Here is a 277,144-nt window from a genome sequence, read left to right as displayed (position 1 = left end):
AACCATCATGGCCTACACGTTCTTTACAGATGCACCCGTTACAAACCCGAAAAAGCTTCAAACTTGTTCAATATGTATGTAAACATTTCACTGATGCATTGATGCTGGGTTTTGCTACTTGTTTATGACGTTCCTTGACTAACTTCACAAGAATCATTTGATTAAAGTACAAATAAACCGCAGTTCTACCAGAATCTTCCGGGCCCCTCTCCTCCTCCTCATCTGCAGACTCCTGTGGGTTCTGGGAGAGAAGAGATCAAGGATTTTTATTTGATCTGTTTTCTGAAGCCAACAATTAACCTTCCACTTTGCTGATCAGTTCCAGCCTCCTACTGATTAGCAAACTTTTAAGTTTACAGGTATAATTACGATGCAAGTTTCTGCTAAGTTTGGAATCACAGAGAGAAAATACCCGCATCATTTACCTCCTTGTAAGCAGCGATTTCTGTCTCATAATCCCTGTTGTACTTGCGGATCTTCTGACGAAGGGTACTGAGGGCTTTTGCGTTGTTCTTGTTCATCTTCTTTTTGCCCTCTTTGTCTTCCCATAGCTGGAAAGATCGCAAACATAAGAAGTCAGTCAGCACCGTTCTAAACAAATTCCTATTATCTAGCAGCAGACACATTTTAGGTTGACTTCCTGACCTGGTTCAAATAGTCCTCCAGGTCAGCTAAGAGACGGATGTAGAATGGAGGAACACCCTCTTTATCCACAATGTTCTTGCTTTTGAGGAAGGCTCGACATAACTGCTCAAACTCCTCCAGACATTTGGCCATGTCACGGATCTTCATGGCATTCCGGATGGTCTTGATGAGGTTGGTCAACTCCTCAAACCTAAAAACGGGAAGAAATAAAAATTGGTTAAGTGTTAAGAATGTTGCTAGAAAGGTAACAACCAAGTTGAGATTCGACCACCAGCCTCACTGACCTTTTGTCTTTGGCGCTGCGCACCACTCTCTTGGTGTCCTCCTCATCGTCACTGAGCAGGAGTGACCTATGGAAACGATACTGATGTGAGTTATAACGCCAAACAATACCAGTTCAGTCAGGATGATGGAATTTAACATAAATCACACTGACTGTTTGAAAGTTGTCCCGGGTGCTTTAGGGGTGATCTCATCGGCGGATGAGGACTCCTCTGACTCACTGTCAGACCCGGTGGCGAAAAAACGAGACATTGCCTAAGAGAGCTGTCAAACTGGACAGAGAAATGATGAGCATGAGAGAAAGTCAAATCAACATAACACAGGCCCTCTTAACACTTGGCATTAATGTGTTTACTGTGACTGGATTGCAATCAGATAGTACTGGAGGTGCATGCGGTGTTATGCTGTGTTTTTTATTTTCGCTGTGCTCAGGGCCACCCCTGTCCATGGGGAAATGGATGGAGGAACACAGTTAAGAGTGTTGGGAGAGGACCATCATTGGGACCTTCAAGGATAATGACTCCTTCCACCACCTTGTTGATAAGTTACTCCACCTTAAGTAGTTTCCACCATACTGATGATGTATTTGAGCCCACAGAATTGTTGAATGTGGATAGACGATGCATTTACCTTTATGATTTTGTTCAATATAGTGACCTACAGTATACCAGTGAATACAGTTTACCTCCAAAGGGGTTTTAGCAGATCTGATCAGATCACAATCGTCCCCAATGCATGTACAGTGCATCTACACCTGTACTTCCACGTGATCAAACGTTATCCTACAGTTATCTTACATCCAGGTGTAAATGGAGTGCATAACAGCAGCGACAGTCTCACGAGGGTATAGCTAAAAGTTAAGTGTTACTTTATAACAGCCCATAAATTGACATAGCAAGTATACCTTAGCAGAGTTTATGTTTTGACGGGCAAGCTAGTCGTTTACTAGGCTAAACAAATGTGGCTATACTGCTTCAATGCTTCGGCCACAAAAATACACAGGTTGTTGCTTCACAATGCGTTGGTAGGGAGGAATAAAGATCCCTAAAGGTGGACCAGCTGTTTAACTTCACGCACAAACGCCTGAACGTGATGCTCTTCGACGTCCTTTATCGCCGGTGCAACGGAGCTTTGACAGACGCAGTCATTTAAACGCCCGACACGAAAACTATTACAGGTTGCTTGAAGTACGCTTTTTCAAAGTTAATATAATTTAACACATGCCGTGCCCACTTAGAAAACTAGCCAACACGGTATTAACAAATGTAATAATGTAACTTGCGAGGCACAAGCGAACTAGCGTGGTGCAGATGCTAAGCTACCGCTAGCATCAAGAGGGAGCAACAGACCTCCCAGTCACAGATTAACACAAAATAATCGAACACGTTTGTGTCAATTGTGCAAAAAACCTCACCTAAGTCCTTGTGGAAATGATTCTTGGCGCTGACTTTCTTCTTTGAATCGTTTTAAAATCCAGTTTTGCTGTACGAAGGCCTCAGATAAAGGCGTGTAGCAGGCTTGCCGGGCACTTGCGTCAGGAAAGGAAGTACTTCTCGGGTCAACAGAAGAGCTGCGTACGTTATACTGCCCCCCCAGCGGCTACAAATATAAAGGTAAATCTTTATCTGTTGGAGGGCGACGTTACAGTTTATATTACACCGATAAAAGAAACTCAAATACTAGAGACACTCACTGGCAGCATATTTTATTTAAAATACGATTATTAGATACATGGTTATTCTTACGGAATATCATCCAGCTCCAAGTAAAGTCACTGTAAGTTTACGTATAAATATTTAATATTTTTCTGACAAGGTAGATCTGCGTCATTGACAGATACTTCCACAGCAGCAGCCCTTTCATTACAAGCGCAATCAATAACACTATAAGGTCCTGGAAAACCTCCTCATCAAGGATAACAGTATTAAAAATTCAAGTTAAATGTGTTAAAACGAGTTCTGCAGAGTTTCTGGTGTAACGTTTCTTTGTTAATAGGTCCCCCATCTTCTAAAGTCTGTTAATCAGACGATTGTTTTTCTGGTTATTCCCCCCCCCCCCCCTCCCTCCCTCCCTATGTGGCACCATAAAGCAGAGTTGCAGGTTGAGATAACCTGTTGGTCAAAAACTTCCAGCACACAAAAAGGTCACTTTAATGCAGCTGCTGTCATTAGAAATCAAAAGTGTACTTTGTTAGTTTTAATTATGCGTTCTAAATTCATTAGGGTTAATATTTATTATTTAATTCAGTGTCATTTTATTGACAATAGACAGCTTAATAGTCGTGTGTGTCCGTCCTTGTAATTAAAGTTCTTCGTCTTGCTTGTACTTTAGCAGCTCTGGAACGACAAAAGAAAACGTGCATTAATCACGTGACTACATATCGTAATATTTGACAAAATGAACATTATGGACTTGACAGAAGGACAACACCAGATCAAGAAATACTCAGAATAAAAGGAGGTAATATTACACCAAATCCTGATCTGATAGTGAACAGCACCAACCTCTATCTGCTCCCATTAATACTCATTACGGTAACTATTTTATGAGTAGCACACACTATGGAAAGTAACTGGGGATTTTGAAATTCACTGATAATTCATGCAAAAATATTACAGCACACTTCCAAATAACCTGTACTTTAGTAATCAAGACAAAAGCACAAGTTGTACCGTCTTTCAGTCTTTGTATTTCTTCGGACTGCATTTTAAGTTTGTCTTTGAGCTCGGCACAGTCGGTGCAACCTGGAAACAAGAAAGAAAATCAACTGTCTGAGAAAATAAAAAGAAAGAGGGAGTCTTGATTTCCCAAACCTGCTAACATGTTATTGAGCAGAACAGCTGAGCAATGTCACAGTGTGGGTGTCAGCTGATTCACTGAAGTGTGTTGTATTCTGGTGAGATACCACGTTTTCCAAATTGGTTGTAATTAAAATCCATAAGGTAAAAGAATAACAAGAAGTCCTACCTTGTTTCAGTCTCAGTATTTCTTCGGATTGCATTTTGAGTTGATCCTCACGCATGACGCAGTTGCTGCAACCTGCAATACAATGGTTTCACGCTGAGGGCGAATAACTCAAAAACTGTATATTTTAACTGTACGTCCAACTGGACTCAATCAGGATATCGGCAATAATATGTTTAGAATAATGCATCAGCCAACGCTGCAGCCATGTTGGAGCTGGCCACAGAATTTCTGAAAAGGCCCCTTTGTGTCTTGTTTATATCAAAAGAACTCTGGTAAACAAAACCCCTGTGGCTTAACTGAAGAGTTGGTGCTGTTTGGTTATGATTTGGTATTTGTGTGAAGGGAATCGGTCACAAAAACAGTGACAGGAGGGAAGCTCTAGTTTGTCTTTGGATCAAGGACTATCATGAGTATTGTTGGACAATTAATTTCATTATTAATTACCACAAACATTTCCAACCTACCACTGGCTTTGGCCTGCACAGCTCTCTGACTAGTTCCTGGTAGTTTTAGGCTCTTTCTGCTGGCAGCATTGCAGCCCGTCGAGGTCTCAGCAGTGCTGGTTAGAACCGCAGCATCTGAAAGCGAGACATGTGACATCCTTTGCTCTGAAGATGTAAATGTTTCACAGACGCACTGAGAGCTAGAAATCTAAAAATCCTACACACTAAAACATAATTTGTCATCCAAACAAGATATAATCTCAACCCACCACCTCTCTGGGTTTTAGCTCTCTGGGAGGATGCAGGCCGGCGCGGGTTTGATGCATCACAGGTTGATGTTGAAGCTTCAGCGCGACACAATGAAAAGGGAGCGTCTGAAAAGAAGACATTAAGATCAACCTCAAAATGTTCTTTTAATCCCCGTATTTCAGGTGTCGTCACTCTGTAAATGTCAGAAATCCAAAGTGCAATAAAAAAAAAAAAACAACAACAACCCAGAAACAAAACCTTTGTACGTATTTACCCGTCTTCTTCTTCTTGGCCACTGGCAAAGATTCCCCTCTGGCTAATGGGTGCTTCTTTTTCTGTGAATTCTTCCCCGCAATGTTGGAAGCTGTTGCACACAGAAGGAAAAGCAGCTGTAATGAATAAGTGTGTTTGTGTAGATGGCGACGCATCCCCGAGCATCATCTCGGCTAAGATCGTTGTGTAAAAGGGTTACACACGCACAGCACGACCTGATTTGAACTCCATACCGTCAGATTTGTTTAGACATGTCTTTGATCTTTAAAAGTTAAGGACAGAATTCAGGTTACGAACAAACTGGGGATGTGTGTGTACCTGTAGAGCCACAGAGTTTGTTGGTACTGGAGGAAGCTGCTGCATTGGTTCTCGCCGATGGCGGCCTGAGACCTGGTGCGGCTCTCTGGATACCTGATGGTATGCTGCTCACCTGGGGTCTCTGCAGTCCAGATTTGGGCTGCTTTAATCCTAATGGAGGCACAGGAAGAAAACCGTCCTCATACATCCCAGAAAGATTACACGCAGTAATGCTTAACGTATATTTATAACTGAAGAAAAAAAAATTATATAGACACACACATATATATAGCTTACCTGTTGTTGTAGCACGCAAGTTGTAGTGGTTGGTTATTCCTGTGATCTAAAAAGAAAATACAGAGGACGCTGTAAATTGACATTCAGTGCAGGGTTCATGTCACGCTATCATTGCTCGAGCCTACCTCCTGTGTTGCAGCAAGAGTTGAGGCTTCGGCTTGAGGTCTTCGTCTCATCATGGGCAGACCTGAGGTCAGTGGCTCACCCCGTCCAGCAAGTGCGGGGGCCGCCTTGTATTTTAACAGGTGTGAACCAGCTTTAGCAGGCGGCAAAAGGGATTTAGTCACATGTTGTGTCAAGAATGTCTTTCGCCCACTGACGATGTTTGATGGAGCGTCTGATGACACCTGCCCCACCGGCTTGCTGAGGTCATCCCCGTACAGTCTTTTCTGTGCCATCTGAATTTTGACTTCATCCCGTTCAGCGGTGAAGTTGAAGATCTTACAGTTAGTCATCGGTGTTGAGGTAACTAAAGCATCTGCCTTCAAATCTAAAGTGTCATCTAAATTGAAAGTGTTGGCATCATCGTTTTGCTTCTCCATGTCAATGATTTGATGACCCGAAGCGTCAGAGAGAGCGTTGGTCACTGGTTGCGAACGCTCCACAGTCTCACATTTACCAGACCCAGAGGGTAAATCTGCAGCAGGATTAGCTTCAAATGTACCCTGAAGAGGGTCAGCCATCTTGGAATTAGTGTCTACACCAGCCGCTGTCCTATTATGACTTGACAGTTCAGGAGATGAGACTTTAGAATTGTGCTGTTTAGGAGTAGTAGTTGCATTGCAGACCTTGGATGAGGAGTCCCTCAGGAGACTGCTTTCTGACATGGTTATCGTGCTATTTGGTTTAGAAGGAGGGGGTTTACCGTCAGAGGTGTTGCTCTGGGGACAAACAGCTGACACACCCGTGTTATCTAAAGCATCGCCACCGGATTTGCGAAGAGAGTTCCGATCAAAAGTGGCGTTTTTCACGTCACACAAACCACTCGCTTCCATAGTTGGGGGAGTCTGATTTATAACAGCCGTGTTCTTCTCACAGACCGCAGGAGTCAAATCTGTGGGTTGCGTCTGCGTTTTGACATTTGAAGGAGGAAAATCTAACGTTCTATTCTGAGATTTGGTTTTGAAATCACTAGAATCATCAAGCTGGCAGGACTGGAGAGACACACTTGTGTTTTGTACCGGCTGTGTCGCCTTGATTTCATGGCTGGTTTGAAGCTTTTCAACGTTGCCCTCTGCATTATTAGAGCTGTCCGTTGGTTCAGTCTGAAGCTCAGGGGTGAGGCGATTTGGATTTCTGTTAAAGTGCACGTCAGAGCTCTGTACTTTTGACAAAGAGCACTGGGCAGACGTGTCACAAGAGGAGTTAATATCATGGGTGACATTATTAGGGTGTGTGCCAAGTGGGCCTTCGATGGATGTTTGACTGTTTGCCATGTTTTGTCCACTGGGATCCAACGAGGGCCGACTGCTTTCAAAATCCTGAGTTACTTCCAAACAATCTTTCGTTCTGCTCATCCCAGCACACTTCAGGTCCGACTGTTCGTTAAACGAGGATACGGTGTTGGTGACGTTGCCAGTGAGTGTACTTTCCTCAGTTGAAATCTGAATCACGTCCTGTCCACTCTTTTCTCTCATGATTTCTCTACTGCACTCAGAAGATGGCTTGGTATCTTTCAAATTACCCACTGCTGAAACATTCTGCGTGACATCTAAGGAGGACGTGTTACCTCCTGGTGAAATTGTCATGTTTCTCTCAACCTTTGGGGTGAAATTAGATCTCATTTTAGAGTTCAAATTCACATTCGCAACCTGCTTTGGCGTATTGACCAAGATCCTTGAAGAAACAGGTGTCGAAGGCAGGCTGTCGGAAAGAGCCGATTCATTTCTAGTCCGCTGCATTGTGGAATCCCACGTGATATCGAGAAGGGTAATCTCTGGAAAGAATTCAGCATCCAGCCACTGCACTGGAGCATCCGGTGCCCCTGAGCGGCCACTGCAATAACCTGATTTGGTACGTTGGCTGGAATCTCCGGTCAATTTCTGGCAGTCCGCTGTGGTGTTGTCAACAGGAAAAACAGGTACAGTCTGATGAGGTTTGCATTCATGTTTGACAGGTTCCACAGCTGGGCGTTCTGATGGTGGCTTGTTTTTCAGACTATCCACTGCTGAAATATTCGGAGTGACCTCCAAGGTAGACATTCCCTCAGCTTGCGAACTTATCTCCTTCTTTGGCGTTAAGGTAGAACTCATCTTAGTGTTCAGATTCACATCAACGACCCGCTTTGGCGTCCTGACGGACGCTCTTGCAGATACAGGAGTGGTTCGTAGGCTGTCAGAAAGAGCCGATTCATTTCTAGTCACCTCCATCGAGGAATCGCATGTGATATCGACGAGAGTAATCTCTGGGAAGAATTCGTCATCCATCCAGTGAACAGGACGTTTGTTTCCATTTTTGGCAGGTTCTCCAGACATCAGCGACCTTGATTTGACTCCGCTGCTCGCTGGAGTTGCAAACGTGCACATGTCAGGGAAAGGCTTGCTTTCTCCACCCTCCTGTGGAGAGCAATGTGCTTCCACTTCTCCAACTAGAATCCTGGGCTTAGCAGTCCTAGCAGTGACGCCTGGTGGAATATTTTCTCGGCATTCATCAGCCTCCTGATCTTCCTGAACAAATGTATTAACTGTTGCATTGTAGGCCATTCTGATGAGGTCTGATGCCTCTACACTAAATAAATAGGGGTGGCTTGATAAAGAGGTTTCTGACTTCTCACTGCCTGCAGCCTGTGGGTGAAATGATTCATAATTAATGCAAACAATTGTTTTACACAAGTAAATGTAAACGTGTATAAAAATCATTACCATCTCTGGTAAACTAACGAATGTTGTTGTTAAAAGAAAAAATAATTCAAAGTGCAACTTTATAGCAGCTGAATTAAGTATTTAATTAGGTTTGTCACTTATAGCTTACAGCACTACACATTTTCAAATCATGTTCAGAGAATTAAACACCAGCGACGGTGTAAATGAGACCCATGATAAGCTGTTAAAGGATAAAGTAAAGGAAAAACTAGCCAAGCATATTGCTGTCATTACTGTATAACCGCTCGCTTATGCGAGGAGATAGCAACAATAATTTGTACTTACCCGTGTCAACAGTCGTTGCCAGGTCCAGTTTTGAGTCGGTGAGATTTGTTATTTAGTCCCTTTCCCGGCGTAACACAGTTAGCTTGAATACCCATCCGTTAATGTAAAATGAGCCCCAAAAACAACATCAAATACCTCCATGAAATCACCACCAGCACAGACTTGGTTTGAATGTCGTCTCTACGCTCGTTCATTGGCCCGAACATTCTAACCAATCACAGCTCAAGATTTCTTCTTCGTGGGTAGCAAAGAAAATGATGCCCCAATGCTGCCATCTACTGCCGGCTGCAATTTAATCAGGCTACTTAAAGCAACTCCCAACACTGTAGTTTTTATTTTTCTTCAGTGTAACAACCCTGACTTTTGCTTCCTCTTAGCTTTAAGGACTTCCTCATGGACCCACCAGTATCTTTACAACGCAGCTCTTAGATCCTCCTATGTCATAGACCTCCTTTCCAGGAATCAGAGCAAAAAATTTCCTGAAATGTTTACAAATAACTCTCTCTGACATGAATGCCAGCATAAGATGCTGATATACCGCAGATACCTAAAAATGCTAAATAAGATTCTCAAAGACAGCTTTTATGTGGTGAGCAAAGCATTACAATTTTGACTTGGTCATTTTGTGAGCACTTTAGAAACGCCACACTTTTGAAAATTGAACTGGGTATGGTTTCACTGTGTGACAAAAAATAAATAAAGAGTGAATGGTCCATCCACAGGGAAGGGGTCTCTCATTAACTGGGTAGGAAAATTCTCAGGGTTAATTTGCCAGACAGGCAGTGTGACATCATTTCCTCTGAACACCTATGGGAGACGATGGAATGACAAAGAGACAGACTGCCGTTTCTCTCACCATCATCAAAATGCCAAATTAAGAACTTATTTTTAAAGGAACGCTCTCGGGTTCCCTTGTCCTAAGTGGCAGGCCGCAAAATGATTCCCAGAAATCGGACAAAAAAAGATTTTAAAAAAATGTTAAAAACCTAAACTGGCACAATAACTGCTATAAAAGTATCAGATGAATTTTAATCATTATAAACCTGTGGAAATGATCATTTTCATGTTAATAACTAATCCCCGTCATCCTAGTAATGTTAGATTAACTACATTTTTCTTCAGTGTTACAGGTATGAGAGACATTTGTGCAGCCCAAACGTGTGTTAATTGTTTCTACTTTCTTTAAAAGACAAAAAGGATTTTATTCTTCTACCTACTGTTTTCTGATTGAGGATGTGATGATTGGGCCGTTCCACCAATGCGTTTCAGTTCAAGTTTATTACAAAGTTAAACACCACACTTAATTAATGCATTAATTTTGATATATACACCCTAAAGGCGTGCGCGATAAATTCAGAATCCCGCACACTTTACAATTTGTCCCCTTATTCGTTTACAGTTTTCTTCAGTTTGCTCTTGAGCTCTGACATGAGGGGATTTCCAAATCTGTGGATGGAAAAAAAAAAAAAGGTTCAGACATAAGATTTTGTGCTAAATTGAATAATGTCGATAATGTGCTGGGTTTTTTTTACCCCGCATGTTTTGGTGGGGTCCACTTAGGTTTTTGTGGCGTGTCCTCATGTTTGGGAATGTCAGCCCTCTCTTCTGGTTTTGCCTCAGGTTCCTGTTGAAATATAACATTTAAAAAAAAGCAAATAATGCGACAACAAAATTTTAAAAAAGTGTGACATTTAAAAACTAAGATCTACCTGGGATGATGTTTCAAGGTTATCTTCAACCATCACCCCCTTCTGCGTCTTTCTTAAAACTGGAATACCGGGGCTGAGTCCTTGAGGAACAAAAATAAGCTCCATTATAATCAGACAGGACAGTAAATGTCTGGCATGGAGACCTATAAACAGCCAATAAAAGAAAAACTTTGCCTTGAAGATGAAAATATTGCAACGGTAAATTAGGGTTTTGTGATTTAAAAAGTTCAAGCTTAAGCTAAAGTTATAATTATAAGATACACATCAGTTAATACCTCAGTGGGACAATGGGAAGTGAAATTCTATCTCATGATTTTAAGCTTTCACCTCATAATTCTGACTTTTCATGTCATATTTACGTCTTTAGCTCATAATTTTGGGTGCTTATCTCATTATTATGTCTTCAAACCACAACATTTAAAGACGACCTCATAATTTTGGCTTTTTATCCCATACTTAGGACCTAAAACAGGAATATTTTTTTATAATCAAAGCTTCATTTTTGATGTTATTTTCTAATTGTACTGGGTGAAATGGTCTTCTGTAGTTTTAAAGAGACCCACCAGGCAGTTTTATTCCAATGCCCAAGCCTACCAAGGGCACCCCTGCAGGGACTTTGCCAGCCAGATGTGTAGAGGCTATGGGATCCACCGAGGGCTTATGCAGAAGGGAGCGGGGGTCCTTTGGCGGTCTCACGTGAGGGTTTTTCACAGCGATTCTTGATTTTTGAGCAGAAAAGTCCAGCGCAAAGCCATTTACCTGCGACGCCAAAAAAGTAACATTAAAAACACCATCTGTGTAGGTTGTGAATCCTGCCTGAATCAACAGATATATGAGGATTGAGAAGTTCTACCTCGGGCTGATGGTCAGGCTTGATGGGTGGCTGCTCCGCCTCCTCAGCTTTGATTGGATCGGGTGATATTTCGATATTTTCTGACCATCCAATGTGCAGTTTGTCTAAAGAGCCCCTTCTCTCTGAGTCAAAACAAGCTTCCCCTTGCAAAGCAGCATCGGTAGACACGATTCCCTCTGCTAACCAAGCTTCCCATAGTTTAGAATCAGTCTTTTCGATCTCAGACACATTTATTTCCAGAAGCTTCTCTTCAGTTTTCTCAACATCAAAAAGCGTTTCGGTCGAACACTTCACACCATCTGTACATTTTGCGTCACCACAAGGTTGATGCATATTTAACACAGATATATCTGTGAAGAATCTTGATTCCTCTACATTGACCGCCACTTCCTGTTGTGTATCTGACTGAATTTCATCTCTTTCCTCATTTGGCAGAACTATTTCAGTGTCCCTATGTTGTTTAAACTCAAGTTCTTCTCTTTGTTTCATGCAGTGCATCTCGTCTGACGATGCGGCCCGTATCCACAAGTCAAGGATATCTTCGGCGATCACATCTCCACTTCCTGTTTCTTCAGGTTCATCTGGCGGATGCGTTGACTCATCAGCTGTGCCGGCATCTTCTAACATTTCGTTGCTTGTCTGCCATGTTTTGTCCGATAGATGGACTAGTGTCTCCGGCAGGTTCACCTGTGGCTTTGTGGTGATACGTAACTCTGAGTCTGCAAACATGTCGTGTTCATTTTTTGTCATGAATGTGTCTGCCTTGACCTCCACTATCCCTGAAGCTTCGCTCTCATTTTTGTTCCGTCCTTCATCTTCTGCAGCTTCCTCCTGGAGCCAATCTCCCATTTCTTCCATTTCTATTCCAGCATCTTGCAATTCTTCTGTACATTCCATTAATTTAGCCTCGACTGGCTCTTTCAAGAATTCTGATTCAGTAATGTCCTCGAGCAGGCTCGAGGCACCACTGCTGTTTTGTTCCAAGTTCATGGCGTTTACCATTTCATCACAAGAACTCATCTCGGTCATCTTACGTGCTTCTGTGTCAAGGAAAGTGTCAGCGGCGAGTCCAGCCACATCCTTCGCAGCTTCTTCTCCCACAGCTTCTTTGGAATCAAACAGCTCCTCACTACTATCTTGTAGGTCTTTGTCCTGTGCGTCACATTCCTCATCTGAGATCTCCGTCTTCATTGAGCTCACTAATAGTCCAGCCTCTTGCACAATTCCGGATTCTTGAATTCCTTGTTCAACAAGTGGCTCCTCCGATGGCAGTTCAGCACCAGGGATGCTCGGTTTTCCACCTTCTGTGAACAAGTTACTTTCATCTGGAAGCCTCCAGCTGTGTTCCTCTTCCATGTGCTCGATGGCCACCAAACACTCAGCTCCACCGCCCCCGTTCTGAGAGCGCTCCAGCTCTTTGTTTGCCACCTCTCCTGGTAACTGGGTGGTCTGGATTTCCTTGGAATCAACTACTTCCAGGAACCATTGTGCTGTATTTTCATTTGGCCCTGGCTCATTGTTGTATTCAGGAACTGCCCCTCGGGTTTCTCCGCATGTTGGAGTATTTAGCTGCTGTGACACAACAACATGACCTTCACATGTACTAAGTGGACTATTTTTAAGTCTTCCACTTACTTCCTGTCCAGTCTCGTCCTCGGGTTTTACTGTTTCCGCAGTGGTCGAACATGATTTTTCCATTAAACTTTCATGGTTGTCCTCTAGGCCCAAGAGCTCCTCCTCTTCTGCGTTCTCTCCTTCCACTGTTAACTCTGTCATCACATCCGATTTCTCACTGATGGCAGCGCCGCGGCTTCCAAGATCATCCTTCTTTCTTGGTTTTGTTTGCACTTTAGCCTCATTAGCCACGTCTTCAGGAGTCTCATCTGTCATCACAACGATCTGGGCAAAGTCTTCACAGCATGATTCTTCTAGAAGGTTTTCCACGTTGTCTTTCCGCTCCTGACTATCAGCCGTTGGCTGGATGCTTGCAGCCTCCGCCAACTCACCGGCACTTTCTTCCTTAATGCCAGCACCACACACTTCCTCCTCCTCCTCCTCCTCCTCCTCCTCCTCTTCCTCCAGACACTTATCGATTGCACTTCCTGTGCAGATATCAGAGATCATTTTTCCAGGTCCAGTGTCATTTTGACCATCTTCTGACTGGATATCAGTTTTACTGTAATCCAGGATTGACTCAGCATGCAACGCCGCGTCGTCTCTGTTGAGTTCTTCTGTGGTTGAATGGTTGTCTTCATTTTCAGGGGCCGGTTGTAACACAATGCCACAGTTTTCCTTTTCTTCTTGTGTCATTGCTTTATCGGCCTTCTTCCTCTGCACCCTCGATTCTTCTTCGCTCAACTCACCCCCCTCGTCCTGACTCAAAGCTGCGATTGACCTCACCTCGGGTTCTTCTCTCTCTGAGCTGCAAGCGGAGGATGAATATTTGTCACACTCAGCATTGTGCTGCTCTTCAGTGTCTTCTTCCTGTTCCTGGATGTTTGTTGTAGATTCATCCAAATCACCTGGTGTCTTTGCCTCATGTGGCTTTTTTATGAGTGCCTCCGTATCTTCACCCATTGCATCATCTTTGGGGTTTAGCAACTCAGTGTTTGCATGGATTTCAGACTCATCTTTATAGTTTTCTTCTGGTTCATCTTCTGTTCTTGCATCTCTCGCAACGAGCAAGCGCGCATCTGCGCTTCCTGGTCGAGAAAACTGCTCCTCTCCACCATCACCCTCATCTTCCTCAAGTGCTTTGCATTCGCTACTTCTTCTCGGTCCGGTTTCCTGCAGTTCTCTTTCTTCATCAGGACATGAGGCAACTTCTGCTGCGCTAAGTTCCCAGGCGACAACACACTGAGAGGAGCAACACTGAGAATCCGTCACAAGAGGCGGTTTCTCATCAGTTCTCCCTCTGCCAGAGATCTCCTCTTCCTGACCGCAGTTGGCAGACTGAGCGTCAGCTGCAGATTCCTGGAGGGAGTTTGGGTCATCGTTGGTGACGTTAGCGGGCTCTGACCTGAGGAATCTGCTAACAGCTTCACTTAAGTAGTACTGTGAAAGACAGAGACAAAAGTCAACTTATTCATGTAACTGGAGAACAAACGAATTCTTTTACGTTTGTCCTATTCATGCTTTTGCAGAAACGAAGACTTATATAGCCAAAAGCATACGGATTTCTACTTTTATTTAGCCAAATGTTGCATTGGCAGTAATTCATTGTACAAGTAACTTTGACCCCCACCTGTTCATGAATGGTTGTGGAATAGTTAAACCCAAACAAATGTATAAAATTCAGAAAAGACAAGGACAACTCAGAATTCAAATGTTGCTAAACCATTTAACATCACATACAGACGCAAAACCTCGATTTGGGCCTGAAAATTAGTTATTTTCCACCAGTCTTTAAATAGAATTCTAACTTAGTTTGGCATAAGTGATTCTGCAAATTTTGGTCAACATTAACAGTGGAATTGTGTGTGTGTGTGTGTGCGCGCGCGCCATGGCGTTTCGTCAATATTTCACATATTTAAGTTGAACCGCTGGATTTAACACAACCACTGGACATGACATCATTGAATATATTGGTTCGTAGCGAGGCTCACCCAAATATTCCAGAAAGTCCTCTCCACCCTGGAAATGGAGCTGACCGGATCCATGTCTTCAAACTTCCTCCTCTCACATCATCTGACTCTTTTCTTCTGGATGTAACAAGTCAGACCGACTCTGATGCATCAGTCCAACTCGGCAGCGAATGGTTCCAGATTAATTTGGCTGAGCTGACAGTCGAGGTTAAGTTCCTCTCACTGACATGTCCGGTGTGTCATGATGAGGAAGAGCCTGATTAACACAGCTGTGTCGCCTCTGCATCAGCGCCGCACCGCCTTTCCGGCTGCGTGCAGCTTCTGGTAACTTAAAACCCGGTCGAGCCACTGGTCTCTGAGTTTACTAAAGTTGTCTTGTCACTTGCAACAGTCGTGCCGGAAAAGCACCGTGAGCCCCCATCAGCGAGGCTGCACTGTACCTGGCCCAGCTTCCCCGTACACAACGTCTATAAATTAAATAAATTAAATCAGATTAACGTGACACGTTCCATAAAACCAATACTGAAGGAATCCTCCTCATATGGAGTCCCTGAATTGAATGAGCTGTACTTGAGTCAAGATTTAAGTACTCCTTGTCTATCATCACTCCAAGTGAAGTAATTTAAGTCAATTTTTTTTGCAGAGTTAAAGTATTGTATTTTTTTCCCCCAAAGATTTGGAAAATAATTCCCTAGTACCTTTTCTAAAAGCAAAAATGTACTTTGAATGCTTAAGTATTTTTTCTTTTAATTTGTGTTAAAGTATGAACGTAAAATGAAAATGTGGGAGTTCAGCATTTGGTAAAATAGGATGAAACATGAGTACATAGTTTCTTAAATTGAAACAATTCAGTTCAAAAGCCCCAATTAGTCGGTCTGAACAAAAGAACATGGACACTGCGGCCTCGTTGACTAGTTTCAGTAGTTTCTGGTCTGGCCATCAGTGAGCTGTCATTAGAAACGCGCATTCTTGGATTGATGATAAAACTCAAACAGATGACCTTTGTCTTGTCTTATCTCACAAGCAGCGAGAGAGCCGCTTCACACCAGCGGCTAACACATTCACAAGAGGAAATGTACAAATGCGAGAGAAGAGAATTGTCACACTGCCCTCACGCCTGCAATAAAAACGAACTCATGCTCCTGTGGATTAAACTCGACAAAGGAACAGTTTTTCCATGTCTAAAGATCAGTTGTTGAGAATTTATCTCGTGCTAAAGACGGTTTGAAATGGTCACCATCGCACAGCCATGACAGTCACCCTGCTCTGTGGCTGAGGAAGTTTATAAAACCAAACCACCGCATCCTGTCACATCCTCCGTCTGACTCGGAGGAGTACCATGCCTGTGGTCCACGTAAAAAAAAAATCAAAACCCACAAAAAACAGAAGTGTATTCTGAAAGGAGAAGTTGTTCTCGATGCATCGCTGGACCATCAACACTTCTCTAAGTGATTCATTTCCAGTTTTCGACGGAACAAAACAGAAACATAACCATTCACCATAAAATGAATTGAAATTTTATTCTTTTGAAACGCCGTTGAAAAACAATATCCCTCCCCCCGTCATAGGATTTTTAAAATATATTTGTACAAAAATATGAACATTTGTAAAAAAAAAAAACAACAACAAAAAAAAAGAAAAAACAAAAATCAAGATGTGTGAAGAAAAAGAAAGAGATAAACATGTAATAATAAATAAAGAAGAAAAAAAAAGCACAACCACGCTTGATCACATAAAAAGAGCCTGATGGACTAAAAGCACTGCCACTATTTCAACATGTAGAGATACGAAAGCGTATTTTAGAGATGTGGAACAAGGCAGCTCGCGCAGAATTTTCATGTAGAAGATGATGTCATTTCCTCATTGGGCTCTAAAAAAAGAGACACAAAGGGAGTTTTTTTTTTAGCTCAAACCTGAATGGGGCTTTTCATAATGTGGGCGGTGCGTCACTCTTTTTTATTCGATGCTAAACAGTACTGAAGTGCATCGTCTCACCTGTCCATAGACGGTAAACAGGAAGCTTCAGAGCAGGGTGTGTGATCTCCACACACACTCTCAAATGCGCCCTCTCGTTTTCTCTTGGACCCCTCCGCAGGTCGACTCCGTTGATATGCAGGGCGCCCGAGTCTTCCTGTCGCTCTTCGTCGCTTTCCTCCTCCAGCTCCGACTTGGTTTCCTCCTCCACGTTGTTGTTGTTATTCTCCCCATCCACCTTTTCGTCGATGTACGCTATTCCCTCAGTGTGAGGGTCTGTGACAGCAGCTTTGGTTCCTGTAGCAACATGGAGAAAAGGATACAAACAAAAAGATCAAATAGATAAAAACAAAGATAAAACAGAAAAATAAAGCTTCTGGTGTTGCAAATGAAGACAAATCACAAGTACTTATCAAATGTCCGTTCCTCTGTTTGTCCAGTGGCTTGTCTGTCCGACTCAGTGGTCTGATGGACCTCTCCAGAGCACACACACTCTTCAGCTCCCTCTGCCCGTCATCTCCTATCTCCTCCGTCTCATTGGACACTAGCGGTGAGAGGGCGGTCCCACCTGCTGTCCAGAGTACTTTGACCTTCGGGTGACCCCCTTTAAACAGGAGAGAGAACACACCGACCCCCTCACTGCTCCAGCACACTGAGATGGAGGAAGGGATGGAGGGAGCAACTGTGCAGGGGGGAGACAAAGTGTTATTTTGATAAGAAGTATCTATGATTTTATCAATAAAAACACGTTTTCCCACCGATGTCAGCATTCCTCCAGTGTCTCTCAATAGGTTCCTGTAGGGAACAGTGTTCCACTCGACAAACGAGCCCCCCTCCTCTCTCCCTTCTCTCCTGGGTCCTTTTCAATGTGGCTGTGGTCCGGTAAAGTCTAGGATGAGTCTCTATGGGGCCCCACATCTCTCCTCCTTCAATCACCTCCTCCTCCCGGTCATCTTGCTCTCCATCTCTCAGCTTTAGCCAGGTGACAGATATGTTGGGAGGGTAGAAATCTGTGATTTCACATCCCAGAGTCAAGACCTGGTCCATGGACGAAGTGCTGCCGACAATCTCGGACACACACGGTCTCTTGATGAAACCTGTTAGGATGTGAGGCGGAGGATCAGTCTTTCATTTCTCCAGCCAGCTGCGATGCTCATTTTGTACTTTTTTCTTACCTCTAGTCTCACGGGTGACCGGCTGCTTGAGAGCGATGTGATGGACACTGACCCACACTTTAGTGCCGCCCTGTTCCAGCTCATTTCGCGGTAGTTTACACTGGCTGTAGGCCGAAAAGAATCCCTCTGAATTTGGTCGAGGGGAGGACGAGGCCTGGGAGGCTACGGGGCTCAGCTCACCTCCCTGGCAGAACCAACGGAAGGTGATGACGTCTGGGTGAAAATGGGACGCCCGTACTGTCAGGCTGATTATGTCTGGAAAACAGGAACGCAGCAGGGATGTTCAGCCAACATGTCCCAAATCATTCACACTCACTTTTTTGTTGAGTTACCTGAGTCATTCGCCGTCTCTGCCAGCTGAATTTCCGATACTTCTGGTGCAGCTGAGAGAGAAACCACAACACATCTGTCACAGCACTTGTGAAAAAACAAAACCAATTTGAATCAAAAATAAGTTGAGAAAAAAAACTTCTCTTACATAGAACTGTAAACTTCTCCGACACTCTTTCCATCACAATCTTGTCCTTGCCCATGTATGACACCTGACACTTAAACACTGCCCCCTTGTGGCGTGAAATCTGGGGGATGAAGGTGAGTGAGGAGATCAGCTGCTGAATACCACTCCCAGATGACAGCAGCGGGCCCTGAGAGTGCAGCTTGTAGTAACCCATCTCGCCTCTGGATGCCAGGAGAGGACCTTTTTCTGACACTGGGGATGTGAGAGTTAAACCGTAGGGCAAATGGATGGTGGTTAGGGGGTTGTAAAGGCAGTTAAAGTTAGCTTTGGAGGTGTCTACATTGGGGAAATGTTAGAGGAATTAAAGTGTATAAGACAAAAAACACAGTTCATTTTAGGATTAGTTGACACATTTCATGCGTTCTTCATGAATTTTTAATAACATATGTATTTCTTTTTAAAAACAAGAGATACTTATGGAGAGAAAAGTAGTCCAGCATAGATACAGATGCGTATTAGTCGATCCTCAAATGATCTACAAATGGAAACATCTTAATTTTTTTTCAACTTCGGCATCATACATTTAATCCTATTTGTTCCACAAACACATATTTGTAACATTCTTTTGTTTTTGTCTGCGGACGATCTGTTAGGCACAGATCAACTTCCATTTCACTTTTGAGAGTCTTCTCACGTCACCTGGGAGATCCGCAAGGACGTGCTGCATTCAAGAGCTGACGGAGGATAGGGACGTTTGCTTTTTCTATGAATTCTTGGGTAATTTCAATTGGGGAAAGATTTTTTTTTTGAACAGATGTAATAGCTCATCCCATGTGAGTAAATGAGCTGTTATAACAGTTATAAGACACATATTTTAGTTAATGCTGGATGACATTATCGTCATGTAGTTGGATGTAATTTTAACATGAGCTTAACTGCTGCAAACAGTTGGCTGCCAAAATCTATCGTCATTTCATCTGAATAAATAAAAATGTCAGCTAAAACAACCGAACGTTAACGCTAGTTCCCAAGCATCCACTCAGTGTTCCGGTTTTCCAGGAGTATTTAAATGCAGCAAGTATTTGTACATCGGTCTGGTGCCAAAAGAATGTCAAAACCCCTCGCAAAAATGCAACCAGGTCTGTGCTTAGCAGACGATCTTCTAATCCCTCATCATTAGAATGTCCACATTCCTACACACGCCAGGGGCGGATCCAGAGTTTTTTCAGGGGGGTGGGGTGGGCGCAGGGGGTTACAACACTTACTTGCCAATGGGAATGGGGTGGCCCATGGGGTGGCCAATAATATTACAGGGGGGGGGCGGGTGCCACCCTGTGTCACCCCTTACCCACCGCCACTGACGCGCGCCATATCGGCCCCATAGTCTCACAATGCAGAGCGTCAAAAAGCTTCAAAGTGGACTTGTTAGTGGCTAAAAGGTTGGTATTCATAGTGAAGCAGCACCGTCATAAACTTCGCAAGTCTTTTTTAATTTCACCATCAAATATATAGAATTGTATTTTTTTTCCCATTCATATTCACACTTGATAACCGCTCACTTGGCACCTCAGTGGTCGTCATGTGGGAGCGCTACTTCCTCAGTTTCTACGGCCAAGTTCAGGCCGTTCACTTAAGCTTTGGGCCACCACTGTGGCACGCATCTAAGATGGTCATGGTTCTATTTTCTCTCTATATTCCCAGTGAGTCCATATCCAAACCCAAAACAACAATATTCCACCAAAAATATTCCACATAAAACTTGAGGATTTTCATCAAACTTATTGTGATGTTGCTCGTTAGGTAACTGCATGATTTTGCAACTGCGTTGTCTGAGATTTTGAACGTTTCTAGCGACTAACTGATCAGGGGGGATTTTAAGGGTTAAAGATTTAAAGGCTAAAATACATATTCAGCCCGTGATTATCGTGTTTTGAACATTATTGGAATTCCTACCTGTGAGAGAGGTGTCGGCGATAGGGGTGTCATTCAGGAACCACGCTGTCTGGACTCGGTCCACCCTCCTGCCTTCAATGCTCACTGACACTCTGCCCTTTTGACCAACAACTACGCGTGGGGGGAGAATGATCCCTGACACATTCAGAGATTTCTGTTTCTCTGAATTATGGGAGAAAGAACAGAGCTCAATCAAACGACAGTGTTCATGAGAGAAATCTGATACGGGAACCATTGTGAAAGAGTTACAGGACTGGATGTTTACATAGTTCTGAGATGTGCCCTGATTCACACTTGTTGTGTCACAAAGGGACTCCAAAGTTCACACCACCCTTGTTCGTTCAGACACAGACTGGATCAGTAACATTCATTTTATGTGATAACAAGTAGTGGAATGCCTCACGGCTGATTCACCGTTCAGCAGGTCCTGGCCCGCCTAAAGTTAGGCCAGCTGATAGCTCCAGTGACTCCGCGAAGAAGTAGTCGGGTTGCTACGAGGATTGTCGAGCGTGTGGGTGAAAAAAGAAGAAAAGTGAGGGAAGATGCGTGGACGTGGAGAGTACGCGTGAGTTCGGCTGTTAAAGCAGCCTGTGGAGGAGCAGTCCTGCCACACTGGTTATTCTGCGCCTGCCACCTCCAAACAAAGCGATACTCAGTGTCTGCGTGTTTGTGATCATCTGTTCAGGATCACTGAGACAGAAAACAGAGGCATTGGTGCCGCACCAAAGTTTCACTTTTGTTTAAAAACCATTTCTTCTAAAGTTAAAAAAAAAAGGAACTGCAGTAGCTCTGTTATTTGCTTCTTGTAATTACTAGATACTTTTATGAAAAAAGCCCTCAAGTTAAATACAATTCAGATAAGGCCAAATACACCGTTAGGGCCTTAATTTACGTGACACGTTACGTTCATAACTCACCATCCCTTCTCCTCCAAGAAAAGCCAAAGCAGAGCAGGAAGACGAGCACCAGAGAAATACACATGAGAGCCACGGAAGCTTTGGCTGATTTCGTTAACACTGGAGATTCATCTAGGAAAGAACGGAGAGAGAACATGTGAATCCATTTGTAAGGCTACAAAGGCAGCCACAGGTTACCAACCACTCTTCTAAAAGTAAACAACTATCAATAAAGATAATCCAGATCTCCTCAAAAATATGGTTAAGGGTCAAACTGCTCATCTCAGACAGGTTTGATTTTTTGAAAAATGTTACAAAACATCACTTGTTCAAAAACATACCTTGAGGGTCTAGTTTTTCAAGGTATTCTGAGCCGTGAGCAGGTGACACCACCCCAGGTTGGTTTACTGCACACTCCACTTGCCCACCTCGCCCTCTCTGCTCGGGGCTTAAACTATAATACCGCCTGGTTCTGTAGGTTCCATCTGGGTTCCGTTCGGTGGCGGGGGGTTCAGGGAGGACTGTGCCATTTTGTAGCCAGGACACAGACACCTCCTCGGGGTAGAAACTGTCCACATCACAGTAAAGAGTGAGGGGATTATTGCTGGAGGGTGAGGGTATGACCGAGAGTCGAATAGAGGGGGGATCTGAGGAGAGACAGAGGAAAGTAGCATTATAAAACCAATCAGATTAAAAAGGATTATTTGAGGCGTCCAACGCAGTAAAAGAAACTGCAAAGGATCACTGTGGCTGGGCCTTTCTGTGTTACAACACTGTCATATATTAATGTCAAAACATCCAGCAGGACCGGAAGCTACGCCCCAGCTCTTGCCAGAAAAAACACAAACGCCTAAAGGAAAGTGGCCTGCGATGCACAAATTCTTGTGGTTTAGAGAAGGTTGTAAATCCCCCGCTGTTTCCACTGGAGCCATTACGACCATATCAAAGACATCTCTGATATCATTGAACAGTGACCATGTTCACTTTGCTACTGCCCTGAAAAATTTATTTTCACGTCATTTACTTTTGCTCTCTATGTTTGTTCCTTGCTCTGCGAACAAGTTCTTGCCAACTCTGATGTTTAAATTTTTAATCTTGCCCTGACGTTTGATTATCCGCTCCCTCCAAAAGAGAAATAATTGAACAACGTACTTAATAGTAAGTTATATGCAAATTCACAGTAGGACACATGCGTCATCATGTTGGAAGACTGTTTGTGTGTCACTCACAGGTGATATTAAGTTGAAAATCCAGTACGTGAGAAGTGCTGTTGTGAAACACTTTACAGCCAAATGTTGCATTCTGGTCTCCACGGGAAGGGTAGAAAGTGAGGTTACCCACAGCCCGGTAGAAGCCATCTTGAGTCTGTTCACCATCAAGTTGGTAGGGAGGATGAATCTCTTGCCCATCTCTAGTCCAGGAGAAGAAAACAGGAGGAGGGTAGAAGCCGTCTGCATGACATTTAAGCTGGCTCTCTGTCTCTAACACCACCCACTGCTGAGGGACTGACAGAGTTGGGGAAGCTTAAGAGAGAGAGGGGGGGGGGGGGGGGGGTGACAAGAAAGCCAGAGTTGAGCTTTGTGCTTGTGTTTAGGGTTCAGTTGCCGACTTCAACTCCCAACTGAACAAACCCACTTACCTACAACTCGAAACGTAACAGCGCTGGAATGCAGCATTGTGGCGTTGTAGCTGACTGTGCATTCATACTCTCCCTGCAGGCTGAGGCTGGCTCTCAGGACGATCAGTGAAAAGTCTCCATTGAGGAAATCACTGGTGTTCCAGCTGAAACCTTCTTTTATTTTAATTTCTGCTTTTACGAATGAGGCGACGTCAGAGCCGTTCATCGTCCAAGAGACTCTGAAGAGAGCTTCGTCTATTTCTTCAGGGGGAGAGAACGTGGCAGCGCAGGGGAGGGATGCATTTGTGTTTGGTCTGGCCTGGATTTCACTTGGAGACGCTGTACACACAGAGAGACCAAACAGAGCCTTTACTTACAATTCATGCTGCAGAACAAGAGTCTGTTGAAGTTTTGGAGTGAAATCTGCCTTTAATGTTTGCGCGATGATCTGTATGAGGTCTTTCAGCAGTTTTCAAAGACAGGCGAAGATATCATCAGCAATAAATATCATATCTGTTCAATTTGAGCATCCAACAGGAAGTTCGTCAGCGCGCTTTTTTAGTGACGTGTTCTAAGCAAAATAGCACATCACAAACTTTTCCACTTTTTATTTGTCACTGACGTAACTTACTTGTTTCGTGAGATCACAACATCTCAACTTCACACAAGAGGTATAAGTTGTGCATTTATATCTGAAACTACCATAGTTTGGACCACTTGGAGTCTTTTGAGGAGATGCAGGTGTTGTTTAGTTGTAAAGGCTGAGACGTTCATTAGCTGAGTGGTTAGCAAAGAATAAATGATGCTATAGCATCTGCTGTATTAAATCTGTGCACCGACTAAGAAAAAGTGTATTGATGGAACTCTTTCTCGATGTTAAAAGTGTTTCCACCCGTCTATCAATTGGCTTTGTCGACGTGAGCAGTTGAAATTAGCCTCTTAATGCGGGCATCTGCATAAACGCACTGTTAAATTTGTAGCCTCAGGGCTCGCTGTTAGCACAAGTGACGCGTTCTCACTTTAAAATCTCATTTTTTTCCACCTATTAAGTCAGTCTATTAACTACCATCAGAACAAAACACTAAATAAACATGCTTCAATACAACGGCAGTAATCAAACATATGTATCAGGTTGGGCAAATAATCTTTATCTGAAGAGCCTCATGTCATGAACCTGAATAAACAGAGATAAATAAATGTGAGTCAGGGGTTTGAGTTTCGTGATCTTTCTTCCATTTCACATTCTTTCTTTTCATCCCTAATCATGAATCAATAATCTGAGCGCACCGCCTTGAATCAGAGTAAATATGGAGCCTTTCAGTCAGCGCTGGCTACAATCAGCTTAATGAGTAACTGGAACAATAAATACTTGTCGGCAGGTAAAGAGCCGAGCAATGGAAAACTTTGAAGTGTTTAAGTTACAGCTCTAGTTGAGAATGATTAGTTTTTCGATCATTGCAGGGTGATAGGACAGAGACACATGACGAATGGTGGAGGGTATGTGTCTCTCTTTTGTAATTTTTTATTTTTTTTTATTTTCATATATACAGATTTAAAGTAAAAGCAGATACTGATCCACAGAGGAAGGGCCACTGACCCACTGCCGTCTAGACTGGGCATGGCGTAGAGTTGGCTCAGTTTTAAAAGGTAAAAATTACATACATAGATTTAATGACTGCTGATTGCTTACATAAAGAAGTCAATTACAATGACTCACTTTAGTATACACAGAAAAGTCAGGCCAAAGATTTTACTGCACTTCAATTGCGTCAGCTATTTGTTGTTGTGCTTGAGCATTATTTTGCACTGTCATGTTACAGATGTTGACGCAGTACTTTTTCTAGTGTTCGATGACTGGAATGAGGATGTGATAAGACGATAGTTAACAATTCAAGGAATTTTATTACAATGATGAAAAAAAAAACTTTAAATCATAAGCATTAAGCAGAAATGACAGCAATATTGCTCACATTAACTGGAGGTCAAGTTGTATTCTGTGCACCGTTACTATAATGTATATCCCGTGCTGCTCTCCAGCCCTGATATACACCTATATTGTGAATTAACACAAAGGTCAGGTGCACTGTTGGTGATGTCAGAATGTGACCATCAGCTCTTTCTGCATTTGACGCCAACATAGTCACTACAACATGACACAAATTCCCGAAGGCAATATCGTAAAAAAGCTGAAACGTGTGCGATGAAGTGAGAAAACAGCGATTTAGCTTGTGAGTGTAGTGACACAATACTCACCATGCTTTATGAGAGCCAGGAGGACGACATGGACAAGGACTTTACACTGCATGGCCAGGCTTGTCTTGACACCAGGTTCTTATCATCAGTCCCCTTTGCTGTCTTATATAGAGCTAGGAGGTGACAGTGGGCGGGTTTGTCCTGCCAGATGGGAAATAAAATATATTGTCCGAGGCCTCACAGGAATGAAAGGAGGCCCTTGATATGTGTACGTCCTCGTAAATAAGAGAGCCCCGGAGGACTGATAGAGCGAGAGAGGAGAAGCAGGGAAAAGGAGGGAGATGTTCAGAAACCGGTCACTTAAAATTCAGATGGGCCTGCCGCCAAGTTTTTGGGGCTACTTTACATTGGTGCAGTGTTGTCATGAACAAACGGCAAGGGTGATCCCACTGAGCTTATGTGGGCAAACACTCAGGCGAGACTGCAACTCTTTTATATGTGGGGAAAAGTTAGTCTTCCGTTGCATTTAGGAAAGAGAGAGAGGTTGTTTTACCTGCTCGATCCCTTCAGCCTGCTACGACCCATCCCTTTTGTTCTATGTAGCCAGGACAATGATGTTTGAAATAAAAGCTGTTCCTCCCTTTGAATGTTCATTAACTCCATTATCTCCTTAAAATGTTTGACTTTGCACCAATTAGTCATAACATATCAGTTCGAGAACTTGGGTTAAGTTCCTGTTTGGTGTTCACACATGGTATCCGTGTAAATAGCAGCCATCAATCAGAGATGTTGGCATTGGGTCTGAAAGCATTTCTTTTACTTGTTCCCTTTCTTGTTTTGCTTTGCTTTTGATCAGAAACCAAACTAGAACCTTAAAGTAGTTGAAGTAATAAAAATAAGTTCGACAATGGGAACTTTGCCCTCGTGCATGTTTTCACGTTCTGAAGTTGCTTTCATGATTCGCTACAAAAGGTGAATGACTGCATCTCATAAGAGCCTTGGGACTGCCTACCGAGCTGCGTGGCTGGGCTGGGCTGACACCCTCAGTCATAATACACTGCGTATATTTTTTTTGTCTTGACATCATCTGTTCACAAATGCTGCAGGATTTTGCGACTGCTTGCAGAAACACACCGAGGTGTTATTTTAAGATGTCTTAGTCATAGACATGTCACTTCCACTCCTGGCCCTTCATTGTGTAAATGCCTGCCATTTGCAAATTTATGATTCACTTCAGATTAACCGGGCGGACTCGCTGGGAGAGTCATTTGGGAGGAGCATAAACAGTTCAGGTTCCTGTTGTCCATTTTTCTACATTGTATAAGCTTTAACATTTAACAACCCTTCAAAATTACTTTCATGATTATTATTAATTTGTGATTATTTAACTCTGTTTCATGCAATTTAAGTGAAAAACTCAGGATAGATTTGAACTATTTTTAAAAATAGAAAACACCTGGAGCACATACCTCCACCAAGGACAACTGTTTCAGCCTATGAATGATTGGATTCTTTATGAAGAAACAGACTGATGTGTGCACTGTGGTACAAAATATCACTTCCTATGTCCACTAAGTTGGGCCAGAGAATGCATGCTTACTTTATATTGTGTTGCTAGGAACAACCCAATGTAATTTTGATGCAAATCCAATGATGTTGCTTACATCAGGATTATTTCCTGTAACGAGCAGGGGATGCTATGACTTTGACTTAAACCATTACAGAGTCCAGGACTGAAGAAAGAGCCGGCTGAGGAGAAACCGTCCGGTTTCTGTAGCTTGAAGCTAATGGTACGAGGTGCAACCGGCTGACACACAATAGCATGCAACAAGAGGAGTTGTAGTTATTTTGTTTTCCTGGCTGAAATGAAACAATTACTGAGCCTACAGCAGGAATTTTCTGGGCATTAGCTTCAAGCTAAATACATACAACTGTCTTTTTCTGCATTCTGGAGTCACAAGGGAGTGATACAGCTGTACAATTAACATCCTTATGAGTTGTAGCCACCTGACACACAGACAGAAAAAGTGACAAAGAGAGAGACAGCTCCCATGAAAAACATTGCAAACATAGCAGAGGTACAAGAAAAACAACATGCCTCTGCTGTGCCCTTTTAGGTTACATGCGTTTAACTGCAGTCAGTTTGTGATTGCATTGTGCGGCAGAATTTTTCTGTCAAGGTTAATTCCAACACCTTCTCTGTTTTATGTGGGAGTGAGTAGATGTTACAGTCTGCTGTCTTTCCAGAATGGCATCAAAGCTCAGGCACTGGTCTCAGTGCGGGACTATTCAGGATTAAAGTCTTGAGTAATTATTCATATGCTGTGTATTATGTGTTTCACATCTTGTTTTCCATTTGAATGAAATGAAGCAATGCTATTTAGATTTTAAGAAAATGAAATAATCAGACAAACAGGAAATTTTCAGGTGAACGCCTCTAAATGATTCAAATACATGACCCCAATAGAGCTCTTTTACATAACCTCAGAGTACACCAAAAATATGAAAACTGTCTGTCCTGAGTCATTTATTATTCATCTGACAGGTAGAAATTTGGAAAAACTATACAATTCCCTGGGAGGCACGGTGTTGCAGTGCACTGTTGCCTCACGGTTAGAAGGTTCAGGGCTCCAGCACGGGGTCCTTCTGTGTGGAGTCTCCATGTTCTCCCTGTTCCTGCGTGGGTTCTCTCTGGTACTCCGGCTTCCTCCCACAGTCCAAAGACATCAAGAGAGGACGAGGCTGATTGATGCTCTAAATTGGCTGTAGGCGTGGCTGGATTTTCAACTTAATATCATCTGTGTGTGACAGACAGAACAATGCATTTCAACACACAGTCTTACCACATGATAAGGTCACACAGGTCCGACTGTGAATTTGCATTTGCAAGTAACTGTCACGTTCTGTTATTTCTTTCTTGGACAAAGTCAGAGCGCATTAACAAACATCAGTGCAAGATACAGAACTTAAATGTTAGAGCTGGCAAGAAAAAAACATAGAGCAGAAATAAATAACAAGAATATAAATATAAACTATATGTGCAGAAGAGCATCTTACACACACACACACACACACACACACACACACACACACACACGGTGCTATTAATAATTGCTTTCTAACCAATTACTGTGTTAGTATTGGCCCAAAAGTCAAAGGTGAGATTGACTGTTTCACACAATGGATGAACACAGCAGAGAGAGAAAGGGTAGTGGGAGGGAGAAGTGGGAGTTTAGGACAAAGATAAGTAGTTTGCCATTTGCAAAAGGCTGATAATGACTGTTTATGTATCCTTGCTGCAGTCCTCCATTTTGAGGGAGACAAGAAATAATTTTCATTTTGTGTGTGTACTTGTTTTATTTGTACGTAGAGTTTCACAGATGAGATCATTGTCAGAGCACATGTGAAAACTGTAAATAATCCAGGCCTTTTAATTTTCTTTTGGACTTGTAGGGAAGTCCATCCAATCTCTGGGGCAGAAGTTGCAGTGGTAGTGAAACAACTCTGTGGTGGCAGAGCTCTGGGGGTCGGTGAGATCTGCCCTGGTGTATCAAGGCTCTGGATGTTGTAGGGCTGTCTTGTTTGACACGTCTCTGCAACATTGCATGGACATCGGGGGCTGTGCCTTTGGAGTGACAGGGGTGGTGGTCCCCATCTTCAAGAAAGGGGACCAGAGGGTGTGTACCAACTAGAATCACACTCAGGGGATCACACTCCTCAGTCTACACCAGGGTACTGGAGAGGAGGGTCAAGGTGATAGTTGAACCTCAAATCAAAGAGGAGCAATGTGGTTTTCATCCCAGCTGTGGAACCGTGGATCAGCTCCTCACCCTCACTAGGGTGCTGGAAGGGGCATGGGAGTTTGCCCACCAGTCCACATGGGCTGTGTTGATTTGGAGAAGGGTTATGACCGTGTTCCCTGGAGCACCCTGTGGGGTTACTCCAGGAGTATGGGGTTGATGGCCCCTTACATGGGCCATTCAGTCTCTCTACCGGAGGAGTGAGAGTCTGGTTTGCGTTGCCGGCAGTTAGTTGGACTTGGTCCCAGTGAGGGTTGGACTCCGCCAAGGCTGCCCTTTGTCACCAGTTCTGTTCATAACTTTTATGGACAGAATTTATCGGCGCAGCCAGGTGACGGAGGGGGTAGAGTTTGGTGGTGGAAGGATGTCGTCTCTGCTTTTTATGGATGATGTGGTCCTCTTAGCTCCATCAAGCTATGACCAGCTCCAGCTCCCGTTGGGACAGTTCGCAGCTGAATGTGAAGCAGCATGGATGAGGCCATGGTCCTCAATTGGAAAAGGGTGGTCTTCCCACTCTGGGTTGGAGGGGAGGTCCTGCCTCAGGTGGAGGAGTTTGAGTATCTCGGGATCTTGTTCACGAGTGAGGGTAGAATGGAGCGGGAGATTGACAGGCAGATTGGGGTGGAGTCCGCAGTGATGTGGGTGCAAAACTGGTCCATTGTGGTAAAGAGGGAGCTTAGCCAAAAGGCGAAGCTCTCGATTTACCAATCAGTCTACATTCCAACCCTCACCTATGGTCATGAGCTTTGGGTAATGACAGAAAGAACAAGATCACGAATACAAGCGGCAGAAATGAGTTTCCTCTGCAGCATGGTTGGGCTGTCCCTTAGAGATAGGGGGAGAAGTTCAGTAATTCGGGAGGGACTCAGAGTAGAGCTGCTGCGCCTCCGTGTCGAGAGGAGTCAAGTGGTTCGCGCGTCTGGTGAGGATGCCTCCTGGACACCTCCCTCGGGAGGTCTTCCAGGTATGTCTGACAAGGAGGAGGCCTCAGGGCTAACCAAGGACACACTGGAGGGATCTCGGCTGGCCTGGGAACGCCTTGGGATTCCCCCAGAAGAGATGGTGGGGACAGTCTGGGCTTCCTTGCTGAGGCTGCTCCATGACCTGGACCAGGATAAGTGGAGGACGATGACAATGATCCTTGACAGTGACATCACCCTAATGAAGCTGAGCAGCTTTGTCACTTTCACTGACTACATCAGTCCCATCTGTCTGCATGATGCGATAAAAAAATTGCACTAGCAGCATTATATGGATCAAATTATGTTTGATTAATTCCATATATCCATCCATCCATTGTCTTCCGTTTATTCCTGTGAAGGGTCGGGGGGGGGGGCCTGGAGCCTATCCCAGCGACTACAGGAGAGGCGGGGAACACCCTGGACAGGTCGCCAGTCCATTGCAGGGCCAACACATAGAGACAGACAACCATTCACACTCACATTCATACCTACAGTCAGTTTAAAGCATCCAATTCGCCTAGTCCCCAATTGCATGTCTTTGGACCGTGGGAAGAAGCCACACAGGCACGGGGAGAACATACAAACTCTACACAAAAAGATCCAGTGCGCGAGCCGGGACTTGAACCCAGAACCTTCTTGCTGTGAGGCGACAGTGCTGACCACTGCAACACTGTGCCACCGATGTTTGATTAACTGACCAACAAATTATTTAATTGAATCATTGGCAATCAAATTAATTATGAAGTGAAAGGAAGTACACTGATTAAGGAAACATGTCAACTATTTGAAACTGAATCTTATTTGCCATCCTCCCAAGCTTACCACAATAGTGGTAGACTATGTGGTAGACCTGTATACGAACACTAAAAGTGTTAGCATACAGGCCAGTAGAGGCTGCAGCGAATCACAATTTCTTTTAATCGTGAATTCAAAGCATCTGTGTTTATAATTTATACAAATCATTTTTCACTGTAACCTTTAAAGCAGCAACATGTTTATACTGTTTTAATTAAACAGGAGAAAATAACGTTTGGCTTGTACTCTGTCTCCAGCTAGCACCACTGAATCAAGTGATAGCACATCCTACCCAACCAGGAGTCTGCGCTGAGCCATAAAGGCTGTGATTGGGCCTCTTGGGTCTACACCATTGTACCTATCCTGCAGTGTTAAACCATCAAAGACTGTACAACTGTTCTAATATATCTGTGATTCAGCGAAGTCTGTTTTTATGAACTCTTGTTCTGATTCATCAAACTGGGATTTGTAGTGCAACTCTAAATTTTACCTTCAACTCCAGTCCATACTAATGCCATGTAAACTCCCAGCCCTTGGTGACACATGTCAAATGTCAAGAACGTTGAAGATATCTGCAAACCCTGAAGCAGTGCATCTCCACCCATAAACATCTGCCACTGACTGGACACAGTTGACCTGGTAAATAAAATGGCAAACACATACATGACTTACTCCTTATTATGTCGCCAGTGGTTGGAACACAGAGATAAGAGTATCTAATGTCTGATAACATTCAAAACTGAGTGCGAAACCAAAGTCTCAGCCATATCAAGTATAAAAATTCCTTAAAAGTATGTGGAGTGTCGGCATACTCATCCTCCATTGGAATGTTCTGTAGCACTGTGCAAGAAGTCACCACACTCCTCAAAGCGTGTGTCTGCAGGCCTCTTAGGGCACCTGTCCTCTGGTGGAATTAGATAAAGTGATAGTCTCCACTGTCCATTGTTCCATAACAAACTAACAGCTCAGTAAAATATGTTTTTTTTCCACTTGGATGGAGAGGGAACGAACCAGATATAAAGTATACAACTTCTCTTCCTCTGACTTACAAGGAGGAGGGCAACAAGCGGACAGACACTACTGGTAAAGACGGCTGCATGACGGACACTTTGATCAAACTGGCTAAAGGTTTTTATGTGTTGCCTTGTGCAGAGCATCACATTTCCTTATTGGTGTTCCCTCCAGGTCACAAGAGTTGGTTTGATAGACTTGCAGCAAGCATGCGTTATGTTGCTCAGTAGAGTGGGAGCCTGTTAATTCTTAATAACAGTGTTTAGTAGCTGAAAAAAACAACAAGAATCAAAAGAAAAGCTAATTTGAAGCTAATTAGTAATTGTAGGCAGCATAGAAACAATATAATAAATAGAGTTACTGGCCCTCTTACTCAGGATAATGGCCGCTCTGTCTCCCTGTGCTCATGAAGCAGAAACACAGTCGTTTCTTTGACTATGATTTCATGAATAACTGTCTCTGAGAGCGCAGAGGGACAGTTTTTTGGTACATTTGCTCATTGCTTCTCCCCTTAACCCAGTATTTAGACTGTTTTCACCTGGAGAAGTGTGAACTATTTTGCTTTTCATTGTTTTTTTCTGCATGCTCATAAAATGGTACAAATTGTCTCCTGATTACTGAGTTTGCCTAGAGTTTCTCTACCGTTGCCTGACCCCTGAGATACCTGTGTATCGACCTTGGATCGATTAAAAGGCTTTTGATACTGCACCTCCCCATGTGTGCTCTGCATTCTTGTGTCCATCTGTTCTGTGTTCATGACACAAACTTCTCTAAAATGTAATAATAGATGCTCTGTGGAAGAGAGAGTGTACACAACCTGTCACTCAAGTCCCCCTGATGCGGGTGAGCCAGTTCCAAAGAGATGCAAAGTTACATGCTTTTTTTTTGTGATTATCAGCTCCACCCTATCACACTGAATTTATAGATAAGAAGTGTATGGATACAAAGTGAGCAGCAGAGTCAAAGAGACTTGAGACACTTGCTGGACATCATGGCACAGTGGAGCCCACTGATCCTCTTGACCTGTGCATTCCTCATCAGACAAGGTGAGCTCTTATGTTCTATTGTATACCAACAAATTAGCACTGTAATAAATACTCTTTTCCTCTTTTACTTATCACTGTTAACAGAGCTGTTATTTAAGCTCATGATGAAGAGATTAACAATGTCCGATGCTTTTGCATTTAACAGAGAATATGAGAAACAGTTCCATATCTCCTGTAAATATACGCTTCGTACAACAGGGTAAATTCAGGGCTTTCACCCTGTTCTATGCGATAATTGGCGAATTTACAAAAAAGAGATCCAGCCGGACCTGCTCAGTCTGTATAACAGAGACAAATAATAAACATTAAATACATTTACTGAAAAAAATTCAACACCCCGAGTTTTTTTTTTTTTTCAGAAATAGTGAAAATTAATTACATTTTTCCGGAGGACTTCCTCTGAATTCATAGGAAAACTTAGTATATCATTTAAGGTTGATATTAATATATGTTCTATAATGCATTCCAATGCATTTCATTTCTTAATCTTTATTTGATATACCATTTTGTGTCCTTAAAAACATGCCAACAATGTTTTAAAGTTATATGTAGACCAAAGTCTACATCATGTTATTGATGCTGTTCATTGGTTAGCAGGAGGAAGAGCTGCTTGGTAATTAAAACCCATCTGGCACATTTCACCTGATCTGAGTGTCACATGAGCCAAAAGGGGAAATTTAAAAAGGTGAAAATTGCTTCTTTTTAAAGCGTTGGTTGCCTACTTTTAATTCATTCTTCATGAGCTCCCTCATAGAATTACAAAAATAATCACAAAAGCTCATAAAACACAAGAGCTTTCAAGAGCTTTATGCAAACACCTAATCATTGAGGATGGGAATCTGTCCAAAGACAAAACCGGTTTCTTTGCACAGTGACACAATCAACTATTTTCAGAGTTGGTTAGATTAAAGTGAAAGAGTCCCAGCAGGCATTTGAGCCGAATTTCAAGAAATTCCCTCAAGGTGGTCCTGAGATATCAAGTGCCAGAAAATGTGGGTCGTACACTACCTGAAAACATAATGCCTCTTCTCTTGCATGGAGACATGACGAGTCAGTACTTGGAGACCATTCAAAATTTGAATAGTCTCCAAGTAGCTTTTGGGCTGTCTGCCTGATTGCTTTTGGCTTGCAAAAACAAAATCAGTTCAACCCATCCTCCTAAACGTGATCTCACAGGAACACTTGACAAATTTTGCCCAAAATGTCCGCACTGTTATGACTACGGTCATTTTTTTTAATGTACTCCATCTGCTGTGTGTGAGTGCCCTGTGTTGTTTCCTGTTTCAATCCAATATGCAAGTAGTTGTGTGTCAGAGGCAGGAAATCATTGGTGGGTTTGTTTCACGCCCTGGCCTGTGATAGGCTGCAGTCTGAAACCACCTGTTGGAGAAAGAGCCAAGATGGTGGACAGGTGGTGGCAGTGGACAATCCTCAGAATTGTAGTGGATTCAACTGAAGCGAAGGATGATTTGATTTGAGAAAAGTTCAACCTCTCACTATAAAATATACTGTACAGAGATGTGTACACTCAGAATATAAGATTAAGCACATTTTTTTGATAAAATACCAGCCCCAGACATGTCAAACTTGCCGAATGCACAAAATATACCAAATAATGAACAGAACATTAAAAAGTATTGGACAGTGCCATTTCCGATCAATACACTTGAAATTGAAATTGTGAGTTGGATCAGATGGCAGGGGAAGATGCTGCGCAGACCTGGCAGGCCCAAACGAGTAGTGAGGGTTTGTTGGGAACGCCTGGCAGAAGAACCAGTCAGAACGATCTTTAACTCCCACCTCCGGCAGAGCTTTGATCACATCACAGGGGTAGTGGGGGACATTGAGTCCGAATGGGCCATGTTCCGCTCTGCCATTGTTGAGGCGGCTGCTGTGAGCTGTGGCCGCAAGGCTGCTGGGGCCGGCCGCGGGGGTAATCCTCGAACCCGCTGGTGGACACCAGAGGTGAGGGGAGCCGTCAGGCTGAAGAAGGAGGCTTACAGGGCATGGCTGGCCTGTGGGTCTCCAGAGACAGCTGACCGGTACCGGCAGGCCAAACGGTGTGCAGCTGTGGTGGTCGCCAAAGCAAAAACTCAGGCGTGGGAAGAGTTCGGTGAGGCCATGGAGAACGACTATCGGTCGGCTCCAAAAAGGTTCTGGCAAACCGTCCGTCGCCTCAGGGGGGGAAGGTGGCAACTTGCCCACACTGTTTACAGTGGGGGTGGGAGGCTGCTGACGTCAACTGGGGAGATAATTGGGCGGTGGAAGGAATACTTTGAGGAACTCCTCAATCCCACCAGCACGTACTCCGTGGAGGAGACAGAGTCTGGGGAGTGCTTGGGGGGGGGTCGTCCAATCTCCGGGGCAGAAGTCGCCGAGGCAATTAAACAACTCCGCGGTGGCAGAGCCCCGGGGGTGGATGAGATCCGCCCTGGGTATCTCAAGGCTCTGGATGTAGTGGGGCTGTCTTGGCTGACACGTCTCTGCAACATTGCGTGGACATCGGGGGAAGTGCCTTTGGAGTGGCAGACCGGGGTGGTGGTCCCCGTCTTTAAGAAAGGGGACCAGAGGGTGTGTTCCAACTATCGGGGGATCACACTTCTCAGCCTCCCTGGAAAGGTCTACGCCAGGGTACTGGAGAGGAGGGTCAGGACGATAGTCGAACCTCAGATTGAGGAGGAGCAGTGTGGTTTTCGTCCTGGCCGTGTAACCATGGATCAGCTCTTCACCCTCGCTAGGGTGCTGGAGGGGGCATGGGAGTTTGCCCAACCAGTCCACATGTGCTTTGTGGACTTGGAGAAGGCTTACGACCGTGTTCCCAGGAGCATACTGTGGGGGGTACTCCGGGAGTACGGGGTGGATGGCCCTTTACAAAGGGCCATTCGGTCATTCTACCGGAGGGGTGAGAGTCTGGTCCGTGTGGCCGGTAGTAAGTCGGACTTGTTCCCAGTGAGGGTTGGACTCCGCCAAGGCTGCCCTTTGTCAACGGTTCTGTTCATAACTTTTATGGACAGAATTTCTAGGCGCAGCCGGGTGGTGGAGGGGGTTGAGTTTGGTGGCGGGAGGATGTCGTCTTTGCTGTTTGCGGATGACGTAGTCCTCTTAGCGCCATCGGGCCACGACCTCCAGCTCTTGCTGGGACAGTTTGCAGCCGAATGTGAAGCGGCTGGGATGAGAATCAGCACCTCCAAGTCTGAGGCCATGGTCCTCAGCCGGAAAAGGGTGGTTTGTTAGTCAATCTACGTTCCAATCCTCACCTATGGTCATGAGCTTTGGGTAATGACCGAAAGAACAAGATCACGAATACAAGCGGCCGAAATGAGTTTCCTCCGCAGGGTGGCTGGGCTCTCCCTAAGAGATAGGGTGAGAAGCTCAGTCATTCGGGAGGGACTCAGAGTAGAACCGCTGCTCCTCCATGTCGAGAGGAGCCAGTTGAGGTGGTTCGGGCATCTGGTGAGGATGCCTCCTGGGCGCCTCCCTCTGGAGGTTTTCTAGGCATGTCCAACTGGGAGGAGGCCTCGAGGCCGACCCAGGACACGGTGGAGGGATTATATCTCTCGGCTGGCCTGGGAACGCCTCGGGATCCTCCCAGAAGAGCTGGTTGAAGTGGCTGGGGAGAGGGCAGTCTGGGCTTCCTTGCTGAGACTGCTGCCCCCGCGACCCGGACCCACCGGATGAAGCGGAGGACGACGAAGACGAAGACGAAGACACTTGAAATTCTGACATCTTTTTTGATAAATATCACATCACACTCCCACACACACACTTGAAAGAAATGCCAGTCACATTCTCATCCCTCTTTTTTCATCTCTTTCTCACAGGCTCTGAAGCTCAGGGTAAGTGCAGTTATCTTACATTTCCTTGTATACATGTAAATCTTTGGAATCAGGTGATGCCTTGTATCGAAACTATTATAGTCTCATGTATAAATCAGGACAACAGTCTTTCCTGACTCATGTAAGTGTGCTCTCAGAATGTGGAAAGGCACCTCTGTCCCCAAGGATCCTTGGAGGAGACCCTTCTGGTCCTGGGTGGTGGCCCTGGCAAGTCAGCATGCACTTCCTAAATTATGGTCACATCTGTGGAGGGACCCTCATCAGTCACCAATGGGTACTCACTGCAGCACACTGCATCATCACGTAAGATAAAGTCACGCTCACTCACCACAAACCCTGCATCTTTCTTAACCTTTCTTCTTTGCTTGTGTAAGTTCCAGCGCGTACACCTTTCTTGCTTTCATCAGAAGCCTTCATTCGAAGCAATTAAGGACTAATTGACCACAAACTTCTTGCTCCTAAACACAAATATAAAATCAGAGTCCTTGCCTTACACTCAGACTGAGTTAAATTTTGCTTCACTTACATTCTTCAATCTGACCACTGCAAACATTTTCTGAGATGGATGTCGCTGAGGAGGGAGTCCTCATTTGGTAACCACACACAGCAGTGATGTCACTGTCAAGTCAGCTACTTTGAACTGAGTGTAAAGAAAGTGAGATAATGACAATGTAAACAGTCAATGACCTTTATCCTGCAGTTAGGGCTTCACATCTCACGTTCAACCACTACATGCATTTGAGGCAGCAGTGACCCTTCACATGATTCACCCAGGTAAAGCTATTCTCAGCCACATTCAGGTCCTGTCAACTGCCCACTTGCATGTGAGTGGCAAAGCCCAGCTTGCAGGTTGAGTCACTGACATTCCAGCTGAGGTCAACAGCCACAAATGTGCTGCCATGATTAACAGCCCCAAATGAGCAAACAATCTTAAATGGTTGAACATGAGATGTACCATAATTGGCTTGGTAGTTGGCCTCAAATAGAACAAACTGTAACTGTAAGATGGATGCCATAATAATTATTGTGACAATGATGGAGAAATCCCAAAATTAGGCAAGGTAAGATGGATGAGTCAACAAAATATTGGGCTCACTTTTGTGATTTTCACATTTCCAAATGCTACTCAGGACAAACTGTGAAAAACCATGGCAAGAGAATCTTTCCTTTATCTTGTTAGAGAATTTCACACTTGTTAAATCACATTTGTAGAAACGTCCTACAATTTTAATACATTATCCTACAACACAATCTCAAAAATAAAAGCAGCAAAACAGCGCAGCAAGCAAAACACAATTTTTAACTGCAGAGGTCATTTTTTTCCATGACAGAACATAAAATTAAGAACCTGACATGGAAATCAAACGGGAAGTAACTTGTTTTCCTTTTTTGCACCCACCCAGTCAAGCTGCCACACCTCTGCATTTTGTTCATGCAGTTGTTTGATTTCTGGCTACAGTTTTAAACAGATGAGCCCTAGATTCAGAAGATAAGCGAAATCAGTTGAAAAAATGAAAATAATCCCAAACTTTTCTTCTTTGCAATACATGAGACATGACTGCCTGATCGATGTCCATCCATCTATCAATCCATTTCTTTACCTCTTATCCTGTTAAGGGGCATGGGGGGACTGGAGCCTATCTCAGCTGCCTGCGAGAGGCGGGGTTCACCCTGGAAAGGTCGCCAGTCCATCACAGGGCCAACACAAAAAGACAGCCATTCCCACTCACAGCCACGCCGACGGCCAATTTAGAGTATTCAGTTAGCATCTTTGGACTGTGGGAGGAAGCCGGCGTACCTGGAGAGAACCCATGCTGGCTCAGGGAGAAAATGCAAATATCACACAGAAAGACCCCGTGCTGGAGCCGGGGCTCAAACCTGGAACCTTCCTGCTGTGAGGCGACAGTGCTAACCACTGCACCAATGTGCAGCCCCTGATCAATGTCTTTTCTTTATTTTATTCAGAGTCTCTCCGGATTCCTTCCTGCTTTACTTCGGTAAGGTTAATCAAACGGGCACTAGTCCCTATGAGGTCAACAGAACTGTGTCCCAGATCATTGTCCATCCTGACTACAATGACATAACCCTTGTCAACGACATCGCCCTGATGGAGCTGAGCAGCCCTGTCAGTTTCACTGACTACATCAGTCCCATCTGCCTGGCAGATAACTCCAGCCATGTCCATACCTCCACCCTCTGCTGGTCCACTGGCTGGGGTGTAACTGGAGTATTTGGTGAGTATCCTCTCCACAGCAAACATTTCTGTCTTTCTCACATTTACCTGTATGTTCAGGGAGAAAGTTGACAACATTGGAAGGAGCTCATCTGTTCATACATTAAAGAATAATGAGTCAGTTCATCTCAGTTTTTGGCATGCTTGCATGGTTTTACCAACAAAGGAGTTATTAAAGGTCATTTTTTGCCACAGGGCCTTGGTACCTACTTAAAGAATTTCTTTTTTGTCCTCATCCATCCATCGTCATCTTCCGCTTATTCCTACATATTAAGGGTCGCGGGGGGGCTGGAGCCTATCCCAGCGTCAACGGGCGAGAGGCGGGGTACACCCTGGACAGGTCACCAGTCCATCGCAGGGCCAACATAGAGAGACTAACAACCATTCACACTCACATTCATACCTATGGTCAATTTGGAGTATTCAGTCAGCCTAGTCCCCAATTGCATGTTTTTGGACTGTGGGAGGAAGCCGGAGTACCCGGAGAGAAGCCACGCAGACACGGGGAGAACATGCAAACTCCACACAGAAAGATCCCGTGCCCGAGCCGGGACTCGAATCTGGAACCTTCTTGCTGTGAGGCCACAGTGCTAACGACTGCACTACCGTGCAGCCCCTTTTTGTCCTCATATTTCTGCAAAAAGTTTATTGTCATCCAGTTTTTCATTACAACAATGCACTAAATGAGGTTGTTGGGCTGACACAATCGGCAGTTCCAATGATGTATAACTGGGTGTCATCAGCATATGAAAGATATGAAATATAATACAGGGGAATTGTGAACCAGGGAGCTTGTACAGATTGAAAATCAGAAGATCAAGGATTGACCCTTGTGGGACACCATACCAAATGATGACATTGTCTGATTCATGGCTGTAAACTGAGACAGAGACAGATCTACCATCTAGATACACGGCATTCAACACTGGAACGGGTCAAGATCATTGCTTTTTTATGTGTTTCCACTTTTCTCCATGGATGGTGAGGCATGTCACTTTTGTGAGGGCTGCCTTGAAGAGATATCCATTAACAAAGATTTTAACTGATCATTAAAAGAGGTCATGATTTATCCTGATGCATCTGTCAGAATCATGCGATTTTCTGCAGCCTGTCATGGCCTGAAATGGGTGACTGCAAGTGACAAAGATCAGGATTAAACACCAGAAGTTTCATTTTCTAAAATGAAAAATAAAATAAAAACAAACTATTTAAAATCAGTTGTATGAAGGAAAATATTTATAAGGTACATTTTGTAAACAAACCTTTAACTTGTATGTTGAAAGGAATTTCATTCTTTCTGCCACAGAGCCTGGGTCAGAAACACTGCAGGAGGTTGAGATCCCTGTGATTGGTAACCAGCAGTGCAGTTGCAGCTACAGCCCGAACATAAACATTACTGACAGCATGATCTGTGCTGGGAGGGAGAGCCAAGGAGTCTGCTGGGTAAAATAATTAGCAATTAACAGAACTATTGTATTTTCTAGTTTTGATGAAACCAAAGAAAAAAATACTCCTATCTAGTTTTCATACTTTACATCCTCACGTATCGATGGAACATCACAAAAGCAAAACCGACATATTTTACAATAAATGTTGTTGTCATTGTGAATGTACAGCACCTTTTGCCACCCTGTTCTTACTGAGTGCATACCAACAGTATAAATCAGCGATTGTTGCTCCATGTGTCCTTCATAGGGGGACTCTGGGGGACCTTTGCAATGCCAGCAAGGCTCAACATGGATCCAGATGGGCGTTACCAGTTTTGGACTCCCTTGTGCCCTGCCTGATTTCCCAGGTGTATATTCTCGGGTGTCAAGTTTCCAGGATTGGATCACAAATCAAGTGTCAGCAGGGAATGTTTCATTTTCGACCTACACCTCCAGTGGCACTGACCAAGATGATAGCTTTGCATGTCTATCAGACATTACAGGCAAGTTTTCACTTCTGCTTATCTTGCTGACTTTGTTCCTTACCTCTTTTTTAAAATAACATTCTGAGTTTTACTAAATGGGTTCAAATTTTCAATCCATCCATCAATTTTCTACTGCTTATCTGCAGTAGCCACTGTACTCAAAGCCACACCTCCAGTCAATTTAGTATATAAATCATTTTGTTTTTTATATAGTGTTTATGTAAATGAACCTATATTTAAAAAAAAAAAAATATATATATATATATATATATATATATATATATATATATATATATATATGGGCTGCACGGTGCATCACAGATGCATCTCTGGAACTGCCGATTGTGTCAGCCCAACAACCTCATTTAGTGCATTGTTGTAATGAAAAACTGGATGACAATAAACTTTTTGCAGAAATATGAGGACAAAAAGGGGCTGCACGGTAGTGCAGTGGTTAGCACTGTGGCCTCACAGCAAGAAGGTTCCGGGTTCGAGTCCCGGCTCGGGCACGGGATCTTTCTGTGTGGAGTTTGCATGTTCTCCCTGTTCCTGCGTGGGTTCTCTCCGGGTACTCCGGCTTCCTCCCACAGTCCAAAGACATGCAATTTGGGGGCAAGGCTAATTGGATACTCTAAATTGACCGTAGGTATGAATGTGAGAGTGAATGGTTGTTCGTCTCTCTATGTTGGCCCTGCGATGGACTGGCGACCTGTCCAGGGTGGACCCCGCTTCTCGCCCGTTGACGCTGGGATTGGCTCCAGCCCCCCCGCGACCCTTAATGTGTAGGAATAAGCGGAAGATGACAATGGATGGATGGATATATATGTGTGTGTGTGTGTATGTTTATACTTATGAATATGCATGAAATTTTTTGTATAAATCTCACACACACTTGCAAGTCATGCGAGTCACATTCTCATCCCTCTTTTTTCATCTCTTCCTCACAGGCTTGGACTCTAGGGGTAAGTGCAGTTCTCTTCCATTTCCTTGTGTATACATGTAAATCTTTGGAATCAGGTGATGCCTTGTTTCTAAGCTGTTATAGTCTCATGTATAAATCAGATCTACAATCTTTCCTGACTCATGTAAGTGTGCTCTCAGAATGTGGAAAGGCACCTCTGTCCCCAAGGATTGTTGGAGGAGACCCTTCTGGTCCTGGGTGGTGGCCCTGGCAAGTCAGCATTCACTTCCAATATTTTGGTCACATCTGTGGAGGGACCCTCATCAGTCACCAATGGGTACTCACCGCAGCACACTGCATCATCACGTAAGATAAAGTCACGCTCACCCACCACAAACCGCACAACCTTCACGTTTGTCCTCATTCATCTCTTTTTATGTCCATTCAGCTGTCTTGCTTACATCTGAAGCCTCCAAAGGTTCAAAGCACTTACACTCTAAAAGGTAGTACAGGTTAAAAATAAAAGTTCAACACAGTGCAAGTTATAGATTTAACATTGACCCTCAAAATTGGTCACCGTTGATGTGACTGATGTGATGAAACCAAGAGAAGCAATTTCTGAATTCCAAGGTTCATTAAGATTCACCCATCAACTGTCAGATGCTGAGCCTGAATGATGAATCACTTGTATACTTCAATTTTTGTGGTCCCGTTTACGTTGTGCTGTGATGAGCTTCTCTTATTTTTTGTGTAGTTTTGAACAGTTGAGACCTCGTCTCAGAAGACCTATGAAAACAGTTGGAAGTACTTTGTAAATGACACAGATATTTCCGGTTCTTTTTGGAAGATTCTCGGTTTTTAATCTGTGTTCACTGTCTGAACAAGGCTTTTTGTCTTTCTTTTGTTCAGAGACTCTCCTTTGTCTTACCTGCTTTATTTTGGAAAGGTGAACCAGACAGGCCCTAATCCTCACCAGGTTTCAAGACTTGCATCCCAGATCATTGTCCATCCTGACTACAATGACACAACCCTTACCAACGACATCGCCTTGATTAGGCTGAGCAGACCTGTTAATTTCACTGACTACATCAGTCCCATCTGCCTGGCAGATAACTCCAGCCATGTCAATAATGCTACCCTCTGCTGGTCCACTGGCTGGGGCCTAACTGGGGCAAATGGTGAGTATCCTCTCTAGGGCAAGAATTCCGGTCAGTGAACTCTCTGGTTTCTTCTGAGTTGTTCGTTTTTTTTTAACTGCTAAAGTATTGAACCCCTGTTCCTGTTATCAGTTTTGTGATGGAATGATATTCATTCGGTCAATATTGTAAACAAGTGTTGAACATTGGTTTTGAGACTAATTTCATTCTCCCGAATGAAGATTCACCATCAGACACACTGCTGGAGGTTGAGATCCCTGTGATTGGTAATCAACAGTGCAGCTGCAGCTACAGGCAAATCACAAACATTACTGACAGCATGATCTGTGCTGGGAGGGAGAGCCACGGAGTCTGCATGGTAAAAAAAACAACTTTATTTTCATGTTTGAATTCACAGGACTGATTCTATTGTTGCCCTGCCTTGATGAAACAGAAAAAAACCCAACTGTAATAATTAAAAAAAACCAACTCAATTCTACTCTCAGGGGGACTCTGGGGGACCTTTGCAATGCCAGCAAGGCACAACATGGATCCAGATGGGCATTACCAGTTTTGGAATCCCTTGTGCCTTGGCTGAGTACCCAGCTGTATATTCCCGGGTGTCAAGTTACGAGGATTGGATCAAAAAAGAAGTGACAGCGGCAAATGTTTCATTTTTGACCTACACCTCCAGTGGCACTGACCAAGACAACAGTTTTGTTTGTCGTAGCGACATGGAGTCTACAATAGCACCCACAACCTCTATCGCACCACCCACAACCTCGGCTGCATCACCCATTGCAGGGAATCTTTCGTTTCTTGTGATCTTGCTGACTTTGTTCTTTAGCTCTGTAACACACTTTTAAAGTAACAGCATGATGAAGCGTCTCTAACCGGAGAAATTTTCTGCTATAAATACCCCAGCAGTTAAGTGGCAAACCAATGTAATAAAGTACAAATATATTTTGCCAGTCATTGTTTCTTGCTATATTGTGTCAAATATGAGGAGGGGCATCACATGAAGGAAAGAGATGTGGAGGCAAACATGTTTGAAAGTTCAATGATTCATGTAGACAAGTGTATTAACTGACCAATTAAAAGATTTCATGTGATATTGTTTGGAATAATGATGTTATTTCCCATTTATTACACAAAGTGAACATTTTATATCATCAACTGAATATTTGGAAATATTGAAGAACAGGACATTTATAACATAAAAGGTTCATAATAATATTAATGTATGATTTTAACCTGAAAAGATCTAAAAGCACAAAGGTGACAACTTCATGAATGGAAAGAAATTGTCCATCGCATCAGGATGCTGCCTCAATGTGTCTGTCAGAGTAACTTTGACCTTTTTCCACTGAAGTCTTTTCAGTTCATCCTTGTGTCCAGGTTGACAAACCTCCTGACCTGGGACTGAGCCACCTTCCCAGGTCAGAATGCGTTATCAATGACCTGAGATGTTCATGATTTCAAAATGCGAGTCTTGGCTCTGTGTATTATGGGCCATGTCACAGTATGTAAACACATACACGTGGAATGAAAGAGGATGTGGACGTTACTTGAGGAAAACAGTTTTTTCTTCCATCTATCCATCCATTCATCCATCCATTCATCCATTGTCTTCCACTTATTCCTACATTGAGGGTCGCGGGGGGGCTGGAGCCTATCCCAGTGTCAATGGGCGAGACGCGAGGTTCACCCTGGACACGTTGACAGTCCATCACAGGGCCAACATACAAAGACAAACAACCATTCACACTCACATTCATACCTACAGTCAATTTAGAGTATCAATCAGCCAAGTCTCCAATTGCATGTCTTTGGATTCTGGGAGGAAGCTGGAGTACCAGAGAGAACCCACACAGGCACAGGGAGAACAAGCAGACTCCACAAAGAGAGATCCCGTGCCCGAGCCGGAACTCGAACCCTGAACCGTCTTGCTGTGAGGCGACAGTGCTAACCACTGCGACATGGTGCAGCCCCAGTTTTTTCTGTTTTTTTTGGTCAAGGCTGGTCAAAGATACGTTGAAAGGAATGGCGCGTATTGTTATGTTCGACATGATTATCGACAGACAACCATTCACAATCTCATTTAACCTATGGTCAATTTAGAGCATCCAATTTGCCTAGTCCCCACTTGCATGTCTTTGGACTGTGGGGGTCTGGGAACTACTGGCTGTTAAAGTGCCATTGGAAGTGTGGAGACATTGGCTTGTGGGGGCGGCCCAACCGTTCCTTGTATTGATGGACCATAAGAACTTGGAATACATAAAAGAAGTCAAATGCTTGAACGCACGCCAAGCCAGGTGGCCCATGTTCTTTTCAAGGTTCAAATTCCCTCTGTCCTACTGCCCAGGTAGCAAGAACACTAAACCTTACATTCTGTCACGTATTCATGCCCCAGACACAGATAGCCTACCGCTAAACCCGCTCCCATCCTCCCAGAAAACTGTGTCTTGGGAGGATTCACCTGGAGCATTGAGTCTAAGGTTAAAAGGGCCAATGAGTCCTCCTTGGTACCCCCTGGGGGTCCTCCAAACAGACTGTTTGTTTCACTTCCCCTCTGGGGGGAGGTTTTCATTGGGCTCATGACATCAAAGTTCCTTTTCACCCGGGCATGTGCCAAACCCCTTTTCAAAGTGTTTGGGCAGTTTCAGCGGCTGGAAGCCCTTCAAGATGTTGCCTCCTATGTCTCCTCCTGTTCAGTTTACTCCCAACAGAAGGCCTCCAATGCCCTACGAGCCGGCCTGCAACCACGACCTGTGCCCCAGCGCCCCTGTTCAGAGATCTCAGTGGACTTTGTGAGTTCCGAAGGCAGCACCACCATCCTGACCATGGTTGACAGGTTCTCTAAAATGATTAAATTCATCACCTAAATTGCCATCGGCCTGACAGACTGCAGAACCTTTGATGATTCACATATTTAGAACCTTTGACTTCCCAGAGACACTGTTTGGGGGGGGGGGGGGGGGCGCAGTTTGTGGCACAATTCTTGGAGGCCTACTGTCAACTGGTGGGGGCCCAGATGAGCCTGTTTCAGGATATCATCCCCAGACCAAAGGCCAGACCAAGCTTGCTAACTGCATCACAGCATACAACCCCTCCGTTTGATCGTTTCTTGTCTCCTGATTACCTGAGTTTGCCTAGAGTTTCTCTACCGTTGCCTGACCTCTGAGATACCTGTGTATCGACCTTGGATCGATTAAAAGGCTTTTGATACTGCACCTCCCCATGTGTGCTCTGCATTCTTGTGTCCGTCTGTTCTGTGTTCATGACACAAACTTCTCTTAACCAAATAATAGATTCTCTGTGGAAGAGAGAGTGTACACAACCTGTCACTCAAGTCCCCCTGAGGTTGTTGAGCCAGTGACAGAGTTGAGAAGTTACATGCCTTCTCGTAATTATCAGCTCCACCCTATCACACTGAACTTATATATAAGAAATGTATAGATACAAAGTGAGCAGCAGAGTCACAGAGACTTGAGACACTTGCTGGACATCATGGCACAGTGGAGCCCATTGATCCTCTTGACCTGTGCATTCCTCATCAGACAAGGTGAGCTCTTATGTTCTATTGTATACCAACAAATTAGCACTGTCATAAATACTCTCTTTTACTCTTTACTTTTATTTTACTTATTTACTTATTTAACTTTTATTTTTTTAACTTTTATTTTACTTTCATCGTTAACAGAGCAGCAATTCAAGCTCTAAACAATGTCTGATGCTTTTGCATTTCACAGAGAATATGAGAAACAGTTCAATATCTCCTGTAAATATACGCTTCGTACAACAGGGTAAATTCAGTTTTTTTTTTAACAATTTAAAGTCTTTTTTGTTGTTGTTGTTGTACAACTTTTAACTTAAATCCGTCCATCAATATCACCACTCTTGTATATATCTCAGAAATAAGCTGATTTATTCAGGTATCACCCTGTTCTATGTGATTATTGGCTAATTTACAACACAGCGATCCATCCAGACCTGCTCAGTCTTTATAACTGAGACAAATAATAAACATTAAATACATTTACTGGACAAATTTCAACACCCTGATTTTTTTTGTTTTTGTTTTTAGTAATGATGGAAATGGAAAAGGTTTTATTCATTTTTGATGAGGTCCCTCATAGTATTAGAAAAATAATGAATAAACTCATAAAATACAAGGGCTTTCAAAAGTAATTTAGGTCACAGTACAACTGTGTTATGCAAACACCTAATCTTTGAGGATGGGAAGCTGTCCAAAGACAAAACCGGTTTCTTTGCACAGTGACACAATCAACTATTTTCAGGGTTGGTCAGATTAAAGTGAGAAAAAACATTCAAAAACATTTTGAAAAACAAGGATGACCTGTATGATCAGTTTGGATGTGAACATTTGCGTCACTTTTACAGTGCATAGAGAACAAGTATTAATGGTTCATGTCATTATTGGGCTTCCTGGGAATTCAATAGACTACATGAATAGTAATTTTACGCCAGTCACAGATTGATGAACTACAGAGGTAATGCCTTTAGGGAATTTCTTAAAATAATGTCAAAATATTCGCTTGGATATAATCAGGGCTTGCATTTTGGGATTAAAGTTCAAAATTATGTTTAAAATTTGCCTGATTCTGCAGCTCCTCTTTCTGTCACAGAATTGTAGTGTGACAACAGTTGGCAGGTGGACCAAGCAGGCAGACACAGGTTAGCTCGAAAACAAAATTTATTGACAAGGAGGAGGAGGTCCAGGATGAGGCACAGGGAGGATTGAGGTCAGGGAGGGAGAGGGTCCTTATGGCTGCTGACTGGCACGGCCCGGGATTTGAGGAAGGCAGGAGAGCAGAGTGGAGACGTGACACAGGAAACACAGGTGAACCAAAAACTCGAGGAAGCAAGCGGTCAAGGGGCCTGACGCAGTTACCACATGGTAGAATGTAAAGATCTGGCGATGAGTGGATGGAGAAACGGAGCATTTAAGCAGGAGAGTGATGTGCAGATGAGTCTGAGGTGTGCCTGCCAGCGGCATCCAGCATAGGGACCCGCCCCTGTGGAGGAAGGAGGGAACACACACAAGGAGGGGAGGAGACACTCGGAGGAGACCAGGCTGGGTGGAACATGTAGTAGATTCAGCTGATGCCAAGGATGATTTGATGTGAGAAATGTTCAACCTTTCACTTTAAAATATACTGCACAGAGATCTGTAAACTCAGAATGCAGAATTAAGTACTTTCTCTTCTTTCTTATTTTTTTCTCATAAAATACCAGCCCAAGACATATAAAACTTGCCTAATGCAAGAAATAAACCAAATAATGAACAGAACATTAAAAAGTATTGGACAGTGCCATTTTCTATCAATACACTTGAAATTCTGATATCATTTTTAAAAATATCACATCATACTCCCACACACACACTTGCAAGTCATGCCAGTCACATTCTCATCTCTTTTTTTCATCTCTTTCTCACAGGCTCTGAAGCTCAGGGTAAGTGCAGTTACCTTACATTTCCTTGTGTGTCCATGTAAATCTTTGGAATCAGGTGACGCCTTGTGTCTAAACTGTTATAGTCTCATGTATAAATCAGGACAACAATCTGTCCTGACTCATGTAAGTGTGCTCTCAGAATGTGGAAAGGCACCTCTGTCCCCAAGGATCCTTGGAGGAGACCCTTCTGGTCCTGGGTGGTGGCCCTGGCAAGTCAGCATGCACTACCTAAATTATGGTCACATCTGTGGAGGGACCCTCATCAGTAATCAATGGGTACTCACCGCAGCACAATGCATCATCTCGTAAGATAAAATCATACTCACCACAAACCCTAAATAATGACAATGTAAACAGTCAATGACCTTTATCCTGCAGTTAGGGCTTCACATCTCACGTTCAACCACTACATTCATTTGAGGCAGCAGTGACCCTTCACATGATTCACCCAGGTAAAGCTATTCTCTGCCACATTCAGGTCCTGTCAACTTGCATGTGAGTGGCAAAGCCCAGCTTGCAGGTTGAGTCACTGACATTCCAGCTGTTGTCAGCGCTGCCATGATTAACAGCCCCAAATGAGCAAACAATCTTAAATGGTTGAACATGAGATGTACCATAATTGGCTTGGTAGTTGGCCTCAAATAGAACAAACTGTAACTGTAAGATGGATGCCATAATAATTATTGTGACAATGATGGAGAAATCCCAAAATTAGGGAAGGTAAGATGGATGAATCAACAAAACATTGGGCTTACTTTTGTGATTTTCACATTTCCAAATGCTACTCAGGACAAACTGTGAAAAACCATGGCAAGAGAATCTTTCCTTTATCTTGTTAGAGAATTTCACACTTGTTAAATCACATTTGTAGAAACGTCCTACAATTTTAATACATTATCCTACAACACAATCTCAAAAATAAAAGCAGCAAAACAGCACAGCAAGCAAAACACAATTTTTAACTTCAACGGTCATTTTTTCCGTGACAGTACATAGAACTCATAACCTCAGATATGGAAATCAAACAGGAAATAACTTTTCCTTTTTTGCACCCACCCAGTCAAGCTGCCACATCTCTGCATTTTGTTCGTGCAGTTGTTTGATTTATGGCTACAGTTTTAAACAGATGAGCCCTAGATTCAGAAGGTAAGCGAAATCAGTTGAAAAAAGGAAAATAATCCCAAACTTTTCTTATCTGACCTACGGTAATACATGAGACATTAATCTGCATTCACTGCCTGATCAATGTCCATCCATCTATCAATCCATTTCTATACCTCTTATCCTGTTAAGGGTCATGGGGGGACTGGAGCCTATCCCAGCTGCCTGCGGGAGGCGGGGTTCACCCTGGACAGGTTGCCAGTCCATTGTAGGGCCAACACAAAAAGACAGCCATTCCCACTCACAGCCACACCTATGGCCAATTTAGAGTATTCAATTAGCATCTTTGGACTGTGGGAGGAAGCCGGCGTACCCGGAGAGAACCCATGCTGGCTCAGGGAGAACATGCAAACATCACACAGAAAGACCCGTGCTGGAGCCGGGGCTCAAACCTGGAACCTTCCTGCTGTGAGGCCACAGTGCTAACCACTGCACCAATGTGCAGCCCCTGATCAATGTCTTTTATTTATTTTATTCAGAGTCTCTCCTGATTCCTTCCTGCTTTACTTCGGTAAGGTTAATCAAACGGGCCCTAATCCCTATGAGGTCAACAGAACTGTGTCCCAGATCATTGTCCATCCTGACTTCAATGGCATAACCTTTGTCAACGACATCGCCCTGATGGAGCTGAGCAGCCCTGTCAGCTTCACTGACTACATCAGTCCCATCTGCCTGGCGGATAACTCCAGCCATGTCCATAACTCCACCCTCTGCTGGTCCACTGGCTGGGGTGCAACTGGAGTATTTAGTGAGTATCCTCTCCACAGCAAACATTTCTGTCTTTCTCACATTTACCTGCATGTTCAGGGAGAAAGTTAAAAACATTGGAAGGAGCTCATCTGTTCATACATTTAAGAATAATGAGTCAGTTCATCTCAGTTTTTGGCATGCTTGCATGGTTTTACCAACAAAGGAGTTATTAAAGGTCATTTTTTGCCACAGGGCCTTGGTACCTACTAAAAGAATCTCTGTTTTGTCCTCATATTTTTGCAAAAAAATTATTGTCATCCAGTTTTTCATATCAACAATACACTAAAAGAGGTTTTTGGGCTGAGACAATCAGCAGTTGCAGAGATGTATAACTGGGTGTCATCAGCATATGAAAGATATGAAATGTTATACAAGGGAATTGTGAACCAGGGAGCTTATACAGATTGAAAATCAGAAGATCAAAGATTGACCCTTGTGGGACACCATACCAAATAGTGACATTTTCTAATTCATGGCTTCATTATTTACTGACTTTATAAGGTTTTTACTGGAGGAATGATGATTCTTTTATTTTTCATTTAAGAAAATGAAACTTCTGGTGTTTAATTCTGACTGTTGTCACTTGCAGTCACCCATTTCAGGCCATGACAGGCTGCAGTAAATCACATGATTCTGACAGATGCATCAGGATAAATCATGACCTCTTTTAATGATCAGTTAAAATCTTTGTTAATGGATATCTCTACAAGGCAGCCCTCGCAAAAATGATATGCCTCACCATCCATGGAGAAAAGAGTCTTGACTCTTTGTGTGATCAACTGTATGAAGGATGATATTCATAAGGTAAATTTTTTAAACAAACCTTTAACTTGTATGTTAAAAGGAATTTCATTCTTTCTGCCACAGAGCCTGGGTCAGAAACACTGCAGGAGGTTGAGATCCCTGTGATTGGTAACCAGCAGTGCAGTTGCAGCTACAGCCCAAACATAAACATTACTGACAGCATGATCTGTGCTGGGAGGGAGAGCCAAGGAGTCTGCTGGGTAAAATAATTAGCAATTAACAGAACTATTGTATTTTCTAGTTTTGATGAAACCAAAGAAAAAAATACTCCTATCTAGTTTTCATACTTTACATCCTCACGTATCCATGAAGCATCACAAAAGCAAAACCGACATATTTTAGGATAAATGTTGTTGTCATTGTGAATGCACAGCACCTTTTGCCACCCTGTTCTTACTGAGTGCATACCAACAGTATAAATCAGCGATTGTTGCTCCATGTGTCCTTCATAGGGGGACTCTGGGGGACCTTTGCAATGCCAGCAAGGCTCAACATGGATCCAGATGGGCATTAATAGTTTTGGACTCCCTTGTGCCCTGCCTGATTTCCCAGGTGTATATTCTCGGGTGTCAAGTTTCCAGGATTGGATCACAAATCAAGTGTCAGCAAGGAATGTTTCATTTTCGACCTACACCTCCAGTGGCACTGACCAAGACGACAGTTTTGCATGTCTATCAGACATTACAGGCAAGTTTTCACTTCTGCTTATCTTGCTGAATTTGTTCCTTTCCTCTTTTTTAAAATAACATTCTGAGTTTTATGAAATGGGCTCAAAATTTCTCCCCGCGCATTTGTGGGTTCTCTCCGGGCACTCCGGTTTCCTCCCACAGTTGGGGACTAGGCTAATTGGGCACTCTAAAATGACCATAGGTATGAATGTGAGTGTGAATGGTTGTTTGTCTTTGTATGTTGGCCCTGAGATGGACTGGCGACCTGTTCAGGGTGAACCCCGCCTCTCGCCTGCAGACGCTGGGATAGGCTCCAGCCCCCCCACAACCCTTAATAGAAAGGAATAAGCAGAAGACAATGAGTGAGTGAGTGAGATATATATATATATATATATATATATATATATATATATATATATATATATATATATATATATAGCCCTATATGTATATATTTGTGTGTGTATATATGTATATACACACAAATATATACATATGTATATACACATATGTATATTATATTATAATATTTGTATAAATCTCACACACACTTGCAAGTCATGCCAGTCACATTCTCGTCCCTCTTTTTTCATCTCTTCCTCACAGGCTTGGACTCTAGGGGTAAGTGCAGTTCTCTTCCATTTCCTTGTGTATACATGTAAATCTTTGGAATCAGGTGATGCCTTGTTTCTAAACTGTTATAGTCTCATGTATAAGTCAGGACAACAGTCTTTCCTGACTCATGTAAGTGTGCTCTCAGAATGTGGAAAGACACCTCTGTCCCCAAGGATTGTTGGAGGAGACCCTTCTGGTCCTGGGTGGTGGCCCTGGCAAGTCAGCATTCACTTCCTATATTTTGGTCACAACTGTGGAGGGACCCTCATCAGTCACCAATGGGTACTCACCGCAGCACACTGCATCATCACGTAAGATAAAGTCACGCTCACTCACCACAAACCGCACAACCTTCACGTTTGTCCTCATTCATCTCTTTTTATGTCCATTCAGCTGTCTTGCAAACATCAGAAGCCTCCAAAGGTTCAAATGCAGTGATTTTTTGTGTAGTTTTGAACAGTTGAGACCTTGTTTCAGAAGACCTATGAAAACAGTTGGAAGCACTTTGTAAATGACACAGATATTTCCGGTTCTTTTTGGACCCACATGGAAGGTTCTAGGTTTTTAATCTGTGTTCACTGTCTGAACAAGGCTTTTTGTCTTTCTTTTGTTCAGAGACTCTCCTTTGAACTACCTGCTTTACTTTGGAAAGGTGAACCAGACAGGCCCTAATCCTCACCAGGTTTCAAGACTTGCGTCCCAGATCATTGTCCATCCTGACTACAATGACACAACCCTTACCAACGACATCGCCTTGATTAGGCTGAGCAGACCTGTTAATTTCACTGACTACATCAGTCCCATCTGCCTGGCAGATAACTCCAGCCATGTCAATAATGCCACCCTCTGCTGGTCCACTGGCTGGGGCCGAACTGGGGCAAATGGTGAGTATCTACTTCACACCTCCATTTCACAGCATGAAGGTTCCGGGTTCGAACCCCGGTTTGAGCAAGAAGTCTTTCTGTGTGGAGTCTCCATGTTCTCCCCGTTCCTGTGTGGGTTCTCTCTGGTACTCCAGCTTCCTCCCACAGTCCAAAGACATCAAGAGGGGACGAGGCTGATTGATACTCTAAATTGACTGGACGTGTGGCTGTGAGTGTGAATGGTTGTCTGTCTAAGTGTGTTGGCCTTATGTTGGACTGGTGACCTGTCCAGGGTGAACCCTGCCTCTTGCCTGACCCTTCACAGGATAAGCGGTAGAAAATGGATGGATGGATATATGGATGGATGGATGGATGGATGGATGGATGGATATTTCTTCTCATTTTAAAAAATCCACATGATCTACATTAATGAAGAATTAATTCTTTGTGATTACAACTTTCCCACAAAATCAGCCCCCTCATAAATGCCTTCAAATTCATGCAGAAAAAAACAACATTTTGAAAAAAAATAATCTTGTCTGTTCCTGTTATCATTTTTGTGATGGAATGATGTTCATGAGGTCAATATTGTTAACAAGTGTTGAACATTGGTTTTGAGACTAATTTCATTCTCTCGAATGAAGATTCACCATCAGACACACTGCTGGAGGTTGAGATCCCTGTGATTGGTAATCAACAGTGCAGCTGCAGCTACAGGCAAATCACAAACATTACTGACAGCATGATCTGTGCTGGGAGGGAGAGCCACGGAGTCTGCATGGTAAAAAAAAACAACTTTATTTTCATATTTGAATTCACAGGACTGATTCTATTGTTGCCCTGCCTTGATGAAACAGAAAAAAACCCAACTGTAATAATTAAAAAAAACCCTCAATTCTGCTCTCAGGGGGACTCTGGGGGACCTTTGCAATGCCAGCAAGGCACAACATGGATCCAGATGGGCGTTACCAGTTTTGGACTCCCTTGTGCCTTGGCTGAGTACCCAGCTGTATATTCCCAGGTGTCAAGTTACGAGGATTGGATCAAAAAAGAAGTGACAGCGGCAAATGTTTCATTTTTGACCTACACCTCCAGTGGCACTGACCAAGACAACAGTTTTGTTTGTCGTAGCGACATGGAGTCTACAATAGCACCCACAACCTCTATCGCACCACCCACAACCTCGGCTGCATCACCCATTGCAGCCGATCTTTCGTTTCTTGTGATCTTGCTGACTTTGTTCTTTAGCTCTGTAACACACTTTTAAAGTAACAGCATGATGAAGCGTCTCTAACCAGAGAAATTTTTTGCTATAAATACCCCAGCAGTTAAGTGGCAAACCAATGTAATAAAGTACAAATATATTTTGCCAGTCATTGTTTCTTGCTATATTGTGTCAAATATGAGGAGGGGCATCACATGAAGGAAAGAGATGTGGAGGCAAACATGTTTGAAAGTTCAATGATTCATGTAGACAAGTGTATTAACTGACCAATTAAAAGATTTCATGTGATATTGTTTGGAATAATGATGTTATTTCCCATTTATTACACAAAGTGAACATTTTATATCATCAACTGAATATTTGGAAATTTTGAAGAACAGGACATTTATAACATAAAAGGTTCATAATAATATTAATGCATGATTTTTATCCTGAAAAGATCTAAAAGCACAAAGGTCACAACTTCATGAATATAAAGAAATTGTCCGTCGCATCAGGTCATTGCATCAGTCTTTTCAGTTCATCCTTGTGTCCAAGTTGAAATTTGTAGATGACACTTGTATTTCGACTGGCTGGCTAACCTTATTTCGTAATGAATATCCGATCAATGATCTGAGATGTTCATGATTTCAAATTGTGAGTCTTGGCTCTGTGTATTATGGGCCATGTCACAGTATGTAAACACATACACTTGGAATGAAAGAGGATGAGGAAGTTCCTTGAGGAAAACAGTTTTTCTTTTTTTTCTTCTTTTTTTCTAATTCAGCCATAGCTAAGCAACTTTTTTTTTGGCCAAGGCCGGTCAAAGATAAGTTGACAGGAATGGGACGTGTTGTTAAGTTGGACATGATTATAGACAGACAACCATTCATACTCACAGTTCTACCTATGGTCAATTTAGAGTATCCAAATAGCCTAGTCCCCACTTGCATGTCTTTGGACTGTGGGAGGATTATTCTGTGGGGGTCTGGGACCTACTGGCTGTTAAAGTGCCATTGGAAGTGTGGAGACATTGGCTTGTGGGGGCGGCCCAACCGTTCCTTGTCTTGATGGACCATAAGAACTTGGAATACATAAAAGAAGTCAAATGCTTGAACGCACGCCAAGCCAGGTGGCCCATGTTCTTTTCAAGGTTCAAATTCCCTCTGTCCTACTGCCCAGGTAGCAAGAACACTAAACCTTACATTCTGTCACGTATTCATGCCCCAGACACAGATAGCCTACCGCTAAACCCGCTCCCATCCTCCCAGAAAACTGTGTCTTGGGAGGATTCACCTGGAGCATTGAGTCTAAGGTTAAAAGGGCCAATGAGTCCTCCTTGGTACCCCCTGGGGGTCCTCCTAACAGACTGTTTGTTTCACTTCCCCTCTGGGGGGAGGTTTTCATTGGGCTCATGACATCAAAGTTCCTTTTCACCCAGGCATGTGCCAAACCCCTTTTCAAAGTGTTTGGGCAGTTTCAGCAGCTGGAAGCCCTTCAAGATGTTGCCTCCTATGTCTCCTCCTGTTCAGTTTACTCCCAACAGAAGGCCTCCAATGCCCTACGAGCCGGCCTGCAACCACGACCTGTGCCCCAGCGCCCCTGTTCAGAGATCTCAGTGGACTTTGTGAGTTCCGAAGGCAGCACCACCATCCTGAACATGGTTGACAGGTTCTTGGAGGCCTTCTGTCAACTGGTGGGGGCCCAGATGAGCCTGTTTCAGGATATCATCCCCAGACCAAAGGCCAGACCAAGCTTGCTAACTGCATCACAGCATACAACCCCTCCGTTCGATCGTTTCTTGTCTCCTGATTACCTGAGTTTGCCTAGAGTTTCTCTACCGTTGCCTGACCTCTGAGATACCTGTGTATCGACCTTGGATCGATTAAAAGGCTTTTGATACTGCACCTCCCCATGTGTGCTCTGCATTCTTGTATCCGTCTGTTCTGTGTTCATGACACAAACTTCTCTTAACCAAATAATAGATTCTCTGTGGAAGAGAGAGTGTACACACCCTGTCACTCAAGTCCCCTGACGTTGTTGAGCAAGTGACAAAGAGTTGAGAAGTTACATGCCTTCTCGTAATTATCAGATCCACCCTATCACACTGAACTTATATATAAGAAGTTTATGGATATAATTTGAGCAGCAGAGTCACAGAGACTTGAGACACTTGCTGGACATCATGGCACAGTGGAGCCCATTGATCCTCTTGACCTGTGCATTCCTCATCAGACAAGGTGAGCTCTTATGTTCTATTGTATACCAACAAATTAGCACTGTCATAAATACTCTCTTTTACGCTTTTACTTTTAAACTTATTTTACTTTAATTTTTTTTAACTTTTATTTCATTTTCATTGTTAACAGAGGTGCTATTCAAGCTCTTAACAATGTCTGATGCTTTTGCATTTAACAGAGAATATGAGAAACAGTTCAATATCTTACGCTTCGTACAACAGGGTAAATTCAGGGCTTTTTTAACAATTTAAAGTCTTTTTTGTTGTTGTTGTTGTACAACTTTTAACTTAAATCCGTCCATCAATATCACCACTCTTGTATATATCTCAGAAATAAGCTGATTTATTCAGGTATCACCCTGTTCTATGTGATTATTGGCTAATTTACAACACAGCGATCCAGCCAGACCTGCTCAGTCTTTATAACTTAGACAAATAATAAACATTAAATACATTTACTGGACAAATTTCAACACCCTGATTTTTTTTGTTTTTGTTTTTAGTAATGATGGAAATGGAAAAGGTTTTATTAATTCTTCATTAGCTTCCTCATAGAATTAGAAAAATAATGAATAAACTCATTACTTTCAAAAGTAATTTAGGTCACAGGACAACTGTGTTATGTAAACACCTCATCATAAACACCTCATCATTGAGGATGGGAAGCTGTCCAAAGACAAAACCAGTTTCTTTGCACAGTGACACAATCAACTATTTTCAGGGTTGGTCAGATTAAAGTGAGAAAAAACATTTTGAAAAACAAGAACGACCTGTATGATCATTTTGGATGTGAACATTTGCGTCAGAACAAAACCTCCCCCCCAGGAAACAGCCACAAGGAAGGTTCATGTCATTATTGGGCTTCCTCACAGTTCAATAGACTACATGAATCGTAATTTTATGCCAGTCACAGATTGATTAAATTCAGAGTTTCTCATGCTTTGAGGGAATTTCTTAAAATAATGTCAAAATATTCGCTTGGATATAATCAGGGCTTGCATTTTGGGATTAAAGTTCAAAATTATGTTTAAAATTTGCCTGATTCTGCAGCTCCTCTTTCCGTCACAGAATTTAAGTAGATTCAGCTGATGCCAAGGATGATTTGATGTGAGAAATTTTCAACCTTTCCCTATAAAATATACTGCACAGAGATGTGTAAACTCAGAATGTAGAATCAAGTACTTTTTCGTCTTTCTTATTTTTTTCTTATAAACCTCCAGCCCAAGACAAGTCAAACTTTCCTAATGGACAAAATATACCAAATAATGAACAGAACATTAAAAAGTATTGGACAGTGCCATTTTTTTTAAACTGTCCTGTTCAGTAGCTGGGGCAAGCAGCATCAGTGTTTCTGGTGCCTTGTAGTACTGAAGCAGTTTTACTCTGCAAAGGAGGAATCTGATAAACTCCTCCTATCGCCGTTGTTTATGTGCTTAATTTTATGTGGAATGGTATTGGTTCGTTGATAAAGCTACCGGACTGAGGCTCAGGAGTGGATAGGAAGAGAGAACAGGGACAGGGTAGGGAAGACAAGGGGGGGGAGACAACAAACACAATAGCAGAAAAACAAACAAACAGACAAAAAGTAACAACAATAACAATAGACAGAAAAAAAAAAAAAACATTGGTTGCAGAATTTCCAGTGCAGGCTTACCATTTGGTTAAATATAATTTTAAAATAAATGTCTGAGTGTGAGATTATGGATCAGTTGTGCACCGCATGTGTGTATGTGTGTATACGCGTGTGTATCTGTGTGTGTATGTGTGTACTACGGTTTGTCTTGGATGCTGTGGGTAGCTGACTGTAGTTGATGTGGGGGGCCAGGACATCACACCCCCAGTCAAGTATAGCAGGCAGGTCAGGACCAAGCCACCACGGCACCCAGATACCCCTAGAGCACAGGGAGCCCCAGGCCACCCCTCCCCCCAGGAAACAGCCACAGGCCCAACCCATGCCAGGACCCGCAGGAAAGCATAGGAGCAGCAACCCACACCCGGAAGCAACCCACAGAGAGATGGGGCAGAGAGAGGACCCCGGTCCTGCTGGGCACCCCCCCCCCCCCCCCCACAGCACGAGCAGAGCCCAGGGGCATCGGGCCCCTCCGGCTAGAGTCCCCTAAAAGGTCCGCCAGCAGCAAGGCCGACACCCGCCCACACCCCATGCCCAGGCGGGGCAACCACAGCCCACCACAATGACCAGGCCCACCGCCCCTGTACAGAGTTACCCCCCCAACCCTCCATCCCCATCCCCTCCATCCATCCCCTGTTGAGAATTTATCAATGAGTGCTATCGTTTCAGGGAGAGATGACTGTGCATTCCGTAGGAAAAGTAATACAACATCAGCATAAAGGCTTATCTTATGGTTCACATTTGTTGTATCAGTTCCCTTGATGTTTTTGTTTGGCCGTACTGCAGCTGTGAGTGGCTCTATGAATGTTGCAAAAACGGAAGGGGAACGTGGACAAGCCTGCCTGGTTCAAGCACTGGGAGTGCGGTAAAATGTTTTGATCCAGTTCACAAAGTTATCTCCAAACCCAAACTTTTGTAATGTGGTGAGGAGAAAATTCCATTTTACCCTGGTGAATGCTTTTTCTGCATCTAAGGAGACAATTATGGCATCCTTGCTATGACTGTTACAGAAGTCTATCAGGTTGATAAGTCTACGTGTGTTGTTGGTAGAGTGCCGTCCTTTAATAAACCCGGTCTGGTCAGGATGTATTATGTGAGGTGTTACTTTTTCAAGCCTTCTAGCAAGCGCCTTACAGATGACTTTAATATCTGCATTTATAAGTGATATTGGATGATAGCTTGATGGAAGTGCTGGGTCTTTGTCCGGTTTAAGGAGACGGCTAATAATTGCACGGTTCATGTCGGGTGGAAGGTTCGAGGTTTCCTGTATTTCAGTGAACATTTTGTAAAAAATTGGTGCAAGCTCAGGCCAAAACTCTTTGTAGAATTCTGCAGGAAAGCCATCCGGTCCCGGGGCTTTCTTATTTGGCATATGTTTAAGGGCTTCTTGAAGTTCCTCGATTGAAATAGGTGACTCCAGAGCCATTATTTGGTCTTGATTTAATTTTGGCAAGTCAATTGTGCCCAGAAGGGATTCGATGCTAGATTTGGATGGGTTAATCTCGGGTGGGACAGTACCATTTTCTATCAATACACTTGAAATTCTGACAACTTTTTAAAAAATATCACATCATACTCCCACACACACACTTGCAAGTCATGCCAGTCACATTCTCATCTCTCTTTTTTCATCTCTTCCTCACAGGCTCTGAAGCTCAGGGTAAGTGCAGTTCTCTTCCATTTCCTTGTGTGTCCATGTAAATCTTTGGAATCAGGTGATGCCTTGTTTCTAAACTGTTATAGTCTCATGTATAAATCAGGACAACAGTCTTTCCTGACTCATGTAAGTGTGCTCTCAGAATGTGGAAAGGCACCTCTGTCCCCAAGGATCCTTGGAGGAGACCCTTCTGGTCCTGGGTGGTGGCCCTGGCAAGTCAGCATGCACTACCTAAATTATGGTCACATCTGTGGAGGGACCCTCATCAGTAATCAATGGGTACTCACCGCAGCACACTGCATCATCACGTAAGATAAAATCATACTCACCACAAACCCTAAATAATGACAATGTAAACAGTCAATGACCTTTATCCTGCAGTTAGGGCTTCACATCTCACGTTCAACCACTACATGCATTTGAGGCAGCAGTGACCCTTCACATGATTCACCCAGGTAAAGCTATTCTCAGCCACATTCAGGTCCTGTCAACTGCCCACTTGCATGTGAGTGGCAAAGCCCAGCTTGCAGGTTGAGTCACTGACATTCCAGCTGAGGTCAGTGCTGCCATGATTAACAGCCCCAAATGAGCAAACAATCTTAAATGGTTGAACATGAGATGTACCATAATTGGCTTGGTAGTTGGCCTCAAATAGAACAAACTGTAACTGTAAGATGGATGCCATAATAATTATTGTGACAATGATGGAGAAATCCCAAAATTAGGCAAGGTAAGATGGATGAATCAACAAAATATTGGGCTCACTTTTGTGATTTTCACATTTCCAAATGCCACTCAGGACAAACTGTGAAAAACCATGGCAAGAGAATCTTTCCTTTATCTTGTTAGAGAATTTCACACTTGTTAAATCACATTTGTAGAAACGTCCTACAATTTTAATACATCATCCTACAATACAATCTCGAAACTAAAAGCAGCAAAACAGCGCTACAAGCAAAACAGAATTTTTGAACTTCAGCGGTGATTTTTTCCGTGACAGTACATAGAACTCATAACCGAAGACATGGAAATCAAACAGGAAATAATTTGCTTTCCTTTTTTGCACCCACCCGGTCAAGCTGCTACAGCTCTGCATTTTGTTCGTGCAGTTGTTTGATTTATGGCTACAGTTTTAAACAGATGAGCCCTAGATTCAGAAGATGAGCGAAATCAGTTGAAAAAATGAAAATAATCCCAAACTTTTCTTATCTGACCTACGGTAATACATGAGACATTAATCTGCATTCACTGCCTGATCAATGTCCATCTATCAATCCATTTTCTATACTGCTTACTGTAAATAACCAATTAATAGCCTGGAGTATAACTGCCGCCGGGTCTCATATAATGGCTGAGGGTCCGACCTCATTTTGTAAAATAGATGCCTGTCTTGAATAAATGCCAGGTTCGTTTAAACTTCTGGGGGCCATTATTTGAGATTAATTTTATCTTAACTTGGTTTCATGTAAGATTTTGCAAATTATTTTAACTTACCAATAATTTACGTCGCATGACGTTCGTGCACCGCAAACAGAAAATCATCAAGCTCACGGTTCCATGCAAAAAAAAAAAAAGATCTACAAGGTGATAAAGCGTCAGCCGTCGACGTGTTGTGAAGGTGTAGATCTGCTATGTTGGCCGCATGAGACTGTTGTTGAAGTCGAAGTATACGGGCCTCAAGTTTTCATGCCCTTTTTCTTACTAATAAAGTGTTCCTGTGTAAAGTGTTCTCTGGACAATCTTGATATTTGCACTACTGTTCTTTGAAGTATTACAGTATATTGTTATACCTTGTATACCTATTGCTAAAAAAAAAAAAAATGGCCCAGTGCTGGCCAGTGCCAAAATAAATAAAAGCCTGTTACCAATTGATGCCTGGTCTGTATAAACGCCCAGGGTCCACATCGATTTTGCAAAATAAAAGACACTACTAATTGGTCATTTACGGTATCCTGTTAAGGGTCATGGGGGACTGGAGCCTATCCCAGCTGCAGGGTTCATCCTGGACAGGTCGCCAGTCCATCACAGGGCCAACAAAAAAAGACAGCCATTCACACTCACAGCCACGCCTACGGCCAATTTAGAGTATCAATCAGCCTAACTTGTACATCTTTGGACTGGGGGAGGAAGCCGGCGTACCCGGAGAGAATCCACGCTGGCTCAGGGAGAACATGCAAACATCACACAGAAAGACCCCGTGCTGGAGCCGGGGCTCAAACCCAGAACCTTCTTGCTGTGAGGCCACAGTGCTAACCACTGCACCAATGTGCAGCTCCTGATCAATGTCTTTTATTTATTTTATTCAGAGTCTCTCCGGATTCCTTCCTGCTTTACTTCGGTAAGGTTAATCAAACGGGCCCTAATCCCTATGAGGTCAACAGAACTGTGTCCCAGATCATTGTCCATCCTGACTACAATGACACAACCTTTGTCAACGACATCGCCCTGATGGAGCTGAGCAGCCCTGTCAGTTTCACTGACTACATCAGTCCCATCTGCCTGGCAGATAACTCCAGCCATGTCCATACCTCCACCCTCTGCTGGTCCACTGGCTGGGGTGTAACTGGAGTATTTGGTGAGTATCCTCTCCACAGCAAACATTTCTGTCTTTCTCACATTTACCTGCATGTTCAGGGAGAAAGTTAAAAACATTGGAAGGAGCTCATCTGTTCATACATTTAAACATAATGAGTCAGTTCATCTCAGTTTTTGGTATGCTTGCATGGTTTTACCAACAAAGGAGTTTTTAAAGGTCATTTTTTGCCACAGGGACTTAGTACCTCCTAAAAAAATCTCTATTTTGTCTTGATATTTCTGCAAAAATTATTGTCATCCAGTTTTCATATCAACAATACACTAAAAGAGGTTGTTGGGCTGAGACAATCGGCAGTTCCAGAGATGTATAACTGGGTGTCATCAGCATATGAAAGATATGAAATATAATACAGGGGAATTGTGAACCAGGGAGCTTATACAGGTTGAAAATCAGAGGATCAAGGATTGACCCTTGTGGGACACCATACTGAACAAAATGATGACATTGTCTGATTCATGGCTGTAAACTGAAACAGAGACAGATCTACCATTTACATACACTGCATTCAACACTGGAACAGGACCCTTAAGAGCAAGACAGTGTTTCAGATGCCGAAGAACTGCATGTTCCATTGTTTCAAATGGAGAAAGGGGTTTCTGTCTTCATGTCTGCCTCTCAGGAAATAAGCAAATAAGCATTTTTCCGAAAATGTCTTTTCACTTATTAGTTCATTTCATTGATAATTAAAGGATGGATTAATTTTCAAATTAATTAAAAAACATGAATTAACTAATTCAAAATTTCTGGGAAAAACCTTCTTTATTCACTTACTTTATAAGGTTTTTACTGGAGGAATGATGATACATGCCTCTTTTAAATTGTTTGTTTTTACTTTATTTTTCATTCAAGAAAATGAAACTTCTGGTGTTTAATTCTGACTGTTGTCACTTGCAGTTACCCATTTCAGGCCATGACAGGCTGCAGTAAATCGCATGATTCTGACAGATGCATCAGGATAAATGATTAAATAATCATTAAAATCTTTGTTAATGGATATCTCTTCAAGACAGCCCTCGCAAAAATGATATGCCTCACCATCCATGGAGAAATGAGAAAATGAAAAAAAAAAAGCTATGATCTTGACTCTTTGTGTGATCAACTGTATGAAGGATAATATTTACAAGGTAAATATTGTAAACAACCCTTAACTACCCTCAACATCTGTATGCTCCCACTGGCCCAGGTCATAGAGCACTATAACATCTCTTACCACTCATATGCTGATGATACACAACTTTATATGACAGTTCCGCATTGCGATTACAGTCCACTGCATTCACTGAGTGACTGTATCCTACAGGTCAATCAGTGGATGGGCCAGAATTTTCTCCAGCTCAGTGCAGAAAAGACAGAAGTCATTGTGTTTGGTCCCAAAAACGCAAGGCTTGAGGTCAGGAGCCAACTTGACTCAATGACACTACAAAACACTGACCAAGCAAAAAACCTTGGTGTTGTTATGGACTCAGACCTGAATTTTAAGAGCCACATAAAAACTATCACTAAATCAGCCAATTATCATTTAAAAAACATTGCACGAATGAAAGGATTTCTCTCCAAACAACACATGGAAATACTAGTCCATGGATTTCTTCTTAGTAGGCTAGATTATTGTAATGGTGTCTTTACAGGTCTCAGTAAAAAAATCAATCAATCACCTGCAGCTCTTCCAAAATGCTGTTGCCAGAGTCCTGACCAACAGTATGAAAATGGACCACATTACACCTGTCCTTAAATCACTGCACTGGCTCCCTGTGTGTCAAAGCATTGAGTTCAAAATTCTGTTACTGGTCTATAAGTCACTGAATGGGCTTGGGCCTAAATATATGTCAGAGCTGCTGACTGGGTATGAAGCATCCAGACCCCTCAGGTCATCAGGGACAGGTCTACTCAGCGTCCCCAGGGTCAGAACCAAGCAGGGTGAAGCTGCTTTCAGCTTCTGTGGTCCACACCTGTGGAACAAACTCTCTGAAACTCTGAGGGGGACACAAACTGTCCGCTCATTTAAATCGGGGCTGAAAACACTGCTGTTTACTGCAGCCTTCTTATAGTGTATTGATTTTGGATTGATCTGGGTGGGTTGGTATTAATGAATTGATTTTATATTGATTTGTCTGCTGTCAAATTGATCTTAAACTATTTTATTGATTTTAAATGATTTTTGAATGTTTTAATTCACGTTTTCAATTTTAAACTGATTCTAACTTTCAATTCTCTCTTTACCTCTGCAAAGCACTATGAATTGCCCTGTGTATGAATGGTGCTATACAAATAAATTTGCCTTGCCTTGCCTTAACTTGTATGTTGAGAGGAATTTCATTCTTTCTGCCACAGAGCCTGGGTCAGAAACACTGCAGGAGGTTGAGATCCCTGTGATTGGTAACCAGCAGTGCAGTTGCAGCTACAGCCCAAACATAAACATTACTGACAGCATGATCTGTGCTGGGAGGGAGAGCCAAGGAGTCTGCTGGGTAAAATAATTACCAATTAACAGAACTATTGTATTTTCTGGTTTTGATGAAACCAAAGAAAAAAATACTCCTATCTAGTTTTCATACTTTACATCCTAACATATCCATGAAGCATCACAAAAGCAAAACCGACATATTTTATGATAAATGTTGTTGTCATTGTGAATGTACAGCACCTTTTGCCACCCTGTTCTTACTGAGTGCATACCAACAGTATAAATCAGCGATTGTTGCTCCATGTGTCCTTCATAGGGGGACTCTGGGGGACCTTTGCAATGCCAGCAAGGCTCAACATGGATCCAGATGGGCGTTACCAGTTTTGGACTCCCTTGTGCCCTGCCTGATTTCCCAGGTGTATATTCTCGGGTGTCAAGTTTCCAGGATTGGATCACAAATCAAGTGTCAGCAGGGAATGTTTCATTTTCGACCTACACCTCCAGTGGCACTGACCAAGACGACAGTTTTGCATGTCTATCAGACATTACAGGCAAGTTTTCACTTCTTCTGATCTTGCTGAATTTGTTCCTTACCTTTTTTTTTTTTTAATAACGAGTCTAAGTTTTGCTCAAGGGGTGAATCAATTATTTTGTTTTTTATATATATGTAAATAACCTGATACACACACACACACACACACACACACACACACACACACACACACACACACATATATATATATATATATACATATATATATATATATATATACATATACATATACATACATTTACAGACAGACAAATATGTACATATGTATATGCATGATATGTTGACATTTTTTGTATAAATCTCACACACACTTGCAAGTCATGCCAGTCACATTCTCGTCCCTCTTTTTTCATCTCTTCCTTACAGGCTTGGACTCTAGGGGTAAGTGCAGTTCTCTTCCATTTCCTTGTGTATACATGTAAATCTTTGGAATCAGGTGATGCCTTGTATCGAAACTGTTATAGTCTCATGTATAAATCAGGACAACAGTCTTTCCTGACTCATGTAAGTGTGCTCTCAGAATGTGGAAAGACACCTCTGTCCCCAAGGATTGTTGGAGGAGACCCTTCTGGTCCTGGGTGGTGGCCCTGGCAAGTCAGCATGCACTTCCAATATTTTGGTCACATCTGTGGAGGGACCCTCATCAGTCACCAATGGGTACTCACCGCAGCACACTGCATCATCACGTAAGATAAAGTCACGCTCACCCACCACAAACCGCACAACCTTCACGTTTGTCCTCATTCATCTCTTTTTATGTCCATTCAGCTGTCTTGCTTACATCTGAAGCCTCCAAAGGCTCAAAGCACTTACACTCTAAAAGGTAGTACAGTTTAAAAAAAAAGTTCAACACAGTGCAAGTTATAGATTTAACATTGACCCTCAAAATTGGTCACCGTTGATGTGACTGATGTGATGAAACCAATAGAAGCGATTTCTGAATTCCAAGGTTCATTAAGATTCACCCATCAACTGTCAGATGCTGAGCCTGAATGATGAATCATTGTTGAGCTGTGGTGAGCTTCTCAAGGTTAGATGCCCTGATTCAAGCGATGGATGCAAACTAGAGAACAAAGGGGTGAGGGAAGAGGAGCTTGAAAACAAGGACAGAGACACTGAAAATATTTAATTTTAATATGGATTATTATATTTTGAATGCAGTGTTTTTTGATTTTTTGTGTAGTTTTGAACAGTTGAGACCTCATCTCAGAAGACCTATGAAAACAGTTGGAAGTATTTTGTAAATGACACAGATATTTCCGGTTCTTTTTGGAAGATTCTCGGTTTTTAATCTGTGTTCACTGTCTGAACAAGGCTTTTTGTCTTTCTTTTGTTCAGAGACTCTCCTTTGTCTTACCTGCTTTATTTTGGAAAGGTGAACCAGACAGGCCCTAATCCTCACCAGGTTTCAAGACTTGCGTCCCAGATCATTGTCCATCCTGACTACAATGACGCAACCCTTACCAACGACATCGCCTTGATTAGGCTGAGCAGACCTGTTAATTTCACTGACTACATCAGTCCCATCTGCCTGGCAGATAACTCCAGCCATGTCAATAATGCTACCCTCTGCTGGTCCACTGGCTGGGGCCTAACTGGGGCAAATGGTGAGTATCCTCTCTAGGGCAAGAATTCCCGTCAGTGAACTCTCTGGTTTCTTCTGAGTTGTTCGTTTTTTTTTAACTGCTAAAGTATTGAACCCCTGTTCCTGTTATCAGTTTTGTGATGGAATGATATTCATTCGGTCAATATTGTAAACAAGTGTTGAACATTGGTTTTGAGACTAATTTCATTCTCTCGAATGAAGATTCACCATCAGACACACTGCTGGAGGTTGAGATCCCTGTGATTGGTAATCAACAGTGCAGCTGCAGCTACAGGCAAATCACAAACATTACTGACAGCATGATCTGTGCTGGGAGGGAGAGCCACGGAGTCTGCATGGTAAAAAAACAACTTTATGTTCATATTTGAATTCACAGGACTGATTCTATTGTTGCCCTGCCTTGATGAAACAGAAAAAAATAACTTTAACAATTAAAAAAAAAACCTCAATTCTGCTCTCAGGGGGACTCTGGGGGACCTTTGCAATGCCAGCAAGGCACAACATGGATCCAGATGGGCATTACCAGTTTTGGAATCCCTTGTGCCTTGGCTGAGTACCCAGCTGTATATTCCCAGGTGTCAAGTTACGAGGATTGGATCAAAAAAGAAGTGACAGCGGCAAATGTTTCATTTTTGACCTACACCTCCAGTGGCACTGACCAAGACAACAGTTTTGTTTGTCGTAGCGACATGGAGTCTACAATAGCACCCACAACCTCTATCGCACCACCCACAACCTCGGCTGCATCACCCATTGCAGGGAATCTTTCGTTTCTTGTGATCTTGCTGACTTTGTTCTTTAGCTCTGTAACACACTTTTAAAGTAACAGCATGATGAAGCGTCTCTAACCGGAGAAATATTTTGCTATAAATACTCCAGCAGTTAAGTGGCAAACAAGTGTCATAAAGTACAAATATATTTTGCCAGTCATTGTTTCTTGCTATATTGTGTCAAATATGAGGAGGGGCATCACATGAAGGAAAGAGATGTGGAGGCAAACATGTTTGAAAGTTCAATGATTCATGTAGACAAGTGTATTAACTGACCAATTAAAAGATTTCATGTGATATTGTTTGGAATAATGATGTTATTTCCCATTTATTACACAAAGTGAACATTTTATATCATCAACTGAATATTTGGAAATATTGAAGAACAGGAAATTAATAAGATAAAAGGCTCATAATAATATTAATGTATGATTTTAACCTGAAAAGATCTAAAAGCACAAAGGTCACAACTTCATGAATATAAAGAAATTGTCCATCGCATCAGGATGCTGCCTCAATGTGTCTGTCAGAGTAACTTTGACCTTTTTCCACTGAAGTCTTTTCAGTTCATCCTTGTGTCCAAGTTGACATTTGTAGATCCATCCATCGTCATCTTCCGCTTATTCCTACACATTAAGGGTCGCGGGGGGACTGGAGTCTATCCCAACGTCAATGGGCGAGAGGCGGGGTAGTATTCAATCAGCCTAGTCCCCAATTGCATGTTTTTGGACTGTGGGAGGAAGCTGGAGTACCCGGAGAGAACCCACGCAGACACGGGGAGAACATGCAGCCTCCACACAGAAAGATCCCGTGCCCGAGCCGGGACTCGAACCCGGAACCTTCTTGCTGTGAGGCCACGCTAACAACTGCACCACCGTGCAGCCGACATTTGTAGATGACACTTGTATTTCGACTGGCTGGCTAACCTTGTTTCGTAATCAATATCCGATCAATGATCTGAGATGGTCATGATTTCAAATTGCGAGTCTTGGCTCTGTGTATTATGGGCCATGTCACAGTATGTAAACACATACACGTAGAATGAAAGAGGATGAGGAAGTTCCTTGAAGAAACTGGTTTTTGTAATTCAGCCATAGCAAAGCAACAGTTTGTTTTGGCCAAGGCCGGTCAAGGTAAGTTGACAGGAATGGGACGTGTTGCTAAGTTGGACATGATTATTTGCATAGTTCTCCGAGCACCTGTCACCTTTGTAGGACAGAAGTGTCAAGTGGTTTGACTGCATAAACCTTCCTGAGATTAAATCGACTCTGGGAATAGTAACTTTATGCCAGTGGCAGGTTGGGTCCAGACCCCTAAGTGGGTTCTCCATAGAGTCTGAAAGGGAGAAATACATCTTGAAACTGGCCTGGTTGTGCTTTTGGTACCAAGTGAAGTTTGTGGGAGAGAATTTCACCAAATAACTCCAGTACCTTGAGAGCTTAACATAACTAGGAAAGGAACTTAGATTGTGGGGAAAAAAAATCAAAATAAAATAAAAAATCACGTCATCTTTGGTTACCACCACCACCTATGGCTAATACAAACTAGAATTTTCCTGGGCTCATTTTACACTCATCCACCAAATTTGGTGATAATCTGTCCCATCTTATTTGTGAAAACCTGCTGGCTGGTTCGATATGATGATGCAGTCAGGGGGAGGAGCCAGGAGGTTGGACACTGGATGGCTAAACTTATCTCGTAATTGCAGAAATCTTTTCAGTTCATCCTTGCGTCCAAGTTGACATTTATAGTGTATTTGACAAAATTCCTTCTAGTCACTCCTGAGGTATTGCATTCATATGCGATAACACTGACTTTGACCTTTGATTCAGATTCATGTGATGTGAAGTGAGACTGCTTAACCTTTGAACACCAGAATCATCCTTCTGGTGCAGGACCACAAACCACCTGGATAACAACAGCCATCAAGTGTGTTTTGGGTTTCTTGTTTCAGCGAGGAAGTCAATGCCAATAAAAAAAAAAAGGGGAGTAACTCCAGTATTTCCGAAAAATGGAAACTTAACTCTGGGTTAGTTTCTCCCGACGGTCTGTGAAGCTAACCGGATCAGGAGCTGTTTTTCCCCAGTCAACCTCAGAGCTGCCAAGTTCCAGAAAATCCCAAGAGTGAGACCTCTGGTCAGTGCGCCCTTTTTCACCCCAATTTAAACAGATATTGTGGAATTTGAGCAAATCTCAACTTCGGCAAATGAGCGAGTGAAATGGCAAGTGTGGCGTGTGGCGTGTGCCGTATGGCGTGAGATGAGGCCTAATTGCATCTCTCAAAGCGTGAGACTTGGCATCTCTGGAACCTTGAGATTATCTCTGTCTCTTCCTTTGTAGCCATAAACCCCTTGTCATTTCCTCATTCATTCACGCAGTCTGAGTCACGCATATTACATCAGAATTTAACCAACTGTCTGAACAAAACTCCATAAAAGATCCTTTTGTTGAGGATCCTATAGATGAAGGGGGAGATTTCGAAACCCCGACTACATGTATTATCAGTTCTGGATGATTTGACCTGTTCCGTTTCCTATAAATCTTCCTTGTCATACCGGTCCTCACATCAGCAACATCAAATCTCGCTTTGAACATTCATATTTTTTGAAATATCAAAAATATGTTGTTGTGTTATTTATTAAAAATGAGTCTTATTTTTCATTTTAGGTTTTGGTCATGGGAACCTTTGCAGACTGCCAACAAACTTTAGGTGTTTGAGTTACACTGACACTTTTCAGGAATAAAAACACGTTTGTGTATTGTCTTTTTGTGATTCACTGTACCTCTGGCGGGCTGCACGGTGGTGCAGTGGTCAGCACTGTGGCCTCACAGCAAGAAGGTTCCGGGTTCGAGTCCCGGCTCGGGCACGGGATCTTTCTGTGTGGAGTTTGCATGTTCTCCCCGTGTCTGCGTGGGTTCTCTCCGGGTACTCCGGCTTCCTCCCACAGTCCAAAAACATGCAACTGGGGACGAGGCTGATTGGATTCTCTAAATTGATCGTAGGTATGAATGTGAGTGTGAATGGTTGTTCGTCTCTCTATGTTGGCCCTGTGATGGACTGGCGACCTGTCCAGGGTGGACCCCGCCTCTCGCCCGTTGACGCTGGGATAGGCTCCAGCCCCCCCGCGACCCTTAATGTGTAGGAATAAGCGGAAGATGACGATGGATGGATGTACCTCTGGCATCAACCACGCAGGGTTATTTTTTTCATCTTTGTCATCAAGAAAGATGAAAGGTGTACGGAAACACATAAATAGGAATGGAAAAAAAACAATGTGATTGACAGCTACAAAAAAGAAACACCATTTAATAATTCAAAGTACACGACCCCAAATGGAAGATGCTTCACGGCAACCATTCATGGCTTAGTGAAAACATAGATACCAATGGGGGCTCACAAATGATCATGACACACATGGCTGTAACTTTTTAGTGAGGTTGTGGGGACAGACTGTTTGACATACCTCGCATGTTTGGTTCCTGCTTAAGTGTGACTGATCAAGTCCTGATGATAAAAATCCCCTACTCCAAAACTGAGAAACCCAGATAAACCGGTTTAGTAGGAGTGGCAAATAAGTATATTTATGGTACAATATGAGCAGCAAAGTCAGAGAGACCTGAAGCACTTGCTGAGCATCATGGCACAGTGGAGTACATGGACCTTCTTGATGTGTGCAGTCCTCATCAGGCGAGGTGAGCTCTTACACTCTTTTGCATCCCAGTAAATTAGCACCGCAATAAAAACCCTATTTTAAAACTATTGTGAACAGCCATGGTGAAGAAGTTTCATCCTGTTTTGTATGATTACTGGTAGTTATCTGTAAAACCAAGCTAATTGAGAAAGCCAGCAGCAGCTTTAAACTGCGCTTTTATTATTTGACATTCCGTCAGAAGAACTACATGAAAAATTTTCATCCTTGGCGAATGGGTGTAATGAAGGTCAAGGAAGAACCCACTGGATTTTGAGGCAGATCCATTTCATTGAAAAAAAAAAGTAGTTTCTTTTTACGATGGTTTTCACGGAGTCACCTTGATGGAGATATGCACTCTCTGAGTACCCTCTAGTTTTCTCTTGTTTAAGCGACATGTATTTTTTCATTTTTTTTTTCTAATTAGATCCATCACAGAATCAAAATAACATCAAAGCTCACTGAAATCCCACCAAACCTTCTGACCTGGGACTGAGCCACCTTCCCAGGCCAGAATGCATTATCAGTAATCTGAGATGGTCATGATTTCAAATTGCGAGTCTTGGCTCTGTGTATTATGGGCCATGTCACAGTATGTAAACACATACACGTAGAATGAAAGAGGATGAGGAAGTTCCTTGAAGAAACTGGTTTTTGTAATTCAGCCATAGCAAAGCAACAGTTTGTTTTGGCCAAGGCCGGTCAAGGTAAGTTGACAGGAATGGGACGTGTTGCTAAGTTGGACATGATTATTTGCATAGTTCTCCGAGCACCTGTCACCTTTGTAGGACAGAAGTGTCAAGTGGTTTGACTGCATAAACCTTCCTGAGATTAAATCGACTCTGGGAATAGTAACTTTATGCCAGTGGCAGGTTGGGTCCAGATCCCTAAGTGGGTTCTCCATGGAGTCTGAAAGGGAGAAATACATCTTGAAACTGGCCTGGTTGTGCTTTTGGTAATATGGTTTTGGTGATAATCTGCCCCATCTTATTCGTGAAAACCTGCTACCACCTACGGCTAATACAAACTGGAATTTTCCTGGGCTCATGCGAAAAACCTGCTGGCTGGTTTGACATAATGATGCAGTCAGGGGGAGGAGGCAGGAGGTTGGAACTGCATTTACACCATCACTTTACTTCCTTCAGTAATGCTTTTACATATGCCTATAGATCACCTGAAGTTCACATATTTACTGTCCCAAAGAGGAAAATGTTGAAATGCCAATCCACATCATGTCAAACTCAATGTACCAAATACTGAATTGGGGGTTGTCATTTATAAAGGATGAGTTCACCACTGTCCAATACTCAAATGGAATGAATTATGATCCGCTTTTCCTCACGGTTATAGGCACAATCCACAATGAGGAGCCACTGATCAGCCAGCTGCTATTATTCATTCATGTGCTGCTATGCCATCATCATTTACTGTTGAATGTTGGTGTGTCCAGAACAAGGATACATTCAAGGGACACCACAATTGAAAAAGAGAAATTTGTAGCAGTTCAGCATATGCATGACTTTAAAAAATCTGAATATTCATTGTTGTATGCTATTTTTGTGTATTTACAAGTGTGGCAAGGCGAGCGGTGGCGAACAATTGCCGACAACGCCACCTGGGGGCTTTCACCCCAGGATAGCAACAAAATTTCAGAAAAAAGAAAAATGACCAGGCTTCCAATGGAACAAAGGCACACAGTTCGAAATACCACAGGACAGGACCTTGATTCCCAATTATAAAAATACTTTTATGACAAAATAGTTAAAAATGAGCAACAGACTAAATAAACACCAATGAACAGAAGTGCAAGAGGAATTACCGAAAGGAAAAGGGGACAGGGCTGGGGCTTACCACGACAGCGGTAACGAAAAGGGGAGGAATCCAAAAAAATACTACACTGCACCCGTGACACAGCAAACCAAAAAAAAAAAAACGTGGATAAGGAACCACCACCAGGGGGACCGCTGCCGCTCTGGGCCCTCAACACCTGTCAAAAGAAAGAAAAGAACACCATTAAAAACATGAAACCACGACAACCCTCAGACACGAACTAAATATCGCTACCCCAATAACTCAACAGAAACTATTTTACATCCAAATGATCAAAATGGGGAGCAAAAGGCAATAATAATAATAATAATAATAATAATAAAAATAAAGGTTCTAAACACTAAATCAAATGTAACCCACAAAAACTAACAGTAATAATTCAAAGAAAGAAAGAAATAGAAAAGGAATAAACTCAAATAATCAAGAAAATGTCTGCCCCTCTAATTAAAACTCGTCTCCAAGAGGGATGGCTCAGCGCCGATGAGGGTCGGGATGCCCTCTCGGCCCACGTTGAGGGTCTGACAAAGGCCGTAGTGCACGGCTTTAACCACCGTTAATGGAATCGGAGCAGTTATGAACCGAATCACCAAAATCCAAACTGAAGACGAGGAGAAGAAAAAGAGGAAGAAGAAGAAGAAGAACCAAAGCAGCAGCGAGGCTCACAGCGGCAATTGACGGCCGCGCACGGAGAGCAGAATCGTGGTGTCAGACGAGGCAGGAGGAGGAAGCCCGCAGCCCAGGCCACAGAAACTGTACCATGCACACACAGCCCAAGAGAGACAGCCCAGCTCCCGGTAACACCACACCGCTTTGTTTGTAAGCGATCTGCTGACCAGCGAGACGCCACCACGCACGGCTCGTCGGCTCCGTAAAGGAGGGAGAGGAAGCGGAGAAAGGACGGAGAAGGGTCCGACCAGGTCTATTTATAGGCGAACACTAACTACCATCTGCCACACTGCCCCTCATGGTGGGGAGTGTAGCGCCATCCTGCCACACATGTTTAACATGAATCCTTCACTTTTATGACTGAGGCCAAGAACGCAGAGAAGTGTTAGACACCCTATATTCTTCTGTCAGTATGAACATAAGGAAATGAAATTTGAGCACATCATCATTTTCCATGCAACCAGTCCTACGCACATACATACACACGCACACACACACACACACACACACACACACACACACACACACACACACACACACAAACAAGTAATGCAAGTCATTGTGCTTATTTCTCCATTCCACAGGTTCTGAAGCGCAGGGTAAGTGCAGTTCCATTTTGCATATCTCACGATCACCCAACCATTTTGTGTATTTCCAATGTGATGTGAATCAGCTCAATCATTTCTCCTAACCTACAAACGTGTGCTCTCAGAATGTGGAAAGGCATCTCTGAACCCAAGGATTATTGGAGGAGACCCTGCTGAAGCTGGGTGGTGGCCCTGGCAAGTCAGCATGCACTTCCTATATTATGGTCACATCTGTGGAGGGACATTAATCAGCAACCATTGGGTTCTCACTGCAGCACACTGCGTCATCACGTAAGGCAAAGTTGCATGAATTCACGTAGCACTTTTTACTTGTTTCAGTTTCTGTACATTCACTTTTCTTGCCAACATCAGAAGCACTCGCAGGTTCAAATCTGTTGTCCTCAGAAAGACCCATGACAGAAACCATTCACACGTAAGGCCACTGATCAAGACCGGCCTCCTCTTGGTATATGACACAAATGTTTTCTGGTGTCTCAAAATAGTGAATCACAATGGTGGTGTGAAACCCATTCTTCCATTTTCTATTCTGTCCATCCATCCATCTATCCATCCATTTTCTTCCTGGGGAACATACAGACTTCACACAGAAAGATCCCTTGCCTGAGTCCGAGGACTCAAACCCGGAACCTTCTTGCTCTGAGGTTACAGTGCTAACCACTGCAACACTGTACCGCCTGGACGGATCGCCAGTCCGTCGCAAAGCAAACATGTATAGACAAGCAACCACTCACACCTAAGCTGCACATCTTTGAACTGTGGAAGGAAGCTGGATCAGCAAAGGGAACCCACGCAGGCACAGGGAGAAAATGCAGACTCCACACAGAAAGATCCTGTGCTAATGCTGTGCAGTTGAAAACACACATAAATGATCCAGACGTTTCCTTTTTTAATTTAAACAGAGGATTATGAGACTTTAATATGCATTCACTGTCTCATCCCTGTATTATAAATCTTTAATTTAGGGGAACTCCGGACGACTTCTTGCTTTACTTTGGAAAGGTAAATCAGACGGTCACCGGCACTCATGAGGTCAACAGAACTGTGTCCCAGATCATTGTCCATCCTGACTACAATGACAAAACCTTTGTCAACGACATCGCCCTGATGGAGCTGAGCAGCCCTGTCAGTTTCACTGACTACATCAGTCCCATCTGCCTGGCAGATAACTCCAGCCATGTCCATACCTCCACCCTCTGCTGGTCCACTGGCTGGGGTGTAACTGGAGTATTTGGTGAGTATCCTCTCCACAGCAAACATTTCTGTCTTTCTCACATTTACCTGCATGTTCAGGGAGAAAGTTGACAACATTGGAAGGAGCTCATCTGTTCATACATTTAAGAATAATGAGTCAGTTCATCTCAGTTTTTGGCATGCTTGCATGGTTTTACCAACAAAGGAGTTTTTAAAGGTCATTTTTTGCCACAGGGCCTTGGTACCTCCTAAAAAAATCTCTATTTTGTCTTGATATTTCTGCAAAAAGTTTATTGTCATCCAGTTTTTCATTACAACAATACAGTAAATGAGGTTGTTGGGCAATCGGCAGTTCCAATGATGTATAACTGGGTGTCATCAGCATATGAAAGATATGAAATATAATACAGGGGAATTGTGAACCAGGGAGCTTATACAGATTGAAAATCAGAAGATCAAGGATTGACCCTTGTGGGACACCATACTGAACAAAATGATGACATTGTCTGATTCATGGCTGTAAACTGAAACAGAGACAGATCTACCATTTACATACACTGCATTCAACACTGGAACAGGACCCTTAAGAGCAAGACAGTGTTTCAGATGCTGAAGAACTGCATGTTCCATTGTTTCAAATGGAGAAAGGGGTTTCTGTCTTCATGTCTGCCTCTCAGGAAATAAGCAAATAAGCATTTTTCCGAAAATGTCTTTTCACTTATTAGTTCATTTCATTGATAATTAAAGGATGGATTAATTTTCAAATTAATTAAAAAACATAAATTAATTAATTCAGAATTTCTGGGAAAAACCTTCATTATTCACTTACTTTATAAGGTTTTTACTGGAGGAATGATGATACATGCCTCTTTTAAATTGTTTGTTTTTATTTTATTTTTCATTCAAGAAAATGAAACTTCTGGTGTTTAATTCTGACTGTTGTCACTTGCAGTCACCCATTTCAGGCCATGACGGGCTGCAGTAAATCACATGATTCTGACAGATGCATCAGGATAAATGATTAAATAATCATTAAAATCTTTGTTAATGGATATCTCTTCAAGGCAGCCCTCGCAAAAATGATATGCCTCACCATCCATGGAGAAATGAGAAAATGAAAAAAAATGCAATGATCTTGACTCTTTGTGTGATCAACTGTATGAAGGAAAATATTTATAAGGTACATTTTGTAAACAAAAATTTAACTTGTATGTTGAGAGGAATTTCATTCTTTCTGCCACAGAGCCTGGGTCAGAAACACTGCAGGAGGTTGAGATCCCTGTGATTGGTAACCAGCAGTGCAGTTGCAGCTACAGCCCGAACATAAACATTACTGACAGCATGATCTGTGCTGGGAGGGAGAGCCAAGGAGTCTGCTGGGTAAAATAATTACCAATTAACAGAACTATTGTATTTTCTGGTTTTGATGAAACCAAAGAAAAAAATACTAATGTTGTTGTCATTGTGAATGCACAGCACCTTTTGCCACCCTGTTCTTACTGAGTGCATACCAACAGTATAAATCAGCGATTGTTGCTCCATGTGTCCTTCATAGGGGGACTCTGGGGGACCTTTGCAATGCCAGCAAGGCTCAACATGGATCCAGATGGGCGTTACCAGTTTTGGACTCCCTTGTGCCCTGCCTGATTTCCCAGGTGTATATTCTCGGGTGTCAAGTTTCCAGGATTGGATCACAAATCAAGTGTCAGCGGGGAATGTTTCATTTTCGACCTACACCTCCAGTGGCACTGACCAAGATGATAGCTTTGCATGTCTATCAGACATTACAGGCAAGTTTTCACTTCTGCTTATCTTGCTGAATTTGTTCCTTACCTCTTTTTTAAAATAACAATCTGAGTTTTACTAAATGGGTTCAAATTTTCCATCCATCCATCAATTTTCTACTGCTTATCTGCAGTAGACACTGCACTCACACCTCCAGTCAATTTAGAGTATAACTTTTTTTTATTTTTCAAATATATGGAAATAACCTTAACCATACAGTATATATAAATATATATATACACACACACACGTATGTATGTATGTATGTATGTGTATATATGTATACATATACAGTTACACAAAAATTTGTGTGTTTTGTTGTGTAAATATCACACACACTTGCACTCACAGCCACGCCTACGGTCAATTTAGAGTATCAGTTATTTTGTTTTTCATAGATATAGCATGTAAATATAACCATATATATATATATATATATATATATACGTGTGTGTGTGTATATGTATATACACACACACACACACACAAATATATACATATGTATATATACATATTTATATACATGATATGTTGACATTTTTTGTATAAATCTCACACACACTTGCAAGTCATGCGAGTCACATTCTCATCCCTCTTTTTTCATCTCTTCCTTACAGGCTTGGACTCTAGGGGTAAGTGCAGTTCTCTTCCATTTCCTTGTGTATACATGTAAATCTTTGGAATCAGGTGATGCCTTGTATCGAAACTGTTATAGTCTCATGTATAAATCAGATCTACAGTCTTTCCTGACTCATGTAAGTGTGCTCTCAGAATGTGGAAAGGCACCTCTGTCCCCAAGGATTGTTGGAGGAGACCCTTCTGGTCCTGGGTGGTGGCCCTGGCAAGTCAGCATTCACTTCCAATATTTTGGTCACATCTGTGGAGGGACCCTCATCAGTCACCAATGGGTACTCACCGCAGCACACTGCATCATCACGTAAGATAAAGTCACGCTCACCCACCACAAACCGCACAACCTTCACGTTTGTCCTCATTCATCTCTTTTTATGTCCATTCAGCTGTCTTGCTTACATCTGAAGCCTCCAAAGGTTCAAAGCACTTACACTCTAAAAGGTAGTACAGTTTAAAAAAAAAGTTCAACACAGTGCAAGTTATAGATTTAACATTGACCCTCAAAATTGGTCACCGTTGATGTGACTGATGTGATGAAACCAAGAGAAGCAATTTCTGAATTCCAAGGTTCATTAAGATTCACCCATCAACTGTCAGATGCTGAGCCTGAATGATGAATCATTGTTGAGCTGTGGTGAGCTTCTCAAGGTTAGATGCCCTGATTCAAGCGATGGATGCAAACTAGAGAACAAAGGGGTGAGGGAAGAGGAGCTTGAAAACAAGGACAGAGACACTGAAAATATTTAATTTTAATATGGATTATTATATTTTGAATGCAGTGATTTTTGATTTTTTTGTGTAGTTTTGAACAGTTGAGACCTCGTCTCAGAAGACCTATGAAAACAGTTGGAAGTACTTTGTAAATGACCCAGATATTTCCGATTCTTTTTGGAAGATTCTCGGTTTTTAATCTGTGTTCACTGTCTGAACAAGGCTTTTTGTCTTTCTTTTGTTCAGAGACTCTCCTTTGAACTACCTGCTTTACTTTGGAAAGGTGAACCAGACAGGCCCTAATCCTCACCAGGTTTCAAGACTTGCGTCCCAGATCATTGTCCATCCTGACTACAATGACACAACCCTTACCAACGACATCGCCTTGATTAGGCTGAGCAGACCTGTTAATTTCACTGACTACATCAGTCCCATCTGCCTGGCAGATAACTCCAGCCAGGTTGTCAACTCCACCCTCTGCTGGTCCACTGGCTGGGGCCGAACTGGTGCAAATGGTGAGTATCCTCTCTAGGGCAAGAATTCCTGTCAGTGAACTCTCTGGTTTCTTCTGAGGTATTCTTTTTTTGAACTGCTAAAATATTGAACCCGATTCACTGCAGCAATTACGAGGTTGTCTGAACTGGTTCATTGAACTGATACCAGTCTTAAGGCGAAACCGTGGATCACTGTCAAAAGTAGCAGATCTCACTGACCCTTCTTGAAAAAACTCAAACTAAACACAGTTTGCACAGTGATGCACTTGCACTGTTTATTGGTGAGCACAAGAGGTTAAACACAATTCATGCACAGGTGTCGTAACCTCAAGACTTTGCTCAAAATTGATCGTACAGAGCCTAAAAAAAATGCTGTGATTTGAACAATTCCTGTTATCATTTTGAATGTAAATATTTAAACAAGTGTTGAACCTCATCGCGGAGGCTAACGTCGTTCTTTCTGCCACAGATTCCGCGTCAAACACACTGCTGGAGGTGGAGATTCCTGTGACTGGAAATGAAGAGTGCAAACTCAGCTACCAAGAAATAATTAAAATCACTGACAAAATGATCTGCGCTGGGAAGGAGAACAAAGGAGTCTGCATGGTAAGTGATCATTTATTTATTTAATACAATATTGTGACATCCGAAGTCAGAAATTTCTGTTGTGTGCCTGACTTGATGAAACAGGAGAGAGGAAAAAAAAATGTCCAACTAAATACTTCGATAACTTTGCTCTGATTTTTCAGCATTATCATAATGAATCCATGGAGCATTACAAGAGAAGAACTTGCATATTTTGTATTAAATTCTGATTGTGATATTGAATGTGCAAATTATTTGGCCAATTGCTCTCAGTGGACCTCATTTATGAAAGGAGAGTGACAGAAACAGGAAAAACCTTGGGCATAGGATCTTTTGCCCGCAAGGTTCGGCATTTATCCAACACAGATGTGAGCAGAGGCTAAGAGCTGAGTCAGATAAAATGCAAGGTCTGTTTTTATGATGCTCACAGGAAGTAGACCAGGGGAAACTTGCAGGCTTGTTTTGTTGTTGTATCAAAGATAGTCACGGTACACGCTACCACCACGACCCCGCTTTATAAACCCATGTTAAAACATGGTGTGAAGATCGGATGACGGTGAGGAGTGCGCTTTACACCGTTGTAAGTGGTGAGCTTCCTGTTAGTTAGCCATCACATGTGTAAAAAGGCGACATGAATAATCAAGATAACGCTGAAGCCACCCCAGCTCATAGCTAATCTTGTCAAATCACCTCCATCACAACGTCCTGGGAATGATGGACAAGGAGCTTTGAAAGATTTCGTGCATGTTACCAACAACATCAATCAACAATTATTACTTCATGCGTCCTTTTATAGGGGGACTCAGGGGGACCTTTGGAATGTCAAAAGGAGTCAACATGGATCCAGGTGGGGATTACCAGCTTTGGCATCCCTTGTGCCTTGGCTGAATACCCTGCAGTCTACTCCAGAGTGTCAAGTTTCCAGGATTGGATCACAAGAATGGTTGGAGGGAATGCTTCCTTTGTGACCTATTCTTCCAACTCCGCGTCGCCAATGATAGCCGAGCTTTCATTTCTTGTGATCTTGCTGACTCTGTTCCTCAGCTATGAAGCATAAACAACAACAACAACAACAACAACAAAAATCAAGCATCTCTGAATGGGGTAACAATTTTGCCGTGTATGCCTTTCGCATGCCAGACCTTTGACCACCATCATTTTTTTTCAGTTCATCCTTGCTCCCAGTTGCTGTTTGTGGAAAATTAGAAGAAATTCCCTTTCAGGATTGACACAACGTCAGGAAAAAGGAACACAAGAAGGATTTCTCTGTTTTCAGACTTTGGAATGAACGTCCAATGGGACGTCAGGTCAAATTCCATGTCATATGACTTTGTTCCAAAGTGGTACAAATGATCATGACGAAGAAGGCATTTGATTTTGATGGTTAAAAGGTCAAAGGTCAAGGCCTGCATGGGTGTGTCATGTTGTAATCCGCGGTTAAACTGCTCTTTTTTCATTTTATTTGCAGATTAAAGAAAGGCATGTGTATCTCATTGCAGGTGTTGCATTCCTGGAATCAAGATCAAAAGCAATGATACAGTATATATTTTATGTCTTGTGTCTTCTATGTAGGGGAACCCGGGTTTGTGGTACTGGGTGGCAAGAATCATAGACAAATGGTAAATGGCCAGAACAGAGCCAGTGTGGCTGGTTACAAACCAGGTTCCACGCCGCTGACAAAACAGGCCCTGCACAATCTCAGTTCGCCAGTCCCTAAGACCTGCCCCTTCACATAGTCTGCTGCTCACTCTGTAAAATAATCAGCGTAGGGACCCAAGAACAATAAAAGCTGTCAGTGTCAGAGTGCTAATCGAAGAAATTCTACACAACTTTTGGAGACAAATGAGTTGACTGTGCGGCCGACTGTACTAAAATCAAATAATTATACCAAAAGGTACACATGGACACAAAAACTTGAAAACCTGTATATGTATCGTCAAGGTATAACGCACCAGAGTTCAAACTTAAGATGAGAAGAGTCTTTCAAATATCCATAACAAATATCAAACCCCAAATGTGCCACTGCAGAGAGTGTCAAAAGAGAATCGAGGCTGCATGCCTTTCAGCAACACATACGGAAGTTGTGTCTTTGCAAACCATTCAAATGAACCAGAAATGAGCTGTGACAAAAAAAACAGGTTCTTCTTCATAAGAAGTGGTAGTTATTTCCAGTATTGTGCAAAGGGAGCAGCAAAGGAGTCCATCCCAGCTGTCATTCAACAAGTATTTCAAGTCGTGCTTGTGTCACACATAAAACACCTCAGTCCGCAGAAACAAATCTTTTGAATAGCAAATAAAAAAAAATGCTGAACCGCAAGTATAGATGTGATGATTTCATGATTTCTATCATCAATTTGGATCCGGAGGAATTTTGATAACCTAAAATATGGGAAAGTTATGAGTAAAATAATGGTAGTGTCTTATATCGTGACTCAAGTTGTTTCGATTAGCATGACACTTGACACAGGCTTCATCATTCCCCCTTGAACCTCCCTGGCAAATTTCAGTCAGGAGGTGGTGCTGTGGCACCACGTTGCCTGATATGAAATACATGCATTTTAAAACTCCTCCTTGGCTGTTTTTTGAATCTGCACAACACTTTGGGAGCACTATGAATTGGCGCAGATGAGAAAAGATTAATTATTAATTTAAAAAGTTACACACTTAATCTTGTGGCCAAAAGATAAAGTGCTGTCCATATCCAATTAACATGAAACTTAGCTCAAGGTTTAATCATGATCCTCAGAGCTCAATTATTTATTATTAAATGTACTTTTACATACTTGTCTTGTTTTTTTTTTTTGTTTCTTTGCACTAATATTTGTACACGTGATGTATATACACTGCAAATGAAAAGTTATTAACAAAAAAAACAATTATTGACCAAAATATATTATTTTCCAAAGAGGAAGTGTTGAGGATCTTGGTCACAATCAATTAAAATGACATTAAACAAGGCTCACTTGTTTATGATGCTCACTTGCTAATGAGTCTCTATGGAAAAGATCCAGATCCAGATCCAGAAAAGTAAATACATTCCTTTCTTTTCACCATGTGCGTATGAAGGAGCTGAGACCACCAAATAGTGCTGCATTTGTTTTGCTACGCTAGTTAGCTTAGCACAATAAGTGGCAGTGGATATGAAATTGTTAGTCTATGCCAAAATGTTGCCCAATTCGGATCGATAGGGGCTGCAGGACACCAAACAACTTGGACAGATGTACAGGGATATTATAAGGCGCCCTTTTTTCTCGCGCGAGGTGTCACTTGGTTAAACACAAGTGTTACTGTTAGGTTCAAGCTGAACTTGTTTCCGCCTCAAGCGCCCTCGCCCTTTGACTAGCAAACGCGCTCCACCAAAAGGTGCAAAAGTATGTCAAACAGTTGTGGTCTGGTGCGAACATGTTGTATGTCAGTGGCTTTGTTTGTGAAGATGCAGATGTGTGGCGTTGCAATGTGGTCCTACTGATGCCCAGTAATAAGGAAACACTGGATGCCACCTCCTCCCAGGCTTTCTTCACCTGTGTTGGCTTTAGTGGATGCCTGCTGCTCCCTAATATCAACATAAGATGTTCTTGCACACACTTTCACCAGGGGCACAAGGTCGTCAGTTATTACTGATGAGAAGTGTTCACTGCTTCCAAAATGAAATGCTTGCACCACTGAAATAGCAACATGCAAAGTCCTGGTGCAACTTATACTGTTGAGGGAATGACAGGAAGCAGTCTGATTGGTTTGAGTGATGTTACTCCAGTAACACCCATGAATAACGAAGTCTCTAATGAAGGCAATTTTGTGTCATGCACTGCGGTTTGCGTTCTGTTTACACACCCTCGAAATCTAGCTGAACGAGCCCCAAACCGACCAAGCACCTGGTGCCACAGATAAATGGGGCCAAAGACTTCTGTCCCCCTCACCCCCACCCCCTCCTATGTTCTTGAATCCTGTAATCAAGTATTTGAAACAACTATTGAACTTATTTACAGCACAGAACTCTGGTCTGACTTTTCAGCATTCTAACGTATCCATGAAGCATCAGTTTGCATGCGTGGATTTTTTTTGGCACTGTCAAGAGATCTCAGCAATTTTAAAGACAAAAGCAACATTTCAACCTCATCGATCTTCATCAGCAAACAAAACGAGACCCACAATATGAAGACAAAGCACATTCATCACACAGGTGATTGGAATCTGCATTACTAAGAATCAACTGGTTTCAGGTTGGACCAATCAGAAGCAGGGCTTGGTAACACAGTTTAATACCCCTCTACTAGGAACAAAGCATGCCTCTATCAAAAGGAAAAGTACAATTAGAAACAATTAAGAATAGAGAACAATAAATGCACTATGTAGCTAAAGGGACTTACCAAGAGCATAGGCGAATTCAGGCCCCGTTATCCAGCACCTGTGTAAGTTTTGAGATATCCGTAGCCTACAGCCTGTTTGTTCTTCAGTTCATTTGGCTCCCCTTGCTCTCACTGAGCCCATACCAACCAATTACCAACAATAACTATCAATGATTGTTGCCTCATGTGTCCTTTTCCAGGGGGACCCTGGGGGACATTTGCGATGCCAACAGGGCTCAACATAGATCCAGTTGGGCATTACCAGTTTTACTGTACCTTGTGTGCTGGCTGATTTCCTCGCTGTATACACCCATGTTTCAAGTTTCCAGGATTGCATCATACAAAAAGTGGCAACAGCAAATGTTTTCTCTGTGACCTACACCTCCGATGGATTTAACCGAGACAGCAGCTTTGTATGCCCCACCTCCGATGGATTTAACCGAGACAGCAGCTTTGTATGCCCCACCTCCGATGGATTTAACCGAGACAGCAGCTTTGTATGCCCCACAGCACCACCTTCACTAATACCCTCCACTGCATCAACCATGGAAGCCGAGTTTTCGTTTCTTGTCATAGTGCTGACTTTGGTCTTTAGCTTTGTAGCACAGTTTTAAACTTAACAGCACGATCAAGCGTCTCTAACGTTAGAGCGCGATACAAACCTGTGCAGTTAGCATGTTAGCTAAAGTTTAGGAGCATAATGACTTTTGAAGTTGATGGAATGCAGTCATGACCACCTAAACTTAGATTTACAGTGTTGGATAAATGTGAATTTTAACCTGTTCGGGACAATGGATAAAAGTCAGGGCTTAAGATTCATGAATGTTCATCAATTCAACATTTCTCCACGTGTTGGACTGAACTCCTACCACTCAAACCTCTTTTTTTTTCAAACCATTATATTTTATTTCTTGAAATTACTCACACATAGAGCAGCTGTCTTCTTTCATTTTGAAAAACACTGTCCGGGTAATTGGTGACTGCATCAACTTAACTAGCTAATCATGCAATGTATCATTTGACAGTTCAGATTTTTGCCAACAAATTTTAGCAAAAACCACATTGACATACAGTCCCCTACAGTTACAATAAGCCCATTGATCAAATATTTAGCATTGAAAGAGAGACAATGATAAGCATGCTAATTATGCTAACTCACCAACGAGACTGAATAGTGAATCAATGGTCTTGTCGTATTGCCAGAGGTCCAAAGAATTCAGATCTAATCCGACGTGATATGTTACATCCAAAATAAGTTACATCCATAAATGCCTACTGACTGACTACACATGCAACGATAATTAGCTACAACTGCGAGGGAACGTGAAGCATGCGTGTAATTCAGTAAGGTACATTTCAAATTATACAAAATCATTGATTTACTTTGAATTGTCAAGAATAGGTCTCAGTTCACTTTTAGTATGCCTGTTTTTGATGTTTTTATCAAGTCTGACTCAAAGGTATAGTTGAGAATAATTTTCCCATCAAAAATGAAGTAATCGACACTTCCTGAAAAGTTCTTTTTCCTAACTATCATGAGCATTCATTTTTACACTTGCATTCCTAGATGAGTTGCTCTCATATCATTGTGTTTAACACCTTGTGATGGAATTCTCTCAGAGTGATCAGACAACATTGGTTGTAGTCTGTTATTGTGGAATGAATGTGGCCCTCGATGTCATAAGATTGCTCAGAAGGAAGTAACGCAACATAGAAGGGTGAATACTTTATTTCATTAGAACAGTATAAATCATATACTGTACTTGGTGGAATCGGACCAATGAAAAGTAGTACAAGTTGTGTAAAAACATTTTGGGAATCTTCACCTGAAAAAAGGTGTTTAAAAAAAAAGGGTAAGGGAATGGAGGCAGAACATTTTAGCCGAATCTCCTTGCTGCAGCAACAACCCAAGGTTTCCCCTCCCCTGATCTCTCTTTGGAGAGATCGTTTCATAGGAGGTGACTAAGACAGCATGACCTTTTTGATTGTGATGTGATTATTGTGAAGGTGAAAATGAAAAAGGTGAGCATCCAGGTTTAATAAGCGTGGTTAGCCACAAACAGTGACTCTCCACCAGCAGCACTGCCTCCAGATCCAGCGTATTTGCCCTGGCAGGCCAGGCTGTTGGCCTGTAAAAGGGGAAAAAGAATATTAGTATCTGGGCAATAAAAAAACTGCAACAATGAGTTTGAGACTAATGCTAATAATTCCTCAGCAAAAATCTACAGTATCATCTGTGTTACGCGATGCAGTAATAGAATCATTTTTCCTTCACACATACCAGAGCTCTCTTGATGAACTCCTCCTGGCAGGCCTTTCCATTCTCCTTCTTGCCACCCCAGGCTTTGAGGGCGGAGGCCTGCAGGGCACGACCATATGAGAAGGTCAGGGCCCAGGGCCTGTGCAGAGGGCACTGGTTCATGGCATTCAGGTTAACAGAGGCTTCCTCCTCACTCTGGCCACCAGACAGGAAGGTGACACCTGCAGAAGAAGAGTGTTATGAGACAGATCAGTAGATGTCATGCAGACTATTCAATAAGCAGAATTTTCATGTGCTCACCGGGGACTGCAGGGGGTACAGTGCGGCGCAGGGCAGTGACAGTTGCCATGGCAATCTCCTGGTTGCTATACTTGAGTGAGCAGGAGTGTCCAGGGGTAACCATGTTGGGCTTGAGCAGTGTTCCCTCCAGGTAGACATGGTGGTCGGACAGAGCCTTGTAGACAGCAGCCAGGACCTTCTCAGTGACGTACTGGCAGCGCTTCAGGTCATGGTCGCCATCGGGGAGAATCTCAGGCTCAACGATGGGGACGATGCCATGCTGGGAAAAGCAAGGTGGTGTTAGCAAAGCTTGATAGAAAGCAGGTTTGATTATATATGGTGTTATGGAATACAATATTCATTTTTCTCTTAACAGAACAACCATCAGTTGTTTAAAGGAGACAAAATATCTTTCATAGATTTATGTATTGCTAAACTTAATGGATTTAGATAGTGAATCGGCAGTATAAGCTGTAATTTTCCATGTCAATTTGCTTTTTTTTTTTTTTTTTTTTAACCGGTGAATAACCTTTTCGTAACGTATCAGGTGGTAAACTTCACCCTAAAACCCGAGCAGGACGGAAGTGAGGACATCCCTGGTGCTGCAGCTCTTAGAACCATGGGTTTGACTGACAACTACATATTCAAACAACTCAAAGCACGTATACACATAGGCTGTCAATTTTTCTATTGATAAATATGTGCTGTGACACTAGCAAAATTATCCTAAAAACCTGGCACGGCCACCCCGACCTATATGTTGTTCTTACCATCTGGCAGATGCTGGCATAGCGAGCCAGAACGTTGGCATTCTCAATGATGGCCAGTCTTGAGGGAGTAGTGGGGGTGATTTTCAGCACACAACGCCACTTGGCAAAGTCGGCACCATCCTTCTTGTACTGGGCGCAGCGCTCATACAGTCCATCAAGACCTTAGAAAGAAGGAGAGAACCCAATGTTAGGTTAGACTAGAAAGATCTCTGGGTTGCTTTCTTTGCGTCTAAATCTGTTCTCGGCTCACCCTGGGTTGTGGTCTCGCCATTGGTTCCGGCCAGAGGGACAACACCTTTGTCAACCTTGATGCCAACCACCATGTTTCTATGTTTGAGGTACTCGGGGAAGGTCTTGCCATCATCGGTCTTCTGGTACATGGTCTCATGGAAGAGGATGACACCACCGATGCAAGGGTTGATGCGGTCATCCGCAGTGAAGAGGAGCTGACGGTACAGCCTCCTGTTCTCCTCAGTGTTCTCAGCGTTGATGCTCTGGAAGCGCTTGGCCACGCTACCTGGAAGTTTTAGTATAGAGAGATAAGATGGCTGAGAACACGCCTGGTGTATTTGTGACTCCAATTTATTAATCAGAATAAGTAGAGAGTCCATCTCTTGTCTGTAATCAGAACTCTTTAATGGCCCTGTAGCTCAAGAAATAATTCTTAAAATGTACATTAACCCCTTAGTTCCCATTGTTTTTAATCATGTTTTCATCATGAATTCACATGACGGCTCTCAATTGACAATACCAGGACAACACAATTAAATTTTTAGATCAAATTAAAAAGGAAACATTTCTCATTTTTCTAATTTATTTCTTGAAATCCCTCTTTACCAGTGGACTCGTCTGCAGCAAGGATTCCCTTGCCAGGAGCGACGATCTTGTGAGCGATATCACTGAGCTCCTTCTTCTGCTCAGGAGTGAGGAAAGGGTATGCGTGAGGCATCTTGACTCTATTTGGGAAGAAGAAGAAGAAGAAGAAGAAGAATGAGCTAAATCCTAAACATTTGTGTCACAGTGAGCTTAACACATAGCTGTAGAGGGTGAAAGTTCAACAGGAGTCAAATGGCGCGCTGGTGGTTATGAATTGCTTTGTAACCGTGTGAGAATTTGCCTGTTACGAGAACTGAATATGAGGTTAACTCACTAAAGGAAGTGGTGAAATGAGATCCTGCCTAGCTCTCGCTGTCTGTCTGAAACCAAGACAAGGTAGTGTTGTTCGTATGAAACGTAAAGTACTTTTTGTTCTGGCGTTGTACATTTTATCCCCAGGCACGATATATAGCAACCCGGTGGATCCAGTGTCAGAGAGCCCGCTGCCCTCGCTGTTTCCAACCCCCCCTATAGAAATAATCACAAGCACGTAAGTGACCTTTTCCATTTTCTAGCCTCTTATCCCTGACCTTTCCTTTCCTCTTCCCTGCTCTTCTACTACATACCAACTCCTCCCTCCCTCTCCCCTATCAGTAGACTGAACTAAATATACACAACTGCAGTACCATGGACACACTGGACACGCACTGCATGAGAGAACTCTATCGGGAAACACATTTACATTAAAAGAAGGAAGAATTGTACATCCTTTAGACAAAATGCTGTTACCACCCTTGCCAATACCAGGGAGACAACACTGAAAGCTCAGCAACAGTGTAACGGAAACTTTTCATCAGATTAGAGGTTTAGCAATAGCCTGCAGGGCAGTAAAAATAGCTGAATTGAACTTCCCTGTCATGGAAATAAGCAATGATGTGTCATAACTGGAAAAAATATTGTGGATAAATATTTCTCTCTCTACTAGCTATTGATAGCGACACCCATATAGAGTAGCTGTAAGCATATATTTACTCATCATGTCTCTAAAATGTTCGGAAACACCATGCATACCATGCTCTATGTGACCAAAATACTCATAAAGTCCAATATTTTCAAACTTGAGGCGTCAGTCAGTTTCGTTGTCCTTTTACCTTTGAGTTTAGAAGGAGAGCTGGGAGAAGAGAGAGGGAAGGAGAGGATCCGGCCTTCGTCTGCGACGCCCCTTCAGCTCTCTGGCCCTTGTATTTATCCTCCTATTGTGACCCCTCACATTTCAGCTGCCTGGCTATAAAAAGAACAGGATGCAACCAGAAACTGCTCGTGACATTCAGAGTGGCTGGAGTTGGAGTAACATGTTGGGGAGTAGCCAGTGAAAGGGCAAAGTGTGTTTCATATGTGACTAGCAGGGAAAGCAACAGACTGAGGGAGAGAGAGGATGGGGGGGGGGTGTATAGGGAAAAGACAAATGCAAATGAGGTTGTAACATAATTAAGTAAAAACTAGGTTCTAGAAATAAACTAAAAATAACCAACAGCATGATGCATCTTCTATACACTTAGAATGTCTTGTATTTTCTAGTTTAAAGCATTGTCAACGATACATTGTGATAAATAGAATTAAAGCTTCAAGTGAGTTTAAATTTGCCACCACAGCTGGAAAAGCTATAAAAGATCATTTTATATACAGTATGATACAGTATGTACTAATAACCCCCCAACTCACACTCATACAGAGGCTCCGAGGGTATGTGACAACATTGCCAACCTGCCCTTAGAAATCCAATCCAGACACAGCAACACAGAACGTTGATCCTTGACCTTTTCTTGACCTTTCTCAATGGTCTTTGCTCCTCAGCAGAGCGTCAGCTAGCAGAGGTTAGACACGAAACACAGGCAAGCTGCAAAACCCTTATGTGTTTCATTTCATCTCTCATATGATAAACAGAAAAAAAATAAGTGTGTGTGTGTGTGTGTGTGTGTGTGCGTGCTGTTGTATTTCTCTCTCCATCAAACACGCATCCGTCACACTGGTTAAATTGGGAAGTAAAAACAAATGACTTTGCTCACACACTACAAAAGAGAATAACACTTATTGTGATATGAGGTAAGCAGCCTTACCATTTCAATTCCCCCCCCCCCCCCCAGGATGATGTGTGTCATTTCCTCTCATGCGGATAAAACCAAAGTGCAGAGGGAAGTGAAACAAAAAAACATCATATTTTAAGCCATGGAAATATTGTTTCTGAATGAGTAAATAATCTTTTATTGGGTTTTAAGACCAGATCAGACAGGTTTGAAAATATTTTGTACATTTTTTTCATAATGGGATTTAAAAGCCGCTTACCTTTATCTCCAAAAGAATTTACACAGCGGCATAAGTTAGGAAAATGGAGCAATTTGCATTCCTTTCATTTGCGTCTGCAACTGAAAAACATTCTGCTGTAAATACTGCGTTGAATCCCACGCAGGTAGTTGGATCAATGCTTTAAAAGCCTTTTTAAAATATGAGGTGAGATTTGTAGCGGTATTAGCATCAGTGTGGGCACATCAACGGAAGGTGTTGGCTAATTTTGTAACCCCTCCTACATGAGAGTTCCTCTTACTGACTGTCTCTTTTTTTTTTTCCTCTGTTCTCTCCCCTCAATGTCTGCATATTGAGAGCTTTCTGCCTCACAGCTGTCTCACCTCAAAAGACGTATCAATATTTTCACATTTTCCACGGGAGTATGGACTGGACAATTTTAACCACAGTGTTGTTTTCGGGTAAGACAAATAAATATCCTCTTCTGTCCTCTCTAGTCTCTTTTTGTGCAAGTGTTTAAATAATATGAAGTTCCTGTAATTGGAATTGATTATACGTTCCTAAATAGAAATCATTTTCATCTGATAGATAAACGTGAAGCACAAAAAATACCAAATTCTTCGGCACAGCAAGGCTAATACGAACAATTTTACAAAAGATATTAAGTTTGATGATTTTCACAAATCGGCGCCTCCTTTAAAAAAAAAAAATCGCTCAAGTTATTTTTTTTCTCTCCGGATTTTCAGAGAACACACACACACACACACACACACAAAAAAAACAGGAGACAAAACATCATAAGGACTTGATTTAGGCAAAAAAAAAAAAAAAAGTCCAAAAATGACTTAGGCAATCATTTCAGTGACGATACATCATTTTGAGTCTACTAGTTTTTTTAAAATGAGTTCACTCAGTGCTGCGAAATCATCTCAAGAAGTCATTTTTGTTCTTTAGCTCATTTCTTTATAGTTTATTCATTCATTAATTCCTTTTCCTTGCCTGGAGGAGTTGTAGACATTTTTACAGCTGGCATGTAGCGACCAATTCTTCCCTTTTCAAGCTGCGACAGAAAAGGGAAGAATTGCATAGGAGACAGGAAAGAGACGTGTCCATCAGCACCAACTTTATCTTACAATTAGCAGAAGGAACTTGACATAAATGTTGAATTAAATCTAGCATTTCACCAAGCTGCCTCCTTTGTTATATTTCAACCATTGGGGGGTTTTAGTTAAGTTTACTACACTACATAAAATATTTAGAGGCAGAAATGTAAAAGTATGGAATTAATGATGAGAGTTTCAATTGAAAGTGAAAATGTATACAATTATTTGTAAATTAATTGTATTTTTTTTTTCTGGAAAAAAATGTTCATAAAAAAATCATCTCAGATATACTTTCTGAACACGTGGAAACATGTGGAACACCCAATTTCAACTACATGCACTTTAAATATTCTTAAAGTTGAGAAAATATTGTGATGTGGTCAACAAATTTGTCAGACACTGGCTATTTTAAACTGAGCTGAATTCATGACCCCAAAGGAAAAAAGGAAGCACATTTTTCTGCAGTTCTTATATAACACAGTTTTTCTACACCCACATCAAAGAAAACTGCTCGAAGGTGTCATCTCATGTGTTTTAAACCATTTTTTTTCCACTAGAAAGGACACATTTTGGTTTTCGCGACTCTCTGATGATCTAATTCTTCATCACATCCCATATATGGACTCAGTTCTGAATCAAACTGTGTGCTTCTTCTTCTTCTTCTTTTTGATTCCTCAGTGTTTAAAGCTGCACTTTGCTTTAATATTGATCCTGTGGCTTGGAAGGCCCTGAGTAACGACGCTGCAGGCTTCGGATACCAGATAGTGCAAAAACAATCAGAGTAAGTGGAGACATTGCGAGGATCTCTGTCAGTTTAGTTTGTATGAGGTTCATTTAGCGCCACTAAACTCACTACATGCTCGGTTTTACTTTCTCAGCTTACTGGTAAGTGCACCTCTTGCACAGTATTCACAAGATCGGAGGGGACTTATATTCAAATGCTCCACTACGTCGTGCAATGTCCTGCAAATTCCAGGTGAGCAACTGTTCCTTTCAAGGTGCTTTATGTGGAGCTGCACGGTGGTGCAGTGGTTAGCACTGTCGCCTCACAGCAAGAAGGTTCCAGGTTCGAGTCTTTCTGTGTGGAGTCTGCATGTTCTCCCTGTTCCTGTGTGGGTTCTCTCTGGTACTCCAGCTTCCTCCCACAGTCCAAAGACATCAAGAGGGGACGAGGCTGATTGATACTCTAAATTGACTGTAGGTGTGACTGTGAGTGTGAATGGTTGTCTGTCTCTATGTGTTGGCCCTGTGATGGACTGGTGACCCATCCAGGGTGAACCCTGCCTCTTACTGAAGGCTGCTGGGATAGGCTCCAGCCCCCGCGTCCCTTAACAGGATAAGCTGTAGACAATGGATGGATGGATGGATGCTTTATATGAACGATCCGATCAAAATTATAACACTCGTTATCATTCGTCAACCCCACGACAGCGAGCTGTGGAACAGAATTAGCAGTTGTTTAGTTTGAGTCATGTGACGGATGCATTTTCAGAAGAGTTCCGACAGTGATGCAGCAATGCCTTTTTGGAATTTTATGTTAATTATACCTTCATCTTAAGCCTCGATATAAAATCGATAATCGGGAAAAACTGTATTATGTAAGAGAGAAACAGGTAGTTGTCTGGCTGCGCTTGCCCTGCCTTGACACAAAAGCCTGTGGGCATTTCTTCAAATAAAGCAGAACTGATCCACGGCTGACAGTTTGTCTTTCATTTAAACTACAAACGGATTACACACTATTGAACACCTAGACAGTAGGAAAACCTTGATTAGAAGTATAAAAATAAACGGACCTCCATCTTCATCTCAGTCCTCGCTGTTGATCAGTCACACGATCATCTCGTGCATCGTCACCGTCTGTTCTGATTCAATGTGTCTAGACCCAGATGAGATCACATCTCGTGTAAACGGTCGATTCAAAATCCTTAACCAAAGTGATCTCAACCAGAATGAAAAAGAAAACCTGTGCATGCCAGCTGTTGTTTGTATTGAACTGATGTTTTGTGAATGGGAAATACTAACTGAACACCTATTGAACACAGTGCCAGACTTTGCAGTCAACATGTCCCTTGGTTTGACCATGGCGAGTGACAACACCTTACAAGGCACTGTGGTAATGTAGCTGAACTGCTTCTGCGGGCCAATTCATGCCAGTGAACCTCGTGACTCCAAGAGAAAATATTTCTGGAGAATAATCGGGATGAAAATGTTGTTTTCTTTCAGGCATGCGGTCCGACCATCCCGAAGGACTGCAAAAGTATCACCACGTACAGCGGTGTGTGTTTGCAGATAGCCCATAATGGTCGCGTCGGTTCCCCTATGCCTTCATCTATTGAAGGTAATTCTTTTGTCCTTCACAGTCACGTAAACAGCAAGGGAGTGATCATGGTAAAAGAAATTTGGAGTAGTTAAGTGATTATACCGTACGAATAAGTGATGCTAGCATATTCCCTGGCATTAGTCAAAACTTTGATTCTTCTTGCACAGATTGTCGAATCCAAGCAGATATTGCATTTCTCCTGGATGGTTCAGGCAGTGTAGGCGCAGAAGATTTTAATAGGATGAAAGATTTTGTGAAAAATCTGGTCAAATCTTTCCAAGGAAAAGATATAAAGGTAAGGTTTGTCTTCACGCTGCCGTGGAAGACTCAAAGAATTGGAAACATTCAATTATGTTTAAGTGTCTGCTTCTTTTTTCCAGTTTGCCATCGCCCAGTTCTCCACATCGTCCACCATCCATTATTACTTTGATACCTTTGATGCTAATGACTGGAAATCTCAAATTGACAGAATAAAACAGTTAACGGGATGGACCTATACGGCTTCCGCCATACGAAAAGTGGTGTAAGTGCCTTCATGTCTGTGTACAATCGAAGCAAAACTCATTTTACTCAGTGAGTTAAGATAAGTTTTTTTGTAATGTATAAAGAAATTTTTTTTTTTAAAGGAATGTACTGCTTTGGAAAGATTTTCTTTCCTTTTCCCAGTCGAATAACAAGATAAATACCATTCTCTTCTCTGTGTGTGCATGAGGGAGATCCGCAGAGACGACTGGCTAAATGTTAGCTTAGCATAGTGAATAGTATTCGATGGGAAGTGTTAGCGAAGCTCAGTCATCAAATAGATAAAGATGTTTTTTTCCAGAAATAATCATCTTCTTTATGATTAGCAGTCACTTGTCTCATCACCAACAAACACTGAGCTTTGTTATTCAAACTTTTGATTTTATGTCTGTGTGTATGTGCATTAATGCAGGAAAAGAGAGTTTCAGAGAAAAGTCTATACGATGACTATAGGTATGCTAACACTTCCCATTCACTACCATTCAGTGTGCTGAGCTAGGTAGCGACGAGTCAGTCTCTGTTGGTTTCCGCACCCTAATGCACGCACGGAGGAGAGAAAAGAGCATGTAAGATTGTCTAGATTTGGAGAGGACGATAAATAAGACATCGCAATACAATAACATGTACCACGACAACATATAGCATACTGAAACAAGATCTCTCTTTTTGACAGCAACACAGTTTTTTCGGCTCGTAGAGGTTCCAGATCAAACGTGAAGAAAGTTTTGATCGTCATTACAGATGGAGAGTCGAACGACGAATCCGAATTGAAACCTGCAGCAGACTTAGCTGAAGGCAAAAATATAGTTCGATTTGCTATTGGGGTGAGTTCTAAATATACGCCGCATACTGACATTAAAGACAGTTTAGCTGCCCGACGCATGCACGTCATCATTTGTTTGAAGAGCATAGTTTCACAGTCATTCAGCTACTTTAAAATCACAACACTTCATTTTAACCCATTAAATGAATTTAAGTATGTTTGTATGTATGTATGCATTCACACATACAGTTCGTGAGGAGTTTAGAATCAGAAAATTGACTTTTTGACATACAGTAAGCAACTATTCGTCATGTTTTCATAATCTACTTCAGAATTTGTCAACGTTATTAAGTCAGACATTCAAGAACTTAAAGGCATGCCAATCAGTATGAGAGTCAAATACTTTTGTTGCACAGCGCAACAGTTCATATTTTCTCAATATCCCTAGGTGGGAAGTGCTTTTACTAAGCCAAGAGCCATAAAGGAACTGGAAACCATTGCATCTTCTCCGCCAGCGAGTCACATGTTTCAAGTGGAGAACTTTGATGCCCTTGAAATAATAAGGCAGAATTTACAGGACAAAATCTTCGCTATTGAAGGTATAAATGTAACCGAAGATAACTTTTTCGTGCTTTTATTTTGAAAGGCTTAACCCATTTTAAGCTGAACTTCCTTTCATTTGTGACATATTGAGTCAATCCAATAGTAAATCCATGCGGACATTGCTTGATAATTCAGATTTTACATTGGTAACTCTCTCAGTTTTAACTTTAGATTACTGGGGGGGGGGGGGGGGGGAGGATTATTTTGTTTAGTCTGCCACAGAAATGGCAGATTATCATCTCAGGCTACATGTTTATGCTAATTTATGTTGCAGGGTCTCAAACAGGTGGACAGTCACTGAAAATGGAGATGGCTCAGCTGGGATTCAGTGCTGTTTACATGCCTGAAGTAAATAATTACCATCCACCCACACCCACACCCACACCCACCCCCCCCCCCCCCCACACACACACACATTTACCACCATTTATGAATGAAAAACAGGTAGAATTTCAAATTTTCAAAGATTGGCACATACTGCCTTTTCTCTGATGTTTTCTTGCAAGTGCATTTCCTTTACCTTAAAGAAAGGGTGCGCTTCAGTTGCAGGAGTCAAATAACAGGTTTTGCAAATCCATCCATCCATCCATTTTCTATTGCTTATCCTGTTAAGGGTCACGGGGGGTGGAGCCTATCCCAGCAGGCCTAGGGTGAGAGGTGAGGTTCACCCTGGATGGGTCGCCAGTCCCACATATATTTCAGTTTAAGGAAATGCATCCAGAGAAAAATGATAATTAGACAGTATAGTAGAGTACAATGGCAGTTTAAGCATAGCAAAGCAAGTGTCTAATAGGATATTACCGCCAAACAAGATTCGCTTTTCTTCCTCCTTTTTGAAGACGGAAGGTGTCAAGTAAATTGCGTTCTGATCAAAATATCTTTCCCTTTTTATAGTTTTGTTCCTTGCTCAGCATTGCCATGTCCAAAATAAATAAATAAAATCATACCATTTCAGGGCATTCAGATGGCAGTTATAGGAGCCAACCAGTGGCGGGGAGGCTACCAGGAATACACCAAGGCAGGTCAGGAGGGTGGCTCCTATGAGCCTCTCAGTATGGAGCCTGACAGTTATCTGGGTAAGCAAAGAGTTATGGTCACAATCATGCAAGATTAAAAAAAAAAAAAAGAACACTAAAGCATTCTGTAAGGAATAATACATAATTAAAAATGCTTATTTGTTATCAGTCGCTTGCTGGAAAATATTGTTTTTTATAGTTTGTTTTTAAAAAAGTGGACAAAAAAGGTAAGTGAACGCTCCACCGACCTCCTGCTTCTTGGATGCATGTGAGGTCATGTTATGGTTTAGTTTCCTGACTCTCGATGATGTCTTATGTTTGTTAGTTTCGTTCAATGTGGAAAGGTAATTTAATTGAATGGCTTTAATTCCAGGTTACTCCATGGCAGTTGCCAATACTCAGTCCGGCACATTGACCATCGTTGGCGCTCCGAGGTATAAACACCGTGGCATTGTGATGGCGGTTTACAAGAATGTTTTTGAGCAAACTATTGATCCGTTCAAATGGCAGGTATATGGTCAATCTCACTCTAATGCTTTTGGTTCCCTTCTCTTTTTTTGGGGATGAGATTTCAATGCTTGTTGTTGTTGTTTACAGTTTCAGATCGGTGAATATTTCGGGGCGGCGGTCAGTGCCGTGGATGTGGATCGTGATACCTACACTGACATCGTCCTCATATCCTCCCCTATGTTCATGGAAAGTGACCGAGAGGGAAGAGTTTACGTCTGCAGTTTAACTAGTTTGGTAAATTACTATTTCATATGGAATTGGAATTTTTTTTTTTAATTTCAATCTACCATGACCTTTCAAACATTAACTCTCCTCTTAACATTTCCACCAGAAAGTTGAGTGTCGCTTCGATTCTCCGTTGATTCTGAGGGGAGCTCCATCACACCAAGGGCGCTTTGGCAGTGCTCTTGCCGTCCTGCCTGATCTTAACACGGATGGTTTGACTGAACTGGCTGTTGGCGCGCCCTTGGAGAACGACGGCCAAGGCAGCATCTACATATTCCACGGCGAGGGGAGACGAAGAATCTCTTCAGTTTACTCGCAGGTGCAAAGGGAATCAAACAATTCAGATTGCCAGTCGGTCTAAACAGTCAAAAATGACATCAAATCCTATCACTGCGACCGCATTTCGAGGTACTTTAATCTGATATGCCTCGTTTTCATTTTACAGATACAGACAGCTGCATTTATCCCCTGAGGGAAATTCAGATTTTACAGTTCTCTCATCACATACACACAGTGGCACTGCGCAGAATACAAATTCACCGGACAAGACATGGTCATGATTGATAATCGTGCTTCCCTACCCTGAGAAAGTTTGTCACTCTGCTGGCTTCCAGTGATTTTGGAAGCAGACTTTAATGATATCATTAAATTCGTACATATCATTAAATCAGCAGATGAGAGAGAAAGTTAACATTCTGTTGACATTTTGATCTACACACACAGTGAATGGATTCTTTGCTGATGCTGCGAAACATCTGACTGTGTTCACACCACATATAGTGCTGACAAGTACTTTTTTAAAGGGTTAAGTAAGGTTAGCCTCGATTTTAAAAAAATAAATAAAAATTCCAAACTCTTTCGTCACACAAACACTGAGATCTCTTTGACTAAAGCAGGAGGAGCGGCAGCCACGGTCTGATGCTGCCCCCTGGAGGAGAGACAGGAGTGCGGTTTTACAGTTGTTGTTTTTTTAAAAAATAATTATTTCTAATGAATATTTCAATGAATGTTTACTTTTATAGAGAATTTCTGGCTCGGAAGTCAAATCGGGACTGAAGTTCTTCGGGATGTCCCTCTGTCAGACATCCTCCGACCTGAGCAGTGACAGACTGCCTGACTTAGCTGTGGGCTCAAAGGGAACAGTGGTCCTGCTCAGGTAAATCCAAAATACTACTGTTGCAATATACATACATACATATAAAGCAACAGACGCATATGCGATATTAACACATAGTTTTACTTTTGTTGACTAAGTAAAAATGTTCTGCCAGTGTCTCCTGTCTCTTGTTGATCATTTCTATACGATACATCACGCAAACGGATCTCGCTGCTCTGTGCGTTTCCAGATCGAAGCCGATCGTGATGGTGGAAGCTACGGTGAACTTCCTCCCCAAGCAAATCTCCACTCAAAACGCGGACTGCACAGCACCGCTGCCCACCTCGGCTTCAATCTGCTTTCAGATGAGCCGGCACTCGGCAGTAGACAGAGGTGTCCGATTCTCATTCAGCTTTCCTTTAAGTGGGCGCACACGTCTAACCCATCAGTGTAACTTCTGTTCCAGCTGCAGCGCGGATTAATTTCACTTTGACGCTGGATGCTACGCGCAAGGTCCCAAACAATCGAGCTTTCATCAAAGAGAAGATCCGGGAGGCGAGCGGGTCGCTTGAGCTTAACTTAGACGTGGATCAGTGCGTCAGGGAGATTTTCTACGTTGAGGTGAGGATTTTAGAACAAACAAACAAATAAGACTTCCCAGTACAACTCATAGAAGTTTGACTCAAACATGTATACATCTCGATACTCACGCAGGCTTGTCCAGAAGATTCTCTGAATCCACTTTCCAATGAGCTCACTTTCACCTTTGATGGTTTGCCCTCTCGGCAAGGTCTCAGGCCAAGTCTTGCACAGCAGGCTCAGACAACAAGCTTCCATCTTGTGAGTGATCCCTCAAAACATCCTTACACTTCCGTCTGCGTTTTCTACGGTAGCATGAGGTTGAGCAGTAGCGGCCTCTGCTGGTGACACGTGGTATGAGCCAGGATGCTCGTTGCAGCGGATTTTGGAACTGAAGGATGTGAACTTCCAGCAGCATCACTACCTACACACTACCTACCTTTTCTTTTCCTTTTGGGATTTTGAGATAGTCTAAGTTTTTATCTCATGTTGAAAGGATACTTTGAGCTGCGTGATGAACGTGAAGATCTCCCTTTTTGATTCACGCTTGCTGAAATTGCTGTTTTGTGAAAATGAATGTCCTAAGGTTATGACAGACATCTCCATATTATCATCTAAATAGAGGAGATCTCTGAGGCACCAAAACATCATCATCATGCCCAAAAAAAAAAGCTTAATTATCTTACTTCATGCTTCCTCCAGTTAGGGTTTGAGATCAACTGTGGAACCGACGAAAAATGTATCGATAACCTGAAAGTGGATTTCAACTTTACAAGGTGAGGCTAAGATATGTGAAGCCTGAGTCAGTTACCTTTGGATGTACAACTGAAAACAGAGAATTCATTATGAAAGCTCTCTTTTTTGGGTGTTCCCGCTGCACTATAGTGACGTGCATTCTTTTTTCTCTCTTCCTACTTCACTTTTCTCATAATTTCTCAGCTCCTCAGTAGTAAAAGTGGGCATCGATGAACTGTTGAATGTCACCGTATCGGTGGAAAACAGCAACGAAGACTCCTACAACACCCATGTCATTCTCACATACCCAGCCGGGCTCTCCTACAGGAAGTTTGTAAACCTGCAGGTAAGGATCAAGTCGGTTTTAGATAATCCGTAAAGGTACGATTTTGTTTTAACGGGATTCTGGGTAATGTTTTTCTCTGTTTTCAAACAAAAGGGGAGGATTGAATGCAACTCCTTGGACAGCGAAGCTGGTTTATCCCGAGGAAAGACAGACTGCACGATTAACAAGCCAATTTTCAAGAGCAACTCAACGGTTGGTTCTGCAGACAGACAAACAAAAAGAAGCAATTTGATTTCTCTTTGTTCAAAAATTCATTAACTGCACATTATGTGACCAGATAGATAAATGTCATATTTGAGCATCAGGACCCAAAGGCAGAAAAGTTTATTTTATATGGGTGAAAAAAGGGCGCATCATAGAGACTCACAGTGAGAGGGAGCCCATCGTCTGCTCCGTGAGGCTGGTGGCACTCTCAAAGAGAATACATTTAGTCTGCAGATCTCATTTAGAGTTTTCAATAACAAAAGGTGTTCCGCACGGATCAGTTCTAGTCTATGCTTTCTTTACAAATTATCTTGTCTCTTTTTGAATGTCAGAAATAACTTTAATGTCCAATAACACCATGGCATTATTTTTTGACTCACTCTGAAGTCTTCACAATTCACGGATGCACCGACACTTCTGCTCAGTGAGAGTAAAAAATGTTGTTTTTTTGTTTGGGTCCGGGACAAATTTGATTATATATCATATAAGTTTCAACACCATTCTGAAAATCTTTGCACCAGGCTAAAATTCTTCACCTGAGAGCACAACAACACTCACAACACTCCAATGCCTTCACCCGTATACTGGTGTTAAGCAGTTACATCTAACTATTATTATCATACGTTATCTGTGCTATTGAAGTTTTTATCTTTTACAACCTTATTTATTTTTTTAGGTTTAAATAAATGTTTGAAATCCTTTCATGAATCTCTGAATTTCAGGCTCTCTTCATTGTGTCCTACGGGATTGAAACCGGCAGTCATCTGGACAGGAAGATTTTTATCACTGCAAACGCCACCAGGTACTTTTCATCAACAAACCTTCCCCCGGAGAAGAAAGAGTACGTGTTTGAAAGTACGATTTATTTAAACTCTCTCTTTTTTTTTTTAGTGGGAATGTGGAACACTCCAGCTCAAGCCAGCTTTACAAAATGAAAGAGATTGATGTAAAGTACAGCATTTTTGTGACAATCGAAAGGTGTGTGTGTTCTATGGGAAACAAAATAAATGATTTCAGAACGCATGCTTAACATTTATTAAAACTTTCAGTATTTCTGTTCAGCTCCCTCAGCTACAACAATTTCACCTACGGAAAGAACAACTTGCAGAAACCAGTCCAACATTCAATTGTGGTAAAATATCAAAATCAGCCTTTTCAGATTTGACTCCAGTTCTCAGTTTGTTCAGTATCACCGTATTTCTCCTCTGGCTTCTTAGGTTACAAATGATATCAGAGCTCTGAATTTCACTGTGGTGATCAGGGTGCCGGTAAAGCTCGGTAATAAAGATATCTGGGCGGATTCGGGCAGTTTAAAGGTAACTTATACAGGAATTTGTTATCGGTGAAACTACGACTATACCAAGGTGGATATGAGGGTCTCATCTTTGATAAAATGACATGAATCAGCTGCTCTGCATTTCAGATTCCAGGCTGCAGAACACAGACGGATGAAGCACCAACTGTCGCGGATTTTGCCGCTCAGATACAGACAAGAAAGATAGTGGTAAGCGTGCTTGTGCATGTGGTGAGAATCTTGTAATATGTAACATGTTAAAGCGTTACATCCCGGTTTTGTCTGTTCCATCAACGATACTTTCACCTGCGTCAACAGGACTGCTCTGTTGCCAGCTGCAGGGTGTTCAAGTGCAGTGGGTTCATGGGGAGACTAGAGAGCAAACTGTACAATATCTCTGCCAACATTAGTTCAGGATGGATACAGCAGGTAATTAAAATGCACACAGAATATAAGGTAAATGTGACAGTGGTAATACAGTGTGTTTATTCTCAAATAGATCGGACTTAAATCAGCCAAATTCATCTTGACCAGCACGGCTAGCCTGGAGTACGACAAAAACCAGTACATCTTCTTTTCGACGGGGTCAAATAACAACCCACCTGTTCGAAAGGTACTTACACAGTTGATTTGTTTCTAATCATTTGAGAACGTTAATGATCTGATCCAAAAGTCGCCACCTCATATCTCAGATTGAAACAGAGATAGAAGTGTATCCAGAACCAGACTTTACCAAAGAAATTGTGGGAGGATCATTGGGAGGTTTGGCTTTGATTGCTTTACTCACAGCAGGCCTGTACAAGGTGTGTAACTCCCCTCTTTCTCTCATTGTTTGGCTCCTTTAATATATTTCTGAAGCAGGAGGTGATTGTTTTTCAATACGTTTCTTTGCATTGTTCTCTCAGGCCGGATTTTTCAAGAGTAAGTACAAGGACATGATCGACAATAGTGCAGAAACAGACGCTCCGGGGGATGGTGGAGAAGCACCAAGAACTGAATAACTATAAAATCAGTTGATGTCCCACGGACGGATATAAAAATTTACATTGTGACCAGAAAACACCAAACTGTTGCATCATCGACCACACATTGGTCATAAAATCTCGGATAATATCATAGCTTCAGTGACTTAAAGTTGTTGTGCGCTTTTATGTCCTTCCGCTTAAACATATTTTCTAACCCACACATAGTTATAAGTTATACGAACTTAGGACATTCAGTACTGTATTAGTCAGTTCACCCTTTCAGCTGAGAAGCTTGCTTTTGATTAATGATGATGCAAACTATGTGATAATATGTACATTGCAACTGCAAAAGGATTCATATGTTTTTCTGGGAAATCCATCCATCCATCCATCCATTTTCTTCCGCTTATCCTGCGAAGGGTTGCCAGGGGCTGGAGCCTATCCCAGCAGCTTTCGGGCGAGAGACTGGACGGGTCGTTTCTGGGAGACCTATTTTTCATAATGCAAATTAAACCTGCTAAAATAAATGCTTCAGGACTTTAGTTTGAGAGAATAACCTTGCGGTATATTTATTAGGTTAAACTCACCTTAACGATGTGAATTGCTTTGCTCTTTAATAATAGAATATATAATTGATAAGCAAGTACTAGTGTGTGTGTATATATTTATTATTTATATATATATATATATATATATATATATATATATATATATATATATATATGCACATACCTGTACATATCCACATATATTATGCTTCATCAATATTTTTTCATTGCACAAAAGTTTTTACAGTTTTTATAATCTTATTCAAAACTTGTCCCAATTTTTTGTTGATGTAGAAAGCTAACATGGTGTAATTGAAAAGAAAATAAATCCAATATAAAAGGTGTCCTCAAAAGTAGAGTCTACAGCGTGGTTCATTGTGGCATGTAAACCCAGCGTTCACTCAAATAGGGCCCTTCTTCCCACACTCAACAGCACCAGAAGGACACATCCCCTTGCCAATGACGACATGACGCACACTAACTGCCAGCTACGACAAGTGGACGACTAGAATGGACAAGCTAACCAACGTCTAGGACAGTGGTTCTCAAACTTTTTTCAGTGATGAACCCCCTTTAAAATATTTTTGTCAAGTACCCCCTGACACGCGCAAAACATTTTTGGTAGAAAATAAAGGAGGTACAGTGCTGTGCCATCAGTGTCTGATTTTTTTATAGTTAAACAACGAATAGCAATGATTTGCTAGGTTTGGCTAATTGCCCCCCGCAAAAAAAAAACCCCACAGGGCCTTGGGTGCCTACTTCCGGTACTTCGTCAGCTCTGGTTTCGCCTTCTTTTTCACTAGTTTCTCTGTATTTTCAGCCGCATTGCTGCTGCGCTTTAAGCCAAATCTCCATCGTTACAGTGCGTCGTCATGGCAACGGCAGATTACTGAGGAGTGATGCTGGATCAATGGGTCAAACTAACTTGGTTTTGGGAGAGTCCGTTTTTTTAAGGATATTTAAATTGAATACTGAATATAAAATTCAGTGTATGAACATACTTTTGTATTTAATTTGTAATTTTTAAGACTTCATTATTATTGGGATTACTGCTTTTTTTTAACATATATATTTTTGTAAAGCTTCACGTACCCCCTGGAGTACCTCTACGTACCCCCATTTGAGAACCAGTGGTCCAGGACACCGGTTAGCACAAGCAAACCTTCGGCAAAGATAAGGGAAATGCTGGCGAGGAAAAGCTAAATGCTGGCTTGTGTGGTGTTAAGGTGTTTGTCACTGATCTTTCCACCAGAAAGCAGGCCAATTCCACGTTGCTCTTCATCCCCAGCCTCTTCCTCACTGATTGAGAGTGGGTGAAATCCAAACTGCGATACGCTTTTATTCTGGAACGGGCTTCATTTGCTTTATATTGAGCCACAGGCGGATGCTTGTATTCTTTTATTTGTTGCTGCATGTGCACCCACTATCTTGTCAGGAATGAATTTCGTCTAGGCGCAGTGTTTTATCCACACCCACTCTCACCTGCTTGCTGTCCCTGGCAGGGAGATACACATCCACTCCCCACTCAGAATTGTTCTGAAAAAGCAAAACCTTGAAATACAGGCAGAGTGCAGTGGCTCTGCAAACACAGGCACCACCACACGTCTGGAGGCCCACAAGCGATGTCAGAGACAGATTAATTTTGATAAGGTCTGCAATTTGTTTTTCAAATAAAATGCTTCAGATAACCGTTATTTCAATGGCTTGTATAATGGATATTGCTTTAATCAATAGGACATTAAAATAACTTTATTTGCTTTAAAAATATAAACATCTTAACAAGTGCCTTACAATAGACCTTTGTCTTTTGTTTGACCTGAGTTGGGGAAGTGCATTCACAGAACTGAATTGTTCAAACCTTGACATCAACTTGACTTTAAAGTGCAACTCCTTCAAGCTTCTCTGTGAGGATACATGTACGACGGTAGGAACATTGAGGTAATGGCCACAAGGAGAGGAAGGTATGAGGATCTGGAGAGTTGCGATACACCTCCTGTGGCGGGGGATGGCATGTCTCCAACAGTTTCCTTTAAGAACGATGCAAATCTTGAAGTTCTAGCAAAGGCCTGAACGTCGGCACGGACGGATTTACTGTCATCTGTTGTAACAACTGCCACATGGAACCAAGACGAATCAGTCTTGCACAGCAATGGGCCCCCCCTATCTCCCTGTAAACATAAAAACAAATAGAAGCAGAGCCCAAATAAACAAAACTGAAAAACTTCTGGAAAAAAAAACCCAGAATTGTTGGTAGATGTGGAAATTATTTTACCTGTTCAAGCGCCATGGTATAAGTACAAATGTTCTCTGAGTCAGAAACAGTTCCACAACTTGCAACTTCGGTTTCAAGGTCTCGAAGACCTGTGCCAGCTCTACCAGTGCCTAAAGAAAAACCATATACTCTTGTGAATACATGCAACCTTGGTTAAAAATCCATAACAGCTTTGAGAACATAAAGTGACAAATCAAAAACATAATTTCCTGAGGAAAATGTCATTAAAACAATATCAAACCTCATCCAACGTGGACTGGTCAAGTAGCCCTTACCTATGCTTTTGCTCCCACGGCCCCAGCCGGCCACCCAGCACTGACTTCCAACAGGGAAGGATTGGACATTATTAACGTTCACACACACAGGCTGGATATGATCCCTGAAGCTGATAGGTTTGGCAAGTTGCAGCACTGCTATGTTTGAGCCAGCCATTTCACTCACTGTAATTTTTACAGTGCCCACAGACATCTCAAATTGCTCCGAGCCGTTTAAACGCTGATGTCCCAGGAACACAGTCCATTCATTTGCATTTGGACTGGAGCTGTAGGAAGCATAAATGGTGTGATAATGAATGTTGAAATGTCTTGTGAATGAATCTGGGCTTGTGTACTTACGAAGAGAAGCACTGGGAAGAAGTAAGGATGAAGTTATCAGAGATAAGGGTTCCTGCGCATGTGTAAACCCCATTTTTGTGAAGACTCGCCATCCAAGGCCACATTCCCCCAGGAACAATACCACTGTCTCCTATTACACGACCGTTCAAGGGAGCATTGCCACAGACAGACCCTGAAAAAGGTAGAACAAATGAATGAGCACATGCAAAGAAAAATGGAAATTTGGACTTCGGATGCTTATGTTAAAACTTGAATGGAGAGACGCACGAGATGGACTGGTAACAGGTTGGGTAGGTGTTGTGGGAAATGGTAGACCAGGACAGGTGTAACTACTGTCAGCATCCAGCCCACTGGATGTGAACTGGACAAAGCCTGGCTTATCTGAGCTGATGTGAGAGTTGATCCAGGACTGGTAGAAGGAAACTCTGGAGTAGACTCCAGGCAGATTGGGCCGAGCACAGCCAAAACCAAAACTGACAATTCCTGACTGAACCCAGACAGAATCCTGTTTGCTCATCATTGGACCTCCTGAGTCCCCCTGAGAAAAGGGACATGATACATTAGAGGATGTCAAAACAATCTATAGACATTGAACGTTTCAATAAGAAATCAGACGAAGGAGATCACCTGACAAGAGTCTTTCCCTCCAGCCAGAACACCAGCGCAGATCATGTTTTCGGTGACTGTGCCGACTCCGTTGAGGCAGTTACACTGTCTGTTTCCCAGAACTGGCACCTCCACTTCTTGCAGAGTTTGAGGGAAGGGCAATGACACTGACGGACCAACAAGAGAGACACAAGTCAGAGAATTTTGTTTTCTACGGATGCAGATCATGGTAACTAAGCACTGAAACAACAGTGGGAACCACAAGCAGACTCACCCCCCTCCTGGACTGCGCCCCAGCCAGTGACCCAACTATCGGTGCCATTGTTGAACACGCTGTCACTGGCTGCCAGACACACAGGTCTGATGTAGTCTGTGAATGTGACTGGTGAGGAGAGTCTGAGAAGAGCGATGTCATTGTCGCTGGTGTCACTGTCATAGTCCGGGTGCAAAACGATTTCGGCAACAGTCCTGGTCACTTCATGTGGGTTGTTACCCTGTAGGTTCTCACGACCCAGAGAAACCCTCCATCGATTTGTACTGCAGGCAATGTGACAAGAGTCAGGTGTTTCTAGGGAAAATGGACTAAAGCTGTTTTAGAGGAACATGAATATGGATGTGTTATCATATTAGGGCTACACACCGGAAGAAGCAGTGAGCAGCAGTCATCACCCACTCCCTGTTGATGAGGGAACCTCCACAGATATGACGGCCAAATCTCTGCAGACTTGCCTGCCAGGGCCAACTTCCTGCTGGAGCATCTTCTCCTCCAACTATCCTGGTGTTCAGTGGAGTGATGCCACACACTGGAAATAACATCATTGAATGAGGATTTGTTGACTGGCTAAAAGACTCTGAGTGGTACAAAGTCTATAATGGTTTAAATTTTCACCAAGTGGAGGACCACGCATGATAGACACCTTTCACAGACAAACACATGAATCAAAATTAACATTTGCCATACGCAATACTGTTTATGCACGTTTATCACTCTGTTCTGGGAACCTCATTAAACATACATGGAAACCAAGGTAGGGAGAGAAGCGACATAACAAAACTGGTAACATGACAGGGTCAGAAAGACATATCATGTCATGTTGCTGTTTCTAAAGTTAGCTGAATGTTAAGTAAATTTTAAAAGAGAAGATCTGATAAATGAAACAAATAAAATAAATTGTGGTAGTGGGAGAACTTACATTCAGCACTTGGCAAGGTGGACCCCTCATCTGGGGTTGTGTTTGGTCCCGCTGTAGGAGGAACACCAGTAACAGGAGGGGGTAGACCAGGACAGGTGTAACTACTGTCAGCATCCAGCCCACTGGATGTGAACTGGACAAAGCCTGGCTTATCTGAGCTGATGTGAGAGTTGATCCAGGACTGGTAGAAGGAAACTCTGGAGTAGACTCCAGGAAGATTGGGCCGAGCACAGCCAAAACCAAAACTGACAATTCCTGACTGAACCCAGGCAGAATCCTGTTTGCTCATCATTGGACCGCCTGAGTCCCCCTGAGAAAAGGGACGTGATACATTAGAGGATGTCAAAACAATCTATAGACATTGAACGTTTCAATAAGAAATCAGACGAAGGAGATCACCTGACAAGAGTCTTTCCCTCCAGCCAGAACACCAGCGCAGATCATGTTTTCGGTGACTGTGCCGACTCCGTTGAGGCAGTTACACTGTCTGTTTCCCAGAACTGGCACCTCCACTTCTTGCAGAGTTTGAGGGAAGGGTAATGACACTGACGGACCAACAAGAGAGACACAAGTCAGAGATTTTTGTTTCCTACAGATGCAGATCATAGTAACTAAGCACTGAAACAACAGTGGGAACCACATGCAGACTCACCCCCCTCCTGGACTGCGCCCCAGCCAGTGACCCAACTATCGGTACCATTGTTGAACACGCTGTCACTGGCTGCCAGACACACAGGTCTGATGTAGTCTGTGAATGTGACTGGTGAGGAGAGTCTGAGCAGAGCGATGTCATTGTCGCTGGTGTCACTGTCATAGTCCGGGTGCAAAACGATTTCGGCAACAGTCCTGGTCACTTCATGTGGGTTGTTACCCTGTAGGTTCTCACGACCCAGAGAAACCCTCCATCGATTTGTACTGCAGGCAATATGACAAGAGTCAGGTGTTTCTAGGGAAAATGAACTAAAGCTGTTTTAGAGGAACATGAGTATGGATGTGTTATCGTATTAGGGCTACACACCGGAAGAAGCAGTGAGCAGCAGTCATCACCCACTCCCTGTTGATGAGGGAACCTCCACAGATATGACGGCCAAATCTCTGCAGACTTGCCTGCCAGGGCCAACTTCCTGCTGGAGCATCTTCTCCTCCAACTATCCTGGTGTTCAGTGGAGTGATGCCACACACTGGAAATAACATCATTGAATGAGGATTTGTTGACTGGCTAAAAGACTCTGAGTGGTACACAGTCTATAATGGTTTAAATTTTCACCAAGTGGAGGACCACGCATGATAGACACCTTTCACAGACAAACACATGAATCAAAATTAACATTTGCCATATGCGATACTGTTTATGCACGTTTATCACTCTGTTCTTGGAACCTCATTAAACATACATGGAAACCAAAGTGAAGGAGAGAAGTGACATAACAAAACTGGTAACATGACAGGGTCAGAAAGACATATCATGTCATGTTGCTGTTTCTAAAGTTAGCTGAATGTTAAGTAAATTTTTAAATGAGAAGATCTGATAAATGAAAAGAATAAAATAAATTGTGGTAGTGGGAGAACTTACATTCAGCACTTGGCAAGGTGGACCCCGCATCTGGGGTTGTGTTTGGTCCCGCTGTAGGAGGAACACCAGTAACAGGAGGGGGTAGACCAGGACAGGTGTAACTACTGTCAGCATCCAGCCCACTGGATGTGAACTGGACAAAGCCTGGCTTATCTGAGCTGATGTGAGAGTTGATCCAGGACTGGTAGATGGAAACTCTGGAGTAGACTCCAGGCAGATTGGGCCGAGCACAGCCAAAACCAAAACTGACAATTCCTGACTGAACCCAGGCAGAATCCTGTTTGCTCATCATTGGACCTCCTGAGTCCCCCTGAGAAAAGGGACATGATACATTAGAGGATGTTAAAACAATTTATAGACATTGAACGTTTCAATAAGAAATCAGACGAAGGAGATCACCTGACAAGAGTCTTTCCCTCCAGCCAGAACACCAGCGCAGATCATGTTTTCGGTGACTGTGCCGACTCCGTTGAGGCAGTTACACTGTCTGTTTCCCAGAACTGGCACCTCCACTTCTTGCAGAGTTTGAGGGAAGGGTAATGACACTGACGGACCAAAAAGAGAGACACAAGTCAGAGAATTTTGTTTTCTACAGATGCAGATCATGGTAACGAAGCACTGAAAAAGCAGTGGGAACCACATGCAGACTCACCCTCCTCCTGGACTGCACCCCAGCCAGTGACCCAACTATCGGTACCATTGTTGAACACGCTGTCACTGGCTGCCAGACACACAGGTCTGATGTAGTCTGTGAATGTGACTGGTGAGGAGAGTCTGAGCAGAGCGATGTCATTGTCGCTGGTGTCACTGTCATAGTCCGGGTGCAAAACGATTTCGGCAACAGTCCTGGTCACTTCATGTGGGTTGTTACCCTGTAGGTTCTCACGACCCAACGAAACCTGCCATCCACTCAAACTGGTATTGGAAAATGGGATTTCATAAAAGTCAGTTTCCCAGAAAAACAAGGACTAAAGGTGTTGTTGATGACGACTAACGGGAAGATGTTGTCATGTTAGGGTTACCCACGTGAAGAAGCAGTGAGCAGCAGTCATCACCCATTCTCTGTTTATGAGGGAACCACCACAAACATGGCTGCCAGAGATTTGCAGGCTAGCCTGCCACGGCCAACTTCCTGCTGGAGCATCTTCTCCTCCAACTATCCTGGTGTTCAGTGGAGTGATGCCACACACTGCAAAAAATATCACCTAATAAATGTTTGATGAATTTGCTAACGACACTGACTGGTACATAATATCTGCAGAGGGTTCAGCTCTTCACAGTGTCCACCAACACCCACGATAAGCACAGGTCACTGTGGAATTAATGTACATGAAAAGCCAACGGCAGGGAGAGCAGCTGCAATAGCAAACAATCCCCTGGAGAACTATTAAGGATCAGAGAGACCCAGCATTTGGCCTTTACATTTAAAAAGTTGGCCGAATTTTTAATACTTGTGTGAAAGTATGTGAAACTTCGATAAAATATACTTTGTGTTACTTAGAGTACTTACATTCAGCACTTGGCAAGGTGGACCCCGCATCTGGGGTTGTGTTTGGTCCCGCTGTAGCAGGAACACCAGTAACAGGAGGGGGTAGACCAGGACAGGTGTAACTACTGTCAGCATCCAGCCCACTGGATGTGAACTGGACAAAGCCTGGCTTATCTGAGCTGATGTGAGAGTTGATCCAGGACTGGTAGATGGAAACTCTGGAGTAGACTCCAGGCAGATTGGGCCGAGCACAGCCAAAACCAAAACTGACAATTCCTGACTGAACCCAGGCAGAATCCTGTTTGCTCATCATTGGACCTCCTGAGTCCCCCTGAGAAAAGGGACATGATACATTAGAGGATGTCAAAACAATCTATAGACATTGAACGTTTCAATAAGAAATCAGACGAAGGAGATCACCTGACAAGAGTCTTTCCCTCCAGCCAGAACACCAGCGCAGATCATGTTTTCGGTGACTGTGCCGACTCCGTTGAGGCAGTTACACTGTCTGTTTCCCAGAACTGGCACTTCCACTTCTTGCAGAGTTTGAGGGAAGGGTAATGACACTGACGGACCAAAAAGAGAGACACAAGTCAGAGAATTTTGTTTTCTACAGATGCAGATCATGGTAACGAAGCACTGAAACAGCAGTGGGAACCACATGCAGACTCACCCCCCTCCTGGACTGCGCCCCAGCCAGTGACCCAACTATCGGTACCATTGTTGAACACGCTGTCACTGGCTGCCAGACACACAGGTCTGATGTAGTCTGTGAATGTGACTGGTGAGGAGAGTCTGAGCAGAGCGATGTCATTGTCGCTGGTGTCACTGTCATAGTCCGGGTGCAAAACGATTTCGGCAACAGTCCTGGTCACTTCATGTGGGTTGTTACCCTGTAGGTTCTCACGACCCAACGAAACCTGCCATCCACTCAAACTGGTATTGGAAAATGGGATTTCATAAAAGTCAGTTTCCCAGAAAAACAAGGACTAAAGGTGTTGTTGATGACGACTAACGGGAAGATGTTGTCATGTTAGGGTTACCCACGTGAAGAAGCAGTGAGCAGCAGTCATCACCCATTCTCTGTTTATGAGGGAACCACCACAAACATGGCTGCCAGAGATTTGCAGGCTAGCCTGCCACGGCCAACTTCCTGCTGGAGCATCTTCTCCTCCAACTATCCTGGTGTTCAGTGGAGTGATGCCACACACTGCAAAAAATATCACCTAATAAATGTTTGATGAATTTGCTAACGACACTGACTGGTACATAATATCTGCAGAGGGTTCAGCTCTTCACAGTGTCCACCAACACCCACGATAAGCACAGGTCACTGTGGAATTAATGTACATGAAAAGCCAACGGCAGGGAGAGCAGCTGCAATAGCAAACAATCCCCTGGAGAACTATTAAGGATCAGAGAGACCCAGCATTTGGCCTTTACATTTAAAAAGTTGGCCGAATTTTTAATACTTGTGTGAAAGTATGTGAAACTTCGATAAAATATACTTTGTGTTACTTAGAGTACTTACATTCAGCACTTGGCAAGGTGGACCCCGCATCTGGGGTTGTGTTTGGTCCCGCTGTAGCAGGAACACCAGTAACAGGAGGGGGTAGACCAGGACAGGTGTAACTACTGTCAGCATCCAGCCCACTGGATGTGAACTGGACAAAGCCTGGCTTATCTGAGCTGATGTGAGAGTTGATCCAGGACTGGTAGATGGAAACTCTGGAGTAGACTCCAGGCAGATTGGGCCGAGCACAGCCAAAACCAAAACTGACAATTCCTGACTGAACCCAGGCAGAATCCTGTTTGCTCATCATTGGACCTCCTGAGTCCCCCTGAGAAAAGGGACATGATACATTAGAGGATGTCAAAACAATTTATAGACATTGAACGTTTCAATAAGAAATCAGACGAAGGAGATCACCTGACAAGAGTCTTTCCCTCCAGCCAGAACACCAGCGCAGATCATGTTTTCGGTGACTGTGCCGACTCCGTTGAGGCAGTTACACTGTCTGTTTCCCAGAACTGGCACTTCCACTTCTTGCAGAGTTTGAGGGAAGGGTAATGACACTGACGGACCAAAAAGAGAGACACAAGTCAGAGAATTTTGTTTTCTACAGATGCAGATCATGGTAACGAAGCACTGAAACAGCAGTGGGAACCACATGCAGACTCACCCTCCTCCTGGACTGCGCCCCAGCCAGTGACCCAACTATCGGTACCATTGTTGAACACGCTGTCACTGGCTGCCAGACACACAGGTCTGATGTAGTCTGTGAATGTGACTGGTGAGGAGAGTCTGAGCAGAGCGATGTCATTGTCGCTGGTGTCACTGTCATAGTCCGGGTGCAAAACGATTTCGGCAACAGTCCTGGTCACTTCATGTGGGTTGTTACCCTGTAGGTTCTCACGACCCAACGAAACCTGCCATCCACTCAAACTGGTATTGGAAAATGGGATTTCATAAAAGTCAGTTTCCCAGAAAAACAAGGACCAAAGGTGTTGTTGATGACGACTAACGGGAAGATGTTGTCATGTTAGGGTTACCCACGTGAAGAAGCAGTGAGCAGCAGTCATCACCCATTCTCTGTTTATGAGGGAACCACCACAAACATGGCTGCCAGAGATTTGCAGGCTAGCCTGCCACGGCCAACTTCCTGCTGGAGCATCTTCTCCTCCAACTATCCTGGTGTTCAGTGGAGTGATGCCACACACTGCAAAAAAATATCACCTAATAAATGTTTGATGAATTTGCTAACGACACTGACTGGTACATAATATCTGCAGAGGGTTCAGCTCTTCACAGTGTCCACCAACACCCACGATAAGCACAGGTCACTGTGGAATTAATGTACATGAAAAGCCAACGGCAGGGAGAGCAGCTGCAATAGCAAACAATCCCCTGGAGAACTATTAAGGATCAGAGAGACCCAGCATTTGGCCTTTACATTTAAAAAGTTGGCCGAATTTTTAATACTTGTGTGAAAGTATGTGAAACTTCGATAAAATATACTTTGTGTTACTTAGAGTACTTACATTCAGCACTTGGCAAGGTGGACCCCGCATCTGGGGTTGTGTTTGGTCCCGCTGTAGCAGGAACACCAGTAACAGGAGGGGGTAGACCAGGACAGGTGTAACTACTGTCAGCATCCAGCCCACTGGATGTGAACTGGACAAAGCCTGGCTTATCTGAGCTGATGTGAGAGTTGATCCAGGACTGGTAGATGGAAACTCTGGAGTAGACTCCAGGCAGATTGGGCCGAGCACAGCCAAAACCAAAACTGACAATTCCTGACTGAACCCAGGCAGAATCCTGTTTGCTCATCATTGGACCTCCTGAGTCCCCCTGAGAAAAGGGACATGATACATTAGAGGATGTCAAAACAATTTATAGACATTGAACGTTTCAATAAGAAATCAGACGAAGGAGATCACCTGACAAGAGTCTTTCCCTCCAGCCAGAACACCAGCGCAGATCATGTTTTCGGTGACTGTGCCGACTCCGTTGAGGCAGTTACACTGTCTGTTTCCCAGAACTGGCACTTCCACTTCTTGCAGAGTTTGAGGGAAGGGTAATGACACTGACGGACCAAAAAGAGAGACACAAGTCAGAGAATTTTGTTTTCTACAGATGCAGATCATGGTAACGAAGCACTGAAACAGCAGTGGGAACCACATGCAGACTCACCCTCCTCCTGGACTGCGCCCCAGCCAGTGACCCAACTATCGGTACCATTGTTGAACACGCTGTCACTGGCTGCCAGACACACAGGTCTGATGTAGTCTGTGAATGTGACTGGTGAGGAGAGTCTGAGCAGAGCGATGTCATTGTCGCTGGTGTCACTGTCATAGTCCGGGTGCAAAACGATTTCGGCAACAGTCCTGGTCACTTCATGTGGGTTGTTACCCTGTAGGTTCTCACGACCCAACGAAACCTGCCATCCACTCAAACTGGTATTGGAAAATGGGATTTCATAAAAGTCAGTTTCCCAGAAAAACAAGGACCAAAGGTGTTGTTGATGACGACTAACGGGAAGATGTTGTCATGTTAGGGTTACCCACGTGAAGAAGCAGTGAGCAGCAGTCATCACCCATTCTCTGTTTATGAGGGAACCACCACAAACATGGCTGCCAGAGATTTGCAGGCTAGCCTGCCACGGCCAACTTCCTGCTGGAGCATCTTCTCCTCCAACTATCCTGGTGTTCAGTGGAGTGATGCCACACACTGCAAAAAATATCACCTAATAAATGTTTGATGAATTTGCTAACGACACTGACTGGTACATAATATCTGCAGAGGGTTCAGCTCTTCACAGTGTCCACCAACACCCACGATAAGCACAGGTCACTGTGGAATTAATGTACATGAAAAGCCAACGGCAGGGAGAGCAGCTGCAATAGCAAACAATCCCCTGGAGAACTATTAAGGATCAGAGAGACCCAGCATTTGGCCTTTACATTTAAAAAGTTGGCCGAATTTTTAATACTTGTGTGAAAGTATGTGAAACTTCGATAAAATATACTTTGTGTTACTTAGAGTACTTACATTCAGCACTTGGCAAGGTGGACCCCGCATCTGGGGTTGTGTTTGGTCCCGCTGTAGCAGGAACACCAGTAACAGGAGGGGGTAGACCAGGACAGGTGTAACTACTGTCAGCATCCAGCCCACTGGATGTGAACTGGACAAAGCCTGGCTTATCTGAGCTGATGTGAGAGTTGATCCAGGACTGGTAGATGGAAACTCTGGAGTAGACTCCAGGCAGATTGGGCCGAGCACAGCCAAAACCAAAACTGACAATTCCTGACTGAACCCAGGCAGAATCCTGTTTGCTCATCATTGGACCTCCTGAGTCCCCCTGAGAAAAGGGACATGATACATTAGAGGATGTCAAAACAATTTATAGACATTGAACGTTTCAATAAGAAATCAGACGAAGGAGATCACCTGACAAGAGTCTTTCCCTCCAGCCAGAACACCAGCGCAGATCATGTTTTCGGTGACTGTGCCGACTCCGTTGAGGCAGTTACACTGTCTGTTTCCCAGAACTGGCACTTCCACTTCTTGCAGAGTTTGAGGGAAGGGTAATGACACTGACGGACCAAAAAGAGAGACACAAGTCAGAGAATTTTGTTTTCTACAGATGCAGATCATGGTAACGAAGCACTGAAACAGCAGTGGGAACCACATGCAGACTCACCCTCCTCCTGGACTGCGCCCCAGCCAGTGACCCAACTATCGGTACCATTGTTGAACACGCTGTCACTGGCTGCCAGACACACAGGTCTGATGTAGTCTGTGAATGTGACTGGTGAGGAGAGTCTGAGCAGAGCGATGTCATTGTCGCTGGTGTCACTGTCATAGTCCGGGTGCAAAACGATTTCGGCAACAGTCCTGGTCACTTCATGTGGGTTGTTACCCTGTAGGTTCTCACGACCCAACGAAACCTGCCATCCACTCAAACTGGTATTGGAAAATGGGATTTCATAAAAGTCAGTTTCCCAGAAAAACAAGGACTAAAGGTGTTGTTGATGACGACTAACGGGAAGATGTTGTCATGTTAGGGTTACCCACGTGAAGAAGCAGTGAGCAGCAGTCATCACCCATTCTCTGTTTATGAGGGAACCACCACAAACATGGCTGCCAGAGATTTGCAGGCTAGCCTGCCACGGCCAACTTCCTGCTGGAGCATCTTCTCCTCCAACTATCCTGGTGTTCAGTGGAGTGATGCCACACACTGCAAAAAATATCACCTAATAAATGTTTGATGAATTTGCTAACGACACTGACTGGTACATAATATCTGCAGAGGGTTCAGCTCTTCACAGTGTCCACCAACACCCACGATAAGCACAGGTCACTGTGGAATTAATGTACATGAAAAGCCAACGGCAGGGAGAGCAGCTGCAATAGCAAACAATCCCCTGGAGAACTATTAAGGATCAGAGAGACCCAGCATTTGGCCTTTACATTTAAAAAGTTGGCCGAATTTTTAATACTTGTGTGAAAGTATGTGAAACTTCGATAAAATATACTTTGTGTTACTTAGAGTACTTACATTCAGCACTTGGCAAGGTGGACCCCGCATCTGGGGTTGTGTTTGGTCCCGCTGTAGCAGGAACACCAGTAACAGGAGGGGGTAGACCAGGACAGGTGTAACTACTGTCAGCATCCAGCCCACTGGATGTGAACTGGACAAAGCCTGGCTTATCTGAGCTGATGTGAGAGTTGATCCAGGACTGGTAGATGGAAACTCTGGAGTAGACTCCAGGCAGATTGGGCCGAGCACAGCCAAAACCAAAACTGACAATTCCTGACTGAACCCAGGCAGAATCCTGTTTGCTCATCATTGGACCTCCTGAGTCCCCCTGAGAAAAGGGACATGATACATTAGAGGATGTCAAAACAATTTATAGACATTGAACGTTTCAATAAGAAATCAGACGAAGGAGATCACCTGACAAGAGTCTTTCCCTCCAGCCAGAACACCAGCGCAGATCATGTTTTCGGTGACTGTGCCGACTCCGTTGAGGCAGTTACACTGTCTGTTTCCCAGAACTGGCACTTCCACTTCTTGCAGAGTTTGAGGGAAGGGTAATGACACTGACGGACCAAAAAGAGAGACACAAGTCAGAGAATTTTGTTTTCTACAGATGCAGATCATGGTAACGAAGCACTGAAACAGCAGTGGGAACCACATGCAGACTCACCCTCCTCCTGGACTGCGCCCCAGCCAGTGACCCAACTATCGGTACCATTGTTGAACACGCTGTCACTGGCTGCCAGACACACAGGTCTGATGTAGTCTGTGAATGTGACTGGTGAGGAGAGTCTGAGCAGAGCGATGTCATTGTCGCTGGTGTCACTGTCATAGTCCGGGTGCAAAACGATTTCGGCAACAGTCCTGGTCACTTCATGTGGGTTGTTACCCTGTAGGTTCTCACGACCCAACGAAACCTGCCATCCACTCAAACTGGTATTGGAAAATGGGATTTCATAAAAGTCAGTTTCCCAGAAAAACAAGGACTAAAGGTGTTGTTGATGACGACTAACGGGAAGATGTTGTCATGTTAGGGTTACCCACGTGAAGAAGCAGTGAGCAGCAGTCATCACCCATTCTCTGTTTATGAGGGAACCACCACAAACATGGCTGCCAGAGATTTGCAGGCTAGCCTGCCACGGCCAACTTCCTGCTGGAGCATCTTCTCCTCCAACTATCCTGGTGTTCAGTGGAGTGATGCCACACACTGTAAAAATAATTTAAATTCCATCCCTATGAGCACATTTATTTCAGGCAATAATTTTCATTCATGAACAGTAATAATAAGAAAATCGAATGAGATTCATCATTTTCCTTAAGCTAAAACAGGAACTCACCATCAAGTTGAGCATAAGTTCCTAAATGAAAAGACAAATATTTGAATCATTGTCAAAGCAATCCAATCCTACCATTTTCATTATTCCATTCATCTTTATCATTTAATCTACACATTGAAAAAAATTCTTTGTCTTGTTGTTAACACAGTCTTAAATTTTCCCAAATAAAACAAACAAATAGAATGACAAGCACTTTTTTATTTCACAATTGATTACGTATTTTAATTGTGATAAAAGTTTCTTAAGATAAGAGAGAGAAGTATTGACCTGAACAAGCTGAAAGGGACAATTCTGACTCACATCTGAATTTCCTTCTTTCTTGTGAAATTTAGAATCTAAAGTGAACTGTGATGCTGCTTCTCATAATTGTGCATTCAATTTTAGTCTCTTATATCACCTCTGAATCTCATCCATGTCATTTTCCATAGATAATTAAATTCCAGTAAAAACTGAGGAAATTGGATGTTCATGAAGAAATGCCTGTGCTCACACAACATCCATCATAGAATTTTAAAATTTAATCCACCCACTGACCAGATTAAACAGATTTTGGAAAAAAAATAAAATAAAAAATTTGAGTGACTTACTTGTTGATAAAAGGCTTGCCAGAGTCAACACGCAGGTCCATTTCCTCCAAGCCATTGTGTGAATGCACAGTGGGTTTTTGTCACTCTTTATATGCTTGGTTTGACTTGTCACCTACCGTGAGGAGGGCCCCTCCCACCAGACACCCCCCGCATCATACCATCGAATAGATTCAACCACTTCCTTGTTCCTTTTATAATATTCAAAATCAAAGCAGGTCGGTAATGTAAATAATCACATTTCAAGAGCGATTGTAATTATTATGATTATGATTATGATTGTGATTATGATTATGATTATTATTATTATTGACATTACATCAATAAGTGCAGGAGAATATTGGAACGTCTGCATCCATTTGCATTTGGGGTTAAAACCACGAGTGCTGTAATCACGTTAAACTATAATACCTGATATTCCCCCATTGGAAATCAGCCGAAATGAGTTCAGTCGGTGCCTAAAAATTCATGCTGGACATTAAACTTTCACAAAACCTGCGAGAAAGAGTGCAAATGCCTGCCATATCCAAGAGTTGTGAAATTGTAAACAGTGGAACATTTTTCACAAAGCTGTTAGTGGGACAATTGTGTATTTCAGCACCTCACCCCTCTTTGAGCGCGTCACAAACATTCGCTCATCAGATATCTCCCACCGGTGTCTCACAGGTTCCCCTTTGTCACGGTGACAGGACAGGACTCACCTGTTTACAGCTAACTGCAATAAAGAAAAGAAGAGAGCAAGAATAGATGTTTAACTCTAGGAGCGTGACAGTGACGGTGTGATGTCAGTCCGTTAGCTCAGTACGATTCTTGCATTCCTCATCCTCGAAACTTAAACTATTAGAGTGTTTATCGGGAGGAAGGGTGGCGGCAGGATTACATCGTCACAGATTTGCTTGAGTATTTCTTCAACAGGAAGCTCTCATTGATGCTTTTTCAGTACTATTCAGGAAATAAATGGAAATGGGTTGCTGACATGTCGGTGTCATCATAGCAGGTGGAACAAAAAGAAAAAAGCTCTACACACTCGTGTTTATGTAACCTCTGTACCTCATTTGTCATTTTTTGTTCAGAAACGAGTGTTGAAAGTGAGAATAAAGACCCTTAAAAAACGAGTTACATAAGACTCCAACAATCAGGACATGCTCTTTTATCGGTTAGTTAATGTTTTACCCTTGTCTGTCAAACTTGGATGACCTTCATGCTCATTTGTTCAATATGGGCCGCAGTTCTGATTATTATTCTCTCATGATATTAGAAGGACTTTGCCCAAAAAATACACAATTGCACTTGAATATATTTCACTTTCATGATTGTTATTTTCATTGATTTCTTTTCTTTTTTTAGCTTTTAAAAAGAAGTTTATACGGAAAAAAAAAAAAGTGACACAATGAATCCACCTCCTCATATGCCGTTAACTATTGTCCTAAGTTGATCATTATTATCGTTACTATTATCATGAAAATGACCGGCTCTTAATCGCAAAGAAAATTGTGACAAATACCCTCCAGTAAATTTAATAAGATCAACATTGGATATCAGATACAAGTAACGATCTACATTTGAAAATCTTCTGTCTTCCCCGAATGAGCATGGTCAACATTTAGACAATGGTGACTTTGCGAAGAATGGATGCCTTAGGAGTGGTGTTTGCCTGTGTGCCACCTCTTTTGTGCCTCTGCTGTTGTTCATTTTTTCTTTTGTTCCCTTCAAGTTCTCGTATATTGCAAATCTGCGCGTACAATGGTAAAAATGCAGGATTATGTAATGCAGGATGTGTACGTGTGTGTTTTACAAGAACATTTTAGAAGCGAGTGTAAATCCTGCTATGCTTGTGCGTGTTATTTGTGATATTTTGTTCTTTATGAAGGGAGAAAGAAAACAGACGGACACAGAAAGTCGTCACGTTTCCCCTTCTCTTCTTCCCCTCCTGTCGTTCAAAAGAACGACAGTTCACCCTTCATTCGTCATCTTCTCTTGATATTCTCTGAGGAGTGTATAAACCTAATTTAATGCACGTCACACTGCATGCAATGTATCCATACGGTTCGAAAACTGAAAACCTGAGGGACTCTGCTGGACTTTATGGATTATACCAAACACAGGCTGTCCAGCCTGTATTACATGTAAATAATAGTAATAGTTATAATTGACCAGAAGTTAGTGTCTGAAGGATTAGTATCGTTTAGGCTTTCCCTTTTTTCTTGCTTCTTTTGGTGCAGTACCTGTTTTAAGCTTCTAGATGTGTGCATGTTCGTGTCCACGTCTTCACTCGATTCATGAACACGAGGCAAGGAGATGGAGAGGGGGAACGAAAGCAACGCATCAATCGTGACAAAAAGTTACGTGATGATAATCTCTCTACAACTTCAAAAACCACATTTTATTTATATATTTTATTTGGTTTCCAAAAAAAACAATCCTGTACTGACAAGAAAGGAGACACAAATACACTGTTATTTCATGTTTGAAGTTCTGTATTTACATAAATGTGACAAATGCAAATTGTCAGGGGAAGCACGGTGGTGCAGTGGTGAGCACTGTCCCCTCACAGCAGGAAGGCTAAACTTGGTGCAGTCACCAATTACCCAGAAAGTGTTTTCAAAATGAAAGAAGACAGCTGCTCTGCGCAATTTCAGAAAATAAAATATGATGGTTCCACAAAAGTGGTTTGAGTGGTGGGCGGCACTAACTGTCACCTCACAGCAAGAAGGTTCCAGGTTCCAGTCCCAGCTCCATCACAGGATCTTTCTGTGTGGAGTCTCCATGTTCTCCCTGTTCCTGTGTGGGTTCTCTCTGGTACTCCAGCTTCCCCCCACAATCCAAAGACATCAAGAGGGGACGAGGCTGATTGATACTCTAAATTGACCGTAGGTGTGACTGTGAGAGTGAATGGTTGTCTGTCTATATGTGTTGGCCCTGTGATGGACTGGTGACCTGTCCAGGGTGAACCCCGCCTCTCGCCCAAAGGCTGCAGGGATAGGCTCCACCCCCTGCAACCCTGAACAGGATAAGCAGTAGAAAATGGATGAATGGATGGATAAAATTGTCAGTTCTGACTTGAGCTCATTTTCTGCTGTGTAAGCATTTCCCAAGGAACTTCATTCTGCACAGCATGTCCAACAATGAGGAAACAGCTCCCGCTTGTGGCCGATCTGCAGCTCATCGATTAATCCCTTCCATCTTAAAGGGATGGTTCATGGATGTTGACCTGCAGAGTTGTTGCTCAGGAAAATCCAGGCTCATAATACAAAATTACAAGCCGACTGAGCCTTACTGAGATTTCCTCTGTGCCGATCACAAATTAAAATGTCCACAAGCCTCTGTGGGCTTGTAATTACAGAAGCTTCCAAAAAAATTGCATTGGTTGCATCCAAACTTTCCAGAGCTGCTTTGACTAACAGCCTAGATTTTGTTGAGCAAGAACAAGCCAATTAAAATCATCAGAAATCTTAACTGTTCATTTCGGGCACGTAAAAACACGTGCAGAGCTGTCACTCACAAATACTTCACGTTAAAGATGAACTAAATACATTTTGCATCACTTTCTAAATTTATTCTTGATTTGTTTTCAGTCTTTTCTTTTTACGTTCATGGACCAGATGCTGTGTTTGTCGCAAAACGCCTGTTTACAACCTTCAATAAGTTTCAACAACGAGAGAAGTCATAGCAAACGCTGCATTAGATACTTCTGGGACTTTAGCCCCATCTACTGGTGAGACAGACTCGTTGCAAAGCACAAACTGCTTGTGTTCCTTTACTCAGACAGTAAACTTCAGTCACATTTTAAAGACAGCTGTTGAATTACCAGGCCCAAGCGTGGTGGTATTCAAGAAAATCTCACAAATCACCTGAGGTGCATTTCCAATCTCTCTTTTTTTTTTTTTTTTTTCCTTTTTCTGAAAAGTCTCTGCAAGATTAAACGACACGGAAACAAAGTGAAGAGACTTAGCTTTAAAATTTCAGTGTTGCCTGTTCGGGTTCACAGAGGAAAAGATGCCGAATATCAAACGTAACGCGTTCTATCCGGCCTTTTCCTTCCGTCCTTCAATTGCACTCTTTCGTTTTAGGTTTATGAAGAGCAGAGCAAAATTGACAATATATGTTGACACGCAGACCATGCAGAAATCCCCAAGAACAAAAGCGAGAATCGATGCAAGGTAGAGTGACCCGGCCACGGACACCCAGGAGGACAGGACCAAAAACAGCGCAGCTGTCTTGGATGGTGACAGTCCTGCAATTAAAGACAAGTCTGTAAAAATCCTGCAGAAAGTGCGACTTAAACGTTCGGTTTAAAATTTGTTCTTTTAAATGAATCCATTTTGTATTTAATCAAACGTAACTGATCTATTTTACTGTTGTTGGTTTTTTTTTTAATGTGCAATATGGAACTGAGCTGAAAGGGAGGCTGAGCCATGCTTCGCCAACATCCTGGAATGCATATTTGTTTTTACATCAAGGACACGACTCTGTAATTTGCAGAGGACAATGACAGACTAACCAAGGCCCAGTTGAAGAGTGTAAAATATGATGCCAAGGATGCTGTTGGGCTGGTTCAGAGGACTATCTTTGGCAACAAAGATCTGGACCAAACCAAAACCACGTCCCCACCTGCCAAAAAAGAAACGGAAAACACATCAACGCATTATTGAACAGAAGATTAAATGACGAAGGATGATCACATTTACTGGCCATGAAAAAGCGACATGGAATTTGTAAATGATAAGCTTGAGATGAAACCTCATTTTCTTTCTTTTTTTGTATTTCTTCTCTAGTCTTCAGTTTATTCTAAATTGCAAGGATTCCTTGTCTAGAATCCTACCCTTTTTCTTTTTTTTTAAAAAACAATTTCATATTTGCATTTATTTGCAAATTACTAACAAGCAGCTGTTTTAATTTTAATTTTTTTAAACCCACCTAAGCGTGTTCTGAAATGACTGCATTTGTCTTTCTTTTTTGTTTTTTTAGTTTATATGGACACACAAAGGACATCAGAAGAATAGTACTTAGACAAGATAAATCTAGATGATAGTACCGTGATGTTAAATAGTGGAGCAGTGTGAAAAGCCTCCAGGGGAATGTGTAAAACGTGGCATTGAAGGGGCTCAAGACAGGACAGCCATACTGGGCCAAGTTCCCACCTTCAGTTCAACAGTTAAAAGCCCTCGTGACACGTTCGTTTGTACTTTTGTGTGTAAAAGCGTTTATCTACATTTCAAAAACAAACAAGGATTTAAAAAAAAATACCTGGATGTAAAAACTTTGGAGCAGCTCACAGACTCTCCCAGGTCGCACATCGCTCTGTACTCAGGGTTACTCTCTTTGGACAGCTCGACGTGAAGCGCGTAAACGGATAAAACCAAACCAAAAACGCAGAGAAATACGCGCGCTTTTCTCTCCCACTTCGGTAAACCCTGAAGACCAGCCATTCGTAGTCCCTGGTAGTTTCGACACAGCTTCTGCTTGCACACTGACTGGGGACAACACTAGTGGGCGGACGATCGAGACAAGTCTGTAGACCCAAACTTTCACTCAATGGGTCTCACTTCTGATTGGCTCTGAGGATTTTAGCCCCCGTCTGTCATTGGTCGGGTGGGTGGACGTTGGACCCGAGGACAGAGGGGCGTCTACTGTGTGTTTACTGTGTATTTAAAGTGGAAACGTGAGCTCACTAGGATGCCTCTGCCGCTCTCTTTAGAATGTTTAAGTACAATATCTATCTATCTATCTATCTATCTATCTATCTATCTATCTATCTATCTATCTACCTACCTATCTATCTATCTATCTATGTCTCTCTGTCTATCGCAATCTGTCTGTCGAAAGTTCAAGGCAGGTCATTTTGTCTGAGCACCTGGAAAACGGCGCCGCCGTCGAGAGTGAAAAGCTCTATTATCTGTCCTGTAGACCCGCCTCCTACAGCTTTCTCGATCCCTATTGGACAACTCACCCAACGTCACCTCAACTCATTGGTTCTCGACACACCATTCCAACGTAACACGGAACAGAACAAGGAAACGGCACACAATAACAAGAGATAGCCATGTAACAGCGGCATTAAAAACAGAATAACGGATGGTGTGACCTGCTCACGGGGTGAAGGAGTGTTCCTTTACACAGAAACACGTCCCGGCGTGTGGTTTTATTGAACCGAGAAGGATATGGTTTAACATCACACCTTCCTCGAAAGCCCGAGCCAGAGGTAACGTTAACTAGCCTACGCCCCTGCGTCAAACAGTGGCTAAAGCTGCGTCGATAGCATGATACGTTTATTTGATAAAAAAAACTAGCAGCTTCGAATAGACGGCTACTCTTCGAGCTGTGTAATTACGACAAGGTGTTTGACTGACAGCTACAGCTTTTTAGCCATCTGTTTACTGTTACTGCCCTGCCTAATGGTTGTGATATTGCTGGGCAACGTTCCTCTGCCCTGTCACTTATTGTATTCGCTATCAGTTAATAAGTATTTCACCCAGTTATTTACTGATTGGTCCGACAAAACAGCCCCTGAAGCGGCTCCTGGGGGCCAAGGCACTTGTAATGACTGGAGTTTTTGTTTTGTGTTTCCAAACCCACTGGAAGATTTTCTCAGAAATATACTGTATTTTCAATTCACAAGGCAAATTTATGACAGTTTTTTTTAAAAAATGTAAATACTGCGTTGCTGCTAAGATGTCCTGCTTCCACTTCATATTTTACGGTCAAAATATGTGTAATACAACAAAAATGACTCCCTAAGTTTATTTAAATTGGTTTCTCAATTAAAATAACATAAAAAAGGAACATTCCCTCAAATATTGCAAATCCTACTGAAAAGCAACATGCGTTATAAGTCACATATTTGCAATTTGATTTTTTTTATATCATGCAGTCCAAGGGGAAATGTTTTTACATCAGTTGACCTTAAGCAGAATCCCTTGATAAAACGATTCATGATATACTAAATTTGTCAAAACAAATGAGTGTAAATGAAAACAAATGTGTTTTCTTTTTACATTTTTTGTGTCAAATTACAACAATGTCCCGTATACCACCCTTTTATTACTTTGAATATCAGTTGGAGTATTCAGTGTTGTCATTTTGCTAGCATCATTACATTTGTATATAGTATATATTAATACTGCAATAAGTGCCATCCAGAATTCATTTATAATTCAACTTCTCAGAACATAAATATAAGGCTATACAGTATATTGATGTAGTTATCACAGTTTGCAGTCCTTGAAATGAAATCAGTGTCAGTCTTGTAAACTATGATTTGTGGAAGTCCGTCTATCAGTGGAAAATAAGTATCAGTGCATCCCCTGAATTTACATCCTTGATTCTTTATGGAAGAGATGTCAAATAAGGAAGGCGGCGAAGGGAAAAATTGTCAACCAGCGGCCATGTCACCTGAAAGAATGGCAACAGAGAAAAGCAGAGATGACCAGAACCAGCCTGGAGTCGAGGCAGGCAGCACCAGCACAGACACCAGCACAACAGCAAAAAACCTGGCCCTGCTCAAAGCACACTCACTGGATGTGAAGTTCGATGTTGGAGAAGAGTACGATGTTATTGAAACCATTGGCACCGGGGCCTACGGTGTCGTTTCGTCTGCCAGGAGGCGGGATAACGGTATGGCTGATTTGATGAGGAAATCCCACATTATTTGACATTTACATTCTAACAAGTTGTACTCTTTGTCTTCACGTTTTCTGTCACCATGTTTATGTTTTTTCAGGCCAGCAGGTGGCGATAAAGAAGATTTCCAATGCTTTTGAAGTGGTGACAAATGCCAAACGAACCTTACGAGAGTTGAAAATTCTGAAGCACTTCAAACATGACAATATTATTGCCATCAAAGACATCCTGCAGCCCAACCTTCCTCACTCTGCCTTCAAGTCTGTGTATGTACCTTTTCACTCTTTACTGTGGCAAGCACAGTGATAGTCCTCAGTATGATAAGTATGTGAATGTCAGGAAAACTTAGGAGTGTTTGTCAGGTCACAACCAAACATGCCTTTAAATTATTTACCTTAAAGCATGTCTTGTTTTGTCATTGCAACATTCTTTGTCATTTTTAATATACTGTACACGCTGTCTCCCTAAATTCTTCTGGAAATGAGGACTGATGGTGACGCTTCAGTGTGAGGCTGTTTGGATTTGATTTTGGGAACTTAATTTCTATGTGTGATTTGATGTCTTTGAGGCAATCACTCTACTGCCTCTATTGTGTCTCACTTCTCCATCTCCTACATGTACAGATATGTTGTGCTGGACCTCATGGAGAGTGACCTGCACCAGATCATCCACTCCGCCCAGACACTAACACCAGAGCACACGCGGTACTTTCTCTACCAGCTTCTCCGTGGCCTTAAATATGTGCACTCTGCCAACGTCATCCACCGTGACCTCAAACCCTCTAATCTGTTGGTGAATGAAAACTGTGAGCTTAAGATTGGTGACTTTGGTATGGCAAGGGGTCTGAGTTCCCACCCTGAGGAGTCCCACTCCTTCATGACTGAATACGTGGCTACTCGATGGTACCGTGCCCCTGAACTCCTCCTGTCGCTGAATCATTATAGTTTGGCTATTGACTTGTGGTCTGTGGGCTGCATCTTTGCTGAAATGTTGGGGCGTAAGCAGCTTTTTCCTGGGAAGCACTACGTCCACCAGCTGCAGCTTATTTTGTCTGTATTAGGAACGCCTCCTGAGGGATTAATTGGCGCAATTAGGGCAGACAGAGTACGCTCCTATGTCCAGAGTCTTCCATCACGATCTGCTGTTCCCTTAGCCAAACTTTACCCTCAAGCTGAGCCAGAGGCTTTGGACCTGCTGGGGGCAATGCTGCGCTTTGACCCTCGTGAGCGCATCAGCGTGACTCAAGCGCTGGAGCATCCTTATCTGGTCAAGTACCATGATCCAGATGATGAGCCGATATGCGTGCCGGCATTTGACTTTGAATTTGACAAGCTTCCAATGAACAAGGAACAAATTAAAGAAGCAATTCTGATGGAGATTCAGGATTTTCATCGAAATAAAAAGAGCTGCCGTCAAAAACTACAGTTCAGGCCTTTACCGAGGACGAACGGCAGAGCAGGGGGAGCTGCAGCACAAAGCGGTAACCAATGTAATGTGCAGGCCTCCACTGTCAACCTGACCAAATCAACATTGGTACCCATGACACAACACACACAAGCTACACAACTACAGCAAATTAAGTCTCAACAGCAGCAAGATGGTGGAATACACACACCAGCAGAAGGGAACCATGCATTTTCAAATCAAATGGAAACCTTTAATAAAGATCTTGCCCCACCTCATGTGGCCCATAACCTGCCTTGTCTCACGAAAAGCGAAAGTGGACCAGTTGATGTGGACATGCCCAGTGCCAGCTCTGACAGCGGCCAGCCAGAGACCATAGATTTAACAACACCCGTGTCTAGTCAGGATGCTCCATCAGAGGCAATGAGAGACAACGAGGAACAGGAGCAGCTGCCCAGCAGCCAGACTCTGACCCAGCCCACCCAGAGCCAGTCAATGACCCAGGCTTCCACATCCATTCCTCCAAGGCCAGCACAGACCATGACACCCCTCCCCACCACAGTGCCTTCGCTGACTCTCTCAGTGGCACAAGCCCAGTCACTTTCTCAGTCCCTTTCACAATCCCTGTCCAAGAACGCAAGGCCTCCCCCTGGTGCAGGAGAGGGAACTAGAAAAGAAGGTGCAATATCAGAAGATACCAAAGCTGCTCTGAAAGCAGCTTTATTCCGAAATAAAGCAAGGGGTGGTAAGTTCTTTATTAATTTAACTTTGGGAAGTGTTTTATCTTATTTTTGAAGTATTGATCTTAATTTTCTGTTTCCTCATTCCAGATGGCGGTACCTCTGCCCTGGGCATGGAACCTGGCGGAGGTGTGTTGTCGTCTGTCCCAACTGTTTCAGAGGCACGCCGGCCTGTCACTGCCCAGGACCGTCAACGAGAAAGAGAGGAGAAAAGAAGAAAGAGGCAGGAACGAGCCAGAGAAAGAGAGAAGAAAATGAAGGAAAAGGAGAGAAGAGAAGTGCGGCAAGGGGACTCCTTGGGTGGGGTTCTGCTGAGTGACAACGACAAAAGCCTTTTGCAGCGTTGGACAAAGATGATGGACAGCCGCAATGACAAAACTCAGACATCTAATTGTGATGGAGCAAAGAATAAGGAGTGTAATGTGAACTCGCACCATGGTGTAGCCATGGATGACAACAGTCAAGGAGGTCCAAACAATAAACCTGACAAGGAAGCAAGGAAGTTCCTGTCTCATGAACAGTTAATCTCTCAAGTAAAACCGAACCAGCCTGCTTTGTTTCCGCCTCCCAGCAGCCACCAGCCATCGTTGCTTTTCTCCATGAGCCAGAGGAAGCCTCCATCGGATTTAGTTGTTGCTGTAAGCGGAGGAATAGATATAATGACTGTCACTGGTGGCTTTGTAAAGAACAACACACTCAAACCTCATAATGAGAGCAATGGCCCAAGTGGTTTCAACTGTTTGGGAAATTGGAGTGGACAGCAATTAGAGACGAGGCCAACACAACAACCAAAGCCCCCACCTTCAAACTTTCTTCAGCCTCAACTCCAACCTCAAAGTCAAACCCTACCTGACCCTCAGCTGCTTCCACTGGACAGTTTTTTGACCAAAGCCCCTGCACTAACCACCAGAGAGACAAATGGGAATGTGGAAATTGGAGGTCAGAATAACCTGAACCCCTCAACGACAAACGCTGGATCAATGGAGAAGCTGTGTTCCTCTGGAGGGGAGAAGTCAGGGCCCCAGACCACAAACCCTCTTTGTGGGGCTTTAGGGGTCTCCTCACAGGCTCATCCCAGTTTAGGATTCACAGATACTGGACAGCAAGGACCTTCGATAGCTCCAGACATTCACACAGTAACACTGCAGCTCTCAAAGTCTCAGGTGGGTTCCTCTGAGGTTGTAAAATATTTCCTTTTGTCTTTGCATGTCCCATCTGGCCTTAAGGAAGCTGTAGTTATTGAGCTATATAAAAACACTATTACCTATCAAAAATGTCACAATGCTCTGCTTGCTTTAATCTGATTCAAAGAACACAAAGTTCATCCAATCTGTGGCCCCTTCTTCTTCTGCCAGGTGGAGGATGTTTTGCCCCCAGTGTTCTCGGTCACCCCTAAAGGCAGCGGGGCTGGGTACGGCGTGGGCTTTGACCTGGATGACCTCCTCAACCAGTCTCTCACAGAACTGCAACACTGTGACCGGGACAGGTGAGGGTTAATACGGCATGAGTCTACATGAACGTTAAGACTTCAACAGTCGACTCTTGTTTAAAAGAGCAACTAGTAAAGGGAATTCCTGCTTTCTCTTTTCCCTCAACCAGCTATGACTCTGCTCCTCTCTCGGCCTCCCTCTTGTCTGACTGGAGCGAGGTACACCGCATGACTCCGGCTGATCTGGAATCGCTGCAGCAGGAGCTTCAGCTTGGCTCTCCCATGATTCTCTCTGATACCATCCCTCCTGACCCCTGACTTACCCTTTCCTGGAACTTAAAAAAAAAAAAAAAAGATTTGTGTGAATGTTCTGATTTAACATGACAACCTCGACAAAAGACTCAATTAATTTAAAAGTTAGCTTTTGTATTAGGTATTACCAAGCAGTCATTTCTACCATTATGGCATGCTGCACTGTCTTTTTAATTAAAAAAAAATTGTGTTCTACATGAGAAAAGGCATTTTTATTTTTACGTAGCATTTGAAAATTTTATTTGAACCAGGAGGGCACTCTTTATAGAGCGTACTTCCAAGCCAAATGACAAAATATCCCCTCATTTTTATAAACATCTCTGATCCCACAAGTATAAGTGGCTATACTTGAGTTAGCCACATACTCTTGGAAGCTGGACATCGAACTCAAAACGTCTTGCACCCAAAATGGCGCCTCAATGGTTTAAGTGCTATCTACTGAACCATGAACATAAACCACACTTGAACTCCACAACTTCATGTTGTTGAAGGTGTGATAGCCTTAAGAGTAAAGCTCTTTAACTGTGATTTGGGTATTTTTAGCTCGAGTAGTTGAGCAGGTTTCACAGAGGATATTTGTACCTATATTTTGATTTATATTTGCTTACAGAGTTCAGTCTGTTAGGACCGACTTTGTTCTTATCTCGGGGAAAAAAAAGACCATTCCAGATAAGACACTGATAAGAGTGTAAGTCTCAACACTCTAAATTTAGACTCCAAACATTGAAGGATTCACAACTTGCAAGTATCTTGTAGTTTGAATAGAGGGTTTGTTTGCATGGACGTCGGAGAAGTAAACATTTAAAGATGAGAAGGTTGCAAAAAAGTCGTCTGTATTTGAGGAATAAATCCCATTCATTTGAAGAGACATAAACTTATCAGCATACTGCAATTTACTGGAGAATCAACCACTTAATGAATCTTCCCCCTAAATGTTATGGTCATATTCTGTTATACCCATTCACAAACAAATGTTCCCAAAAAAGGAAAAACAAAAGAACATTTGGTTGAAATACAACATGGCACTTCAAATATATTGACTTGATCTAGTATCAGTAGTAGAAAGTACCTGACTCGATTTTAGGAATCAATAACAATTTATTTCAAATACAAGACATTTAATCATCTCAAAAATCTGATTTAAAAAAAAAAGCAAAGATATCAAAAATTGAATCAAACAGCAGTATAAATTTAAAAATTCAGATTATATTACATTTGTTCTTCCATGTTCCTTCATCTGCCCACCAGATCCCAGTAACAGTTGTCTGCTTTGACTCCTCAGGATCACTTTGATCATTTGCACTGCATGCACTCCTCTTTTGGCCTGGTTTGCATTTCAAAGTGTCTCATCTGTACAGCAGGATGAGTACGGTGGCTAGAGAGCTGACCAGTGCGGTCACTCCACCGCACCAGTTCTGATGAGCTCGGCCGTACAGCCGGACCCCCGGTATTGTGCTGCTGATGAAGCTGGAGTAGCTGGTCAGTCTGGCGTACACACCTGGCTGGTTTTCCTGAGCACAGCCCAGTCCAAAACTGACGACTCCAGCCTGCACCCAGGTCCCGTTTACCATCTGGCAGACTAGGGGTCCTCCTGAATCACCCTGTTGTGGAAAAAAAAAAAAAAAAAAATCACACACACACACACACACACATGCTGCTGTAACACAAGACTTTGCACACCAGGCAAGTAGACAATGTAATCTTTTTATTCAAAATTAGAGAAAAAGCAGTTTTGCAAGACAGCGTTCCGTTTGTCCTTTGCGTGTACACGGTCATGTACTTGTGAACGTAAACATGACAACACAAACAGCTGATCCTACAGTACCTGGCAGGAGTCCTTGGCGCCCTCCTGGTATCCAGCACAGATCATGTCATAGAGGATGTCCACACGCCCGGTCGGATCTATGCTGTACATCTCCTGACATGAACTCTGGGAGATGATTGGCACCTGCACTTCCTGCAGGGTTCCAACTCCCGGCAGAGGAACTGAAGGAGAGAGGATGTGAGATGAAGAACAAAAGGAGGGCAAGACTCTTACATGTAGTTTGAAACAAAAGACCCATATCTAAGCTTTAGTGTCCTCTTTTGTGTGTTATTAGATTTTGATTTAGGGAATCATTGAATGTAGACTTTTCCTTCTTTTTTAAATTGTGCTGTATTCTGTATACCAACATAAGCAACTGACACTGTGAAATTTTGTACTGGACTGAAAATAAATATGCGCTCCTTGTGTTAAACGTATCCCGAAGGCAAAGTCCTCAAACAAATAAAATATTTCAAAATTGTCACACACGATCATTTAAATAAAGACCAAAATAAAATAGGAAGTTAAAGAAGGCGGAGGCCCCGGAGAGCTCTCTGCTGGACACTTTACATTACACCATTTTTAAAATCCCCAAAGGCATTGTTTTCTGCATTTTATGTGCTGTTAAATAAGTTTTGAATATCTGCACATATCAGAAAGGATATATGAGGAAACAATATATCTGCGATAGGCCCGTGATGGTATTAAATGGTATTATTGCATGAAAATAGAAATAGTAAGGCTGATAAAACGGTCCCTTAGGAATTAATAAGAACGTGAACATACAGAGACCCTAAATTCGCGTTTTTGTTTTGTTTTGGAAGGCAATTTTTTTTCCCCTTTTTTGTTTTTATTGTTAGTGCTCACGTGAGTGGAGAACCGTTGCTTAAACTCACCCTCAATCATTTTTTAGGTAAATATTTTTATAAATACAGTGTAACAGCAGACTTGGTTATGATAATAAAAAAATCTAGGTCAGTATGTCCTGCTAAGTCATCCTCCCATACTTACCTGTGATTCTCCATGGTCATCTTCCTGTATCCGAGTTATTATGAGGAAGGGACTCCTCCTTTTGTACTCCCACACTCTCTTAAACAACTATCTGTACTTCTACTTACTGTAAAACAAATGTGTGTATTTTTACTTCCTCTACCTGAGACTGACGAAAATATCCGCGGTGGTGTTTGGGGTAAGCATTACGTCTTTAAGAGAGCTGAAATCAGTGGGATATCAGTAAATGTTTTGCTCTTAAGGATATAAATGTATTTGATCGTTGTTTTTGGTGGGCAAAATTCCACGTAAATTCATCAAAATAGAGGAGAGCAGCTGCTGTAGCCCATCCGTCCCTTCCTCTGCTGGTGAACGTGTGTAAACAACAATCATGTTCATCCTATTCCTTCAGATTTTTCATATTTTGCTCTTTACTATAAATGATCATTTGCTTTTTTTGCAGGCCAGAGTCTTTGTGGTAATTGATGTAACTGTTACCTTTCAGTAGCTACGCTTGCACTTTCCTTACCCCCGTCTCGGATGTTTCCCCAGCCAGTCACGTAACACTCCATGCCACCTGGAAACAGCGTGCCAGAGGCAGGCAGGCACACGGGGCGGATATATTCTGACCAGGTGAGTGGGGTGGACAGCTCCACCAGGGCTACATCCTTCCCCCTGTGAGGGTCCACGTATCCGGATGGGATCACAACTTGTCTCACACGATGCACCGTCTCATGTGGGTTGTATCCGTTCAGCTGGTACCGGCCAGCATATATGATGTAGGAGCTCACGTCAGAGGGACTGAAAGAGGACGGACGGAGGGTGAGCGAGAGATGTAGTGATGGAAGAAATTGAGTAGTTTTTTGAAACTATGTATTTGTATATACTTCCTCATGTTAAAAGAATTAAATACATGGATTAAAGCTTTTCTGCCCAGTCAATGCATGAATTAAATTTTCATCATGATAAAACATGAACTGGCAACTCTCTCACACACACACACACACACACACAAAGTGAAAAATGGACATTTATATCAAAGCAAGACTTGGCCTGTTCTTACTCAGGGAAACAATGAGCAGCTGACAGCACCCACTTCTCATTGATAATGGATCCCCCACATACGTGACCATCGCTGGCTTTCTGGAGGTTCAGAGGAGGAGGAGAAAAAACACCCATCAAAAAATACCCGTAAGATAAACAGAGACTAAATAAATAAGACCAGACGCACTGGTTTCAAAGGGGACCCACCTGTACGTCTACCTGCCACGGCCAGGCCCCGTCCATGGCATCGAGCCCTCCCACTATCCGGTTCTCCAGTATCGATGGTCGGCCACATTCTTGTGCGTACGCGACCAAAATCCCTTCATGTGAACATCATCAACGTTTACATTCACTCAGACCGAAGCGACTGAATAACTTTAATGTAAAAAGGTAGAAGTCCAGGGTCTACAATACCACACAAAGAAAACCGACATGGCGAGAGTACGAGGGGACGGAAGGTGGTGGGGGTGATACTCACCTGTTACGCACCAGAGAGCAACAAGAAACTGTAGGTTCGGCGACATTTTCTTTTTCAATCTCACGACTCTAACTCATAAAGACGCGGTATTTAAGTTGCTGGTGTGATTTACTTTCGACAAAATCCGGTAGGACTCCAAGGGTGAGGCAGTGAAGTCCTCGGGTATTTTCCAAAGATGCCAATCAGCTGGAGAGATACCTTCCTGCCCACCTACATCCAGTCAAAACCGTTGCCCCGCCCCCTTGATTCGTCTTAGCCTATGGAATTAAAGAAATGAACTCGCGGGCAAACCTGTCCTTATTTCGTCCCAGTCAGGTATGTTACGTCGTGGCGGAAAAAAAGGGTAGATGAGAGGAATCAGAGGACTGAGTCTCAGGTGCCAGATGGGGAATCTCTTTAATCTTATTCTTATTCTTATGACATACCTTTTTATGCTGTATTCAGGCTGTGTGTGATGTTATGGCCTTTACATCTTCAAGGACCAGACAGGAATGGGACATTCCTTGAATACACGTACCTTGGACCTTGGCTGTCTGTACTTGGGTGTCTCTTACCATGTGACCATGTGCTTGTTTGGGCTGACATGTTTAGCGTCGGCGCAGGTCACAGCGATGAGACTTAACCCTCATTCTCCTTCCTATCCCCGCTGAAGTTACCACTGTGATTTTGACTGTATGTGTTGAATATGAGTGATAGATAACATATCAGGCAGATAACATAAACAGTAGAATGATAAGATATTCAGGATATTCGCATGAGTATAGAATTACTGTGATAATGGTGACGTTCATTACAACGCAATTGGAGTACGTGAGACAGTTCACAACTTCAAAGATGTATGGGAGCGAAAAACCTTAAAAGGAAAATCCTCCCATGGCCCCTTCCCCACCGGCGACCAAGTCTCATGCTCATGGCTCATGCCACTTTTGTCGGAAAACCTTCACATACACTCGATCTCCAGGCACCACTGGTCGGACCGGATCCTGGTCCTGGTTGGCCTCCTGGGCTTTTTCCTGCAAATATATAGTTCTATGGATAGCAGTTAGTTGTTTCATGCTTTCAACTCATCCGGCAGCTGCTCAAGGGAAGGTGCCTCATACGGACCTCTCAGCTGCGGCGCAGGCATGGGTCTGCCAGTGAGCATTTCATGAGGCGCTAGATGCGTACCTCTGTGCGCCTCCATGCGGTGGCTCATTAGTGCTATTGGCAAAGCGTCCACCCAGTTCAAGTCAGTAGAAGCAAATATCTTATTCAACTTTGCTTTTAGGGTTCCGTTGATTCTTTCTACCATCCCATGACTTTGTGGATGGGAGACTGTCCCCAATCCCTGGTTGATCTTCAACTGCTGCAAGATTCCTTGAGCAACCTTTTCCACGAATGGTTTGCCATTGTCAGAGCTAATTTCTGATGGGATACCAAACCGCTTCTCTAATAAGGAACTTGATAACAGCTCCCGCTCGTAAGTCTTTGGATGGAGTTGCCTCCACCCATCTGCTGAACCTGTCAATGACCACTAACATGTGTTTCCTTCCATGGACCGATTTTATCATGTCGACGTAGTCAATAACCAGGTGTCTGAATGGACCCTCTGGAACTGGAATGTGTCCTACAGGTGTTGTTATTGTCTTTCTCACATTATTCTGAGCACACACACACTCGCACTGGTTCAACACTTCATCCACCACGGCTTGCATGTACGGTGACCAATATCCCTGCTTTCTTATTTTCTTCTTCTGCTGTCTTTTTTCCCCCCAAAAATAATTTTGCAAAGAGTTTTTACGTTTTACGCATGAATTTTTACCCATGATTCCTGCGTCTGTTTTGAAGCCAATTCCAACCACAGGTAAACAGAACTTCCATAGATGCGCCAGGTAATCCATCCCAATCACTCGCCTCCATTGTGCTGCCGCTGTTAGCAGTTTAAACTGGAGTTTCTATCCATTTGGCAAAATAGAACTGTTTGTTCCTTGCTGCGGGTGATAAACCAGTTTGACAGGTAAATGTTACAGGAAACCTGTTTGACATATAATTAAACACCAGGGTCAGAGGTCAAACAGTTTCAAAAAAATGTGTGCGTGTGTTTGCGTGTAAGCAATGATTACGCTTCTGCAGCTTCAAGCCAAAAATATTTAATTTTGATTCATTTGTGAGTTCGCCACACATTCACATCTATACGTGTTTTTTGCATGACACGGAATGTATATTCCTTCTGTCTGTCTTTAAAGCTGTCTGTCTATCTCTCTCTCTCTTTTTTTTGCTCCCTCCCTCCATCTTTTCCCTCCCTCCCTCCCTCCCTCCCTTCGTGCCCCAGGCAGTGTGTCTAGTTTCACAGAGCAATTGAAGGTGACAGGGACAGAGAGAGAGGGAGAGGGAGGGAGGGACAGAGGGAGGACACATCACAGTATCGCCTGGGGCTACACAACAGTAGAGGAAGAGCAAGAGATGGAGGGACAAAGAGAGAAGACTTGTGAAAAGTACTCATAGGGAATTCCATAAACAGGTAATGGGCAAATAAAGTTGTTCACAAAGGGTTGAAATTGGTGTGTGACACATGCAATTACCTGCAGGTGAAGTGATAACACTGACGGTGTGTGTGTGTGTTTTTGTGTGTGTGTGTGTGTGTGTGTGTGTGTGTGTGTGTGTGTGTGTGTGTGTATGTGTGTGTGTTCCTCCCTGGTCCTCTCAGTCATAATATATGAATGCATTATAGGATCCAGTCAGTAAGAGCAATTATAATGCACTCCTGTTTGTTTTTACTTTAACGTCTTGATGAATATTTGTCGTGGCATTGTAACCATGGTGACTGCCTCCACCGCCCCCCCACATACACACACATACACACACACACACACACACACACACACACACACACACATCCTTTCCTAGCCTCGTCCACCACCACCAACATCACCACCACCCCTTCCCCATCCCCCTTCAGCGCTGAAAAAGCAAGGGATGAGAGAGAGAGAGAGAGAGAGAGAGAGGGAGAGAGAGGTGACAGGAATGAACTAACAAGATGCACTAAAAAAATGCATGTCCTGGAGCTACATGAATCTTTGCAGTGAAGCACGCGCCGTCACACACCGCACACACACACACACGCGCGCACACACACACACACACATTACTACACTCAGCACATTGGGATCACATAGGTTAAGCCACATTCCAACAACTGGACCACAATAGAATGAATAATGTGAATAAAGGAAAAACAAAAGAGTAACCAGCTAGAAAACTAGCAGCGGGAATAGAAGGGTGTGTGTGTGTGTGTGTGTGTGTGTGTGTGTAGAGGGGGATAGATTCAAATTAACCAAACAGAAGCTTACTTAACTTTCCTAAACTTTCTTTCACTTTTCTGTTCGTCATAACATCATTCATTCACTCCCCTGTCATTTACTTCATTTACTTTTCAATTCTGGACAAATCACAGGATTGCAAACACAAGCCTAATTACTAAAATTCATGATGGCCCCATTCTATTTAGCGTATCACACCCATTCCGATTAGCAAGGATTCAAATCCACAAGAATGGAACCCAGCCATAAACCACACCTGTGTGTAAAAGTACGTCTAAGTGGCTCCATATTGTGCTTCTCCTTACGCAAAATATCACGACCACTTTCACTTCTTTTATCTGAGAGCTGCTTCATTTAGTTGCAGGTGACAATCTTAATGGATCAGACATGTTGCTTTCAAATTAATTAAACTTTTAAATTAGCTGCACCTTCTCCAGCTAGACGCTGCTTAGATATTTATGCCTCATGACATAATCCATATTGATGTATACTCTGAAAAGACTTTCACGTTTAATAGTACACTCTGTCCTTCAAATTTTAAGTGAAAACTGCTGAACGTGGAACTTGTGTTTTCATAGCAGTGAAGGTAAAGGATCTGCATGCTTCCCCTGCCATCCTCCTTACTCCCTTTTACCTTTGAACTTGTCAAGTCCTTTCCTTTCTCCAAGGCATGTCTCGGAGGAAAGTAACAGAGAAAGAGGGTGGAGGGTTGGGGGGGGGGGCAGAGCAATGGGGGCAGTGGAGAAAGAATAGCGGAGTATGAAAGAGAGAGGGAGCGACAGAGAGAAAGGGAGCGCAAAGTCTTGTCAACCGGAAATAAAACAAGCTGGCACCCTCCCCATCCCCAAGCCCCTACACCCACCCCAAAGTCACATACTTCCTCTTCACTCTCTCTATCTCACTCCTCTGCCTCCCTGCTTCCATCTCCCATCCCTCTCTCCCTCTCTTCTCTCCCTTCTGCTGCAAAGAGATATATTTAAACCCCGGTTTTACTCTTCACTCGCTCTTTGACTCGACCATACATACCGTCATACCTGCGTCATTACTTACACCTCGCATCCGACCTTGTTCGTGTGTGCGTGCTTGTGTATGTGTGTGTGTTTTTGTGTGTCGCTCAGGGTTTCTCTAAGGTGCTGCTTAACCTGCTTTGGGGCCAGACGATGCCTTTGTTTACTGTCCCTTAGCTTGAAGCTGAGTGTGTTAAAAGAGGAGAACAGTACCTCTGCAGTCAGAGAACAGCCTGAGATTATAACTCCGTATCAACAATGGGACAAAATGATGGAAAGGAGCGGAGATTAAAGTCAAACAAAGCATCATTTGCTCCAGAAAACAGCCTCTTGAGCTTAATGATATAAAAAAAATACTAATCATTACACTACGTTTCAAGTAGTTGGCGCTTTTAAAGGAACTCAGAGACACTTTAGAGAGAACAAAGAAAAGAAACACATTAAAAACACTGTCACTTGATCCATTCTACAATCGATATGCAGATGATCTTTTTATAATTAATATTATTGTGTAAAATTTTGTTTTATTTCTTAGCGAATAACTATTCGAGTGAATAGAGCAGAGATTCGGCATCATTCGAGGACATGAATGAGACTAATCTTATTCACTGAAGTCAGATATTGATATAGCAGCTGATTACCAAACATGTTTTACGTTACACCAGAAATACGTTTGCCCTCAACTTTTCTTATATCACCTTCTCAAATTTGATCACCAATAATGTTCATAGTTACGCAGGAATACGTCTACATATAGTTACGTGTGCGATGAATAAATCAAATTTCTGCGAAACCAAATATTCATTTCTTAATAAATATGATCTTTTCTACTTGTAATCCAACCTAAAAACGCCTCCCTGTTCAACGATGTTATATTGCTTTTTGCTCTGTTGTTCTCATGAACGTGTCAAAGCTTTATTGTGTTTTGTTATGTTCTGGGGGGGTTTTGTGTGTTTTTTTTAAACCCTTGCATCTTTTTCAGCACTGCAGGCAGAGGGATGTAATACCACAGTCCATACCAACATGATGGCAAACAAGGGATTTTAGTAAAAGAAGATTATGCACATTATTTTGTTATAATGCATTTTGTATTGTGAAACTATAAGCTGGTGTGTGTGTGTGTGTGTGTGTGTGTGTGTGTGTGTGTGTGTGTGTGTGCTAATCTATTTATCTGATTATTGAACTGTTTTGTGTGGTTTTAAGTATTTAACCAGGTATCAGTTGACTGGACTTTTAACGATACTCAACATTTATATGAGATTTAAGGCTAAAATAGAGTTCCATCATCTATTTATCATCCACTATCTCTCCATTATCTGTGCTTTATGCTTGACTCTCTCGGCCTCCCCTCCTCCTCTCGCTGGCATTAAGTTCAAACTTGACACTGATGTTGACTCACTTTGTCACCCCTCGGTGGCTCTCTCCCTCTCTCCCTCTCTCCCTCCCTCCCTCCCTCTCTCTCTCTCTCTTTCTCTTTCTCTCTCTCTCTCTCTCCATTGCTTGGAGGACAAGAGCGCCCGCAGACGCATTTCTCTCCCGAGCCCCCCTCCCTCTTTCACTCTCTCTCACCCTGTCTAACTCTCTCCATCTCTCTCCTACTCTCTCCTTTACACACACACATATACACACACACACTTATACACAGTATTGTCAACAAAGCTGGAGAACAAGGGACGTGTGGGGGGAACTAGGGAATAAAGGTCCACCGAGGAGCCTAACACACAGGACCCAGCATCATTTCACCTTGACACCTGGTAAGTTTGCCACAAAAAATATGACTTTTTTTTACAAGCAGTCTGTGCTGAGATGACTTTTTTAATAACCCGAGGCTTGTAAGAAGTTCCTAGGCCAGCAGCGGCAAAATCAGTGCCTTAATTATTTCTGGAATTTAAATGATGGCCAATTGATGTGCTGGAATAACTTCATCCGAATGACCTTTGACATCATGCTGCTGAGCTACTTTGTGAGATCCGGCTCAATATGAAGGAATGCAAGGGAAATGCAAACCTCTGCCTTGCGTTCTGACTCTCTAAAGAGACACTTTCCGAAAAATGGAAGGATTGACGATGAGCCAAGGAGGAAGAAATGCTTCTAATCACATTTATATAAGAAGATAACGCTGCCAATGTGTGCACCTTTTGTCTTGGGCTACGCATGAAGAGTTAAACGTAGGCTTTGTACAAACAGTGCTTGTAGAGTGTGTATGTGTCTTTATGCCATTTTGTGATGTCTTTTCATGCGTGTGTGTGTGTGTGTGTGTGTATGTGCGTGCGTGTGTGTGTGTTTGCATGTGTGTGTGTTTGCATGCATGCTTGGGTTCATCTGAAAAGATAGAGCTAAAAGCAAGTAGCATAATAAATGTCATGGCTTTCAGAGTGACTTCTAATGTACCATAGCTCCCCATGGTATACTAGCATACCAATGTATAACACACACACGTTACGACAGCCAACATGTAACTAACTCCATTTCTGTCTGTCATCATGAGGCTAATTCACCACAATGCCAACCATGTGTGAACTCATGCGATATGAACCCCTCCTTCTTCTCCTCTTCGCTCCTTCCACCCCCCCCCCCACCCCCAGGAGGAAGGATTGGAAGATCGAAGGAGCGAGAGAGGAGCCAAAAGTGACAGTAAACAGGGGCGGACACACACGGAATAGGACGCCGTTGTTTTTCTTCATGGTGGTTTGGACACTTGTAGTATGTATGAGAAGTTAACCATGCTGAACCTGCAGAGCGGCTCAAACTGGAGCGGGCCTAACAACTGGTACCACGACCCCACCAGTGTACAGACACAACACAGCACAGGTGAGAGGAAAACACACATTCATGCACATTCATATCCCAGTGGCTCTTGTGGTTGCTCTCATTATGACGCTGCCATCCTTAAATATGCCTGGGACTTTTCTTGACACACACACACATCTCTTTTGTCACCACCATCTCTGTCCAGTGTCTGAGGGCTGTCTGCTGGACACAGAGGGTAGCATGGGGGGAGAGGCGGGTGGAGGAGGCGCGGGCAGAGGGGGAGGAGTCCCCGTGGAGAGGGACGAGGGCGAGGAGTCTCAGCTGAGGCTGCAGCTGAAGAGGAAGCTGCAGAGGAACAGGACCAGCTTCACACAGGAGCAGATCGAGGCGCTGGAGAAAGGTCAGGCCATGCAAGCACGCACAAGCGCTCTCCTGTTGTCAGCCAATCGCTGCTCAACATGGGCATGAGCCAGAGCATGACGCAGCATATCCTGCTGCGCCTTTCCCCTGCCAACACCTTTGTTATTGGATCATGATCTTAACATCTTGTTTTTTTGTGTAGCTTCATGATAAAAGCCCCAAACCAGCTACAAAAAACAAACAGTTTTAAGCCCGATGGTTTTACCCTAACAATTTAGTTTTGTCTCCTTTCATGATCACCACACATAAAATATCCCAAAATAAACTCCACAAGTATTCTCAGAAAGGCCTCTGGCAGCACATACGGGAGATAATGCATCATTAGTGGGGTTGTATTATGCAGTAAGATCTGGATCTCCAGTGAGAGGGATCAGAAATCCACCCTTGACTGGATATGGCTGCAGCGGGCCCTTGAGCTAAATAAGGACGCAATGTCCACTGTGCAGCCGAGTGGAAATGTATCGCTGTGGTCACTTCGTGCAAATGACATTAATGAGGTACACTGACCTCAGTACGCGGCCAAGGCACAATAACAATCATGTGTTGACACAGACGCCAATTATAACCAAGCCAATTATAACAATTTGTGAGACAGGCGTAATTCATCGAGCTGTTATCTTTGTGCAATATGGATTCATCACAATCTGTTATGGCCAACCTGCCGTTTTGAATCTAGACTTTTTTTCCTTTTTTTTTGTTTTTTTTTTGTGGACATACTACTCAAACCAGTGTTGAGCTTCGTAAGTGCAGACAGTTAAAGTTTTGTTGCTCGACCTGAAACCTGAGTTCATCAGATGACTCAGGCTGTCAGTTAAAGGGTGAGGTGTATTCTGGTTTAAACGTGTCAACAATTAAAAAAGCAACCTGTCAGTAATTTGTGTCAGCTCTAAATTTACCGCAAATTAACTGATTTTACACTCGGTAAACAACAATAAAGCGCTGATATTTGGATTACCCTGTCGTTTTAAGATGCTACAAATTTATGATGAAACCCTGTAAAAAAAAATTCTCACCCTACTTTGAAATAAAGTGCTTAGGCAGCTTCTCAACTTGAATCCTTTCATTTGAACTTTCTGCATGTTCCGTAATGATAAATAATTTACTCAAAGTGCAACAGATAAATATTTCAACTATAAGGATACATCAGCTGCTTCCTGAATTTGTATATCCAGTGAATAAGATAATCAGTGTTGATATGAAACACGAAATACTCCGTGAGAATATTTGGGAAAATAATAAACGGGGCTCACTCAAATCGATTTCTAATTGATTCAAAATAAAATCTGAAAATACAGAAGGAAAAAAAAACATGTTAACAACACACCGCAAGTGTTATCTGCTCTCCAGTAGCCCTGTCATTCTCATAGCCCCTACTGTTTGTCTGACATTAGTTAATATCTTCCTCAGAGTTTGAAAGGACACATTACCCAGATGTCTTTGCAAGGGAGAGATTGGCCAATAAGATCGATTTACCTGAGGCCAGGATACAAGTAAGTTTCACCCTGACGATCAACGTGCAACAACACGCGGTCGCCTCTCTGATATCAGACGTGTTGTGTACTGTCGTAGGTGTGGTTCTCAAACCGAAGAGCCAAGTGGAGGAGGGAGGAGAAACTACGCAACCAAAGGAGGTCAGGAGGTGGAACTTCCTGTTCACAGAGCCAAGCCCCCCTGACCACTTCCTTCAACACATCTGTCTATCATCAGCAGCACGGCAGCAGTTCAGGTAACGCACACAGCCACGCACACGTTACAGTGCTCATTCATCACACGCACACACACACACACACACACACACACACACACACACACACACACACACACACACACACACATAGAAAAATATGTTTTATAATTATATGCCTCAGCTGACCTGCTGGGAAAGTGCAGGCATTAGAGTTTTTCCATTAGAGCACATTTATATTACATTTCTACAGCTAGAAGTAGCAATTCCCATCCACTGTGTACGTGCTTATCATCTGTGTGTGTGTGTGTGTGTGTGTGTGTGTGTGTGTGTGTGTGTGTGTGTGTGTGTGTGTGTGTGTGTGTGTCTCCAGGGTCCATGTTGAGTCAGGCTGAGTCGTCCCTGCCAAGCTACAGCTCCCTGTCAGTTTTCTCATCCGGAGTCCAGGTTAGACGTCGTTCATCATTCATCAGCACCTTCCAAACCGCACCGAGGCCCGTCATCATCCCCCACCTCCCCCCACCCCCACACCCCCACCCCAACCAAACCACCCACCCCCACAGACCACCTGCTGTATTACCTCCTGCTGATCCATTGGTGAAAAGGACATAAACAGATAAATACTGCAACAGATATGACTGCAGTCACTCAGCAAATGTTTTCTTCTTCTTGTGCAGCAACGTACAAAACAATAATAATCCTAATAATCATAATGACGAGGACTGTACAGTGATTTGAAGCTTTTAGTACGGTAGAAAAATTGTCTTGGATTACAGGTTATGGAATGTGACGCATCAGACCAAACAACGCAATGAAAAACAACACAGTGAATAGGAACCTAAAAAGATTTCAAGGACCTGCTTGTCAAAAAATATACATTTACGCTTAAAACTGCAAGGGATTGGCTGAATGTAATTTTCACACACGTTGTTTGAATGCATTTAAAGTCTCTCTCTCTCTCTCATAGAATCCCCCCATTGAGGTGTCAACTCTCGATTTTGAGGCCTAGATCTATTTGATTAATACAGTTGGAATTTAGAAAAAGCTGTCACACGGAGTCATGTCCTACCGTTCTAAAATGGGAAATGTAACGCAGCAGGAATCATTTGGATGTATTTTTTTTTAAAGAGATCTTTTTGTTAGAAATCAGCCTCGTGTATTTCAGCCGGCAGTGAGCGGTCTTCTCGCTGCGGGCCAACAGTGTTGAGCACCGAGCCAACGTGCAGCTGTAAATGACAAGAACATTTTGGAACTGTGGAGCTCATTATATAACCGTTAGACTCATCATACGCTGCTGTCACCGCCACATCCAGAGTTACTTCTGTCGCCTTAATGCTATTAATTAACAATTAACTAAAAGTTTCCCTCGATGTGGCTGACTCCGACGAAATGGAATGTTTCAACGGGTACAAAATTTGTAGAAGGTACACAAAAGGGAAACGTTTCCCTCACATTTCAGGGTGAAAAAGAAAGAAAAAATGCTATCAAAATCTCCAGCTATCAACTCAAAGGGGGTCAATACGCCTGGTGAATAGTTCTTGATGTGGTGCCGCCCCTTGGAGATTGTTTGCACGGTTGGATAACAAAGAAGAGAAACGCAATTGTCGCGTTATTATTCGCGCAACCGTATCAGTCGGTCAGTTTCTGGATTTCATGGTGAAACGACACCGTCGGATGAACTCAAACGTTCTCTGGGGTCAAAGGGTTTTTGACAACCTCGCTGTCTGTGAACTACACGGAAGCTGGAGACATAAAAGAGAAAAAGCAAGTGAAAAACAGTACGTTAGGACCTGGAAAAATAACTGAACCTTACAAAAGACAACAAAAATATATAAATATATACTAAATACTATTTTCAGGTCTCAGTAGAACCATGAAAGTACACACACACACACACACACACACACACACACACACACACATCTCTGAATCTATAGCGTGTTAGGTTTCGTTTTTATTACATTATCATATGGTATTATAATTATTATTATATTCTATATTTAGCTGATTCAGAGTGGCATGCAAAAGTAATTAACTCTACAATTGGGGAAAAAAAGTAGAAAAACAGTGAAATAAGTCAGCTTGTAACAGCTTGTGTAGCTCTCTCACCACAACACTCTAGCGCCTCCACCTGGTTAAATTGCTTACTGCACATGTCATACTGCTTTAATCACGGTCACAATATGACTGCATACAACATCATAAAAGATAAATGTGTGTGTGTGTGTGTGGGGGGGGGGGGGGTTCCCCAGGGGTCCTTTTGTGACTTCTGCAAAAAAAAAAAAAGGAATAGTTTCATTCCACTTTTATTTAAAGACACATTCACAAGCATGTAAATACTTTAAATCTGACACACCATCACTGATCTGACAATTAACTTTAATAGTTGTAATCACTGTTATGCTGTTTATTTGTTTTGCTTTTTTATTTTTCTGGTTATTTTCTTTTATTTTCTTGCTAATTTGATTTTGCTTCCTCCACGCAATTTCCTCAAGAAATCAATGGAATTTGCACACAAAAAACAAATGCAGATCTCTAAATATATAAACAAACATAAAGACTGACTTCACTTGACAATCAGTGAACCTGACATTTTATTTCAAAGAAATCTTAAAGAAAAAATGTACATAAATTTGTATTTTACATTTGTATTTAGGGTCAGGTTTGTGACGCCAGCTCAGACTAAATGTTTTTGAAAGCGAAGAGATATTTTTAGATAAGTGGGGTTTATATGGAGTTGACCAAACTAACCTATGTCTCTCCTCTCTTTCTTCCTCCACCTCTCCCTCCTCCCAGTCTATTCCTCCACAGTCAGCTTCCTCTTACTCCTGCATGTTACCTCCGTCCCCGTCTGCCCCGCGCAGCTTTGACTCCTCAGCATATTCCTCCCCTCATCTGCAGACTCCGCCCTCAGCCAACTCCAACACCGGTGAGTTTACTCAGATCTTTCACTGTACCGTCTGACTCATACTTGGTTAATGAAGCTCTGTAAATTCAGAATGACTCACCCGACCCATCTTTACGTCTCCTTTTTCTCCTCAGGGCTCATATCGCCTGGTGTTTCAGTGCCCGTGCAGGTTCCAGGAGGTGAGCAGCAGAGCATGAGTCAGAACCTGGGTCAGTACTGGGCCAGATTACAGTGAACAATGGCTGCATAACCAACATAAGAAAAAAGAAGGAAAACAAGGGCATGTTATTTAAAAAAAAAAAAAAAAAGTGTTGATGAGGATCTAAGGAAGCACAGGACTGAGCTGTAGAGGGGTCCAGATAAGTTGCAGACCCTGATATGCATTAAATGTTTACAAATTCAGCCAAGAGCAGCTTTGGTTGCACTTGACAGTACTCTAGTCATACTGGTATTTGCTTAGTATTACGTGTCAGCCATAGCGCTGGGGTCAGGATTAGAAATACAATCAGTTTTACATTTGTTTAGGATTAAAATAGAGTTAGGACGAGGGACAGGGAGAAGTCTGGTAGACTGCAGATGTTACGCTTTAAAAGTTTTGACACATTTTATGACCGATTGCTCATGAAAAGCTGATGATCATACAAAAAGAAAAAAGAATCAAAAAATGTGAATATATAGAAATGGATTCAGGAGAAGGAGCTCCAGATTAACCTCAACACACACTCACACACACAAGCACAGGCAGCTTTATGAACTGTACCTCGACAATTTAATTTTTCCCTTATTATGGCGATCCAGTGTTACTAAGTAAATGCCAGCAAATGTCAGTATTGTGAAGTGTAACCACAGTTTCGGTGATTATGTGAAGCTTGTTCCCTATAAGCTGTGTGAGACTGTAAACTACTGTGAAGATTTCAGACCTGCGTGATAGGCAATCACTTTTACTAAAACTGAAACATTTACCATAGAGCGTGTAAAAATCCTTCCTTCCCCGCCAGCGAACGTTCCACTGAGACTGCATATTTTTGTACAGACATCTGTGTATGATGAAGATAACTGTGGTATATTGTTATTGGAGGGAAGAATGTAGCGCACCCTCGAAGCACAAATTTAAGCAGGATTCACTGTATCACCGTATGGTCTGACGTGTGGCGAAAAATACAAATATTGCAGGTATTTTCTCAGCTCCATCAACAACGACGACGACACAAAAGTTCCAACCGAATCAGCCGCGATTTCACAGATTAAACGTATCCAGCTCTTGACAATCATCGTTTTATAAGCTGCCTGCAAGCACTTCCGAGTCTGACAATCAAAGGTGGAGGTTGAGGGGAGAAAACTTATCGTCATCAACTGTGCATGAGAGAAATAAGCCGCCAGACAATCAGCTACGTGGAGAAATGAATCAAGTATTGTACAAAACTGTTAACCTGCAGAGAGTTTCAACCTCTGCTCACTTTCCTCTGGTTTTGTTGATGCATCTCAGTTTCAACTCCTACGAAATGTCTTTATTTATTTGTCTTTTCACTCGTTTGGCACAAGTCCTCAGTGTCGTTTCTGTTGTCGTGTGTGTTGTGTTAGTACTGTATAGCAACCAAGAGTCAACCTTTTTTTGTGAAGGCCTTGGATCCCTTTAAAGAAAATAAAACTTGTGTGTAATGTATATTGACTCAGAGGTTTTCATTCACGATGTCATATCATATTTTACTCATCACTGGGATGCAAAATGAAAGAGGGTTAACAGTTCAACGATCTGATGAATATTAATGTTTGATGGTATGGTTGTGATTTTCTTTTTTAAATATAAAACCTTCACGGTTACAAATATAAACACGTTTTTTTTCCAATTCTATCCAATATAAAGTAGTCTAATAATGCTTTTGTGAGACAAGTTTACTTCAAGTCGTTTTAATCTTCTTAAAAGATCATTTCGATTGTGATGTTAGCAAATGTAAATTCTACCACAAGGGGGCAGTATATCACCACATCTGCCCAGGATTTGTTTTACATGATTGCCAATCAGAGTCAGAGCCCGTAAATAATGTGTCTACTGCACAAGCAGTTAAACCATTTCCCAGTCGTGGGCCCTCACAAGGAAAATACTACTGTAGAATTCTAATACAGAGTGTAATGCGTGATAAGGAAAAAACTGAAGAGGAGGACAAAAGAAGTGAAAGTGTGATGAAAATGTCCTCTCTATGCCTCAGTTATGAAATATATCTTGGCCCTTTGATGGACTGGTGACCCCCCCCCCCCCCCCACACACACACACACACACACTTGATGGATGTGTTCTAAACACACAACACTATTGTTCTACAGTCTCCTTCTACTGACAGACGCCACCTAGTGGCCACTGTATTTATGAAAAGAGGAAATCAGACATGTCAGCATAGAGTGAAGGAGCTGGTGTCAGGAGTCAGCTGGAGAGGAAAACAGCTGATTCTTGGTGGGTGAGACCACTGTTCGAACTTAGTTCACAACCATCCCTGAGTCAAGATTTTGTGTTTGAAATCCACGACTGACACCAAACATTTTGCATCTTTTCCCTCTGCCTGAATTAACCAAGCCCGTGCCAATGAGTCACATCCGATGGTTGCATCTTGTTTGGTCAAGCGGACAAATGTCTGTTCTGTTTGTTTGATGTAAAGATGGAGACACATCGATGAAGACGACCAAGACATGTTCACAACACAGTTAAATCCAGCCAAACGACATCGGAGCACCTATCACCCTCACCAACGCAGCCAAACACTAAAAGGTGAATTTTCCAGTGGCGTAGCGACATGAGGTGGACATGACTGGAAACTGGCCGATCATTAGCCGGACAGCGTCTGGAGCTAATGGCATGACTCACTGGAGCCCCAGAGGATGCGGGAGAAATTAAAGATGGGAGAGAAAGAGGAGGAAGCTATGGAGAGGGGAGGGGGAAGGAGGGGGAAAGATAACACCGGTGATGCTTTGCAGAGAGAATAAACACACGCACACACGCACACACACACACACACACACACACACACACACACACACACACACACACCCCATGGGGCTCTAAGAATGCTCTGTGAGATGCCGCGGCACTCCAGCTTAATGCAGCGTCATCAGTTTCTCTCAAAGGAGTTCCTGGTGTTGAACGGCACCAACAACGATCATCTCACGGATGTGGAGGAGACGCAGTTAAAGATGCCGTAGTTTTCTGGGTGAAGTGAAATTATGAATTGAAAATTGTTACAATGAATTTTTTTTTCCATCCATCCATCGTCATCTTCCGTTTATTCCTACACATTAAGGGTCGCGGGGGGGATGGAGCCTATCCCAGCGTCAACGGGCGAGAGGCGGGGTCCACCCTGGACAGGTCGCCAGTCCATCGCAGGGCCAACATAGAGAGACAAACAACCATTCACACTTACAGTCAATTTAGAGTATCAATCAGCCTCGTCCCCTCTTGATGTCTTTGGACTGTGGGAGGAAGCTGGAGTACCAGAGAGAACCCACACAGGAACAGGGAGAACATGCAGACTCCACACAGAAAGATCCCGTGCCCAAGCCGGGACTCGAAACCGCTGTGAGGCCACAGTGCTGACCACTGCACCACCGTGCAGCCACATTTATTTTTTTAACACTTGAAATTTAAAATAAGTTGTTGGGGTTTATTTTTTTTAGTGTGAACAGAAAAAAAAATTAACATTATTTTCAGGGGTAGATTTTTCAAACTAATTGCGATTATTAGGACATAATATGTAACACAATAAAATGCTCCTGTTTCCAGAGAGTTCCCAAAGTTGCTTGAAAAAAAGAGAGAGAGAGAGAGAGAGAGAGAGAGAGAGAGAGAGAGAGAGAGAGATCTCCTTGCTAAATACCGCATCGGTGCACTTTTGCAAGTTTGCGCATGTTTACGCGCGCGTGGGATGGGGAAGTGTCACGATGTAAGCATCAGGATCTCGACGTGACACCCCGACGTGCTCTGGGGGGCGTGGGCGCGCGTGGGCGGCGGCGGGGGGGGGGGGGTATCTCGGAAGGAGGGAGGGTCAGAACTGGAGATGAGCGATCGATCAGCCCAACCTAGTCTCCAGAGAGCAGACCGAGGCTTCAGGCTGAAAACAACGGTGAGCTTTGTTCCCGTTATAACGGATGTTGCGAAATAAAAATATTAGTAATTAGCATTTTCTATTGAAATTATATAGTGTTTTTTTTTTTCCCCCTCCAAATTATTATTCAGCAACTGGAATGGAGCTAAGTCTGGTGCTGTGGATCGTTTTGACCCTAGCAGCAAGCACATCAGCGGAGCCTGACAAGTACAGCAGAGCGGTGGTGAGTCCAGTTACACTGATAAATATCATTTTACACAGTGTTTAGAGAGTTAGAGTCAACTTTATTGCCATTGCACGTACAACTAAATGCACTTGACCAGTGTGCAAACTAGCAAACTTCTGCTAAACATATTTAAATTTAGGATTGGGATGTAAGCTGACAAAAAGAAACGAATATGAATACAGATTTACGAAATACGTACTGAGTTGCATCCTCTCTCCTAGACTAGAACTGTGCACTACACATTCAAACAGTAGCAAATGGAACGGTTAGTGATGAGTCTTGCTCAGGGATGTCAAACTCATGAGTCAGGTCTGGTGTTATTTTCTTTTACGAGCATTTCTCCATCTTTTTCTTATTGTAGTTTTGTTGAGTAAAAGAGTTCTCTGTTAAAAACCGAGGTTTACAATCCTCTTTAAGCCAATTTAGTAATAGATATTAATCTACCGTATGACCGTAGTTTTTGGGTTTTTCTTTTTCAACACGAGTTCTCTTCGTCACCTGTAAATCATGAACAGCAACACAACATCTAGAATGTCCACTGCACATACAAAAATACCCGAAACAACATAAATGCAGCTTAATTCCAGTGACAAAGCATTTATCTTCACTCTAAGTCATCATTTTTACTGTGGGATGCTGCTGGATTTTTTTTTTTAAAATTTTTTAGCTCCAGATGCACAAGAATATATCTATAAAAATATAATCAGAACTGGAAATAAGGTTGAGATTTTTTTTTTTTTTTTTTTGCAACCGTTTGTAGGGCAATTCTGGAGGAAGGGTGTGTTTCGAAACTGCTCTTGTTTTGACAGAGATGCTCAACAGAAACACAACCACAACAGAGGGATCTGTTCATGTCACCTGCAGCCTGACTGCTATTGAGTTAGCGTGACAGCAGAAGCATAGATTTGCTCTGTGAGGGCCCGACTGGTGGGGATCAAATACACGTGTGACAGGCCTCCAGTGTGAGGTTCGTGTACGCGATGGTGGGAGGAATTTGGGAGGGAACTGGCACTTCTTCTGCCACTAGAGGGCATCACCTATGGCCAGTCTAACTTTAAACACTTGTCCACTAACAAAGGCTTGCCCTCCTGTCTAAATTCTTGCTTGTGTTGTACGTGGCTTTGGACAAAAGCATCTGCCAAATGCAACTGTAGAATTGTAGAATTGCAGAACAAGCACGTTGAAGTTGGGTGTGTGTGTGTGTGGGGGGGGGCACTATTGCACATTTCCTTTGCTATATATCTTTACTTTCTTCAGGATTGGTTGAGCCGCTATGGCTACCTCGCACCACCTGACCCTCGTACGAGCAAGCTGCAGACTAAGGAGGGGATGGAGAGAGCCATTCGTGTCATGCAGAGATTCGGCGGCGTCCAGGAAACTGGAGTGCTCGGTACAAATCACATGGGATCCATTGAGCTAATCTATCCCTGATGGGTCAGACGTCTTATGTATCCACATCTCTTCCAGACAGTGAAACTCTCAAACTCATGTCCACACCGCGATGCTCTCTTCCGGATATCGTCGGAAGTGAGGACAGGCTGAAAAAGAGGAGGAGGAGGAAAAGATATGCGCTGTCAGGTCTGAAGTGGCACAAGACAGATCTCACATGGAGGTATGTTTCCTGTAATGCTACATTGTGGTTTCATGACATGTGACTTAAAGCTTTGACAGCATTTGTCCATATAAGGAGAGGAAGTATTAATGGGGAAGCGGTATTTGTCCTCTCTCAGTCACCCAAGCTCATGAATCTGCCTCAATCTTGAATCTGTCACTGAAGTTCTGTAGGCTCAGTATCAGTTCTTGTTTTTAATTCATTATTGAAAAATATGTCACAATGCTATGAGAGGACGGCTCTTTCAACAGATCTAATATCTTAATTAATACAACACACAAATGTTAATCTTTGGATTTGGAAAACTATCTCGTTACACAAAGAAACCACACAAACCAACCCGGGAAGATAAATACACTTATTTTGAAAATGGCGGCTAAGGTCTGATAGGAATCCATATTTTCGGAATATCATTTTCATCCACTGATCAATCAGTTAGCAAGGAAGGTCCCCACATCCTTGGCTCAAATTACCCACAAGCTCGAGTGACGTGTTTAACGTTCTACGAAGGAACATTCTGGAATCTGTTGCCTCGAAAAAGCCCCCAAATCATCTTTAGGGTGTTGCAGTGAAGACATTTTGTCTGAGCAAACATTTAACCAGAAGGAACATTTGTGATAATGATCATCATAAAAATGTTCTTTATATTTAAAGGCATCATGTGATACTTGAGGTAACCTCAGCCAAGGTTGTGGGAATGTTCCCGCGATGCTACACGGTTGTCTGAGCTGAGATTGTTCGAGCAAGGCCACAAAACTTCGTTCATTGTTTTTAAAGCTCGCTGTCCTGCTTTGATACACAAAAATTTGGAGAACATGAACACGTTTTGTTGCAGGAGAGATTTTCAGAACGCGATGGTCCAAAGCAGCGAGTCCGCAGCTCAGTATCTGGCACGTCGTCACTCAACTGTCCTTCCCATTTCCTTTCTCTCTTCACCATCCGAGAAAGGCTTAAAACGCCCCCCCCCCCCAGAAAAAAGGAAATTAAAATATTAATGATGAGATTTAATAGATATTGTTTTAAAAGTTAATGTGCTCCTTGCAGTGTCCACAGCTACCCGTCGCCCTCTCTCTCACCCGGCTTGCATTCCAACATGGTGGACAGTATTCTGACTCAGGCCTTCAAAGCCTGGAGTGACGCCGCTCCCTTAACTTTCCGCCAGCTCCCGAGCAGCAGCAGGGGCGCAGCGACCGGAGGCGACATCAAAGTGTCTTTTCCCCGACTGCTGCACGATGACGGCTACCCTTTTGATGGACAGGGTGGTACCCTGGCCCACGCCTTCTTCCCCGGCAGAGACGACGTGGCGGGAGACACACACTTTGATGATCACGAGAGATGGAGCGTTGGAGGTTGTTTTTTTTGTTGTTGTTGTTTTGCATCGTTGTGTTTTGCAACACGTGTCATGATGTCATCTAATTCATCGAACTTAACTTCGTCATTCGTGTGACCTCTCACTTCCTCAGGCGACAGCAGCACTACGGACTTGTTCACAGTGGCGGTGCACGAGTTCGGCCACGCCCTAGGCCTGTCCCACTCCTCCTCCGACCCCTCCATTATGAGGCCATACTACCAGGGTCCTGTGGGACCAATTACCACCTTCCAGTTGGCCATGGACGACAGAGTGGCGATTCAGCAGCTCTACGGTATGCGACGCTCTTCCATGGCTCTTCTTCTTCTTAAATAATTTAGGTTCAAAATAGTTCTCAATGACCATGGGGGCTTGTAGCAGAATCAGGCTTGGTAATGTCCCACAAAAATGGAGAAGACGTTTTTGTAAAAATGTAAAATTCAAGGTTTATTTTAATTTGTAGTTGTATTTGTTCACATCCTGATGAGTGTGAACATTTACTCCACCGCTACTGAATAAAGATGTCACAAATTTCCAGTGTAAAAAAAAAATGTACGAACGCACAACTGCACAGCTGTGTTCCATACAGATGTTGTCATGGTTATGATCTACTTCCTCTTTCACATCATGTATGTCAATCTCGCCTCACCACAGAGAAGAGCATAGATTGCGTTCTTTTTCTCATCCTGTCATAATTTTGTTTCATCATCAACTTCCTGTTGCAGGGGTGAACCATGGCGGGTCAGCGGGTGGTGTCGATCCAGTCGTCCCACAACTGCCCACTCCACCTCCACCGAGACCAACGAAGCCGTAAGTTCAGCGATGAGGCTGCTGACCGGAAAATCAGTGCTTGGAAAGCCGCAAGAACGCTCGTTTCACACTGAGATTTCAGTTTCATTGCACCCTCTTGTGGATTTCTATCTAACTACATTCTGTTCAAACTTGTGTCAACACGTCTCCTGCCCAGGTCAGACCCCTCGGTCCAGGACCGCTGTCAGGGAGGCTTCGACGCTGTGGCCAATGTAAGAGGAGAGGTCTTCTTTTTCAAAGGTGAGGAGAAGATAATCATCCAGAAAGTAAAATAATCATGTGGACATTTTGATTTTTTTTTTAATGAGTTTATTCCAAAAAAATTCAAAGTTTTAGTTGTCTGTATTTCTTCAGGGTCTTCTCAAATCGCAGGTATTTTCTTTTGAAACGCAGCCCCGATCATCCTCCTCCTCATCATCTGTGTTGTGTCACCTTCTCACACAGGTGCTCATTTCTGGAGGACCATGAAAGATGGATCCCTGAACTCCCTGAATCCAGCCAGGATCAAAAACTTCTGGATAGGCCTTCCACCGGGAACCGACAAGATTGACGCTGTGTACGAGAGGAAGAGCGACAACCGCATCATCTTCTTCATTGGTGAGGGACATGATCCTGCTCTGAACGACGGCTGTGGTGTGAATGTCAGTCGTGATTCAAGTCAAATGTGTGATACTTCACACAAAAGGTGTATTTTACCTTTCAAGTTCTCTCTAAAAGGTTCCTCCAGCACACAAAAACATTCTTTTCACCGCTGCGTCACTTCTTCGTGAATCCAGAATGCAGAAAGAGCCAGCAACTCATATTTAGCTTGAAGCTAATAGTGCCTCATGGCCGCCAGCAATCCACAGGCAAAGCAAAAGTGTCCAGAAATGTCTGTTTACAAACTCTCGAGTGTATCATCAGGTATAATCCACATCTGCTATATCCAAATGTATGCCCAGCAATAAAAACACACCTAAATTTGAGCCAAAGCTAACCGTGAACGCTGAAGTTTGAACCCGTCCTTGTGTGAAGCTGCACAACTAAATCTTGAAATGTTTTCATGTTCCTCCGTCAGGATCTCAGTACGTCATCTTCAAAGACACGGTGGCTAATGGCGGTCCCCGCCCCCTCTCCGATTGGGGAATGACGAGAAAGAATGGGGCGCCAGTCGATAAAGTGGACGCAGCGTTCATCTGGGCTCATAATGGCAAGACCTACCTGTTCAGCGGCGGAGAGTTCTGGAGGTTTGACGAGACCCAGAAAGACCAGCGAGTGATCAGGCAGCCTGAGTCGGGCTATCCACGGGACAACGGCCTATGGAAGGGAGTGCCCGCTGACATGGATGACATCATCAGCTGGAAAGAAGGTAACATAGTTACGTAGATAAGGATGGGAAGTGATAACAGAAGTAGACAAGATAAAGACGACTGCGGATGGCGATGACGAGTCAGCAGTCATGGAAGGTATGAAGAGAAGACAGAGAACTGATCTGTCAAGATAGAATGTTTACACACCATGGATGCAATATCACCCTGCTGTGTAAACACATTCAAAACCACAAACCAGTAAATAAACAGTGACGGATGCAGCAAATGAAAATCAAGCAAAGTCATCTCTGACTTTGGTACACAGAACACATCTGTAATCAGTGACCAGGATTTCACGCTCTAGGTGACATTTGATTGTTTGTCGGCAGGATTTAGGAAAAAACTATGGGTCTGATTAGTAACAAATTTGGTCGAGGGGACGAAGGAAAATCCTATTTACTTTGTGGTTGGATCAGTAATAGCGCCACCTGGTGGGAACTGGAAATATTAGGGTTATTCATTCTAACATCCAGTCTGTAAATAATGTCCAGCAGGGATGAATCACCACATCAAACCGGTCAGATGCTGTGAATGTAAAAACTTGGCTGCTAAAGTTGTAATTTAGCACATCTGTCTTGTAGTCGATAACAGTTTGACGTGTGTCGCTGGTGCCCCTCCGTAGGCGACACCTATTTCTTCAAGAACAACCACTACTGGGTGCTGAAGAGCGGAGGACTCTACCAAGACATGGTCACTCCTCGATCCATCGCCACAGATTGGCTGAGGTGTCCGCCTCCTCCCGTCACTCCCACAAAGTCAGACCCAAAAGAATGCAGCTGCATTTTGCGAGGATCATCTTCAACCCTAAAAGGCAGCTGGCTCCTCCTGATATCTGTTTTAGTGGGAATTCATGAGTTTGTTAGAAAGTAGAAACCTGGGTCAAGAGTCCGAACCGAGAGGCTTTAGAAGGGTTTTGAACAATTTCAACAGAAGTTATTTTACAGCTTTTTATTTATGTCATTTGAATTCACAGGCTAGTTTCACAAACAGCCTCGTTTTAGTTCTGGTCCTACGCTGTTAAGGAGGTTTTGTTTTCTGAGCCTTGGTGACGGGGTGTGGTACGAGCCAAAGTAAGAGTCAGTTCAACTATGGCGCAGAGTAGTCATAGCACCACCTGGTGGCGACAAGACGCGACGTGTTTTTATTGGTGCACCTTGATTAACCCCTTTTGACTGGATCAACCGGATCCATTTCAGACTTGAGCAGAGATCTAGCAGACGTTGGTGATGCGTTCATGTGAAGAGTGAGGTTGTTTACCATGGCGAGGGAGTTATTTTGGACTCCACATGGTCAGATCTTTTGTGACTGATGCGTCTGTAATCTAAAGTAAAGTCTTAGTCATAGCACCCCTAGTGGTCAGAGGAAGTAATCCTGATGTTACTCGTATTTCATTGACATCAAAATTACGCTACGACACACGGAAACGTGATAAAGAGAAAGTGTGTGTGTTCTGCAGCACCACCGAAATATCCAAATATCACGTTTCACCTCCCTCTCGTTTACGGGAGCAGCCTCACACTCCGCCGTGTGTGTGTATGTGTATGTGTGTGTGTGTCTGCTCATCATTGTTTGCAGCTTTAATCAGGGCACAAGGTGGCCTGTGTTCCCTTTGTGTTTTCGGATTTCCTCATTTGTTAGTGAATTATCTGGAATGCCGGTGGGCTCAAAACAAAATTGTATTTTTTTTTAATGTAGTTCGTCTTTTTCCCTTGGACGCTTTCTTGAATTTCCCAGTCACTTAGTGAATAATTATCAGAGTGTTTTGTAACCTGTGAGAAGGCGAGGTTGGGTGTCCTGTCTCCACCCTGTTACTGAGTGTCATCCTCCTTTCTTCTCAAGTGACGATTAGATTACACAGCAAAACCCTTGTATTGGAGAATATGAGGGAATTCGACACCGACATCGAGCTCTCTGGCTCGTTCTCTGAATGAAGACTTACTCAGGCAGCATACTTAAAATAGGTTACATGACCCAAGAGACAGGACATACATCTATGAATTCACTGTATGAGTTTTTTTTTTGGGGGGGGGGGGGAGTATATGTTTGTTCTCCAAACATTCTCAATATCAACTTTGTAAAATGGTCTTTGATTTTTGAGTTTGATGGCAGATTTAAAGTGTTTGATTTATTGAAATGTGCTTCTCATTGTTAGCTTAACACTTCATTCTGCTGTGACTGCAGGTTGTAGCACAGGTTAGACCTCAGAATGGTATGTTAATGAGAGTGGAACCCGCAGCTGTGACCTCGCAGTGGAAGCGCAAATTAAACGGTGGAGGAAGAGAATCCTGTCAGGGTTGTTAACACGATGGTTGACTTTTCCACTCTAAGACATTTTCACACTCCTCTTACATCACCCCATATCAACACAAGTCAGTGCAAAACTTGAGTTTAGTCACGGTTTTTATTTAGTTAGTTCACTTCAAAGGTCTTTTCCTTTTTTTTACACTTGTCCTTAATATACCTGGTTAACAAATCAATCTTTGGTTCATGACATTTTCAAGACATACAAGGATATTTGCACAGGAATATTTATTCAGATCCTGGCGAGGACTTTGTTCTGGAGGGCTGTAAATGAAACAGGTCATTTACAAAAAGGAATAATGTATCTCTGCCAAAGCACAGCCTCTTTAATAAATATTGCAAGCTTTTGTGCATTATGTTTTTGTAAATATCACAGTATTGTCAGGTCTAACTGGCTGGCTCAGTTTAAGTTCGTGCAACAATAGAAGATGAATTCAACACCATTACACAACGCCAACTTCAAATTTGTGTTGGTTTCCGCCGTTGCTCTCAAAAAAGAAAACGATCGCTGAAGTCAAGAGGATGACAACAAATGGCTTTGGAGACATCGGACAAGAAGTCCGTTGTGTTAGATGTGTAAGTGCAACACCGGGCGGAATACAAAAATGATGCAACAATTGACATTAATTTAAAGTGACAGCACACGTTTAAGTGCTGAGTTGTCAACACTACGTTTACATCTAGGTGGCAGGGAAAGATAAACTAAGTTTATTCAAGCTACAAATTTCAGCAATAAGACTAAAAACACAAATTACCTTCCTCTGCGTCAACTAGTGTGAGATACTTCTGTTTTAACTCGACATACTACAACAATAGGACCTCAATGTAGAACACTGTCGATTTGACCGGCTGAAATACTGTTACAAGTACAGTTTTTCAGTAAAACTGGTGCAAGTACATTTATTGCAAAGAGATGCAGGCATATTTTAACTGTCGCCTTTACAGATACATTCTTCAGAGTCTGTCATTCCCCTGAGAAAGATAAAAGACAACCAGTGCAGACAATGATCCAGTATGAACTGCTGATACCAGGTTTAACATTTATGGCTACGGGTACACGGGTTAGTAGTAGATGATCACAGTTATCATGGTGTTACTGTTCCGTTCTGCATCACGTTGCCAGACGGAAGTGTTGTAATATACTGCATTTAATGATGCGCCGATGTCTGGCATAGAAAAATATACCTTTAGAGTTAAAAGTCTTAGATCATGTAACATAAGGGGATGAAAGGCAGGCAGATTTTTATCAGCAAAACTTGCTGGGACACCAACACCCCCTGCCCTTGCCTTCCTAGTTCCTCCACAGCATAGAGCTGAGCGCCATCAGGCCGAGTGAGTAGCAGATTTTTGAGGAGCTGGAGGCCTGGGTGGTGACGCTCTGGGCTTTCTGGATGTTCCTGTAGACGTCGACCATCAAAGCACTCGAACTATTGCCCACGTGCAGCATCGTGCTGAAGTGGTCAATCTGAAGAGAGCAGGCGGTGAGTGAGTCAGTTGTGAGGCGGGATACTTTGTTTTGGCTGTAATTCCCCCACCCCCACGCCCTTCCCTCCATTAAAAACTCACCAAATCTCTGCTGACTTTCACCTTATCCTTAAACACAGTCCAAACCACAACTTCATTGCAAGTGGGGGTGGTCAAAGAGCCGTAGTAGCGATAATACTTGGTACGATCCACTCCAGCCAGGAGGTCATCCAGGGAGATCTGAGAATTCATGTCAACCATGGTTCCTGAGGACAGAAAGACGATCTCCGTACAAACTGACGACAGCGACTCAAACACCGTGGTTGTGTTAATGGACGGCCATGTTACCTGCTTCCTTGATGTTGGCCAGGTAGGACGTCAGTTCCTTCCAGCTTTCCGGTTGCCCAGTTTCATCGCCGTCCATCTCCTAGAAGATGCACACGCATTAACCCTTAAATCATACATCGAGAACATAAGCACGATGCTCATAATATTTTTGTGGTGAACAAGTGCGAGCACAGTTTCTGACCTCAATGAGGAAACCAAGAGCAGCGAGTCCTTCACTGTCTTCGAAGGCTTTGGTCACGTTCCCGTTATAGGATTCCTTCATGTTAACGATGTGAAGCTACAGGAGCCAGGTAAAGCAAACACACACTTTAAAGAGATCAGACATTGAGCCTGTTCAACATACAACAGGAAGTGAAGCTTACCTCCATGGGATAGCGCTTTCCATTCACTGTGTGCTCAGAGCCCGGGTTCGAAGTACCGTTACCCCAGTGCAAGTGGAACTGGATGCTGTCGTAAGTTTCCGACAGGTCGCCTCCTGACACTTTCACACCACTGGCTAGGAGAACTTTGACTGGAAGAAAAAAGGAAAATAGGGTTGTTTTTTAAAAAAAACAAAAAAACAAAAAAACTGAAGACCACAAACTGAAGTACGATCCTGAAAATCCCCCAAGAGATAAAAATCCTTCACACAACTTCCTGGTAAAATTACACCAGATACCTTTCACAGTTCAGATACTGTCATCGTCTTCCTCATATTGTGAAAAGTAAAACGCATCGCTCAGGATTTCCCACTAATGTAGTAGTCGGTTTATATGGAAATTACTTCTGTTAAAATTTTTTTTTAAAAAAACCTGTAAAGAAGCTGTTTATGTTCTTGACCAAAACAAGAATAAATGAGTTCATTATCTTAAATAAATATGCAGAAGTCGAGTAAGGCAACTTAAGCCTCACCCATCCTGAAAAAAAAAAGTTATGTAGAACAGACACTTCAATCATGCCACACCTCAACCAAGTTTGTTGAGGATATCCTTTTTTTTTTTAACATAAGCTGGGCGGGGGTCACATTCAAAAGAACTCAAAAATTGCATTCAATATATATTTAAAATCAACCGCAGCGACGCATTCAGACTCCGCACAACAACAACAACAAATAAAGAATGACTCAAAAATAGAGTTTTGAACCTAAAATAACTAACTAGTTGTTCTACTTTCAGGATGAAAATATACAGGAAACGATTTAACAGTACTATTTGGTGTAAGAATCAAAATTACCAAAAATAAGTTAGTCACCAAAAAAGTTTAAAACAAAACAAAAACCAACAACAAACAAAAACCTGATCCACGGTTTGTGTGTCCGTCCTCACCTGTCTTGCCAGTGTTGGTTATCTTGGTCAGAGTGGATTTGTCGTTGTATTTTTGGAAGGAAAAAGCAGTCAGGTTGGAGTTCGGTTCGGCAGCTGATGAGACGATGTTGATGGGGGACTGGCGAGTGCCGTTGCAGTACAGCGGAGCGATTTCAGGCCATTTGTTGTCATCTGTGAACACAAGCTGGAGGTGAGTCTTCTGAGGCGTAGGAGGATCGTTCTAGAGGAGAGAACCGGTACTCACCGCAGCTGGGTTCATCGTAACACCACGCTGGAGGAGGAGGAGGAGAGCGTTTATTAATAATAGTGGGTGTTAGCAGAAAGAGTTCCCAACAAATGATGTTTTAAAGAAAAGACATCTAAAACAAACCAATGGTATCTGAGGCGCAGAAGACCTTTGGTACGAGGACGCACGCAGCAAACACCGCTACAAACAACTTCATCTGGGGGAGAAAAAAAAATACTCAACGAGGTGTTCACAAAAAAATCCTTATTTTCTAGATTTACTCGCTATGAATTCGCCTAACAACTAAAAAAAAAAACATTAAATTTACTCAACCTTCAATTATTAGTAGCGGATTTCTATTTGCACCTGTTGCTGATTAATTAATTAACCGGAAGAGAACACTCTTCAAATTAAAAGTAAACTCTTTTTTTTTTTTATCCCCCCAACAGAATTTGACTTTAAAAATCCTTTAAGGGAATTTTAAAACGCAGTTTCTACTACTTCAAAATAAACCGGTCTTGGTTTCTTACCTTTGACGCACCTGTCCGTCCTCCAGTCTGTTAACAGTTGCAGAGCCTCATTTCCCTCGTTTTATTGGTCGCACCCTTAAAAAAAAAACGCCTCTATTTGATATACGAGAGCGCACGCGCGCGCGCGCACACACACACACACACACACACACAGGTCGATAGATGCGCAGGCGAATTCCTGGGATTTGTCAAGTCATCTTAAAAAAAAAAAAAAAAAGCAGCTAGAAGATTGCCAGCGTTTAACAGTGACTACCGGGAGAAGCCCTCAGTGGTAAAACCCATGAAGAACAAGTCATCCAACAGAACTGCTATGCATCCACATTAAATATTATTTTCTTCACAAAGATGATTCAATTTAAATATTTTCAAATAGTTTCCAGAAATCTAGGGGCCAAAATGTCAGAGCTGAGCTGTACTTCCTCCCTGTTGCCCCCCCCCCCCCAAAAAAAACCCAAAATAAACAAAACCCATCAACTCTACCTGTGAGATTGGAAACGAATGCAGTTAAAATTCCTGGTTGGCGACATCATTCCCTCATAAAAATCTTACACGAGAGAGTCAGTTACTTTTTTGCAGACTTACTCAAGTTCCACTTGTTCAGAAGTCGCAGTCTGACAGGTGAACTCAGAAGGAATCTCCTTGTTTTGGAAGGAGAAAAAAATATCTACAGAGAACATTTAATATTTAAGAGATAGTTGACTTTCTAAAACCATAAAATACAAAGCAGAAACTTTGTAAAAAACTATTTTACATGGATAGATGACCAGTCAAACATCTGGTGGTATTTGAAATGATTATATAAAGATGCCTTGAGGCAGACAAGCGGATGTCTGGCTCTGTTTCACTCTGATGGCATGCTACTTCACGCTAAACTTTTTTTTTTGTTTTTTTTGTTTAGACCAGTTCCGCTGGCTTAATCATTGCTAGAGACAGTGTGACAATGCAACTCTCTCCTTTTCCTCAAAAGACACCTGTTACCAGGCTGTAGTTGTGAGCACAAGATACGCTTTCTTGTTCTTTTTTTTTTGAAAAGAGTGATATTTTAACCGTAAACAAAATGAAACCACTAAATGCCATGAAGATAAATCAGTCGTTACAGGATGCTATCGTCCTGCAAGGCTCCGGCTTCACCCGATAACATCCAGGGTCAGGCGCTCTTCGCCACACAGCGCTAATCAGTAACAATCAGCATTAAAACAGCATGTCTCTTCCCTCAGCCGACTCCCTCGTGTTGTCTGGCATTTTAATACAAACGACATACACGGCTGCAGTTATTTGAGTATAAATAAAGATGGAAATGTCACGATGTGGCTCAGCAAATCGAAAAAAAACACCCGCGGCTCATCTTTTTAATCGCAGCTATCAATTAGAGCCGGTTGACACATTGGTTGTTCAGAATTAGAACCAAAACGGTATGCAAATAAGCTGCTTTTTTCCTGGTTGTTTTTACGCGATGATATGAAGCGGGGCAATCGTTTATGTCGAGTGACATTAAACGCGTCATGGCAAATGTCATTAAAGTGCACTTTTGTTTGTATCTCAGTGGATGGCACTCATCGCTCCTGTAGAAGACTGCGTCACCCCGTAGCTTCCATTTTGCTGTAACACACCGATGCCAGCGTGTATTTGGTTTTGTCAGGGTTGTCTATTGTTGTTTATTTTCTTGAATTGCTGGTTTCAGAACAGGTTTCTGGGTGTTTCTGCCAAATGACGTGACATTTTCTAAATATATTGCGCGCAACCCTTAAATGGAATAGATAGAATTCTTTCGAATTGCCCTGACAATCAAATTCAGACACACTACCCTCGGCAAAGTTCAAATGTATGACTAACTCCGGCAGCTCGTTTCATACAGAGGTTAAACACACCACATCTCCCTGTCAGTGTCCCTCCAGGTCTTCTCAGGCTTGATCAACAACCTTATTAAAAACCCTCGAAAGTAAGCGTTGATTATTTGGGCATGTTCTTCTAGTAGCGTTATGTAATATGCGGGGTTTTTTTTTATGCGATCAAACCGAATAATTTGTGAATAATACTTTTTTTTTCAATCAGCAATGCAAAAAAAAAAAAAAAGATGAGAGAAAAAAACTTTCAAAACTGCAATCGCGACATGTATTCATGTGCTTCCAATCTGGAAGGCGGTGGCGCACGCAACCCTTTTTGTTTTAGGACAACTTGAGTCGACCAAAGACATAGAAAATCGTTCTGGTTGAGCTGACAGTGCCGTGGGAGGAGGGACGCAAAGAGGCCCGCGAGAGGAAGTCCCCACTGTGATTCAGGGGCGAGAGGACGAGGGATGGCAGGCGCGGTCGAGGCTCCTCGGCTAAGTCAGCCAGGCGGTGGTTATCGCGCTTCTCTAGATCTGGATAAGAAGTGCAAGACTCAAACGGCAAAAACAGGGGGAGCGACAAACCTCCTGCTGGATATGGAGGCGAGTGCCTTATGGTCAAAGGTCAAAACTCTCAGTGAAGGTTGGGTTCCACTTGATGAAGGCGACGATACCTCATATTAGGAGAGTCCAACACATTTCTCAAATATCTCATATGTAACCCACACTTACTAAATAATTGAAGTATCATTTGTTACTCATTCACTTTAAAATTCTCCTGCTTTGCTGTACCAGTAGGAAAGAGTAAGTACAGATTTAAACATACAGGAGCAGAGATGGGGGGGTCCAAGCTTCAGACGGGCAACACTTCTTGGCACTGATTCAGTCACAGCAGTAGATATAAGTATATCAGTATTTCTTTCCTGAAACGGTGTCTCCCTGTTTGCTCAAGGTGCAGCTTCCCGTGAACTTTTTCTTATCTTAACGATCTTCGCAGGAATCGTATCATCATTTCATTGTTGGACACGGTTTCTAGTTTGAATCCCGATTGTTTCCGATGAATTTCCAAACAATTCCACCAGCAATCCTACTTTGATTCCTATTTGCACTTGAGCCCAGAGGTTGAAGAGCTTTTGTATCTCGCCGTCTCGTTCGGCAGCCATTTAAAAAAAAAAAAGAGAGAGAAAAAAAAGATGATCAGCAGTACCACATAGAAACCAGAGAAAACAACGTACATCCGTGTATGAATATTCAGACGTGTTGAGTACTTTGCTCTGTCTTGCCAGAGGTCAGACACTTTATTAGGGCAATTACTTTTACTCCTCTGGTCAGGTTTATACGTTTCCTGCATCAAAAGGCGTGGCTTGTTTTGCGTTCATGAAATAGAGTGACACGGCTACAGGTCTTGAGGACGAATCATTGAGTTTTGGTTCCGATGCCTCTAAGACACCCCCACGGGCTGTGGCGCCCCTTTTTAGATACCTAGGTGGCGCTGTGGAGCACATTTTGGCACTTTTGGGGTTAATTTGTAAATTGTAGCAAATTTCTCACCAGACCTGTTGTGCCTGCCAGAGTAAGGGAGTTTTTGAGAATGTTTAGAGGGTCAAATTGAGGTGTAAAGTGGCGGAATAAGGAGGAAGAAAGAAAGAAACGGTACAGATTCAATAGTGTCGTCGCGCCCTTTGGGGCTCAGGCCCTAAAAAGTGCTCTACATTTTGAAATAGAGTTGGGATGGATGGAGTTAGGACCCTTGATATTTCTGTTAAAATGCTCGTGTGCAGAGTTGAAGTTTTGTCTTTAGGGTAAGACTTTCCAATCTCCACTCGTTTTTTTTGGAAAGTGCAGGTCATTGGGGAAATGTAGAATTCATGTGATTCTCTTTAGTTACCAAATTTAAAAAGAAAAATTGCTCACGAGTTAAAAAGTTTTGGTTGCAAATCTAAAAAGGTTGTTTCTAGTTCCAGGGAATCTGGTGGACAGGACGCTAGAAGAGAAAGTTTATTAACGTTTTGCTTTCAGACCTGTTTTGTATGATTGCATATAATAAAGACAATACCTCAATGTACGGGGTGGTGAAGCTCTGGAATGCCAAAGCTTTTAAAAAAAAAAAAAAAAACTACATATCCAGAATCAAAATATTGCAAGAAACTTTTTATTTTTTTAAATGATCGCATTGTGGACTGTCAAGATGTTACATTTTATAATCCAGCTTCAATATTTTTAGAGTTACATGGCCTTAAACAGGCACACTTCACAATATTATCCGATTGTCATTTTTATTTTTGTTGAATTCAAATAAAGGAAGTTTCTCCGCTGTCACAGTAGCAATAAATTCATTTATTGAAGTATTAGCAGCAGTGCATTCCCCCAGATAAAAAGCACAAAACACAATAAATCACATCTTCATGTTTGACCTTCACCTCAAAATTTCTCGCTGTTGATTTTTCCTTTACCGCTCGTTCGTCATTTTTTCTAAAGTGCTACACTGTGATATGTCAAGAGGATAGTGTTGTACTTTCTACGGTTGGTCACACGGAATTGCAGCTGCGGCCGCTCCCCGACAGTTTTGTTAATGTTGAGGTTATGAATCAAAAGTGCGGGAGGGTCACGCGAGGGGTTTCTGTTGGCACACACTTTTATGGATGCAAATCACATGAGAAAAGCACATAAACAGGCCAGCAGCAGCGATGGCAGAGCGGGTCCAGGAGCACCGGATGCTGATGTGGAGTGGACTTTCCTGTCGTGAAGAGGCTGCACGGGACGATACACTTTGTTATACCCCACCTGGGTCGGGAACGTCATTATCTGGTGGCGTTGAAAGACAGGGGGGGGGAGACACACACTTTGGTGAAGGATAAACATGCTCTTGACTTTTGCGTGAACCGTTTTAAAACTAATTGATCCTGCATCAGGCGGTCGCACATCAAATCCCACCTTCAGCCAAGAAACAAATGAACCGTGTCTTACACAGTAGCGAGAGGTTATCGAGCTTTAATGGACGGTAACTCGCAGCGAGGAACACTCAGATTTGACCACAAATTGCGAGAAAAACGAATGTGCGAAGGAGACAGTTTTGTTTGCGAATAACGTCATTTCAAATTGAAAAATCTTTGCAGTTCAACGTGTTTTGCCATTCGAACGATTTGCTCCCACGTGCGCTGAGAAATCTGGATTTGTTCCTTTGTTATGCAATCAAACAAAAACAGGTTTGAGAGCAAGACTTCCTGCACCACGATCAAACATAGATTCGACAGCAGATCTATTCAATTACACGGAAAATGAATTTAGGATTATCTTCAGGTTCTGCCCGCAAAAGTCACTTCCTGATCGAAAGGATTAGACTGCAAAATTTAAAATGGTGAGATTGGAGCAGGTGTCGAGGGAGTGGAAGACGCCACCAGTCACATGATGAGAAGGCAGATATTGGGGGATTAATGCCATTTTTTTACGTTTGAACGAGTCCACACATCCTGCTCTGGTTAAGAAATCGGAGATGTTTAAGTGTGTGTGTGTGTGTGTGGGGGGGGGGGGGGGGGACCGCATTGTACTTTTCTCTGCCTGGAGCTGCGAGCTTTACATATTTAGCTGGTTTCCCTCAGTTCGGTAACACTAGAAAGATATCCACCCAGTTCACACAAGACCCTGCTGCTGGCCACACTGCACCACTTGTGTCTGGGAAAAAGGTGTCCTTGCTTTTTAGAGGCTCCCTGCCCTCCGTCTGCTAACCAAATTTAGATAATTATACATTTGTGACTTAAGAAATTAAAAAAAACCATTACTGAGTGGAATGTTTTGCTGCCTAACCTGTTTTGTCTGACTATGCAATATAGATTTTTTTTTTTAAATGCCTCAGTGAATGAACGAAGCAAATGTTAGAATGGCAAAACAAAAATAAATATATGCATAGGTTTTTAATTTGAAACCAAGTTTGGGATAATCAAAAATGTATTTTACCTGCAGCTTATTGCAAGTGTATTTAGGGATTGGGGCTCGGCGAGTCTCTGAAAGAGTATTTTGTTGAACTGCATGTTAAAGATGGAAAAACAACCTCAGGCAGATGGAAAATTCAGTTCAAAGTGGGTTGGGAATCAAACTTTCGACACTTGGCCCCTAAAACGTTGCAGTACCATCTACTACAGAAAGATGTTTTTGTCATTTAATACCAAACTTTAAGAATCAAAACTACTCCGAGAAATAAAAATTCACAAATTGCTCAAGCGAAAGAACTGAAACAGACGACGAAAATGTGGTTCCCCTCTTTTATCCGATCTATGAAATCCAGTCCTAAAAAAAAAAAAAAAAAAATCCTAAAAATGATTTTCCAAAAACGTCGCAATTATCAAGGTGTTTTTAAAAAAAAAAAAAATCCTAAAAATGATTTTCCAAAAACGTCGCAATTATCAAGGTGTCTTTAAAAAAAAAAAAAAAAAAAAAAAGGGGGGTTTGGAGAAAAGCGAAACAAGCTGCAGTCATTTGCTCATGAGAGGGACCGCTGATACCTTTACTGATCATCAACAGGCGGGTGGACGCCAGTATAACTGTTACAGATACTCACATCGTCAGAAAACAACAGTGCAGTCCTTTGTTCAAGTCACGTCTGTCAATGCCCTCACCAATGACTCACAGGCTCCACAGCAGTGAGATTGTACAGATTACAGGCTTTTCCCCCAATCAAAATAGGGGAAACTTGCCACGTGAGCTCTCAGACGGAATAAGGACACGATTGCTTCTTTGATTTTTGACTGGCGCATTTTTTTTTTTTTTAAAGCTTTTTGGAAGCATAAAGGCAGGCCGACATTTGGATACCCCAAAATGATTTGGGCTCTTCATCTGATGCCGTTTTTCTGTAACCATGGCTGGGGCTGTAGAGCCTTTAGCTTCAGGTGATTTATTTGAAAAAAAGGGTGAAATAAGACTAGCAGGAATTTGACATGTCGATGAGTGTGGCGTTAAAACAGAACCCAACAGTCGGAGTATCATCTTCCTTCCCCTTGGTCCCCCAACATGAATGCTGGGAAATGCGAGGGCTTGTGGGACTAAACCGCTGAAATTAAATGACTCATTCATCTGAGCGTCAGCCTCTGTTCAGCATGTCCTTCATGTTGTGGATACCAGCTGGACTAGTTTCTGATAACCCTCTATAATTACTTCATCACATGTTTATTAACAGTTTCAGGCTCCTTAAAGGATGTTCACACAAAGCTTAAAACCTGTTCAGTGTCATGACACTTTGTCACACCCCTTTGACGTGCAGCTCAAGTTACAATGCTGCATTGCATTGTCACTCCACCTTGTGTGAACTCCAGAGCTCAAGCTGATGAAGATGCATACCTGGTTTTGGTCCAGCTTGATAGACTCTTTAAAGACTGTCCAAACCACTGCTTCGTTACATGAAGGAGTGGTTAGCGAGCCGCTGTAGCGATAGTACCTAGTCCGGTCCACCTTGCCGAGCAAGTCGTCAATGGAGAGCTCCTCTGTCACCTCAGCTTGTGAGCCTATAAAATGGAAACTGTTAATTACTTGAATCCACTATGTGAACAGCTGTACCCAAAACAGACTCACCGGTCCCGTTTATAGCCAACAAGTGGCTGGTTAGTTTTTTCCAGGGATCCGTATCTGAGGCGGGAGCCGATGAATCGTTCGTCTGCAGAGACAAAAACATTGAGTGATGAGGAAATCCCCCCCCCCACGAATCACTGAACATCTCCACTCACGTCTTCATGATCCGTTTCATGATCTGCACCGCTGCTGCTTTTCTCTGTAGCAGCAACCTGGAAAATTGACAGATTTAAACCTCTAAATTCCAGTTTAAAAAAAAAAAGACGGAAAATTTAAATGGTTAAATTCTATCTTTATATCAGCCTGTTTAGTTTTGGAAGCAACAATGAAATTGCACATCAATTTCATCTACCGTTTTGCAAATGGGACACACACCAGGACGAGAGGAAGAGCAAGTAGCAAGACAACCCGATTAAGGAATGGTTTTACAGGTGGTGGCCACAGAACATTTCCCTCTCCTCTACCTTTCTGGCTGATTCTCGGCTAGTTTTGTATTTTTCCAGCATCGCCGCCGTCAGCGGCCCACAGAAGTTGCTCAGGTACTGCATCTCCTCCATGATGGGCATGAAGGTTTGTTACATCTCCCAACAGTGTCAAGAGAGTGGAGGAGATCCCAGGAGATGTGCAGAAGCCCGCTGACGCCCTGATCCAGGTCTTGGAGGAGTTCCCCCAGGAGACCATCCGTCCACTCGTAGCATTAAGAAGATTAAAACCAGCCAGTACGTGCCACTCCCACCCTTTATCTCACAAATAAAACCCAGAGTAGGTTGTTTTCATGTCAGTATCATGGGCCTACTAGGTTACACCCTGACTGATCATAAAAGTTATGGTCACTATTTATCTTGTATAAAAGCTCAAACAACTCTTCCAGTGTATGCTCACTCTTCAGTGTCCCCGAGTGGGTTCCACACCAGGAATCCTGTTGTCAGGCTTGATGTACACTGTCCTGAATACTAGAAAACATACATGTAAAACCTGTATAATGAACATTGCATGTGCATTGACGTCATGAGTCAGGTGTTGTCCATCAAGTAATCAGACTAACCTAGTTTTTTTCCATTCCTTTGTGGGTTGCATAACTGCGCAGCGTTGGTTTCTCACAACTCAGACATCCCTTAGATACTGCTGTTTTAGCCCATTTCCTTTACCAAATCACGAAGCCTTTCGCAGTCGGTAATCAGCAGAACAAATATATGTAAAATGAACTCAAACACTGTTACCTCAATTAAGAATCCCAGCACAGCCAGGCCATTAGGAGCCTGCATCGCCTCCTCCACCGTCAAATCCTTCCTCTTGTTCACGATGTGCATCTAGACGAACAGTCAGTGACTGGTAAAATGCTCTGGAGCAGCCTTTGATAACATTGAGTGGCAGCACTTAATTCACTTCCAGTACCTCCATTGGGTATCTTTTGGAATCCACTGTATGTTCTGAGCCCGCAGAGTCATGTGATGCAGACCCCCAATGGAAGTGAAACTGAACGGTGGAGTAGACAAAGTCCAAACCGCCTCCAGACACCTCCACCGTGTCCTCCTTCAGAACACACTTGACTAGGAGTGTTTACAGACATGCAGTCATTTCTTTGCAGTGAAGATTACATAGACAGAATTTAGCATTTAGCAATCTGCACTCCAAATAACCCTAAGAGCAGAAACCTACAGACCACATCAAATATCGGCATTCGGCCGTCTCAGTGTATGCAAGAATGCAACACTTTTCCCTCTGGGGGTTTGGGAAAGCCATTTAAGTGCGTTTACAGAAAACTGCAAGTGCTATTCTTGCAACTCACTCCAGGCTGAAGGAGTGTCACAGTGTACTTTAGGGACATTTTAAAGTTAGAGTAAAATTTTTTTTTTAAAAAGTCTTCAAAAAATGGCACCAATGGTATTCCAACCAGGCCCAGGGATTCCTGTACAATGCACAGGTGTGCAAAAGGCTGTATTTCTTACACGTGGGATGCGGTGTAATAAGTCCTTTTATGTAGGAGCAATGCATGTTAAAAAGAAATTGGGGTAGATTAGCTTCCAACAGACCTCATTTGTTTGGTTCAGTCAGGCTTAAGAGCTGCGAATTAATATGTGCATGAAAGAAGGATTTGTGGGATTTACATTTAACCTCTAGTGGTTCTGTGAAGCCAAACCCCATTTTATTTAAGCTGTCACTTGTCAAACTAAGACATAAACCAAACCTGTATGGCCTGTATTAATGATGTAATCGATGGCGTGTTTGTCGTCGAACTTTGTAAAGTTGAAGGCACCGAGATGTTCATCAATTGTCGTCTTCTCTGTCTCGATATTGATGGGCGACTGGTGTTCGCCGTCGCAGTGGGACTGAGGCAGAAGGTGCCAGTGAGAAGGAGTGAGTTCTGAGGGGAGAGAGAGAACGTTAGAAGATCACGTCTCATTCCGTCTGACGGGTAAAGTGCACGTTTGCCGGTCCGTACCGCAGTGATCATCATAGCACCACGAATTAACTGAGGAGGCAAACAGAAGATGGCTGGATGTTAATTTATCCAAAACAAAAAACAAAAAAGCGAAGGCATCGTGTGATTATTTTTTCTGTCACCTGAAGGTAAAATTGTTGCAGGAGAAGCGTATACAGTGCGCCCATTCAGTTGTTGTGGAGGACGATAGACGTTTGTGAGCCCCGAAGTCATCGGAAACAGTTCAACCTGCGAGCGGAGCAGAAAAAAAACACTTCTTTGTTTCAAGAAAAAAAAAAAATACACCTAAAGGCACTGAAGAATACTTAGGAGTCATGTATCAAGTAGTGTGACTGCTGAAGGTGCCTAGCCAGTAAGTCAGAAAACCAGCATACCTCTGATGTCTGTACGAGGTGGCTGTAGCGTCTTTAATGGTCTTTATTAGTTCCTGTTCTTCCAGTGAGAATACTTGGTGTCATAGAGCAGTAAATGTTTTGCTGACAGTGTTTGATGGAGTTAAGACTGCTTTGAAGGCGTGCAGATGAAGTCTCAGGATCAGCATAGCGACTTGCACTGTACGTCAAAGTACCCTGATATTCACCACTGCTGGCAGCTCAGGTTTTGCCCCGAGCCGATTCTGTTCTTGCCGAGCAATAATCCTGCCTGAGATCCACAGACCATGAGTTCTTTCTCATGGCTATGACACACACACGTGCGCTAATAATTACTGGTATTTTAAGCAGCGTTATTGTTCAGTGGGGCATTCCAGAGGTCTTGGTGTGTCATTGAAGAAATTAGCCAAAAGTTTCTTGTTCACTTAACCGGTATGACACAGTCAATGTACAGGAGAGGCTGCCATTGCCATTGTGACTGTAGTTACTATGTGAACCAATTTGAAGATGACTTCGGCATTGTGGCTGTCACTTTTTTTTTTTTTAAACCATGAAACGACTATATTCAAATGCGAGGCATTGTGGTCACCATGGGCTTGCCAATCCCTCACAGCATCGATGTGTTTACCAGAGGTAATCATTCAATATGTTCAGATTTTTTTGTATACAAAAAAAGCCTTTTGCCATCATCAGTGTAATGTAGCGCTTCAGAATCACGTCGAGGGCTCCTTGGGGAGAGTGCTGCAGGGCTGGTGTACACTCACACTTTCATGTGTTACCTCCGCTTAAAGTTAATGGCATTTTTACATTGAATTTTCTGACATGGAAAAAAAAAAAAAAAAAAAGTTCTGTGGCCAACAGAAATGTTATGACCTTTGCATTTTCAATTCAGCAAAAAGATAATTAAAAAAAAAAAAAAACAACAACAACTTCCGCTTGCAACAAATTACACCACTGAAGCGTGAAAAAAAAATTGGCAATTTAACTTGTTTTTAAGGGAATTCATGTTCTGTTAAGGGCATGACCTCAAAAAAAAAAAGTGTGCAAAAGGTCCTTAGAGATGAGTAGACGTGACAATAGCAAAGTTTGATAATAGATCAAAACAAAGTGGCATGTGGACTTCGCTATCGGCTAGGTGACGGCAGCTGACAGATAAGATGGAGCAGACAAGGTGGCATCAACGGTGTTGTATTTCAGTGTCACATGCAGCTGCCAAATATTTCTCCTTGTATCAGTCAACAGAGCATATCTGATCATCAAGTAAGACATTAGTCTACCACTTGTCTGTCAACGCCTGCCTGCAGCATACAGCAGGGGATGGTTGCGTTGGAATGCGACTCCATCTGCAGCGGGCCTTTTTTTTTTTAACTGAATCAGCTGTGGAGTTGAGGAATACGTTCGTTGTTTTTTTGTTTTTTTGGTAGATTGTACTGATAACGGTTTCAAAAGGAGGAGTTGTAGATGGTGGAGGTTTTGCAGTGAATTGAGTCGTCATTTTAATACGCCTCCCTCTGCCCTTGATTGTGCCACAGCTCATTCCTTATGGGTGACATAAGGTGTGATGTCATGTTTCTGGAGAGTCCATGAAGGCAGAATGGAGTTTGTCACATTTGGATCTTGTTCATCAACATGACTTACTTTAATTACAAGTGACACGCCTAGAGCGGAACCTTAGAACCCAACTGCGTCCTAAAACTCACCAGGCTTTTCTTGACGTTGATCGGCTGTTGAAAGACTGTCCAAACGACTGCTTCGTTACATGTAGGCGTGGTTAGGGAGCCCATGTATCGATAGAATTTCGTTCGGTCTACATTTCCAATCAGATCATCAATAGAGATGGCGTTGGTTATGGCGAGTTCAGAGTCTGTGGAAAGACGTTAAAAGGGCATTAAACTACAACGCGGTGTGTGTGTTGTGTTCAGGAACAGCATTTTGATGAGTGATGCGAGGTCATGAACTTTTCAACTCAAATTCTGTTGCTCCTTCCGGTTCCATCAATGTGGCCACAATTAAAATTCCTTTCACATTAAATCCAGTATCATCAAGAAAAAACAGTCGTGCAACCACACATTCAATTCATGGAGTTTGGAAAAGACAACGCATCGATTTATCATTAAAAAAAAAAAAGAAGAAGACTACAACTGTCACGAAAAGCCTGATATTTACCCGTCAATGCGAGTCATGTTATTCCTCGCTCATTGTGCAGCACTTCACCTACATCAGCACAATAGCAGGATACCTCAGGACACCAACACCAAGGTGTCCACGCGCACACACACACACACACACACACACACACACACACACACACGCACCTGTCACATTCTTCAGGTAAGCTGTCAGGAGGTCCCATGCTCCTGATTCTGTTTCATCCTCTGTTGCCTTAATGGTAAAAGAATTGCAAAGGGAGTTTAAGCCTGATCAATTCAATCTTAGACATACTTGAAAAGAAAAAAAAACAAAACATTCCCGTAGAGAGATTTTTTTTTTCTCGGAGCTGTCATACATCGATGAAAAAGCCAAGAACAGCGAGTCCCTCGGGATCTGCGAAGGCCTCCTCCTTAGAGAGCCCCTTCTTCTTACTGACTATGTGCATCTGAGGGAGACATGCATGGTGGGTTAAAGAACATAAAAACCAAAAGGCACATCACATTTTTAAGTGAACACCAGGCCAGTACAGTACCTCCATTGGATATCGGTGCCCATCAACTGTGTGCTCTGAACCTGGGTGGTGTTCAGTGTCACCCCAGTGAAAGTGAAACTGGATGGTGGAATATGTGCCACTGAGTCCGCCTCCGCTCACTTCCACCTCATTATCATTCAGTATGCACTTTACTGAACGAGGAGGAGGGAAACAATGCAGAAGCAAGTTTATGTAGTGACACTAACCACATGTGTGACATACTTGAAGCTTCAGCTGGTCTACCTGTGTGTCCAGTGTTTATGATGGACTTCACTGCATCCTGAGAGGAGAAGTTGACAAAGGTAAAGTTCTGCAGGTGCGGATCTTTCTCGACATAATTGGTCAATACGTCGATGGGAGACTGGCGGTGTTCGCCGCAGAAAGAACCTGAGATATCACCCCAGTGGGTTGGGGTGTGACCTGTGAAGAGGGTGGCGCCGTGAAACCAAGAACTGACACTTGTAATAAATCATTTGAGAAGTTTGCCAGCATCTGTGCTCGACTTACTGCAGCCGGTGTAGCACCACTCATCCCCAGCAGCTGAAACAAGACGCAGAATAATCAGGAGCAAATAAACAAAACTAGTTTCTTTTTTTCCTTTTAATTAAACTTGGGCTAATAATATTAATAATAATAATAATAATAATAATAATAATAATAATTTTGGCAAACCTACAATGCGTCTCTAAAATTCATGTTTATAACTTGAGTTGCAGTTGCAAATGCAGAACTTCTCTTCAAAAGTGGTTTTAACATGCTAAAGAAATACTGGGAAAGAAATTGAATCCAGCTTCTGCCCCATCACCCACTCACACACTTCTCAGGTAGAAAACGAGGCGTTTTACTCACCACATTTGACCAGCGCTCCAAGGCACAACAGAAAATAGGAAAGATGCATCTTTACAGGGAAAATAGAAACCAATGACAATATATTTCCTCGAGGGTTTGTTTTCAAATGTTGATTTTAACATTCATTTAACAGTTCTTGTGTCAGAGCTGCGTCCCGTAAATTATGAAACTAAGACATGTTCTCCAATTGTGTTCTCAAAGTTTGGCACGATTTGGACTGTTGACGTTATCTCGCTCCGCTGAGGGCGATGCGACAAAAGGAAGAAGCCCTCCGGCAGCTTTTAAAACTGAAGCCGCTCCCATGCTACTTTGTGCAGCTAAGAAAAAAAATTGGAAAATCTTCATTTTTGTTGTTTTTGTGGGCCTCGGGGAATGAACAGCACTGATGAATGATTTCAGTGAATTTTATATACCAGTGATGGACCAGCATGCAAGCATCCATATCTGACACGATAAGTTACCAGATGAAAGAATACAAGTTCAATTTTTAAACCTTACCTTATCATCCAGGCCTGGAATCCCTAAATTTAAAATAATAATGTCAGTATGATTTTATTTTTTTAACATTAAAAGCAGTAGTCCAGATGCATGAGAGAAGAAGGTGAAAAGGTGCCCGAGGATGTCCAGTCAGTGTTATAGGGTGGGAGGGGATGTGACTTGACTGGGGGCCCCCATTGTTTATAGCTACAACACTTACCTGTATGGAGGACACGCGTAACGTGACTACAGTGTTTTTTATATAAAGGCCTTGCAATGAAAATGCAAGGAACAAATGACCGGCAGGGGCTTTAAGGCCTTCAATCTAATCTTATTCAGCAGCTCAGGATGAGAATTCATTATAATTCAGTGTGTGTGTGTTTTGATGATTTTAGTCACGGTACGTTAATCCAACAAGTGACAAAAAAACCAAACCAAACCAAACTCATAAATCTGACCACTTGCCAACACTCAAACCATGACATTCGTTTGAACCATGATAAAAAGGAAGTGGAATTTGATGCCTCTGTACGTGGTTCTCAGCAACAAGAGACAAAAGTACAGTCAGGCTAAAGCGCACACGCTCCACCACCACCATAGCATTCCAGCAGCATTAAATCCCTTTTTTCAAAACAAAGGGTACACTTAGGTAGCGCTTTAATGTTCAGGTACTTAAGGAAGCTGATACGCCTGAAGCAAAATGAGACTTTAAGTCACAGGATTACGACGGGGTCCAAGTTTACACAAGCCTTTATAGTAATAACCACTACTGCATGAAGTAATTTGAGATACTGAAGTGTTTGTGTTAAGTTTCAGCAGCTAAACCCTTTAAGCCGTTCCAAAATATATACACGGTTCCGGTTTATGAACGTAACATTGCTATTTTACAGTTCAGGCAATCTGCACTGATAAGAGCGGCTATATCTGGTTTAAAATTTAAGCACGTGGCAGCAGTTCAAGCATTTTCACGACACAATTTATGCCGTTTTATTGTCTTCAGAGGATTTAGTGGGGTGGGGGTTTGGTAATAAAGCCAAACTACTTCGTTCCTACAGGACCGGTCGCAAATTGTTTACCCTCAAATCTTCTCCAGTGAACCTACTCGACAGGTTCTTTGCCCTTCACCGCGCGTCTGTACGCCTCATCACGTAAAGCCCTGTCTCTGCCCTGTCAAAATAACAAAAACAAACAGCCTGGCCTCTCCAAAACAAGATGAGTGTGGTATGTCAACTGGCATCGGGGAAGAGACAGCACGTTGGCTTTAACCATGAACAGGAAACTACTGGGAATTCAAAACAAATTGTCACAATTAAAACAACAAATGTTCACTCTTCTTTACAGGCAGACTCTCTTTTTTTTTTTTTAGCCTGAAAAAAAAACGCAGTTTTAAATCAACGCCGAGCTAAGACTTTCAGATGGGGTTTTTTATTTATTTATATATTGTACGTATTTTAACGTACATGTTGAAAATAAAGCAAATAAAAAGAAAACGGTGGCAACATGAATGAGTAAATAATGATTTGAAATACTTGTTAAAATAAAGTATGATGATTTTTATGAAGAAAGCTTGACACTTAATTCTTTACCAAGCTTTGCATTTACTGCACTTCCTTTACTTTGTTGTTGTTGTTTTTTTAATACAAATGTTCTAATGACATGCCTTCTGGTTTTAGTCTCTTTCAATGTTCCCTTCAACCATGAATTTAATGTTTTCTTCTCATGTAAAGAAATTTGAACTGCTTTTTTTTATATGAAAGTTTGATGATTATTTAGTTCAACAGCCACTTTCTTACCTTGTCGTGACTCAAAGAGGGGAAAATGAGAATATAAACAGAAAAAACAATTAATACTCTCAAAATCTTATATTGATCTAGAATATTTGCAAGTCTTCCTGACTTATCTCTTCTATTTTCTTGGCTTTGGTTTAGGGTTATGTAGGGTTGGGGTTTTTTTTTTTTTGCTAATATCCCTTAAAATAAAACTATGGTGTTTGTGTCTTCTGGAATTTCCCTCAACGGGTAAAAATTTATAGGTTTCGTCCTCAAGTAATCCCATAAAAGTTTGATAATTCTCCAGTTGGCTTTTGCCCAGAAGTCATTTATTGCTTTAGAAGTATCTTAGTGTCACTGAAAGGTCCAGAAGGTTAACTGGAGTCAATTGGACAGCTCATGAAGTGACAGCAAACCTTGTTGCCGCACTAGTAAACGTCAATACTGGTCCTGTCTGCGTTGATTCAATGATACACAAGTGATTAGTTCTCTTACTATTAGCAAACTCATACGTCTGTTTTGCTTTGAAACAGCAGACTCTCACCTGGAAACCCCTCAGCGAACCGGCCGGCGGGCGAGCACAGAAAGAACTGGACCCGCAGGAACAGGCTGCACCGCATTTACTCATCAGTTTGTGATTGGCTGGACAATTAAGCTGCTCCTTCAATTGACAAAAACCTACTCAGAGGTGGTTTAAATGACTGGTGAACTGGAAGAAGAAGAAAGGAAGGAGTTGTTGCTTCAGTTCTTGCAGCATTCAAACCTGTTTTTGTTCCACCGCAGGCTGCAGCCTTACCCCAAGCCCTAAGTTGTCTGAATTCTGGCAAGTATTCTTCAAAATGATATTAGGTAGAGATGTAAAATCAAGCCCGCAACTTCAGTTCCACAGCCATTTCAAATAATGTTATTGCCTTCGCTTCCCTCATGGCTGGTAAGAGAATTCTTTTATTAATTATCAATTATTAAGTAAATGTGTATGTATTTTTTTCCCTGTTTTCTTCACTTATTTTGATCTGCTTATTTCATTATAATAATTTTTTAATGAATATTTAATTTTTTCTTTATGATCTACTTTAATGACATAAGAAGGCCACGGTTCTGGGGAAGGGGGGGATGGGAATCGTTCATAAAATCGTATAAAATAAATTGTATTTCTGTATTGACGGTATATCTGTGACTTGCATTTTGTGACTTGCATTTGATAAATAAGTTATAGAATAAAAGACTCAGGTGCAATGAGTTATTTTCTATTTTAGTTTTAAACAGTGGGTTTAAAGGGATTGTACACTGGTTGTTGTCTTTATTGTTGAAATGGTATTTGTGTGGTCTCTGGTGGTTTTTTGTTGTTGTTCTTTTTAATAATCCAGTTCTTTACCTCCGCCTGCTGTTTGTTAGCTTGTCTGCCTGGGACGGAAGGGTTGAACTCAGGGGTGTGGTTTAAGATTGAAGTCCTTATGAAAACACATTTACATTCCAAGATGAGGAAGTCAGTTTTCCAAGAAATGACTACGTCCCTGTCGTCATGAAAAATTCCGCTCTGAGCCTTTTTAAATTGTCATTTTTGTGCAACAAAATGTTCTGTTTTGATATTGGTTGGTTGACTCTGATGTTGTATAAACACAATTTCTACAAATGTGTCCCTGACAGAATATTTTAATGTACACTACCAATAAAAAGTTTGGACACACCTTTTCATTTAATGTTTTTTTTTTTTTAATTTTCACGACTATTTACATTGTAGATTCTCACTGAAGGCATCACAACTATGAATGAACATATGGAATGATGTAGTGAACAAAGAAGTGTGAAACAACCTAAAACATGTTTTATATTTTAGCTTCTTCAAAATAGCCACCCTTTGCTTCTATCACTGCTTTGCTCACTCTTGGCTTCTCTCCATGAGCTTCATGAGGTCGTCCCCTGAAGTGGTTTTCCAACAGTCTTGAAGGAGTTCCAGAGATGCTGACCACTTGTTGGCCCTTTTGCCTTCACTCTAAGGTCCATCTCATCCCAAACCATCTCAGGAGTGTTTAGGTCAGGTGACTGTGGAGGCCAGGTCATCTGGCGCAGCATTCCATCACTCTCCTTCTTGGTCACATAGCCCTTACACAGCCTGGAGGTGTTGACAAATAAATGATGGTCCAACAAAACGCAAACCGGATGTGATGGCATGTCGCTGCAGGAAGCCCTCTCTTGCTTTCCCTTAGTAGTGGTTTCTTAGCAGCTATTCGACCATAAAGGCCTGACTGCAGCAGCCTCCTCTGAACAGTTGATGTAGAGTTGTGTCTGCTACGAGAACTCTGTGTGGCTCTAATCTGAGGTGCTGTTAACTTGGGATTTCTGAGGCTGGTGACTCGGATGAACTTCTCCTCAGCAGCAGAGGAGACTCTTGGTCTTCCTTTCCTGGCCGGTCCTCACGTGAGCCAGTTTCGTCGTTGCGCTTGATGGTTTTTGCGACTGCACTTGGGGACACATGCAAAGTTTTTGCAATTTTCCAGACTGACCGACCTTCAGTTCTTAAAGTAATGATGGACTCATTTCTCTTTACTCAGCTGGTTGGTTCTTGCCATGATATGAATTCTAACAGTTGTCAAATACGGCTGTCAGCTGTGTACCAACCTGACTTCTCCACAAATGAACCCTGACAAGGGGAACCTGAGAGGTGAAAACCACTTCAGGTGATGACATCATGAAGCTCACTGAGAGCAGGCCAAGGGTTTGCAGCGCAGTCATCAAAGCAAAGGGTGGCTACTTGGAGGAATCAAAAATATAAAACATATTAACAGTTATTTAACATTTTTTTCTTTGCTACATAATTCCATATATCTTGCTTCATGTATTTGATGTCGTCAGTATGTATCTACAGTGAAGAAAGTAGTAAAAATAAAGAAGAAATATTGAATGAGAAGGTGCATCCAAACTTTCAACTGGTAGTGTAAGTCTTTTAACTCCCATCCATATATTCAAAGACTTTTTTCACTTGCAGATTTGCACCCTATAAAAGGCCTTGCTTTAAGTCTTGACTCTCCAAACACCAACAAATGTACATACTTATATATTTGTTACATCTTATCTTTATAAGGGCCCTACCATGAACAGTGTTTGTAGGTTGAAGAACATGGACAAAACACATTGAGTAAAACTTTAGAAACTATTTAAAAAAACAGATGAAAAATAAAAATAAAGGTGCGTGTACCATAAACAGATAATATGAAGCCGAATCTAACGGGCGTGCGATGGACATAGTGGCAAAACAAAGTCTGAAAGAAGATTTATTATCAGATGAGAATCCCTCACACCGCGTTAAATGTGTGAGAACCACAATAATTCCCACAATTCCATGTACATTTACATTTGCAGTGCTGCATACATTTAATCTTTCTAGTGCATTGATATAGATTTCTACGAATTGTTCTCAACTAAAACCATTTAAAATGATACGAGAAAATAATCTTAGCAAATAATGCAGTTATCGTTAAGCTATTTGCATATAAAAGGTACAATAGGCAGTTTATTAAATTAAAATTACAATTTCCTACAGCTTCATGACAAAGCTCATTAAACATCTTTTGTCAACATGTAATACAACACAAATATTTTTTTTTCTTTCTAATTCAGCTGTCAGATTCCTCGATTTTATGCGGAGCTGAGTCCTTGTTTGATCCTGTTTGCAGGAACGTGATGCTACCACAAGATGGCGATAATGTCAGCGTCCCCACTGTGCTCAAAGGAAAGAGGAGACAGTCCTGCAGGACAGAGGTCAGGCCATTAGTTATCTGCTCAGTGATACTTACTTAAATATGTCAGTGTTATTGGGGGAATCTTACTGAAAGATGGACCCAGTAAGCTCATCAAAAAGACCGCCTGGGGGGAAAAAAGAAAAAAAAAAAGATTATGTTGAAACTGACAAAATGTACAAATTGTTTAGGAAAAGAGATGTATCTCTACCTGGTGTGCAAATGGTGTCACACAGAATGGGGCAAAGATAGCAGGAAGAGCATCCCTGGAAGAAAGAGGATGAAGATGAGGAGTCACCCTGAGATGATGAGAAGCGTCATTTCCAGTTTTGTAGTCTTTGCTTACCTGGCAGTGCTCACAGTGATCCCCCTCGTCTCCTTCCTCACAGGGGCACTTGTCACAGCTGCTGGAGCAGTGCTAACACGGGGGAAGGGACATCAAATATTGTGTTCATTAGAAGATTTCCTTTACGGAAATGTCAGTTTGCTTCTAATTCCTGTTTGTACCTCACAAATGGTGCAAACGCTGCACAAAGAGCCGGAGCGGAAGTGCAGGATGTCAGCGTCTTCCTCTTCCTCTTCCTCGTTGGTGTCATCCTCTACCGCTGCATCGTCTGGAGACAATCGACGCAGCCTTCAAATCTTTGTTCAGCAAAATGGAGCTGATTATGAAATCTCTAAAGATATAAATAGTGTCTGTGTGTGTGTGTGTGTGTGTGTGTGTGTGTGTGTGTGTGTGTGTGTGCGTGCGCGCGCACGAGCTATAGTCAGTATCAAGTTATGATTCAATCATAGCTGAAGTCTTTTGTTATTGCCAGGCATTCCCATTTCTTGACCTGATCCCCTTTCTCAAGTTTCACACCTTTGTACTGAGTTACTGTGAAGGCTGGGAGTTTTTGTTACAAACTGTGTTGCCATGCGAGGTGGCCTATTTTGATGTTTCAGAACAGGAAACTGTTGTACCTACACTCAAAATGGTCAGATCTTTTGCAAACTTCACAGAGTACCTGAAGACATGTTCAAGCTGAGTTTATGTAATAGCGGCAAAACATTTTATTTACATCAAAACCACACTGCCTTGTCATCACAGCAGACATAATATTTGTTCACTCTTCTGTAGCATTACTGGGTAGATACAGGAAGTGTAGCTGCACCGTCAGTCAGTACTTTTTTGTAAATCCAAATATCAGGTTCATCTCTCTCTCTCTCTCTCTCTCTCTCTCTCTCTCTCTCTCTCTCTCTCTCTCTCTCTCTCTCTCTCTCTCTCTCTCTCTCTCTCTCTCTCTCTCTCTCTCTCTCTCTCTCTCTCTCTCTCTCTCTCTCTCTCTCTCTCTCTCTCTCTCTCTCTCTCTCTCTTCTCTCTCTCTCTCTCTCTCTCTCTCTCTCTCTCTCTCTCTCGAGGGCCTGTTCATCACTGCTTGTGGCTTTAAATTAGGGCACAAACACAGAAGTTCCGGACGCCCTGGCGGAGTTATTATTGCTGACCGAGTACAAGTCAGCAAATGGTCACACTGTGTAAGCTGCGGTACGGAATATGAACACTTGGAACGCCAAGGCGACAGACTCACATTGTGTTTATTGCAGCTCCACCTCAACTGTGCTGTCATTCCATTGGTTCAACAAAAGGCTTGGATGGTTAGATCATGCCTGCTGGCAGCGAGCGCTCAGATAAGCCTGTTTATTTTCAGACTGATATGTGTGACTGTGCTCCTGCATGTGGACCCACTCCAGGGAGGAACTCACTGCACGAATACTGACCCAAATTATTCATAATTAAAGTGTGTTACCTTCATCGTCATCTCCATCAGCTGCCACCTCGAGCTCAGCCTCTTCCTCAGCATCATCTGCCTCTTCTTCCTCTTCCTCAGCCACCACCACCACCACTTCTTCAATGGCTTCATCATCTTCCTCAGAAGTGTCATTGTCAGCCTCCTCATCTTCTTCCTCTCCTGCCTCCTCCTCCTCATCTTCTTCCTCTCCTGCCTCCTCCTCTCCACATCTTCTTCCTCTGCTTCCTCTTCCTCCTCATCTTCCTCTTCTTCCTCTCTTGCCTCCTCCTCCTCTTCTTCCACCTCTGCTGTATCATCTTCTTCCTCTACCTCATCAGTCTCTTCTTCATCTTCTGCTGCATCATCTTCTTCCTCATCTTCCTCAGCAGCTTCCTCCTCATCCCCCTCCTCCTCAGTGCTTCCTCTTCCTCCTCCTCATCCTCAGCAGCCTCCTCTTCCTCCTCCACCACTTCCTCCTCCTCTGTGGTCTCCTCTACCTCTTCTTCAACATCATCTTCCTCCTCAGCTTCCCCATCTTCTTCTTCATTAGTTTCAGCTTCATTATCCAATTCCTCTCTTCCTCACCAGCAGCATCATCCCCCTCAGCAGTCTCAACTTCCTCCTCTGCTACCACCTCCTCTACAACCCTGTGGACCTCTGCCTCTGAGTCAGCCACATCCTGGGCACTCACCACACCAGAGAGTGGGGCCGGGGATGGGCACAGCAGCGCCAGCAGGAGCCCCACTACCCAGCTTTTTACAGGTGCCATCTTGGAAGACTACACAAGTCCACACTAGGTGAATCGGTTACCCTGCTCCTTCAAACAAAAACCAAAACAAATGCTGGGTTCTCAACACTTAAGAATTGGTTTAGTCCACAGAAGAGGCCTCACTTTTAGCTGGAGCTGAAGGTGATTGTTGTTCGGGTCGTCACTCAAGGCTGCAGAGAAAAGGGCAGCAGAGTGGTTCAGCCTTGTGCCGGAACACAGAGGACACAGTGGAAACACAACTGGTGTTGGGTGTAGTAATGTGTCTGCTTGTGCATGAGTGACAGGGGCACATGTCTTGGAAGAATGCTACGGATGCCGTTAACCCAGTGTTGGCGAAGTGGGCGTGTGCATTTGGCCAGCAGGTTGGGCTTGACTGAAGAAGGGTGGTGGTAATGGTGGGGGTATGGAAATTAGATGGAGGGGAAGCTCAATAATTATTAAATAACTTTAACCGAATATAAAAATTTGCCATCGAATAATCTGCCGTCATGTTGGCTTTTTTCTAAAGGGATGCAAACTGTATTTATCCCTACTTTATTTTTATTTTTACAATATAATTCTACAATATACCATTTAAAAGATTTTTAAATCTGTCAAGACACAAAACTGAATAAAAAATCAATTAAAGGAAAAAAAAAAACCCACTGACATGTGATAATAGGCTGACAGGCCCAAATAATCTGTGTCTCAATCTAGTGGCCAAAATTCAAGACAACGCAATTACCAAGTGATGCAACACACCCATTAAATACCGTTCATACACATAAAGCACGGTTAAGATAACGGTTTCTTGACACACACACACACACACACACAGTCCTGGCAGCAAAGGATATACTTGCTTCCCAAAGCAGTGAACATGTCAAAGTGATGTATGGAATGGATGTAAATAGAAGAAAAGTGAGATGACGGCCTGCTGCACATGTACACCGTTTGACATGCCAAAGAAATCATTTACAGTTGAGGTATGGACCGTTTTCACACCGTTGTGTTGAAAGGACCTTCGAGAGAGAAGATGAGTGCAGCACCGTCATTAAATGAGTTATTATGAATTATTTGAAATGACAGAGGGACACGTACACGGATGTATGTTCCCCCATGCAGCCATCAGATGGCAGCAAGGCAGAAAGTGATGACAACGCTTCTCCCAGCGAGAGTTGCGACAGGTGCTGCACTCGGCTATTTACGGTAAAGGCTCCTTCAAAAGTACAGCTCCACTATATGACCTTCAATAGAGCCCTGCACACTGAAACTCAGCACCATGGTACACCTCTCACGCTTCCCTTAGCCCCGTCACCCAGCGGTGTATCCCTCCCATGTTGAGTCACGCACGGCTTGCAGATTTTCTCAGTGTAGTTGCATTAACAGTTTATTTTCTGTCACATTCAATACTTTGGCCCAAGTGAACTTTGCCTTCATTTCCAAACATTCATCCTCTAGAGTGGCCAGCATACTATTTAACCCATTGGCCACTTTCCTTTATTTTTCTTCAGTTGCTTTTGACATTAACTTCAGTATATTAAGTAGATTGAAATTTAAAAAAAAAAAAAGAAGACAGACACCAGTGAAATCAGACAATGTATTCAAACAAGAGTCCGTATGAATCCGTTCATAAAACAGCTTATATGTATCAAACTTACAAAATAACGCAAGTATGTCAAAACATTTACAGTTGTTCAAAAAATGTAACCAAAACAATTTTGCCGGGGAGCAAAAAAAAAAAAAAAAAAAACGCCGATTTAAAAGCTTGTAAACAAAAGCACACATTCACATATCGGTTTAAAACCCTAAAAAAGATCAGACACAAAAAAAAGCTGTCCGTTCTATAAAAATCATAAAATACATGTGTTGTATTATCATAATATATATATATAAAAATATATATACATATATTTATATACATATACATACATAGACATATATTTATATACATATATATACATATACATATATTTATATACATATATATATACATATACATATATTTATATACATATATATACATATACATATATTTATATACATATATATACATATACATATATTATATACATATATATACATATACATATATTATATACATATATATATATACATATATTTATATACATATATATATACATATACATATATTTATATACTTATATATATACATATACATATATTTATATACATATATATACATATACATATATTTATATACATATATATACATATACATATATTTATATACATATATATACATATACATATATTTATATACATATATATACATATACATATATTTATATACATATATATACATATACATATATTTATATACATATATATACATATACATATATTTATATACATATATATATACATATACATATATTTATATACATATATATATACATATACATATATTTATATACATATATATATACATATACATATATTTATATACATATATATACATATACATATATTAATATACCTATATATATACATATACATATATTTATATACATATATATACATATACATATATTTATATACATATATATACATATACATATATTTATATACATATATATACATATACATATATTTATATACATATATACATATACATATATTTATATACATATATATACATATACATATATTTATATACATATATACATATACATATATGTACATATACACATATATATACATATATGTACATATACACATATATATACATATATGTACATATACACATATATATATACATATATGTACATATACACATATATATATATACATATACACATATATATACATATACACATATATGTATACATATACACATATATATACATATACACATATATATACATATACACATATATATACATATATATACACACATATATACATATACACATATATACATATACATATATACATATACACATACATACATATACACATACATACATATACATACATATACATATATATATATACATACATACATATATACATATACATACATACATATATACATATACATACATACATATATACATACACACACATATACATATACCCTTGCCATGTAGCATTTGAATAACAAAGATTGCACAAAAAGTATTTGGTCAATACTGTAACGACTAGTGGTGGTTGCTTCTGGTGAGTCCAGTGATATTACAGTGAGAGTGTTGGTAGGGAACCGCCAAAGTAAAAGTCCTTCCTTCCTGTCTTTTACAGACCCTGAGCAAGTGAATGTATCAGCAAGGCTGCATCAGGCCGAAGTGGTAGGGAATGCATCTGTGGAGGAGATGCTAAGTAAGTGACAAGCTGCTGGTAAACATTAAATTACTACTTTTATAACATGAAATGAACAAGCTACTGAATATCTGTAACATTCCTAATTATACATGTTTGGTCTTAACAGATGCAACACACAGAAATTTAGGAAATACCTCTCAATGTAGGGGAGGCCGAGGAGGTCTGAATGTGCTGCTTTGTGCTAAAGTGTCCACAATCCAGGTGAGAGCGTTTGAGCAGTACTCCATCTGTGAAGGAGGATCAGGACAATGACACACAGCAGCATAGAGGGAATCGAACGTCACCTTTGGAGCTCTTCTAAAGAAACATGCCTACATTTTGGGAAATATGTTTATTTTATTTCTTCTCCACAGCCAGACAAAAGGATGGATGGCTCTCTCTACTCTGTGCGTGCATTAAGGAGCTGTGACCCAAAGAGGCTGGCTAGTTAGCTTAGCGTAGTGAATGGTAGTGGATTGGCAGGTTAGCGTTCCTCCTTTGAAAGACATCCACAGTGCTTTTCTTAAACAGTTTTTTCCAGCGTTAATATGGGTAGGGCCACGGACGTGCACAAGTACAGGCTAGGCAACAGCCAATCCACCCAATCTGAAAAGCCGCCCCCAGAGTGAAATAAACAGTTTAAAAAAAAATTAATTAATTAATAACTTCCCATATTAGCAGTTGTTGCTGCAGAAATACAATTAGCCAATAATTACTGAAATTAGGCCACAATAAATCTCTAACTTAAACAAAATCCCACTGCTTCTTAAACTTGCTATAGGAATCTATATATTGAGCAAGAGTGTGTTTTTATTTCCTTAACACTTTGAATTTAACACTGGCCACAAGTTCAAATTGGATGTGTGGTTATTCATATGACAGTACAACATTACTGCAGTGGGTTGTGGGGGGCTGATCTTAGGATAGGGCAACACACCCTCATAATATCTGTCCAAGTCAATGGGTTGTGTTGCGCATAACAGTTGGTTTTAAATAACAAAATAGACACTGCAATTTTAAAATTTAGATATAAAACCTGAATTCTCTGTTCACTGTTCCAGGAATGAGGTAACAGCGACCTAATCTGACACACAGCAACCGTTTCCTCCGTTTCCATTCTTCCACGCAAACTTACTCTCTCTTCTGGATGTTAAGTAACAAAAACATTCTCTGCGATTGTCAATATGTGAAAACACATTTGATATCAACTTCAGGTCACTGTGTTCTAGCCGTCACGATATACATGTACCACCCAGCCCTTCTAAGGTCTATATGTGGTTGAGCGACCTTTATCTAACCTTTAGCCTAACCTTTACAGCAGTGCTGTATACTGTACATCAAGAACAGAAGAAAATGGCACATAATGATTAAGTTAGTCAAAATGGAGATTAAAAATAAATAACTTCAGTTTTACCTCAGACTCCAAAGCCCTCAACCGATGGTCGAAGTCTCTGGTTTCAGTCAGATGTTTAACCACGCCGTCCACTCTATAAAAAAGTACACATTCACCTCTATTGTAATACAAATACAAACATTAAACTGCTCATCGTGATAGAGGATGTGTGTGTGTGTGGGGGTGGGGGGGGTGGGGGTGGATGTGCTCACTTGACGGACATCCGCTTGAGCCTCTCTGAGTCACTGCTTTTCTGGATCTTGTTCTGAGCCGTAAGGAAGTCTTCTTTTTGAATGGTTTCCCACGTCGTTAACTTGTTAGCTGCTTTTCCTCTTAACTGCAAAACTGATAAGCAGAGTCAAACGTCATTGTTGTTCCACTTATCATTATTATTCTTGTCGATCACCCATAGGGAAGTTTCATGCTTCCCACTAATGTTTGAAGCTGATATTTGAACAGCACAATAAGGGGAGGGAGAAAAATAAGGTCACACATTAAAACGTCAAAATCCATTTAACCATCATTTTCTTCCGCTTATCCTGTTACGGATCGCTGGGGGGGGGGGGGGGGGGGGGGGGGGCTGGAGCCTATCCCAGCAGCCTTTGGGCAGGGGGGGGGTTCTTTTTAGTGAAATAATACGGATTACAGCAGCATGGCTTGGTAGAGTGGCCATCTACGTAGCAAACAAAGGGTTGGTGGTTCAAGCCTCACTTTCCCTGGTGACCATGTCCAAGTATCCTTGAGCAAGATACTGAACACCTAATTGATCCTGATGACCCTGCGACGGACAGGCGACCCGTCCAGGGTGAACCCCGCCTCTCACCCAATGTCAGCTGGGATAAACTCCTGCACCCCCCCCCCCCCCCCACACACACACACACACACAAAACCCTTAACAGATGAGCACTATAGAAAATGGATGGATGGAATATGGATTACAGGCCTTGTCAATCTCTGTTCATGGCCTGCTCAGTTTCATATGATTTCAGCCACGGAGCGAAGAGAAAAGTGGAGTTGGACGGACATTTCCTCATTTTAGATTAAGATGAAGCAAGAACATATTAACTATGTTCAAATACTGACCAAAGTGGTGGATCTTGACCGAGGGCACTTTACGAATGTTCCTCTTGATGAAGAGGTTGATGTGAGAGAGGATGATGAAAGGTGGAGCAAGCGATGGACGTGAGTGGTACTGAACTATCAGGTTGTAGCGCTGGAACTTCCAGTAGATGTCGCTGTTGGCCTGCACTTCAGAGAAGGTGTAGCTAGGTGGAGAAACAGACGTGGGTGAGGATAGCACAAAAGTGTGGACACAGAGAGATAGGACAACAATCTCTTTCTTCTTTACCTGAACATGGCGATGAGCAAATTGATGAGCAGGATGTTGGTGACCAGCAGATAAATGACCAGCAGAATGACGACCAGCCAGTTACTGTACATAGTTCTACACGGCTCTTCTCCAGCCTGAATCAGTGTCACATTGCTTGTGCATGGCATGTCCCAGTCCTTCCCCACTAAGATAGAAAGAACATTTAGAAAGATGAGAATGTGCCATGTCTTGTAAATTAATCAACAAGATGTGGAAAAATGCGGAATATGTTTATACCATCCATCTCTTCTACCGGGATCTGTCCAAAAATGTGCAGATAAGGCCTGTAGAAAACCCGACGGAAGATACGATCCAGGCGGGGGTCATAGGAGTAAATCAGAGCTTGATTGGCTACTCCATATGCCATTAGCCACACCCCCAAGAAGAAGAGGAAGAAGAAGACATCCTTCATCTGGAGAAGACATTCATTTTCTCATCAGCGTAAAACAATCCTCTTGCTAGTGACGATGAAACTGTTTTGATATTTCTCACCATCTTTCCAACTATGATGATTTTTGGTCCCAGCTGTTTGTGAATGGCAAAGATATGAATGAGACGGAGGGTGAAGACCATGTAGTCCACACACAGAGCTTCCCTGCCAAATCCATATGTCCAGTCGAACATCCTGAAGAAGAGGAAACAGCACCTCCCAGTGGTTAATTCTCAAAATTGCTTCCATTAAAATCAGACTTCTGATATCTGAAGTGAGAGGAAGTTGGGACAAAATAAGACTTTTCATGTAAATATTTTCAGGTTTTTCTTTTCCAAGCCTGTTTAATTTTTTGAATCTTAATTCAATCAACTAGAAAAGTGCTTTAAAGAACCATTTCTAATTATTTCAAAAGTACTACATAAAGGAGGTTCATTTCAGATCACGAATGCAGTCATTCGACACCAAAGTAATATGTCACTTTTTTCCATTTGCAGCATTACAATTACATATCAAAGAAGGCATTGACTTTTTAACCAGTAAGAAGATCATCCTGTACCTGCAGATTAGTCCTATAACGAACAGGATGATGGCAGCGAGGTCACACTTGTTCCACACATCCTGAATGTAGACTCTGACCCTCTGACGTAGAGTCATCGTTCCTAAAAAAAAGGTCTTTGAGCAGAAACATCCGTCATTTCAATGGATAACATTCAAGCTTTTTGCATTCACTGCATCCCACACATCAAATACGGACGTCAATACAGATCCCTTTCAGACTGAACTTACCTCCCGGATCTCCTCACACACAATAGTGAACACCCAGAAGTATAGCACATATTCAGTGATGGCTGGACCAGCGGGCGGTGGGGGTTTGAAATCCACCAACAGCACGTAGGCAAAAAGCAGGAGAAACAGGAAGTACATCAGTACGTTGCCCAAAAATGATGTGACTGGCGCGAACCAGAATTGACGCCATCTTGAGACGATGAAGGGACGCTTGGGTGGTCTGTGGGAGTAGTTGATGCCTGTTTAGAAAGTGACAAACACACACCATGAGTTGATGATCACAGCTGAAGCAGCAGCCGGTACATGTGAGTCTCAGCAGGTCCAACCTTTGATGGTGGCGGTCCTTGGGGTGATTGGCGTTTGTGCATCTGCTTCACTGATAAAACAATGAAATCATTTTAGTTCCTGAAAACTCAACAAATGTCATGAATAATGAGAGCTTGAAGGAGTTTTACATGTGTTTAATGTCAGAGAAAGAGAAGATGGTGGTGCCGTAGAGGCTGTCGCTGTCCCGGCCCATCCCTTCCTCGTTGGGTTTCCCCTCTTCCTCGTGCTGCTGGTCTTCTTCTCTGTGAAGAATTATTACATTAAATATACCAAAAATAATACCAACTACAAACTAGGCATGTGTATCTGCTACATCCTCTCAAGAATTAAAAAAAAAGAAAGATGTCTAATGTGAGCCTCACCTGAAGGAAATTAAGTTGGTGTAGCAGAGGATGGGACAGAAGAAGGTGAGCAGGAGCTTCCAGACTTCTGTGTTCCTCTTCATGTCTCCCCACCAGATCTGGGACAACAGAGACTACAGGAGAGAGAACATGAGACTGAACTCCAGAGGAGGAGTCTCCCCTTCACACTGTGTCCCCTTTGCTGCCGTTTGGTTGTATGGAGATTTCATGACAAATCAACAATGTTAATTGCAAATATTACGATAACTGTAAAAAGAGGAATTGTTGGACACTATATTTTTTAAAATGTATTTTATCCCGCACACAAACATTTTGCATTAGCCTGACTTTATCTAGCATAAATGGAACCAGTATAAATGAAACAAATCAAATGTGTCCCCTCTGCTTGGTACACACACCTGTACTCCATCATGGCTGAAGAAAAGTCGTGCATCTGCACTCATTCCCATCTGGAGACAGGTGGTACCCCCCCACACCGGAGACTTCCTAATCAGCAGGGTGAAGGAGCGACTCTCATTGCTCCGATAGCAAGAGCTGAAGACATCTGAGAAGAGGAAAGGTTCAGAGCGTTGAAGAAACCAAAATGAGAAGACACTGGAAATTAAGTGAAGTGGTTCATCGTATAGTCTCACCGTGCGCCAGGTTCTCAAACCTTTGTGCCAGCTCCTTCATGGACAGTTTAGTTTCAGTCTCAACTTCCAGTTTGGACAGTTCCCTCAGCATCTTACAGCCACTTAAAGCGCTCAGCACAGACTCACCCGCCTGGGAAGTCACAGAGACTCATTCAGACACTGATAGATAGCAATGAAGATTTAAGATCATGGTTATCAACTACATCCTCTTTTCAAATACATTTAAAACCACCAGAACAAAAATTTGCATTCTATAAGGCTCAGAGGTTCTACCATCTCCCAGAAGAGGGTAGCCATCTCGCTGCGATTCTGCAGGATGGCCCAGACGAAGAGCGAAGCCCAGGGAAAGAGGCAGCGCCGTTCCCGATACAAACAGTCGCCCCGCAGCAACTTACTGGCACGCTGGGATGAGACAAAGTCAAAGACAGAGTCACCAACTTCCATCCTGTACAACTGTATTTAACCACAAACTCTACTGCATGACTGCAGGATAAATAAACCATCATTGAATACCCGAAGTGCCCTCCTCTTGGATGTGGTCTGTTCTAAGCCCAAAGCTTCAAAGTAGAATGGCTGACAGACATCACCCATCAGCAGTTCCAGGACTCCTGACACCTGAAGAAACAGAGAAGATCGACACACCCAGGAACAAGGGTAAGCATGTGTTTTCACCGTTTCATACCATTTCACACACACGTGTATCTCTAGTCAGAAGCACCCACCTCAAAAAGGCTGAGCTCTGAAACTGGCCCACTCTGTAAGTTTGCCACTGTTCCTTTGTTATTTGAGTCCTGTACAAGGGACGGTGTGGCTGCAGTTCCGAGTCGCTCCACTAGACGACGCTGAAGTAGCTGATATAGAAGCGTCCCATCAGCCACAGATCGATAAAGGCTCTCCAACCGGCCGTAAGTCAGGTATTCCAGGATGTTCAGGCCATTCTCAGTGAAGAGGCGCACAAACTGAGGCTTGTCATTGATCAGGGCATCTGTCATGGAGTCTTCCAGGTCTTCATACTATTTAATGGCACATTTCATGAATGTTTTTCTCTTATTTCATGTCAACAAAATACGGGCCATAGTACGTTCTACAACACATAAGTATTTCTTTCCCTCCTCACCCTCCACTGGATGTCTCCGTTGAAGAGTTCACTCTTGGCAATGTCAACCCTGTTCCAGGTGACTGCTAGCTTCAGCTCCTCATTATAGGGGCTGTGATTAACCGATGCCCGCTGCTTACTAGCTGGAAACAATCACACAACAAACACCAAAATAAAGAATGTGCAGCTGATAGAGACATTCAAACCTTCATAGTATGGATGAGCTGTTTGTACCTCCCACCAGAGCTTTGAGCAGGACTGTATCAAAGTCATTGGGGCCCTCCTGCTCGCCATGGTAGATGGTAATCAAGTCTCTGTTCTGATAGATGCTCAGTGCCTGAAGAGCCAGAAGGAGAAGACATAAGCAAATAAGAGGATAAACAGTGGGGGGAACAACACTAATAAATAGATTAAAAGGGTTAAGATCCGATCAGTGGAATGAGTAAGTATTAGATTTAAGTCACTGATTTAATAAACATCGAGGTACCAATGAGTTCATCACCTGCCACTTCTGAGATGAAGCGTGATGATGACGTTACACCATATCTTCCTTACACTTTATCTTAACTGTCCCTTTTATAAAGGAATTGTTGCGTGGAAAGCTGACCTCAAGCTAGAAATACCTGATAATAGGTATGGTTGATTTAATTAAGCTAATGAGGAGTGCTACTCTTGTTACTGATTGGAAAACACTATAAGCCTAATCTGTCATTGGTTGTAGATGTGATGAGAAGCAGACACGTCATTACCTTTCAAGTTTAGTAGGTTTGCTAACGGCTGCTAACTGCTGATAACACCGAATCCTAGAAATTGTCACGGTGATTCAGATTTACTATTTCACATTGATTTTGACAACAGTGTGGAAGATCTGGAGAAAAGCTATTCGAGGAAATAGGAGCATTTTCAAATTTTTCATAATTATGGTGGCAACCTTGAACTTTTCTTTTTTAGCAAAAGATTTGGAGACTTTCCTTTCAAAATTATCAAAAAATACAGTATGGGGAATATATGGGAATTACCCCAAAAAAAGGGACAGTGATCATTTACAGTAACTGTAACATGCACAGATTGTTAGCATCCTCCACAGTACCGTAGGGCGTCTGCACTCTGTATGTACTAACAATTTCTACACTGCAAATGGATGGGGACAAAATTAAAAAAAATTAAAAAATAACGTATTCTAAAAATGTGCATGCATATGCTTATGAGAATACAAAACTTCTGTATACATGTCTGTAAATGACAATGTAAAACACCTGGCATAAATAAATAATCTTGTTAAATTCCAAGGAAAGTCTGCAATTCTTAATATTCTTGGAATATTGCAAACCTCTTTCATTGTGCTAAAAGAATCTGCCATATTCAGTGCTGCTCATTTGTGTAGCCTCCACAGCAGAAGGCCTGGAAATATTGCCCTCAGGGATGCATTAGAGGAAAAGTCTTGGGGTTATTATACTCTAGAGACTTAATCCCCTCAGGAGCACAAAAGCAGTCTTCTAGTTTCTTGGCAATCTGCCCCTTGGATTATGAAATATCCTGTGTCTGCAACAACAGCATTTTCACAAAAAAGGCAATCAAATAAATGTTAGAGGTTCATCAAAAACTTAAAAAAAACATTTGAGATCATGTATGTAAAACCGGATTTCATAGCAATCGAGCCCATCCATGTCCAGATGTTTACTACAATTAGAAAGCTGTGGGGCCAAAAAGAAACACTGGTATGAAGGTGCATTTATCTGTCTGCGGCACTCACACGTTCAACAAGTTTGTCCGTCTCCACTTCATGAGGAAAGTATTTCTTAACCCGCTCTGCCACTCTGTCTTTCAGATCCACGCTGGGACCCGCCTCACTGTCGCCCTCGCCGGAGGACTGGACAGGCGCCGATGATAGGTTCTCCAAAACGTCATTCAAGAAGTCAGCCGTGCCTCCTGAGCCCGCTAATACCAACCAGGGCATGGAGTTTTTCAAAGAAAGATCTACTCTCTGATGAAGAAGGGAGAGACAGAGACATTTCATTCAATACGCCTTTGTTGTGTCTTAGTTACAGGAGTTTATCTATATATGTTAGAAGCAGTTATGTTACCTCCAGCAGGTTTGCCTCTCCTGACACCAGCATACACAGAACTGGGATGTCAATGCTGCCACTGCCTAAGAATATACATTTTTTTCAGACAGACATTCATCAACAGGAAATGATTGTGAACAAAAATGAGCACACATTTCTCCTTACAAGGTGGGAGGACACAAAAGCGGCTTGTTGAATTTTTGACAAATCTCTGCTTGATTTTACATGTTGTAGAGCTAAGTCTGAAATACGTGCAGTGGCATGTAGCGGCATTCACCCACTGGATACCAGAGGATCCTTGTATCAACACAAGAATCCATTCATGTGTAGAACACATATCCAGTACCATAAGAAACAAAAGCATTACAAAGAAGAAGAGGCAAGCCTACGTCCCTCAGTCAAAAGCTGTCAGTGTTGGTATGTTACCCATAAAAACGTGGCCAACCAGTGCACGATATTTTATTTCCCCATCTCTCACCCCAGATGCCCGTGCGCTGGTGGGAGATGTAGTCCTCCAATTTAGCCCTGAAGGTGGTCTCTCCACCTCTGCGTCCAACACTACCATCGTCCACCAACAAGAAGGCTTGGTAGTTATTGTCCAGGCAGCAGAGGTCCCTGGATGTGTTCTGGACAAAATATTTAGCAGGAAAGCTGCCCTGCAAGGGGAAGAATCAAGAGAAAAGATTGCATCTGGTGATCAAAGGTTAGTGGCTTGAATTTGCGGTGTTTCGGTGTTTGATCGATATGATCGTAAAGCAAGAACGAAATGATTTAACACGGGCACCGTACTTTTACTGTCAAGTGAGGCTCTATGAAAGAATGAATGAATGAATGTACAACCTCTGGGTTGACCAGCTGCTGGCGGTTGTGGACCAGGCCCCAGGAAGTGACACCCAGAGCCACCACCTTGTTGAGGGATATAGAAGAGGCTGCGGTGGCGTGATCCCTCACCGCCTCTCCAACACACCTCCCCACACCTTCACGTAAGCCTGCAGTGAGGATCCAGGCTCCTGTGGGGGAAAACAGCAAATATGAATAAAATCAGGTCCAAACATTTAAGTTTTCAACATTGATAATATGCAGAATGAGCTATAAAATCTGCTTCAGTGAAGGGCGAATTCACTAACTTGATATGATTTATATATCTGCAGGACAAAATCTACTAAAGGGAGTTGTCCCAACATGCACGCTTCATCCCATGTACGTGAGCACTTGCATGCTTCGTGTGGTGCAAGTGTGAAATTGTATCCCATTCCTCGAATAATTGCAAATACAGTGTGCTCAAGATTTCTTATGAACGGTATCAGAACAATTATACGACCCGAAATGCATCAAGTTGGCGTTGCTTCGTGAGCCACGAGAACACAGAGATTTAAACCAAAGACAGTTACAAAAAAGAAATAAACATCAGTCAAATTGCATGCGTTTGAGCGAGTTTATCTATGAAATTGTATGGCACTTTGTGTGTTGTACATGTCTGAACATACAGTGAGAGGGATAGACAACAATTGTTTCGTCCATTTAGTCTCTCTGTGTTGTGATCCAAAAAATGGGCACCCTAACAGCTCGTTTTTTTCCATTAACTCATCCTGAGCACACGAACAACAGTGGAAAAACACGCTTTCCTGTCTTCTTTCTCACTTCATGTCTCTTCTGACCCGTCCGTGTGCACGTATACACGTGGCGTAAAAGGAGAAGTTGCGGCTGGTTAAAATTGTAGGTGGGTCCAGGAAGTGGGTAGCAGAATGTCAAACACAGCAACGTTCACATATAGAACAGTATCAATAATGGAACTTCTATCAATAGCAGCAATTCATGGCGTGTTTATTTTATATATACCCATGCAAAAGCAGAGGGGATATAAACGTGCGGAGAAATGGGAAAACCCCTCATCTTCCCCAACTGCCATGTTTGTGCTCGGGCACCTTAGTAGCAGCCTTGGTGCACACCTTCAGCACACGGTGTGCCTGACTCTTGTTATCTTTGCTTTGATATGGGCCCTTGAGGGCCACCAGTTAAAGTGACCTCAAATGACAGGAGATCCGTATCGCCATCTGCCACCTGCACTTGGCACAGTAGTCAAGGAAACAGCCATTGTAGTACCAAAATTAGGACCGGACCCACGGGACTAGTTAAGTGGAACGGTGCAACATTTTGAAACAGCTGGATTTTTCCTGCCTCTTAAAAACCTTTGCGTTATTAGTCAGTTTACACAAATGTCTCTTGGAAATTTTACTGTAATCAACTTGAGAGGGAAAAACAAGTAATCTAACGTGATTCATTACCATGGTAAGCAATATTAAGCAAGAACGATTGATACTTAGGTAAAACCCACACGTGATAACAGAAAGGCACGTCACAAGGCTGAAAAGACACCGATGACCGAACTAAAGGTGGGTTGGTGGTGATGTTGCTTTAACTGCTGGCTTACCTGTGCTCTGTGAGGCTTTCACCAGACCCTGCCTGAGGACCTCCCGTACCCAGGTCTTCACCTTCGTCCTGCCTTCACCACCTAAAACAGACACCACCAGGTTGGGTGCAGGCAGACCCCAATGGGTTGTCATGAGGGTGTAGACCATAGACGGGGGGGTATCCCATGACATGCGCAAGAACTGAGACAAGAGACAAAGAAAAAAAAAAGACTGATTGATAAAAATGAGCAAGCTAAACTAAAAGAACAATGCTCATTTTAGCATCCAAACACAAGGAAAGCTCACTGACTCTTTACTCAGGCGCTGCCGTTTAAGTTTAAAAGTACAATTTGTAAAAATCGAAACAAGCTGGCACCATCCCATAATACCACTTCCCATCTCTACAGATGCTGATAAATTACTTCAGCAAAAAGGAGACACAACCTGGACACTTGGTCATTCAATTCCACATTTAAATTTCTGAGGAATAAATGTACTAGTTGAAACTGTGAAGGAAAACATAGAAGAAAGAGAGAGAGAAACGGTGTGTAAAAGCTGAGGGGCTGAAAAATAAACTCAGTGTTCTGGCTAACGTCACTTTCATTTTATTAAGATGACTTTTAATCAGTGCAGAGGGCTGGAATGTAAATCAGTGAGAGGAGAGCTCATGCTTCAGAAGCTAGCATTTCCTTGTTTATGACAATAGTGGCTACTCTTTCTGGTATTCTGCTGCGCCCTATTTGGTGGAGTGTGAATTATGAGGCATTAACTTGTTTTGACATGTTTAAATGCACCTTTGTAGAAGTACTGACTCTTGGATTTCTTAATGGACATGTTTGTCATTACAACAATGACAGATTAAACCTCACAAGTACAGGAAATAGGTTATTTCATGAGGCATTTGATTAAGTATTCATCAGGTTGACAGGAAAGGACACACATAGCTATGCCTCTTGCTGGATCCTGCAAACTGCAACTCTCCAAAGGCATCTGTCGGATATTCGGAGGAATGCTGGGCACTGTCCCAATGGTTGACAATCGCCGTGCTGAAATAGTCCCCAAGAGCCACGGAGGCGTGGGAATCTCTTGTACCCCCACACTGGCAAAGCGCACCATTACTGAGAGAGAGGTGGAGAAATAAAAGCACAAAGTGAGAGCCTGATCGTGTTTCATGTGGTCATTGAAGAGATGTTATTAGGAAAGAAAGTGCTTTAGAGGACAATATACCTGAAGGAGTCTTCTACAAAAGTGGTGCAAATTCTTTTCTTGATGAGTTTGGGGATCCAGCTCTGAAAACAAAAGATAAATGCACTGAATTCCCAACACAAGTTTAATTCTGAGGCCAACCAAGGTATGGAGTATATTTAGCTAGAGGGTGCAGGAAACCCTGCTCAAATGAGGAATGTTGACTTTGGCTCATGAAAAATACCGAGTGAGAAATGACGGTTCTAAACACCCGACTGTGATTTCTAGCGTGCTGTTGTAGCCTCAGCTTCATTTTGTACATGCGTGTGTGCAGGTGGACCGTATTAGGCATGGAGTTCATGCACTGTAAACCCTCCTGTCAGAAAACTAGGCCGACAAAAAGCTAGAAATTTAACCAATTCAAAGTTTTTAAAAAAATGGCGTCTTGTGATTAAAATAAATCAGCCTGCCTTACTATTATGTAACAATGTACAGAGACCTTCCTCTAAAGACATTTATCTTCTAAAAGTAGGAAAAGCGTGTGGAACTAAATAAAAACGAAGGCTGAGTTCCATTTAGTTGGCCGTCCCTGTGTACAACATTACCAGACTCCTACAAGTGGTAAGGAACAACTACACGGAACGCGGCTAGTATTAGTGACCTAAACCTGACGGGTAAACACTCGTATGAGAACAGAGCCAACTTCCACTGCTGGTTTTTATTTTTTTAAGCCTTAAAATTACGGTGAGGTTTGGTATGAAGCACAAAAATCTTAGCTATGCTGCGTTAGCACGTATACATTAGCTTAGACGGTAATTTACACTCAGCAACGTAGCGTTACTTGTTTCAACAGGTACATTCACTGTTACGTTACTAAATGGTTCAATGAAACCTTTCTATTCGGTAATAATTCGTTTGAACGATGTGCCTCAAGCCGTCAGACGGTGTGGCGTTAATTTGTAAAACTTTGCGTCTTCTTGACCGCACCAAAGCTAACTTCCGCAGGTTCGGTATGTTTGTTACTTTAACACAGCAGAGACGAGGTTTTCTTTGCGACTTCTTTGACTGGAGACTCTGCTTGCGTAGCGGTTAACGTGGTTTTTTTGTTTTAATGGTGAGACACGCTGCATAATCAAGAGTATATGTCATAGTTACTGCTCGACCATCTGAGACGTGCAGCCGGTTCGTCCACCGCCCGTCACAATGACTCAGAGCAGCAGGCGGAAAACTGTCATCCAGAACTTACATGCCAACTTACACGTCTTGACAACAAATCCCCACAATAGTCTGACCATGATTTCATGGACAGCCTACCCACCTGATCCTTGCTGCTTTTGTCTCCGTCGCCTCCAGCTTCTCCTGTGTCTCTCATGTTTCTTTCTCTCTCTCTCTCTCTCTCTCTCTCTCTCTCTCTCTCTCTCTCTCTCTCTCTCTCTCACTCTCAGTTCCACTCAGGGAGAAATCGCCAGAAAAATCACTGATTTCTTCCTAACCATCATCCAGTGAGAACTATTAGAGCTGCTAGATTTGCTCAGCTGGAGGTATCCCCTCTCCCTCCCCCTCATTCCTACAGTCAGAGGAGAAACAAGTTAAGGGAGCAGGTGAGGGTGTGGTCTTTGCAGTCAGTCAAATAACTCCTGCATGCCTGTGACTAGGAGGGGTCAGGCACAACCGCAGATATTTCATACCTGGGGTGTGAGCTGGCTTTTCTATTTGTTACACTGCTTTTAATCTTGACATGAGTTCATCTAAATGTTTAACATCTTTAGAGAGGGCAAAGTTAGAATTTAAGCTCTTGCTAACTAATATGTCATCATGGAGCTGTGATAGTTGCGCCTGTCCGTCACACGCTCCTAAAAATATCTGGCAGTAAGACCTGGATTACCCACAGAAGACAGACCTCAGTCCACAGCACAATAAATGCACCTGAAGAGTTCAGTTTTTCAATTTTAATCAGACTTTGAATATATTATTGTAAAATACATTTAAATATATAAAGAAATATGATTAATTTCACACAATTCAAACACACGTTCCTACAGAGAGCATACATCTATAATAAGTACCAGTCAGTCAGAATATATACAGAGATATTTTGGTTTCAAAGGGATGGAGAATTTGGTGCACATCTTTCCTCTTTATCTGCCAAATCCTTGAGGGTCGTTGGCCTTTTTTGACTCGTCCTTGCCGCTTGTTTTACTGATGTGGTATAACGTGTTGGCCAGGATGTGAAGTTGACATGTTCCAAGCTGACATCCACGCTGGGGTGCACGCCTGGCACGTAATCTTACTTCCAAGCTGTCAGTGGTTAAATCAATTTTTTTTAAAAAGAGAGAGAGAGAGAGAGAGAGAGAAATAGGATTATTTAACAGCTCTTACATTTAGAAAATAATTTAAGAATAAAGAACAAATTAATATTTTTTCCCAAACACTTAAAGATTGGATTCATATTTTCAAAAATATTTGAGGAGCAACAAATAGTCATCAGGCTTTACTTACTGCCTGGCAGACTAAATTCAGGACTTTAAAAAGTCCTTCAGTGTGAAAGAACAAATTTCTTAAATGAGGCCAATTATTTTAGTGGTCATGCTTCAGTAGTGTGTCTACTTTGGGTTGCCAATTTCCCCACTGAGGGATGAATAAAGGGTTATCTTATGTCTTATCTTAAACAGGTCCCAACATGCTGCTGTTTTTATTCGCCTTGCCAGCTCTGTGATACCAGTGGAGGTGTTTCCTATTCACACACGCTTACGGTTTCATACCTTTGTTTCACTTCGTGCATGTCTAGATGTTTGTCCTCTGAATGAAAAGGGATGATCTTCAAGGATGGAACGCGCTGCTCCTGTGAGTCCTCTGAGGCCTGGACAGTGTCCGCTGAGAGGACAGTGTCTGGCCTGTGGATCCATCAGAATAAGGTATTCATTAAAATGTAGAAATCAACCAGTTCTAATTTATAATAGCAATTTTGATTTTTTTTTCTGATGAAATTTGACTGTTCAGATTACAGATTTATTTTTATTTCGTGAGCTGTATTTTTAGTGAGGTTACCTGAGAGTTGCAGGAAGTGGCGAGGCAGCAGTCAAAGGCACAGTTAGCAGCAGCAGAACGGCTATCTCCATACCGCTCTGACCTGCGGTCAGACACACCGTAAATGATACTGAGGAAACTGTCTTTGCTATGTAAAACATATTATAAACAACATATGTATTGTACATATTTGTATGTATAAAGATCTTCAAAACCGTACAAATCAAATGTCAACTTACCACCAAGAAAATGGAAAAACCCGCTGCGACTGTTGGAGTTAACCATTAATCCAGAGTTGGAACAGTTCTTGCTAATTGTTGGATGCTCAAGTCTGACCTAACTCGCTCCTTCTGGTCCTTTATAGGTTGATGGCAGGGTGAAGGGGCGTGTCCAGTCATAATAGTTCCCTACCGACTCCCACGCTTGCAATCAATCAGTAACAGTGGCAGTTTTATTCCCTCTTTACAAGAACCGGGATGCTAACGTAAACAGCCTTTTCATAACAGCATCCAAATACAACATGTGCTGATACTTGAAGTGACCTTGTACCTAATGTGATGTTTACACTGATTCTTGTGTTCACTCTTGCCTCCCCACACACACAAACACAAACACACATACACACACACACACACACACACACACACACACACACACACACACACATCCTCCTGCATCCCTCCCTCTCCTCTCACTCCACTTGCTGCTGAGCAATTGTTCCAGAAATCATTCTTTCATTTCCATCACCTGCAGGAAGTGTGCTGATCCCAAAATAACGCCGATTCTCCAGGCTTTTCTTTATCGCCCCATTTTTCCTGTGCCTTTTTCCCTTGAGTCACTTCGGCCGTCACCGTGTTTATTCCTGAACCGTCCTTCACTCACGCCCCTCCCCTCCCTCCCGACATACACACAGTTACAAAAACAACCTTCCACGTCTTCCACCTTTCTTCAAAGATGACAAGTCATGATTTAGAGGCGTTCAAGTGTAATGCTCTTTCAGAAGAAAAGCCTCATTTGCTTACTTGCAAATATAAATCATTAACAAAAAAACACATCTTTTATAATTGGCACATAGCCACTTATTAACACCTCTCAAGGAAATTATTCCCAAAATATTTTCATAGTAAAGCCAGTGTCACATTTCCCTGCCTCTTCATTCTGTTTCTCCCAGCCTCTCTCTCTCACTACCCCTCCCTCCTGAGTCTATTGTTGACTTTCCTGTCTTAACATCTGGGCAGGTTGTAGTGGACTGAGTCATCACTTGTGTGCATATGCTCTCCAGTGCATCAACACTGATGATTAGGCTGCCAAACGATTTCACACGTGATTCATGGTGGATTACACACTTAATGTTGTTTTAAGAATAATATCCTCCTGAAGTTGACATCGGAGCGAAGGCAGGATTACGTGCCAAACGAAGGCAAAGCTCCTTGACTAACCAGCTCCTGCACCTGCTGCTGCTGCTTTGCTGTCACCACATTGATCATCTGGGGGAAACACTTCCACACCAGATACTGCAATAGAGAGCAATCGTGTGTTCACACACACTCTTTCCAGTAAGCAGCTTGTGATATTCCTCTCTACTATTTATTCTCTCATTCAGAGATCCAGAATGAAACCGCTCATTTTTGGTGAGTTTGTTGAAATTCAGCCTCATAGTATTATTATTTTTTTGCCTATTCCTTCAAACAAACACGCAAGAAACAAAGAAATGCCACAGAAGAGATGAACTCCTGTTACACAGAGAAATTTATTCAATTCATTCAATACAACTCATACACAATATAGATAATAAAGTTCTAGCTATTATGACACTATACAAGAAAAAGTGATTTTCAGAAGGGTCATTTATCCTTTCATTACCAACTCCAACTTCAATTCATTTAAAGCCACATCATCCCAAGGGTCTGAGTACACCTCACAAATAAATCAGGATTGAATATTTGTGGAGTAATTTCACTGAAAACCCGATTGTGTGTTGGAAAAAAAGATTGGAAATCACAAAAATAATTAGGAGTGATGATATCTATACCACAAATGTCAATACACACAGAAGTAGAAATACTGTAGTATGGTTACCGTGTCGCGGTGACAAAAAAGTGACCGTTAAGAAGGCCATTAACGAGATTATGATCGGCATTGAAGTGCCAGTCAGGAAAATAAAATTACATTTTACATCATGCTCATTGTTTTGAAAACAAAAGAGTGATTTCAGTGGATGAATACGACTTTGTAATGTACAGCTTTGAGGCCAAAGTACTGAATTAGGAAGTACAGTTCCTCCATTTTAGAATTAAAAGTAGACCCACTGCTCCGAAATCAAAGTTTAGACATAAATTACTGTCTTTGTACAAGTTCTTATGTTAACCATGTACATGTTGAGCTATTAAACTCTGGAACAAATTGGAGCACCCAACCAATGACATTCAATTAAATTTTGAATTTATATAATGCTAATTTATAACAGAAGTTATCTCATACAGAGCAGGTCTAAATGCCTCTCTTTCTAAATTACTTACTGAAACCTCGAGCAGAAGCAAACTCGGGGTGGGCAGCCACCAGTTAGCCTGACATTAATCAAGTCGTATGCTAGCATTGCTATAAAGAATGAATGGAACACAGAGAACAAAATGAACACCTGGATACAATAGCATTTGAAGCTCAGGCCGGGACATGCGTGCTCTAATAAAGACATCCATCCATTTTCTATAGAGCTTACCCATAAAGGGTCACGGGGGGGGGGGGGGGGGGGCACTGAAGCCTATCCCAGCTGACATTGGGTGAGAGGCAGGGTACACCCTGGACGGGTCATAATAAAGACATTGAGTTCCATGTTATATAACAGATTCAAATTTACTGATCTGCCCTTAAAAGCTTCAGAGAGGTCACAGTTTAGGCTACGTGTGATAGAGTGTGCCCCGGGATTTTTGACAGTTAGTCATGATGTTAGTCTGTCTGGATGATTAATCAGATTGTCCGGAATCACAGTGACAGTATTTGTTCTCTTCTACCGGTTTCTCATCCGTCTCTCCCCACTCCGACTTGTTGTTATCCTACATCTCAAGTGTCTCATCTGTCTTGAAGAGAAAATGCATTCAGGTCCCTGAGAGCACTTTGTTGAGACTCCTCTGACTTTTTTTTTTCCTTCTCCGTCCTTCGTTATTGCTGACGTAGTGTGCATCCTGTTGTTGTAAGCCTGCATTTGGCCACTTCAGCCTGCTGGTGCGGTTTCCTCTACCCACTGGGCACAAGAGTGAGCATCCTGCCAGGAAAGACTGTCATTCACTCTCATGATTATCTTCGCGCTGATTTTGTCTCGTAGGTCAATTTCAAGGGCTCTCAGGCCACTTTTGTAACAAATGCAAGACGTAAACTTCCTCTTATCTTCTCAGTAAACAATATGACAGAGGAAAGCAGGTTAGCTACAAAACAAAAACAGCGGATTTACTGGAACACAATCTGGATTTGAGCTTTGTTTTTACACTCAGCTCTTAATCTGGATTTATTGTCATGATGTTGATTTGGAAACAATTAGGCTAAATTTTAATAGGCATATTAAAAGAAATATTAAAAATACAAAACAAAATAGCTCCATCTAGTGGTATAGAGATAAACAGCATTGAAATATAGCATTCAGGATGACGTAATTAAACATACCCTGTCATTTTTGGAAAGATGTAGAGAAATAATTAATTTTCTTTTGCGTTTACAGCTACATGATGTCACCTAAGGCGAGAACAGACGCTTTTATGTTTGTCAGCTGAGCCATTGATGGCTCCAGCAAGGTTACGTAACAGCGAGAGGTCTAAACCAAATCTTAATGGTTATTTTAGTGATTCCCAGGCTATTAGGAGATTTGAATGAAAGCTTGTGATGAAGCTGCATGGAGATGGAGAGAGAGAAAGAGGGAGAGAGAGAGAGCTGCGCCACACAAGTCTGGAAAACCTGTAAAAGGTTAGAGGGTCACAACAGAGAGATATAAGCTTAGAGTCCATTAGTGGATTATAAACTGCATCTCTCTTGGATTATAGAGAGAGAGAGGGGACATGAGGGAGAGTCAGGCTGAGTGCAAGGCTGGAAAGTAAGTGAATTGAGCAAATTCAAAGGCAGCGCTGTGCATACGTGGAGTAAGGAACACCGGCAAGCAGGCTGAAATCTGTGAGAGCACTTTTAAATTGGCAAACCAAAGGTAATTTTTGTACCTCTACATTATATCAAGCGGCTGATAGCGCAACGTGCACAAGGTAAGTTTAGTATTTAATATTAAGTAGCTATTAGTTCAAATGCAATCCTTCAGTTTGGATATACAATTGTCTCAGTTTGTCTCATTTGATGAAGTTATGAGTAAAAATTAGTATTGTTTATCTAAAAAAAATTAACTTATGCGGTTGTTGTGTAGTAGAGATTGTTTGTAATTTCTTTTACTGAATTTCATATTTCATAGATCATTCACGTATACATTTATACACATGTATAGATGATTTTCATATATTAAAACATTTTTAAATGATTTAAAAGGACTAAATTGTTTATAAAGATGAAAAGAATTTGTTGTAACTACTTTAAAAATAGTTGCTGACTTGTAAATCTATTGAAATTTGGCTGTGTTTGGATACATGAGTGCATGTTTTTTAGCAATTTTCTGTATGCGAGTCTCTAGTACTTTTAATTTGGGAGCCAACAGCTGATAGGTCTATAGATTTGTGCCTATAGATTTAATTGTGCATCATCTCTGTCCCTCATCACGATTATTGTGTTTACTTTCATTCTGTTATGGCCTGGGTTATAATTCCTCCGCCTGTATGGGCAGGGGGTATGGACGTGGACGTGGAGGGGATTATACTGTGCATCAAGCAGGGCGATGAGAACGGTGTTCAGATGCAGCTGCAGCAGTTCAACAAAGAGGTAACACATAAACACACACCTTTCCTCGGGTGACACTAGACTGCTGCCTATGACCGCGACGTGTTTGTTTTCCAACAGTTCGCCCAGTGCTTCTTCTTTGATGCGGAAGAGAGGAACCGAAGGAAAGTAAGTTTGTTTGATCATCTGAGAGAACGAATCCCTGCGCTCTCTGTGTTCTCTAAAGCTCCTGTTACCTCACTCCTCCTCGCTCTGCCCCTCCCCAACTCTTCTCCACAGCCTGTCTCTGATTAGAAATTCTGCTGTATCAGTCGTCCCTGATCCTCTCTCCTTGAATGCTCAGGCAGATTGAGCCCAAGCAAAGCCATTGAATAACCAGCATCCTCCATGATAATCTAGTCAACTCTCTCAGCTCTGTTATTTGCAGCCACTGAACAACAGATGTGTTGCTGTTTTTTCTGCTTGATATAGTTTTCTCTCTCTTTCCCTGCTCTGCTCACTGAACTGGCTGCTCTAGCAAAGAAAACTTGAAGAGGTAAAGTACTGCTACAGTTTAAAAAAAAACTATATGATATTTAACTTTGAAATTGCACCTAAATATTTAAAAAAAAATACTGTTTCCTTGTCGTACCAGTTCAGGAAGAATAAAGTGAGGGAGGGCACTGATTCTGACTCTGACTGTGACGAGTTTGCCCAGATGGATGAAGGCCTCATCCTCAGACAGGTCTTGATACTATCACTTCATACTCAGCCAAGATATTCCTACACGTTCTTTGGAGATTTCCTCTAAAATATATGTTCATCTATCTGTTTTTTTAGAGTTTAGCTGTTGTGCTTGTGAGGTTCATCAAAACAGGGATTAAATGTCGTCTGTTGAGAGTATGTCTGCGCACCCTGAGGATCCTCTCCAGAGACAAGAAGGTCCTCGGCCCCTTGGTGACTGACAACACGCTCGTCACTCTAGCCGCATTAGCTGGGCTGACCACAAGTGACACATGTGACGAGGCACACGACCCTGACTCCGACTTCTATGACAACATCATCTCATCTCTCACCGAGGCCAAAGTGTCCCGCCCGGACGAGGACAACAGTGACGTTGAAGCTGAAGAACCAAATCAAGAATGCTCCGCATTTGAGGATGACACCAAGAGTGACATTAGCATCGCCAACAGTGGAGATCTGGATAGCATTAGCTTGTTTGGAAGCCACAGGACCAGTATTAATGAAATGAACCGAGGCGGCATCCATCACAAGATGCTGGAACGAGGGAGGAAGGACCGCCGAGAGAGCAAGATGGATGGCGAGGAGGGGGAGGAGGAGGATCAGGATGTGGAGTCAGGAGAGGAAGCGCAGAGAAAAGAGGCCATGAAAGTGTTGTGTAATGTGGTGTACAACAGCACCTGGGCACAGGAGAGGTTCAGTGCTCTCAGGTGGGCTTCCCTGGAACAGACACACACACACACACACACACACACACACACACACGCGCGCGCACACAAAAATCCAACCTGAAATACCATAACAGCTTTTAACTTGCATTTGCTCAAGCATTGACAGTATTAAGTCACTTTTGGATATTCTCATTAAAGAGTTAAACTTGATTTTAGTGTAGTATAAATGTTTGGTAAGAATCTTCTCTCAAAAATCCGAGGAGGCGACACCTTTCATAGAAGAAGCAGAGACATGCCCCATGATTCATCGTTTGCTTATCTGCCTGAACAGCTACACACGTTCATGCCTGATCTCCTTGGACTGCTGTAGTAGTAACTGACACGGTAAAACATCCAATTTAACCTCATCTGTTTTTGGCATATTAATGTGTGTCGTTCTGTCTTCCATCAGGCTCATGTGTGGTCTCATTGAGCGTCTCTCCTCCAGTGTGAGCTGCTCGTCTCCCTCCAGTGTTCAGTTCTATGAATTACGACTCACGTTTCTCATCACTGCCCTGCGACCAGAGCTCAGCATTCAGCTTCAACAGGTAACAGCATGACTCGCATACTTATGCTTGTAATTGAATGTTTTCAATATGTAGTGATGGTCTGGTAACTTTTGCCCTCTATTTATAAGATGTGATTGATGGTTTTGCATTCATTTAACATTCACGATTATTGACGGTCCTAATGTTCAACTGGTTATCTGGTTTACTATTTTCCTTCTCTAGGAAGGAGGGGTGTCCATCCTCACATCAGCTATGGAGAGCTGCCTGGATGTTCAATGGAAGGAGCAATGTGAGTGCGTGCTGGATCCAGCATCGCCACCTATATCTCTGGATGCGTCTCAACGCCTCATCGAGATCCTCAAAATCCTCTTCAACATTACCTACAGCACCCACAGGCAGGAGCCAAGCGATGTAAGGGAGCCCAACACAAAGCCGATCTTACATTTTAGGAAAAAAAAAAAATCAGACATCTGTAATATATATATATATATATATATATATATATATATATATTACAGATGTCTGATTTTTTATATATATATATATATATTAAATAATATATATATTAAAACATGTCTGAGGAAATACATAATGCTTTGAATAACTTACTACAGTTTTCTATCACAGGCTGATGCAGCTCTTTACCGACACCTGGTGGCCATCCTGCGTCTCTGCCTGATGAAGAAGTGTGTGATGGCAGATGATACTGATGAACTGCAGGGGTGAGCATGACACTGTAACTGTGGTTCATACACATTTTTACCAGCAATGAATAAATTAACGCATTTTCATAGCCATACACAATGTAAAATAAACAGAGAAATTCCATATCAAAATTTACCAGCTTACAGTTAACTGGAATTAATGACTTGCGACGTGGTTTGACCCAAGACAAACGTGAATGAATTTTACCAAAAGACTGGATTTGTCTCAGTCCATCTTAACTGAACTCCACACTCAAGTATGAAGGTACTTGAGAAGCACATAAAAAAACCATCTGGCTTTATTTTTAAGTTTCACACAATCCAACCAGCTTTGTCATCTCAAAATGTTGTTTTATGTTTGAAACATCAATTGCAATACCATAATTGAACAACATTCAATTAGATGGAGGAGAACTCAGTAAGTCGAGGTCATTTTTAAGTTCTGGTAGTTTTAATTAGAATTAGTTGGGATGGGTGCCTTTATCTTTCTTTTTTATCTTTATTCTTAATTCAAAGTTCATTTTAATGTGTATCTTAAAAAAATTCAGATCAATGGTGCATATTTATGAACTTAGCTTTGTGTGTGTTGCATGTTCATACATTCACTCCTACTCACTCATTCTGTGTTTGTGTGTGTGTGTGTGTGTGTGTGTGTTCTTCCCCCCCACAGTCACACAGTCAACCTGCTGTCAGTCTTGCCCCTCCAGTGTCTCGATGTGCTGCTACTGGGACCCCTGCACCCCGACTCTGAGCAGTGCCAGGGGGTCAACATGGACTGTGTCCACACCCTCCTGCTGTTCATGGAGAGACGCCTCGAGTCGGTAAAAGAGCAGTCAAGCTACATCAGGCAGAGACCATCAGCTAATGTTGTAATAACCTGAAGTGATCATCCACGCGTGTGTGTGTGTGTGTGTGTGTGTGTGTTTTTCTTAGGGTGATCAGGTCAAAGTGAAACTGACACCAATCCTCAACCTGCTGACAGAGAGCTGCCGAGCCCACAAGGAAACCCGCCACTACATCAGGAATCATGTAATTCAGATGTGACATATCTCATTGTTGCACCTCAGAATATTTGGGTTATATTTCCAGCTCATCAACTATTTCAAACTTCCCTCCTGACATTTTAAAGACGTGACTGATAATTTGCATCTGAGTCCACAAAAATACCCTTTGTTAAAAATGGGTTAAAATGACAGATTGCACTCTCCCCTTATCCACAGACGTTTAACTGCTGAATACGTCTCTATCTGACGAAAAAGTCATCTTTGTGTTCAAGCACTGACAGCTGCAAGTTTCTAGATAGCCATTGTGTAGATTTCATTGCTTCCAAACTGTCAGTGATGTCACAAATCCTGCTCTTACAACGGTCACACAAAACACACAAAAAAACTCCTAGTGCCAAACGTAGTAGTAACAAGCAAAACACATTCAGCCAAAATGGATTTTTTTAGATGAAACCTGAACCCATAACTGGCCCTCCTCAGATCCTGCCCCCGCTGAGAGATGCATCACAGAGGCCCGAGGAAGGCTCCACGATGAAGAGCCGCCTGATACGTCTCATGACCCACCTGGACACGGACATCAAACACTGCGCCGCTGACCTCATTTTTGTGCTCTGCAAGGAAAATGGTAAGACACTGGATGTGCTTGGATATCATTTCGTACCTCCATGTAACAACATTTTACGAAATCGATGTCATATTTCTGACGGTAAACTAGTTGTTTCAGTGAAATAAAAATACTTTTGCAGCAGTCTTGTTTTCATTCAAACTCAACCTGAGAGACTCAGAAATATGAGCATTTTCTACACGTCCATAGTTTTCAGCAGTGTTTGTGGGCATGCGTCAGTCAACATCACCTCAATGAGTCGGGTTGAATAACTTCTATTTTTCATCTGCCGAACACTGATTGCTCACCAGATAGATTACTTCAGTAGATAAGTGGTTTCATCAACATATTTTAGCATATCCAACCCTTTTCACACCTGTTTATTTCATCTTCCAGTGAGGCGTTTTGTAAAGTACACAGGGTACGGTAATGCAGCGGGCCTGCTAGCCACCAGGGGCCTACTAGCCGGCCAGGGTCCCAGGACCTCCAGCTCTGACACCCAGTACTCCAGCGACTCTGACTCCGACACGGAGGAGTACCGCCAGGTTAAAGATCGCATCAATCCGGTGACAGGGCGAGTGGAAGCAGAGCAGCCGGACCCAATGGAGGGCATGACGGAGGAGGAGAAGGAAGAGGAGGCCAGGAGGCTGATCATGCTCTTTAACAAGCTGTCCAGGTCAGAGGAGCATCCGGACTCTCGTTATACATTTGTCACATACATGAGTATGTTCAGAAAACTGCACTTTAGTTTGAGGTCTGTATGACAGACTGAACTTTTTCCTAAATTCAAATATATCATTTTTTGGGAAACGTATCACATTTATCAAATATCAATATTTCTCAATGCCACCAGAACAGTTGAGCTTTTGCTTTGGATAAATCCATAACTATTTTTAATAAAAAGAAAGAAAAACCTGTATTAGCTGTATTTTGATAAACAATTCTAGCAAGGACGCTTCTTGAAGGTGACGCTATTGGGTACTGACATTTGAACTCATTTCTTTGTTTCAAATGCAGTCAAATAGCCTGATGAAGTTGGATAATTGTACAGTTGATAAAATGTCGCACATCTCTGACCTCTGATTCATTCTGCAGAGGCAACATTATCCAGCCGATGGTGGTGGACTCGGAGGGGAAGCTGGTCCCGATGGCAGGACTGAGGGAGAACGGCTTCTCTGACCAGGGGAAGTCTGAGTCTGAGAACGACCCGGAGGCAGACGAAAGTGAAAAATGAGACTGCAATCTGTTTCAAATTCCTCCTTTATCTTTTTTTGTTTTTTTTTGCTAATACCCACTTTATAAATCATAAAAAAATAAGCATATTTATTGTAAGTTAATGGACAACAAGAAACATAGTGATGTAGACACACAGACCTTTTGTTCCTCGTTAGATTCATGATCATCATTTAGAATAAAATGGTCCAGTGAAAACGATGATATTACACTTTGTTAGTCATGAGATGTGATTGATAAAAATGTGATTGTCAACATTGTCAAATATTTTAATAAAGACTACAAATCTTCATCGCCGCACTTCTGATTCTATGTAGGCTACACGCACTCGGAGGTGATCTGGGACTCCTGAAAAGCACGTTTACTGCGCTGGGTTTGGAATGTGCTCAGGTGGCCCGACTGTCCCAAACACCGTCTCATGTGACAAAACCTTTTAAATAAATTCAGATGCTCTCACCGAGCTGCATGTGTGTAAACAGGGTGACTGACAGCTCCTACGGTCAATTTTACATCAAAGACATTTGAAGAAAATCTTTAACGAGCAAAGAAAAAACAAACAAGTGCACTTATTTCTGAATTAAAATAAAGAGTTAATAAAAGGCATTCACTGCCGGTTCACGTGTTCAGTGAGTACACTGACAAGAATCTTTTAAAATGTTGCCTTAATGACTAAAACCAGGTTTAAGAAAGACGCAGTCGGATAACGCAGATTGTATGGGGCAGTTCTTCACCAAAAAAATGCTTGTTGTAGTTTCATTCCCGTTATTCACGGCAGGCACGGCAGCGTCAACACGTCTCCATCATCTCTTCCAGGGACACTTGCAGTTCTACAGACTTTAAGGAGGAAGCGCCTCCTCCCACAGCCATATTCTTCAATAACTCCATCGACGTGAGAACCACCTGAGACAAAACGAGTACAATGACAATATCGATATGAATAATACGAGCTCGACCCGAGCCGCGAGATGAGAGAACGCAAGCGAAGGGTTTTTTTTTTTTCTCCCCCCGTTCCCAGCGTGCACACCTCTGTAGAGCAGAAAAACCTTTTACACCTGAGTTTTCAGCTGTCACGGCCGGTATTCAGTCTTTGTTCCCTCAGTGCTGTTAATCAATACTGAGACAAAATTGCCTCTTGAAAAGTGCTGCTGACTACAGCTCCCTTGAGTGGGCAATTTGGGGGGTTTGATCACTCATGAAATTTGATAGAGGTATGTGCATGAGAAAGAAAGAAGAAGAAAAAACCTCTCCGCCAAACTGGAATACCGAGCACAATACTGTCTCTCTGTTTGAATAATTTAAAGGTTCTCTCACCTCCACTGTGATGAGTTTCTTCTCCCAAGGCCTGCCATCTGGGTCGGGCCACTTCTCCCCAAGGCAGAGGAAAAGGGAGCAGGGACAGCATTCTTTCCCCTCAATAAAGTCCAATATTCCTGGAGGGACAGGACAATCAATCATGTCAAGCCAACACAGAAGATACTGCACACCTATTGACAGCCACGCTAACAAAAGCTGAAAACCTCACCTCGAACAAAGTCCTTGAACTGGTAAAGCATTTGCGGCTGCAGTTTAGAGATGTCTTGGGGCTGTCTGCTCTGGTCGAACTTGGAGAAGCTCCAAAAAGCTTTGATTTCACCCCGTCGCTGGCCGTAAACCACACGGCCTGACACCCCCACCTCCACACCTTCACCCAGTTTATCCAGGATGCACTGGGTCAGCTTGGCTTGTGTTTGATCCAGCATCATTCCAAAACTTGGCAGGGAGACCAGAGTCAAGCCTGACTCTGGGTCCAAAACTGGTCTGACGAGATCAGGCCTAAAATGAAGACAACATGATGGCGAGAATTAATTCATTCGCAAATAATATACCGGTAGAAATCGGAGAAAATGTCAATGCAAATGCACCTATTAACTGTATTTTAAACGTCCCGAGCTAGAAAAGCTAGCTTAGCATAAGTCAGAGGGGAAACGGCTAGCTTGCTGTCTCCAAACTCTAAATCTCACAAATGCATAAACTTAAACATTGCATATTAAAACTGGAAGAATTGTAATGGAGCATCTAGTTACCCCCAGACAGAGATAAGCTAGCTGCTTCTTCTTTTTTCCAGTTGTTGTGCTAAGCTAACATGTCTCCTATAAACACAATAATATATATCCATCCATCCATTTCCTATACCACTTCTCCTTTAAGCGTCACAGGAGGGGAGGCTGGAGTCTATCCCAGCTGACACTGGATGAGAGGCGGGGTTCACCCAGGAAGGGTCACCAGTCCGTCGCAGGGCCATCAGGAACAATTAGGGGTTCAGTATCTTGCTTAAGGATACTTGGACATGGTCACTGGGGGAAGTGGGGATCAAACCAGCGACTCTTTGGTTGCTAGACGGCCACTCTACCTCTGAGCCATGATGCCCCGAAATTATATATAATATATAATAACGTTGGAGGGAAAAGAAATGTACATGCTCTGAGCCTAAATAAGTCCCTTATTTGTCAATGTAAGTCAAATGATATACTCTGCTGTTCACTTTTACACAAATCTTTGCCATGGAGCTTGTTTTCATGTAGCTAATGCAACATTAGCCTCCTGGCTAGCTAAAAAAGGGCAACTGAACTGTTGCTAGCATGTAACAAAGGAGTTCCTCATTCCCTGTTGTCTTAATACACTCAAACTCCCATCAAGGACGTATAAATGTTAACGTCAGTGTTACTGCATTGAGACAACCGGGCAGATTTCTTTATTCAAGTATTTTTATGATTCATCACTCATCCCATTATGTGTTACTTTTTCATTTTTTTTTTCACATTTTACCCAAAGCTTTTTTTAATTTGTAAGTTTTTACCTATGAACTAAGCGGAACCCAGCTTCATTCTCAATCAGTTGCTCAGACATCTTCTCCCCTCTATAGAAGACCGTTATCCTGAACTGTGTCTCTGAGGATTCACAAAAGATTAAACATATAAGAGTGTATTTACTGTGTTTTCATTAACAAAAACAATAGTTCACATTGCACTCAAATTCATCTTGTTTTTTTTTGTTTTTGTTTTTTTTAAATAATATACTCAACTTACTAAAATGATCTCCATCCTTGGTCTTGTTCATGGTATCTAGGAACTGCTCCACCAGCTCACTACATGCCCCTCCCACAGCTCCTTCCATTGGATGCGCTGGTTGCTCAGGCAACCCAGCTTCACTGACTGCACCCTCAAACGTTACTGGACACTGCTGTTGCCCAGGCAACGCATGTCCACCAATCACAACCGGATTTTGGAGTTGCTGTTGCTCAGGAGGAGGCTTAAAGATTGCAGTGTCCTCTGTGGAAAAGTTGGAGAAACTGAACAGCCTTTTTTTTTTGTTTTGTTTTTTAGGAAAACTAGCTCGGGTTGTGTTGTTTCTGCTCGCACCTCGGCACACAGCGAGGACGTGGCGAGCAGCGCAGTTCAAGTACCTGTTTGAGGCGTGATGTTCAGTCCCTCCAGGCACACCTGGAGAATATCCCGGGTGGGACCTGGTTCTCCTGGGAAACATTGATTTATTCCGAACAATTAAAGAACATTTAAAGAACATTTAAAGGAAGATTTATTTTGATTTCGTAATTCCAACCGGGAGGAGATAAATAGTTGCTGCCTCACCTGAAAAAATATTTTCTTCATGGAGAAAAAGATTGAAGCATGGGGCCGGCTGGCTCTAAGAGACCACAGATACACACGCTCATATCAAATCATGTCATTTGACTTTCTAAGCAGAGCCAAAAAACAGTCACTTGCCTCTTGTACAGGTAGTGCATATTCCTCAAACGCATCAGGCTCATCTTGGTCCTGAGCTCCAGCAGGGGAGTTTACTTTGTGAGTAAACAGTTCAGTTAATATCAGATGCTTTCTATCTTTCCATCACACATTCTTCTCAGAAGCGCCCCTTTAATCCCATAATCCCTTTACAAATGGCATTGACATTTTGCATTTGCATATTACCTTGACAAATCCCGACCGCGGGAGCATAAATTGAGATATATGCAAGATGGAGGGTAATGTGATCATCAGAATCAGGTAAAAAGGTGACTGGAGAGGATGTGGTAACGTGGATAGAGAGGTGTATTATCATCTCAAATCCATAAATATCCCACGGTAAAGCGGTGCCCCTGTTATTCTGTATTAACTTAATTTGCATGCGTAATAACTTTCTTCCTAATCCATAACTATAGATATGGAGATAAACAAGCTGATTTACATGAAAAGCATCATTCCTCCCCTCGTGTCTGGGATCCTGTTCAAATGCACAGCTGAATAATGGATGAGTACAGCAACAAGAGAAATGGAGCATGTGTTTTGATTTTACAAGGGAAATATAGAATGGCGTAGATTTAAGTCCCCAAACCACTGAAAGCTACCACACCCACTTCCCTCAACTCACATTCGATGGTATTTTTGGATAGATTTTTGGATAAAGGCATCAGACACAACCACACTCAATAATTTCACAGCTTTTTAAGTGTCTTCAAAACGCAAATAAGCGGCTGGCGCATACATAGAACGTCACCACGCCTAAAAGAGAAGAAGGTAGTGTTGGTAAAGTTACTCATCTGCAGTGTAAATTGTACATAAAAATGCGCTGTACATTCAAAAAAGTGTCGTTCGTTTTGTGAAGAAAATCCTATCAAACCAAACATTTAAGTCACATAAAGTCTTGTTAGCAAAAAAAAAAAAGGCTGATTTTCAGCATCGATAAAAATCCTGTGGTGATGCTAACTCGCATGCTGTAAAAACACGTCATCCTTGCAGCTGTATGCTATTTGTATTAATATTTTTGGAAAATACCAACAAGCAGAGCTGGACTGGCCATCTTTTGGGCTAGCAAAGTTGTGTTTTGCGGGGGGTTTTCTTTGTTTTGTTTTATTTCTTTTAAACCCAGACCTGGTTGCTCAGGCTGGACTGAAAGTCAGTCTTGAAAAATGGATAAAACAAAATAAAAGGGAAGCCCAGACGAAATTTCGGGCTAAAAATGCCCGTGTGTGATTGGTTGTGGTGGGTTGGTTTGTGCTAAAAATACCAAGGCTGATTTTGTTTTTCTCCCAGTCCAGCCTTGCAAACAAATCGTGTCCTAATTGGTGAAAAAGCTTTGTACGTTCCACAGAAGACATGCCATCTACTGATGCCAATAAAACCACTTCCTGTTTGTACATGGCAGTGATACACGCCGTCAACTGTAAGGCATCAGATTGCTGGTTCCTCACCTCTTGGTGCTGACTTGTCCGGCCAGCGGTACACTTTATGGGGGTTTGCAGCATCGTTTTTATTGTCAGTGACCAAGTTGAAACCTTTGGCTCTGAGAGCGCTGCGGAAGTTCCTCTTCCAGATTGAAGAATCTCCCTGAGCCCGCCCATTACCACTCACCTCAGCCCAGGCCTACAGCAACGGATGGGAGGGATTATAGTCCAAGAAAACCAATGCATATTGTTGCCAAGTTTACCGATCAATGTACCTTAAAGATGAGATTGTCCGTGTCCGAGGAGTCCTGTCTCAAAGCGTGTTTCCAGGGGACACAGAACTCGGTTTTATCTAAGTTGGTCCAGTGGACTCCGGGATACCTGCCGCTGTCGATCTGTTCCCACAACCACGGGATGAGCAGCGGTTTGACGTGAGACATTTCTAAAATAACGAGGAGAAACACGTCAACACATTCAAAACAGCTAAATTTACGATGAATCACGCTTAGAAGTGATCCACATCCTCCACGTGAAAAGAACACCATCGATACCATACACTTATATCTGTACTACTTCAATATTATTTGTACTTTTAGGGGAAAACTATGTTGACATTTCCATTTGTTTATCCTGGGGTTTGAATCTTATATTTTTAGCCTTTTTCAACTGTATTTTTACAAATTCAAGTTCAGTATCAGCTGATTTAAGATTATAAGAACTGTGACTGCAAAGTTTGGGTGTCTTTATTGTAGCATTTTTATATTGCTATTTACATTGTTAGAGCATAAATTACCATTAAATATTGTACTATAGTTTTAAATCTATTTTTATCCCTAACTACGCCTTATTCTTCTCACCAAATAGTCCTGTAACACTTTGCGATGAAGCTTCTAAATGAACTTTTCTAAATATAACGGAAGTGATGCGCCTTTCAAAATAAACGTGTCAGAATTTGTATTTAATAGGAGGTGTAACTGATGTAGCGCCATCGTCCAAAAGATTTGCACCGAATACAGACGTGAAAACAGACAGTGTTCGATCGACCAGAGAAAAGATGGGACTTTTTTTTTTTCTAAGTTGGCGGAAAAAGTACTCAAGTTTCACCAAAATTGAAGCTGCGAGGAAAAACCTACTTTGCAGTCTCCCTGCTGAGAGACACAATATTAACGCAGGCGATAGAGTAGAAGCACAAGGTTACTGTGTCAACCATGTTGGAACCAAAAAGCTACTTCGCTCTGGTAGCGATCATAAACAACACAATCTCTTACCCGAAGTGACAAAGGATCGTCCGCCAGCGGTGTTGAGTTCAAGTGCCGTCGTCGCTGTTGTATTACTTAAATACTAGCGCGCGCGCGCACACACACACACACACACGCACACGCACGCAAGAATTTCTCGGGAAACTCCGATTGCTTCAGTTTCGTTTTCATGACGAGACGTCACCAGTTTCGTGTCAGGAAAGATCGCGAGATGTCAAAAGCACCAAGCGATCACGCCTACTGCTGATCTTCGGCACGAGTGAGGATTTCGAATAGTGCGAAATCAACCCCAAACAATCTCAGTCTGATCACTATGACATTTAAAAAGGACGATCCACTGTATGAAATGAGAGAGATGAGCAGGAATAAGTTCATATTTAAGGCACCATCGGGTATTTATATTGATTCAACCTGACGAGCTTTGTCAAATCTTGACCCTAATTTACCCTAAAACAAGAGTTTTTAGCGATGGTGGACTTTTGTTCATAACTTTTAAATCTGGTTTGTACAAGTCAGAGAGAGTACACACAGAACTGCACAAATATGTACATGGAAGTGTGTACAAACATTCAGTGACCATGGATTTTAGTGCTACTGGCAATCGTGAGCCACTGTATTACATGAAAAAACATTTTCTTAACCACCCTAGTTTAGTTTTTTTTTTTTTTAACGGTCATCAATCCTTAACATGTGTAAAATTATTATGTAGAGCTATTTTTCCACGAACACGCACACACACAGAGGAAATGAAACATCACCTGATCTTTGCAGATTTTATTTGTTTCTCAAATACAGGAGAGTTAATGTACAGAAGGACAAAGAATTTCATCAAGAACTGTACAATATTTACATGCCTTTTTTTCCTTTTTATGGAAAATTAGATTGTTTTCAAAATAAGTCATAGTATGCACATACATCAAAATGATAAAAATGAAATGACTATTTCCTCTTTAAATATTACCTATTTATACTCCTTCCCGTACGGGAAATGGATAGTTTACTTCTTTTTCTTTGCACCTGCATGAGTGATGATTGAACTGAAGCACAACGATGTAAAGTTTCAAATAGAATTTTCCCATTTTCTTCTTTTTTTTTTTTTTTAATTCCTTGTTATTTTACACCCACTGTATTTAATACAATATTCCGGTCTCAACATCTGTTCTTTTGTATAGAGGGGAAGACAACTTGGATATGTGGGTTACGATTGTATACTGAACCTGTGGACGATAAAAAGTATTTAAAATGTTAGGGCAGCCACCCAGCGCTCGTGAGAGTTTAAGTTAAAAACATCCTCATATAAATAATAAAAATGTGTTTATATATTATCACACAGCTGGCTGGTGCTGCCCTTCACTTAGCACAGGATGAGAGAAAGAGCATTTATTAACACATTTCATGTTTCTGTCCATGTTCACGCTGCTCACAGCACACTCTACACGCAGTTTAAAAAGCATTCTCACCCTCTTCCATTCTTTCCAAAAGCCAACAGCTGATGTTAGTCATTTCAAAAAATAATTTATGTAAAAACTAAGCAGTAATAGTTTCTCTTTGAGCTATCGTCTTAATGACACACAGTTAACAGGATGTTAGCGGCTCCTCCGTCGACTTGGCGTTACGGCTCCTCCTTTTTGTCCTTCCACCTTGCTTTTCACCAGCAGTCAATTCCCTCTTGACCTGCCAGTGACCCCTGACCTGGAGGGGTCCCTTGTCTCATCAGCTAAGACATTTCTTAAGTCATTGATCAAGAAGAAGAAAAAGAACAGAGGCCAGTGTCCGAGGTCACGTGACCCTCTTGTGTTCGTCAAAGGGCCTTGAAAATTCATCCTCAGATCTTAAGAGATTTGAAGAGGTTTAGGTGGGTGGGGTGGGGGGCTGTACAGTGGGATCATCTCTTTCCGTTTTTGTATTTTCTTTATCTTTTTAATCCTCCTGTTTTAATTAATTCCCTCCCCCTCTGCCTTCGACTCAAGCTTTGGTGCTGAGTGTGAGCAGCTCGATGAAGGAGCTGAAGAGTGTGTCCAGCCAGCTTTGGTTGGCCATGCACTGCTGCACCACTTCCTCTTGGCCCGGGTCCTCAGCTGCCTGCTCAATCGTGTTGGTCTGGAAGAGTGAGACGGAAACACACACACACACACACACACACACACACACACACACACACACACACACACACACACACACACACGGGTCTGTCACATAAAAAAAAAAAAAGACAGCAAACACAAGCTGGCTCTGTGGAGCTAATGAGATCTGTGCTTCACCGTAAATTCAAGGGAAAAACTGCAACATGATTAAAGCGTGTGCCGCGGGAAGCAGAAATGTGGGTGCTTACCTCTTTCTTGCACTGTAAGAAGGTGTGGTATTTATAGTGATGCAGGGAGTGGTAGAGACTGTAGATTCGATATGACTCGGATGACAGTTTAAGGTCCTAAAAAAGAAAATCTGATTAAGATATTGCCACATTTGTCAATTTCACTGAAAAAAATGACCCGGATTCTATATAAGATGGAGTGAAAGTAGAGCAGTTGGGGAAACCTGCAGATGGGTCTGATAGGGGAAGCTGTTTATTCTCTCCTGTCCCCCTCCCCACTGATCCAGCTGTTTAGTTTCTCAAGATAAAGGTTAATTTTGTTAATCTAGTGGTTTCACTCTATATTTTCCCCATTATCCTGCGCTAACAGCTACATCTTTTACAAGTGTTTCATTTTTGTCACCCAGAAACTACCACGAAACCACCACGGATGTTCTCCTATGAGTATCTGCTCGTAAGGGTGCGTACGCAAACAGCAAACAACCTTGCTGGGGCATTCGAAATCATTACAAAAGGCTACAGATACACACCTGTGATTTAGGCAAGGTTTTCTTGACTCTGTTGAGGGTCTTGCGGTTGTAAGCGTCCCCACTTAGCCGCACCCTCACCAATCCTGTATCCAAGGGGTCTACAATGATCTGGGGGTACGCATGCAGAACCTCCTGTTGAGGAGGAAGTAGAAAAGGAAGCAATGAACCACAAACACAAACACACGCACACACACACACACACAAAAAAATGTGTATGACAACCGGCAAATGCAGACTGAATCGCATTCGCTTGTGTCACTTAACACAATTTTCTAGAAAAAGGTCACATCTGTAGTTTATTTTAAGAAAATTGTCACACTCATATTTCACACACAAACTCTACATGTGACCAGAAACTTCCGCTGGCCACCTCTATTTGTAGAAAGGAGGAATTGCTAACTTTGTTAGCATGAGCTGAGAGGGTGATACTTCTGTGCCGCAGAACTCCAGAGAGTTAACACACCGTGTTTATCATCCTGAATCATACAGGGAATATGTGTGTAAGGGGATTAACCCAAGCTAGTTCCACCCAGAAAAACAAGCGCTTAGCAAGTTAGCGACACGTCACGCTAAGTTAAGCTCAGTTTGATGGGAGTCACACCGGAGCTGCAACATCACGTTCTCTGCTCACTCTCTCTATTAGACGACATGCTGTCACAACCAAAGTCGGGGACGCCATGAGCACCTCATTGAACAAACCGTCTCAGTGACAAGAAACAGCGTAACGTGTATGAAAAAGAGGGGGAATATCAGGAATGTGAAATAACTTAAGAGTCTAAAAATAAATCAACTTGTTTACAAAAGAATACACGCTTAGATATTGGTATTTTTCACATTTAGTTTCATATAATCAGACTGGTCTAAACAAGAAAAAGGCCACCAAAAAAGAAAAAAGTACTTTATGTCAAAGCCCTTTAAACAGCTTGTTTTATCCAATCAAACCCCAAAGATATTTGAACTTGTGATGATATTAAAATAAACCCTTGTCATAAAGCGGGAGCAAGCAAATGTTTGTCATTTTAGCTCAGTTTAGGAGCTAATTAATTACAAAATGGCTGTGGATTAATGTTCCGTTTGTCCTTTACATTTCATGACCGGAATATCTGTACGTTTAGGGAGCCGACAATTTGGAAAAGTCCTATTTGAAAACATCCCGCTCGCCAGTTTGGAGCGAAACGTTACAAAGAAGGCAACGTTGTCACTGCATGGAAACCTGATATTTCTGCTGAGTTCCCACTCATATGAACCACACACAGCGATGAGACCCAGATCAGGAGGTTGCTATTTCAACTGATTTTTGTCAGTTGTCATACTGAAAGGTGAGGTTATTTAGCTAAACAAACCAAAAAAAAAAACAAACTAGAAACAAGAGCATACAAATGCAAAATATTTCAGTGTAATTTCCCACCTCAGTGTTACGGACTTTCCCTACTTCTAAATTAAATCACCAACGAGCTATTAAGATTATTACCGAGCAAAATATTGCAAATTTAATGGTCTGGATTTATTTCCTGCATCACAAATATTACAGGAGGGGCTACGACAAAAATAAAGAGAAATAGTGATCAAATAGAAATCAAATTCAAATCAAATCAAAGATGTCATGTGAGTCCCTGAGAACAGAGAGAGATGCACGATGTGAGCTTACCTGGTGCTGAGAGCTCATACTGACTCTCCTCAACAACCTTCGCTTCTGTTCGCTGAGTATGCTGTCAATCTTCCTCATCGGGGGGAGGTAAAGCTCATCTGGAGGCCATTTCAGAGTAAAGAAAGATTCACTCATCATTATTCATGCAGCTGTCAGTTGTTTTTAATACCAAATACAGATTCAAAGCTTCCCTTCAACCTGACACAAGCTTGCTTGCTTATTTTTAATTCCATAAAACATTTCAAGATTCATCTAAATACGGAGCCACAGAATGTGAATAAGGATGTTTACTCAACCAGCCCAAACTTTAAGCTAACAGTTGGGCCTTTTTGGATTTAAAATGCTGTGAACATTCCTGGATACAGCTGTGTCAACGCAGAAAACATCCTAGCCGAAAGCTAAGAGACGTGCTCTCACACACAGGCTGCAGCCAAGCCTCTCACTCTATTTCTGTCTCCTACATGTCAGTGAGTTTTTAGGGAAGCTCAAATTGTAAATATGCTGAGGAGACAGTGTGCGCAGCTCTCACCGTCGGTGTCCTCCAGGGCTTGGATCATGTCGGGGTCCAGAGCTGTGCTGACCAGCATTTCCACGTAGCTCCTGAACATCTCCCTCATGGCACGGTTGTTGACTCCACCTTTGACTGGCACTAGGAGGACAGCAGCGAGAGTCAATTCTTTAGCATAACAGATGATGTAACACCACAATGCAAAAACAAAATGGAAGTGGCATCTCACTTTCATTCTCACTAGCTGCTTCATCTGACGAGTCCGAGTCCGAAGATGAGGGTACTTCCTTCAACCACTTCTTCCTCTTCTTGGGTGGTGGCTCTGCCTTCACTTTGGCCGGTTTAGATTTGGGTGGGCGCTCAGTCTTCTCCTTCCTCTCCAATGCTTTCCTCTCCTCCTTCGCCCTCCCTCGTTCCACCGCCGCAGCTCGTTTCTCCGCTCTCTCCTGTGACAGCTGCACACGTTTCTCCTTGTCTTTCTCCTTCTCCAGCTCTCGCTCTTTGTCCTTCGCTTTGGCCACAGCAGCTGGAGCCTCCCTCTTCTCCCGTGGTTCTTTTGTAGTCGGTGTGGTTGTTCTTGTTTTCTCCTTCTGTTCTCGCTGACTAGGAGGAGTCAGTCTCTCCTCTTTCTCCACAGCTCTTGGTGGCACCTGGCTGGAAGGAGGGGAAGCCATTCTTGGGAAGGACTGGCGTCTGTCGCAGAAGAAGAGGGTGCATTAGACATGGATATATGCTTGATGAATGAAGAATATTCATACTAACATTAGCGGAGCTAGCAATCACCACCAGTGTTCCTTAACAACTTGAACCAACTTGAAAGGTGAAAAAAAATACCGCCATTTACGGTTTGTTTTAGCTCAGAAACCCTGCAGTCATTCACCACTGCACCTCTATTCATACATGTGGGATATGTAAATTTACTTCCAAAGACAATTCTTTCATTAATCAATGCCGTTCCCCTTTAATTAAAAAGGTTGTGGCCCATCTACCTTATCTGCTGCTATGTCTACAGCAGTTTGCTATAGGCGAATGATTTGGGCCATGTTATGTTCAGACTCCCCCGAACACTAAATGAATCCGCAGAATTCATCCACCTGAAGGAATTATTTCCTCCAATGTATACAGCCGACACCCACCTGAAACTGCATGAATATTTCCCTCAACCTGTTGTCTTTTGAATTATGCTGAGCAGTGTCTAGTTGGCACAAACAGCGCTGGATTCCCAGCTGTAAAAAATAATCTAGTGAAATCCAACCAGTAACACATTTCACAGCAGGGTTTCATTGTCTATGTGTGTGTGGGAACGAAGGAAACAGAATATCTACTAGGTGAGGACCATCAGGTGCAGGGCTGCGTTCTACCATGCTCTCCCCCTCTCTGAACATGCAACTGTTTTCTGGTTACAAATCTGCGTTCTCGGACTGCAGTTTATTTGGGAATAAAAATAAAGATTTTGGTACTAATGGCCATAATCAAAGAAAACTCAGCAGATACCCTCCAGTCAGGTGACCTCAGCTCTGCACACTCTAACTCTTATGAAGATAACTCTTATTCATAATTTCTTATTTCACCACCTGCAACCCGTCAGCCATTAATCCGAATGTTACTTCATATGACACGATCCAGCAGACCTCAATCCAGTGTAATCTACACATCAATATATGCTTCATGTAGAAATGGCTAGAAAATGCTCACGCTTGGTATTTCTTCACCCATGCAAGATGACCAACCAAGTATTGATCCTGAATCAATTAACAGGAATTAGCAGTATGGAAATATTTTTACCTGAGAGCAGGTGTGGCTCTGCGCCATGGTCTTCGAGAGCAGACTCGCACATAGTCTTTCTTGTTGACATTCTCCAAAAACTTAACGTAGATTCGCTGGTAACGCTTCTTAGCATCTCCGAAGTAGCCAAGATACTGAGCAAGAAACAGAATCACAGAGTTGAATTGATCTGTTAGTTCCCAGGAGCATGTTGCACCTTAAACTGCAGTATCTTTAAAGCGTGATGTGCAAAAACGCCTGCGCAAAAAAAAAATCAACACGAGCGTTTGCGGTGAACTCACATTGCTTGTGGCACAGAACTGTCTCTGCCCATCTTTGATCTCTGGGCTGAACTTCTGCAGCAGAGCTTTCTGCACCCTCCAGATGGGTGGAGGCTCACGGCCAGTCTGCAGGGCCAGCTGTGTTCAAACACAGAGCAAACAGATAAATAAATGTGTCTGTGTCTTGGCAGCTACTTCAGGCATCACTTGTCAGTCTGAGATTTATATCAGAAGAGAACCAAACCAAAGTATGGCCTCATTTCTGTCCAGCTTGTTAAATAAATAAGTGCATTATACCCATGTTCCACACATAAATACCTTGAGGGTTCGAATATCTTCCACCCGTACCACAAACTCATCCCTCTCTCTGAAGATGCCCTCCCCGCTGCTCTCACTCTCATCCTCCTCGCTCTCTCCGACGATGGCTGCATCTTCCTGCTTCTGAGCGAGGTGCAAGGACGTGATCTTAGGAGGAGGAGGCTCTTCTTCAGGAGAGGCAGGGGACTCAGGTGAGGGCATGGGAGACTCCTTCTGAGGTGAAGATGGGGGAGGAGTGGAAGCCAGTGGAAGAGGGGGAGGAGGAGGGGGAAGAGGAGGAGGAGAAGTGGCAGGCGGCGGGAGAGTCGTAGCAGGTGCGGGAGGTGGCGGAGATGGGGATGTGGGAGCGACAGGACTCGCAGGCTGGGAATTCTCTTGTTCCTCTGGTGGAGGCAGCGGTGAGGGGATTGAGAGAGGAGGAAGGGGGGAATGAGAGGGAGAGGAGGATGAGGCAGGAGATGGGGGGGCAGAGGGAGGTTCGGGAGTTTCTGGTGCAGGAGGAATCTCAGGATGGGACACTGGAGAGGAAGAGATTAGGAGTTACTCATGGATTAAAAAAAATCAAATAAAAATAATTTTAAACATATACATAAATTGGGTTTGTGGAAAAAAATATAATTGGAATTTAATTGTTTTGTTTCGATGCTGGATGGTCCAATAGATGAAATGCAATAAAACAAAAAACCTCTGCATCAGGGAATAACATTTCATGGTTGAGAAGTTGTTTTTGCAACATTTTATCATTATGTGCATGTTGAATTTGAAGTGACTGCCCTGATCAACGTCCCTGGAACTAGAATTAAACCAATTCCAACAATATCTTATGCCACTTATTCTGTACCTACACACAAAAATCACACCACAGTAGGCAATTGAAATCCAGCAAGATAACAGATTATTCTTGGCAATTCATTATGAAGGGTCAGTTCATTTTAGATAGTGAAAGCTACTTTTTCAATTTGCCCTAGTATTCTTCATCAGGGATACATTTATGACATTTGTAACAAACCAAACTGCTTTAAAAAAGGGTTGAAAATTGAGTTATGATTATTTCCATTGCAGGTAGACCTTAACCTCGGTAGACAACATGCATTAAGGGGACGCAGCCACCCTGTTCCAATATGGCAGCTGCACTGACGCATCGCTCCAATGAACAGCGGGGTGGGATATGTGTACACTGTCTGTATAAACTGTAGAGATGAAATGGGGGAAACGATCGATGCGCCTCTGATCCGCCGGTGTCTATGTAAAGGGGAACTCTGGACTGATGGAGCAGCTCATTGAATTCAGTGGTGCTACTGACTTCAGTCATTGCCAGTCTGCTTCAGAATGACACTATAAATACCCTAAACTAACCCAAAATAAAGTGAAAATAATTGTCCATACAAATGCGGAGAGGACCCCCTGCATGATGGGCTTACAGCTGAATTACCAATAATCACTGAGGAAGAATAATGAGACAAATACAGCCTTACCTTCAAGCTTTGGGCCACCCAGAGTTTCCAGCTGAGGTTCTCTCTCCTCTGTCACATCATCACTCTCTCCATCTTCTCCCATGCTTCTCTCCTCCTCATTCTCATCTTCTTTGCTCTCATCCATGTCTCCTTCCTCTGGCTGGAGGATGTCAGGTTCATTTGAGGGGGGTTGGGTGTGAGGGGTATGGATGGCTGGCTGAGGGCTGAGCGTCGGGGGCTGCAGTGTGGGTGTGAGAGGGGCTTGCGTAGGCTGAGGTTGGGGAGGTGGAGGCGGTAGCGGGGGCTGGATGTTCGAGGTTAGTTGAGGAGTGTCATACAGAGCGGAAATGGCTGAGGAGATGCTCTTCTGAAGGTCTTGGTTCTTTCCGACCGAGTCCTCCTCATCAGATGAGAATGAGGGCAGGGTCTCCAAGTTCCTCTTCAGCTCATCTTCCAAACGTTTAGGGCTGGGGCAGTTGCCAAGTGCAAGACCCCCATTCCCTTCACCATCCCCAAATGTAGGTGCTGGTGGTGGAGGAGGAGGTGCGGGAGACAGTGGGCGCAGACCCCCTGATTTACAGGGTGAGGTTTCACCATTGTCAGGTTCTATTCCTGGGGAGATATCCAAGCCAGGCGGTCTCTTTCCAGTCTTGAGGAAGTCCAAGAACGAAGCAACAAAGCCAGCCTTGGATTCAGAGTCCTTCTCATCACCCTGGAAGAAAAAAAAAAAAAAGTCAAAATTGAACTCATTTATTGTTTCCTCCGCTTTACATAGCAAACAGTATGGTCCCTGTAGCTCATACCCTTTCTTCAAGCCCCTCGTCATCCACTCCTTCATTCATCATCTGGCCTTTCTGCTTATTTTTGTCCTGTGTCCTGGTGCTTTCAGTGCTGCAAGGTCCGGGGCTTAAACCAAGTGAGGGCGCTGAGCCTACTGAGCCATCTGACAAAGCAGGATCTGTGCCAGACAAAGAGTCTGTCCGCAGCAAGGCATCCGAGGATGACAGGGGAATGGGTAACTTAATCTGCAACAAAGCAAAATAAAAGTTGATTGAAGTATTTCTTTCTGAATGTACAGATAATGCTCACAAACTTTAGGTAACAAGAATGGAATATTACAAAAACCTGAGTCTAAATGTGATTGTGACAAGTCCATAAAATTAAAACATGACAGTAAGTGACACGAGACAGAAAAAGAGAAATATTTTCAGCCTGTGCACTGCACAAATAACCCCTATTGTATTAACAAACAGAACTAGTAAATTCTACTTAGTTCAAAGACTGAGGCCGCACTTTTAATAGCAAACCAGTTTAATTAAAATGATTCTAGAATGAATGCCACCAACCTTCAGAGGGGGAATAGGTTCATGTTGTTGGTGTTGGTGTTGGTGATGGAGCTGCTGCTGATGGAGGTGATGGTGGTGTATCTGCTCCTGTTCCTTCCCGCTCATTTCCATGTACATATCCTCCCTCCTCCCTCCTCTACCTCGGCTTCCACGTCCTCTACCCCTTCCTCGCCCCTCCACACTGAACCCCCCACCACTTCCAACTGTTGTTCCGCCCATCTCCCCCATCATTCCTCGCGGTGTGTACGGCTCTGGCATAGGACGGATGCGAGGCCTGCCCCTAGGTCTAGGGGGACCCTCTCTCTTAGGCCTTGTGGGCTTTCGGCCCCTTTTCTTAGGGCCATCCTGAGGGATAAGAGAGTGGCCCATAGATGAGTAGCCAGAGGAGTGGTAGAAGTCAATGTCACCCATTAAAGGGCTGAGAGACCCACTTCCTCCACCACCCTTCCTGCAGCTGGACACCAAGTCTGGCAGAAGGTCTGGGAGTCTCCGGCTGTTCAACCTGATATCAGCTGGTTGGTCAGCTTTATCCTCATCATCTTCAAACTCATATTCTTGAGCATAACTTTTCTTAGGCAGTGTGTTGGGGTCCCGGCGCTCCTTCAACAGGTGAAAAGAACTAGATTTGAGGAGCTTTTTGGGACGAGACGAGCAGAAAATGGGAGACTGGAGGCCTCCAGAACCCGTTCCTGTGCTTGTTCCACCAGGTCCAGAGGACATTTTAGCCCCAGCGTTGTTTGGGCCAGCATTATTGGAGCCCATACCCATAGCTGGGGCCTGGGACTGAATTAAACCAAGCTGTTCAGTGTTGACAGTGGAAGGCAGCTCATGGGTTTTAAGGGAGTCTAAGTCCAGAGTCATAGTATTATTACTGGGCTCTTCCAGGCCATGACAGTATGGTTCATAACCTTGATCTCCACCGTGATGACCCATTATGTCATAGCTAGCTCCACTACCTCCCCCTGCTCCACCTCCACTCTGTCCCCCTTTCATAGAATCCATTCCCTCTTGCCCAGTATGGCTTTCATTCATCTCCTCCTGCCCCGGTCCTGCACCTCCAGCACAGCTTGACTTATAGTCTTCTGCACAGAACATGTCTTCCATTCCTGGAAAAAAGGAGCGATCCTCATCCTGAAGGAGGGAGTCAGGGAAGCAGATGGACGTTAGGGGTACAAAGCGATTACTTTGCTGATTCTGGTCAGCTTTTTCGACTGGGCTAACTGTGTCAAACTGGTGCTGCTCTGAGCGCTGTTGGTCCAGTTGGCTCTGCTGAGGGGTGAGCTGGGATGAGAGTGGCTGTTGAGGGTCAGGCTGAGGTTGGGAGTGGGCTGAGGCAGAAGGAGGAGGTATGTGGTGAGGGTGTGGGGGCTGAGATTGAGGGTGTGGTTGGGTGTGAGGGTGGTGAGAATGGGTTTGTTGGTGCTGAGAGCTGGGATGCTGCTGTTGTTGTTGCTGCTGTGTGTGATGCTGTGAAAGATGGTGCATGTGCGAGGGTGTGGACAAGCCAATTTCAGGCTCAGAGAGGAAAGAGTGGAGTTCAGAGGCAGAATGTTGCTGTGAGTGGTGGGTTTGCTGTTGTTGATGGTGTGACGGGTGCTGCCTCTGCTGCTGCTCCTGCTGTTGCTGTCTGTGACGATCACTGCCACCTCCGCTCCTCCCCCCACTACTGCTTCCACCACGTCTGTCCTCTGCAACAGCTACGTCTGTGCTAGAGGTCTGAGAAAGAGAGCGCTCCAGCATGTCCAAAGAAGAGACCACTGAGCTTTGTTTAACTTGGCTCTGTTCATGTTGATGAGTAGGGGGCCCATGGTTGTAATGTGCAGCTGCCACCTCTAAAGCCTGAGACTGGAGCTGGAGCTGGAGTTGGGTAGTTTGGGACTGAGACTGACCCTGATGTTTACTTGAGCCAAGACGTCCACCAGCACTTTCCATTACAGCTTGCTGTTGGCTGATGGAGTGCTGCTGCTGTTGGGGATGAGAGTCCATTTTATGGTGCTGTTGATGCGAATGAGAATCAATCTTGTGGTGCTGTTGGTGCTGATGGGAGTCCATCTTCTGGTGCTGTTGATGTTGAGGGTGGGAGTCCATTTTTGGGTGTTGTTGATGTGGTTGGTGGGAGTCCATTTTGTGATGTTGTTGGTGTTGCCGATGTGAGTCTATTTTGTGGTGTTGTTGATGTTGTTGGTGAGAGTCCATCTTGTGGTGCTGTTGATGAGGCTCCAGTTTGTTGCGGGTTGTATGGGACAGGACTGACTGGAGCAGGTGCGGTGGCTGGTGAGACTGATCAGTGGGGGAGTCCATGAGGGAAGCAGCAGCTTGAGACTGGGAATGCTGTTGCTGGACTTCTGGCGTTTTCCGAGGATAAGGGATTTCCGCCCGCTCCTGGGTCTTCTTTTGTAACTCCATTTGGGTATGGGGTGGTATCTGTGAGTGTGATGACACATGTTGACTATGTGATGAGTGTTGGGGAGCAAGGGAGTGTTGTGTATATGGGTCACCCCGCCCGTAATGGACAACTGAGCCTAAATTGTCATGGTGATGAAGGTGGGAGTGCACTTGTTCAGTGCTGCCTCTTCCTCCACTGCTCCTGCTGCTTCCAACAGACCTCTCATTCCTTTGCTGCTGCTGCTGCTGTTGTTGATGGTGATGCTGTTGTTGTTGTTGATGTTGTTTCTTTAGTGACATCTCCAGCTGGTTGTCCAGCCCTGAGATAGACCCTCCAGATCCTGCATTACCTACTCCAGCAGAGGATGTGGCACTGTGGGTACGTATGACACTCTGAGGATGGTATCTTTCCTCAGAGGACTTCCCCATGTCATAGCTAAGCCCCTTACCTGCATCAGAGGTGGGGGGCGCTGACTGGGGCTGTGCCTGTGTTTGTTGGGGTGTCTGTTGTGGCTGTTGCTGGGGATGGTGGTGAGCAGCCTGAGGAGCAGGACTTGCTTGGGCCTGCAACAGGTGCTGGATCAAGAACTCGTCATCATCATCAACCTCCTCTTGGGATCTTTGAGAGCCCACTCCTAGCATTGAAGTGTCAGCCTTTGATTTGGAGGAGGTGGAATGGTAGGATTGAGGCTGGGAGCTAGGACCTCTGGTGTCAGGGTACCCTTGTGGGGAAGCAAGGAAGGTGGGAGAGAGAACTGAGGAAATATATTTATTAGAGCCAGCACCTCCTGGAGACTGTGTAGGGCAAGCAGGCACTGGGGAATGCAACCCTGGACGGATAATGCCAGAGTTGCCAGAAGGGGAGGGGCTAGAGTCTGGAATATGATAAGAACCTCCTCCACTACCCCCTCCACCTCTGTCACTGGACATGTTATTTCCTGCTCCACCCCCTGAACCAGAGTTTCCACTTCCTGTACCACTGCTGCTTCCCCCTCCAGATGCTCCACTACCTGATGAACCACTTGACCTTAAGAGGGCAGGTGAATGACCTGGGGCTCCATAGCCTAGCGATGGGCTTCCAGCTCCACCCAAAGATGATGGAAGTGACCCATAAGCAGAATCGGCTCCATATATATCAGTGGGGTATGACTGACTTCGCCCCCCTAAACTCCCATAGCCTTTTCCACCAGTACCTGAGCTCAGGTCCTGGGCCTGTGGGGAGCTGAAGCCTCCGTAGGATTGAGCCAGGTGGGAAGCAGGGGGCTGATTTGGGGAATATGACTGGGTTTGTTGTTGGGGTGGGGTTTGACCAAGAGCAGAGGTTGGGGTTTTCACTGGGGGAACAGGAGAACCATAGCCTGAAAGGCAGGATTTGGGGAGTGACTGGGGGGTTGAGGTGGAGGTGGGAGGTGGCTGTTGTGGCTGAGGGGCTGGAGGAGGTGGAGCTGGTTGAGGAGGTGGTTGCTGTCTGGAAGGGGCTGCACTGGAGCTGGAGGTTGGAATTGAGTTGGATGGGTGAGCCCCAGAGGTGGCAGATGAAGAGGAGGATGAGGAGGAGGTAGAGGAAGCAGAAGGGGGTGTATGAGGAGTTCTTGAGGATGATGCTGAACTGGCAGAGGAGTACCCACTGCTGGAGCTGCTTTTAGTGCCTTTCCCTGCTGAAGAAGAGGAGGAGGATGAAGAGGAAGAATACGGAGGCTGAATGATTGGCCGATACTGCTCAGCTCTTGAAGTAGCCTTATGGTCAGATGAGGGGCTTTGGTCACCCAGTGGGCTGCAAGAAAGACCAGCATGTCTGTGGTGGGTGGCTATCTGTTGGTATCCTGCCCCTCCACAGCTGAGGTAGTGCTGGAGGGAGTGGGCAGCAGAGGACGACAGCTGTGACTGGGCTGGCGTGGGCCGCTGGTAATGCTTGATGACACTGTCCTGCCGAGGCACAGCCCGTTCCTGAGCCGAGTTGGACTGAGACTGGGACTGGGGCTGGGGCTGGGCAGAGGAAAAGACTGAAGCATTGTACAGCTGGGAGGACTGGTCCTGGAGCTGTGATGAGAGCAGGTTGAACTGGTGGGACTGCAGGTGCCTGGCAGAGGACGCCTGGGCAGATGAGGCACCCGTAGGATCCTGGCTGCCCCTATAGGCAGCTGCAGCAGCACCCTGTGAGGACAGGAGTCTATCAAAACCCAGGCTTGACTGGGAGGGAGCCTTGATGTGGAGTAAGGGGTCATGTGGGGAGAGCAGGCCATTAGATGTAGGGCTAAATGTAGGTGTGTCCTGGAGGGAAAGGGAGGCAGCAGGGAAAGAGCGGCTGGAAAAGGATGCTGGGTGCTGATAGGCTGAGAGAGCGGAGGAAGAGGGGAAGGAGCCAGAGCCAGGAAGGGCCCCAGATATGAATAATTCTGGAGGAGCAGGCGTGTGCATCGCTGTTCAGAAAAGGAAGACAAATGACAAATTATTCAGCATTAATTAACCTCTTCACTTATGAAACAAGGTAATAATTATTAGCCCCAATATTATTTAAAGATTAGAGTAGGAATTTCTTAAAGAAACTAAAAATATTTGTAGTTTGTAAAAAAAAAATGCTTACAAAGAAATGCTGGCAGAATGATAATGAAGCCAAGCATGGGGAGATTCTTTAAATGTCATATTGACAGTGGGGCCTGTTTGAATGTCAACACATGAGGGATGCTCTAACACAGCCCCACCTGTCTGCCAGGATGGTGTCCGGAACTGAGAGAGTAGAGAGGAGGCAGAGGGTGGAGCCTGGGGACCCCGAGACTCCAGGGCTGAGATAAGATTCATGACAGATGCATCAGGGGCAGAGGGGCTGGCGTGGTGCAGCCCAGTGTCAAAGAGCCCCGAAAGACCTTTGAGGAGAGAGACAAACCCATGAAAATTGATTAATATCTGTGGCCAGCAGCACACATAGAGATGAAAATTAAACGTCCAAATGAGATGACATTCATTAATCGTTCTTTGCAGTCAAACATAACATCAGTAATAAAGTTTAGTTTCATTAAAACAGGCCTGTAGTTTCGTTCGAATGTTATCGCTACAGTATGCATCCATTAACTTCTACTCCTTTTTTTTAAATGGAACAATTCAACAGCAAGATCTTGCTCCTTAAAATCTGCTGCTTTAAAGAACTACAGATTACTTGTCTTCACCGACAGAATGCAATGCAGGAAGACTCACTGTAGCTGGAGGCAGGGAGGGGAGCAGCGGCTATAAAGATGAGGCTGGCGTCTCTATTCAGCTTTCATTGTTCAAATCACAGAGATGCTGATTCGTGTTCTGTGAAATTTTACTCTACAAATTTCCAGACACGGCACATGTGTACAGGGTTAAGACAACAGAAAACCTCGAAAATACTTAAAAATGACTAGAAGTCTCCAGGTAATAATCAACTCGTGAGAAAAACGCTCATTACTGTGTAAAACTCCAGAAGGGAAACCTCAGTAGGGGCAAAAAGGGGGCAAGAGCTGCAGCATATGTCCCTCCCGGCCCCCCGAAACAATAGATTAGTACTTGAAGGCTATTGAAAAGAAGCACTTTTCTCCTTCTGAAAGTAACACTTTGATAGGTCAGAGGAGAAGAAATGTAAATTGAAGGCTACAACTCTATTATGAAATGTCAGAAATTCCATTTCTTGTTTGACCTGACAATTCCACCTGCCACTGTGGCTGGTTGATTCCAAAATCAACCAGCCACTATCTATCTATCTACCGTATCTATCTATATATCTATCTATCTATATATATATATATTTTTTTTTTAATTTTAAACCAGCCACATTCTTGTTTAAGTGGCAGCGAACAAGTGCATGGGAAATTAAAAAAAATCAAATAAGATTTACAATTTTACAGCACGTGTATGGGTTGATTACTTATCTCACAGGTAAACATTTACGTCTTCAGGAAAATGCTGACATTCTCTCTCTCTCTGCGTGCACATACATAGTTCAGAGAGCCTTTACGGCAGAGAGACTCCAATACCCACAAGCCTGATGGGCGTAGGGAAAAGAAGCACAGTCATGTTCATGGAGGGGGGTGTGCTCACACACGGTGCACCAACAGAGGCTTAAAAACCATGATAAAAGGGAAAGGAGAGGGGAGGCTACTTGACAATCGGTCAAAGTTGGCGTTCCAAGCACATGTTGCCTCGGTAACCCCGTCTTTCTCCTTGTTAAAGAGCCTGAATTAAACAAGCAGACACACGATTCAATTTGCATTGTGGACTCTCACCTATGGCCCTGCCAATAATGCAATATATGTTTGTTTGTAACCGCCATTGTAGCTGGTAGGTCGTGCAACTTCAGCTGAAGTTTAACAAAAATCACCCCCTTTTTTGGCAGGTGGCAGAGGTTCATTTCCAACACTAGTCTGCGACTGGCATGGATTAGAAAGAGCAATGACTAAACCAGCGTCTAGTGGGACAAAAGTTAGCTTAAGAATGAAAGTAACAGCATGCAAAAACACGCTAAGTACCCTGAAATCTGACATCAACAGTCAACTTATTTCCGGTGTGTATTTGTTTACTTGCTCATTCAACACTCTAAGTTCCAGGAACAAGACATGTGTTTGTAAATTAGTCATGGAGAATTTAGCTGGAAATTTAGAGCAAGTTGTTGTTCAGAATCTTCAGCACTTGTGTAGAAAGCTCACATTTGGATAAGTGAAGCATTTTCTATGAGTGAGAGACACATTACTGTTTTGATTTAAAGTACCATATTAAAATAAGTTTGGAATTAATATAGACAGATATGTGAGAAGTACTTCATCAAGTAAAGCCCGAACTAGGGAGATATCGTCATGCAAACAAAAAGTCCAAGAATCTAAATATGATATTGATGGATTTCTCCCTTTTTGGCCACTGATTTATTCTTTTATGTAATTAAAATCAAGTATATTGTTGTAGACAAAAAAATTATTTTGAAATACAGAAGGACTAGAATGAATAATCAGATTTTTTTTTTTGGGTGCTAGGATACCTTTAGTAAAATTGTTATTAGAAATATAAATCAGAGTCCATGTATCAAATTTAGTGTCACATCCACTGAGCCTGTGTGATTAAGCTGAAAAATGTGAGAAAATGAAATGTTTCATTTCAGTCTATATTGATTATAATTTATTCTAATAAAGATAATGACTCGGAAAAAAATGTGATTTAACCACTTAGTCATATCGAGGGACATGATAAGCTGCTTATGAGCCAGAGTGAGAGAGCACGCTTTGGGTGACTGCTACAAAACTCAGAAAATTTGTTATGTGCTTTCATGGTGGTTTGCATTTAGGTCATTTAAATAAAACTACAGACATTCTATTGAGCACTTTTCTCATCGTTATTGTTGAATGGTCTGTTGCTGATACATATTTTTATTGTTTTATTGCCCAGGCGTCACGTATACAAAGAAATTGGATAAGGATGTTATTAGTTTCAAATGAACCATGGATGACGCTGCTGGGAACGAGCCAACTGACTTCAGTGAAACTATATAAATACCGAGACAACAGGCTTTGCCCTAAAATCTGATTTTGGTGTCCGGGCCTGAAACTAAATTCACTCATGTTGTGGACATTTTTCAGTGACAATACTCTACGTATTGTCACTGAAAAATGTCCAGGGCCTGCGTGGACACACACAATAATTCATTACTGGGGCCCCTTATGGTGGTGACATGGAAGGTATGACATTTATCTCACCCAAACTCCGTCCAGCTGCTCCCCAAGCCCCGCCTTGGCCGGAGCTCCCTGGGTGGTGATTGGTGGCATAGCCCTGCAGAGGGTGTGGGGTGGCGTAGGCTTGTCGGTGAAGGAGCTCAGACTCTGGGTGGGATGATCTGGAACTCCCATATACAAGACTGGGGGGGAAAAAGGAGCAGGAAATTGGGAAGTGTCATTAATTTCACAGTGAATTTGCATTAACCTCCTAAAATGTGACCCCTGACGGAAGACTGTCTGGGTGTGATTATAATCTAAAAACGAACTAACTAACTAACTAACTAACTAACTAACTAACAAAAAAAATCTCATTTACGGCTACTTTTCTGTTTTCAAAAAAAAAAAAAATACAATGTCAACTCAAGGATGTACATAATTGTTTTGTCTTAAAAGCAATTAATTAAATTCATGACTATGTAAATCAGAGGGGGGGAAAATCTGACAATCTTTAAATATAATGTTAGTGAAAGAATAACACGTGACAATTACAGTGGATGCAAATGTGTCAACCAGCCATTTAAATGATCATGCCAGGATGATGGGCTAGCTCATTTGCAATTATAATACATCCATAAAACCAAAACACAGCATCATTTTTAAATGCACTCGTTAATTGGGATCATTATTAACGGTTGAAGAAGAGACAGTTGCATTAATTTGCTTTACAAAAGGCAGCAGAAATGCGTGGCTGGCTGGCCAGATAACATGCTAGCAGCTGGTAGCACCGCCTCAGAGCAATGCACAGCAGCGAAGGTAGAAAAGCAGACGCTAGGCCTTGAGAGCAAGGTCGCTTTTTCATATGTAAATAAACAAAAGGTGATATATGTGAACATTAGGGTCAAGAGATAAATTCGAATTTCATACTTTAAAAAAAATAGCCAAACGGCGTCTTTTATCAGCTTCCATTGATTGTGTTAGCTAACAGCTGGATGGTACAGGTCGACACAAATGGATGCTAACCTGCATGCAAACATCAGCACCACGTTTATTTGACCTTTTACCACATCCTAACGAAACGTAAAGGGCTTATTTATGTTTCCCAAAAAGCTAAATGTGAGTTAAGATATTCTAAATACGTACAGCTAGGTAAGAGGGGATGATGCTTGCGTGCACAGGCCTCAACTGACTTCCATGCATCACTACGCTAGCTTGCAGGCTAACATGGGGGTAAAAAAGACAGAGCTATCCTGCACAGTCTTCAATTTTCATCATCTACTGAAGTCACCTTGGCCCTATTTTTAATTTAAGCCTAAAATCAAATTCCAAATTGGATATGGTTTAAATATTACACGTTATGCAAATGAACCACCCCTACTTATTATCTTGGTTGTATAAAATAAATCTGGATTTTGCCTCCCACTTCAAGAATTCATTTTTCATGCAAAATCTAACAATTAAAATATGAATGCATCTCAATGCTTCATAGTGATGTCTGTCAGGGGACTATTCTGCACTCAGTTTCTATCCATCTCATACATGTATAAATCACGTTGTATGTCCAGGCCTGCACACAGGGAACAATTATTCTCATAGGAGACATACCCCCCACCTCCACCGCGCCAGGTCTACCTAAAACCCACGTCTGTCAATCACATTCAATTCATATCCCCAACCTTTCCTTTCTCTACCCCGCCCACCCCCACGACACGCACACCGCTCCATTCCTGTTTATAATGTTATTACTATGCAACTGTTTGGATGACAATGCACCACACATAATGGCACTGTGCATGAAGCCAATGGCGACAATTTGTTTACATAGGTCACACCATGCCCTGCAAAGTACCACTGATGCATGCACATTGTCTGGATCCAATGCATACCTTGCTTTTGCCGATCTCTCGTAACTCCATCCTGCTCCAGCGCCCAAATCGCCAAATCCTGTTCCCGGGTAATTCCTATCCATTTATGTAGGGTACAATGTGTGCGATGAGGACGAACGGAAAAGTCGCAGAGCAGATTACGGGGAAAAATCCAGTCTTTCCCGTCCTCGGTTTCAGGCTATTTTCCCCGGTTTCATAAGCAAGTCCTCAGGAGTGGAAAACAGCATATTGAAAGAGAAATGGAGGGGAGGAGGAGAAAGCTGGATGAAAAAAAAGAGGGGGGTCTACGGGGTTATAATCCAACCACCTCCAAAAAAGCCAGTCTTTCTCATTTTCCCTTCACGTTTATCATTTCCACGAATGCAGATTCATTCCAAAACGAGCCACGATCATGATGAAGATGTCGCGGATTCGGCCGGTGATGGGCGAACCGCTGATAAACATTTGATTTGAATGCGTCCTTTTTCTTCGTCTCTCCTCCCCTTTCTTTAGGCTAGGTTTTGCTACGCTGCTGCTGCTAGCACACGACAATATTGCAATCGACAGGCCACGTTGGTAGTAACCATTCCCCATAGACACGCAAAGAAGTCCCCAATTTATTTTTTTTCCCTTTGCATGCAAATCGCTCCCACCCCCTCCGGAGCTGAGCTGTAAGCTAGCAGCAGATGCTAGCTGTCAGTAACGACGCATAAAAATACAACAGGGCTGCCTTTATTTTCCCAAATGCTAGCTTTCCCTATCACTGCCTTCTTCTTTCATTCACGTAAAAAAGACGACGAGTTAGTCCACGTTAAGGCAAATACGACCAGAGTGCAATATTCATACAAACCGAACGAGGATTTAAAAAGAAAGCAGGCCGCGTTTTTATATATCTTTACAAATTTTCCTCCGGAGACGCCATTTTTGAAGGCGGCAGTCCGTCCTCCCTCTCTCTCTCTCACTCACCGCTCACTGTCTGCGGTGACCTCCATTCCCCGGCCCTCACTTGTCTGCCAACCAGCTCTGCATGCTTTTCCAGATTTCTGTCTCATTGTTTGGTTTATTATGGTTTTACTTTCATCATATTTAACGCACAATAATCTGCTAATTTCCCGAATGACGCAATTGGCTGCGACACATTCCAGAAAAATGACATTTATTGAGGCCATAAGCAGTCACATTTTCATATCACAATTCATTTGCAGCCAGCGAAGGAGACGGGTATTCTCTCTCCTAGATGCATGATGATATATTATTGTATATTATCAAATTCCTAAAAGATACCACGAGTTGTCAATGGACCACTACTCTTTATTGTATGGACAACCTGTCTGCCAGTCTCTAGTTGCAATTCATTTGTTCGCCAGCAGATGGCACACTGGGTTTTATGGTGATTAGAGGACTATCTGATCACTGGGGGAGGAAGGCAGGGATGCTGCGCTCTTGAAAATATATTTTAGGTGAGCGACACAGGAATTTTTTTGTTTGGCTTGTTTTTGAGAAACTGCAGTAGAACTGACCATCATGTCAACCTGGCGTCATCTCCTATCACACCCTCTACTCATGTCAAGGTTATAAAAAAAAATAGATAGACCCTAATAAAAAAATGTCAAAATACGTGAAACGAACTCTCTCGGTAAGGCTGTATTTTTTCTTTGTTTACAAAAAAGACAAGTAATCCATCTTTGTGTACATATTTTATGAGCATTGGTCGCCCTCTAGTGGCTCTAAAATGTAACTATCGCAGGAATATAAATTATAAGCAACATTTTAGTCATATGATAGACCCCTTTTACACATGGGCCCAAAGACATTCCATGACAATCAACATCGGTTCATATCTGATCTATTAAATTTGGTAAAATTAAAAAAAAACTGAAATGAAAAAAACTGCCTTTCCTTTTTCATGAGCACTGATAGGTATGGTGATTTAGTGTCAAGTTTTGCTGAGTCAGCCAAATTTTTATGACAAACCTGACTCCCATCTTTAGACAGAAAGTAGATGAAGTAAATTATTTGATCTAGATGAGCTATAAATACTTAAAAAAAAAACGATATCAAGTATTTTTCTTGTTCTACTTCTCGTTTAGTTCATAAAATAGTATACACCTCACGTGGTGGTTGATGAGATATACTTCCATTTCTTTTTTGCACATTTCTTGTGTGTTCCTTCGATGGACAATTATCTTTATGTATTTATAAATGTACAGGGTATTTCTGCATACATTTCTGATGACATGTGCTTTGTTTGGATTTAATCAAACCGGGATGAGCAACTGCTCGAAAAAAGAATTCACATAAACTATTACATCTCGGAATTTTTTGCTTATTTTCAGAATGTGTTGAATCATTTGCAATGGCGTATCAAATGTTAATTTGTCACTGTATTGGATAAAGAAATGGTACAACTCTTAGTTCAACATCTTAAGCCAACAAAACACTGTGAAACAAAATCAGGATTCTGAGTCTTTTGTCTGAAAAAGGCCCCATGCCACCTCTCCTGTTGTGGGTACTTTAGATGCATTATGAGGTCATTGTAATGCATAACGGGCCACTCAAAAGGTCATCTATCTGCATATTCATTAGAAAGACAATACAACAAACAACAGTGATTAAATAGTTTAGGAATCCTTGAATTATATAGGTGGATGTAGCCGAATGGGACAGATTATCTGAGAGAACTGCGGGAAAAAAGAAGAGATTAATTTCACATTAATTTGAATTCCAGATGGATTATGATTAATCTCATACATTTGTTTAATTCAATCTTTTTTTCCACTTCTCCCTCCTTAACTGCTTCTCATACACCCATCACTCCCTCCTCCCTCCTTCGCTCCCTCCTTCCCGCCCTCTCTCCCCTTCAGTTCTTCCCCTCATAACTAAGCAGCTCTTCATTTAGCTCACCTCCACAGACTCCAGCTGTTCTGTCAAGATGCCAGACTCGAATGAAGCAGTGCCAGCGCCATGCCAGGTTATCAAAGAGGACGTTAACAAATGGTGAGTTTTGGCTGGAGTTATTGTGGTTGCTAAAAATGAAGGTTCATCCAAATATACATGCAATTATACTATTGGCCAGTAGTTCTTTGGTGAGCGATTTATTAGCTGTGTTTGTTTTCATGCTGGATTCTGTTAACAACTGTTTAGTCAGGTTAACATGTCCAATGTATTCATTTAACAAGCACCTGTAAACAGGTCATTACCCCTAATGGGATTTAGAGGAGGATACTCCCAGTAAATCCTCTCTAACGTACGTGGCAGCACTTGTTTACCGAGGGCTGGCAAAGTCACAAAAACTTGAAGAGCATTCATAGTCATGAGGTCGAAAATAGCCTTCAGCATGTATGACCTGTTGCAGAGGGACATGCTCGTTCTAGGCTGCTGGTTCATGTTACGTGCACATTACAAGCGACAAACATTTAGTGTATGTGCACGTGTGATGGTGATTAGTGCCGGTGGAGAGAGGACAACAAATTACACACTTGTCATCTTCAGTAAACTAAATTCACCTCAGAGCAGCTCTTAGTTAAAGTCAAATATTAAAGCTCAACTGCAGTAACCTGTTTCAGCAGATGCAAGCTCTCAGGTGATCGTGGAGAAGAACTCAGCTTCATGTTGCAATGAGATTGGGAGTCTAGTTTTGTGTTTCAGTGTCAGAGAGAAGGGAGCAGAGGGCTGCAAAGATCTGATAGACGCTTTCCTCGCCTGCGTCAAGACCCTGTCTGAGGGAGCCTGATGCATCAGTTCATCTCAATGCATTTAATATGTAAGATCACACAAACACCTGTCGAAATACAACAATGCAATACATTCAAGGTTAAAAACAAGTATCAATATTTGTGTGTTTGGACTTGATGAAAACAACATTTTAAAGTAATATACCAACAAGAAAACCAAGACATTACTTTTTCTTGAAATATGACATACATTATATACTCAACAACTCTCTGCATATAAGCTGTTGTAGTTAATACTTAGCGTTGCTTCTGTTTTGATGTCGCTGAAGTTTTTCATTTTTGCCAACAGTCACTAGCTTGAAAGCAAATTTGTTCTTAACATAAAAACACGTGTCACTTTATGCATCTCCAAAATTTCCCACATCAGCTTAATTCATCAGAAAAGAATTCAAAATAAAGTAAAATGATGAGGAGGTATAGATAATAGATCTTTGGATGGTGTGTTCAATCTTAAGAGAAGATGGCAACTTTTTTTTTTTTTGGAAAAACATTCATTCTGACAAGAAGATAGATGTGTGCATTATGGAGCTGAGACCCACGAACCAGCTGACCGCCTGTTAGCTTAGCACAATGAATGCTAGAAGATGGGCAAAGTTAGCATAGCTCTCTCAAGTCATCAAATAGACAAGGTTTGGGATCTTAGTTTGGTCAGAAGTAACTCATACTCATAAGCCCTCTCAAAGTCAGCCGTAATAAGTAGTTAGAAGTTGTTCTTCTAGTCATTAACAAACATTTTTAAGTTAGGATGACGCTTTTGAGTTGGTGAGACAAAGCACTGTAATCAGGAAAGTAGCTCCAGCTGTGCACGATTCCAATATTATGATAGCTCCAATTTTTAAATTGTCATTTCATAATAAGTAAGTCACACAACCCTAGTTATATTAATGCAGACAAACAATATTTTGGAGAAAAGTGTATTTGAGGATTTTTGATTGAGGTATGCCAACACTTCCCACCTGCAACAATTTATGGCTAAGCTAACTAGCAGTCCACTGATTCCAGAGACACTGAAATACTTAATGCCTTTCTAATGTTTTTGAAAAAATACTCTGTCTTGTCATGTTTACCATATCTGATTTTGTGTCTTTAAATCACAGCTTCAAGTCTCTCACCTTGACAGCATCACTGGTTTGTTTCACTGGACTGAACCATCTGAAAACCTAAAGAGGGGTGATGATACTTGTGTCAGTTGTGTTTGTAAATGTTATAATTCCACAAGAAATGAATAATCCATGCACTGTAAGATTTTATGAGCAAAAAATACAGATATTTTATCATAAAAATGAGGTACGTCCTGTTCTTACGACAGCTGTTTGGAAATGTATATTTTTACAGTTATAATGTTTAGATTGTATTGGGTTTTGCAACTCCGCTCGAAACTGAGCATGAGCTTACATAGAGCAGTTACTCTGAATGGAATTAAATTGAGTTAATCTCACACTTAATCCTCACATTAATACCTGCACTGAGCAGTCTAATGTCCCTTTTCCTGTCTGAGCTCTGGCAACAGGGATTGTAGGAATGCCCAAAGATTAGACCCGGAGGAGTCATCCACAGTGCTTTATACTTTCAGTAGCGATGGGAGGAAAAGGTGTGCATTAATAAGTCAAACTTAATTTTGAGGTCAAAAAGTTCTTTCCTACTTTGTCTCTTGGTTGGTCAGTTGTCGGTAAACTCCGTGGATTCTCTTGTCATCACCATAATCTTATTCTAAATCCGACAAGTCTTGAAATAAAACAACAAACAAAGCAGGATTTTCCCATATATATGTTATTCACCTTTATTCATTTTCTATAGCAAGGTATAACAGATCTGTGACTATAATTTTAGTCCCATCAGAACAAACTATAAAACAGGATGAGTGTTGTCTCCTTTCTATTTCAGCTCCATGGCTGGAGACAAATCCTTCTGGCTGCATGCAAATCAGCCAGCTTGGCACAGATGAAGATGGGCTTTGGGGAATTATCCACCCACACCCGACATTTCACACTCAGATTTTAGAGATTTTTTTTTCTTTACAGATGATACCGTATATTCAAATGTCCTACTTAATCTTTTTTTTCCCTTTTTTCTAAATTGCCATGTCTATGCGATTCATTTGAATCAGCATCCGGTACATTTCAGTCTCCTCTCCAGATGAGGGGGTGTGATGGGTAAGGAGTCATCAACGTTTTCTCTTTGAGTCCGGTTAAATGTCCATTGGTCCTCGCTCCTGGATGCTCTGCATACTTTCTTTCTCCGTAACTGTTCACGATGACAAGTTTAGAATTCATGATATTTTGTCTACTTTATAATCATATTTTAAGACTGTGCAATCAATAGGCTTTTTCTAGATATACAATGACAAAAAATATCTGTCCTTTTAAAACAAAACATAGAAAATGTACCTCGTTATTATCCCACCAAAACTGATCAAAAACCTTCGTCAAAATGTGACCTAATTTACAGATCCACATACATCTTTTTATTTACACAGTGTTTCGCATTGAGTAAATGTAGAAAGCACTACACTGGATCACTTTTTCATATGAAACAACAAGCAGGACTTGTCATAGTAGGAAATGATAATAACATGTGTAATGACAGTGCTTTTCCCGCTGACGTATCAAAATGTCTGCCATGAATGAGGCCATTATATAAGAGTTATATAAGGATATAAAGGCATATTAATACAGATCATAACCCCAACTCATTTAAGATGCATCTGCATTTGCAATTTACAGATACTCTCCTAAAGTACAGTGCTTAGTTACTTTCGTATTTTTATGCTATTTTAAACATAATATAACATATTTCAGAGGGAAATAAATTGTATTTCTCCCCTCCATGCAGTTATGTTTAAAAAGGCACCGTTATCATCAGGCACAGTATTTTAGCGATGCAGACCATTTTTTTCAGCATTGGTAATAGTTTAACATGACTACAAGGGAAGATTATTATTTATATAGTCCCTTTGGAAGTGGAAAAAAATAGCATTTAAAATCACACAACTAAATTGAACTCAGAAGCATTAAATTAAATTTAAAAAATACTTTATTAGTATCACAGCTTTCATACAAAATTTGCAGCTCAGCATGCTTTACAACAAAGAAAGCAGAACAATGAAATCATGCTTTAAGAGAATATTAAGGAAAAAAGATTAAAATCCAGAACACATATCGTAAGATGGGAATTAAAATAAAATTACACTTGATTTAACATAAGGACGTGCAAGGTTTTCACATTACAAAGCAGTCAGATGTCAGATGATGAGGAAACAATGTGATTAACAACTGATTTATGGCCTTATGTTTTTGAAATCAAGAAAAATGTTTCTTTTCTAAGATGAGATATATCAAATTTAGGCTATGGGACAATTGTATAATATTAGCATACACGATATCAGCAAAGTATTAAATATAGTGCATCCCTTATTTAAAGATTTGGAGGAGACCTCCGATTTGCTGTGAGTTTCAAAAATGTGCTGCTGAATGAAAGAAAAACACTCGTCACAAAGTGTGCAATGCGTTTTTTTATCATTATTTTTTGGCCATATCTGTTATTTTACACCTAACATCGGTTCTAATGGAAACAAGAGTACCGCTTATGAAGGACCCGGACCTTGCTAACCAGCATCCCCGCTCCCGTGCGCTCCCTGTGGGGATGTTTACAAATGCCTTTGATGGAAGGCAGCACTGGGGAGCACGCACCGCGGCCCGTGATGAGGTGAATGCAGAGACAAGCGGAAGATGATCGCGAAGAGGAGGGCGGGGGAGCAGGGGAGAGAGGATGGAGAGGGAGTGGGACCCGGATGCTGATGCGAGTGAGACGAAGGAAGGAAGGAAGAGGAGAGAGAAAATATCGATTTACGGCAAGAAAACCGAAGGGAGTGTATTACGGAGGGCCTATTACCCTGTGTGAACTATAATCAGGAGCGAGGTGGGGGAATAAGGCAGTCGATATTAGTGCGGGTTTATCTGCGGATATCTGTGTTTTTGCACCTGCCGGCGAGGGAGGAGGACACGCCAAAGGAGAAGATGCTGTGATACGCTACTTGCAGGGATGTAGAGACGGGGATAGACAGGGAGGGGGAGGACTACGCTACGTAAAAAAATGGTTGTTTTGCGAGGAGTACGCGTTTCACCTCGAAATATTATAAGAATGTGGCGACCGTCTGATAAATTTTACCGTTTCTCGATGGCCAAAAACTTCAGTAGGTGTCGGTTTTTTTGACAGGCGGCGCACGAGCGACGGCCGTTGGTCAAGTCAAGGCGTTGAGGCTAAAGCTAGCCTCGCTGCTGTGTGGGAGAGCGGCGGCGAGGCTAAAATAGCATGTTGTTGCACCTGTAAAATAGGCCTGACAGGGAGGATAAAACTGATTTAATTTATCACTGCTAACATTCACATGACTACTCAACCAGAAGTGGAAAACCCTATTTGTTTAAGGCTGTAAATGTGCATTATCTTGCTTATTAAGCGTCATATAATGTTAATGTCAAATATGTGAAAAGACGCTTCAAATTAGCTAATGTAATGTGGTAAAACTCATTAGTCTGGCAACTATGTCATGTTTACCTTTAGTGGTCTGTATTTAACGCATAAAATAGCCTAGTAATGTACATGTCATCTCAGTTTCTCTGCGTTTAGCTTCCACATATAGGCTTTTGTGTTTGATATCAATGCTATTAATGTTTATTGTGCTGCAGAACAAAAATCTTGCTAATTAGGATCAAACGAAGAATGTTAGTCATCATCCAGATGTGAGACCTTTTTATAGCCCGTAACTTAAGAGTAGCAGTGAAATATAGAGTGAATTGATCCCTAGCTTGTATGCCACAAAGCTGTATAATATCACAGTAATTGCAATAACCAGAGTGCAGTAGTAGTTGTAGTATATTAGCCTCCAGTAAGAGCAGTATGAGTAAAGAACTGTCTCTAAGTCAGTCCGCTCAATATGTCGGGCCTTATCGGCTGGAAAAAACACTGGGAAAGGGACAGACAGGTAAGTAGAAGAAACATATTTTTTTCCATAAAGTAATAAAAAAAATGTAGTCATGATACCTCTGTGTATTTTATGTTTGTCTCTACATCTGTCGGTTTTTCCTTGTGTCTCTCAGGACTGGTCAAGCTTGGCGTCCACTGTATTACAGGTCAGAAGGTAGCAATCAAAATAGTCAACAGGGAGAAGCTTTCGGAGTCAGTCTTGATGAAGGTACAGTATGTTGAAGTTGTCGCTCGCTATTATGCCGTACCTCAATGCTCCATCTTTAGTTTTATTTTCTGTGTGGATTAATGAAGTGACTGTGTTTGCTGATTTGCTATAGCCAATTGATTGTATCTCTCTTTTTTATCTCTATCTCTGTTTGACCAGGTTGAGAGGGAGATTGCCATTCTGAAACTGATTGAGCATCCGCATGTGCTGAAGCTGCATGATGTTTACGAGAATAACAAGTATCTGTGAGTTCCTTTCGCGTTCAAAGAAGCTGAATAACTGGGTCCATTGCCATCTGCATGTGCTGAGTTTGGTGTGAGATTGACAGATATACAACTTTAATGATCTGCTGTCTCAAACACTAAATGTCCCCCCCCCCACAATTAGTCTGTTTTTGACTTCTCTTTTGGGAAAATACTCAACATTTATAAAACAGCTACTGGAGAGGCAGGTTGACTGACTGAACATGAATACTTAACAAAGATGAATTTGAAATGGCTCAATATTGTGGCTATTGAATCTCTTCATAACTGTCAGTTAAACATGATTTGGTTCCCGACTTTTCATAAATAGTTCTCCTCTGTTATCTGTCAGAGTTAAGAACAGTTGTCTTGTTACGTCTGCAGATACTTGGTGTTGGAGCACGTGTCAGGAGGAGAACTGTTTGACTACCTGGTAAAGAAAGGCCGCCTGACTCCGAAAGAGGCCAGGAAGTTCTTCAGGCAGATTATCTCTGCTTTGGATTTCTGCCACAGTCATTCCATCTGGTTAGTTCTCACAAAGACTTCTGTCAGTCTTGGGCTTGGGTCATGCATAGAGTGGTGGGGTGCATTCAAAACATGTAAAATCTGTCTCAGGAGGGTGTCTAGCATGACATTGGGGACATCAAACTGCTATTACCAGTCCATTGAGATGTCTTCAAACTGTACTCTGAAGGCTCTTGTTTGAAGGCAGTATCCTCAAAATCTCAATTTACCTAAACAAACAATGTAACCCTGTTACCATTAAAAAAAAAAAAAAGTTTGATATTTGTGAGGCATCATTAGGCCAACTATCTCATCTCAGCTGGGTAGCTCAAATAAGCCAAGCTACCATCAAAGGCATGCTGGCGTCATATTGCTGTAAATGCTGTCCTAAAATGTAATTTAAAACCTATGTTTTTAGAAGATGACTTCACTCTGAGATGAGGCCTTGTTAGGCAGGGCCTAAAGGACTCTTGCTTCTGACTTCACAGCTGACTTCATTTATTTGGAGGCTTTTGTCCTGAAGGGAAAAAAAGGCCCCCCAGGTGTTGTGTATTCACAAGTGTCTTTCACTCAAAGGTAGAGTTTTTTGAAAGTGTGGAAGTGCTGCTTTCAGTTACTAGACACTGGCTCGTAATTCTCAAAACAGACATCATGACAGATTTGACAATAATCAAACCACACAGCATGTCATTCATTTCAGTTCTGGTAAATATTTGATGTGTTGGGGTTTTTTTTTCTTTTGGTTTTCGGAGAATGTGCGCACATGAAACGTACTGGAATGTGCTGGTCGAAATGTGAGTGAACCATGTTTTCACCCCATGTTAAAACCTATGTCTATCCATCTCTGCTCCAGTCTTGGTTAAAAATCTCTTGTTTCATGTCAATTAATTTACAATAATATTATACTTAACTGATGCGAATGTGCTAGTGTCCTGTGTTTTACCCCTCGTATCAGAGTCGCTCACAAATAAAATGGCATGTCCCAGTCACTGTACTTGAACTGAGGATAGTTTTTGCTGTATTGCTGGCAGTCACAGAGACCTGAAGCCTGAGAATCTGCTCCTGGATGAGAAGAACAACATCCGTATCGCTGACTTTGGCATGGCGTCCCTGCAGGTGGGAGACAGTCTGTTAGAGACCAGCTGTGGGTGAGTACAAGTGTGCATTGTGGGTTTATGCATACGTCAATGTAGATCCACTAAATTGCACATTGTGCATTTACTAACATTACTACTCCAAAATTAGAAGCGAGGTAATGCTGCTTGTAACGAATCTCTCTTTAATTTCAGATCCCCACATTACGCTTGCCCGGAAGTTATACGAGTAAGTGTTAAGCTCTTGCTGTGCTCTCCCCGAATGGTGGGACCTGTATTTTAATAAATTATTCTTCGTGCCAATAAATATTTTCTATTTTATAAAGGTTGTCTGAGCTAAACAAAATAATGTTTCCTATAGATTCTAAAGAATGAAAAATACTTTAAAAAGAATGGAAAATCTTGTCATGCGGTGTGTTTTAATTTGTTTTCATTGTGCTAATTTTAACCAGATTGAGTGTGGCCATTTAGTGGCCATTTTGATGAATAAACCTTTTTGTATTTTTTGTTAAAACAAAACATATAGTAGTTTGAGGAACTGAAAGCTGAAAATTGTCTTAGTTTGTTTATCCTACATTATAATAAACTTTTCGATATAACAAGTCGCTTGTTGACATCTCTTTGAGGTCTTGGATATTTTTTTTTTACCTTTCTTTCCAGACCAAACGATGAGTCAAAGAATTGGTAGCTTACTTGATAATGATAATATCAGCCATTCCAATACAAATGTCTCATTGTCATGAAGTGCATATTTGTATTTTTGATGGTGAATAAATGCATGGTGATTCTGTCTTTTGTAGGGAGAGAAATATGACGGACGGAGAGCAGATGTGTGGAGCTGTGGGGTCATCCTCTTTGCTCTACTGGTGGTAAGGCTCCGTCTCATTTTTCAGGCTTGAAGTGCAAAGTGATTCATACCTGAGCGTCTCCTCATATGTTTGCTGTTCTGGTGTATTCTCGCTTTTTTCCCAGCTTATTGACCACATCTTGTTTTCTATTCTTTGGTCTTTCCTCCTTCTTTCTATTTCTTTTCCAGGGCGCCCTGCCTTTTGACCATGACAATTTACGCCAGCTCTTGGAGAAAGTGAAGAGTGGGGTGTTTCACATGCCGCACTTCATCCCTCCAGACTGCCAGTCCCTGCTCAAGGGCATGATTGAGGTCAACCCTGAAAAGAGGCTCACGGTATGGGACTGTGCTCAGACCCCTGTCAGACACTGGGTGTTGTAATGGATGGGTTTTGCACGGGTCAGGCAACACTCACCTTCAAACTTGGGGTTCATTGTGATATCATTTACACACCTGTAATTTAAAGACAGCATCTTGCATGGTTTAATTCTATCGCAGTGACTAATGTGTCCACAAAGAGACAGACATGGGGTTGTTCCCGTTACAGTAGGTGTCTCTTGGACCACATTTTGCCATGATCACACATACAGACTCCCATTTGCAATGTAAAAAATACCAGTCTAATGCTGTTGGTAAATATTCTACACACTAGGATTTTGGCTTTCACCACCAGAAATGAGCTAAACTAGTTCAGTATTTTTCCTGGCACACTTATTGGTACAAGTTTTTCTCTTATGTTCTCAACATTGATTATACACTTTCCAAACTGATGAATTATCTTTTATCGCATGTAAAAAAGGGATCTGGTGTGAAGTGTTTTCACAGAACAGCTCTGTAGCCATTCTGGCTGTTAACAGACTGTAGAAACTAATGTCCCCATCTGTCTTGTTCCTTTTTACAGCTAGAGACCATTCAGAAACACGCCTGGTATCTGTGAGTATATGTTCACTTGAAATACTTGACTCTTGAATGGAATTCTGATTTTATGGGACACTACAACTTACTCAGTTGCAAATGTTATATTCGTGTTACTCACATCTCTTAGGGGTGGTCGTAATGAGCCATGTCCTGAACAACCTCCCCCCAGGAGAGTGTGTGTGAGACGAATCTTGTCCCTGACTGAGCTGGACCCAGATGTGTTGGACAGCATGCACTCACTGGGCTGTTTCCGGGACCGAGTCAAGCTCACACGTGACTTACAATGTGAAGAGTAAGCTTTTTTGTTTCCAACTTCAAGTCATGATGAATGTGTTTATGAGTTCCATTGTACCATGAGTATACAAGCCAAAAACTTCTCTACACCTTAATGCAGTGCAGCTTGCCATACACTATTGCTTTACCCTTTATTTGTGTGTTGACTCTATAGTAGCAAGAGGATGATTCAGGTCTTTCACAATTCAATTTGATTGCGGTGACTGTTTTGCATCCCTTAATCACTGAGCATTCCTGTCACTACTCCATTGTGTCGTTGCATTAGACATCGTTGTTTGGGTACTTTTGTCCACCTCATTACCTTCCTAAGGCGGGTTATGTTTTCTCTGGACTTTTCTTTGTTTGTCTGTCCATCTGTCAACTTGATTACACAAATACTACTGCCTTGGGCTGATTTTTACAGAACAGAGGAGGCTTGTTGCAAGAAATAACCCATTATATTTTGGGACAGATCCACTTAATATAGCAAAGCGAAAACTACTTAATTTTTCTTTTGTTGTTTCGATGATGTTGGCTGAGGTTTGTGCTTCACAGAGTTCCTGTCTTGTTTACCTATGAAGAGGGACAAAATTTTCAAGAAAAACACAAGATGGCATTATTTATGACTGCTGTTTTGGATTTGAGGGGAGGAGTCATCATCGTTGTTGTTCTGAATTTGTTTCTGCATTTAATCTTTATTAATCTGCATGTAGAATGGACAGACATTTTAAGTGCTGGATGAAGGGATCAAACCATGTGAATGTCCTTTTCTGAGTCCAGTTGACTGACAGGGTTAAAAGACTGAAGCTAGGATGAGGTTCATGATGATTGACTTTCATGTCTTGGCCAAAATGATGAAATCTTCCTCATATAGATCAAAGTTAAGAAGCACTCAGGTGCGGTGTGTCTGTGTTTAGAAGTATAATAAATCACAGATGAAGTGCTTCAAATGAACTCTGTTGGGCTATAAAAAGTCTGTACCAGTAAAAATTGCTTTAAACGAATGTTAGATAAGGATGTCATCAGTAAAGTCCATTTATGTTCTGTCCATAAAGGAATCGGCCATCATCAGCTTTTGTCTCTATTAGAAAGGATCTTGTTTAAAGCCACTGGCCTGGCAGTGTGGTAAAGCCACTTCCCCAAAGCAGACTTTAACCAGGATTGTCTGCCTCATTAACAAACTACTCCATTCTCAATTCTTTTTTCACATTTTACCACCTCCTCACTGACTTTCCTCCATTCTTTTATTTTACCCAGAGAGAACCAGGAGAAGATGATTTATTACCTACTGCTGGACAGGAAAGAGCGCTACCCCAGCTATGAGGATGAGGACTTGCCTCCACGCAATGACGTAGGTCAGTCTCTAGAGGGCAGGAGGTATCTTCTGAAGGAAGGGAGCTGCTATCCAAATGTTGGATTCTGAGTAGGATTGGTACTACAGCCTGTGAGTCTGGAGCCTCACATGGATATGACCATAAATGAATGATTGTTCTGGATTATTGTTTGCTACAGATGAACGTTGACATTGGTTTGAAACTTGTGATGACTTTCTGGTGATATTCCACAGCAGACCCTCCTCGGAAGCGTGTGGACTCTCCTATGCTGACACGTCACGGACGCTGCCGCCCGGAGAGGAAGAGCTTGGAAGTGCTAAGTGTTACTGAGCAGGGGTCTCCCACCCCTCCTCGCAGGGCCTTGGACACAGCTGCACACAGCCAGAGGTACAGTAAATCAAGCTTACTCATAACTCTACATACCATGTGGTGAGTGGCCATGCATAGTCATGATTATATTTAATACAACATGTCTCTTTCTCAGGTCTCGCTCAGTTAGTGGAGCATCCACTGGTCTGTCATCCAGTCCTCTCAGCAGTCCCAGGGTAAGGGCCTCTTGGCCAACATTAATACTCTCTACACGCACAGCTGTTGATAGTGTAATTACCTGCACTGCAACATGGATTCATATTATTTATCTTTTTCTTTTAATTTACATCAAGTCCCAGTTTATGATTTATGTGACATTCATATGTGTGTTTCAACAGTTACAGTCCGTATGATTTGCATTCCAGTAGTGGTCTACATAGCAGTGTGTGTATTGTAACTTGCTCTTCCATTACCAAAGCGAAACACATCACATTGTATGATGATAGATATATATTACCAAATCTTTCCCTAAACTTAAAATAAATGATATAACAGTGTTTTGTCATTTGTATATTTGTTTTAACAATAATAAAATTGTAATTCTGTTGGATCATGTTTAACTCATAACATGTAATGTTGTATGCCAAATATGTAGCCCACCCATACATTAATCTGCATCACAATCCCTGTAAACCTCCATTTATCAAGCTCCTCTAATCCCTTTTACACATTATTCTAAAGCTAGATCCTAGAATTCGCTTCACCGAGGTTTGTGTTGCATTGTCATAGTTTTCTATTGTCCTCATGTCACTTCTCTTCTACATTCTTGCATGAATTAAATATAGAATATTTGGAATATATAATTATCACAGCATACTTTCTGCTTTTTTTGGATGGTGTTCAAATTTTTACTAAAACCACCAATAGTTCGTAGAGGCATTAACTGCCAGCAGTTACAGTAACCCCTTCACTGCCACTGTCCTACGTCACTGCATATACAACTCAGTCACTGCCAAACAGGCCTTAATGTGGTGTTATGTGTTGGTCGTGGTAGAAATGCATTTGACACTTTTCACCGCTCACAAGATGCACTCTTCTGTCATGCAGCATGATATTCATTTCCATCCTTCTTTCTCTATGTTCCATCCCCTCTCTTTCTTGTTTTCCATCCCCACCCCACCCCACAAAACCCACTCCCCAGTCCTATCAAAGCCCCATCTTCACTTTCAGCCAATCAGACGTCACTTCTGCCACCGCTACCCCCCTCACAAAGGAGCCCAAACAGGGAAGCGCCACTACTCCTCGCTCAGCACGGGCTCATGACAAGCCCAAAGCCCCCCCCCATCCAAAGACCCAGACCTTGCCTACCAAGGGACCTGCTGACCGACCCCACCTACAGCCCATCAAATCCCTGCCTCTGCACAACCCATCCTCCCGCTCACCCTCCCCTTCTCCGCTCCTCTCACCCATTCCCCGTTTCTTCTTCCCTTCGTCCTCTGTCCTAAAGTCAGTGACTAAGAGCTTCTACCCAAACTCTACCCACTCTGTGCCACAGGTCACTCCCCAGGGCTCTCCGTTGCCCACACCCCTGGGCACCCCTGTCCACCACCCTCACCACCCTTCCTCCACCCCGCCTTCCTCTTCCTCGTCCTCATCATCCTCGAGGGCGGAGGGAGGGGGAGGGGTGGGCTCACTGTCGCTGACCCCGCCCTCCAGCCCAGGAGGGGGAAGTGGCATGGCTGCCAGCAGTTCAGCCCACTGGAGGACTCGCCTCAATTCTTTTAAGAACAACTTGCTGGGCTCCCCTCGATTTCACCGCCGCAAACTGCAAGGTGAGGGGGCTTGGTATGTCTGAACTAGATTTTTGGAGTGACGTTGACAGGTATGGAACAATTCGACAAATATGGGCATCAGTGAGTTTCAGTTTTCAAACTTTGATTCTATATTTATTTTGTCTATGAGTCTTGACATCTAGTGTCTAATTAATGATCTTATGGAGTTCACCAAATGTAATTATAGTAATTTGTCTCTGTTAGTTCCTACATCAGAAGACATGTCCAGTCTGACACCAGAATCCAGCCCAGAGTAAGTCGGAACTTTCGGAGATGGATTACTGCTGATGAGTTGCTCCTATCGAAAAAATCCTGCTGTGTTTCTCCTGTTTTGTGTTTCTTTTTAAAATATTTTCACATTTGCATTTTCTGTGTGACTCTCAGGCTGGCTAAGAAGTCATGGTTTGGGAACTTCATCGGACTGGAAAAAGAGGAGCAGATCTTTGTGGTGATCAGAGACAAACCACTGAGTTCTGTCAAAGCGGACATCGTCCACGCCTTCCTGTCTGTGAGTACCTGATGCTGCGTGTCGTTTACGCCTCTCACAGCTTCACCAGCTTGTTTGCAGAAATCACGGCACTCTCTGGCAAAGCTGCTGGGAGCTCACATTCACTCTCATATTGTACGCACTTCATTTCTGTCATGATTTCAGTTTTCTCTTTATTTCAGTCTTGCTCACTCGTGGCATGTTGATGGATCACTTTGCTTTCGCCAACGGCTCACTCTTTCTCTCCTGTCCTCACCCTCACCCTTTGTCTCCCTATACTCACGTTGGTCCCCATACCTCTCCCGCCTTGTAAGTCTGTCGGTCTCTCTGCTTCTTCTCTCTCTCCCCACCACACAGATCCCGTCGCTCAGTCACAGCGTCCTCTCCCAGACCAGCTTCCGGGCCGAATACAAGTCCTCCGGAGGCCCCTCCGTCTTCCAGAAGCCCGTCAAGTTCCAAGTGGACATTGCCTTCTCAGAGGGCGAGAGGGAGCGGGACAGAGAGAGGACCGAGAGGGAGGGCAGGAGGGAGACGGGAATCTACAGTGTGACGTTCACCCTAATATCAGGCATGTTTCTCTTCCTTTTCCTGATTAAGATTTTGCTTTGCCTTCTTAAGTTAAGATACTAACACATTCAAATGAGCCCCATTGCAAGCACTAAATGCTGCTAATAAACATGATCTCGTCTAATTGTTTTAGATTAAATCAAATTCCTTTTTCCTGTTTATAACGACAGTATTTTGCAGGCATTAGACACTAATGTGTTGTAATGCCCTTACTTGGGTTTTATCCAAAAATAGCATCAAACCCACAAACTAATGTGTGAAAATAATCAAGTTTTGATTTTGGCTCAGAATATTAAGTATCATTGCCAACAGGTCAGGGTACCTAATATGTAATGCACAATTAGTAGGCACATAAACATCACAAACACTTCATAAAAGTGCCCGTTGTGCTAGTTTGGGGGTGGAGGTGTAGGTGGGTCGAGATGTTATTGTATTTATACTGTATGTGCGTCACTTAACATTTGTTTACTTCTGTGCCTGTTCAGGTCCAAGTCGCAGGTTCAGACGAGTGGTGGAGACGATTCAAGCCCAGCTTCTCAGCTCCCATGATCAACCCATGGTGCAAGCTCTATCTGGTAAGAATGATCACAAACTCCAGTAAAAGCAGGAATCAAATCTGTTTCTCTTTGATTTGAGTATATTTAAGAAATTTATCATTGTACTGTCTTTTTGTTTGTGGTGCGCTGCGATTTAGAGGATGTGAAAGTTTCAGTGCAGTCTGTTAAATATATGCCTTCAAATGACAGCCGAGCTTTTTTATTAGATTTGTATCTGTTTTTATTGAAGCTGTTCTCAATTTCTTTTAAGTGTTGCTTTGATGTGGAGGCTGTAAAATGTAATTTCTCTGCTTTTTTGTGAATGCCCTTCTAATATTATTGTTTCACCCATCATCTATAGTGCAGACAGCCATTAACTATTTGTCATTGAGCAGCATTTATCCCAGTAAATTACAGTATCATCATTATTATACAAATTGCCAACTGCACAACGTTCTTATTTCTGTCTCTAATAACAAATGTGTTGTATAACCTTTTAATTTAATTCTGACCACAGACACTGTAACACGTCTACGTAAGAGTGACTTTCCTGTTCTCTTCTCCTGATCCCTTCCCAGATGAGAAGAATGGCCGACCCCACGGAACCCCCACCCGCCAAAACTCGAGGCGCTCCGAGGGTGGGGGCGACAGGTGCGAGTGGGGCGACCGAGCAGATGGTGGCGGGATAGGAGGCAGCGGGGGAGTTCTGCAGCGCAGAGGCTCGGCAAAAGAGAGAACCCGACTGCTGTCCTCCAATGGAACCCAATCTCAGCCGTAGGATAGAAAACCACGCAGCAGGATGCCTGAACTACACGAAGACAGTATAACTTCATCTCCAAGTATCCCTGCAAGCCAGAGCTATTCCTATTCTTCCTTGACTAAGTTATTGAAGGTGCTTGACCATCACGAGGATTGAGTGAGCCTTCTCCCCCATCATGCTTTATTTTATTTTTTTTCCAGCATTGTCTTGATCCTTTGACCAGGATTACCAGAATTCCTACCCTTAAATGAGAAACAAGCGTTGAGGAATCGCCCTTCAACAACAAAACCATATGTGAATGAGCAGTTTGGTACCCATCATAGATTACAGCTTCACAAATCAAAACTAGGAATTTTGAAGTGCTAATGTGCATGCCAGTCAGCAAATCAGCCTGCTAAAGAACGGAAACCTGATCAGATAGGCTAGTCTACCATATCCTTGTACTACAGTATCTGACACCAAAAAGAATTTTAACTGTTTTGTGATGGTTCTCAAGGTTACTCCTCAAATTAACCAGTGCGCTCATATCACTATTAAGCCACATGCAACTGCTAGTCCATAATGAGCAAGATACCGATGTATGTCAGCAGATGAAACCTAAGAGTTAGCAGCCACTCCAGATAGACAGAGAGAGCGAGAGAGTGGTGACGAGCTGAACTAAAGGTCCTGATTCTCTCAGGAGAAGCTACGCCCTGGACATGAGAATTCCAGCAGTGTCGTCTCCTGAGATAAAGAAAACCAACAAAGTAAGCTAAATAAGTGAATGTGAAAAAAAAAACAATATTTTTTTATTTAGTTTTTATTTAGGTTTACATATTTCTTTGGAGGATGTCAGTAGCACGGTGATAGCAGTGAAGACGGAGAACACTCGTCAGTTCTGGAAAGACGAAGCTGTCCGGTGGCTTCTTGACAGGTTTTTGATTCTTTTATATTTTCTTTTTACTCAGAGACAAGATGAACTAATGCACCTAAGATTTTTTTGCATTGGGCCCCTTTTGCTCTGAAGAAAAGTATTTTTTTGATTTCAACAGAAATATGAACATTACTCTGTGGAAAAATACCACTATGCGTGAATATTTCCATGAACCTCATCACAGCTGTTTGTGCCCACATTGAATGAGAAGAGCATTCCTGGCCTGTGGATCAGACAGACACCACCGTTCTTGCCCAGCTTGTCTCTTATTGCCATAGTATTCATGTACTGACTCCGACGAAAATAATGAAGAAAAAAACCAGAGGAAGTTTCGTCACTGGACATTTTCATGATACCGGACTTACAAAGCTTGCGATGTCAGTTCCTTGTTGAACAAGACTTCTAAACGGGAAGCAAGTCAAGCGTCTCCTTAACACCCCAAACCCCCACCCCACCCTTCCAAGCTTCTCACGTCAGTGTTCACCAACAAGCCAAGTAGTCCATCACTGCACCCACGCTCACGGAGAGTCACGCCGCTCTGCAAGCAGAGATAGCGACTTGAACAGTCATGTAGTATTACTCCAGTACTCTGTCAGACTAGTTGATGTTCATCACCAGTCTTCCATACAGCACAATATGCAACAAAAGTGCAGAATGTTTTCAGAGAGACAGTTCCATTGATTTCCATATTTATTTATTTATGTTTATTTATTTATTTAAGTTATTGGGTCATGTGTTTTGTGTCATGTATTTATTTACACATCAAGAATTCTCCATCGAGGGACCTGTTGTATATTTTTTCCTCATTACTAGTTTTGAACGCTTCATTCCACTCAGAAGAAGGACTTAGGGCAGCAGGATGCTCTCCATCTTACTCCTCCAATCATCTTCCTTTCTCTTTTATCATCTTTTGTACCCGTGTGGGAGAACGGTGGATGATGGCTGCGAAACGCCGGGCTGAAAACTTTGCAGCAGGATGCATTTTGAGCTGATTATATAAGGAGCCTTCATCAGGTTTACTGCCGAGATGTGTGACTGACCCAGGAATACTAAAATGGATTATAACACGACCAAACCGTCGCAGGCGCAACATTTTTTTCCTCCTCTCTCTCTCTCTCTCTCTCTCTTTTTCTCTCTCTCTCTCTCTCTCTCACCCACACACACGGAATGCTTGCTAATTAGCTTCATCTCTTGCTTTTTATTATGCCTTGTCCCTTTGACCCGTCTGTCTGCCTTCACATGTTGTGTAGCCATCATCAGCACAAGAGAAACTGTTGGAAGTCGTTTGCCTCACTGTCACTTTTATGATTGCTCACCATCATCAGTTCTCATCACCTTCACTTTCATTGACCCAACTGTGGCTAAGATTGTAAACTATTCTCCATCCATAAGGGTCAGTAGAATAAGGTGTTTAAAAAAAAAAGAAATGTCTGTATCATAATTTAAATATAAAAAGTGCACTATTATAACTATTGCCTGTGATAAAAAGAACAACTATGATTGAATTGATGGTCAAAATAAAGAGAGATCCACCTTATTGTTATGGTTACAATAATAAACCCTAAATTCATGTGTGTGTCTGGAGTTTCTGGGTCAATATGGTGTCTGTTCCTTTTTCCTGTTCTTTTTCTAGCTCCGTGAGCAACCATAAAAGTTATTGAGGTTGTTCTTGCATCGGTGAACGTAGAATGGCAACATTTTCTGAGACAATGTATTATTTACAGCGGAAGAAAAGGGTCCCATTTATTTAAGCGAAGAACCTCAACTGTTAAGGATGTCTTTGAATTGTGGGGATTGAAAGACATTTATCATCCGGATCTGTTGGTGTCAGTAAAATGTTTATTGTATTTTGGCTTGTGGTTGTCACAGCTCAGTTGAAAGCTTGGTTTAAAATGAGATAATCCTTTATTTGTCTCACAGATGAGACTTCAGGTGTAAGACCAGCAAAGGGATTTATAAAATAGGTCATAAAAACATAAAGAATTAAACATGCCATATAAATTTATTACTCGGCTACATCAAATTTTATTTGAACATTAAGACGTTGTGAAGGCACTGCTATTTATATTAAAAAAGAAGGATAAACTGATATGAATGAAACTTTTACTGTTACTTGTAAGGCCCTCTTTTACCATTCAATCCAGACACCAGTAAAGTCACCATGATAGATGCCAAAGAGAATTCCTTAAGTCCTGCAGGCAGAGTAAGAACCATCCAGGCGAGCATCTGTAGTACAGTTGTTCACCAGAGGGGAGTGAGCTTTATCGTTCATTTGAATCACCAGATTCTGTTCTCTTAAAAGAGTTGTTCGAAAGATTTGTTTTCCAACTTGTTCACTTACCGTAGATCTGAGAGCTCGTTTGTGACGAGACGAAACCTATTGCGTGAACTCAACAGACAAAAAACAACAACAAAAAACACTGTTGCAAATTATTTGGTTTGCAGTAAACATTTCAGATGTTGATATTCTGTTGAGGTCAGCGAATCAACAACTCAAAGGATGAAAACGATTGAGAGAAAACGCGACTGTCTGTGCATGCAGACTCCTGAATCCCACCCCTGGCTCAATTATGAATTAAGCTCATCTGAACTTTGAAGCGAACGGGTCGTTTCAGGACGTGACTTAGTGCAATATGTTCACCAGAAAGATTCGTGCTTTCCAGCGATTCGTTCGCGCGACACATCACTCGTGGAGGAGGGCCGACGGTCCGGTACACAACAGCCGCCTGTGTCGATATCAGAAGTTAAAAAACGGCTTGCGCTTCTCTGGCTACTTGAAATTCCCCCTCCTGTTATCGACAGCAGGTATGTTAACATGGTTATTACGTAATGCGTTGTAACGGAGCCACAAAGAGTCGTATATTCCAGTGACCGTCTTTAATGTAAGCTAACTCCAATGGGCTGGGCGCTCGGCTAGTTCCAGTTCTCCTGGCTTCCATGTTTATTGGTGATGTGTTAGCTTGATTTACCCTTTTCATTCACCGCTGGCAAATGTTTCCACTTCCTGATGAATTCAAAGCTCGTTGACACACATTTAACTGAACCGTGACTTAATTTAAATATTAGGAAGCTAAATGTCGTGTAACACACATGGAAGCAGTTAGCCTTAATTATCAAACCTAAAGCTACCGTAGTGAAGAGAATAAAGGTCTGGCTTTTATGATTATTAATAAATTGATAAACTGATATGTTAGCTAGCACTGGTGTGGGTGTTTCTGTCACGATGGGAGGCTGACACTGGTGGGCGAGTAAAGGTGTTTATTCCTGTCTCTACTACGGAATCCAACGTTAATTTTTCGTCTGTGCACGACCGAGTAAACTTTTTTTTTGTGTTAATACTTAAATCGTCAAATAGATTTTCGACTTCCAATCTGGGCAGAGAGATCCGGGCAGTGACTTCAACTTCACTATTTTCGGTGACGGATGTGTTCTTTGCTCCCATTAAGGAAGTTGTCCCATCATAGGCCTGATTTATTAATTTTATGAATGTTTGTCATAATTTTCTGCCTGTGAACTGCAGAGGAAAAGGGCTGCACCGGGATATTGCCGATGCATATCGGCTGATATTTATCCTGAAATAAAAATCGACAAAAACATCATAAACAAAATATATCCATAAGTACAGGCAAAAACAAACAAAGAAAAAAAAATCGGCTACCGGCCATATAACTGTTTAAAATGTCACCGACCTGGAATTTCACTGTTTGTGCATCCCTGTCATAAAACAAGTGTGATAAGACACTGGCTTGTTTAAACAAGGCCACTCTTGACTGCAGCTGAGCCCTCTCACCTGCTTGGCTGCTGTTTACCTGTCATGCCAGGCTTCACTTTGGCAATGGTGAAAGGTTTTTGCCCTCCCAGCTAATCAGCTGTAACGTATCCTTCCGGAAAGAGTCGGACGAGACGGGTGTGTCGTTGAGTTTAATTCATAGTTATGTGTTGAGGATATGCAGACCCTGGGTGCAAATGTTGCCTTCTGCAGTGAGAATTGATGTGTGTATTTTTTGTGCAGCTCCAATAATTTCAGCAGAAACACAGTAAATGGTTTTGGATTTGAAGCTACTGAACGTTACAGAAGCGAACTCAGAGCAGAGGAGGAGGGAAGAACACCTTCAAAAGATTTGTTCTGGAACTAAACAGCAGGTTTTGGGCCAGAAGGACTTATTTGGGTGCAGCACTAGCAATCCCCTCCCTCTTGGCTGACATGACGTCTGAAAGGAGCCAGTGGTTATTGACACCAACCCCAACTAGAAGACCTGTAGCGTGTATTAGGGTGAGTCCAGGCCCAGAGAATGATATAAAAACCCTGGAGGTGGAAGGAGCATGTGTGTTGGGTATCCTCAAGACCCCTGTGTCTGGAAGCGGTGGTGGTTGTGCAGTATCCACAGCTGAAGCTGCTGATGGCTGACAGGGAAGAGATACACGGTGTCGTCCTTCTCATAGCCTTGCCATCTCCATATTCACCCTGAGGTGCCAGCTTCTGTTCAGCGCAGAGGGAGCGGTCACCCTCACCACAATGTTGTGATGCTAAACCCTGGATGCTCACAAAACTTGTCTGAAGATCCAAGTCACAGGTGGCTGAGTGGAAAAAGGGAGATGAGCAGTGTGGGCGAAGGGGTATAATAGGGGGTGGGTACCTTACGGTTGCTGCAGCCTGATGGGCATGAGTACAGAGGTGGCCAGTTGATGCACGATGGGCGTATAATTGCAAGAGCGTGGAAGTGGCCACAAAGCGTCAATCATTTCTGCGTGATGTGACCTTAGAAGCAGAACCTAACTGGACCCTTGGAACGATGAGGGAATATGTGTGTTTTACACAACAACAACACAACAAGAGCAGACATTTCCTACATGGGGGGGGGATGCAGCATGAGTGACTAAACCTTGGGGCAAAATCCATAGCCTATTTGTGGAGGATAATCAATTCCCTTTGTTAGGAGAGAAGCAGTAATTGACCTAAACCAAAATACCCAGTGGCGTCAGCTGCTAGTCAGTGTTTTCCCCATCAACTTTTATCAATTTCAAACTGACTTTTACATTTCAATGAATTCATAACATGCATATCTCCTTAAAATACCAGTGTATAGTTATACGTTTATTTAATAAGTTATCATTAGTGTGATGAGTCATCAAGTCTCATTATGACACTGTTTTTCTGCCATTAACTTCGTAGAATGTAATTTGCTACAGGCTATTTTATAATAATGGCTTTGTTTATTTGTTCTTGTTGACAGTTCTCTGTGCTCCTTTATTAAAAGGATCCTTTATGATCTAAAAATCAGCTTTTGAAACATTCCATCATGCGGTTTTCAGTGTAGTCTTGTGATGTGACTCATGATTAGGGTTTTATTTTTTGAGCTTTTACATGCCGGGCACTCCCTCTTCTTACATCAGTCAATCATTTCTTTTTTCTAATGGCTTCCTCTGTTTTTCCTCCATCTCTTCTTCCATCCATCACTCCATGCACAGTAATCATGGCAGAAGCCCACCAGGCTGTGGCCTTCCAGTTTACAGTCACCCCGGAGGGCATCGATCTGCAGCTGTCCCACCAGGCCCTTACCGAGATCTACCGTTCTGGTCTTCGTTCTTGGAAGAAGCGTATCATTAGACTAAAGGTGCCTCCGCTCTTGAGTGTTTTCACGCTTTACATCAGACCTCTTCCTGTTCCTTATTCGCGCTTTTCCTCTTCACTGCATGTCAGCACCTGCACCTGCTTCAGTGGAATTCCAGTATAATGTTCTTTTAGAGGTGTTTTAGCTTTCCCCTGTAGAAGCTACACACGTTTAAGAGCCTCTTAACAAATGTATAATCAGCAAGTGCTTTAAATAAAGTGATCTAACCCAGGAAAGTCCAATTTCAGTGCTTTGTACTGTACAAAGTACAAGATGACCAAAAAACTTGAATACGACATGAAACCTTTCACCTAAATCAAATAGACAATCACCCATCATGAATACGTCAGTAAATATGTTACTCATGATTCTAAATGTGCATTTGGCTTTTAACAACAAATACTGTTGATTTATTTCCCTGTTCTTTTTAGGACTTGCTCCTGCGGTAGCTACACACACTTATAGCCAAGTGTTAAGAACGGCTCACTGTTCATGCTGACACGAGGCGGTAATATTACCTGTCCCCTCCCAGCTAAATATGTCTGCATAAGGTTCCGGAGAATTCTTTTATATTCACGCTATGACATCTTTGAAACATGAAAGTGAAACAGGGCACTGCTGAAGTGAGTGTTATTCCGTCGTAATGTGGTATCATCAATCAATAATGAATGCCGCACGCTCTGTATGAGGGTGTATGAATACTGTATACCCTCATGTCCTTTTGCAGCCCTGGAGTGTTTTTTTTTTTTTTTTTTTGACTTCGAGAGACAGAAATAATGAGGCCACAAGATATAACTTGTTCAAAGAAATGTAATAAGTAAATTGAGGTAAAAAGTTATATCTTGAGGCTGTAAATAAAAAGAAATCAAATCAAGGAAAAATGTGTATTTTGGGCTTTGAATACTTATATTCATGGAACATGTTTTATCTCCTAACCTCAAAATATGTTTTTGTTTGGCTTTATGTCCACAATTTTTTTTTTTAATGTCTCCTGCTGAGAAACAGTTGTTTGAAACGGTTCCATTCTTAAGAATTTGTTGCGTGGATGAGGTCTTTCTAACTGAAGTTAAGACGATCCGAAGTAAAGAATTAGACCGAAGCGGATTTCAAGTCACTCTCTTCCTCTCTCGCATGAACAGAACAGCGTGATAACGGGGGTGTATCCCGCCAGCCCGTCCTCCTGGCTCTTTGTGGTCATAGCAATCCTGGCTACTATGTACACCCGCTCTGACCCCTCCATGGGACTCATAGCCAAGATACAGGAGCACCTGCCAGTCAGGTAAGCTCAGCCTAGCTTGAATGAACTATAAACAGATGCTCCTCAGCATTTCCCACCTCATTTAGCATGAATGCACAGCAGCATGTCTTAGGACGGTTGAACACATTCACGATTTAATGATGCATTCGTTACACTCACTGTTCTTTTCTTTTCCTGCTCCCACAATTCTCAGCCAGTCTATGAGCACCCAGTGCCAGGCGGTGGTGTCAGCGGTGCTCTTCAGCACCATGCTGTGGCTCTTGCTCATCTTCACCATGCGCCTCTGCCTCAAACAGCTCCTCTCCTACCATCGCTGGATGTTCGAGCAGCATGGCAAGATGTCCACCACCACTAAAGTCTGGGTGGTCAGCGGCACCCTTTTTATCTCCTTGTCTTTTTTTTTTCTTTTTTAATTTCTTTGGTTTAATGATATACCTGTATCTTTTCAATAAAGAAAAACAAAGTAATTTTACAGTTAAATTAGTCCTCTCAGGATTTTACACAATAATATGGTTAAATATCAGCTCTTTTCAGGAGTCCAGGTCTAATACAGATGGCAAGACGGATGAGAATGTGAATCCACTTGAGCTTTTCAGGGTGAACTGGAGATGTACATGAAGAAAGAGTGTGTGTGTGTGTGTGGGGAGGGGGGGGGGGGTTGTGTGTGTTTAATTTCTATTCAATGATTCTTAAGCCTCATAACATTTGGAAAAACACTGTGGATGCTTGTTTGTATACACCAGGCACTGGTGCGGATCTTTTCTGGCAGGAAGCCTCTGCTCTACAGCTACCAGGGTTCACTGCCAAACCTGCCTGTGCCTACTGTCAAGGACACAATCAAGAGGGTAAGATGCCATATGAAGCAAAGGAAATGGCAACACACTGATAACCGACCACAGAACAGATGGGTCACGTCTTTCTCACATCATAGATGCACCTGATCTCCTTTTTGTTTGTCATTTAAAATGTTTTAGAATGTAAAGTATTAATCCTTCTAAAGGGAGATGTATTGGATAGATGACAAGACAAGAGAGCAGGGAAAGTGTGGGTGAGATTTACTGTTGCGTAAGTCCAATCAGATGCGGTTGCATATCACCTCTGGAAATGAGCCAGAGCTACTTTTTTCTTTCCCTTCACCGCTGAATGCTGCTTGCTTTCTTTCAGTTGATTCCCATTTTATTAACCACATCTTTCTTGTGTAGTATTTGGAGTCGGTGCGTCCGCTTATGGATGATACCAAATATGAACGGATGACCAAACTGGCTGCTGAGTTTGAGAGCAGCCTGGGTAATCGACTGCAGTGGTACCTCAAACTCAAATCTCTGTGGGCTGCCAACTACGTAAGTGCTTGACCACAACGCTGCCGGCTGCTACTTGAAATGTTCAAAATTCCATTAACAATGTATGGTCTTTGTGAGTGTCTGTGCTCTGCATTATTTATTCTATATGAATATGCGAATAATGTGACTGCATGTGTTTTGTAGGTTAGTGACTGGTGGGAGGAATATGTCTACCTACGGGGACGAAGCCCAATAATGGTCAACAGTAACTACTACGGCATGGTAGGAAAATCTGAATAGCTGAATGATTTTTGTTCCCTTCCTCTAAGATCCAGAAAGCTACATTTGTGTTTGGCTTGAGGAGAGGAAATCTGTCTATTCGTATCAGACTGACCTGTCAAACCAGTTTAAGTCCTCCGAGGAAAGTAAACCGATTATGTATTTGTACTTTCAACAGCAGTCTACTTTATATTCATACAGCTTCACCTGTATGATGTAACAGGACGGTGTGGGCCGTGTATGCGAATGTTTAACTTCAAGCCCTGTTGCCTGCAGCCAGAGCTCCCCGCTTATTCGCCTCGACTGTTACTTTCTCTGTCTAACTCGACCGAGCACTATGGCAACAGTTTTACCTGCTCAGTGTTGCTTTGTCGTGGAGGTTTGGGAAGAATTTTAAATCCAAGAGTGGCCTTGCTGTGAGCCCTTTTCTCTCTGATTGTTCGGAGTTTTATACCTCTTTGAAGAAGTGAATACTACTTTCTGTTTCCTCTTGTCATGTAGCATCTATTACAAAGATGTTTGAGTCTGTTTACGTCGTAGAGATTCAGATTTAATTAAATAAACCCTTTTCAAAGGTGACATTGTTTTTTTGTGATATTGGATTGGGAACATCTGAACTGGGTACAGATACTGACAACACGAGACACGTACCCAATTTATTCAGTTCATAAAAAAATTTCACTTTAAGTGGCGATATTAGATTTTTTGATTATGTTCAGTATTTTCTGATGTTGGTATCTTAATAAAATCAAGCTTATATCGTATTTAACCTTCTGAAAAACACAACAGAAATTGTGAATGTGTCGTCACCTCATTGTGTCTTTACCAGAGAGGCCATCAGACTGATTCTTAAATGTAAAAAAAAAAAAGACCAATTCCTGCAGATAGGGATGTTTTGCTGATTGCGAACCCTGAATTTAAATTCAATACATTTGTGATCATTATTTGCTCTCTTGAGGAGAACTGAACATCAGTATGACTTTGCAAAAGATGTTAGGTAATGATTCTTTACTTAAATAATTATGACTGGTGACAGCCTTCGCAGGAGCATCTGTGTAAGATGCTTACACACTCCCATGAGGGACTCAAACCTGTGGCCTCACGATCCTGGTTCTCTAATCCTGTCATGTGTACCGATAATGTTTACTCTTCCTCTTAGGAGGATGTTTATCCTCCTCCTGACATCCTTTTTTTTTTCTTCTTTTCCTTTCTATTTCCTCTCCCCAGGACTTCTTGTATGTGACACCCACCCCCATTCAAGCTGCTCGAGCGGGTAACAGCATCCACGCATTCTTTCTATACCGCCGCAAACTTAACAAAGAAGAGCTGAAACCTGTGAGTGTAGCCGTGCAGACGTGCATTATTCATCACACACGACTTGTCAGTTGTTTTAATGGTAAATAATCTATAGGTTACAGACCGCCTGTGTGTTGATCATCTCCATTGATTTATGTCATATTCATGTGTATGTGAAGACATGACTCTCAAGTTCTCATACCATCCTCATCTCTCACCCCTACCTCTTGTCAACCTCTTCCTGATTTTTTTCTACTTTTATGTATTTACCTCCCTCTGTTACCCCCCCCCCCCTCGTGTGCCTGTGTGCCTCCTCTATTCTCTCCTCCTGTGCCCTTGCCTTGGTCTCCTCCTCTCCCAGAGTCGTATACCAGGCACTGTCATTCCTCTGTGTGCAGCTCAGTGTGAGAGGATATTCAACACCACACGCACTCCTGGAGAGGAGACCGGTAAAGAGACTGACACACATAGACACACACCCCAGCAATGCCATGTTCACGGAGATATCTGAAAATTCACATCAACAAGCTGCAAAGCAAGCGATTCTAACACACAAACATGATGAGGCACACTCAAGGTGTTCGAGCCCTTTGGAGTTGATGTGTGGGATGGTAAATTGTGTGAACGATGTTGTGAGTGTATGTGTGTGTGTGCACGTTTCCCTGAAGCAAGGCTGTCTGTGATTCACTGAGTCATACACCTGCTGTACAGCCCATCCTCTCATCTCTGTCCGTCTCTGTGCTTCTGGTCTTGTATCAGGTCTGTCTGGGTCTCTGATGGACTGCATCTGTCTCTAACTAACGTCTACTTTTTTCTTCCCACACATTTTGTTTTCTCATCTTTTTATTCTACCCTCCTTTTTGAATTTCTTCAAATATTCTTTATCTATTTTGTGGTTTCCTCTCTCTGTCTGTCTGTCTCTCTCTCTTTCTCTCTCTCATTACCTTACTTTGCTTTGGTCCATCCTTCCTTTTTCCTACTCAGTGGTTGTTGAGGTCTGCAGTTCCTTGCTGTTCCTATCAGTTTGAGAGGATGTTTGACACTTGTCGAATCCCCGGAGCACTAAAAGGTAGTATTTATACTTACTAACCAGACCAATCCAGTATGCAACATTCCTACTAGTCTACAATTACAGTTGGACCATAAAACCTATGTTTATAGTCCCTCACATTCCTACGCGAGCTTCTGGATACTTCGCTTATGATTTTTTTCCGATTAAAAGATACACAAACTGTATCCTTTAACTCTGTCAAGCTTCTCATGTCTTCAGTTCTCCAGTTGTTATTATTAAAGCCATCTCATTTGGTACAATACTAAGTGAGCGTGAAATGCTAAACGTGGAGTTGTATTGTGATGGTACTGATGTTTCATGGATCAGACCACAACTATTCAGCTTTCCTTTATTTTATGATTATTTTAACAGTTACTTATATATTACAACGGCATGCATCCTTTTCAGTCTGGCAGCAGAGGCTGTATTGTTGAGCCACATGCGCCGAGGGTATTTTGAACAGTTCCTGGACATTTTTCCATATGCGCGAATTGATCTTTGTGAATGTTCTGGATTGAGGTCACATTGTTGTGACCTTCAGTCTCGTCAACAAACAGAGGCTCTAACTGCACATGTGCTGGAAGACGTTTTTGTGGATATTGTTATTTTAGGTCCCTTTTTTGGATCAAATTCATTGGTACAGTTTGACAAAGCGAAAAGAGAGTCGTCCAATCAAATGGATAATGTGCTGAAATGTGGAATATAAAGGAAATATTGTGTTCACAAACTGGCAAAATAAGACATACAGCACGAACTGAATGTGATCTAAACCCACAAGCATGTCAGTCATCAGAGAAGCTGTCAGAGATGGAAATCTGCCAGCAGGCTGTTGTTTTAAGTGTTTCGATATGTAAATCATCAGATTTGATCACAGTGGATCATCAGGTCTGTTCTGCTTTGTGTTTCTGACTGTTGTGCTCTGCGAGTCTCATGATCTTCTGTTTACATCAGCTGGCTTGAGTGTTGATGCAGGAGAAACTGACTGCAAACAGGTTTAAAGCAACATGCGGCACAGTGCTTCCGTACTGCAGTCAGTGTGCACCTGTTTGAGTATAATTGAGGCTTCATAGAGTCAGCAGAGCTTCTAGCGCCTATTTCAGCTTCCCTTCATTGTAGTTGTTCCTGTTCGATGTGGTTCAGGTCACTTTGTAGGTTGCAGGCCCATTGTTGTTGGGCCTGCAACCTACAGAAATGACTGAAGCTGATGTGTAACGCAACCCTAAAGATTTTGAATTATTGCATAATTTCTAGTGTTCTCTCTTTGACTGAAAGAAGTCCATCTGCCTCTTCCCTTATTAACGTCACATCTGTTCTTTCCCCTCTGCCATTGTCCATCTTCCTGTGGCGCTGGAAGACACGGTGCAGCATTGGCAGGACAGCGACTACATCGTGGTCTACCACAGAGGACGCTACTTCAGAGTCAGGGCTTATCAGGCGGGCAGACTCCTGTCACCCAGGGAGATTGAATTCCAAATTCAGAGAATCCTTGACGACACGTCTGCTCCTTCCAAAGGAGAAGCAAATCTCGGAGCTCTGACAGCTGGTGAAAGGTCAGAATGAAAAGCCGTCACTGTTTAATTTGAATGAGCCAGCGTCTTTAATGTAATGTCATCCTTTCCCAGAATTCCATGGGCTAAAGCCAGGATGGAGCATTTCAGCAGCGGTGTCAACAAACGCTCCCTGGACTGCATTGAGAAAGCTGCCTTCTTCGTGACCCTAGACGATGATGAGCAGGGCATGATGGGAGATAACCCATCTGCTAGTTTGGACCGCTATGCTAAGTGCTTGTTGCACGGGAAATGTTACGACAGGTAATGGAACTCGGTGCTGAAACGTGCCCTGCCAACGTGTGCGAGTTAAAATGTCTCCTACACTTTACAGCCATCATCTTGGTTGTCTTGCAGGTGGTTTGACAAGTCCTTCTCCGTTGTTTTCTTCAAGAATGGCAAGAGTGGTATAAATGCTGAGCACTCTTGGGCCGATGCACCCGTGGTAGCACACTTATGGGAGGTTAGTAACATGAAAGGCCGGAAGGTTGCGAACTCTTTTTTTGAGCCTTTGACTTGTAATTGTTGTGTGTTTTCAGTACGTCCTGGCCACTGACTGCTTCCAGCTGGGTTACAATGCAGAGGGTCACTGCAAAGGAGATGTTGATTCATCACTACCACGGCCACAGAAGCTCAACTGGGAAATTCCTGCAGAAGTTAGTTTTTCAATCATTCAGTTTCCTCATGTCTTCTTTTTTTTTTTTTCTATGCGGTTAGCGAACTTCATAATTCCCACTGAAGGTTGAATTTGTGGGCGATATGAACAAGCTCATGGGGGCTTCGTGCTACTCTTCATCCATACACAAGACATAGTGTTGCTAGCCTGTTCAGCCCATCACACACGACCCCTTTAAGAGCATGTTTATGTCACCTACCCTCTGTTCAGATTCTTTTACCTGAAGGAAAAGAAATCACCTTGCTGTGTTCTGTTAAAAGAAGACCAATTGAACAATTAACATTCGTGCAATCTGTTTCTACTGTGCATACAAAAGTATGTAAAAACAAATGAGTTGTGGTTGCCTGGCAACCCTACAGTGCTCAGATTCCAGCCAGGCTAATGGCCTGCTGCCTCTGCATTTATATTTAGAGTTCAGACATAAGACTTGTGGAAGTTTTTTAAATCCAACTTGGTGAGAAAGTGAGTAAATATATTTACAAAAATCCTGAATTTTTTCAGTTGTATAAACTGCCGGGATCTGATTGCTTTAACCACTGTCTTTATAGTTAAATGGAGCACGTGATGCAAAAAGATTAAGCCAGTTGTTACATCTGGTGTAAATCATATTCATGTAACATGTAGGGAATGTATATAGGTGGTATTCCTTTCTTTATTCATACCTGAGCGGTTATTTGTGTCATCATATCAACTGTGTGTGTGTGTGCGCACGTGTGTGTGTGCGCACGTGCGTCCGTGTGTGTTTTTCAGTGTGAGGAGCAGATATCTGAGTCTCTGGCGGTAGCCCAATCTCTGGCCGATGACATTGACTTTCATGTGTTGAACTTCCGAGACTTCGGTAAAGGAAAGGTCAAGAAATGTCGAGTGAGCCCAGATGCCTTCATTCAGATGGCTCTTCAGCTGGCCTACTACAGGGTGAGCCTGGACCCGCTCTCGACACGATGAATCAGTATTAAATTAAAGGAAGTTTACATCTGCACTGGGTGATCTGGTTCAAATTTGTACACTCCCTTTTGTCAGCACGTTGATTTTTTTGTTGTTGTTTAATGTTAAATCCAATTAACTGAATTAGAGATTTATAGGGAAAACCTTGTCCAAACAGTCTCATTTACATCTGTCAAAATTGTCTAACATGTATGTTAGGAGCGGGGGATGTTCTGCTTGACGTATGAAGCCTCCATGACCCGCCTGTTCAGGGAGGGCAGGACTGAGACTGTTCGCTCCTGCACCAATGAAAGCAGTGCCTTCGTCAGAGCGCTTGAGGGTAGAGAGGTGAGACCAAGAGAGACGCTTTTTAACTGTCGTCTGTTGGTGTGTTTGTTGCAGGGCCAATTTTCACGGAACCTGATGGAGCAGCGTAGCACGAGCCAATAAAGAACCAGATATCTATTTTTAATGTCCTGCCTTTCCCCCCAGACAGCAGATGTGTGCAGGCGCTTGTTCCGCTCGGCCACAGAAAAGCACCAGCAACTCTACCGCTTGGCAATGACCGGAGCTGGCATCGACAGACACCTCTTCTGCCTCTATGTGGTGTCCAAATACCTTGGAGTCGAGTCCCCTTTCTTAAAAGAGGTTTATTCTTGTTTTTCCTCCATAATGCCCAGTTATCTCGTTAGATGCACAGCCGACTGATGCTGAGTTTCCCCCCGGTTCTGTCAGGTGCTATCAGAGCCCTGGAGGCTGTCCACCAGTCAGACCTCAGTCCAGCAGGTGGAGCTGTTTGACTTGGTTAACCATCCAGAGTACATCTCCTGCGGAGGGGGCTTCGGCCCGGTCAGTGTGCTTCACAGGCAAAACAGCAAGTTTTCCTTTTAAGGAATTTGATCTGTAATCAAGTTTGTTTTTGTTTTTTTTCCCCTGTTTCTTTTTCAGGTGGCGGATGACGGTTACGGGGTGTCTTACTACATTTTGGGTGAAAACATGATTAACTTCCATATCTCCTGCAAACACTCATGTCCAGATACTGTAAGTTCGATCAACAGCCCAGCAAAGAACAGTCAGGTCCTCCCTCATGCTGAGCTCAGGTAATTTAATAATGTCTCTTCCTTATTCGTTCCCTCTTCCAGGACGCCCATAAGTTTGCCGCTCAAATCAGCAAAGCCCTGCACGACTTGCTACAGTTGATGGGCCCCAACCAGAAAGAGCCCATCAAAATGGAAGCGAGTCGACCTGAAGTGAAGAAAGACCAGTAGATGGTCGCTCCAGGGAAATGGATGCTGAAGGGAAGGTGTGCAGCTGTTATTGATACATAGTGACGTGTGGAAAAACGAGACGCTCTGCTCTGGAACATATTTTACAGCAAGCCTTATGACATTCAAGAGACAGCTCAGTGGGGATTTTTTTCTACTGATATGCATCTGTATTTATGTTTGTATATTTTCTGTGTGATGGGCATGTGGGAGAGTCAATAACAAATTAACAAATTTCAGTAATTGATTTTTAGTAGTATTTCAATGTTTTATTTGTTGCAAACCACTGAAAACACATCATCATAAACCCGAATTGAAAAAGTGACATATTTTATCAGGAGGAACTACACGTTTGTGAGAAAGCACTTGGTATTGTGAATGAAAGCAATATATTTTGACGCCAGTGAGAATCCTGAATATTTTCAGATTTTTCAAGAAAATATAAAAATGATGTATGAAGTGTCAGAGGAAGGGTAGATTTCATTTCCCGCCATCTTGCTTCCTATAAGTGTGACACCAGGTATTTAAAAATGTACTCATAATGTTTTCTACAGCAACAAACGATTGTAGTACTCTGCTGAGGCTGTTCATACATGTGGAATAAATGCATCACCCAGTATTACATTTTAGTGCCAACTCACACGTGGAATAACTTTTATTTTGATAGGCATTTAAACTGTAAACGCACAACGGTGGTGATTAACTTCTGTTCAGGGCAGACATTTTAAATACTCCACTCCAGTTACATCACTGCCACACACACTCACACACACACACACACACACACACACACACACACACACACACACACACACACACACATATACATATATATATATATATATATATGGTTTTTTTAATGTATGTTATCACTGCAATGTGAAATACGCACCGTAACAATGCAAGTTTTTGTTTCTGTTTGTGCATCATTTGAGGTATTCAGTCGTGCGCAGTGCTGCAGGTCAGATGTGGATTACGTGTTTAAGTGATCTTTAGTGGCTGCTGGTGTGTTATCAGACGAGCAGATTCCTCTGTACTCCATAAGTATGGCTTTTTTATGTTTTTTTTTTCACTCCAGATCTGCTGAGCTCATCTCATTATATTGCTATTGTTAGCCTTTTTAATGCAGAATTACAAGGCTTCATAAAGTCATTCTTAAAGAAAGAGGGCCTCCGGTGTGTTTGTTCCTGTGGTGACGGCTGCGTGTGCAGAGTTAAATAAATGGTAATAATTTCAGGGTTTCTCTGCGGTTGGAGTAGATTTTTACTAGAGTGAGAGTAGGTTTTTGTTTACACATGATAGCTGTGCTATCAGCTTTAGTTCATGTCACGTTCACGCAGGTTCCCACGGGTTGCTTCTTTTCTTTTTTTCGGAAGACTTCTCCATCCAGCTGGACTCTCCAGTAAACCCTGATGCCATTGTGGTTATTTTGGATCTATTGGAGGAAGGACAAAAAACAAAAACAAAGAAATGACAAACCCATCTTCATTTAGACAGTTATTTTGTGTGTAAGCAACTTTGCATTTCTTACTCCTTTCAAAATGGCTTCTGTCGCAGTAAATTCATTCACATCGGCGACTGAACTTGTCTGTATTTCAACTTTCACAATCATCTTTGTGACTTGTGTCTCTTTTGTCTTTCTGTTGACTAAAGAAGCATAAAAAAAGATCAAGAAAATACTACAGAGTACGAACTCGGATTTTACAGAAGAGATACTAGTTAGCCGCTCACCATCGTAGCAGTAGAAGGGAAATTTGCTTGCACAATGTCTGTCATACCACTTCCTGTTCAAGGAGTTGTACAACACACACACTCCATCATCATTGGGCTGAGAGGGCTCCCAGTCTCTGAAGGAACTGTTGCTCCCGTCAGACCATCTCCACTCGTCTTTGAACAACCCGATCCAGACCGGGGAGAGGGACGGCTTATTTTCACTGATCATCCTCTGTAATGCCAGATTTTCAGTTTGGCTCATCACGCTGGCGAGGTCCCCGTTGTTCAGGCGGCAGTGGTCCTGCGCTTGCTTCCATGTCTTCCCTTCTGTTGTTACAATATACACCCCGCTGTTAGCTGTGAATATTTCAAAATGCACAGATGAGAATGAGAAAAAAAATCCACCTTATTGTTGCTGTTGTTAACAATACAGAACGGGAAATGTGAACAGAAATTCACTCCAAATTTAAACATATGAAGAAGAACCAGCCTTACTTATGTGGTTATACTGTCCACACATGCTGACAAGCTCTTCATCGCTCTTATGAGACC

At 42.6% G+C, this 277,144-nt stretch overlaps 28 protein-coding genes across 47 annotated transcripts in view; 11 read left to right on the top strand and 17 right to left on the bottom strand.

The window, feature by feature from the left end:
• The window catches only part of eif3c (eukaryotic translation initiation factor 3, subunit C), an 8,952-nt gene extending 6,453 nt beyond the window's left edge, over positions 1-2,499 (bottom strand). For both annotated transcript variants that reach the window (XM_086194904.1, XM_086194903.1), the window contains exons 1-6: positions 2,342-2,499; positions 1,082-1,199; positions 930-995; positions 646-835; positions 426-551; positions 190-241 (exon numbers count right to left, since the gene is read on the bottom strand). In XM_086194904.1, coding sequence (XP_086051030.1) covers positions 190-241; positions 426-551; positions 646-835; positions 930-995; positions 1,082-1,179 — 532 coding nt within the window. In that variant the 5' untranslated portion in view covers positions 1,180-1,199; positions 2,342-2,499. The remainder of the gene's footprint in view (positions 1-189; positions 242-425; positions 552-645; positions 836-929; positions 996-1,081; positions 1,200-2,341) is intronic.
• Positions 2,500-2,999: 500 nt separating this feature from the next.
• On the bottom strand, positions 3,000-8,814 carry LOC147239589 (uncharacterized). Its single transcript, XM_086194901.1, has 10 exons — positions 8,600-8,814; positions 5,579-8,236; positions 5,454-5,499; positions 5,178-5,327; positions 4,861-4,950; positions 4,607-4,711; positions 4,359-4,472; positions 3,895-3,966; positions 3,600-3,671; positions 3,000-3,263 (listed from the first exon to the last, which is right to left on the bottom strand). The coding sequence occupies exons 2-10, from the start codon at positions 8,153-8,155 to the stop codon at positions 3,229-3,231; spliced, it is 3,261 nt and encodes a 1,086-aa protein (XP_086051027.1). The 5' UTR covers positions 8,156-8,236; positions 8,600-8,814; the 3' UTR covers positions 3,000-3,228.
• An 844-nt stretch (positions 8,815-9,658) lies between these two features.
• LOC147239588 (uncharacterized) lies at positions 9,659-15,013 on the bottom strand. The gene is made up of 6 exons (XM_086195729.1): positions 14,767-15,013; positions 11,162-14,215; positions 10,872-11,067; positions 10,309-10,388; positions 10,132-10,223; positions 9,659-10,045 (listed from the first exon to the last, which is right to left on the bottom strand). Exons 1-6 carry the CDS (start codon positions 14,818-14,820, stop codon positions 9,985-9,987), a joined length of 3,537 nt encoding a protein of 1,178 aa, XP_086051855.1. The 5' UTR covers positions 14,821-15,013; the 3' UTR covers positions 9,659-9,984.
• Positions 15,014-15,736: 723 nt separating this feature from the next.
• Positions 15,737-25,311, bottom strand: LOC147239587 (uncharacterized). Of its 2 annotated transcripts, none has more exons than XM_086195726.1 (13): positions 25,072-25,311; positions 22,840-23,157; positions 22,430-22,723; positions 21,542-21,847; positions 21,222-21,332; positions 20,305-20,466; positions 18,373-18,687; positions 18,227-18,277; positions 17,895-18,149; positions 17,478-17,816; positions 17,129-17,401; positions 16,741-17,016; positions 15,737-16,615 (listed from the first exon to the last, which is right to left on the bottom strand). In XM_086195726.1, the coding sequence occupies exons 1-13, from the start codon at positions 25,121-25,123 to the stop codon at positions 16,581-16,583; spliced, it is 2,787 nt and encodes a 928-aa protein (XP_086051852.1). In that variant the 5' UTR covers positions 25,124-25,311; the 3' UTR covers positions 15,737-16,580. The 2 variants fall into 2 exon arrangements, with proteins under 2 accessions (XP_086051852.1, XP_086051854.1); XM_086195728.1 differs by having other exon boundaries at positions 15,738-16,615; positions 18,373-18,603.
• Positions 25,312-32,480: 7,169 nt separating this feature from the next.
• LOC147239586 (chymotrypsin-like protease CTRL-1) lies at positions 32,481-43,755 on the top strand. 5 transcript variants are annotated; one of them, XM_086194989.1, is made up of 11 exons: positions 32,481-32,625; positions 36,447-36,461; positions 36,599-36,764; positions 38,427-38,695; positions 40,001-40,137; positions 40,390-40,624; positions 41,554-41,568; positions 41,708-41,873; positions 42,417-42,685; positions 42,886-43,022; positions 43,150-43,755. In XM_086194989.1, exons 1-11 carry the CDS (start codon positions 32,571-32,573, stop codon positions 43,507-43,509), a joined length of 1,824 nt encoding a protein of 607 aa, XP_086051115.1. In that variant the 5' UTR covers positions 32,481-32,570; the 3' UTR covers positions 43,510-43,755. The 5 variants fall into 5 exon arrangements, with proteins under 5 accessions (XP_086051115.1, XP_086051117.1, XP_086051118.1 ...); XM_086194991.1 differs by lacking the exons at positions 42,886-43,022; positions 43,150-43,755 and adding an exon at positions 41,956-42,010 and having other exon boundaries at positions 42,417-42,548; XM_086194992.1 differs by lacking the exons at positions 42,886-43,022; positions 43,150-43,755 and adding an exon at positions 41,956-42,010 and having other exon boundaries at positions 42,454-42,546.
• A 2,372-nt stretch (positions 43,756-46,127) lies between these two features.
• On the top strand, positions 46,128-54,584 carry LOC147239585 (transmembrane protease serine 9-like). The gene is made up of 11 exons (XM_086194997.1): positions 46,128-46,208; positions 48,107-48,121; positions 48,261-48,426; positions 49,762-50,030; positions 50,900-51,036; positions 51,289-51,523; positions 52,111-52,125; positions 52,265-52,430; positions 52,735-53,003; positions 53,627-53,763; positions 53,890-54,584. The coding sequence occupies exons 1-11, from the start codon at positions 46,154-46,156 to the stop codon at positions 54,247-54,249; spliced, it is 1,824 nt and encodes a 607-aa protein (XP_086051123.1). The 5' UTR covers positions 46,128-46,153; the 3' UTR covers positions 54,250-54,584.
• Positions 54,585-56,330: 1,746 nt separating this feature from the next.
• Positions 56,331-68,031, top strand: LOC147239584 (transmembrane protease serine 9-like). Of its 2 annotated transcripts, none has more exons than XM_086194996.1 (11): positions 56,331-56,426; positions 59,701-59,715; positions 59,855-60,020; positions 62,094-62,287; positions 64,640-64,776; positions 65,029-65,263; positions 65,632-65,646; positions 65,786-65,951; positions 66,604-66,872; positions 67,073-67,209; positions 67,333-68,031. In XM_086194996.1, exons 1-11 carry the CDS (start codon positions 56,372-56,374, stop codon positions 67,690-67,692), a joined length of 1,749 nt encoding a protein of 582 aa, XP_086051122.1. In that variant the 5' UTR covers positions 56,331-56,371; the 3' UTR covers positions 67,693-68,031. The 2 variants fall into 2 exon arrangements, with proteins under 2 accessions (XP_086051122.1, XP_086051121.1); XM_086194995.1 differs by having other exon boundaries at positions 62,019-62,287; positions 67,333-68,030.
• A 3,166-nt stretch (positions 68,032-71,197) lies between these two features.
• LOC147239583 (transmembrane protease serine 9-like) lies at positions 71,198-81,326 on the top strand. The gene is made up of 11 exons (XM_086194998.1): positions 71,198-71,334; positions 74,411-74,425; positions 74,539-74,704; positions 75,397-75,665; positions 76,869-77,005; positions 77,181-77,415; positions 78,028-78,042; positions 78,182-78,347; positions 79,001-79,269; positions 79,718-79,854; positions 80,630-81,326. The coding sequence occupies exons 1-11, from the start codon at positions 71,226-71,228 to the stop codon at positions 80,888-80,890; spliced, it is 1,779 nt and encodes a 592-aa protein (XP_086051124.1). The 5' UTR covers positions 71,198-71,225; the 3' UTR covers positions 80,891-81,326.
• Positions 81,327-85,892: 4,566 nt separating this feature from the next.
• On the bottom strand, positions 85,893-99,628 carry aldoab (aldolase a, fructose-bisphosphate, b). Of its 4 annotated transcripts, XM_086196187.1 has the most exons (10): positions 99,474-99,626; positions 96,864-96,988; positions 96,437-96,585; positions 89,456-89,589; positions 88,326-88,444; positions 87,739-88,005; positions 87,489-87,649; positions 86,740-86,998; positions 86,461-86,660; positions 85,893-86,308 (listed from the first exon to the last, which is right to left on the bottom strand). In XM_086196187.1, exons 5-10 carry the CDS (start codon positions 88,435-88,437, stop codon positions 86,216-86,218), a joined length of 1,092 nt encoding a protein of 363 aa, XP_086052313.1. In that variant the 5' UTR covers positions 88,438-88,444; positions 89,456-89,589; positions 96,437-96,585; positions 96,864-96,988; positions 99,474-99,626; the 3' UTR covers positions 85,893-86,215. The 4 variants fall into 4 exon arrangements, with proteins under 4 accessions (XP_086052313.1, XP_086052312.1, XP_086052315.1 ...); XM_086196186.1 differs by lacking the exon at positions 96,437-96,585; XM_086196189.1 differs by lacking the exon at positions 96,864-96,988 and having other exon boundaries at positions 99,474-99,601.
• On the top strand, positions 90,942-103,732 carry LOC147239581 (integrin alpha-M-like). Its single transcript, XM_086196184.1, has 30 exons — positions 90,942-91,066; positions 92,387-92,489; positions 92,587-92,684; positions 93,751-93,821; positions 93,932-94,046; positions 94,196-94,323; positions 94,409-94,551; positions 95,224-95,374; positions 95,762-95,912; positions 96,191-96,264; positions 96,872-96,992; positions 97,306-97,442; positions 97,530-97,676; positions 97,774-97,986; positions 98,690-98,823; positions 99,014-99,156; positions 99,230-99,384; positions 99,478-99,603; positions 100,045-100,118; positions 100,282-100,423; positions 100,517-100,615; positions 101,350-101,429; positions 101,519-101,605; positions 101,690-101,759; positions 101,845-101,943; positions 102,051-102,131; positions 102,240-102,350; positions 102,421-102,534; positions 102,614-102,724; positions 102,827-103,732. The coding sequence occupies exons 1-30, from the start codon at positions 91,030-91,032 to the stop codon at positions 102,920-102,922; spliced, it is 3,411 nt and encodes a 1,136-aa protein (XP_086052310.1). The 5' UTR covers positions 90,942-91,029; the 3' UTR covers positions 102,923-103,732.
• A 1,435-nt stretch (positions 103,733-105,167) lies between these two features.
• On the bottom strand, positions 105,168-110,875 carry LOC147239580 (transmembrane protease serine 9-like). Its single transcript, XM_086195675.1, has 16 exons — positions 110,719-110,875; positions 110,345-110,607; positions 110,092-110,237; positions 109,693-110,002; positions 109,138-109,300; positions 108,772-109,034; positions 108,519-108,664; positions 108,120-108,429; positions 107,567-107,729; positions 107,201-107,463; positions 106,948-107,093; positions 106,588-106,858; positions 106,321-106,492; positions 105,982-106,247; positions 105,707-105,816; positions 105,168-105,602 (listed from the first exon to the last, which is right to left on the bottom strand). The coding sequence occupies exons 1-16, from the start codon at positions 110,742-110,744 to the stop codon at positions 105,327-105,329; spliced, it is 3,294 nt and encodes a 1,097-aa protein (XP_086051801.1). The 5' UTR covers positions 110,745-110,875; the 3' UTR covers positions 105,168-105,326.
• A 310-nt stretch (positions 110,876-111,185) lies between these two features.
• On the bottom strand, positions 111,186-113,895 carry LOC147239579 (transmembrane protease serine 9-like). The gene is made up of 8 exons (XM_086196366.1): positions 113,739-113,895; positions 113,365-113,627; positions 113,112-113,257; positions 112,713-113,022; positions 112,229-112,391; positions 111,855-112,117; positions 111,602-111,747; positions 111,186-111,512 (listed from the first exon to the last, which is right to left on the bottom strand). The coding sequence occupies exons 1-8, from the start codon at positions 113,762-113,764 to the stop codon at positions 111,186-111,188; spliced, it is 1,644 nt and encodes a 547-aa protein (XP_086052492.1). The 5' UTR covers positions 113,765-113,895.
• Positions 113,896-114,206: 311 nt separating this feature from the next.
• LOC147239578 (transmembrane protease serine 9-like) lies at positions 114,207-118,815 on the bottom strand. The gene is made up of 13 exons (XM_086196365.1): positions 118,563-118,815; positions 118,270-118,432; positions 117,896-118,158; positions 117,643-117,788; positions 117,244-117,553; positions 116,760-116,922; positions 116,386-116,648; positions 116,133-116,278; positions 115,734-116,043; positions 115,250-115,412; positions 114,876-115,138; positions 114,623-114,768; positions 114,207-114,533 (listed from the first exon to the last, which is right to left on the bottom strand). The coding sequence occupies exons 2-13, from the start codon at positions 118,293-118,295 to the stop codon at positions 114,207-114,209; spliced, it is 2,526 nt and encodes an 841-aa protein (XP_086052491.1). The 5' UTR covers positions 118,296-118,432; positions 118,563-118,815.
• Positions 118,816-121,557: 2,742 nt separating this feature from the next.
• vkorc1 (vitamin K epoxide reductase complex, subunit 1) lies at positions 121,558-124,677 on the bottom strand. Its single transcript, XM_086195677.1, has 3 exons — positions 124,394-124,677; positions 123,648-123,757; positions 121,558-123,380 (listed from the first exon to the last, which is right to left on the bottom strand). The coding sequence occupies exons 1-3, from the start codon at positions 124,573-124,575 to the stop codon at positions 123,169-123,171; spliced, it is 504 nt and encodes a 167-aa protein (XP_086051803.1). The 5' UTR covers positions 124,576-124,677; the 3' UTR covers positions 121,558-123,168.
• Positions 124,678-125,150: 473 nt separating this feature from the next.
• Positions 125,151-131,127, top strand: mapk7 (mitogen-activated protein kinase 7). Its single transcript, XM_086195673.1, has 7 exons — positions 125,151-125,348; positions 126,482-126,760; positions 126,867-127,032; positions 127,390-128,915; positions 129,001-130,073; positions 130,266-130,396; positions 130,510-131,127. The coding sequence occupies exons 2-7, from the start codon at positions 126,484-126,486 to the stop codon at positions 130,655-130,657; spliced, it is 3,321 nt and encodes a 1,106-aa protein (XP_086051799.1). The 5' UTR covers positions 125,151-125,348; positions 126,482-126,483; the 3' UTR covers positions 130,658-131,127.
• Positions 131,128-131,597: 470 nt separating this feature from the next.
• Positions 131,598-135,214, bottom strand: LOC147239575 (serine protease 27). Its single transcript, XM_086195676.1, has 6 exons — positions 134,968-135,214; positions 134,697-134,809; positions 134,509-134,588; positions 133,975-134,246; positions 132,477-132,637; positions 131,598-132,252 (listed from the first exon to the last, which is right to left on the bottom strand). The coding sequence occupies exons 1-6, from the start codon at positions 135,011-135,013 to the stop codon at positions 131,998-132,000; spliced, it is 927 nt and encodes a 308-aa protein (XP_086051802.1). The 5' UTR covers positions 135,014-135,214; the 3' UTR covers positions 131,598-131,997.
• Positions 135,215-140,803: 5,589 nt separating this feature from the next.
• On the top strand, positions 140,804-148,699 carry pax10 (paired box 10). Its single transcript, XM_086195433.1, has 8 exons — positions 140,804-141,027; positions 141,859-142,084; positions 142,230-142,424; positions 143,852-143,934; positions 144,014-144,170; positions 144,502-144,575; positions 146,925-147,057; positions 147,171-148,699. Exons 2-8 carry the CDS (start codon positions 141,979-141,981, stop codon positions 147,269-147,271), a joined length of 849 nt encoding a protein of 282 aa, XP_086051559.1. The 5' UTR covers positions 140,804-141,027; positions 141,859-141,978; the 3' UTR covers positions 147,272-148,699.
• A 2,393-nt stretch (positions 148,700-151,092) lies between these two features.
• Positions 151,093-159,272, top strand: mmp25b (matrix metallopeptidase 25b). Its single transcript, XM_086195431.1, has 11 exons — positions 151,093-151,142; positions 151,256-151,347; positions 152,608-152,740; positions 152,818-152,962; positions 154,007-154,311; positions 154,426-154,605; positions 155,036-155,120; positions 155,278-155,360; positions 155,565-155,717; positions 156,178-156,468; positions 157,092-159,272. The coding sequence occupies exons 2-11, from the start codon at positions 151,264-151,266 to the stop codon at positions 157,337-157,339; spliced, it is 1,707 nt and encodes a 568-aa protein (XP_086051557.1). The 5' UTR covers positions 151,093-151,142; positions 151,256-151,263; the 3' UTR covers positions 157,340-159,272.
• Positions 158,852-162,709, bottom strand: LOC147239572 (carbonic anhydrase 4-like). The gene is made up of 9 exons (XM_086195432.1): positions 162,643-162,709; positions 162,257-162,329; positions 162,131-162,157; positions 161,887-162,057; positions 160,945-161,093; positions 160,764-160,859; positions 160,583-160,661; positions 160,337-160,500; positions 158,852-160,235 (listed from the first exon to the last, which is right to left on the bottom strand). Exons 2-9 carry the CDS (start codon positions 162,327-162,329, stop codon positions 160,062-160,064), a joined length of 933 nt encoding a protein of 310 aa, XP_086051558.1. The 5' UTR covers positions 162,643-162,709; the 3' UTR covers positions 158,852-160,061.
• A 4,077-nt stretch (positions 162,710-166,786) lies between these two features.
• LOC147239571 (uncharacterized) lies at positions 166,787-179,241 on the bottom strand. The gene is made up of 18 exons (XM_086195430.1): positions 179,166-179,241; positions 176,874-176,896; positions 176,376-176,424; positions 176,034-176,066; positions 175,770-175,946; positions 175,527-175,678; positions 175,350-175,439; positions 175,159-175,225; positions 174,544-174,707; positions 172,595-172,700; positions 172,473-172,502; positions 172,218-172,394; positions 171,425-171,579; positions 171,250-171,339; positions 170,185-170,241; positions 170,033-170,114; positions 169,802-169,965; positions 166,787-167,275 (listed from the first exon to the last, which is right to left on the bottom strand). Exons 1-18 carry the CDS (start codon positions 179,239-179,241, stop codon positions 167,120-167,122), a joined length of 1,848 nt encoding a protein of 615 aa, XP_086051556.1. The 3' UTR covers positions 166,787-167,119.
• A 2,677-nt stretch (positions 179,242-181,918) lies between these two features.
• Positions 181,919-185,101, bottom strand: LOC147239570 (uncharacterized). Its single transcript, XM_086196364.1, is given in 8 exon segments — positions 181,919-182,367; positions 182,449-182,485; positions 182,570-182,624; positions 182,705-182,776; positions 182,866-182,972; positions 184,146-184,353; positions 184,356-184,523; positions 184,624-185,101. Coding segments are annotated over 8 exon segments (942 nt in total). The 5' UTR covers positions 184,897-185,101; the 3' UTR covers positions 181,919-182,345.
• A 2,991-nt stretch (positions 185,102-188,092) lies between these two features.
• LOC147239569 (transient receptor potential cation channel subfamily M member 4-like) lies at positions 188,093-201,844 on the bottom strand. Its single transcript, XM_086195429.1, is given in 29 exon segments — positions 188,093-188,196; positions 188,352-188,366; positions 188,369-188,444; positions 189,611-189,683; positions 189,802-189,934; positions 190,673-190,854; positions 190,938-191,103; positions 191,196-191,370; positions 191,451-191,583; positions 191,948-192,063; positions 192,178-192,416; positions 192,504-192,553; positions 192,633-192,746; positions 192,867-192,979; positions 193,265-193,410; positions 193,499-193,628; positions 193,772-193,900; positions 194,012-194,113; positions 194,221-194,511; positions 194,616-194,737; positions 194,829-194,931; positions 196,348-196,578; positions 196,679-196,743; positions 197,139-197,316; positions 197,501-197,670; positions 199,092-199,272; positions 200,012-200,189; positions 200,299-200,360; positions 201,575-201,844. Coding segments are annotated over 29 exon segments (3,753 nt in total). The 5' UTR covers positions 201,629-201,844; the 3' UTR covers positions 188,093-188,170.
• Positions 201,845-202,202: 358 nt separating this feature from the next.
• Positions 202,203-203,785, bottom strand: LOC147239568 (uncharacterized). Its single transcript, XM_086194532.1, has 4 exons — positions 203,523-203,785; positions 203,305-203,386; positions 203,019-203,150; positions 202,203-202,554 (listed from the first exon to the last, which is right to left on the bottom strand). Exons 1-4 carry the CDS (start codon positions 203,566-203,568, stop codon positions 202,395-202,397), a joined length of 420 nt encoding a protein of 139 aa, XP_086050658.1. The 5' UTR covers positions 203,569-203,785; the 3' UTR covers positions 202,203-202,394.
• Positions 203,786-207,277: 3,492 nt separating this feature from the next.
• On the top strand, positions 207,278-213,922 carry LOC147239567 (chaperone Ric-8A). The gene is made up of 14 exons (XM_086194530.1): positions 207,278-207,527; positions 208,094-208,188; positions 208,267-208,314; positions 208,664-208,681; positions 208,781-208,870; positions 208,966-209,576; positions 209,989-210,124; positions 210,308-210,496; positions 210,713-210,807; positions 211,460-211,610; positions 211,723-211,818; positions 212,274-212,418; positions 212,794-213,073; positions 213,493-213,922. Exons 2-14 carry the CDS (start codon positions 208,099-208,101, stop codon positions 213,629-213,631), a joined length of 2,088 nt encoding a protein of 695 aa, XP_086050656.1. The 5' UTR covers positions 207,278-207,527; positions 208,094-208,098; the 3' UTR covers positions 213,632-213,922.
• irf3 (interferon regulatory factor 3) lies at positions 213,630-220,224 on the bottom strand. The gene is made up of 11 exons (XM_086194531.1): positions 220,096-220,224; positions 219,103-219,269; positions 218,855-219,026; positions 217,392-217,465; positions 217,257-217,311; positions 217,073-217,141; positions 216,696-216,938; positions 216,467-216,557; positions 215,153-215,442; positions 214,942-215,060; positions 213,630-214,530 (listed from the first exon to the last, which is right to left on the bottom strand). Exons 2-11 carry the CDS (start codon positions 219,265-219,267, stop codon positions 214,417-214,419), a joined length of 1,392 nt encoding a protein of 463 aa, XP_086050657.1. The 5' UTR covers positions 219,268-219,269; positions 220,096-220,224; the 3' UTR covers positions 213,630-214,416.
• Positions 220,225-220,845: 621 nt separating this feature from the next.
• Positions 220,846-241,129, bottom strand: LOC147239565 (proline-rich protein 12-like). The gene is made up of 15 exons (XM_086195321.1): positions 240,172-241,129; positions 238,331-238,488; positions 235,334-235,495; positions 230,247-235,051; positions 229,704-229,925; positions 228,922-229,612; positions 227,447-227,964; positions 227,150-227,266; positions 226,869-227,002; positions 225,313-225,776; positions 225,105-225,224; positions 224,576-224,673; positions 222,928-223,059; positions 222,419-222,514; positions 220,846-222,186 (listed from the first exon to the last, which is right to left on the bottom strand). The coding sequence occupies exons 1-15, from the start codon at positions 240,252-240,254 to the stop codon at positions 222,052-222,054; spliced, it is 7,935 nt and encodes a 2,644-aa protein (XP_086051447.1). The 5' UTR covers positions 240,255-241,129; the 3' UTR covers positions 220,846-222,051.
• Positions 241,130-242,999: 1,870 nt separating this feature from the next.
• brsk1a (BR serine/threonine kinase 1a) lies at positions 243,000-261,468 on the top strand. 9 transcript variants are annotated; one of them, XM_086194979.1, is made up of 22 exons: positions 243,000-243,147; positions 243,799-243,913; positions 244,982-245,012; positions 245,769-246,037; positions 248,981-249,075; positions 249,235-249,320; positions 249,702-249,842; positions 250,853-250,969; positions 251,111-251,144; positions 251,716-251,784; positions 251,952-252,098; positions 252,664-252,695; positions 252,808-252,972; positions 254,211-254,308; positions 254,521-254,674; positions 254,772-254,832; positions 255,798-256,428; positions 256,633-256,681; positions 256,813-256,936; positions 257,273-257,483; positions 257,968-258,057; positions 258,585-261,467. In XM_086194979.1, exons 4-22 carry the CDS (start codon positions 246,034-246,036, stop codon positions 258,794-258,796), a joined length of 2,520 nt encoding a protein of 839 aa, XP_086051105.1. In that variant the 5' UTR covers positions 243,000-243,147; positions 243,799-243,913; positions 244,982-245,012; positions 245,769-246,033; the 3' UTR covers positions 258,797-261,467. The 9 variants fall into 9 exon arrangements, with proteins under 9 accessions (XP_086051105.1, XP_086051104.1, XP_086051102.1 ...); XM_086194978.1 differs by having other exon boundaries at positions 244,982-245,068; XM_086194976.1 differs by lacking the exons at positions 243,000-243,147; positions 243,799-243,913; positions 244,982-245,012; positions 245,769-246,037 and adding an exon at positions 246,045-248,865 and having other exon boundaries at positions 258,597-261,468.
• An 873-nt stretch (positions 261,469-262,341) lies between these two features.
• On the top strand, positions 262,342-275,701 carry LOC147239563 (carnitine O-palmitoyltransferase 1, liver isoform). Of its 2 annotated transcripts, none has more exons than XM_086196430.1 (19): positions 262,342-262,496; positions 265,161-265,306; positions 266,443-266,582; positions 266,755-266,926; positions 267,305-267,406; positions 267,764-267,901; positions 268,046-268,123; positions 269,348-269,455; positions 270,401-270,485; positions 271,822-272,017; positions 272,090-272,278; positions 272,372-272,477; positions 272,554-272,670; positions 273,441-273,605; positions 273,834-273,962; positions 274,107-274,262; positions 274,350-274,463; positions 274,563-274,655; positions 274,757-275,701. In XM_086196430.1, the coding sequence occupies exons 2-19, from the start codon at positions 265,166-265,168 to the stop codon at positions 274,880-274,882; spliced, it is 2,355 nt and encodes a 784-aa protein (XP_086052556.1). In that variant the 5' UTR covers positions 262,342-262,496; positions 265,161-265,165; the 3' UTR covers positions 274,883-275,701. The 2 variants fall into 2 exon arrangements, with proteins under 2 accessions (XP_086052556.1, XP_086052555.1); XM_086196429.1 differs by lacking the exon at positions 270,401-270,485 and adding an exon at positions 269,778-269,865.
• Positions 275,702-277,144: the final 1,443 nt, after the last annotated feature.

This window comes from Aulostomus chinensis, chromosome 23 (assembly GCF_037954235.1).
Source record: "Aulostomus chinensis isolate RoL2024-O1b breed Wild chromosome 23, RoL_Achi_v1.0, whole genome shotgun sequence".
Classification (NCBI taxonomy): Eukaryota; Metazoa; Chordata; class Actinopteri; order Syngnathiformes; family Aulostomidae; genus Aulostomus; species Aulostomus chinensis.
Note: the sequence above shows the minus strand (reverse complement) of the source record. Positions and strands in the feature narration are given on the sequence as shown.

Coding starts and splice junctions, on each gene's coding strand:
- mapk7 (XM_086195673.1), top strand. CDS start 126,484: ATGTCAAATAAGGAAGGCGGCGAAGGGAAAAATTGTCAACCAGCGGCC. Junction 128,916..129,000: donor CCGAAATAAAGCAAGGGGTG/GTAAGTTCTTTA, acceptor TCCTCATTCCAG/ATGGCGGTACCTCTGCCCTG. Junction 130,074..130,265: donor TGCAGCTCTCAAAGTCTCAG/GTGGGTTCCTCT, acceptor TTCTTCTGCCAG/GTGGAGGATGTTTTGCCCCC.
- LOC147239578 (XM_086196365.1), bottom strand. CDS start 118,295: ATGACTGCTGCTCACTGCTTCTTCAC. Junction 116,044..116,132: donor GAGGGAAAGACTCTTGTCAG/GTGATCTCCTTC, acceptor CCCTTTTCTCAG/GGGGACTCAGGAGGTCCAAT. Junction 114,534..114,622: donor GAGGGAAAGACTCTTGTCAG/GTGATCTCCTTC, acceptor CCCTTTTCTCAG/GGGGACTCAGGAGGTCCAAT.
- aldoab (XM_086196188.1), bottom strand. CDS start 88,437: ATGCCTCACGCATACCCTTTCCTCACTCCTGAGCAGAAGAAGGAGCTC. Junction 87,650..87,738: donor TGGCGAGACCACAACCCAGG/GTGAGCCGAGAA, acceptor CTTCTTTCTAAG/GTCTTGATGGACTGTATGAG. Junction 86,661..86,739: donor TGTACCCCCTGCAGTCCCCG/GTGAGCACATGA, acceptor CTTCTTCTGCAG/GTGTCACCTTCCTGTCTGGT.
- vkorc1 (XM_086195677.1), bottom strand. CDS start 124,575: ATGGCTGGTCTTCAGGGTTTACCGAAGTGGGAGAGAAAAGCGCGCGTA. Junction 123,758..124,393: donor TCCAAAGTTTTTACATCCAG/GTATTTTTTTTT, acceptor CTTTTTTGGCAG/GTGGGGACGTGGTTTTGGTT. Junction 123,381..123,647: donor CACTCTTCAACTGGGCCTTG/GTTAGTCTGTCA, acceptor CTTTAATTGCAG/GACTGTCACCATCCAAGACA.
- irf3 (XM_086194531.1), bottom strand. CDS start 219,267: ATGTCTCACGTCAAACCGCTGCTCATCCCGTGGTTGTGGGAACAGATC. Junction 217,466..218,854: donor GGACAAGTCAGCACCAAGAG/GTGAGGAACCAG, acceptor TTACTCACAAAG/TAAACTCCCCTGCTGGAGCT. Junction 217,142..217,256: donor TGAAGAAAATATTTTTTCAG/GTGAGGCAGCAA, acceptor AATGTTTCCCAG/GAGAACCAGGTCCCACCCGG.
- LOC147239588 (XM_086195729.1), bottom strand. CDS start 14,820: ATGGATCCGGTCAGCTCCATTTCCAGGGTGGAGAGGACTTTCTGGAAT. Junction 10,224..10,308: donor ACCTTGAAACATCATCCCAG/GTAGATCTTAGT, acceptor ATATTTCAACAG/GAACCTGAGGCAAAACCAGA. Junction 10,046..10,131: donor ACCCCACCAAAACATGCGGG/GTAAAAAAAACC, acceptor TTCCATCCACAG/ATTTGGAAATCCCCTCATGT.
- LOC147239563 (XM_086196429.1), top strand. CDS start 265,166: ATGGCAGAAGCCCACCAGGCTGTGGCCTTCCAGTTTACAGTCACCCCG. Junction 266,583..266,754: donor CAGGAGCACCTGCCAGTCAG/GTAAGCTCAGCC, acceptor CACAATTCTCAG/CCAGTCTATGAGCACCCAGT. Junction 272,018..272,089: donor GCTCTGACAGCTGGTGAAAG/GTCAGAATGAAA, acceptor ATCCTTTCCCAG/AATTCCATGGGCTAAAGCCA.
- LOC147239589 (XM_086194901.1), bottom strand. CDS start 8,155: ATGGCCTACAATGCAACAGTTAATACATTTGTTCAGGAAGATCAGGAG. Junction 4,473..4,606: donor AGCTAAAACCCAGAGAGGTG/GTGGGTTGAGAT, acceptor TCTCGCTTTCAG/ATGCTGCGGTTCTAACCAGC. Junction 3,264..3,599: donor AATACAAAGACTGAAAGACG/GTACAACTTGTG, acceptor TTGTCGTTCCAG/AGCTGCTAAAGTACAAGCAA.
- LOC147239587 (XM_086195726.1), bottom strand. CDS start 25,123: ATGCAGTGTAAAGTCCTTGTCCATGTCGTCCTCCTGGCTCTCATAAAG. Junction 21,333..21,541: donor TGAAAAACTAGACCCTCAAG/GTATGTTTTTGA, acceptor GTTCTTTCCTAG/ATGAATCTCCAGTGTTAACG. Junction 18,688..20,304: donor CGCCGACACCTCTCTCACAG/GTAGGAATTCCA, acceptor TCCCCAATGTAG/ACACCTCCAAAGCTAACTTT.
- LOC147239586 (XM_086194989.1), top strand. CDS start 32,571: ATGGCACAGTGGAGCCCACTGATCCTCTTGACCTGTGCATTCCTCATC. Junction 36,765..38,426: donor GCAGCACACTGCATCATCAC/GTAAGATAAAGT, acceptor TATTTTATTCAG/AGTCTCTCCGGATTCCTTCC. Junction 40,138..40,389: donor AGAGCCAAGGAGTCTGCTGG/GTAAAATAATTA, acceptor TGTCCTTCATAG/GGGGACTCTGGGGGACCTTT.
- LOC147239565 (XM_086195321.1), bottom strand. CDS start 240,254: ATGGATAGGAATTACCCGGGAACAGGATTTGGCGATTTGGGCGCTGGA. Junction 225,225..225,312: donor AGCAGCTAGTGAGAATGAAA/GTGAGATGCCAC, acceptor CTGTCCTCCTAG/TGCCAGTCAAAGGTGGAGTC. Junction 222,187..222,418: donor TCTTACAGTGCAAGAAAGAG/GTAAGCACCCAC, acceptor TCACTCTTCCAG/ACCAACACGATTGAGCAGGC.
- LOC147239584 (XM_086194995.1), top strand. CDS start 56,372: ATGGCACAGTGGAGCCCATTGATCCTCTTGACCTGTGCATTCCTCATC. Junction 60,021..62,018: donor GCAGCACACTGCATCATCAC/GTAAGATAAAAT, acceptor TATTTTATTCAG/AGTCTCTCCGGATTCCTTCC. Junction 65,952..66,603: donor GCAGCACACTGCATCATCAC/GTAAGATAAAGT, acceptor TCTTTTGTTCAG/AGACTCTCCTTTGTCTTACC.
- LOC147239580 (XM_086195675.1), bottom strand. CDS start 110,744: ATGACTGCTGCTCACTGCTTCTTCAC. Junction 109,035..109,137: donor GCTGCTCACTGCTTCTTCCG/GTGTGTAGCCCT, acceptor TATTGCCTGCAG/TACAAATCGATGGAGGGTTT. Junction 105,817..105,981: donor CCGTGGGAGCAAAAGCATAG/GTAAGGGCTACT, acceptor GTTTTTCTTTAG/GCACTGGTAGAGCTGGCACA.
- LOC147239581 (XM_086196184.1), top strand. CDS start 91,030: ATGGACTGGACAATTTTAACCACAGTGTTGTTTTCGG. Junction 92,685..93,750: donor CAATGTCCTGCAAATTCCAG/GTGAGCAACTGT, acceptor TATTGAACACAG/TGCCAGACTTTGCAGTCAAC. Junction 97,987..98,689: donor TCTCTTCAGTTTACTCGCAG/GTGCAAAGGGAA, acceptor TTACTTTTATAG/AGAATTTCTGGCTCGGAAGT.
- LOC147239572 (XM_086195432.1), bottom strand. CDS start 162,329: ATGAAGTTGTTTGTAGCGGTGTTTGCTGCGTGCGTCCTCGTACCAAAG. Junction 162,158..162,256: donor CTGCGCCTCAGATACCATTG/GTTTGTTTTAGA, acceptor CTCCTCCTCCAG/CGTGGTGTTACGATGAACCC. Junction 160,501..160,582: donor GGCCAACATCAAGGAAGCAG/GTAACATGGCCG, acceptor TTCTGTCCTCAG/GAACCATGGTTGACATGAAT.
- mmp25b (XM_086195431.1), top strand. CDS start 151,264: ATGGAGCTAAGTCTGGTGCTGTGGATCGTTTTGACCCTAGCAGCAAGC. Junction 152,963..154,006: donor AAGACAGATCTCACATGGAG/GTATGTTTCCTG, acceptor TGCTCCTTGCAG/TGTCCACAGCTACCCGTCGC. Junction 154,312..154,425: donor CGAGAGATGGAGCGTTGGAG/GTTGTTTTTTTT, acceptor TCACTTCCTCAG/GCGACAGCAGCACTACGGAC.
- LOC147239583 (XM_086194998.1), top strand. CDS start 71,226: ATGGTACAATATGAGCAGCAAAGTCAGAGAGACCTGAAGCACTTGCTG. Junction 78,348..79,000: donor GCAGCACACTGCATCATCAC/GTAAGATAAAGT, acceptor TCTTTTGTTCAG/AGACTCTCCTTTGAACTACC. Junction 79,270..79,717: donor GGGCCGAACTGGTGCAAATG/GTGAGTATCCTC, acceptor TTTCTGCCACAG/ATTCCGCGTCAAACACACTG.
- LOC147239585 (XM_086194997.1), top strand. CDS start 46,154: ATGGCACAGTGGAGCCCATTGATCCTCTTGACCTGTGCATTCCTCATC. Junction 51,037..51,288: donor AGAGCCAAGGAGTCTGCTGG/GTAAAATAATTA, acceptor TGTCCTTCATAG/GGGGACTCTGGGGGACCTTT. Junction 53,764..53,889: donor AGAGCCACGGAGTCTGCATG/GTAAAAAAAAAC, acceptor TTCTGCTCTCAG/GGGGACTCTGGGGGACCTTT.
- pax10 (XM_086195433.1), top strand. CDS start 141,979: ATGTATGAGAAGTTAACCATGCTGAACCTGCAGAGCGGCTCAAACTGG. Junction 144,171..144,501: donor GCAGCACGGCAGCAGTTCAG/GTAACGCACACA, acceptor GTGTGTCTCCAG/GGTCCATGTTGAGTCAGGCT. Junction 144,576..146,924: donor TTTTCTCATCCGGAGTCCAG/GTTAGACGTCGT, acceptor CCCTCCTCCCAG/TCTATTCCTCCACAGTCAGC.
- LOC147239579 (XM_086196366.1), bottom strand. CDS start 113,764: ATGACTGCTGCTCACTGCTTCTTCAC. Junction 113,628..113,738: donor GCTGCTCACTGCTTCTTCAC/GTGGGTAACCCT, acceptor TTCCAATACCAG/TTTGAGTGGATGGCAGGTTT. Junction 111,748..111,854: donor GGGCGCAGTCCAGGAGGGGG/GTGAGTCTGCAT, acceptor TTGGTCCGTCAG/TGTCATTACCCTTCCCTCAA.
- LOC147239575 (XM_086195676.1), bottom strand. CDS start 135,013: ATGTCGCCGAACCTACAGTTTCTTGTTGCTCTCTGGTGCGTAACAG. Junction 134,810..134,967: donor TGCTCTCTGGTGCGTAACAG/GTGAGTATCACC, acceptor GTTCACATGAAG/GGATTTTGGTCGCGTACGCA. Junction 134,589..134,696: donor CGTGGCAGGTAGACGTACAG/GTGGGTCCCCTT, acceptor CTGAACCTCCAG/AAAGCCAGCGATGGTCACGT.
- LOC147239567 (XM_086194530.1), top strand. CDS start 208,099: ATGGACGTGGACGTGGAGGGGATTATACTGTGCATCAAGCAGGGCGAT. Junction 208,189..208,266: donor TGCAGCAGTTCAACAAAGAG/GTAACACATAAA, acceptor GTTTTCCAACAG/TTCGCCCAGTGCTTCTTCTT. Junction 210,808..211,459: donor GATACTGATGAACTGCAGGG/GTGAGCATGACA, acceptor TCCCCCCCACAG/TCACACAGTCAACCTGCTGT.
- LOC147239571 (XM_086195430.1), bottom strand. CDS start 179,241: ATGCGGTGCAGCCTGTTCCTGCGGGTCCAGTTCTTTCTGTGCTCGCCC. Junction 176,425..176,873: donor TTCCAGGCCTGGATGATAAG/GTAAGGTTTAAA, acceptor TTCCCTGTAAAG/ATGCATCTTTCCTATTTTCT. Junction 172,395..172,472: donor GTGCTATGATGATCACTGCG/GTACGGACCGGC, acceptor CTCTCCCCTCAG/AACTCACTCCTTCTCACTGG.
- brsk1a (XM_086194974.1), top strand. CDS start 248,781: ATGAGTAAAGAACTGTCTCTAAGTCAGTCCGCTCAATATGTCGGGCCT. Junction 249,076..249,234: donor CGGAGTCAGTCTTGATGAAG/GTACAGTATGTT, acceptor CTGTTTGACCAG/GTTGAGAGGGAGATTGCCAT. Junction 257,484..257,967: donor GACGTTCACCCTAATATCAG/GCATGTTTCTCT, acceptor GTGCCTGTTCAG/GTCCAAGTCGCAGGTTCAGA.
- LOC147239568 (XM_086194532.1), bottom strand. CDS start 203,568: ATGGTTAACTCCAACAGTCGCAGCGGGTTTTTCCATTTTCTTGGTG. Junction 203,151..203,304: donor CCACTTCCTGCAACTCTCAG/GTAACCTCACTA, acceptor ATGGATCCACAG/GCCAGACACTGTCCTCTCAG. Junction 202,555..203,018: donor ATGCACGAAGTGAAACAAAG/GTATGAAACCGT, acceptor AACCACTGACAG/CTTGGAAGTAAGATTACGTG.